Source organism: Aedes aegypti, chromosome 2 (genome assembly GCF_002204515.2).
Source record: "Aedes aegypti strain LVP_AGWG chromosome 2, AaegL5.0 Primary Assembly, whole genome shotgun sequence".
In the NCBI taxonomy this organism is placed as follows: domain Eukaryota; kingdom Metazoa; phylum Arthropoda; class Insecta; order Diptera; family Culicidae; genus Aedes; species Aedes aegypti.
Genome location: NC_035108.1, coordinates 115,426,428 through 115,709,875, shown reverse-complemented (window position 1 = coordinate 115,709,875; position 283,448 = coordinate 115,426,428). Strand labels below are relative to the sequence as shown.

The window sequence follows — 283,448 nt, the reverse complement described above, 5'->3', positions numbered from 1 at the left end:
ACTGTACACCCACATTAAGGCGAAGTAGGCCGTCATTGCAATTTGTACGTGTCGTTGCTAATTCATCTCTCGATTTCGAATAAAAGAAAAACAGGTGGTTTTGCACTGACACACCTGAAAAAGTATCAGCATACTTTATGCATGTTAGCGCGTACAGTGATACTTGTTGAAGTCAATATAAACTAACAAGGCTGAGTATTATCACTTGGAAATGCAAATCATCATTGTTGCCAAAACGAATGACGGGCTACTTAGCCTTAATTTGAAACACAGTTTTCGTTTACATTCGTAAAATTTCTGACGTCTTCAATTTCAGTGTGTAACGTGTTGTAACGGTTGCGTGGATGAACCGGTTGAATTGTATTAATTTTAGTCATAATAACGATATTTTCCATGCGCAAACGCTTGGTGCAAGTGTACAACAGTCCTATCTATCCAAATAACATGAAAACTAAGTTGGTCTATTGATTTGAACTGGGAAATTTGTTCGAAAATGACCCAGAGGGTCCAAAACATATTGGTTACCCTACATATTGACTAAATAAAAACAACATAAAGATGATTTATTTTGAAAATCGTTGATTTGTTATGATGATGGCCATATGTTGCCTTGCACAATTTATGTTTCACGGCATAAAAATTAACAAGGTTACAAATATCACCATTTGGGTGCCTCCAGGTATGCTTTTGATTTTGAGATGCCTCTGAATGTTCCTCCGTAAATTATTCTAGAAGTAATGTCCTCCAAAGAATTCTAAAATGTACACCCCAATTCTTGTTTACGGCGGACCCAACTTTCGATCGAATCCTATTCGTGCAAATCTACGGCCAACTTGATTTTGCCGGCGAAAACGGGAATGCAAAACGGTTTTCGATCGAAAGAGCATTCGAACGCAAACAACAATAGGGGTGGTAGAAACAAAAGTTTTAACTTCTATAGATTTGTTGATTTTTGAAGAATTCTGTTTTTTTTTCAGTTTTGATGAAAGTTCGATTCCCTAATGTGTTCATTTAAAGTTGACTAAAGTTGTTGATATCTACCTGAACGATAACTGCAGGGTGGCCACCGAACCGGGAAAAGCGGGAAAAAGACTGGAATTTGAATCCACCGGGAAAAAGACGGGGAAAACCGGGAATTCGAGATGGTCACCGGGAAAATCATTTGGAACGAACATTTTCAAGCTCTAAATCTAAAAACCACCAAAAATAAATGGTAGCAAGATGTTACGGTTAATTATATTAGGCATCTGTAGTTTTGGACTAATAACTTTCAAACATTAGTGATTTGATGACTTGTAGAAATAGTCTACTTTGCTGTTCTATACTTTTATTAAATGTTTCCCTTTTCTTATTGGTTAGCCATGTTTAGAAATGCCTATTTTATGATTTTTCTCGTACTATCGTGCCTTGAATTTTTGAACTAATTTATTTGACTCACAGTTTTCAATCAGAGTTTCAAAACTTCTTGCAGAAGTTTAAGCTCTCAAACATATTTGATTTTCTTTAGTTCCTGAATAATACATCAATAGATCCGAATATTTTAGAAAACAATCTTCTATATTCTATTGTTTGCTTTAACGAGCTCTTCATTTTTATGAGGAAAAAATAATCGAATTGTTAAGAATTAAAATAATTTCAATTAAAGCAGTAATACTCATAAAAAGGGGCATATTGTTGATAAATATAGGCTTAGTAGCTTCAAAAATAAACCTCTGTCGAATTGAAAAAAAATAAATTGGTTTCCTAGGCCGGTGGTTAAAAGCAAAGGGATGTAAGTGACTGACACCTATTTCAGAAAAAAATGACTAAAAAACAAGACGATTTTCTATGAATTATATTATTTTTCCGTTTTGGACGGAAAAATCACCTAAAAATGCCGTTTTAAAGCTAGAAAACATTATAACTTATGCGTTTGGGCCACTCAATTAAAAACCGGGAAAATTTTGAAAATTATACAACCGGGAAAATAGCGGGAATTTCAAAATGGATATTTGGTGGCCACCGTGTAACTGCAACGGCAAATATGAGATCAATAGATTTGTAGCCTACATATTTTATAATGAACGGATTAAAACCCTTGTATTGTATTAGTGGATGTGATATCTTCTAGGCGTAATTCATGACTTTTATCAATGTTTGTCTTTCGAAAGTACATCTATTTTGGCAAATGAGGGACTCAAATGCAAAAGGGTGCAAGGGACGTTTAAATTAAACAAACGATGATATTAGTTTGTATTTAATGACAAATCAAACTACCTCGAGCAAGTAAAACATTTTTTACATCACTTTGCATCCAACCCCCTCAAATGTTTCCTCATGTACCTTATGTCAATATTGGACAAATTTGGTTTCCTGCCAAAAAGAGTTTCCTTACTTGATTCCAAAGTCATTATAGCTAACTCGAAATGAAAACGATAAGATCCTACGTTCCAAAATGTTGTCCAAAGGATTTGCTTAAACTCACAACGCAAATAGCGCCGATATGGGAGACATCAATACAGTCGTCACATTACTTCTACCAGCCAGTATCGACACCATTTGCGGTAAGAGTTTGAGAAGCTTTTTATTTCTCTTGAATTTTAAAACCTTTTCCTTACCCACTCTTTTTTATCTCGCTTTCCAAAATCATACACTAAGATGAGATTTTGCATTCATTCTTACAAACTGGCAACTTATTTCACAATGTGCTTTTTTTCTGGTCACTGAGTCATACATATTATCTATCGCCGGTTTCGTTTAAAAGTGCCTAAATTTGTCTTAAATGTTAGTTAGAATTTTGTTACTTTGCCTCCGAAATGGAATTTTGTTGTTGTTTTGATTTTTTTTCCAAAATCCGAACGTAAATTTTACATTGACATTTTCTTTCCCAAAATTTGGTTAGATTGGCATTTAACGTAAATGTCTAGATCAAAATTTGGTAGAATTACTTCACTTGAATACGATTGATAACGCCAACCACGCTGGCGTAGTTGAAATAACCCATTCGTCCTGAAAAGGTTAATCGTTGATACTGTTGAATTTAACCTTAATTTAGATTGGAAGATGTTATTCCCGTGAATCATATTCTTGGTTTGTACGAATTCGTTTTGTCGACGTCAAAATTAGTAATATTAAGTCCTTCAAAATATGTACAGTCATTTTGCATGAGATCTTGTAACTAATTAAATCATTGCTCGCTCCATAGGTCCTATTCAACATTTGGGTTAATTCTACGACTGGCGTGAGGTGAGAATTGTCGGTCTCGTATAGCGAAGTGACAATTCTCGTCTCGAGTAAAGTGACTCTCCATTCGATTTACACAGCGAGTCACTTCACTCGAGTCGAGAATAAATTGTTACCACGCTGTACGAGACCGCCAATTCTCTTCTCACGCCACTCGTAGAATTAACCTAATTGACAGGCTCTCCTTGAGTGAAAAAGTGTGAGTGAAAGTGAAGAAGTTTCCAAAAGCACTGTTATTATCGAAAGAGAGCGAGAGAGGAGAGAATTTCTCGTTGGTACATAAGGTCTTTTTGAAAAGTTTCGCAAGATTTGATTTAAAAACAAAATAAAATCATATGTTCAATCATCGTTATTATTCCGATAAAATGATGATGATGATAAGAGCTGCCACCTATTTTGGTAAGACATCCACCGGTAGCATTGGTCCGGTTTTAACAAAACAATTTATTCAAGACTGTACGACTCATGTTCAATCATACTTCTGTCTCAAGGGCCAAAAACGAATGGCGGACCCGTAAGCAGAGACACTTACGCAAGGGAAAAACAGTCTCCTTTCAGAAGTAAGTTCACACAAACAGTCCACATCGTACATAAAAACGATTTATGCACAAAAGGTCGAAAGGACATTAAGTCGAAAAAAATCAATTATGAAGAAATTTTCCCTTAAAAATAGACTCTACTTTTTGTCTGATCTTTTTTATCCTCTTCGACCTTTTGTCATGGACTATTATAAGAGTTTCCACTCGGGGACGTGTGAAAAGTTCGCTAAAAAGAGCACTTTTCAGCGAGCCGTTTTTTTATTTTATCCAAGGCTGGGAAACAGTGCTATAACGAAACCAACTATTGTGAATGACATAGAAAAAAGACAGCTTCGCAATAAATAGTTGATAAAATCTTAAAGGGTTTCTTCTCGCAAAGATTTCTCAGATCTCACGCAAAACGAACTATTTGTCTATGCTTGGGTGGTTTGACAGATCGCATTCTTTCGTTTCGATTGATGTTACTGCTGAATTCGGAAAGTTTCAGATGTGGACCGATAGGAACGAATGTTTTGCCATTTGTGAGCTTGCTTTTTAGCGCTGGAATATGTAACTTCCAAGTAATAGATAGTGGTCATCAATCATAGTATTTTCAGCGCTTGGTTTAATGTGAATGGGACAGAAAATTGTCGAACTACGTTTATTTAGGCTTTATTTAGATTTGAGCAAGTAATTCCGTTCACTGGCAATTTCGAGTACCGGCAATGATGAATTTCACAATTTTGATCCCATCAGAGATTTCTGTAGTTTTCTTCATCTGTTGATATTGTGCGATATTTTCTGTAAGTCTCCATTGTATTACAATAGGCGAAAGTGCTGATATAGTGCTCACAAGTCATTAGGTAGGCCTATGCTGCCCACGTTCCATCCAGGAAGTCCCATAGAACATGTCAACATAGAACATAGGACTGGGCAGTATATCAGCTGTATTTGATGGTCTTTTAAAATTTACCATATACGAGTGATATATGACGTGATAGCATTGAATCAGCACTTTGGGAGGAGCTCACATGACATAAAGTCATTATGCGTAGTCACATTAAACACTGGTGACCATTTGGCACAACAGGGATTTCACCATGGTTCGTTACTAATATTCAAATAGGCTGTTCTTCATGTTACGCCAAATGGTTTTTACCACAGGACTTTATATAATTTTGGGTAGCCCCAGTAGGTTGTTAATTAATCAATAAGCAGAATACCCATAAAATTAAAATTTCGCGTTGATTAGATAAATAAATAGATTAATTTTGCATAGGTAACTCCTAATTGTCTCTGAAGTCTACAATTTAAAATGTCTGCATCCGATGAAATTCATCTACATTGCCGTATATCGAAATTGCTTACAATTTATATTTGTTTGTTGGCTTTCACCGATAATGTGCTACAATATTAAAGTATTTTTTATGGATTTAACGTATCAAACCAAATCCATCATATTTATCACGCAATTATTTGAATTTCACTCAATTTGTTATTAAATCGAACTCACTTTTTGCTATTCAAAAAGAAATAATGAATGCCTCCAGCGTCTGGAGAGCAACACGTGTTCTATAAAAATAGAAATTTAAACGTTCGGCGATGTGCTAGTGGACATCATTTCCAAAAATCAGTATAATCATCGATCCAAAAAAAAATAAGATTCTAAAATCTAAGGTGCTTGCACTACTCAATATCGAACCATATCGTTCTTAAAACAAAGAAAAACAACGGCAAACTCCCTTCTCGCGTAACCCCACCGTAGTAACGGCCACGCGAGATGCCGGAGCCTGCTTTTGATGATAGCGTATCATTTAAGACAAAGTAACAATCCTGACTGAAGCCGTTCGTCGTCCACGAGACGCGTCACATTGTTCTGGTGTAAAATCGGTGTGTAGAAATCCGGGAGCGCACACTTTTATGATTTCCAGTTGGATTGGCGGTTGTTGCTGGGACCACTCTGGGGCAACATCTCCAGATACTGGCGCTGCAGCTCCATTGCCCGTTGCATCTCGGCTATGGAGGCCGCCGTTGCCGCACCGGAATTACTACTGCCCCCACCTCCTCCGCCGCCGCTGCCCCCTTTGCCGGCCGCGGATAGTGAAGCTGAAAAAGAGATGGTGTAGTGTTTGAATGATTGAATTGAATTTGAATGTTGTATTGTGCAGTTTCTTTACAGCAATATGTACTACGCAATACTTTTAAATTACGCAACTGTTTTGAGTTGCGTAATGAATCATTACACTACCACTTTCAGAACTTAAGGTGAAGATGAATCGAAGCCAAAGTTCAAATTTTCAACAGCACGAATCTGAAGAACCAAACATCCGTTTGAGCTGAAAACTTAATCGATTGGTCACCACCAGCTAGAGGATAAAAAACATCATTGTTTTACAAATGTTCAAAACCAGTTTTTTGCGCAAAATCAAAGCAATGTTCATAAAAATCTATACCGTCGTTGGGGTGAGAATGGGTCAAAAAAGGATATGTACGAATTATTTATTGAATAACTATCGCAATTTAACTCCAATAAACTTCAAATTTGGTATGCGTGTACTTTGATGTTTCATTAACAACTGTACGAAAAATTAAAGAAATATATTCATTCACTACGGCACTACAAGTGAATGAAAAATGACCCAATCTCACCCCATAGAGGGGGTAAATAAAATAACTTGTTTTTGAGAATATGATTGCAAAACCATTCATAGCTGAAAAATATTGATGAAATATGATGCGAACAAGACGAAAAAGCATCTAAAATGTTTCACAAGTATGATAAACCTACTTAAAAGTACGATCATTCCACGATCAATACATTTCATACAATTGTTGCCGTCATAATCCTGGTATTTCAACGATCCAATTCATTTGTACTTCCGTGAGATGCTTCTACAATATGAAAACAATAATAAATAATTAAATGTGAATACAAAGTATTCCATTTGATTAAATTTTACGTTGTTACTGCGCACGAAAAACAGTTGCTGGTTTTAGAAATTGTCAAAATGCGTTGCATTGTTATTCAATGTACGGAATCCTCAAGTAGACTTGTTTGATGTTTCAGGATGTTGTATTTAGAAAGAATAAACACATCCTAATGATGAAAGAGTACACATGGCACCGTAAAACGACAAAAATGTAGACTTGTGGTTTCAGTCACAATCGTTCTTGTATGACCCAATCTCACCCCCATTTTTGATGTTTTAGACACCGTACCGAAAAATATTATTTTTTTGTGGAAAAATAAAACAGATTCCAGAAAATACGATTCAAATGTATTGAAAAGACTTTCGACCTTCTACTAATATAACCATAGAGGTTAAAGTACCGTTAAGTCACCAGTCACCGTGCGGTCTCCATTCACCGTGCACATATACAAATTCCCACAGAATATTCATACAATTTTCACAAATTATTCTTTTGTCAGCAAGATAAGATAAAACTGATAAAATGAAGTAGTTTTTGTCACAAAACATTTTGAAAAACCTAGTTCATGTAGTCGAAATCATATGAATTCTGTTTGATAATGAGATTTTTCAACACTCTTAGTAGAAACGCCAAAAATTCCAGTTTTTCATTTTAACGATAGGATATGAATTTTTTCAAAATTTCAACAAGTTTCCGCTATGCATACTATTAGTAAGATGTATTTCATCGTATGAGCAATGAGATTTAATGCAAATTAGAATTTTTATTGTGTTTCAGACGAAACCCAAATGCACGGTGAATGGAGCCTTTTCAATACCGTTAAGTCACCAGTCACCGTGCGGCCTTTGTTCACCGTGCACATATACAAATTCCTACAGAATATTCATACAATTTTCACAAACTATTCTTTTGTCAGCAAAATAAGATAAAACTGATGAAATGAAGTAGTTTTTGTCACAAAGCATTTTGAAAAACCTAGTTCATGTAGTCAAAATCATGTGAATTCTGTTTGATAATGATATTTTTCAACACTCTTAGTAGAAACGCCAAAAAATCACATTTTTTCATTTTAACGATAGAGTATGAAATTTTTTAAAATTTCAACAAGTTTTCACTGTGGAAACTATTAGTAAGATGTATTTCATCGTTTGAGCAATAAGATTTTATGCAAACTAGAATTTTTTATTTTGTTTCAGTCGAAACCCAAATGCACGGTGAATGGACCCTTTTCAATACTATTACCGTGCATTAGTGTAAAAGGCATGAAACTATTCGGTAATATTAGATTTATTATTATGTTGTCATTGAACTACTTCATATTTAGTTGAATATGGAACGGTTTGGACAATACAGTCAAACCTCCTATAACAGCTTTAATGAAAAAATAATAATTTAGACAATTTTAATTTTTTTGTGGTTTTTATTGTAAATGATGATTTGAATACTCTTAAAAATGAGTGTGCACACTACTAGCAACATAGTTGCACCATCAACAACGTTTCTTCGAGATACAAAATTAAATCATGACGAAAACTATACGCACGGTGAATGGTGCACTAGTGTGCACGGTAAATGGTAACATAGAACGGTACGAGGCGACCTTAACATTACATTTTCAAACATAATTTTGAGTATTTTTTTGTTATGCATCACTAGTTTTAGATTTTTCTTTGAATTATTATATAATTGCACGCTACGTAGTGGTATTCTAGTGCGCTTCAAATTATTTGGAAAAGTTATAAAATTTTTTGAAGCGCTATTTTTTTTAAATGCACGGTGATTGGTAGCTTGACGGTATATATGGTTCCTATTACCGTGCATTAGTGTAAAAGGCATGGAATTATTCGGTAATATTAAATTTATTGTTATGTCGCCAATAAACAACTTCATGTTTAGTTTATGAGTGAATATGGAATGGTTTGGACAATACAGTCAAACCTCCTATAACGATTTTAATGAAAAATAATTATTAACCCAATTTTCAAACTTTTTATGGTTTTTATTGTAAGTGAAGATTATTTAACTCTTAAAAATGAGTGCACACACTTCTAGCAACATAGTTGCTTCATCAACAACGTTTCATCAAGATACAAAATTAAATCATGACGAAAACTATACGCACGGTGAATGGTGCACTAGTGTGCACGGTAAATGGTGACATAGAACGGTACGAGGCGACCTTAACATGACATTTTCAAACATAATTTTTGCGTAATTTTTTGTTATGCATCACAAGTTTTATATTTTTCCCTGAATTATTATATAATTACACTCTACGTAGAGGTTTTCTGATACGCTTTAAATTATTCGGAAAAGTTATATAATTTTTTGAAGTGCATTTTTTTTCTTAAATGCACGGTGAATGGTAGCTTGACGGTACATGCGTTATACTTTGCACAGGAGAAATTTAATATTGTAAATGTTCTCTAGTTTCAACACAATATCAAACAAAAACTACAATTTCTAAAAATGTATATTGTGATTAATTATATGTAATAATATGTTCCCTAACATATGAATTATAAATTTTAGTAATATCAGCGTTATTAGCTGATATATTTCATAGGGGAATGTGGGGCAAGATGAGCACCCGGGGCAAGATGGGCACCCCTAGTATGTGTCGTTCCTACCGATTTTTTTTCAATACATTATTTGGGGTTCTGATGAATATCATTAAATTGATATGATGGCCATAAATTTCAGCTAAAAAATCAACAGCACAACGTAAATATTGTCCAAAATACATAGAAGTCCAAAAATTAACCTTTTCATATAAGATTTGTTCATTTAAAAGTGATATTTTTGTTGCGTAAGCAAATTAATTCATACGTTTTTGGCCGTATAGTTATAGAATAATCTTCTGTAGATAATCAGGAGCAAAACTTTTTATCAAATTTAAAAAATATTTCAATTGTTTTGATTATATTAATAAATTTACACCCTTGGGCAAGATGAGCACCATGTTCAAAATTAAGTAAAAGTGTGAAATTATAGAACCACATTTAGCTGTGAGCTTGACTTACGGTATCTTCTTTGCACAAAACAATTTTTCTAAAAAATATACAAACAAACAACAAATTTAATCGTTTTTTAAGTAAAATCTTAGCAATTTATGAAATGTTATTTATTTTTTGATTAAAGTTTTAAAAACTAAGCTAGTTGAACATAAATACCATCAGAAATTAAAGATAAAATCTTCGGATATTACAAGCATTGAATAATAATAGTTACCTTTAGTAAATTGCATCTTTTTATGGGGGTGCCCATCTTGCCCCGCAGTTTTTTTGACCGATGATAAAAAAGCTATTTTTTAAAGTGTTATTTGGAAAACTATTTATCACTTTTTAAAACTTTTAATGGTTGGAGGTCAAAGTAATAATGTAAAAGATAAGGATGGTTACCAATTTTACCAAAATAATAACGTTTAAGTAGGCTTAAATCGCGCCTATCCTTAGGGTGCTCATCTTGCCCCGCCTGACCCTATATCATATTTTTCCGTTTTGACCCGATCTCACCCCCTAGACCCATTGTCACCCCCATCGACGGTAATTGAATTGCACTTGCTATCTGTAATGCAGAGAAAGATTTTCTTTAGGATTTGTTTAAATATGAACAAAAAACTGGTATTTCATTTTTGATGATTGCTAATGATTGAATGACAAATATATAACTCGTACTGAAAAAATCTTTTTGCAATTTCTCATTGTAATAGGTTGTTTTTCATCACGCCAATCTGTCATGAAACGGCCTACTTTCCTGCACTGAAGTATGCAGTGCGGGAATAGTCATTACGCAACTGAAACCAGTGCTGTAATGATTCATTACGCAACGCTTTTTCATTACGCAACTGTTTTGAGTTGCGTAATGAATAATTACGCAACAATTTTTCAGAAATTGTAAAATGATGGTGAATGCATTCCGATATAATTCCGATACCCATGTTGCGTAAACTACTATTCTATTACGGTCTTACCAGCAGCTTGGGCCATTGCCAGCTGATACGAATAGATCAGTGGTGAGAACTGCATCATGTGCGCCTGCAGATTGTTCAAATTTCCCGTGGACAGTCCCTGCTGAAGACCTGCAAAGTAAAACCAAAACGGTTACACATCATCGAAATACGCATTCCTTCGGCGAACAAACCTCTAAACAGTTGCTGCTGGAAGGCCTGCATTGCGGCCGCTGCTGCCGTGGGGTTCAGATTACCCAGACTGCCCAGATTTCCCAGAGCACCCAGTTGACCGAGGCCACCAAGTCCGGCTAGGGCTGTCAACTGGGCTGCAGCAGCTTCCGCTGCGGCATTTGCAGTCGCACTGTGACGGCTGGAACGGGAACTGGACGCCGGCGGTGGAGTCTGCTGATTCGGTGGGGTAGGCGTCGGTCGCGGCGTTGGCGTCGGCGTTTTCGACTTCGATGGTTGTGACTGCAGGTGGGCATGTTGCTGCTGCAGTTGATGAACACGTTGCTGTTGTTCTTGGTGCTGCTGCAACTGTTGGAGCTGTTGTTGCTGGAGCTGCTGTTGGAGCTGTTGCTGCTGTAGCTGTTGGAGCTGCTGCTGACGAAGTTGTTGCTCCTGCTCTTTCTGGCGCTGCTGTAGGAGCACAATTATGATGTTAGGCGTAATTGGGGTTTTTTTTTTCTTTGGATGGATTGTATAACATTCCCCAGAAAACCATTGCCCCCAAAACCGTCTGTTCTACGATAATTTGAATACAATATGTTCTACGATCATTATTTGATGAAGTTTTGAATAGTTCATCACTTATCCTTGACAGTCTAGTTATAGTACCTAGAACATGGATTCAGCCTCAAAATAGTACACCCCAACCTCTTTTTACGACCGTTATCGGGGGGTGCTCGATTGCTATCAAAAGAGCCAATTTTATGAGGGTGTGATAATATCGGTATCGTTATCCTTAAAAATTTTTGGTATTTGCATATTATGAAAATACCAAAAATTTTTAAGGATAACGATACCGAATGTTCACCAAAATTGGAGAAAGTGTTGCGTGCCATACAGTCGGCCGAATCACAATTGTTCATGTGGCTGGCAACACTGTTTAAGCAGAATAAAGAAACCATACAATTTAAGCGGAACAGAAAAATAGAATGCTTAGCAACATAGCAATACTCTTCACCTGTGATCCAGTTTTTCATGAAGAGTTCAAAATTTGTCGTAGCTGGCAACACTGCTTAAGTGAAATTACACCATCAGGCAGTACAAGTGTGCATGCAACTTTTGTTTTGCGGATAGCTCCGGATCCTGACATGGCGCCTTCGGCAAAGTTGTTCAGTAGCTCAAGGACTATCATTATTCTAGCCAAAAGATTCGAGATTTTGCCACTAGGCGGCGCTAGTGAGCATAGAACTTTTGTTGTGCGAATAGCTCAAGATCATGACCACTTAGAAAGATGGCGTCTTCGGCAAAGTTGTTCAGTAGCTGGAACAATCTCGAATCTCATAGCTTTTATAATGATAGTCCTTGAGCAAATGAGCAACTTTGCCGAAAGCGCCATTTTTCTAAGTGGCCAGGATCCTGAGATATTCGCAAAACAAAAATTTCATGCTCACTAGCGCCACCTGGTGGCAAAATCTCAAATCACATAGCTTTTATAATGATAGTCCTTGAGCTAATGAACGACTTTGCCGAAGACGCTATTTCTCTAGGTGGTCATGATCCTGAGCTATCCGCAAAACAAAAGTTCTATGCTCACTAGCGCCGCCTGGTGGCAAAATCTCGAATCCCTTGGCTAGAATAATGATAGTCCTTGAGCTACTGAACAACTTTGCCGAAGACGCCATCTTTCTAAGTGGTCATGATCTTGAGCTATCCGCAAAACAAAAGTTCTATGCTCACTAGCGTCGCCTAGTGGCAAAATCTCGAATCTCATAGCTTTTATAATGATAGTCCTTGAGCAAATGAGCAACTTTGCCGAAAGCGCCATTTTTCTAAGTGGCCAGGATCCTGAGATACTCGCAAAACAAAAGTTTCATGCTCACTAGCGCCGCCTGGTGGCAAAATCTCGAATCACATAGGAGCAATTCTCGCTGAAACCAGGCCGCCATCGGCACCCATCGTTAGAATTCCAATTTTAAGTCACTGATCGCAAGTTTTCGATAAAACTTAAGGGTGGTCCTTTCTGTTTTCTCAAATTGGTGGGCCCCCTTTACGCCAGCTAGCTGAACAGTTTACGAAAAAGCCCATTTTTTGATAAATCTTGGGTATTTCTTCACGGGATATGTCTCATATTACGCTTGGAACACATAGCAAACTTAGTGGCATCGTATAGAGAAAGGATATAGCTTTCATTTAAACTTGAACAAATTTTGGCGGTAATTTTGAATTTTACCGCCATCTTGAATTTTATTAGAAAAATCGATTTTTCACCATTAGCGCATCGCTAGTTTTGAATTCTGAGATCACCATCAGAAAGTTGAGGAAAAATTGCGTAAGATAGGCTACAAAAACTAGGTGAGCAAAGATATTTACCCTATGATATGAACGATTTTCTAAATCATGTTCTACTATTTTGACGTATATGGCGAGTGCAATCAATACAAACATAATTTTTTGTACAACAAAGAAACAAGTTTTCAATCGTTGGTGTATTATTTGAGACAGATGAAGAATAGGAGTATTAATTTGAGTGAAAAAATCTGGCGGCCATCTTGGATTTGGACGCCATCTTGGTTTTAAGTAGTAGAATGAGTTTTCACCTTGTTAGCACTCAACATGTTGAATTTCAATGCTACCGTTACACTTATTCTTCTTCTTGTTCTTCTTTTTCCTCACGTTACGTCCCTACTGGAACAGAGCCAGCCCTGCAGCTTAACTAGTTTTAAAAACAAATTATCAAATAGGATTTTTTAATGCTTATCTGCTACCTGAATGATTCTTCTGCATATCTTCGAGTTGTAAAATAACATTATTTCTTTCATTTATTTGGTCTAAAATCATTGATACAAATGAACAATCAGTTGAACAGCTGAGATAAGATAAGACAGATAGAATCTGATTGTTTTTTTTTTTAACGGAGGCCTTATAATTCAACATAATGAGCACTGAGGGGCCCATTCACAAATTTCATAACGCTGAAGGGGGTGGGTGGGTGTCCATGATATGTTACAGCTCATAGAAAATTTGAAAAATTTCCACACAAAATGCGTTACGAGGGGGTGGGTGGGTATCAAAAATGGCCATTTTTGGCGTTATGAAATATATGAATGAACCCTGAGATGGTAAAAAACCATGCAACTGCTAAAAACCAAGATGGCCGCCAGTTTTTCTAACATCGAAATTATACACCTGCCTTTCGGCATTACGTCCACTAATGTCCCGACACGCAATCTTTAAACTTCATACAATGAACAACAATGCATAGGGTAAAAAAATGTTTGTTTAATACAATCAATATTTTTTGACAGTTTTCATTTATTGAATTTATTTATTCATTATTACTGAATTCAAAGATACGTCGAAGAATTATTCTGTTGTCAGAAATCGCATTAAAAAAGAAAATTACTGTTTAATAACCTGGATTTATAACTAATAAAGATGAGTATCAGGCTTGGTTCCAGTAAGGACGTAACGTCAGTAAAATGAAGTATAATAAGAAGAAGAGTATATGTAACCTTTTTTCATTGGTAGCCTCTAAATTCGACATGCTGAGTGCTATCAAGGTGAAAAATTAATTCTACTACCTAAAATCAATATGGCGTCAAAATCCAAGATGGCCGCCAGATTTTTTCACTAAACATAATATTCTTATTCTTTACTCGACTCGAATAAAACACCAAATGTTGAAAACTTGTTTTTTTTTTGTTGTACAAAAAATGATGTTTGTATTGATTGCACTCGCCAAATAGTCAAAATCGTATAACATGATTTAGAAAATCGTTCATTTGATAGGGTAAATACCATTGCTCCCCTAGTTTCTGTAGCCTATCTTACGCAATTTTTCCTCAGCTTTCTGATGGTGATCTCAGAATACAAAACTAGCGGTGCGCTAATGGTGAAAAATCGATTTTTCTAACAAAATTCAAAATGGCGGCCAAATTTAAAATGGCCGCTAACATTTTTTCAAGTTTAAATGAAAGTTATATCCTCTCTCTATACGATGCCACTAAGTTTGCTATGTGTTCGAAGCGAAATATGAGTCATATCTCGTGAAGAAACACCCAAGATTTATCTAAAAATGGGCTTTTTTCGCAAACTGTTCAGCTAGCTGGCATACGAGGGGTCCTCCAATTTGAGAAAACAGAAAGGACCACCCTTAAGTTTTATCGAAAACTAGCGATCAGTGACATAAAATTAGAATTCTAACGATGGGTGCCGATGGCGGCCTGGTTTCAGCGAGAATTGCTCATAGCTTTTATAAAGATAGTCCTTGAGCTACTGAACGACTTTGCCGAAGGCGCCATCTCTCTAAGTGGTCAGGGCCCTAAGCTATCCGCAAAACAAAAGTTATATGCTCACTAGCGCCGCCTGGTGGCAAAATCTCGAATCTCTTGGCTAGAATAATGATAGTCCTTGAGCTACTGAACAACTTTGCCGAAGACGCCACCTCTCTAAGTAGTCAGGATCCTGAGTTATCCGCAAAACAAAAATTCTATGCTCACTAACGCCGCGTGGTGGCAAAATCTCGAATCTCTTGGCTAGAATAATGATAGTCTTTGAGCTACTGAACAACTTTGCCGAAGACGCCATCTCTCTAAGTAGTCAGAATCCTGAGCTATCCGCAAAACAAAAGTTCTATGCTCACTAGCGCCGAATAGTGGACAAATCTCGAATCTCTTGGCTAGAATAATGATAGTCCTTGAGCTACTGAGCAACTTTGCCGAAGACGCCATCTCTCTAAGTAGTCAGGATCCTGAGATATCCGCAAAACAAATGTTTTATGCTCACTAGCGCCGCCTGGTGGCAGAATTTTGAATCTCACAGCTTTTATAATGAAGTCCTTGAGCTAATGAGCAACCTTGCCGAAGACGCCATCTTTCTAAGTGGTCAGGATCCTGAGATATCCGCAAAAGAAAATTTCGATGCTCACTAGCACCACCTAGTGGCAGAATTCCGCAATTCAATGACCACCATATGTTAGCCCTTACACTACTGAACAATTTTGCTGACCATCGTGGCCCTCTATTTTGAATACTTTTTAAGATATTGATCATTTATAAAACCGGTCATTCATAAAAACGGTTTATCTCAACTTTCATCATAATGAGCTAAAATTTTGGAAGAGCGCTCAACATTCACCGTTAATGCTTTTGAGGGTCTATAAATATCTGAGATCTAGGCTACCAAAATGGACCACTTCAGAGTTGATCATTCGAATAGAAAATCGAAAAAGTTGCGAATGTGTTGTCCAGCACTAGAGATTTCTGGACAATGATACATTCTGGGGAACGGATTTCTGAGGAATGTTATAGAATCATTTAAAAATACCTGTGCAGCAGCTTGTCGTTCCTGCTGTTGCTGACGTTCCTGCTGCTGTTGGCGCTCTTGGGCTTGCTGGCGTTCCTGTTGCTGCTGTTGTTCCAGCTGTTGTTGCAACTCGCGCTGTTCTCGCAAATTCGGCGTAGAAGACGGCGTCGGCCTTATGTCCACCGGCGATGGGCTACTTTGGCTAGCTAAACGTGCCTCTATTTCCTGTTCCTGCTGCAAAGCCTTCACGAAGGCCGTTTTCAGACGATTGGTGTGCTCAGCCTTGAGTGCCTTCTTAACGTTGCTAGTAACACACTGCTCGCAAATGACCTTCGGATCTTTTCCAGCTGAAAGGCAAACAACGAAACGTGAGCATAATGATACCCATTCACCACCAGTGCACTCAAGGACAAGCAATATTGAGTAACAAAGGAAAGAACTGAAACAACACAAAACCTGGACTGTTCTGAAAAGTTGGATTTCCTCTTTTACCCTGTTTTTCCCACTTCCAAACCGGGGTGAAGTCGATTTTGCACTGAGCACAGCGGTACGGTTGCTGCGGGAGATTTGGTTTCTTGTCCTTGGTGAGATAGTCGACGACGTGCTCCAGCCCCAGCAGATACACGAATTCCGTATTGCTGGGATTGGGGATGAAGTGCATCTCCGGTGGCGGAGGTTTGGGCGGTGGAATCTGGAAAGAATACGGTAGACGTGTGAAACATTAGGTTTGATGTAGATTTTAAGCCTTTTGATGGAATTTTCAAGCTTACACAGAATGTGAGAAGATGGATGATTAGTTAATTGAAAGGTGGAAGCGGCATTAAGATGAACACTTGAATATGGTTAAGAAGACATGGGTAGTGAAGGTGAGGATTGTATCCGTCAGTTTAACGGATAATATGATACTGAGGTGTTCATCGTAGTGCTGCTTCCACCTTTCGATCACATCGCGTCCGTTCGTCAATGCATTAAGGATGCATTGAGCTTCTGATAGAACTTCAGCGTTTCTTGAGAACGGTACAGTAATTCCATCTTTTGGCATTCCACCTCTTCCAGGCGATACTTTATGTCCTAGTCCCAGACAATCAACAATGGACCGAGTCGAAAGGAGACGTCGAGACGTCTTCTACGAAAAGTTCAGAATTACTTCAAGAGTTCTCCGATGAGTCTAAACTTTTCGGGGAGTCACAATACTTGGTGAACTTTCATACTTAAGATGGGTAATTTATTGAGAACGTTTTTAAGAACGAATCAAAACAAATCGCGTAGTTTTCCAAGCAAGCCTGGTTTTCATCTGAGAGTTTTTATGAATATTTTTGTATGAGATATTTTATAAAATTTAATCTTCTTACCTGTAATAATGTCTTCTCCAATTGCTTCCTAAGTGCCAGTTTGGCTGCAGCTTGGCGCTGCGCTTGAGTTTGCGGCTCATCCCTGGTATCACGATCGCGCTAGATACGAAAAAAGGATTATTAGACAGCAATTAATATAAGATTTGAGGCAGACAAATTGAAAAAGCACATCCATTATATAGTCATATGTTGAGTTTAGTTGACCAATATACATAGGTAGGTCAAGTGCTTTATCTGATTGTCTGCCCATTTTCTAAAAAAATAAAGGCATTCGGAACGCTTGCTTACTTTAAGTGAAACCGGTTCCACCGTCGTGCAACTGATTTGTGCGGGAATAGGAGGTGCTGGAGTGATAGACACCGAGTTGCTAATCTGGCCGGACTGTACCTTCAAATTAGTATCCATTAGACTGTTGGCACCGATACTGCCACTATTATGTAGCTGTAGCTGGGCGTTCAAGTTGTTAGTCAAGCGACGCGATGGATGACATTTTAGAATAGCGATACAATAGGAAAGAATCATGTTAGTGAAAAGCGGTAGTATTTAGGCAAGCCATGAATGATTTCAATGGAGAAACATTACAGTTTATATAACTCACATTACGCTGCTTGATGTTGCTGGAGGGAGCATTTGTAGGCGTGATCGTAACCGAAGGTGTAATGGTGAGATTAGAACCAGTTCGGGTTAGACCTATTGGAAGGCGCTGGCCAGGTGTGCTGGGCGTTAAAGTAGCTCCTCCAGGTAAAGATGGCCTAGCAGGTGGCTTAGTAACCGGAGTGATGTTTATAGGAGATCCACGACTGCGAGATAAAAAATATTTATAAATTGAAAGAAGTCAACTAGTTACAGTTATGATACTCACTTAACAGGAGGGACCGTAACGGATTTGGAAGATTTAGAATGAGCCGGTAAGGGTACAGCGTTGGTGGGAGTAACACTGAGCGAACCCTTCGTCAGAGCAGTAGGAATCGCGGCCAGTGGATTGTTAATATTCGTGTTAGTTGGTGTAACGACAATGTTCTCCTTCATCATCACTTGCTGGGACTGCTTCAGTTTCTTCAGTAGCACCAATTTGGTTTCTTCGCTGCGAAGTTCCTCGCGGAGTTTCCGCAAGCCGCGTTCGCGTTCCCAAATTTCCGCCGCCGTGAGTTCCTTAATCGGGAACACCGGAGGCATTTCGTCATCTTCCGACTCGGATAGGGCTCCAGCAGCAGCACCATTGTAGGAACGACCATTCACCTTCGCCGGTAATAGCACTATGTCCGGCACTTCGGCGTACGACTTTGGTTCGGTACGGGGTCGAAGGACACGCCTTCCAGGCACGGGAGACGTGCTTCCGGATGCGGATGGGGAAGGGGCGGCAGGTGGTGGCGGTGCCGGTGTTATGGTGAGACCGGAGTTCTGCGTGAGTGCCCTCAAATCCCGTGCCGTGGCCGGAGTAATTGTGAGCGAGTCTCGACCGGATCCGACGCTCAGATCCACAACGTTATCATCAACTTCCATTCGTTCCATTGCTTCCCGCGAATTATACTGGAATAGAGAACAAGAACATTTCGTTATATAGGTAGTTATTATGAGGATTTAAGACATAATGGATACATTAATTTATGGATCTGCCCAATGACCACGGTCCATACAAATTTCAATATTTTGTATAGATAAATGACCACTTCTTATTCGCTTCAAATTTCCGTATCTTATTTCCAGGAAAATAAACCAAATAATCCTATTCATGCATGGTTGGTAAATGCTGGGTATTGCATACCATTTGTACCTCGCATACCTGTGTTGTCCTTAGCCTCATGCTTAGCAACTCCTATCCTTGCGGTACTGGCCGAGGTACAAGCAACCTATGGAAAGATCGGGTAACCAATCCTGGTGAGAACTCTGATCGTATACTAACAGGGGAGGGGGGTTTGCTTCTGCAAACCTGGAGCGTCTGTACTCAATGTTAGGAGCGGCTCACAACAGCGTCTGTTACCGCAGACAGGGGCGGCTGATCATCGTCCGAGTGCCAAAGCAGGACTCTAAGCTTAACTATGCACTAAGGCCCTCTGAATATTTGGGGGAATGGTCCTCCGGGAATCTAGAGGTTGGTGTCAGGCCCCGCATTGCTGTTCTACGCATATTTGTTCCGAGGTCCATAAGGTTTACATAGAACATGGGACAAATAGCCGTAGAAGGGCAGTGCGAGGCAGCCGTAAAAAATCATGCAATGAATAATCAACGAGAGAATACGAACCGGGACAATCGGCGAAGGCTACAGCGACGTAAAGCACAAGCATACCGCCGATGTGCTGAAGGACCGTGGATTCGGCATCGTAGCGCTGCAGGAAGTGTGTTGAAAGGATCAATGGTGCGTTTATAGGTAATCATACTATCTACCAGAGCTGCTACAACACACACGAGTTGGGAACAGCTTTTATAGTGATGAGTGATATGAAGAGGCCCGTGATTGAAAAGTTCAGTGAACGAAAACGGCCTACGACTGATTGAATTCGCCGCCTTCAAAAATATGGCCATCCGGAGCACCTACTTCCAGCACAGCTATCCGTACTGATACACCTGAAGAACACCACAGCAGACAGAATTACAAATCGACCACGTTCTGATTGATGGACCAAACTTCTTCGACATTATCGCCGTCAGGAAATATGTATCGTGGCGCTAAAATTGACTCTGACCATTATCTGGTGAGGGTTAAACTGCGCCCAAAACTCTCCATCGTTAACAACGTACGGTACCGACGGCTGCCTCGGTATGACCTTTTGTTTTGTTTTTTACAAGGGAGAAATCTGCAAACAGATCCCCTGAGAAGGTAACTCAGGGAATGCGGGGATGACGCACCAACGACGACCCGCTAAAACCAGCCTATGCACTGTGCTTGAGCAATTCTTTTAGAATTGCTCAAGTGGTGAACAGTGCATCGACATGACCCTTGGACTCAGACCCTTATCTCCCGGAACCACCTTACGGAATTTCTTCGGTGAGGGTCCAGTGCATATAGCACAACAAGTGTAGCAGTAGCCTAGGCAAACTGCTTCTCCTAGCCGACTTAAACAATGTTACAAGGGACCAGCCTCGGCAGGGCTAATCTTCTGCAGCCAACTCTTGGTCGGCGCGCCTTAGGCGCTGCAATTCTAACATAATGTGAGTGACAGTCGTAGTTACTGTATTCCAGCACTCGGCATCCGCACACATTCTCTCTATTATATTGTCGGGGGACGTGTCCCCTCCGCATGTAGCGAGCATGCGACCTCTCACAACACAATGAAACGGGGGCAATCGAACACGACATGCTCTGCTGTTTCCTCCACACCAGCACAATTGGGGCACGCATAAGATTCTGAGTGCCCGAACCTATGCAGGTACTGTCTATAGCAACCATGTCCTGACAGAAACTGCGTCAGGTGGTAGTTTACTTCCCCATGGTTTCAGCTATACCAATCTTAAACATTTGGTATTACCCGATGGGTCCATCTACCCTTAGTGGAGTTATCCCATTTCTGCTGCCAGCTTCTGAGCATTTCCTCATTACACGTGTCGCGACTCCTCTGGTACCCCTTTGGTTGAAGCATTGAACATCTTCTTTGATGATGAACCCGATGGGCGTCATGCCGGCTATGATGCACACGGCCTCTTTAGATACCGTCCGGTATGCACTTGCTACTCTTAAGCACATTATCCTGTACGTGATTTCCAACCGCTTTAGGTTTCTGCTCGTTCCAAGCGCTTTTGACCAGATTGGTCCTCCATACCTGAGTATGGATAGCGCCACGCTTGCCAGTAGCTTTCGTTTGCTGGCAATTACAGCAGAGCTTGAAAGCGCCGCTATAGCCGTAGATGCCCTTTTACAGACATATTCAACGTGGCTAGCGAAGCTGAGCTTGTCATCGATAATTACCCCAAGATGCATAAAGGATCACTTGGACTCTATGGTGCAATCACCTACCGAGATAAGCGCCCGTTGCTCGGACTTGCGGTTGTTGACCACCACCACCTCGGTCTTGTGACGGGCCAGTCTTAGTTTCTTAGGCTTCATCCATTCCTCAACTATGGAAATAGAGTGCGCTGCTGTCAACTTTACTTCCTCCATCGATTCACCATAGACCACTAGGATGATATCGTCGGCAAAGCCAACAATCTTAACACCCGTCGGAAGGGGCAGCCTCAGTACGTCATCGTACATCGCATTCCATAACAGCAGGCCCAGGATTGAACCTTGAGGTACTCTCGCGGTAATTCAAACGCTTTTCTGCCCCTCCTCTGTGTCATACAGTAGAATCCTACCATCAAAATAGCTTTCTAGAAGCTTACACAACTGCACCGGTACCATGAGGCGTGTGCTATTGCTTCCCAGCTTGCGCTGTTGAACTCATTCTTCACATCCAAAGTGACAACCGCGCAGTAACGGATGCCGCTCCTTTTATGCTCGATTGCCACCTCAGCTGTCTGAACGACCGACTGAATGGCGTCCAGAGTAGATTTACCTTTTTCTGAATCCAAACTGGTTGGACAGACCGTCCGCACTCTCCGTATACGGTACTAGCCTGTTGAGAATCAACGCCCGTCGTATCTAGTAGACAGATAGGTCTATACGCCGACGGGTCACCTGGTGGTTTCCCCGCCTTTGGTAGTAGCACCAATTTCTGTCGCTTCCATACATCCGGGAAGCTTCCTTGATCAATACAGGGTTGCATCGTGGTTCTGAACATGTCCCGATTCGCGTTCACTGCCGCTTTTAAGGCAACATTCGGGATACCTTCGGGTCCCGGTGCCTTGTTTGACACGAATGATTTCACGACTTCTGCCAGCTCTTCGTTCGTCACTCTCGCCACTTCTTCCCCTTATCTGCCGCATACGGCGCTGGAGGCCATGGGCTTATGGGATGGTGCGGGAAGAGTACATCGATTATCGATCCCAGCAACTCGGGCGACTTCTCTTGAGGCGCTATGGCACCTTTGGTCTTAGCCATTACCACTCTGTAGGCGCCACCCATGGACTTTGAGAGCCAACTTTGCCTCTCTGAATGCTGCACCGCGTTCTTCTCTTTGTGCTTCTGTGCGTGCGCGTTGCATTCTTCGTCTAGCCCGAAGGCAGATTGCTCGAAGATTTGCAATTGATTCGCACCACCAGTACATCGGCGGCCTGTATTCTCTAGAAGGGGCTTTTCTCAGCATGGAGATATCACAACAAATAGCTCTTCACCGTTTAGGTCCAGAGTGTTCCGTTCGCGCCTCAGGGCTTCGCCGTCGAAGCGCGCTGTTTTCCATCCTCGGGCTTGGGTCGAGTTACATCGCGCTGCCTTCCGTCCGCCTGGTATTATACTATAGCGAATCGATTGGTAATCGCTATGCGTATAACCGTCATCAACGCGCCCGTTCATGGTACCTAAAAGGTTAGGACTACAAAACGTCACGTCGATAATCGATTCTGCACCATTTCTGCGGAAGGTACTCACTGTACCCACATTTGCCAGCTCTACATTTAATGGGTCAGGGATTCCAACAATAGCTGGCCTCTTTGGTTGGTGCAACGGCTTCCCCACTCCACTGTCCATGCATTAAAGTCGCCAGCTATCACAACTGGCTGCCGATTAGCTAGTTCGGCTATCATCCTGTCGACTATGTGGGAAAATTCCTCAATCGACCACCTTGGGGGCGCGTAACAACGGCAATAGAACACGCCGTTGATTTTTGCTATCGCAAAACCGTCATTTGAACTATTATAGCTACTTCTTGGATTGGGTATCGTCCTGTCGTCCCTATAGCTGCTAGCTGTTGAGACCTATCCACCACCCAGTTCCCGTTGTTGGCTGGTATACGGTATGGGACCGATAGTAACACCACGTCAGTCTTGGTTTCCGAGACTGACTGCCAAACAGCTGCTGGGCTGCATCACAGTGGTTTGAATTTAACTGTGTTACTTCCGTTTTGGTTGCTTTGATACTCCACTTCTGCCCGGACATTTAGGTTCGCCCGTTAAGTGTCCGTTGTCTGCTCTGTCGACACATATTAGGCATTTAGCGATTTGCTTACAATCGCTTGCCCTATGGCTGTTGTATGTTGAGCCGGCAAACCGACCAACCTACCTTGAGTATGCCCAAGTTCTTCGCTTTGTTAACCTCTGCGACCGGCAGCCTGATCACCGCCACCTTGGTGCCCTGCGAGCCCTTTCTAAGGTGGATGGCCTTACTGGCTACGTCGATGTCACACCGCTCTTTGAGGGCAGCAGAGGCCTCCGCTGCGTCGGTGACCTCATCAAGATTATTACACTGGAGAGTTGCTTCAGCAGTAAGGGATCTTACATCAATCGCGTCGCCAAGTACTTCTTGTACCAGTTGCTTATAGACTGCACCCTTGACGTCCTTTTCTAAGACAAGGATCATTTGAGCGATCCTAGTTCGCCTTATGCTCCGCACGTCTGCACCCAATGGCGATAACTTCTCCGTGCTTTGCATAGCCTTAAGAATTTCGGCATATGTTGCTTCCTCCGTTTTGATAACAAGGGCTTCGTCTAAATTATTATAAACCAGAGCGGCTGAAACAACCCGATGCCGCAATTGCATACGCGCAGCACCTTGAGGCAGCATTACCGAAAGAGGGTGAGCTGGACGAAGCCCCTCTTGAGGACTGTTGTAGCGCAACGTCGGGTACGTGGGACGGAGTCGACGGAACGATTGGTTCGACGAGGAATGTAGGCAGATTCTGGAGGAGAAGAATGCAGCGCGGGCGGTCATGGTGCAGCAAGGGACCCGGCAGAACGTGGAATGTTATAGACGGAAACGGCAACAGCAGACCCGCATCTTTCAAGGGAAGTGTCAAGAAACACGGAAGTTCTATCAGAAGCTCAACGCATCCTGCAATGGAAACGAACCGCGAGCTGAGTTGTGCAGGGATAAGGATAAGAGCATCTTGATGGACGAGCGTGAGGCCGGCTTCGTTGACGGCCGATCGATAACGGACCTTCTTTACTGTACGGCAAATCTTCCAAAAAGGTCGTGAATACTAGGTCCCAACGCATTACCTTTTTATCCATTCCAAGATGGCATACGATAGCATCGACCGCGTACAGCTATGGAAAATCATGGACGAGAACAGCTTTCCCGGGAAGCTCACGGGACTAATAAGAGCAACGATGGAAGCTGTGCAAATTTGTGTGAAGGTTCCAGGAGAACATTCCAGTTCGTTTGGATCCCGCCGGGGACTACGACGCTAGGAGGTGTTATGCGAAGCGCCAGGCTTAAAAGCCGGGGTACGATTTTTAGAAGATCCAGTCGATTTGTTTGCTTCGCGGATGATATGGACATTAGCGGCCGAACATTTGAAAAGTTGGCAGAAATGTACTCCCGCCTGAAACGCGAGGTAGCAAAAGTTACTGGTGGTGAATGCGATCAAGATAAAGTACATGCTAGCTTATGGGTACGAGCGCGACAGGGCTCGCCTAGGTAACAGTGTTACGATAGACGGGGATGCGTTCGAGGTGGTCGACGAGTTCGTCTACCTTGGATCCTTGCTGACGGCTAACAATAACGTTAGCCGCAAAATACACTGGCGCATCATTAGTGGAAGTCAGGCTTAGTATGGCCTCTACAAGAATTCACCCCGAATCAAATGTACCATGTACAAAACGCTCATAAGATCAGTAGTCCTCTACGAGCATGAAACGTAGACGATGCTCGAGGACGACCTGCAAGAACATTGGTTGCTTTGGCGGTGTGCAGGAAAACGATGTGTGGCGGTGAAGGATGAACCAAGAGCTCGCCTAAATCTACGGTGAACCCAGTATCCAGAAGGCAGCCAAAGCTGGAAGGATACGAGGATACGATGGGCAGGGCATGTTGCAAGAATGCCGGAAAGCAACCCTGCAAAGATGGTGTTCGCTTCGGATCCGGTTGGTACAAGAAGACGTGGAACGCAGCGAGCTAGGTCGGCGATTTGGGAAGCATGAGGCAGAACCGAGGATGGAGAGATGCAGTCACGAACCGAGTGTTGTGGCGTGAAATTGTTGATTCAGCGTTATATGTTTAGATGATAAGAGGCGGTCCATTAATTATGTAAGACATTTTTCAACGTTTCCACCCCCTCCTCCACTCCCCCCTTGGTAAGATTTTTTGTATGAAAGTAAAAAATAAAATGTATGGCACGTAAGAAACCTCAGACCCCTCACCCCTCCATAAACCCTTACGGAATTAATGGATAGCCCCTAACTAAATAAATGCATTAAATGAATTTTCTTGCATATATGAGTTACTTAAAGTTTGGGAATGGCTAAATCCTATCGTTGTATATTGGTTTCGTTGCTAAAGTTGTAAAAAAATTTGAATAGCGAACATTTATTTCCGGTTGAAAACATGTCAAGACCTGAACTTCCGGTTTGTACACTCTACTCACAGGAAGTTTAAATCATCGATCGTAACGAAAACCGCATTTCATCGAACTGTTATTTCTTAGCACTAATCGATTGAAAATAAAAGGTATTTCCCGGGGCTTTGAGGGTTAAAACCAATTGCAGCTTCTTAATGTGTTTTAGTTACCTATGGATTGTTTCACGACTGAATAATACTGTAATTTTATTGTATTATCAAATGTTTCATCACTTTGAATGCACTAAGAGTAAATTGAGTTTAAATCTGGGCTCAGTTTAGATATCATATTAAGAAATATTCCTTCAAATGAGCGGAAACAAATCGATTGCGTACAACCAAAAATTGCACTGCACACTACCCCTACTCATCCCTCTGTGCATATCAGCTTCATATGCCAACCTGCTTGCTCTTATTGCTCCGCGAAACCATATGAAAGGGTCGATCGGCCTCTAACGCCTTTTCTCCCGTCATCATTTTCCCATCCCATGGTTCGGTGTCATCGCGTTTCACCTTACCCTTGCCTGCTAGCTGCTGCGTGTACCCTGAACACGCATCTTTATACCTACACTCTGTACTTTGCATGAAACAATAATGGCAAAAGCATTCCGCAACCAAACCGCGCGATGAACTATGGGTCAGAACATCAAATTTCGTGACTAACACTCTCTTCCGTACTGAACCAAACCCCATCAAAAAGTAATACAAACTTAGATGCATCGTGCGCATCGTACCTTCGTGCTGTGCGTACACTAATTCTCTCTGCTCTTGGAAGTTAACAGTGCTTTTCAGTGCTAAAATTAAAAACGGTACTTTTCAGTGCTACTAAAACAATACTTTTTAGTACTATTTTTTCTACTAAATTGATCCCTTTACGATCCTTGTTTGGACCCGTGCCTTCGATTTTTCGTTGAACCCGTTGGCGAAAGCTAGCGGTGGTAATCCTTCTTGGACACCGTCTTGGGAAAAAACCTCTCGAAGGTCACGTCTTCTTCCGTTTATTCACTGAACATGGTTGCAACAACAAACAAAAGGAAGGGTGAATCTCTGAATTCACAAATTCCTTCCAAAAAAGTGAGATTTAAAACTGTCATTAAACGTGGCAAGAATGGAAGAAAGGACGTTTTTCCGAAATGCGAACTTTCTTCCAAGGGTGAAATGAATAATGTTGATAATAGTATCGAAATGAGCAATCAGTTCGATGTCCTAGACAAATTTTCCGAACACCAAATTGAAGCAGCCTCTAGCCCAGGCTCTTTGATTCAAGTGAGGAAGCAAAGAGTGCCGCCTATCGTGGTCAGTTGTTCCGAGTTTGGGGGATTTAGGCAGGAGATCTTGAACTCCATTAAAGGAATCAAGGTCTCCTTCCAAATCGCAAAGAAAGGAGACTGTCGGTTTTGCCGGAAACTCTTAAAGATCGCTAACTTCTTCTCAAACATCTTGAAGAGAAGAAGCACATCTTTTTTATTTATGACGACAAAACTGAACGTTCGTTCAAAGTTGTCTTGAAAGGTCTCTCAAGTGACTATAAGTCACCTGAAGAGATCAAAATGGAATAAATGATTTACTTGGATTTTCCCCAGTCCAAGTAATCATTATGAAAAAGAGAACCCAATCTGGCATTGTTCGGAAAGGGCTTTCTCAAGAATAATATTTAGTTCACTTTAACAAAAAAGATCTAAATAATATTAAAGCTTTAGAAAAAGCAAAACTTTTGTTCTATGTCCGTGTGACATGGGAACATTTTCAGAAACCTGGAGGAAATTACCAGAACCCCACTCAGTGCCGTCGGTGCCAAAAGTGGGGTCACGGTGCAACAAATTGTCGCATGGATGCTAAATGCATGATTTGCGGAGGTTCTTCTCACGCTAAGGACGTCTGTCCAGTGAAGGAAGACACCACCAAGTTTATATGCTCGAATTGCGGGGCCAATCATAAGTCAATTTTTTTAGATTGCCCTTCACGCAGGAGGCTCGTGCCAGGCAGATGAAAGATAATATTCGTTACGATAACGGTCGTTTCCGGAATTTCCCTGGTAGAGTAACGAACAATACTCATTTTTCAGTTAACGATCGCTTGATTAGGAATCATACCCATCAGTTTTTTAACTAATTTTAATCCGTCGGGTTCGCCGTTCGAATCTTTTAATTTCGAATGTATCTACCCACGGTAAATCCTTTGCCGATATCGTAGCAGGTAATTTCAACTCCTCCCCTATTCGTACTATAAGTACCCATTCTACTTGTTTCAAATCAAATGAAAAAAAAACCCTACCGCCACAGGTAACAGGATTACGTTTTTCTAATGGATCCAAATAATAATTTAAATATTTTAAATTGGAATGCTCGTTCTCTGAATGGTAAAGAGGACGAGCTGTTTAATTTTCTTACAGCTAATAACGTGCATATAGCAGTTATTACTGAAACGTATTTGAAACCTAGATCGAAACTCAAAAGAGATCTTAACTTTTTTGTTTATCGTAATGATTGGGGCATGTGGGGGAATTGCAATCATCATTCATAGGCGTATAAAACATCAACTATTTTCGTCATTTGAAACTAAAGTTTTTGAAACTCTAGGTGTTTCAGTTGAAACACAGCTTGGTAAATATACTTTCATAGCTGCCTATTTGCCTTTACAGTGCTTTGGACAGCAAGTTAATTTGCTCCAAACTGACTTGCGAAAATTGACTCGCAATAAGTCATTTTTTTTGTCATTGGTGACTTAAATGCCAAACATCGGTCATGGAATAATTCTCAAAGTAATTCCAACGGCAGAATTTTATTTGATGAGTGCTCTTCAGGATATTTCTCCCTTTCAATACCCTGATAGCCCTACATGTTTTTCTTCTTCTAGAAATCCATCTACGATTGACTTGGTCTTAACCGACTCTAGTCATCTTTGTAGCCAATTAGTTACTCATGCTGATTTTGATTCTGATCATGTCCCTGTTACATTTCAAATATCCCATGAAGCGATTCTCAATCCTATCAGCTCCACTTTCATTTATTTTCGAGCCGACTGGAATATATATGAAACGTATATTTACTCTAATCTCAATGTTAACATTTCTTTACAAACAAAACTTGATATTAACAATGCTCTTGAAACTTAAACAAATTCCATTGTTGAAGCCAGGAGCATTGCAATTCCAAAATGTGAAGTAAAATTTGAATCCGTGATTATAGACGATGATCTTAAACTCTTGATACGCCTTAAAAACGTGAGGAGAAGGCAATTTCAACGCACTCGCGATCATGCTATGAAAATAAGATTTCTCAATTGAATCCTGGCTCTATGCCCTTTTGGAAATTATCTAAAATTTTGAAAAAAAACCTCTGAAGCCAATACCGGCATTGAAAGAGAAAAACAAATTACTACTCACTAATTGCGAAAAAGCTCAAAAACTTGCTATTCAGTTGAAAGTGCGCACAATTTTAATTTAGGTCTTACTAGTCCAATTGAAAATCAAGTTACTCAGGACTTCGAAAAAATTCTCAATCAAGAGAATGTTTTCGAAAATTCCTGATTGAGACTGATTTGGAAGAAGTTAGAACTATTATTAAAAAATTCAAGAATATGAAAGCTCCTGGCTATGATGGAATTTTCTACATCCTCATCAAGAAACTTCCAGAAAGTAGCTTATCATTTTTAGTTAATATAATTACCAAATGTTTTCAATTAGCATATTTGCCTGACAAATGGAAAAATGCTATCTTCCAATCAGTTTGCATTCCTCCATCAGTATACTTTTTGAAAAGGTCATTTTGAACAGAATGATGGCCCACATCAACGAAAATTTAATGTTTGCCAATGAACAGTTCGGATTCCGCCATGGACATTCGACCACTCATCAACTTTTACGTGCAACAAATCTGAAGGCTATTCTACTGGTCTTGCTCTTCTAGACATAGAAAAACATTCAACAGTGTTTGGCATGAAGGTTTGATCGTAAAATTAAAAAACTTTAATTTTCCAACATACATTGTTAGAATAATTCAAAGCTATCTGTCAAATCGTACACTTCAGGTTAATTACTCCAGGTCTGAAAGACTTCCTGGAAGAGCTGGTGTTCCTCAAGGAAGCATTTTGGGACCAATATTATACAATATTTTCACATCTGACTTACAAGAGTTACCTCAGGGATGACAAAAATCTTTGTTTGCGGATGACATAGGCCTCTCCGCCAAAGGACGAAGTCTGCGTATCATCTGTAGTCGATTGCAAAAAAGTTTGGATATTTTCTATTAATGCTATCAACACTCAATATTCCCACAAAAACCAAAAGCACTTTATTTGAAACCTTCAAGTAGACATGTTGTCACGATAAGCATAGCAAGTATAATGTCTTACTAAAAAAACCGTTTATTCTCAAATAATGTGCTTATTTCAAAGGGAAATTGCCTATATGTAGGCGTATTAGGCATATTTCCTAAGTTATTTTAATGAATCATATACTCGAGTTGTAAGAATTTTGACATGATTTTCAGATTCATGAGACCCAAATTTAGTAAATAGGTATTTTTTTTTTAATTGAACCTGTTTTCTTATATGGTGATCAATTTCGCCCAGTGTGTCATTTTAATTGTTCGATATCAAAACTATTTTTATGATACGTTAAATATTATTTCATGAAAAATCGATTACATAAACTGATAAAGACCAATGGAGTACTGATTTTGTCGAAAATTATTTGACAATATTTGAACTCCGTAAAATAACACAACACAAAAAGTTGGAAAATATTGATCAATTTGCCCCCGGATTACCAATTAGTTACACAGAATATCCAATGTTGAAACATTGAAACAAATATCGTATTATATTATTAATTCTATTGTCACGATAAATGCGTTATATGTATCTAGGATAAGTTTATTGGAAGTGCTTTTTCTCATATAAGTAGGTGAAACACAGAACTCCTAGATATAAGAAATGAACGTAATGTTTGCAGATATTGATTGTTGGCGACACAGCTCCACGTTTGGCAACCCTGCCAACAATGAATCGCTTATGCGAAACGGAGAGAACGGAGCCTAGATACGTTTAAGCTGAAAACCTAACCGATTGGTCACTAGCTGCTGGTGACCAATCGATTAGGTTTTCAGCTCAAACGGATGTTTGGTTCTCCAGATCCGTGCTCTTGAAAATTTGAAGTTTGGCTTCCATTCATCTTCACCTTAAGGCAAACCAATAAAAAAAATGCTGAAATTTAATATTTTTTCAGCTTTATACGTTCAATTTCCAAAAATGCTTACACTATTATTAAACGCCATTTTTTACCGCAAATCAAATTTTCCTAAAATATGCTAAAAATTAAGTTAAGTGGCAATACGGATAAAAACGTATCATTCAGTAAATGAAATAAACCATTAATATAAAATATAACTAATGGATACAATACAGCGTATTGTAATTGAATGTCGAAGCAACATTATTCTTGTTTGAATGTACAATTCAAAAACAAAATAATATATTGTAACAAAACACTGTATTGTTTTTTATTGGTTTTATACCTTACAATTTTGGTCAAATTCCTATTTTTGCGTAAAACCACTGTATACCACATCCACACTTGTTCTCAATAATAAGAAATTTATCTCTGATTCATTATATTCAAAAAAAAATAACAGCAAGTTATCGTACACAATAGCTAACAATAAATGCAAATTAAAATTAAAATATCATCTGAACTTTTGTCGCGAAAGTTTTTGTTCTAGCCCATAGTGCGATGAGCCGAAAAATAATACCGTAGGTGAAGGAGGAAGAAAATCCCATTCATTACCTTATAGGAAGTCTATAGGAGATGCAGGTCCACTTTTTCAAACGCCCATTTCGGGAGTTTATCACTTCAGAAACCCAACGAATCGTATCACAATCGATGCTTTGCACTTTTATCTGCACAGTTTTGATATTCTTCGCCAGAATTGGCACCTTTTGTTGGTGATTTTTTCACGCAAAAACACTGACAACGGAGGCGCTTGTTTTCCTTTCTCGCGACGACGACGACGACGGCGGACAGACGACGTTTCGCTTCGACGTTTACGAATGACAAGATACGTAAACTCGATCGAAGGTACGCAAACGTCTGAAAATGAAAAATGCTCAATTAAATCAATAACTCTTTAAAGAGGCTCAAAGCAGACGTTTGTGACGTCATGGAAATGCACGGAAAAAACTACTGTGCATAGCGTGATAAATTTTCGCGATGGCGATAAATTCTCATGATGGCGACCTTGAAAATTATAGAAAATAACATTTATCAACTGCGTACTGTATTTCGGTGCCCTAATATTGTTTTTAAAATTGAACAAAGATATAGTTGAAGTTTAATATGCATCATGAGAATGATTGCTTTTAAATTGTGTAGGAACTTTTGTTATTTCTACCAAATTTAGTACACGCGTTTCTTACGCGTTATACAATTCAATTTTAATTTTCATATAAAAATCTTACCATGTTGGGAGGGGGGGTTGAAAACCCCCGAAAATTATCTAACGTAATTAATGGATCGCCCCTTACACGCTAAGATCAGTTTACCCAAATATGGGTAAAGTTTACCCATAATCGCCAAAAAGTGCACACACTCATTTTATGAGTAAAGTGAACTCTACTCATAAATAGGTAAACTCTTAAAACCCATAAATGGGTATTTGATTTTGAGCGACATTATGGAAAAAATACCCAAATATGAGTACTTCATTTTTCTTTTCTTTGCTGATTTTCAATAATGAAAATATTAAACAAACTAGCTACAATACGCGAATACATGATGCACTACTTTTATTAAAATCTAATATGTGTGGCCAATATGACAGTTAAAAATGAAGATATCGACTTTTGATATTCCCCAAGTAACCACAAGCATTATAACATTGCACGTATACTACTGCATATCAACAACATTGATGCAACATTGCTTTTATTCGACATATTTCAAGAGTTGTCAAGCAATAAAGCATTAACTCTACATTACAAATGTATCAATGCACTAATATCACTTTATAAATTGCACTGCTGCACTAATGTTATTTTATAAATTGCTTCATTGCTTTATCGTCGTTTTTGCATTAGTGCAACTGTAAAAGGGCCCTTTTCCACTTTTAAACTACTTTAATGGTAGGCTTACGGTAATGCAGCTGCATTATACATGCAATGATATAATGCTCCATGGTTACTTGGGTCGAGTGCTCATCAGTTGGGTTTTATCCCAATCAGGGAACACCTAGCCATTGACTCATCCCATCTAGCAGGGCCCAACGAGCGAATCCCCAGCGTATCCGCACAACAGCGTTGCACATGATGCTGATGGTTGCAAATGACTGTCCCAGTAGAGACCGACTTTGATCCAACCAGATGAACGGATGTCCCTCAGGTTGGAATTTTCGGGTTGAAGAGATTGGATGCCGATGCAGCAAATATCGCCATAAATACAAGCTGAAACAGATAATATTTAAAGTCTTAGTATATCTTTATTCAAAAAATATAAATAAATACCTTTAAATTATCCAAGTTTTAAAGCAAAACCGTTTAAAGATTGCAATCACCTCTTTGTTGTTACTGAATATCGTGCCGCTAGTTGTTGATGTTTTGTTTTTCATCCAAATATGGGTACCTTTATTACTCATATTTGGGTAAAACGACTTTACTTATAATATGGGTGAATTTTACCAATTTTTATTGGTAAATTTTACCCATATTATGGGTTTTATATGAAAAACTCATATATGGGTAAATGAACTACCTATTTATGGGTAAACTGATCTTAGCGTGTAGGTTCGACGTATACACTCAGAAACACGGGTAGTCACAGAATGACTAAATTTTAGTAATTTATGACTATTTTCTATCTGCCTCTCTTTCATTCTGCAGGGAATTTTATTCCTGTTTGTCAATTCGCCTGGGTTGAAACATCGCTAAGCTTCAACCCAGGCGAAATGACATTTAGTGTAGAAATTCACAGCAGAATGGAAGAGAGGCAGATAGAAAATAGTCATTAATGCATAAACTTTAGTAATTCAGAGTGTAGATTGAGAGAAAAATCGGTTTTCGCGCGTCGATGGTTCCGGAGACGTGATATCGTTTATTGAACTCAATCGCATGTTTATTTACACTTCAGAGAAATCATTTGGGTCGATTTCAAAGGTTTTCAGCAGCAAGTTCGTGGCCTGTGAGTGAAGTTAGCAAAGACAAAATTTGTCTCTGGCTGTAAAGTTGATGGGATAATCTTAATTTCTGCCAGATTTCGGATAGCGCAACACAATGCTAGCATTCATTCGGAATCGGCTCAAACTTCCTAGAAGCGTGGCACTGATTTCACTGAAGTCCATGTCGTCCACCGTCGCAGAATTTGGATCTGGTGCAGTCAGACTCAGAGTCTCTGGAATGACAAAAATGGCAAATTCGTCAATGAGTTTTTAATCATTTTCACTTAAATAAACATCCCGCATACAGATTTACCGTACTTCATAATATGACCATAGATGATACTGTTACTAGTTTACTCTATAGTGGTTTCTGCGCTAGTGTACATACACGTTACATGTCACCAACACTACTTAAAGAGTGCTGGTTGAAAATATAAACAAAGATCAGCTGTTCCCAGCAAAATCAAACGGCAGTATTTTCAACCAGCAAATTTGCGCACGTGTTCGTGACACCGCTCGGCGAGAGCTCAATGTTCACCGTATACTCTGTGTGGAGTGTGATGGTTAATGAGCAACATGCCATTAGTGTGTTTAGAGTCTTATCCCTCAACGTGGTAACGCACTGTAATAACACGCGTCAACCGATCGGGCAACATTTATGTCACAGTGTCGACTAGCACATGGTTGGCCATGCCTCTTCCTCTTTCTTCTGCTGACCGTCGGACTCATAGGTCGTGTTGCGAGCCGCTGGTGGGTTCTCACCCGCAGGCATACATCGAACCTCACACAATGGCGATCCTGCCAGGTTTGTTGCCAATTTTGGCATTAATCTTTTAATTTCAAGGTGTGAATAGACCATTTCCGTCAGATCTAACCCCTAGTTTTTTTATTTTTCTTCGAAAGACAATCATTTTTAATGAATATTAACGCTTTCAGATTTTGTTTATATACACTCCTGATTTTCTTATAAATTTTTGAAAACATGGATATTCACCACATTTTCAGATAAAAATCGTCGTGCGGCACAGTTGTTTCAACCCTATGGGCATTCAAAGTGGAGATTTTTCCACAACGTTCAATAACACCCCTGCATTGAATGTTTGTAGACATGATGAAATGTCAAAATTGATCCCACCAGCACCAGCAACAAAACTGACTCGCTCGCCCATGAAAAAATGAGTAGCAATTATTTTTGTTTGATATTGATTGCCTCAAACATTCGTCACCGAAATGAAGAACTACCCGATAAATGGCCGTCATCGTAGCTGCATTTCAGTACAAAATCCTACACGACCATAATTTACATCGCCTTCATCTCGTTGCCTGAAACTGCTTTGGTGCTCCGCTATAGTCCTCGAAATGGATTCCGAGAAGGGTCCTACTCGTTTCCGGTTTCGCGACCGGCGCAAAATACTGGCGAAGATTTTACTGTGCGGTAGCATATTGTTATTGATCGGTAATAGATACTCAGAGGGAATCCGGATCAAATGAAATACCAGTCGAGGATTTACAGCTGAGGTCAAACACCTTCAAAAAAGATATACTGACACGCAGTGAAATTTTCGTCGCCATTTTTCCACTGGCCACAATACCAGGAGAGAGCAGGACCCTTCTTGAGAACCATTCAACTGAACACCACAGCAGCTTCGACGGATATGGAGGATCTTGGTCGTGAAGGATTCTGATGATGGCAAATGTTTTGGGAAGTCTTAATAAAATCAAAAAACGGGGAAATATTTGCTGGTGGAATGAAAATTATTGCTCCGTTGAAGAAACTGTTAATATACAAATTCCGTCGGCCAGCACAAGCAAGATGGTTTTCGGGATGGATGTGGGGATTCCAGCCACTGTGGAAGTTGCATAATAGGAGGAGATAGATGTTGCTAGACATAACCTCGAAACTAGAAATAAAAATAATATCAACGATTCCTGCAGTGAACGTCAACTCCTTATAACAAAATGTAAACAATTCCTGCAAGGAATGTCAAAGAGCAGGATAGTTAGTTGACCATGATGAAAGAGCAACAGAGATAGCAATATTTTTCGTAACGTAATATTGCACGAATTCGAAGAACAACAAAGTGTAGACCGCGGAGGAACAGCTGATCAAAATTCACCACAGCGTGGAGATAAATTCATAGGGGAAAAAGGGGTGCATTAAAACATCGGAGAGATATAAATTATAGGGGACCGTGGGGTGAACTAGTGTGCCACCAGTTTTTCGTTGTTTTTCAATAGTTAGAGGCTTCAAAACATAAAAGTTTCTTGGGAGAGTTTGTCCAGTAAATTAAAAGAAAGCTTATGAGCAAATAAAATTTTTTCACGGAAATGGTCTATTGCCTGCAATAGTGAGCAAAAGGTAAGAAAATTAGAATCTTTTGCCTTTGAGTTAAAATTGCGAAAGTGAATTGCAAATTGTAGCCCAAACTGCAAACAAAGAAGAATAAGGAAATACACTAATTCTGGTTTAGTTCCCGAAGGTGAAACGGTGCACGACATGCAAAACTAAACGATTAGTTTGGTTTTGGCTGGATGGGTATACCAAAGGCGCTCTAGAAGAGCGCTGGAGTTCTTGCTTGGCTTTGGTTTGAATTGCCAAGGGCGCTCCAGAGGGTCACCGGAGTATTTTCGCTTAGTGATAGCGATTGGTTTTGGCTGATGGGGCCAAAGGCGCTTTAGAAGAGCCGCCGGATTGTTTGCTTGGTTTTGGCTCGTGTTGCCAAAGGCGCTCTAGAAGAGCACTAGAGTATTTTGATTCGTGAAAACGATTGGTTTTGGCTGGTGATGTCAAAGGCGCTCTAGAAGAGCACCGGAGTTCTTGCTTAGCTTTGGCCTGTATTGCCAAGGGCGCTCCAGAGGGCGCCGGAGTATTTTGCTTTGTGATAACAATTGGTTTTGGCTGGTGGTGCCAAAGGCGCTCTAGAAGAGCCGCCGGAGATGTTTGAAATACGAAAACAAATGGTTTTGGCTGGAAGAGCGCCGGATTGTTTGCTTGGTTTTGGCTTGGATAGTCAAAGGTGCACCCGAAGTGTACCGGAGTAATTCAATTTGTGACTACGATCGGATTTAGCTAGTGATGCCGGAATGTTTAACTAGTTTAGCTAAAGACCCAACAAACATTTTCGCTGAATAAGAGCTGAACAAATCGCTCTTAAGTGTATTTCAGTTTAAGAAACCATTGTTCAGCTATTAATGTTACTTGGGGACACCCTCGACGAGCTGTTTGTTTGGATTTGGCTTGTTTTGCCAAGGACAAAGCTCCAGAATTTCTTGTTTGTTTTCAGTTTGGTTCGTGATGTCAAAGCTCTGGAAGAGCGCATGAGATTTAATATTTGTATAATGTGGTTGAAAATATCGGTTCGTGGAAAATACTAATGAGTCTGAAATACAAAGAGACGAAATCTGATCATATTGAAAATAAATCAGCTAGCAACTATGCCAAATCTATTACGCAGCACTGTCAATGTTGAATCACACGCTTAAAGTGGGTCACAGGTTTCATGTGTTGAATTTACACAGATTTGAGTAACGAATGAAACATTGACTGGATGTGTGGAAAACCGATGTAATGAGTAGAGCATACTTTATGCAAAGTGTGGTAGTTTTGTATATCTTATAGTAGGCCGTGTCTTTGGTCGGGTTCATTATTATTGAAATTGTCAACTGAAAACTTCACATTGGCGACGAGTGAACCCGGAGTTTCCTGCGATGGCCATCAAACTCGGATTACATAGGAAGAAATCAATATATGAAGAAAAAAACTGCTTACTCAAGAAGTTCAACTGATGTAACTGATTGTAATTGCTATTCCTACGAAAATTCAATTATTTTGCGATACCTGATGCCTCAAATATGACATTAGTTTAGTTGGAAAAATAGCTATGTGTGTAAGTAAGTTCTATAATAAAAACTTCACCTTAGAAGGGAAGTTGACTCAGCGGCGGATTCGATCCGTCGGGTCAGGCTGTTGCAAAGTAAGTTCACCTCAAAAGGGAACTTAAGGAAGTAAAATGGCTCGCCTTAGAAGGGAGCAGCCGTAGCGGCAGTTACGAACTGTCGGGTCCGGCGGAAATGAATCAGAATGCTCGCCTTAGAAGGGAGCAACCGGGACGGATGCGATCCGTTAAGTCCGGTCAATATTGAAATGCTCGCCTTAGAAGGGAGCTGCCGCAGCGACAGTTTCAAACTGTCGGGGTCCGGCGGAAAACGAATAAAATGCTCGCCTTAGAAGGGAGCCACAGCCGTAGTAACGGACACGATCCGTTGAGTCCAGTAGAAACTGAAATGCTCGCCTTAGAAGGGAGCAACCAAACAAAAAGTTTGAACTTAATTACACAAAAATTCAGCAGGGTTGGTCTGCCAGTTTTAACTAAAAGATCAAAACTGCTACAAAAGGCCGTAGCTAAAACAACGGATTTGATCCGTTGCGTCCGATAAAAATATACAATAATTCGTGCTAGATGCGTTCACAAAAAGGTCGCAGCAACGCATATGATGCACAACTGCTTTACTAAAGGGTTCCTACAAGCTTTATAAATGTGCAGAATTCTATTAAAATTAAGATTACATTAATATGTTTGCCTATGGAGCTATTGATTTGATGTTGCGAAAAATCTGCATTTTCTGTTGAAGGAAAGGAGATGTGGTAGTTTTGTATATCTTATAGTAGGCCGTGTCTTTGGTCGGGTTCATTATTATTGAAATTGTCAACTGAGAAACTTCACACAAAGCATGAAAATGGCAACCGATACTCGTGTATTCAGAAAATATGCTCCTTCAGAAGAAGCTACATTTTCGTGGGCAGTACATTTTTATGTGAGCCGTTTTCTGCGTGTGTGAAAAAGTGTTTGAAAAATCTCCTGCTGGATTGGAATGACATTGACAGTAGATTTGAAATTCCAATTGGAACATTTCGTTTCTTTGCTTACAGTTTATTTAGTAAATACAGTGTCTGATTGGAACGAACTGTCAAATTTAAAGTTCTCTGCACTGTTTTGATTTTGAATAGAGTTTTGGCATTTACTGGGATTCATGTTTACAAATTTTATGAATGAGTAAAATAAAAATACTGATTTCTGCGCAGAGCCTCGGAAATCGAAAAAAGGGTTCGACGAGAAATCCTTTTAGTTTTTTTTCTGCAGTGATATGAACTGACGTAAAACAAACTTCTATGCGGTTTCAATCAAAACGTATTCGTAAATATAACAAGATCAGTGCTGGAAAGCGTCAATTTCAGTAGTAAGTGTCACACAAAGTTTACAGTTTTTGATTTTCTCGCGGTTATCAGACGGGCAACAATGGAAGAAATCTGGACCAACATTTGAGAAAACAGCTTGAACGTTTTTAAGACCAAACAAATTGCATTCATATTCTACAAATATTTGTATAAACTAAATTGCTAAATTTTCATTGCGGCATTTAGATTAAAACATTATATTTCAGATTAAACCCTTGTGTGTTGTTACATCCGAATCTTCCACTCATTAGACTGCGAACACTAGTATTACGCGGTGACATTATTCCAATTGGGTAAAGGCCCAAACGCAATGATAGCGGAACGGCAACGGAATGCGGAACCGGTTCGCCAGCATGAATCACAACATCTCGACTAAGCTGACAACGAATGAAATTCGACCAACACTGAGTCGACAAGCTGATTATAGTTCATGCTGGCGAACCGGTTCCGCATTCCGTTGCCGTTCCGCTATCATTGCGTTTGGGCCTTAACGATTGCTCATCGTTTTGCTGTTCCGTTTGTCAAAATTCCAATGAGAGTAGTGTTTCATCAAAGACAAATTAAAGACCCCCATGTCCCTTGCAGTTGCCCTAAATTTTATAGCTCATAAGGTTAACTAGAATGCCGTTCAAAGTGAACTGTGATATGTCAAACTTGGGTACCTTTTGCACCCAATCTACCCCGAATCTGAGCCCGAGTGGGACGGACCTGGTTTCATTATTAGTGTTTCAGTGTGAGATGAAGAATAGAATTACGCTTGGTAAAGAACCATTTTTTAACGGTTTTTCTAGAACCATATTCTCGTATTTGCCTATCCAGATGATAGATTTAGAATGCAAACTTTTATGGATAATATTTATGTGTGCATTGTTGTTTAAATAAACTATATTTATATTGTAGTTATGATGTAGTTGTACTCATCCGCTTTTCTATCCAAAATAATAAAAATAGTAAAGATAGCTTATTTTCAAGATATTGTTTTAAGAAGAGAATTGCCATGAACAATTTTGCAAAATTTTCAGAACATATTTTTGCACAAGAAATCGGAGCAATGTTTATGAAAAGATTTTGATAACGACACACTAACTATCTAAAATCAGGTAAAATTTGCCCTTGAAAATAACAGTTTGTAATTTTTCGATGATGGCTGATGATCGAATGATGGAATTTTGAGCCATGTTCCAAACATTGCTTTCGTTTATCTGAAATCTTTTATGGGAAAGTTTCTTATTTAGAAGAGAGGAGAGGGAGGATGTGTGGAGTGTGATGGTTAATGAGCAACATGCAATTAGTGTGTTTAGAGTCTTATCCCTCAACGTGTTAACGCACTGTAATAACACGCGTCAACCGATCGGGCAACACTTATGTCACAGTGTCGACTAGCACATGGTTGGCCATGCCTCTTCCTCTTTCTTCTGCTGACCATCGAACTCATAGGTCGTGTTGCGAGCCGCTGGCGGGTTCTCACCCGCAGGCATACATCGAACCTCACACATACTCCATGAATTATAGTAAAACTATACCTCTACCAAAAATAATTGAAGTAACAATATTGAATACGGTATAAAAACAGTAGAACCGGTCATGCACAGCACTACCGTAACTTATCGTTTCTCAACCGTACTTAATATGGTACCTCAGTCTGGCTGGTCATTCGGAAAAAACAGTAGTCATGTTTGTTTTTTCACCGTGCTGTTTTTCGGTTTGGTATTAGCTGTTTCTTAGTGAATGATTTCAAATAAAATGACATCGATATGGACAAATAAGAAAGGTACCACGCTCATACAATGTAAATTTGCTTATTGATTAAGAAATCAAAAAGGATTCAACTAGTTTTAACTTTTTGCAGCTAGTGTGTGACGAGTGCTGGTGAGCATCAGTTTTGGCTACCATAATTGGGTCCTAAAATTGTTAATGAAATCTTGTTTTCATTTAATAACACGAAAAAGCATGTTACTGTAACTACTTTAGCAATTTTTCCCGCTCAAATAATGGCTATAACATGTTTAAACTTTAATTAAAAAATTTGGTCCATAAATGAACCTTGACACTTTTGATCATGTTTGACGTTCGCTTAGTCGACAAAAACACCACAGGGGTTTTAGTTCGACCACTGGGGTTGTTCCTATCTGACATTTCGGAAGGGACACGGAAAACAAAATACACCCAAAATTTGAGTTTAAGCCAAAGGATGTGACAAAATCTAAAAAAATGTTTTTTGGGCTTGAACCAACGGAAAACATTAGAAAATTGAGTAAACATGTGTTTTTGGCCTAAACTTAAGCGTTTGGCACTAAAATTGGGACAGGGCTTTAGGACCCTATTGATTACCGGTGAAGGCAAACATCATCAGCGTCCCTTATTCATCAAAGGATTGAGAAGATGCATCGGAATTCAATTCACATAGGCAGCATGCACCACGTTTATCGAGTCAGTGTCGAATTATGGATGCCAGCAGTGAATTCAGGAACACTTCACCAGGGAACCATTTTCCCCGAAGTGATCTCTGTCTCATGATAAGAAGTGCTAAAATGAAATCCTGTATAGTGTCGTAATAAATAATGTAGAAACGAAAATAACGTTAAGTTTTTTATTGCCTTTTCGAGAAAATGAAAAACAACAAAAGAGTATTTTTATTTGTACCACACTGTCAATGGTTCAACATTATGGTTCTACAATAATTAAACCATTATTGCAATTGCCTTATGACAGACTGGTTAACCTTACGAGATATGTTTCCTTTGCAGTCAACGTTCAAAATTTACATGACGAAACACAGATTTCGAAACGGTTAACATTCTTAACAACCCGTTGTTGATATGGTCGAAGTGCGAAAAACAATAAACGTTATGATCAAAACATTACCCAGCATTGGTTCGCTTATGGTCATAAGGACTATTCTGCGTATGGTAAAAATAGAATGTAAACCGTATTTAATGAAGTTTTATTGTGGTTTGGATTTATGCGGGATACCATACAGTCTAACAAAGAAGAAATTAACTCCAAAACCGCAAATCATGCTAGCAAGACGATGCAGAAGACGACATGTTTTCTTCCCGTGATTCTACGAGTTTGTTTTCTAGAATTCAATTTGAACCCCACTAGGTTATAACAATCTCGCCTTTAAAAAGTATTAGAACACAGGTGAAGAATATGTGCATTGACATTTTATTTTAAGCCACCCATAAAATCAATTTTGAAGCAAAAAACCAGCATTTATCTGGTTTCCGCACATAAAGTATAATGGAGATTTTATTTCAGTGTAGATTCTATGGAATTGGGTTGTTTAGTGATGAAAAATTTGTAGTTTTTTGTAGCTTGATCGAAAGAGTACAGTTTTCCAAGTGTAACACGATTTTATTGCGCTTTAATATCTTAATTTTGATATAGTAAATGATTAAAATAGATTTAATTCCGTCGTCTCAATGACATTTTCATTTACATAATGACAGCTCGTCCCGGAGTAAAATTTGCCGAGGGGTGATTCAAACGCGATTTCCATACGAAATTCATACGTGTTTTAAAAATAGTTCCAGGGCACGGAAAATCATGAAACTTTGGATTCTGGCTCAGTTTTTAACGTAGAATCAGAATATGTAAAAAACAGGATACCCCTAAACAAGCCAATTAAAGGTAAACTACCTAGTGGGGTCCTTGGAAATTTAGCCAAATTTTTAGTGATTGGGCCAAGGGGTGTATCACCCGGCATTCAGATGCATTTAAATGCACACTAAGCAAATTTGCAATTCATCGCTTGCTCCAATATTTATTTGCTATCCTTGTCAAAACGTCAAATTCATTCTTCAAAACGCTCAGGGAAATCTGCTGCTCTTCAAAAATAAATCACTATCAGTTATTTCTCGTGTTGTAATTGGTCTTAATCTGGGAGGCAGAAACCGATACACAATTTCTCTACGTCAAAGTGAGCCAAGATTTAGCTGCCACGAACTGTCACTGTGAGCCCAGATCTTAAACAATGGACAAACATTATAAAAGCGTGTAATGATTCAAAGCATATTTTTGCATTTCATCAAATGTAACAAAAATCGAATGAAAATCAATCCATACAAACCCAAAAGTAACGCCACGTGAGCACCCTTCACTCTAATTGAATATAAATGTATTAAAATACGCATCTTTTTAAGCTAGGTATGCTGTTCCGCTCAAGAAAAGTAAAAATTTCAGCACAAGAAATGGTCAAGAAGTTTCCTACATTGAGCTTCATTTGCATTGACATTTTTCTTTTCGACTGCGTACTGCGATCAAAGAAAAATGCTTATCATGAGCATTTCTTGCAAGAAATTTTCCACGCATCGAGATAGGCGATTACTTTTCTGTTGAAGTGCATACTTCGCTTTACTGTTGTCAATAAAAATAAAAATTAAACGCATAGAAAACTGCGACCCTTTTTCAATGTTTGTCCAGAAAGATCGAAGGTACACAACAAATGAAAACTAGCGATTTTCACCAAGCCTGCTATGATTATCGTAGGCAAATCGGAGTTATCTTGCAGTTTGCAAAAACTTTGTATCCAATTTCGTGTGTAGTATTTGTGCCTTCCTTCCAGGTCTTAATAATCCTTCGTCCAGACGGATTGAGGGCGGAGCAATCCGCTGACTTGTAGCTAGTGCAAAGGTGATGTTATCTAATGCCAGTCGTAGTATGAAAATTCTTAAAAATCTTACTGCAGACCGGCACTTCAACGAAGTTATAGACCAGCTTCAACTAATTTCATTGCCGTCCGCAGTTAGGAAAACATCTATCGACTGAGGAATATGTGCTTCGGAGGGGACTCGCTCCAGCTGCTTGTACCGCTCCTCAGACTCATTGGAGTATCGAATAACGTCATTTTGGGCTATTAATTAGACAGTGTAGTGACAGGGTATCCAAAAGTGAATTTTAAAGTGAGATTTGTAGTCTTGAAGACAAAATCTGTTGTTTCAACGACTTGTACACAAATCAGCCCTTTGTCTACACTTGTATCTCTTCATCTAATCCAAATGTTCCGGAGATTTAACGTTACGATGCAGAAATGTTGTTCATTCCGCAAGGGAAACTAGAACCAAGGCATAGAGGAGAATATCAACTCTTGAAGCTTTTCGTTTCTTAACTGTCCTCAAAACCGCAAACCAACATTGAAGGAAATAAAATAAGATGTTTGAATAAATAATTTTAAGTTGGTTTAATTCTTTTTTTTCGTTATGGAATTGCGTTGAAACAACCCAAAATTGAGTGAAACAGCCTCTCCATAAACAGTGTCGAATTGCGTCCAAATCAAATCGAATACCACACGGAAAAAACAGTTTACCTAATTTTTGAGCTGACTTTACCCAAAAATAAGTATACCGATTATTCTCTCAACCCAAAATCTCTCGGTATTCTCTCTCTTCCCCACAAATGTTGTCATAAACAGAGAGAGCTGCACATACCTAATGAGGGTAGTTTGGCCCAATAAGCCAAATTTGGGTAAATGCATTATTCTCAAGCTTGGGTTGAATGAATTCAATTTTGCGTTTAAATGACCCAAATTAAAGTATTCTTTTCTTATGGCTTCAAAGGCAAAGTACCTAATGGAGGCCTTGGAAATTTAGCCAAATTTGGGTTATTGGGCTCAACTACGGTTTTGCGTTGAAACAACTCAGATTTGAGTAGATCCGCGTTGCCGTGCAGATTTGAAACTTATTTTAGCATTTTTACTTTTGAGTGCAGATTTACAAACAGCATTTTGGCCCTTTTGTAAACAAGTTGTGAAAAGCCTTTTCTACTTCTTTTTTCCTTTTGAGCCGTCGCGTCGCAATGTGATGGATTTTAATAAGGTGGCGCAGATCATTGATGCGAGTTACTAGTTCTCTCTTTCATTCTCCCGCTGTTCTTATGCAGCGCAAATAGTGACGTCACTATTTGCGCTGCATAAGAACAGCGGGAGAATGAAAGAGAAAACTAGTGGCACGCATCAATGATCTGCGCCACCTTAGTAAAATCCATCACATTGGTCGCGTCGCACCGCTGCGCTGTCACCGTTTGTAACTGTATGCATTATTACAAAAAATTTACCGTTATTTTGTGCTCATTAACAACAACACCGGCAAGGCGATTTTCTGTTCCGCAGTGAAAATTTCACTATATTCAATTGGTTGATATATAGTGTTTTATGAAATGAAGAGTGAAGAAATATGTCGAAAACCGAGGAAGAAAGTAGATTGAACAAGGACGTTTCAGCAAAGGTAAGTAAAATTTGCAGCTCAACTTTTCAGTATTGGTCTTTTCAAGGCCAGTGCGTCTCAAGATAGCCTACAGTGACTCCATTCCATAAGTGTACAGGGCACGGTTTTCACATCAAACGATTGAATATTGATTAATACGTTATTAAGAATGAAGATAATAGCCCAAGTAATCACCAGCATTATAACATTGCACGTATTCTACTACATATCAAAAACATTTATGCGACATTACAAGTGTATCAATGCACTAGTATTACTTTATGAATTGCATGGTGGCTTTATTAACAATCTTTCATTAGTTCGACTGTATAAGGGCCCTTTTCCACTATTAAACTACTTTAACAGTAGGCTTACGAAAATGCAACTGCTTTATACAGTATTGGACAAAAAATTTGCAACTTTTTCGATTTTCCATACAAAATGACCAACTTTGGTATGCTATATCTCAGTTGTTTATGGACCGATTTGAATGAAATTTGGCAGAACATCAGACATAACTTGAATTTTTACATATATTTTTAAGTGGTTTTTCCAATCACAAGTTTAAATCAGTAACGGTTTGACTAAAGTGAATTTTATGACGATTTTTTTATAATTGACATAACTAAACATATTGAGGGGACAGCTTCATGGTTTCTTCAGCAAAGTTATAGATTATAAAGAGATGAACAAGTTTGCTGAAGACAGTTTTTGTGTAGGGCTATCAGATTTTAAGATAAATAGTTTTTAATTTTTCGTCGAAAATTACACTTTAGTTAAACCGTGATTACTTATAAACTCGTGATTGGAAAAATCATTCAAAAATATATGTCAAAATTCAAGTTATATCTGATGTTCTGTGAAAATTACATTCGAATCGGTTCATAAATAACTGAGATCTAGAGATCTATCTTAGATTGTTCCCATTTACTTTCATCTTTGGGAAAGTATTGAATACAGTCAATTAAATCAAGCCAAGCGTGACAAGCCTTACAAAATTTTCAGAGGACTCATACAAAAAACGTGACAAAGGGGGGGAGGGGGTCGAAAAAGTCGAAATTTAGCGTGACATAATTTGTGTACCATCCCATATGAAACTTAAGTAAAATCATAAAAATCCCACTTTTCAATAGTTTTAGTAATCAAATCCAATAAATCTAACAGTAACGTTCATTTTTGTTGATGGATCTATCACAGACAAACAGACCTAACAGCTATTACAATAATTGTTATTTATTTATTAATTTCCTTAAAAATGATCCGTTTTATTATGATCTTTATATTTTGCTCGGAAAATTATTGTAGTGAAAAGCAAATTGTGAAAGTTTCATAAAGATTTGAACATGTTCCAATCCCCTGTTTTTTTTTTTTTTTTCAATATTCGTATGGAAAACGAGTTTGGAAACTTCACGCCCCATTTTCTTGATGTCTACTTTTTACAGATGGGACTGACTTGCAATTTATGGAAGTATAGGTATCTACAAAACCATTTTAAACTGTGTTTTTCACTGAAAAGACCGTTTAGCTCTTTCAAATACTTTATTAAATCGGTTAAGATTGAATGCATCTCTAATAAAAACCTCGATAAATAACAGATCAGAAAGCATTGACATTGTTACTTGGACTGGGATGCAGTAATGATCATTGTAGAATAGCACCACCAGCAAACTAAGGTTTTTGTTTTTTTGTTCAGTAAAACTGATATTGTCTAGGTTCATCAAAAACACAAAAGTGTGCATACTCCAGAACAAGCATTCTTAAATTAGAACATTTTGGTTAGAAACTCTTTTGTCAACAGTTTTATGAATAAGCGTAGGATAGTATGTATAAGACTCTTAATTAACATTTAGGTCTCCATGTGGAGAAGGGGTGCGTATCTGAAGACTGGACCCGGAAAAAATGAGACACACAAAAATGATCATCAAAAACTAATTTTAAATCGATAATTCTCAATTTTCAAGGATTAAATAATTATGTATTAGCTATGTTTTGGCATAATTTATTATTGAATTTTCTCCCCCAAGCAGAATGCTCGTACATTTCTCTCAACACTGCTCATGAGATCTTGGGCGAGGCTTTGCCCAATTTCTCCCAGATTTCTTCAAGGCTTCATCGGTTTTGAATGTTTTCCGCTTTTCTTTAACTTGTTCTTCATTATCGCCCAAAACTTTTCGATCGGACGAAGTTCTGGTGTATTTGGGGGGTTTTCCCACCTCGAGACCACATTAACGCACTTCACTTCGTACCAATCCATTACAGGCTTGGTGTAATGACATGAAGCGAGATCTGGCCAGAACAGCGTGGGACCACGGTGAGAGGGGGAAGAGCAGCGCTTCAGCAAACATTCCTCTCGATAAATCTGCCCGTTTATGGTGCTGGTTGTAACGAACGGCTTGCTGTACCATCCGTACTCCACAACAGGTATTTCTTGGCGAATTTGTCCATCTTTCACTTCCGGAACCTCCATGCGGGACGTACCGACAAAAAAAACTCGGTATCCGCATTGATGTATGTCTCGTCGTCCATGACGAGATAGCCTGGCTTGACCAACCATTCACGGTACAGCTCCCGCGCACGCAATTTGGCCACCGTGTTTTGCTTGTCAGTTCGGGTTGGCGCCTTCCTGACCTTAAAAGCACGTAGCCCAGCCTGCTTCATGATCTGCTGCACGAACCAGTTCGACGAATTGGCCTTTTTGGCCACGTCCCGGGTGGAAAGGTTCGGGTTATTCTTAAAGTACATGATTTATCATGAAACGGCTGCTTTCAGGCGGAGGATCTGTTAATTCGAATTAACAATTGTTAATTGTTAATTAAAATCTATGGTGATGAAAATTTGAAAATGAAATTCGAAGTGATTGTGACAGTTTTGTTATAATTATATGTATAATAATGATGTGAAATCTACTTATTTCATAATGGCCATAATACATTTTGCAATAATTTCTCTGAATATGAACACTATTGCCTAGTTCTTCACACATGCACGATAAAAGTGTTTATAATGACAGCGAGTGCAGAAGAATGAATCGAAGTGATTTTTTTTATTGCAACATTCTTGATCGTAGTACTAAGTAGTAGTTTGAATAGTAATGATTCTACAGCAATAAAAATAATGAAAAATTTAAATTGAATATCTTTTAGTTACTTATTAATGATAACAGATGGTAAATGGTAATAACAACGAATTTATATGAAAATGGTATGATGTAATTTTGATGAAAATTTGTAGCTGTGATAGTGAAAAGTAATATAATGAAAATTATATCTGATGTGTTTTACGAAGGTTGATGAGTGATAATCTGTGGTCCACGTGAAGTGTCGAAAATAAAAGTGTCGATAGTGAGTGATGAAATGAAATGGGGAATGAGGACCTTTTAATAAAACTATTTCGTTCTTCACTTTAACCACTCCAGTAGCAGTCCAGGCCTTATCATAGTTTGATAGTAGTCTGAACTACTAGACTGCAAAACTACGATAAGGGCTGATTGCTGCTAGGGTACACAGTGACCATTTGAGCAACATTGCTTAGGAACGTCTGTGTGATGAACGCAATAGAGGCTTATAAAAGCAAATGCTGGGAAGACTGGGAAGGAGCTTAGGGCAGATTAAAAGTGCCAGTACTACCCCTATCGCTACTGAAAAATAAAATATAATACGTGAAGTTAGTTTGCTGTCCATAATAATGAAGAATGTGTGTGCATAATCAGGACCATTGATGTATAAGGCGTCTATAATTTGCAACATGCATGCGATAGACAAACATGAGATTCTAAATTTATTGTCGAATAATTGACGCTCAATGTTATTTGGGATGTATCAATTTGATGTGAAAACAGTGCCCTGTACGAGTTTGAGTCACAGTATGTAATATAAGCGAATAAAGATTAAACTTCTATTCCAGATCCGAAACTCGCTGAATTGTTCCGATTGGGCTGAATTTTCGGAAACCATTAATTCCGTACTAATTGCCAACGACAGCCCAAATCTTGACTGCTCGGTGCTTTCGTGGTTCAGTGATGTGCAATCCCAAAGCTCCTCCGATACGTTACCTTCACCTCAGGTTTCTCCAGCCAGAGCAGATGAGGATGAGGGCGAAATCGCCCGTCTTCAAAATTTGAATGCCAGTAAATTTATGCACTATTGGGATTTCCTCGAAGGCAATGATTCGGATTGGGAAATCAAAACGGAATATGACCCACGAGAGTACACTGAGGAAAGGCTGGTCCTTACATCCGACTGTGTCCTCGGCGTTGAAGAGCAAAGATCCAGGAGTTCATGCGAACTCTACGACAATACCTTGTTTTCCGGTGAGGCAAACATTACCAAGCGAAGCGCCGTTATGATAAAATCACTGTCAAGAACAATGAACTACTTGCTAGAACAGGAATCGTTAGAAATGGATGTTCCAAAAAGTCCCACCAATAGTTTGTCTTCCGATACAGCTTTACACTCTCGAGCGAGTCCGAACTTGAAATTAGAGAACAGATTGACAATATTGTGCAAACTCTCAATATTACGGACTCAAACGAGCCTAGAAATGGTTCGGAATCCGCTAGTGCGATCATACCAATAATGATTGATTATTTGAAGAATGATAAGCAACCTGTGGTAGACATCAGGAATCCGGATCACGAATCGGAGAAAATCGTTAATCAGATGGATCTCTTCATAGATCAAAGCTGGGATTCGGATCAAAACTGTAGCTCCAGACCCCCATGTCCCATCCGAGGAAAATTCAGCGATATCAAATCAAGATGATGTTGAGAAACCCGTAAACGTAAAGTCAAGTGATACACCTGCACTAGAATCCAATCGTGATTCAAATAGATCCGTACATACATCAATTACACTCGAAGAAGACCTGAGAAAATCTACTGAAATAGAGGAACAAGAAGAATGTGATAAATCGCAAACCGTTTTAATGCCAAGGGAGGACCATGGAAAGCTAATCCGCAGGAATGCGTGGATGCAGCAAACTTACAACCACATCAATCTGCTCTAGAACCAGTTACAAATATAAGTATACTAACGACACAAGATATACGTCAGTTCGTAAAAGAAGCAACCGCGTTTATCCTAGGTCAAACGGTAGTTGCTGAAGATCAGACGCACGATGGATCGTTGGATCGCACCCTGATTCCGAACGATGACCGGGACCGGGTATCACAAGAATCGAAAATTGTAAGTATCCACATTATGCAGGGCTGTTACAAAAGTCGCGAATCTTACAGCATGTGTTTTTTAGAGACTTGGTCACTATTTTGAGGCAAGTCTATAAAGTCTAATTTTTAGTTGATGGACGCTAAATTCTCTTTTTTAACCACAATGGCCTCTAAAGTCACTTTTCCCCTTTCTCTTTGGATCGAATCCTGGAGTAAAATTCTAGTGACCGAAGAGAAAATTTTGAATTGTCTCGTCGAAATCTAACGCAATTGCCTGTAGCAATTTCAGCAATGATTACTCTGAAAGTTTTCCCAGATACTATCCCAGAATTTCCTCCATATATTTCCCTCATGTTCTTACGCCGATCACTCCAGTATTTCCAAAGACTCCTCAAAGGAGGTCTTCCATGAAAATCCTTAAAGGTTAATGACTGAAAAACAAAAACTTCATACAACGGATTTGTTTAGGAAAATCTCCAAGAATTTTCAAGTTGGTTTTCCAGTCATTTACAAATGATTTTTTTTTTCAAAAATTCGTTCACGGTTTTTTCCAGTAATTGCTCTAAAAATGCAGGAATAAAATAGACCCCTTTGTGTGGTCCTTAGCCTCTTGCACAGCAACTCCTATCCCTACCTCTTCGTGGTACTGCCCGGGGTACGAGTAACCTTAGGGAAGATCGGGTAACCAACCCCGATGGGAACTTGGGTCGTATGCTGACAGGAAAGAAGGATTTGTTTTTGCTCCTGCAAACTTGGAGCGTCTGTACTCCATGTTAGGAGCGGCTCACAACAGCGTCTGTTCCCCATGTCACGGGCGGCTGATCATCGTCCGAGTGCCAGAGAAGGACTCAAAGCTAAACTGCACACTATGGCCCTCCGAAAAATTAGGGCGGAATGGTACTTCGGAAATTTAGGGGGTTGATATCAGGCCCTGCAAGCCAACCGTTAAAATACACCAGCACAGGAACGTCAACGAGAGAATACGAACCAGAACAATCGGCAAAAACCACAGCGACGGAAATGGACTACTGATTGGAAACTCGGTACGTTGAACTGCAAATCTCTCAACTTCATCGGAAGTACACGCATACTCTCTGATGTACTGGTACCCTGGAGATAACCACAGCAAGCGATATCACAAATCGACCATGTTTTGATCGATGGATTGCACTTCTCCGATATAACCGACGTCAGAACGTATCATGACGCTAACATCGACTCTGATCACTATCTTCTAGTGATCTAGTGAAACTGCGTCCAAAACTATCCGTCATCAAAAATGTACGTACGGTATCGACGCCCGCCTCGGTATAATTTAGCGCGACTGGCCCAACCGAACGTCGCCGCCGCATCTCGAGGTAGCGTTGCTGGAAGAGGGCGTGCCGCGAGTCGAAATGTGTAGGGATAAGGATGGATGCATCTTGATGGACGGACGTCACCGATCCAGAACTACAAATAATCGTTTCCGAACGTATTCAAGGATATCCTCGGACATTGTAGGAAAACGAAAGTGAAGTTGTACCTCAAACAAGATGCACGTCCCGTGTACAAGCCGAAACGTCCAGTTCCGTTCACATCCATCACGAAGATTGATGCCGAATTGGATTGTCTGGAGCAAGCGGAAATCATCACACCGGTAGATTTTTCGCCATGGGCCGCTCCAATCGTTACTGTGAAGAAGCCCAATGGGAAGGTACGCATCTGTGCCGACTATTCCACCGGATTAAACGCAGCGTTGGAAGCGCACAATTACCCTTTACCAGTACCGGACGACATTTTCACCAAGCCGAACGGATGCAAGTTCTTTAGCATAATCGATTTATCTGATGCATATCTTCAAGTTGAAGTGGATGACGATTCAAAACAACTATTAACGATCGACACACATCGAGGACTTTATCGTTTCATCAGATTGGCGCCAAGTGTGAAGTCTGCCCCCGGAGCTTTTCAACAATTTGATGAACGGCATTGATAGCAGACCTCGAAGGAGTTGTATCTTTTCTGGACGACATCATTGTATTCAGCAAAACAAAAGTAGAGCATCATCAGCGTCTCAAAGCTCTTTTCAAGCGCCTGGATGAGTACGGGTTTCATCTTAGCGAAAAAAAATGAAGCGTTCTTCAAAGAGAAATCAAATATCTGGGCCATATGCGTTACTGAAGGAGGATGTCCAGTTCGTTTGGTCCTCAGCGTGTCAACATTCGTTCAAGAAGATGCTGCTCACTCATTACGGTTCGAAACAGGAAATCATCATCGCAGCAGACGCATCAAAATCAGGTATCGGCGCAGTTGCCCTGCATCGTTTTCCAGATGGTAACCTAAAAGCAATCGCTCATGCTTCTCGAACGCTGACGCAAGCTGAAGCCGGTTACAGCCAAATTGAAAAAGAAGGTCTAGCGTTGATTTTTGCAATAACCAAATTCCACCGCCGGAAGTTCACGCTGCAAACCGACCATCAACCCTTACTGATAATTTTTTAATCAGAATCAAAATTCAATTAAACTTTCTGGATGTGAAAAGTATGTGAAACTAAGATACTTTGCATATTTTGTTTTTTTTTTTTCAAAATCGATCTAGACTAACATTTGGAAAGGGTCAAAGTTTTTTTTTTGCTTATTTTTTATAAACCCGTATAACTCGAAAACGGTAAGACCTACAAAAAAGTGTTGTATGGGGGACTGTCGTGAAATTTCTTGAAGTTTTAGAAAAAAAATATTGAAAAAATAAGAAAACATTTCCCTACACTGAAAAAAAAAATGATTCAAAACTTTAAAGTCGATTAAAAAAAACGGCCATTTCAGATTTTGATCATCCAAAAGTCAAAACTGAAAAAGCAGCTTTCTCTTCTTAAATAGACTAATGTATGAAAATAAAAACACACAGCTCTTTTATTTGTCAAGTGAAAAGGCTGTGTGTTTTTATTTTCATCAATTTGTTGTTTTAAAAGGAGAAAACTGCTTTTTCAGTTCTGACTTTTGTGCCATTTTCCCTTGCACGTTAAGCAAAAAGTTTTGTAATTAAATTTACTAAAAGTCGTCCATACATTGCGAATTGAGTATATTTTAGGGAAAAAAGTTTTTCTAACATCTAATAAGTGATATTATTTGATTATCTTCCGTCGTCTATCACCAATAGCAAATGAGTTTGTGGCAAGTTATTAAGCTGGTTTCATCAACGGCCGCTCGACGATGGACCAAATCTTTAATGTACGGCAAATCATCCAGAAATGACGTGAATACCAAGTCCCAACGCATAACCTGTTCGTCGAATTTAAAGCTGCTTATGATAGCATCGAGCCCTATGTATAGCATAACTGATCAAAGGGTGCTCCCAGATCTTTTTCCTTCCTCACTAATAAACACCTTGCCCCCTTGGTGATTGTGGAGATGTAGAGATATTCTCGGTCTCTAGAAGCAAAAATCATTACACACTAACATTCTTTCCCCATACCTGCTGACTGTAAGGACTTGGCCGGAGTCGTTATACGAGAGCTGCTAACATGTGCACTTCAAGAGTAAGCGGAATTTCCCATCCTCTATTCATTTGGATCGAAGTGCAATTCTTACCAGTTCCGGTCAAGCACGGAGTAGCAACCATTGACATGTACAATAGCCTATGCTAGTAATCCTTTATAAGAGAGATTCGCGGAAGCTGGCATTTCTGTCAAAGTGTGAGCCAATCGAGCAACGAGAGCTGTTAAAGTGTGAGCCAAACGAACATGCGTTATGTTTGTTTTGAACTTTTCTTGAGGAGTAATGTAATCCGCTTGAAATTATTTCGGTAAAAGTAATTTTGCATAAAGCAAAAAAAAAAAGTAATATTTTTTTTTAATTTTTGTCAATGCGATTTTAGTTGTTGATTTTTTGGCTGTTTATTAGTTTGGATATGTAGCTCAAAGATCTATAACGAAACAAAATACACTTTTTAGCAATGAGGAAGTCATGTCCGTGTTACAATAAAACTCTCGACGCCGAGCAAAATCAGTACCGCTGGTCTGTTGCCAAATCATTCCATTTTACTTCCGCTTATCTCTCTATAAAGGATCACTAGTCTATGCCTATGAAAAAAAGTCAATCGCATTAAAAAAAATTGATTTTTTTTGTCGCAGAATGGTTTGCCTAGACGCGGATCGAGTTTTAGAATCCGATTTTGAACTTTTTGTAACAGCCCTGATGAACATATAACAACCATTTAACACGACTTTACTCACGATTCACAGTTCTCCTCCGTCATTTCTCCTACTGATCCGCTTGGGAACGAACATCTAAAGTGGAACGATTCCAGCACTTCCGATTCGGTTGCAACGCCCTGCGTTGTTACGGCTACTGTTCCTAAGGCAGTTGTTTCCATTGCCGGTGCGGCAGCAACCCCTATTAAACTGGATCCAATAACCAAGAATATGCGGTACAATCGAAGCCTTGACCGAAAGCAAGAGCCTATAGGTGTAACTTCCTCGGCGCGAAAGACGGTGCATTTCAAACTGACGCCACCTAGGGAACCCAACGAAAAAATCAGCGAAGGTATGTAGGATTTGGTAGTTTGATTGGAGCTCTAGGCGCAATTTTTTCAAATTTAAGTGAAGCTTTCATAATTCCCTCAGATCGAGTTTGGTATCTCGTAAGAAGAGGGAGTGCCAGTGATTCGTTCACAGTATTGCACTAAAGTTCTTTCAAGATTTTCGTATACCTTCAAAAATACAACCAGTTTCTTTTTATGAACACTATTATAAATTATTCCAGAGATACCTCCAAAGACTCTTATGGAAAGTTTTCAAAGAAGTTCTCAGTCCTCCATAAATTTATTCAGTGATTATTGCAGAGTTCTTCAAAGTTTCCTCTAAATATTTTGTTCGTTCAGAACTTTTTCTAGAGTTTAACCAATAATTTACTACTTCAGAGATTCTACCAAGGTTTCTTCTAGGAATTATTCCAGATGTTTCCAAAATTGTTTTGATGGTTTTCTCCGATTGTTTCAAACCAAAGCCGTTTTTATGTGATTAGTAAATTATAATACATTGAGTTACTGCTACTTTCTCCTATATTTCACTTCAGTTCGACCCAACATCACACCATGCTACCGAACACAGTGGTCCTCCAAGGCTGAATCCGTTGATTCAGATCCATACGATGTGTACCATATCAATGATGATGGTGACACAACATTCGAGAAACTCTTTCCCGTTGCACCATTAGACAAAAATCAAACTGCTGCAACAAAGGATTCAAATGACAGTAGAGAAGCGTTAATACAGACCCTGTTGATGGATCAAAAGAAAGATTTCGAAGTATCAAGTTTATCAATCAAAAAATCGACAAGCCGAAAGCAACGCTGTAATGATAGTAAACGTAAGCCTCAGAAAACAACCTGACAAAAAACTTGAACAGCCAAAATATGAGTTAATGGGTCGACCAACTATCAAAGAAATAATTGATGAAGTCATAGTTGAAGGCCTCGGAGAACCTTTGGTAGTTACCGATGGACAGTATGGATGCACATATCCAAACTCTTCTGGAGATGACCCGTAAAGATTTTGAATCACCAGCACAGCAGACCAGGAATCATCGTAGTAAAAAGCGACCGAAAATAAGCATCAAAATAAGCAATCAGAATATAAGTTAATCAACAAAGAGACGCTCACGGAAGCAATGAAAGAGATGCTGGTTACGTATAAGTTGAAAACCACTAGAATTGAACAACCGAACCCACTACTGACGAAAAGGCAGTACAAACATGCGTTGAAAGGGTAGATAAAGCCGTCGAGACACCACGCAAATTTCCTACCGGTAAAAGCCGGAAGACGACTCGTAAACCAAAAGCGAATGTGGCGACGATGAAGAATCAGCTGCCGGAGCCAGATCCCGGAGATAAGTGCGACAGAGATGAGGGTTGTCGATTCAAACAGACAACATTGTCACAGTTTGTGAAGGATCAGCGAGAAGAGCGGCCTGGTGGAGAATCAACAATACCGCAACCTGCTACATCGAACTATAAGGTAATGTGGAACATATTAACTACGGTACACTTTCTCTAATCGCTAACTGCTTCTAACTAACTTATAATTGTAACATATATGTATTTATAATGATAACTTATGTTTTAGGTATTTTTAGCGGAAGGAAAACATCTCAACTTTTACAAAATTGGGTAGATTTTCGCGCAAATAATATCGTTCGCATTTGCTGATAGATTATTCTTAACCCTTAAAATCCCGAGACGATCCTTGAATTTTTAAATGGCCACAAGTCGGAGACTAGTAAACCAATCGATTTGAAATTTTGAAGTTAATGTTGGTAAGTTGATCTTACAGTCCTTGGTGAGACATCCCACGCTATGTCAGAACCAAACGATTATACAAATTGAATGTACATCGGTCTTTATCTCGTTAGAGATCAGCATTTAGTCTATACTTTCATAATCGGAAAGTTTCAAATATTCTATCGGAGAATATTTTTCCATACATTTTATATGGGATGAAATGCATCGAAACGTTATTTTCATGGGTTTTAGTACCTATAAAAAGAGCATAAATAACTCTTTTTTAAAGGGTAGTTTAGGCTTCTATAACTGGCTTCGGCGCAAAATGGCGCAGACAACTCTTACAAATCATGAAAGTACCGTATCTCCCCTTTCGGAAGTTGATAAAAACTTTTGTCAATAAGCGTCTTTGCATGGGTTTTTACTATCAAACAAATAAGCCTTATTGGAACGAATTCGACTGATAATTCTTTTACTTTAAGAGATAGAGAGGTGCGATGTTCAGCAAACCACGCGTTTTAAGATGTTTAACAACTTTGTAGAAGACATGAAAAGTTGTCTGCGCCATTTTGCGCCTTTAAAACCTTTTAACCCTTTAAAAAAAGAGTTATTTATGAATAACTTTGTTACTTCAAAAGATAGGGTGATGATATGTTCAGCAAAAACACGGGTTTTCCATGACAAACAACTTTGTATAAAACACAAAAAATGTTAAAAATCTCGGAAAAAAGTTATGATAAAAAATATGATTTTTAGGGGCCATTCACATACAACGGCATATATCTCAAAAAGTATAAGAGATAGAAAAATCGTGTCTTCGACAAAGTTGTTTCAAATAGCCAATTCTACAACTTTGCCGAAGACACCATATGTCTATCTAAATGTTTAAAAAAAAAATAGTTTTTCTATCTCACTGCTAGGTGGATTGATCACAAAACTTTTTTCGTCAAAAAGTTGTGCTTCAATATACCAATAAACTTCTCCGAACAAACTACCGTAAAGTGCCCTAATTCAGCGCAGTGCCTGATTCCGCGCATTTCATACAAAATTATTTATATATGGAAATACACATTAATATTTCAGCAACTTTTATTGCTATTCGAGGCTACTTTGATTAAGAATAAGTTTGAATCACAAATAAAAGCAAATAAGGCATTTTTTCGCGGCAATAAAAATAATCAGTGAAGGCCCGTCGGAGTAGACGTTATTTTTCTAATTTTTCTTAGCGTCCGCGCTAAGACTGTAGGACAACAACAAACGCGATTTCTTTAATAAAAATGTTTTATTTTTTATGCAATATTCCATGGAACTACTTGCTACAGATATGTTTCATGGTGCTTCTATGAAAATCTTATCAAATATTAGCATAATTATTGAGTTTTATTCAAAAAGTATTCGCGGAATTAGGCCACGTTTTTTTCATAATGCCCTAATTTCGCGCACTGTTTCTTCGCATAACAACAGACAAGTAAAACATGCTATATCCGTCTTCACATCTGTCTATTTCTCTGAAAAGTAACTTTATGCATACATACGTTTCATGTACAAGCGAAATATCGGGAAAGCCCACTTAGGCAGCGTCCATAAATGACGTAGCATCTTTTGACCAATTTTTGACACCCCTTCCCCCTTCGTAGCTTATTTTCCCATACTTAATACATGGTTCTTAGCAAAATCGTAGACTCCCCCCTCCCCCCTAAAATGCTACGTCATTTATAGACGGTCCATTACAGGGAAAAATACCACGTAGTTTATGCAAAGCCCCAACAAAATAGTCTATACACACTTAGATTTTTTTCACGAGCTCGGCTGTGCGGATCTCGGTTGAAATTAGCCGAGATTCGGCATTCTGAATTAAGTGTGTACATCTGTGCGCACAAAATTTACTTAGCATAATGAACCACACATAACATTGGCAATGTATACTTGTTTATGATTCTTATTTTATTATACAATCCATATAGAATTATTGTAAAAACAACATATCGTTCACATGTTCAACAGGTCGTAATTTGTAGAAGACGCCACAAATTACGACACACTCTCGGGAAATGATTCACGGAAACTTTACGATCTCTACATAATGACCCTTAGGTTCTTCTGAGGTTTCTTTTTGCTTAAAAAAATAAGTTTCAGTTTCCCGTGGCATTAGTGGATACCATTAATTGATTTGCTTAAAACCCTTTGATTCCAAGCAATAATGCAAACTGGTCCTTGTATTGTATGAACAGTGCAGTTTGCTACAAATCAAAGCCATGCTGAAGGTGTCTAGGTTCGATTCCCGGTCGGTCCAGGATCTTTTCGTAGTGGAAATTTCCTTGACTTCCCTGGGCATTAGGTATCATCGTGCCAGCCACACGATATATACGAATGCAAAAATGGCAACTTTGACAAAGAAAGCTTCAGTTAATAACTGTGGAAGTGCTCATAAGAACACTAAGATGAAAAGCAGGCTCTGTCCCAGTGAGGACGTTAATGCCAAGAAGAAGAAGATGGGGGTTTTTTCTCGACCGAATTGTCTAAAACTATGCAATAAGAAGCATATTTAAGCCAATTATGAGCTCAGTAGAGTATTTCATTTCTAAACTTTCCAGTTCAGTGAATAAAATAATTAAATTGTTAGATTCTATGGGATAATTTCACAACATAAAATAGGGTGCTCATATCACCCATCGACAGAAGAATCGACGACGGAAATCGTACGGATCTAGTGTATTGATCTAAAAATTTCTATTATTACGACTTTTCTTAAGATGACCAAATTGCCCCACTTTCCCCTAGACGAAATTCACACGTACCAATGCCACGGTTTTGGTTATCTTTATTTCATGTGATAGACAAAAAGTTAATAAAAAAAACTGAACGTAGACTAAAAAGTGACGATTCATAAAAATTCTACGTTTTCTCATACAAAAAGTGTAACGGAAGGGGAGGGGGTTTCAAAAATTTCATTTTAAGTGTTACGTAACTAATGGATGCAGCCCCTTATCAAAATTAATGTTAATTTGATTGTTTCATGATGCGCGGAATTAGGGCATTTCTTCTGCGCGGGAATATGGAAAAGCGTTTTAAAAAATGCGCGGAATTAGGCAATTTCAACGAGTGAACTATTTCAAAAAAAATCACAATTGTAAATTATGAATACAGTCTAGTTTATATTTTTCCCATAATCTTGAATAGATTTGCTAGCGATCCACCTACAAAGCTTTTTTGTTGATGCAATACTAATTTTAAATTTACAATTTGAATCGTTTTATTCCTTAACTGCGCTGAATTACGGCACTTTACGGTATATCGCTAAAATCAATGGTTTGGGCGCTATTCAAAAAGCGCATGGAATCGAGGAAATAAAACACAGTGCAATGGAATATTTTGAAACTTTTCACTTATGAAAATATAACCCAAATACCTACTAAACTCTAGCGAGAAAAAATCCGATGTACATTTAATTATTATAATCCATTGGTTCAGACATAGCGTACATCCCCCTGACCCCTCCCCCTTTTCTATGAAATGGAAAAAAAGCGTGGACACGAGGAGTTCAAAATTTTCCTCAAACTGATATCTCAATATCCAAATAGCTAGAAGGTCGGCTGTCTTCGGCAAAGTTGTTCAGAAGATCAAGGCTATCTGGAAAATCTGATTAAGAAATCCATTCTGCTATGCTGCGCTTGGAAAAAAAAAATCAGTCATCTGCTTCTGAAGATCAAGAAGCTGGTGTCTTCGCAAAGCTGTTCAGCAGATCAAGGGATATCTGGCGATGAAACGTGTGATTAAGAATTTATCCAGCAAATCTTCAATCTTCTCTAACTCAAGATCCTTATCAACTAGAAAATGTTGTATTCGGCAAAGATATTCAGCAGATTAAGGGCTATCTGGTGAAACATCCTATTGAGATTGTTTGCTAGACGGCGGTGCTAGTAACTTGGAGATGGTCGGGTCTCGGGTTTTCAAACCCGACGGGTTTTGAACATTTTCAGATACAGATTACATTACAGATTTCCGCAACGTGTTAAAAAATAATATCCTTTCCTAAAAACTTGCAAGCAAAACGCTTATTCAACGAGCTTTTCTTTTAATTCTATGGACGAAAGTAATGAAAATGACGTTTTTTATTTGCACCATTTTCGATCGGCTTGGTGACTTTAAAAACTTTAAATATCATTATGGGAGTCAAAGTATAATGAATTTTTTTCCATCCTTTCATAATTTTCGACTTTTTTAAGGAGTTGGATGGTGTGTGACATGAAAGAAAATAAATATTTGTATCAGCCTTATTTGAAATTTCCCGTTTTTTGGCAATAAATGATTTTTATCCATAGCACCCGATTTTTGTTAGTCAAATTTGACAAAAGTTTTAAAATGATAAATGATACCACTACGTGTGACCAAAATTCTGAAATATGAATAATGTCGAGTTCATTTGTGAAAATCATATTCCACCAATGAAAACTTTAGCTGCCTATTTGTTTTGATTTTGAATTAAGTTCCAAAAAAATCTAACAGCTCAACAAATGTCTTACTTCAAAAATACTTCCAATGATATTTGTGACTTAAAACTATTCAATCTACGTTATATTTTAATAAAATTTAAGTATCTGATTCATGTTTCAAAAATACAAACATTTTTGTTTTTGACATTCATAAAGTGTTTTATATCAGGATTCAAACATGAGTATACTAAAAAGTACAAACCAATAGAGGTAACATAGTTGAGTCTCCTATTAATTTGCATTGATTCTTCGATTTTCATTACTAGTACTTTCACCCGCTTTCTATGCATTTTCGCCCCCGAACTCAGTTTTAAAAATTTTCGCTCCCCTTTAAACCCGAAATCGCCCCAGGGGGCGAATTTTCCCACTTGGGAATCACTGGTCTATGAGTACAGTTCATTCTCTCCCTTACTCGATATTGAAGGGACCATCGAGTTAGGGAGGATCGAGTTACAGAACACAAATCCAGTGCAACTGCGATCCAAGGGACCATCGAGTTAGCCATGAAAACAACTTTTACTATGGTTCTCTAACTCGATATCGAGATACAGAATATCGAGTAAGGGAGAGTTAACTGTAATATGAGTATTTGATTAGAATAAAAATCATTAAAAAATGTCTGACGCATTTTCTGAATAATTCTTGCGGTTATTTGGTTCCCGTTCGGACTCTTTTTAATCTCTATTTTCAAGCATATGGTCTCTAAAGTTCCTATTTTAAATGCACTCAGTCGTTCCAGCCCTGGACAACTTAGAAACCAACTTCAAGACCACAAATCACATTAGGGAGCAACGAACAACAATATGTTTTTTTTTTGTTTTAGCTTTGTACACATGTACCAAATCTTAATACCTTGATGACTACAGCGTATCGTCACGGCCATTGCCGGGTGTACTGTACAGCTCCATCTTCATCGGTCTTGGACGATACTTTTGTACGTTTTCTCCGAACGTTTAGAGTCGCTAGGTCCTCTTGCACAACCGTACCGCTAGCGTATTCGTGGTCTTCCATGAAGTCGCGGACCTCTATCGGGTTCCTTTATGGAGCTATTCTTCTTTCCGACATTTGCACTAAGTGATCAGCCCACTGAAGTCTGCCGTATTTCACACGCCTAATAATATTCGCATCATTATACACTTGATACAACTCGTAATTTATGCGTCTAGCACATCATTTCTAGTTTCCCACCGAGTGTTGTCCGTATACGTATCAGGTTATCAGGTATCAGAAGGCCGGCTTCAAAGGCACGTTCTCCACCAGTTGGGAGATTTGTGCCATCGCCATATTTGAGCCTATTTCATCATCTACCCGATGGGGGAGGAAGGGAAGGGAAAGATGGTAGGAAATAGGAGTGGGGTCCCTTGAAGAGGGAAGATCGCATAAGCGAAATGAGAGCATGGTAGCTCCATACCACAATGGGTTCGAACAGCGCCCTAAAAAGGGCACTGCAAAACGCATGAGCGTAAAGAGAGCCATAGCTCATTACCACAGCGGGTTAAGAATAACAGGATGTCCTGAAGATTCAGGCTTCTGTATTCAGTTTCACTTAATAAGTGTTTACCAAGTAATTGGAATCGCATTTGCGCAAAAAACTGGACAGTTACATATCAGGTGATACGAAGTTCCATAATCGGAGTCACAACTATCACACACAAATGAGTCAGCCACGCTGAATATTTGCCATGTGATAGTTGAGTCGGCAGTGGCCTGTCAACGCTCTGACCAAGAGACTGCAAGTTCTGCTTTGACAGATTTGTTAAATACTTCGCCACCCTTGGAGATGGCTCAGTAATGTACAATTTTGTTTGACGACATGACTCCAAACTATTCCAATATTGCTTGTGCTGAGTTGCCGCCCAAGAGTTTATCTGAAGCTTCACCAGCACTTCGAAATTGGAATAGCCGGCTCAGGGCCAATGAAGTCATGCGATGCTCCATCGCGAGCTAGCTCATCAGCCAATTCATTTCCAGCGATGGAAGAATGGCCAGGTACCCATACAAGGTTTACAGAGTTGACTGAATTCAGTTCCTCAATTTGAGTTCGACATGCGATAACAAGCTTCGACCTTGAGTTGGCCGAAGCGAGAGCTTTATAGCAGCCTGACTATCTGAACAGAAGTATATGACTTTACCCATTACGCGCTGTTGAAGTGCTGATTGCACTCCACACATAAGGACAAATATTTCCCGCCTGAAAAACGGTGCAGTTTCTACCAAGTGAGTAAAACTGATTCAGCCTTAGCTCACGAGAATATACTCCTGCACCAGCTCTACCTTCAAAAGGGAGCCATCAGTGTAACATTACTATATTGTTCTGATATACTTCTTTCCAAATAGCCAGACCGTCCACTCTTCCCGTGAAGGGAATTGTGTGGTAAATGTCCTGTAAGGAAGTTACAAGCAATTGTGAGATCACTTGGAGCAAGGACAATTTTGTCCCAATTCACCAAAGTGGAAACAACGAAGTGTGTGTAGATCTACGATTCACTGGATTTTTCTCCAGTAGATCCAGTACCCATAAACGGTAAGAGCAAGAAAGTGCTTCTTGTTTAAGATATTATGTGTAGTGGCGCAACGTCGAAAAGGGCCTCGAGCGCTGCTGTGGGAGTTGTAGAGAACGCACCAGACATCGCCATCAAGCACATCCTTTGGAGATGGCCCAATTTTGATTGGATTGTTCTCACTTCGCCCTTTTGCCACCACACAAGACATCCATAGCCAATAATTGGTCGAACAACTGTTGTGTAAATCCATTTGATATATTTGGGTTTGAGGCCCCCAAGTTTTACCAAAGGTTCGCCGGCATTGACCGAAGGCCATACAAGCTTTTTGACTCTGAAATCAATGTGAGCTGTCCATAAAAGTTTGGAATCTAGAATGACTCCGACATACTTTACTTGATCAGTCACATTAATCTCAGTGCCAAAAAGACGTAAAGGTCGAATTCCATCGCGGTTTCGTCTTTCCGTAAAAACAACAATAGATGTTTTATTCGGGTTAACCGAAAGGCCATATTGGCGACACCAACTCTCGACTACCTGAAGAGCACTTTGCATCAGGTCGAATAGGGTGCTTATGCACATACCAACTATCAGAGCTAGATAGTCGTCGGCAAATCCATAAGATGGAAAACCGCAATTATTGAGTTGCCTCAATAGCGTATCTGCTACGAGATTCCACAAAAGTGGTGACAAGACTCCCCCTTGGGGGCATCCGCAAACACTCAATTTTCGAATCGCTGCTTGACGCAATGTCGAGAAGAGATGTCGGTTTTTTGAGCATTTGATGAATCCAATTGGTGATCATTGTAGGTAGCCCATGGTTTCGTGCGGCTTCCAATATGGCATCGAAAGACACGTTATCAAAGGCACCCTCAATATCCAAGAAAACACCCAAGCACGATTGCTTCTGAGCGAATGCTTTCTCGATATCGTATACAACTTTGTGTAAAAGAGTCACAGTGGACTTTCCAGATTGGTAAGCATGTTGATTCACATGAAGAGGCATGTTTGCCAAATAAACATCACGGATGTGATGATCGATAATGCGTTCCAGACATTTCAGAAGAAAAGAGGTCAGACTGATTGGTCTAAAACTCTTCGCTTCCTCATACGACGCACGTCCTCCTTTTGGGATAAACTTTACAGTAATATCACGCCAGGATTTGGGAATGTACCCGGTAGCAAAACTGCTTACAAGTAGCTTTTTCAAAACATGTTTGATAGACTCAAATCCCTTTTGGAGCAGAACAGGATAAATCCATCTGCTCCTGGAGATTGAAAGGAGCAAAACTATTAAGTGCCCATTGAATCGATTCAATAGTTACGATACTGCGAGCCGAGGCCAGAGACTCGTAACTACATGAAAAGACATTTTGGTTCATCCGTAGATGCTATGTCCACACATCCGGGGAAGTGTGTATTGAATAAACATTCTAAAACTTCTTCATCAGAAGAAGTAAAGTCACCATTAGGTAAGTGAATTTCGTTCACTTGGAAATCCTTAGATTTTTGCAAGAATTTTGTTCAACCGACTGGCTTCACTCAAACTGGAAACATTTGTACAAAGGTTTTTCCAGCCGGATCGTTCAGCAGAACGAAGAGCCTTCTTGTAAGCCTTGCGAGCTGACTTGAACGACTCTGATCCAGCTGAACGGCGTCTGTTCCAACTCCTTCTACATTGTTTCCTGAGTCTAGTCAGATCGGAATTCCACCATGGGGTCCCTCTTGTAGTCTTTACAGACCGCAGAGGACATGCTTCTTCAAAAGCTTCCATAATGTAGGATGTTTTAGTATCAACGGCATCATCCAGATCACTTGGATTTTCAATGGACGGAGAATATCCATGAAATTTGGTCGCAACCAATTCAATGTAGAGTTCCCAGTTTGTTGACCGGGGATTCCTAAAACGCAAAGTCTGCGCAGTTACATTTGAATGTTCAAAGAAGATGTAGCGATGATCAGATAATGATTCCTCATCTGATACATGCCAATTCGTCAACTCGTGACTGATTCTATTCGAGCAGAGCGTTATGTCTAACACTTCTTCTCTATTAGAAACCATGAAGGTTGGGCGATTGCCTATGTTAAGTAATCCAAGGTCTGTACTACTTAAGTATTCCATCAGACTGGAGCCTCTCAAATTGATATCCGAGCTGCCCCAGATGATGTGATGAGCATTGGCATCACTGCCCACAATCAGCGGAAGGCCTTTTGTTACGCAGTGTACGACAACTCGTTTGAAGTCATCCGTTGGGGATGGTTCATCATGTGGTAAATATACCGAACAATAGACGTATTTCCTGTTGAGGTCACCAACAGAAACATCGATTGTGACAGCACATACATCTCTGGTAGTTAACTCAGAAATGAGTGTAGCAACGATTGCTTTATTAACGAGCACGCATGCGCGGGGCATGGAGCGCGAGTTTGCCATTTCAAGCTTGCTAAAAGTAGCAAAAACTGGGTCCACAAGGTTACCTAGATAGAAGTTCCCTCTACGAAAGTAGGGTTCTTGAACTAGCGCCACTTGGGCTGCACCATTTTGCATGAGTCTGCAAAGATTGATCGTTGCTGTTCTTTTATGCTGAAGATTGATCTGAGCTAACCTAACCGTAGCCACTACCCAAACTAGGCAGGATTAAGCTTTTTGCAATCTCAGCACGAAAAAGACCAGCAACGAAAAAACCAGATCGGTATCTATTTAAAGTCGCCAAAGGCGAAAGAGCACAGAATACACTGTGTAAAACGCATAATGCGAATCCATATAGGTGATAATTTAAATTAAATGTCAACATATTCATAATCCCACCCTTATTAAGCCTCAGGATAGAGACTGAAGAAGGGCAGCCGATTATCTCGGAGAAACACAAGGTCACCTGCACCATTGCTCTGGGTAGCACAGGAAGGACTCAATACTGTGGAGGGCGCCCTGGTACCCCACAGGCTCCGTTTGCGGTTAGGTTTTATTAGACCCCCCTAACCATTCATTCTTAGGCACGGTACGCATCACACCATAAATTAGGGGTCACCTGTGAGGTGGACTTTTACCACCGGAACAGGCAGTCCGTAGTGTTAATTCTTAGCCAGTTGAAACAACCGCTACCGACACTACGCGGGAAAAGGAGGTTAATATTGATGATTAACTCCTGACGTGCCCAAGCATCCACTAGCCAGGGGGCCCACTTTGGGAATCACTGGTCTATAGTAATATGAGTATTTGATTAGAATAAAAATCATTAAAAAATGTCTGACCGCATTTTCTGAATAATTCTTGCGGTTATTTGGTTCCCGTTCGGACTCTTTTTAATCTCTATTTTCAAGCATTTGGTCTCTAAAGTTCCTATTTTAAATGCACTCATTCGTTTCCAGTCCTGGACAACTTAGAAACCAACTTCAAAACCACAAATCACATTAGGGAGCAACGAACAACAATATGTTTTTTTTTTGTTTTAGCTTTGTACACATGTACCAATCTTAATACCTTGATGACTACAGCGTATCGTCACGCCATTGCCGGGTGTACTGTACAGCTCCATCTTCATCGGTCTTGGACGATACTTTTCCAGTACGTTTCTCCGAACGTTTAGGGTAGCTAGTTCCTCTTGCACAACGTGACGCTAGCGTATTCGTGGTCTTCCATGAAGTCGCGGACCTCTATCGGGTTCCTTTATGGAGCTAATCTTCTTTCCGACATTTGCACTAAGTGATCAGCCCACTGAAGTCTGCCGTATTTCACACGCCTAATAATATTCGCATCATTATACACTTGATACAACTCGTAATTTATGCGTCTAGCACATCATTTCTAGTTTCCCACCGAGTGTTGTCCGTATACGTATAGTAGTATATGCTCAAAAACACCGAAGACTTTCCGGTCTGCCTCTTTCAACGCCCACTCTTCGTGCTCGTAAAGAGCCACCGGAAGAATAAAAGTGTGCACAAGTAGGAAGCTTAAAATAAAAATTTGGCTCGATTGGATAACTATTTCTAGTAGTATTAGGGGAAAAATGAGGCTAATTTGGTCCTTGGAGTTTGAGATGTTTCACATAAGGGATCTAAACTTCACTTTGAGCGCTTTGAGCTTCACAGCCCATACTCGCATAACAGTTCCCGTATCCTATATAAATGGGATTGTTTTGCGAGTATGTATGGGCAGTTCAGTTCCCAAGAGAAAAATATCTGCTCAAGTGCCTATTTCACCTTTGTTCTAATACATTTATCTAATGTTGACTTTAAAATTTAGTATCATTTGTTTAATGTATGTATTGAAAAGTATTGCATCCCCTCATGCCTATTTTTGCTACTATAATTACCTAGGTTTAAGATAATGCATGCAGAACTTTTTGAACACGCCAATCAATCTGCTAGTTCTGATAACTATAGCATATAAAGACATTGCGTTAGTTTATTTCAGTAAATTAAACCATTTACATTACCTTGCTTTCCCACAAACAAAATTCATCTTTTTATTTTATTTCAGCAACGTGCGGATGTGATAAAGAAGAAAGAACCATACAGGGTACACGTATCTTACGCCACAACCCCAAGCATACACGCATCGCCTCTATCATTTTCTCCAACAACCGACTTCGAGAGTGTTTCTAGCTCCACCAGTGCCATGCAGCACAATAGCTTTTTCCAACGGATAGATAAACTCCATTTATCCCCACCAGATGGCTTCCATAGCTCAGAAACGGACGAAGTTGCGCCTTCGCAGCGAACTGGCACAACTGTCCGTATAGGTGGTAGTAGATACGTTTGTTTCATTCGTAAAGTTCCCACAAAGCCCGCTCACTCTAGGACATTTGATGTTGGCCATCTCAACGACTCGGAAATCTATCTGGAAGAATCTCTGTGCAATATACAGGCCAGTCTGGCGGAAAAGATCCATCACAAGACCTTACGGCCCCTTGAAAAACTCTACGACATACCTGACCAGATTAGCACGGACGACATCGAGAAAATTCTGATGGAGGATTTGGATCCCTGTGAAGATGAGGATGATGACGCGGAAATAGATTCCGGTATGGACGAAACTATAAAACCGGCAACGATCAACGCCATCCAATATAGGCACTGTAGCAGCGCGAAAGGATCGCAGGAACCTCTCAGATATTCTCCGGGCTATTCGCCGATCCGTTTTTCGGAAACACCGATCGCAGAATGCGTCGATCGAATGGTATTTCGATCACCAATAGATTCGCCGGCGCGGAACAAGAAAATTCCGCAACTTAGAGGTAATTTTGTGTTGGAAGACTTTTAAGTTGTGTTTGATGATTTTATTTGTTACAAACAAGAATAATGTATATTATTGTAAGTATTTGTTAAATTGTTTTATAATATACAAGCTATTCAAATGTAAATTTGAAGACTGATTACAACAAGGGATTGGTATTGATGCTCTATTCTTACTGACCCACACTCAGCGAACTGGAATATCGAAAATAATATTTCATAATAATTTAATTTCAAGTTTTGGTTTCATAAGTCAATTTTTTTCTATCCGATTTCTCGTGATGAATTTTCTTAACGAGTTTCTATGTATTTCAAAAGTCAATTTGCCTGAGTGCAGGCTCTTCGACTTAGGCGAGGAGGCAAAGAGTGCCGCTAATTGTGGTCAGTATTTGCGAATTTGCTGGATTCAGACAAGAGACATTGATTTCCCTCAAAAGTTGAGAACTACTTTTTAAACATCTTGAATTTGCAATACATTAACAACGAGAAAATTAAAAGCTTTTCAAGTCGTGAGACCTTTCACGACCAAGGGATTTGAATCACCTGAAATGATTAGAAGTGAAAGTGATTTTGGTTTAATTAAGATGGTCGCTCAAAGCACGATTTGTGGAAGCATGTGCAAATTCCGGGATAACCAGAAGTACCTTCACGTGCTCGTGCCAGCAAATGGTTGAGAACGTTTATCGTACCCGTAATTATGTAGGTAGAATCTATTCTTCAAAGAATTAATTATGTATATGACGACGCATATTGTGGCCAAATATGAGCCTAATAGCTTCTGTGTGGGGGTTACAGAAGAACCAAGCAGATTTCTACTGTTGTATGCGTTCCAAAAAACCTTTGGATTAAACTAGTCATAAAATAGTACACCAAAACATAGTAGAAGAGCAATTCTCGCTGAAACCTGACCGCCATCGGCACCCATCGTTAGAATTTCAATTTTATGTCACTGATCGCTAGTTTTCGATAAAACTTAAGGGTGGTCCTTTCGGTTTTCTCAAATTGATGGACCCCTCGTACGCCAGCTAGCTAAGGGCCCATTCACAAATTTCATTACGTTTTAGGGGGTGGATGGGTGTCCGAACGTTGTTTACGGCTCATACAAAAATTGTAGAGTATCAATACAAAAAGCGTCACGAGGGGGTGGGTGGGTGTCCAAAATGGCCTATTTAGGCGTTATAAAATATATGAACAAGCCCTAAACAGTTTGCGAAAAAGCCGATTATTTAATAAATCTTGGGTATTTCTACACGTGATATGTCTCATATTTCGCTTGGGAACACATAGCAAACTTAGTGGCATCGTATAGAGAAAGGATATAGCTTTCATTTAAAGTTAAAAAAAATTTGGCGGCCATTTTAAATTTGGCCGCCATCTTGAATTTTGTTAGAAAAAATCGTTTTTTCACCATTAGCGCACCGCTCGTTTTGAATTCTGAGATCACCATCAGAAAGCTGAGGAAAAATTGCGTAAGATAGGCTACAGAAACTAGATGAGCAATGGTATTTACCCTATGAAATGAACGATTTTCTAAAACATGTTCTACGATTTTGACGTATATGGCGAGTGCAATCAATGCAAACATCATTGTCTGTATAACAAAGATACAAGTTTTCAATCGTTGGTGTTTTATTAGAGTCGAGTGAAGAATAGGAGTATTATTTTGAGTGATAAAATCTGGCAGCCATCTTGGATTTTGACGCCATCTTGATTTTGACTAGTAGAATGAATTTTTTACCTTGATAGCACTCAGCATGTCGAATTTAGATTGTTCATTTCTATCAATGGTTTTAGACCAAATAAATGAAAGAATTAATGTTATTTTTCAACTCGCAGATATGCAGAACAATCATTCAGGTGGCAAATAAGCGTTAAAAAATTCTACTTGATAATTTGTTTTTGAAGCTGAGGGGCTGGCTCTGTTCCAGTAGGGACGTAACGTCAGGAAAAAGAAGAACAAGAAGAATAGTAAGTGTAACGGTAGCTTTAAAATTGAACATGTTGAGTGCTATCGAGGTGAAAACTCATTCTACTACAGTTAACTCTCCCTTACTCGATATTATGTATCTCGATATCGAATTAGAGAACCATAGTAAAAGTTGGTTTTCATGGCTAACTCGATGGTCCCTAGGATCGCCGTTGCACTGGTTTTGTGTTCTGTAACTCGATACCTCCCTAACTCGATGGTCCCTTCAATATCGAGTTAGGGAGAGATGACTGTACTTAAAACCAAGATGGCGTCAAAATCCAAGATGGCTGCCAGATTTTTTCACTCAAAATAATACTCCTATTCTTCATCTGACTCGAAAAATACACCAAATATTAAAAACTTGTATCTTTGTTGTATAAAAAATGATGTTTGCATTGATTGCACTCGCCATATACGTCAAAATCGTGGAACATGTTTTAGAAAATCGTTCATTTCATAGGATAAATACCATTGCTCACCTATTTTCTGTAGCCTATCTTACGCAATTTTTCCTCAGCTTTCTGATGGTGATCTCAGAATTCAAAACGAGCGGTGCACTAATGGTGAAAAAACGATTTTTCTAACAAAATTCAAGATGGTGGCCAAATTCAAAATGGCCGCCAATTTTTTTTAAACTTTAAATGAAAGCTATATCCTTTCTCTATACGATGCCACTAAGTTTGCTATGTGTTCCAAGCGAAACATGAGACATATCACGTAAAGAAATACCTAAGATTTATAAAAAAATGGGCTTTTTTGCAAACTGTTTAGCTAGCTGGCGTACGAGGGGTCCACCAATTTGAGAAAACAAAAAGGACCACCCTTAAGTTTTATCGAAAACTAGCGATCAGGGACATAAAATTGGAATTCTAACGATGGCGGCCTGGTTTTAGCGAGAATTGCTCAGAATTAAAAAAAAAAACTTTTATAAAATATTTGGTGAAAATATTTTGTAAACCCTATTTATAAAACGTTGCATTCATTGTTTAATACTTTTGGTATTCCCAAAAGTTTTCCTCCAGCCGCATTTCGCGTATTTCGTATTTCACCACCGCTCTAAATGCATCTTACCTCGTATCAAATGCCTTCTGGACCACGGTGCAATGTTGACTGGTTCTTGAGTTTCTTTCTAGAGTTGCGTGTCTGTTACCAGCTCGACCGCAAAAAAAATCACAATAGGTACCTATCCATCGTCGTTAACAAATCTTTAATATCGAAGGCACTTTCAACAATACAATACGAAGTCGAAGTTTCTCATGCACTGAATCCCACTTCTAGCCTCTGCAGATAATCCTTCCGACATTGCATATCGTCACACGGGCGATTGTACGGTAACCAGATAGGCTCTCCGACGAAATAACGCTTAGCGCGAATGTAGTTCTGGAAGTGTAAAATACTCAAAATCAAAACTAGAACTGAAAAGTGTTATCTGTATTTCCACCATTACCTTAACATCCAACGTGAACCGATGGTAGATCCCGGCAGGGATGACAATCATGTCTCCGGCCGTAACTTCAATTCGGATCCACCGGTCGTCTTTGCCACTGTAATATATTCCACATAATTAATCGTAAAAACGACCAAAGCTCGGAACTAACGAACTCACTTGCGAACATCGAAGTATCCCGAACCGTCCAGCACGAAACGAATCTCCTCATCGGTGTGCAGGTGCTCGGTGAAGAAACTCTTCAGCTTGTTTTCGTAATCCGGAAGGCACTTCTCGGAGCAAGTAATCTCGTCCTCATAGCTATAGCCGCGCTTCTTCCGGATGCCATCCAACACCCCATCCGAGTCGTACGTCGGTACGTTGATCTACGAAGATATTTCCTCAGGCTATCTCAGAACAATTTGATCGGACTGAATGCCCAATGGTAACATACCTTGAAATACTCGACCCCGGTGCTGTTAAAGAGTTCTTCCAGCGACAGAAACTCCGGCGGAGTGAGGTGATGCTCCAATCGCTGATCGGTGGACTCGTTGTCCATAAACCAGGCTCGAACCATTGTGTGGAGAAAAAGGTCACAGATTCGCAGCTTCCTTATCAATTAGCTACCTACCGTGTACCGAATGGACTGGAATTAGAACGTACTTGTCTAGCAGCAATGAATGGAGTGTTTCTTTAGAGACTTTATCAACAAATACATGTATACGTCTCGACATCTCCAATGGTATGGTATGGTCCTGTTGAACAGTGTGCATCGCAGTGGGCCTATTCTACGAGTGGGGTGAGCCAATTCGCTGTCGTAAAGCGAAGTACGAGAAGAATGAGATGGACGCCGTATCTATGCAAAATCTACTTATAGATCCCCTTTGTCGGTGACATAACTTCATAGTAAAATATACGAAAATTAATAATACACTTCATCGTCCCTATGTGAATACTTGTCACATAATGAGAATGTGAAATAATGTGCAACCGAATATAAGTTTTTGAATTCACCATACCATTACGTAAATTATACGTATGCCCGATCCATGTGCGTTGTAGAATAAATCGAAGTGCGGTGCGCTATGCGGTAAACCCTTTCGGGCCGGTATTACTTTTTCTAATCTTAAATCACAACACTGCCGTGAATCGCAAGTCAGTCCCATCTGTAAGAAGTAGGCATTGACAAAATGGAATGAGAAGTTCATAAACTCGTATTTCATACCATCAGTGCACCAGTTATGCGAAGTTATGTGTTCAAATGTTTATCATAAAACAACTATTGTGTCGATCAATACTATTTTATGTCACAATGTGACTCCCAGTAAAGGTAATCAGCGGCAAAATAAATAGATTTAAAAATAAAATAATTGCATTTGTTACTGCATCTAGGTGTTACGTTTAGCGGAAAACGTAAACAGATTTCGTGACGAACTTATCAAACAATGCATTATTTCGAATTCCGTTATTTATCCTGATGTTTTTTATGGTCTAACCATAGCTACTACTGCAAGAAAGAAGTGTGTGTGTTCCAATAACCGCTCAAGAGGTCTTGTGTTTTCAATATAAATAATTATTTCATCAAACAAAAACAATGTCATACAACTTCATTTGAAAGTTGTTAATATTGCTAGAATATATCCGTGCGAAAAATGTTAGTTTTTGACACGGCAAATCAATTTTTATACTACTGAGCGGAAACTGGTGCACTGATGGTACGAATATTTAAAAAAAATCCAGAAGATTGAAATATGTTTGAATCTTAACCCCTCTACCGGCAGCTTCAGTTGTTAATCACAAAGAAATATTCAAACAGCGATAGCTTTTTTTGTTTTTTTTTTTTATATTTTTGCATATTTTTTTCATAAGCTCTCAAAAAACTCTTTTTTTTCTAAGAATCTGTGTTGTTATTGATCATTGTGCTTCTGATTCCCGAGATATTCAGATAAAAATTTCACTTAAAATAAATTTTGTTTTGGAGTTGTATACTTAGATACGTCTTGGAATCATTAAAATTTTTGTTTTTTTTTTTTTAATATGTTTAAATAAGGTTTTGGGCGATGCTGAACTTTAAAGTGCTAATTTTAGAATACATACTCAGTATTGCAACGATTTTATACTTGTGATGGGTAGTGCATAAAGTTTAGGCGAATAGAAAAATTTAATCTAATATAGGTTGGACTGTTCGTCAAAACGCCTGTTTCTAACATAATGTGCTTTAAATAGTTTTTTTTTATTGTAGCTTACTTATGTATTGAAGAAGGAATGTAGAGAAAAATCCATTTGGTCCGTATTCAGAAAGTTGCAGGGGTCTATTCCACCTTGTCTTAGATTACCTTTCTTTGTCATGTAACGTAATATTAGTTCTCTTGACATCGGGCAGTTTTTACTGGAAATAACAAATATCAAGTTTCGTATCGAGTTATTTTTTTTTTTTTTTTGCAACTTCTCATCGTAATAGGCTATTTTTCCATTACGCCAATCTGACATGAAACGGTCTACTTTCTGTAGTAGTGACAAACGCTTGAGAACTCGCTCAGAGAAAGATATAGCATGAAGAGAGAAAAGGGAATTTAGAGGAAGTTCAGGTATGTAAGGAATAGTGTGACTACCATCGAAACAAGACGTGTAAACAGTCTCGTAAGAGTCATCACACAACTGATTTCAGTTCTGCAATGACTATTACGCAACGCTTTTTCTTTAAAATGAAACAGTTTGGAATCAAGATCAGAAGCGTTTGCCAACTATTTCTACAGTTGAGTGCCTTCGAAAACGTGAATATTGGCACAAGTCGGTCATTGTGACGGCCATTTATGGATTCCGAGATGTAGTTTCACCTTAAGTAGCTGTTTCGAGTTACATAATGAACCATTACACAACAATTTCTAGAAATTGCAAATTGATGGTAAACACATCTTAATATGATTTCTTATACCCCCAAGTGGCTTTTTACGAAATTGCAAAAACATTTGTACGCAACTCGTGGCAGAATTCGTTTTTTACAGCACTCGTCGCAATTATCCGATTCGGCGAGGTTCGTTAGATAAATGTACAACACGTGCTGTAAAAATCATCATTCTGCAACTTGTTGTGTAAACTACTAGTTTAAATTTGATAATGAACGTCATAACTATTTGTTGTTTCTAGTGATAACTAGATGTATTATTTTTAATACTTATAGCTTTGATCTGAACGCAGTATTAGACTACAGCATATATTGCGTTTCTCTTGAAAAAATGTGCAGCTAGTTTCCACTAGAAATAACAAGCAGGCATGACGTTACTAAATACGATAGGACGGGATATTCACCGTATTCGTTTTGAATGGTAAGAAATGCTTCAAATAAGAAGTGATGGAATCGTGGTTCATCCTTCGCCGCCACACGCCGTTCTCCTGCACGCCGCCGAAGATCGTCCTTAGCACTCGGCGTTCGAAAACCCCAAGAGCTTGCAAGTCCTCCTCGAGCATAGTCCACGCCTCATGCCCATAGAGGACTACCGGTCTTATGAGCGTTTTGTACATCGTGCATTTGGTGCGGGGGTGAATCTTTCTTGACCGCAGTTTCTTCTGGAGCCCATAGTAGGCACGACTTCCGCTGATGATGCGCCTTCGTATTTCCCGACTAACATTGTTGTCAGCCGTCAACAAGGATCCGAGGTAGACGAACTCGTCCACCACCTCGAAGGTATCCCCGTCTATCGTAACACTGCTTCCTAGGCGGGTCCTGTCGCGCTCAGTTCCGCCAACCAGCATGTACTTTGTTTTCGACGCATTCACCATTAGCCCGACTCTTGTTGCTTCGCGTTTCAGGCGGGTGAACAAATCTGCCACCGTTTCAAATTTTCTCCCAATAATATCCATGTCGTCCGCGAAGCAAACAAATTGTCCGGATCTCGTGAAAATCGTGCCTCGACTGTTAAGTCCGGCTCTCCGCATGACACCTTCAAGCGCAATATTGAACAACAGGCACGAAAGTCCATCGCCCTGTCGTAGTCCCCGCCGAGACTCGAACGAACTGGAGTGTTCGCCCGAGATCTTCACGCAGTTTTGCACACCGTCCATCGTTGCTCTGATCAATCTTGTGAGCTTCCCGGGAAAGCTGTTCTCGTCCATGATTTTCCATAGCTCTATGCGGTCGATACTATCGTATGCCGCCTTGAAATCGATGAACAAATGGTGCGTAGGGACCTGGTACTCACGGCATTTCTGGAGGATTTGCCGCACGGAAAAGATCTGGTCCGTTGTCGAGCGGCCGTCGATGAAACCTGCTTGATAAACTTCCCACGAACTCGTTTGCTATAGGTGATAGACGACGGAAGAGAATCTGGGATAGCACTTTATAGGCGGCGTTTAGGATGGTGATTGCACGATAATTTTCACACTCCAGTTTGTCGCCCTTTTTGTAGATAGGGCATATAACGCCTTGCTTCCACTCCTCCGGTAGCTGTTCCGTTTCCCAGATTCTGACTATCAGCCGATGCAGACAAGCGGCCAACCTGTCCGGGCCCATCTTGATGAGTTCGGCTCCGATACCATCCTTGCCAGCGGCTTTGTTGTTCTTGAGCTGTTGAATGGCATCCTTAACTTCCCCCATCGTGGGAGCTGGTTGATTTCCGCTATCCGCTGTGCTGACGTAGCCATCGCCTTCGCTGTCCTGACCTTCTGTGCCTGTGTTCTCTGCGCCATTCAGGTGTTCATCGTAGTGCTGCTTCCACCTTTCGATCACCTCGCGTCCGTCCGTCAAGATGCTCCCATCCTTATCCCGGCACATCTCAGCTCGCGGCACGAAGCCTTTGCGGGATGTGTTGAGCTTCTGATAGAACTTCCGCGTTTCTTGAGAACGGTACAGCAACTCCATCTCTTGGCATTCCACCTCTTCCAGGCGGCGCTTTTTGTCCCGGAATAGGCGGGTTTTGCTGTTTCCGCTTCAGTCTGTATCGTTCCACGTTTTGCCGCGTACCATGCTCATGGGAACACCTAATTTATCCTAAATTTTTAAATTTATCGAGATCGTTTGATTGTAAATCATAAGTGATTTGATTTTTATCAATAATTACATCAGTGAACCAACAAGTACAGTATTTGAGTACCCTAATGAACTTTTAGAACCATTCAACAAATTTACAGTATTGAATTCGTTGAATAGTGATGGTGATCTACTGACACCATGAGCGTTAAACGGTGAACGCTGAGCCAGTCTCATGATTATCGATGCTCTAATGCTGGACCCTGTTTTAAGAGATGTGAATTCTGGGCATTCATGTTTCCAATACTGTGATTGTGACAGTGTTTATCACACAGTTTAACACATTGAAGAAATCTGAAAAACAGTTATTTTTTAGTTGAAACTTTAAAATATATAGATATAGCCTTTCCTCAGTTATTTATTTGAATTATTTTATTTGAAAATAATATGCATATTTGTCATCTACATATTTGCTGAAGATACAATCAAGCTATTTCTTTTATTATGTTACGTTAATTATTGAAATCTGTCAAAATATATGTTGTAGTTCAAGGTATGTCTGAAGGACTGTAAGGACACAGATCTAACCCCCTATTTAAGGTTGAGCATTTTGTACGGAAAATTAAAAAAAAAATCTATTGTTCAATATTGTTCGTTCAATGCCTATACTATGCCTTGTTTTGCAATTTATAGGTGGAAAAGGTTCAGCGACTCAAAACGGCCAAACAAAAATAACGATTACCCTTGAGCGAAACCGACCATTTTCACACCACCTCACGGTGCTGTTTATAGATGTGCGCCGTTTATTATCCATCCGTCTTTTATCAACACAATTCTATACAAGCTTGTGTCTTTTATTCTCCAGTGTTCAAACAGTTTGTATGTACATTCAGTGCAATATAGGTTTGCCGTTTGTGACACCTAATTGGAGGCCTGTGAATTCCTTAAAAAAAAAGCACGAACGTCACGAACTGGAACTGATAGGTTTAAAGATTAGATAAGCAGGACTTTGGTCGGATTGTTTAATAGCGATTTTAGTTCAATCGGGAAAGCTAACCGAACAGGTAGGTAAATCATCTATACAGGATACTGGTATATCGATATCACCAACACCTCTTCCTATCTCAGTGGGCAGTGTTCTAGATCTTGTAGGGAGCTCGAAGCCTACTTGGTTCGACTACGCGGGATACCATACTATATCGATATCACATCTCTCCCTATCTCAGTAGACAGTTATTTAATTCTCGTAGGTAGCTCAAAGCCTGCTTGATTCAACTACACGGCCTACCTGGTCAAGATGTCCCACACCAACAAGTTCGGCGACTTGGTTGGTTCCATCGACGAGGGAACCAGCTCGGCACGATTCATCCTGTTCCGGGCGGAAACCAGTGACATTGTTTGCTTCCACCAAAAGGAACTGCGCCAGATGTACCCCCAGGAAGGCTGGGTCGAGCAGGATCCGAAGGAGATCCTGTCCGTGGTTGAGGAATGCATCGAGAAGACCATCGAGAAACTGCAGGAACTTGGTGGCAGCCCGACCGACATTGTGGCCGTCGGTGTGACCAATCAACGGGAAACGACCATTGTGTGGGACAAAACGACGGGAGAACCCCTGTACAATGCCATCGTGTGGTTGGATATGCGAACGGCTTCCACCGTCGATCAGCTGCTGGAAACGGTTCCCAATAAGACCCGGAACAAGAACTATCTGAAACCGTTGTGTGGATTGCCCCTGTCGCCATACTTTTCGGCGGTCAAGTTGCGCTGGCTGATCGACAATGTTCCAAAGGTGAGTTTTAATGCGATTTTAATCTAACTTGCGCTGTGGAAAAATGAAGATTGTATTATCTTATCGTCAATCGGATATAGCAATGGTTCCATACATAATTCTCACGACAGTCGACTCTCCATATCTCGATAATCTTTATCTCCATATAGAGATTTAGAATAATCAAAAACGGTACGAACCAGGTAGAAGTATCAATTTTATTAATGCATTCCATTACGAAGTAAAAGTGATTAGGCTAAATTTAATCAAACATTTTAAGGAATTCAGCTCCATAATGCCAGATGGCTCATGAGCGTATTAAATAAATGATTAAGCAAAAAATAATCTTTTTGTTTGAAATACTATTCTTTTGACATTGTATACCGTCGGTTCGATAACTTTGAAAATTTCTTAGCCCTGGAGATTTTTTTTCGAAACTTGTGTGCCAATTTAAGATGAAACATCTTGAAATTCAAAGATGGCCACCACAATGGTCTACTTGTGCCCCTACTCACGTTTTCAAAGGCACTAATCTGTAGAAATAGTTTGAAAACGTTTCTGATTTTCTTATTTTAAGCTTTCTGCTAGTGCACAAAGCCAAAATGAGCCATTTTACGAGACGTTTCGGAACAGCTGATCGCCACAACGGCGTCAATTGACAGGAGACCTGGGATTAAATCCAGCGTGATTTTCAATAACGCCTCATCTTACCAAACGAGGACATGGAGAAAATGACAAAAATGAGATCCAAAAATGTTCGTTACTGCAACATTACACCTAGTTATTGTATCAGCTACCTCTTTGTTACTCATATTGCACATAAAAAGGCATTTTTGTGATCAGAAATATTTTAATATTTTTTCTCCATTTAAGTTTTTGCCTGTATGAAAAGCTACGCTAGAAATGCGCACAGTCATCAACCATCATCATCGCGAAAACTGACGCCGATGATTGAAAAATCCCAGGTCTCCTGTCATTTGACCAGGCTTCGTAAAATGGCTTATAAAAAGATCACTGATGTTGGATGCTTCCTTCGCGAGATTTCTGCCCATGAAGTTTTAGTGCAATCTCAGAAGTTGATTCCAAACTATTTCACCTTGAAAACTTCAGAAATTTATTTCGAAACTGCGGAAACTATCCCGGGAGATCCTCAAGTAATTTCTCTAAGAATTGTACCATAAAGATGAGCTACTTTATTGTACAATTCTTAGAGAAATTACTTGAGAATCTTGGGGTAGAGATACTCCCGGGATAGTTTCCTCAGTTTCGAAATAAATTTGTGAAGAAAGATAAATCACCGCAAAAGCTTCTAGAGGAATTCGTCAATTAGTATCTAAAGGAAACGGGTAACAAATTCCTGCAGGAGTTCATGAAGCAGATCCTAGAAGGGCGCCTCGAGGATCTTCTGGAAGAGCTCTTGGAAGAATCTCACAATCGTAGAAGAAAAAATATCAATAGAAGTCTCAAGGGGGACTTTATATCAGTGTTCTGAAGAAATTACTGAAGAAATTCTTGAAACACTTCAAATAATAGCTGGATAAATTTTTGATGTAATTTCTAGAGCAATAGGAATTTGTCCTAAGAATCTTACCAGGTAAGTCGTTAATTGATATCACTTTTCTATAGACAACATTGATAAAAAAAATGTGAATCGGTAATTGTGTGGGGTGGAGATACCACACTAAAACAAAATTTTGTTGGATTTATGTAGGAATTGTCAGAAACTTCAATGCAATTTCTTAGAAAATCTCACAGCGTATTTGAAAATTGTCCACAGAGGAATGCCTGAAACATTATCAACGTGGGTTTTCGCCCAGAATAAGTTATCGATGAAAACTCAAAAAAAAAATCTCCAAGAATTTTTGGTGAAATTGTTTAAAAAACTATATAGAGATTCTTCAAAGACGGGCTGGATTATTTGATTGTGTAGGTTCTGGAAAACTTCCAGTAGGAATGTCTGCAAGAATCTAAAAGGAAAAAAATAGTAAAAGGTTTTATCAGTTTCAGTCAAATTTTAAATTCTAAATAATTTGTTGAAGAGATTTAAAAACGATCCTCGATTGTGTTCCTGAAAATAACTATGTGGAGGAAATTTCGAAGAAACTGTTGAGATAATTTATGGAGAAATCATTTGAAAGAGGTACCCGGAAACATAATTTGTGGAATTCTTAGAAGAATCTTAGAAGTAATAAATGAAGTGATCTCTAGTGCATTTGTTTAGACTAATAGTAATTTTGCTTGCAAGACACTGAGCATTTGCTACTCCATTATTACAAGAACAACTATATTTGCACAAGGAGCCAACAGATTCTACTTGGGATTAGACTCAGTGTGCAAGTATTGGGGTTTCAATTCTTTGTACTAAACAATTCCGGTGCCGGCTGTGTCCGCATGCAGGTCAATTTGGGATGGGGAGGAAAGGTTGTCGTGTTACTCGGCTTAAAAAAAAGCCATTGAGTCCTCTGGACTTCTACGAGAAAACACTGGAAGCGTTGAAAATGTTAAAGGGGTGAATTGAAAGATTCGTCCTGGTAAACGATACGCTTAATAGTAAGAGCCCTAGGCGTCATTCATAAACAAAGCTTCATTTTACTAATTACACAGATCCTTAAAAAAGTCAATAACAAAGCCTCAATTGAAAGAGTTAGTGAATTTACTAGTGGATATGCGTAACTGAAACTGATGAGGGCTACAAGTGGTAGTCGAAATACGTGTATCTGTCAAAAGATAATGCAATTAGGGCGGAATTATGAGGTATTGAGAGTTGACTGTAATCTAACAATGACCAAATAGTATATAGTGACTAACCCCCTGAATTACCCCTAGGTGAAAACGGCCATCAAGAACGGCAACTGTCTATTCGGGACGGTCGACACATGGCTGATTTGGAATCTCACCGGCGGCGTCAATGGAGGAGCACACGTTACCGATGTCACCAATGCATCCCGTACCATGCTGATGAACATCGAAACGCTACACTACGATAGGACGTTGGGCAAGTTCTTCGACATTCCATTTGAGATCCTGCCGGAGATACGGTCCAGCTCGGAGGTGTACGGCAAAATTTGTCTGAAGGCCCTAGAAGGAGTTCCGCTAAGTGGATGCCTGGGAGATCAGCAAGCGGCTTTGGTGGGACAGGAGTGCCTTGTTCGAGGTAAGGCCAAGGCCACCTACGGAACCGGGTGCTTTTTGCTGTACAACACTGGAAATGCGTTGATTGACTCGTCGCATGGTTTGATTACGACCGTTGCCTATCAAATGGGTCCGGAAGCTCATCCGACGTACGCTCTGGAGGGATCTGTCGCTATAGCGGGCGCGGCTCTTGGATGGTTACGCGACAACATCAACATTCTGACCAGTGCCAAAGAATCCGAAGAATTGGCGTTGTCGGTGGAAAACAATGGCGACGTTTACTTTGTACCTGCCTTCAGTGGCCTCTACGCTCCTTATTGGAACCAGGAAGCACGTGGCGTTATCTGCGGAATTACGGAGGATACCCAACGGGGTCACATCGTACGGGCGAGTCTGGAAGCAGTGTGTTTCCAAGTTAGGGACATTTTGGATGCCATGAACAAGGATTGTGGAATTCCGCTGGTCAAACTTAAGGTTGATGGTGGAATGACCGCCAACTCACTGTTGACCCAGTGGCAGGCGGACTTGATTGGGCTGGAAGTGCAACGGCCTGCCGTGGTGGAGACCACAGCTTTGGTAAGTGATATTAATTATTTGGTTTAATTACTGTTTATCGGAGAGCGTGGCTAAAAGTTTTCGCGAACTTCGGTGGTACAACTTATGCAACAGAATTACCTACCTACATATCTAAAATGAACTTTTGCAGTATTTTGGTTGATCGGAATTAAGTAGCATTTCTCGTGGAAAGGCCATAAACACAATGTCGCCATCACTTATTAAAAAACTCTTAGTTAACTGACCCATTCCTACATGATTTCCTGTCAGTGATACGTCACATGGCAAGGATAATGTGCGCATCTATAGGTTTATGAAGAACTAGAATCCGGTCTTCTTCAATGTCAATGGGTTTTGAGCGTTGCAACTTCGTTCTCATACTATTGTGCACCAATTCTGTCAACTCTGATTTCACAGGAAAACGGAGTAAAGAACTTTACGCATACTTCCCTTGTTAAGCTTGGACTACAAGCCTGATGTCCTACTGGAAGGATTTTTTGCCCAAACTGGTTCTTCGTTCTTCCGCAATATATTCTCACCAATACTGACTACATGGGAGCTTAGGTCGGTCCAGCGATCAAATTGTAGTGGTTCGCTGATTCTTCGGCGAAACCAATGGGTCAATAATGTTCAGTTGTATTGTATCGTTCTGGCTGACGGAGTTCAATCGTTCAATCGTTGGCAAGTTTGTCATTTGTTGCTTCTGTTTGGATAGGATTTGTTCTATTACCCTGTCAACAGAATTCCTCGTGTTCTATGGTGGCTTCCACGGTCCCGTCTCCCACCGTTGCGAGCATCCAACGTCCTATGGAATCATTCCGGAAACGACGCTTACTGCTTCCAACGACACACACTGGAGCAGATCGCTGTTTTCAACGGCCAAAACTTTCTTCTGCAAAGTTGTTCATTGAGGCATTTTTGACATTTCTTCCGAAGACACTTACACTCTATCACTGACGTGGGTGCCGCTATATCACCATCCACGTCAGTGATAGAGTGTAAGTGTCTTCGGAAGAAATGTCAAAAATGGCTCAATAAACAACTTTGTAGAAGAAAGTTTTTTGCTAGGACGCTCCTATCGAAAGATAAAACTGATCTAGATCAGTTTTCACTTATCTAGATCAAACCTGCATGAGTCAAAATGTAGTACAAATTTTTCCAAAATACTTTGTCGAAGACACCAAAACCTCTAGGATGCATATCTAGAGTACTAGAGGTTATGGCCGTCGAAAACAGCGATCTGCCCCAGTGTGAGACACAGCTGTTCAACTTTACGAGACATTTGGCCTAGGTCGGAACTCTATATCTACATACGATAATGAAGGCACATCTCAGGCTTCTCGGAAAACCCCGCTAACGTATTGACCGCCTTGACGACCTTGTCGCAGACATCTGGCTCTGATGAACTTTCATAATCTAATCGAGGCCATGGATCGTAATAAGGAGTACCTCCCGAAAATGCAGGTAGGTGCTGAGCAACTCGATGTCAACATTGAGAGCAAAATAATCAGTCCTAGCTGCAAAGCAGGACTACGAGAAAGCCAAGGCACAACTTGGCAAGGTAGAAGGCAAAAGAGACTCTAAGTGTCAGACTGAAATGTTCTTCTTCACAGGCAACGCTTATATATCTGATTATATTATTCGATACGCGATGCGAAAGAGGGGACCTTCCGAGGATCCGGAAAAAATGAAGTACTCAAAAGTGAGTTCATTCCACTCAATTCCGGGGGTTCGTGCGTTAACCTCATTTTGAGTTGATGGGGTAGAAGTTGTTTTCATTTGCAGCCATGCGAAAAAATACCTACTGGCTAGGTTCTTTTCACTCAACCGGCAGATCAAATAACTCAACTTCCAGTTCTATGCCACTTACTCAAATTTGAGGTAACGCACAAAGGTTCGGTTTTTGGGTTGTTTTACTCATCGCTCTCTGACAACAACAGAAGGAGCGAATGAAATAGGGAGAGAAAAATGGATTTTCAGTTTTCTCCGTGTATGGTTGCTAAGGGAAAAGTGACCCATTCTCCAAGGCGCAAGGCAGCAACCCGTGGAAACGAGTTGGAGATAAGAAACAACAGAGGAAACCAAAAACGGAGCCCAAGGAAAATGCTAAACAAAACCGAAAACAGCGAAACGTAGGAATTTAGGCGGGGCCCTCGTTATCAAAACGGAGGAAGCGATATACGCCGAGGTTCTGAAGCCGATGAGAAGCACGGAGAATTGATCACCATAAGGCGCTGATGTGCGGAGCATAAGGCGAACTAGTGAACAGGTGAAATGATCCAAGTCTTAAAGAAGAGCGCCAAGCAAAAGGGTGCAGTCTACAAGCAACTGACACAAGAAGTACTTGGCGTCGAGGTTGATGTAAGATCCCTGACTGCAAAAGCGACTCTCCGGTGTGAAAATGTGTATGAGGAAACCAATGCAGTGAAGGTCTCGGCTGCCCTCAAAGAGCAGTGTGACCTCGACGTAGCCAGTAAGGCCATCCACCTTAGAAAGAGCCCGCATGACACCCAGGTAGCGGCGATCAGGCTGTCGGTTGCAGAGGCCAAAAAAGCGAAGAACTTGGGCATACTCAAGGTAGGCTGGTCGGTTTTCCGGCTGAGCATACAACAGCCTCCTGAAGTTTGCTTCAAGTTTTTCGTGAAGGGCCATAAGTCGTCGAATTGCAATGGTCCTGACAGAAGTAAGATGAGCAGAAAATGCGGCACCGGAGGCCATAGGGCAAGCGATTGTAAGCAAATCACTAAGTGCCTAATATGTGTCGACAGGGCAGACAACGGACACTTAACGGGCGGATCCAAATGGGCACAAGCGGAGTATCAAAGCCATCTCTCCCTTACTCGATATTGAAGGGACCATCGAGTTAGGGAGGTATCGAGTTACAGAACACAAAACCAGTGCAACTGCAATCTAAGGGACCATCGAGTTAGCCATGAAAACCAATTTTTACTATGGTTCTCTAACTCGATATCGAGATATGGAATATCGAGTAAGGAAGAGTTAACCACCATTTAATTTAAACCATTGTGATGCAGCCCAGCAGCTGCTTTGGCAGTCAGCCTCGGAAACTAAGACAACGGGAACCGGGTGGCGGATAAGTCTCAACAGCTAGCAGCTATAGGGACGACATGACGATATTCAATCCAAGAAGCAGTCTTTATCTTAAATGACGGTTTTGCGATAGCAAAAATCAACGGCGTATTCTATTGCGGTTGTTACGCGCCCCCCAAGGTGGTCGATTGACGAATTTTCCAACATGGTCGACAGGATGATAGCCGAACTAGCTAATCGGCAGCCTGGTGATTTTAATGCATCACTTTCCATATAATAAAGTCGCCAGTGGGGTAGCCGCTGCACCAACCAAAGAGGCCCACTATTGTTAGAATCCCTGTCCGCATTAAATGTAGAGCTGGCAAATGTAGATACAGTGAGTACATTCCACAGAAATGTTGCAGAATCGATTAACGACGTGACGTTTTGTAGTCCCAACCTTTAGGTACCATGACGGTTATACTCATAGCGATCATCAATCGATTCGCTATATTATACCTAATACCAGGCGAACGGAGAGCAGTATGATGTAACTCGACCCAAGGCCGAGGTTGGAAAACAGCGCGCTTCGACGGCGAAGTATTCAATGAAGCCCTGAGGCGCGAACGCAACACTCTGGACCTAAACGGTGAAGAACTAGTTGCTGTGATATAACGAGGGTGTGATGCTTCCATGCCGAGAAAAGCCCCTCCTAGAGAGAACAGGCCGCCGGTGTACTTGGTGGTGCGAATCAATTGCTGCGATCGATAATCATTATCCCACAAGCCAGAGTTGCTGAATGACACCCTTACTGCCCCAATTATCTGTGGCTGAGTTCTTTGTGCCATTCAGGTGTTCATTGTAATGCTATGTCCACCCTTCGATCATCTCGCGGTCGTCCGTCAAGATGTTCCCCTCCTGCAAGGACATGTCAGCTTATGGTACGAAGCCTTTGCCGGATGCGTTGAGCTCCTGGTAGAACTTTCGCGTTCATTAAGAACGGCACGGCACAGCGTCTCCATCTCTTCTGCTTCTTCCAAATCACGATTTTCCTAGAATAGGTGGCTTTGTTGTGTTCGTTTTAGTCTATATCGTGCCCCGTTTTGCCTCGTACCGAGCTCCAGCCTGAGCTGGATTCTTCTCCAAAATTTCCTGACACTTCGTCGAACCTTTCGTTTTTTACGCTTCGTTCCACTTATCTGAAAATGCTTTCGGAAGCGTCATTAGTGGCTGCTTTGACTGTCCTATAACAGTCCTCAAAAAGGGCCCTATCGAGTCCGGCTTCATCCGACAACGGTGTCTCCAAGATGCTGCTGATGTACATTAGCTACATCTGGTTGTTTTAGTCGCATTAGATTGTACCGAGGCGAGCGTCGGTACCGTACATCGTCGATGACGGATAGTTTGGGGGCAGTATCAGGTAGTGGTCGGAGTCAATGTTAGCGCTACGATATCATAATGGCCATAAATTGTCGTCCGATCATGCGATTCAGGTGCACTGATACGACTGATTATGTTGGAGACATGTGTTATAAACATGCATATTCTTCGAGAGGACGAAATCTATCAGTCATAGGCCGTTGTCGTTTGTTAAGGTGAAGATGAAGCGAAGCCAAACTTCAAATTTTCAAGAGCACGGATCTGGAGAACCAAACTTCCGTTTGAGCTGAAAACCTAATCGATTGGTCACCACCAGCTAGTTTTCAGCTTAAACGGATGTTTGGTTCTCCAGATCCGTGCTCTTGAAAATTTGAAGTTTGGCTTCGATTCATCTTCACCTTAAATGATGGGCCTTGAACCTTGCATCAGTTGGGGTGCAACTGGTCGGGTCGATTGGAATTTTACCTACTGCCAAATTGATCGTCGAAAATTCATGATAAACAATCGACCTTCAATACCCAACTTGCTCAATCTTTCTTTGATCGACCAATATAAAAGACGTTCGCAGCTCACGTGTGTTGCCGAGATTCTGGTAGATGAATAACATATAAACGTTCATGTAGCGATAAAACTCCGAATTCCCTTGGACTTTAATCATATTTGAGAAAACACGTTAAAGTTAGCCTAATTGATTGGGTACCCCTACTAATCGACTGTCGTTTCTTCCAACAGGGCGCGGCAATGGCTGCGGGTCGTGCTGTCGGCTGCTGGGATGTGGAGAACGTCAGCGTAGAAAGCAACTGTACCTCTTTCCGGCCGAAGATCACCGACGATGAGCGCGACATGAGATACAGCAAGTGGAAGATGGCCGTCGAGCGATCGTTCGGTTGGGAGAGTAATGCGATGGTGTAGAGTTTCAAACTTAGGTATATGTACTGGAAACAGGGCTTTGGGATAAGAAATAGTTCGAGCAATTGTGCATGTTCATACTAGTAGCAACATAAATATGTAATTTATTACACTTTGACTTTTCTTGATAAGACTTATAAAAATAAACAGTTTAAAGATGGAGGACAATCAAGGAGGATGCTTATTTTATTGTTTTTAAAGTTCTCTATCTGTATGGTTACTTGTTGATTAATAAAAATGCTGGTATATAAGTGGATAATAGTTTACTGAAAACGTTGAAGATATTACAAACCTAATGAAACTGACATTGGCCACTATTGAGCTCAATGTCTTGAGTAGATTGAAACAAGTCTTGAAAAGAAAGTAATATTTAAAAACAAAACAACACGAAGAAAATGAAATTCGTTCAACGATATTTAATAGTTGAGTAGTGGTAAAAATATTAAATATAAAGATAATATTTCAATGCATTTGTGTCGTCCCTTTATTTCGAAAATGGAATCATCTTGATCCAGCACAGCGTATAGAAGTTTTATGAACAGTAATCGATTTAGCAATCAAATATGTTGTTTCAATAATTTGGATTAGATTTTATCGTTTGCTTTACAGTAGTGCGTTGATTTCCTAAAGATCTGATTTTATCCCATACTTACGGCTCGTCGGATCCGGCCACGTCTTCTGGGTTCACCAGTCCACCGACAGCTCCCTCTTCCCCATCGATGGCAATGGCCGCTACGATAGGACGAATTGCATCCACGTCCGGCTCGTTTGAAATGTCGAAATGTCGCTGCGGTAGGGGATTTCCAGCTACAATAAAAAATGAAAATAATTTCAAAATGCTATAGATTTTTACGAAAGCAGGGCTGATAGCGACTAAGTGTCTTGAAATGGGAACTTTAGAGACCTCTTTCGTGAAAAAGAGACCAAACAGGAGGAAAAAATGGTCTAGAAAAACCAAACAGGAAGAAAAAATGGTCCAGAAAATCAAACAGAAACTAGAAGATAAGCTGTTTTTTGCTCAGAGTATATCAGCAGACATTTCTCTAAGATATTTTTGGTGGGAGTTCCTCATGACATTACATAAAGTTTTATTGCTCGTATTTCTGTTTTTTTTTACGTTTTGTCCAGGAATTGATATAGGAACCCCTCCAAGAATTTCGTTTTAGATACTTTCAGGAACTATTATAGGGATAATAACAGAAGCTTCCTCAGAGATTCCATTAAGAATTCCTCTTAAGATTCCTTTAGATTTTTGGTCAAGAAAATCATAAGTTCTCCTGGAATTTATCCAATGGTTCTACCATTATTTTCGCTAGGACTTCCTTCAAGATTCTGATATGAAACATCCTCTAGAATTGAACCAGTATTTCCTACAGCGATTCTTTAGGATTTCTAACAAAATAGTCATTCAGTACTTCTTAAAGATTTCAGTTCTATTTCTATACGAATATCTTCAAGAATTACCCTAGGGATTGCTCCTAAGATTCCTTCTCTAGAACTTCTTTTCCCAGGGAATTCTTTAAATAATTTTTCCAGCGATGTCTCTTTCAGCGAAATGTCAAGGATTTTTTTTTCAGAAACTATTGGAGATTTAGCTCAAATCGGGAGGTACTTAGGAAAGAAATTCTAAAGAACCATCTGATGAAACTTGATAAAGTTTTAAAGTACTTCTTCTTCTTTCTGGCGTTACGTCCCAACTGGGAGAGAGCCTGCTTCTCAGCTTAGTATTCTTATGAGCACTTCCACAGTTATTAACTGAGAGCTTTCTGTGCCAAGTGACCATTTTTGCATGTGTATATCGTGTGGCAGGTACGAAGATACTCTACACTCAGGCAAATGGACTATCGAAATACAAGAACCCCTTATGGAAATTCGCCACAAGGAATCGGGTTGAATTCATAAATTTGCTTTATGAAACCAAAATTTAAAAACAAAAACAAACCAAGAACTTTGCCATCGATAGGTCCGTGCGTATACCACGCGCCTATCGACGCCTTGATGTGGAGTGATGCTGGAACGATACATAAAGCGCTCGCATTGCAATAATCGTTCCACCTTTCATAAAACAAAATGTATGAATTTCGATAGTCCAGTTCGCTGCGTGTGCGCTTTTACCGCTACGGCTATCTGGGCTCCTTTTAAAGTTTTAAGGTACCTAACCCTTAATTAACTCCCACAAGGTTCTCTGAAAGAAATGCTGGACTCTTGAGGACCTTTTGCCAGAAAAGATAACTGGAAAATTTGGCGTAGGCGTTCTCGTTAATCTTCCTTAAAAAAAAATCCCTGACGATATTTTTTTTCGAAAAACTTTAAAATCTTTGTGGATTTCCTTGGAAGAACTCTTGTATGAATTTTTGGAATATCTCATATAACAACTGGGTATATCGGTGAAGGAATTGACAAAAAATATCCTGAGGAAATTCTGATATTGTCTCTGAGAAATAACTGAAGATGTTTTGAGTGCTCACGGATTTTCTGGAGCAAATTCTGAAGAAATTGTCTGGAAAAATAGACCAAACAAGAACCAAAAATGAGCAAAAAAGGCCTTTGAAAAAGTAAAACCTAACAGGAACTAGAAGATGAGATGTTTATTCCTTAGAGATCCTAGAACATTCCTCAGAATCCTAGAACAAATTTTAGCTATGAAGATAGCTGGGCTTATTCTACGAGTGACGTGAGGTGAGAATAAAATTGTCGGTCTCGTATAGCGAGGTGACAATTCACCACTCGAGTGAAGTGACTCGCCGTGTAAATCAAATGGAGTTCTCAACTCACGCCACTCGTATAGTAAACGCAAGCAACTGATAAGCTGTCGGCTAAAAGCATTCCAGTTTGAGGGTCCAAAGCTCCAAATTTTATACGAACCCTTAAGGCAGCGTCCATTTATTATGTAACGCTAAAATTGGAAATTTTCGACCCCCCCCTCCGTAACGCTTTTTGTATGAAAAATTTAATTTTTTTGTATGAGCCGTAACGTTTGAGCCAACCCCCCCCTCCCCCTACGTAACGCAATTTGTGGATGCCGTCTAACGTTATTCTGTTGGGCTCAAAGAGTGACGTTCCATACACCAGAGACAAAGGGAACGTTACAAATATGTGTTTGTAATTTGTTTACATGTTCACTAATGTATTTTGTCCTTTATTTTTTGTTACAGACCTTATAGACAATCTCGGTTAAAATAGAGATTTCAGAAACCTTCCGTTAAAAATATAGAGATTCCAGAAACTTGCATAAAATAGAGCCCTGCTACCAACCCTGCCAATGAGTTACCATACCCGAGTCCAGTTCGAGTGCCGGATCCGCCGTGGCTTCGGCCAAATTTGTAACCGATTTGGACTTGACGCACTGGAAGTCAACGTGCCGACTCTTGGCTTCCTCCTTTTCCCAGGACATGTGAATGAACGGTCGCTGTAAGTAGTTGTAGATGACCTCAACGCGACCACTAGCGCGTTTCTTCACTTTCTCCTTGTACGTTGGGTATCCCTCGATGCCGAGGCGAATCTTTTTCAATCCTCGGTCCTTCAGCACTTGCTTGGCCACGTCTCGGTTTTCGATATACTTGAAAAAGCGGTACATCGGTGTGCTGGACACTGTCTGACAGTACTCTTCGCCCATCTGAGGAGGATATTCTTCGTCCCAATCGACGACATCGTCTGAGAAATGAAAAAAAAAAGTTAGTCGCGGGTAATTTCGAATTCACGTACCCTAAATCACTATATTAAAACTTTTTGTTTTATTAGAATTGTCAACTTAATTTCGGCAAAATTTGTACCTCGTTTATGTCTATCAGTGTACATAAAATTCGAATCAACATTATTCGTTTATACATGTCGAATACAATCGAGAATGGTGTCTCTTTTTTTATGTTCAATTGCTAATAAACATTTAAGTTTTGCGTTACATTTTTACGTGCTCAATGTTTTCCCTAAATCAGCTATATAAAAAACGCCTAAATCATGTTATGATCGTGCTTTAGACTTTCAGAAAACAAAATGCAGTTTGTAACTACAAGTGATGGGTATATGTTTTAAACAAATCAAGACGTATAAAAACTGATCAATGTTACTCCAAATTGCGGCACAAAGTTACTTACCATCGGACAGTACCACTACGTGACATTCCCGGTCCCCACGTTCTGCCGAAGTGACCATCAGCGGCAGAATCAACGATTCGAGGAACATTTCGAACTGTTCGCGAGCTCCCTCGTTGCTTAGCTCGTGCAGCAATCCGCGTAGATTCTGACAACGGATGGTATCGGCCGTGAACGGTATCAGAAGATAGTCGCAGGCTTCCCTCAGTTCCTGGACGGACACTGTCGGTGGACACCGAATCACACCGTTCCGGTAGTACTCCAGTATGGCACGGAAGACCGTGTGTGAGATGCCGTCCGCAACTTCGTACTCTCCACGGTCGTTCGGATGTGTGAACTCCATACCGGAGCTGAACATCCGGCCCAGCATGGTGTTCGGGTGTGCGGTGAACAGTGATGGATTGATCGAGAAGGTTGTGTTGTCCACGACCAGTGTGATGCGATCTTCGCCGTCCAGTGGCTTCTTCAGAACGGATGGCGCCTTGGACAGTGCTGTCGAACTCTGCTGCTGATGGTGTGCTTGCATCGAGCGGTGATTTCTGTGCGATAAGTTTAAAGTTAACATTTTTTTTATTTTATGCACTAGTGATAAGTCTGTGAAACTTCTTATCTTGTAAAAAAATGGTAACTGAAACATCTTAAATAAGAACTTTTTAGCTATATTCCGTACAAACTTATATGTTTCCTACCCATATGTTTCCTGCCTATAGTAATATACGCATTTTTTGTTGCAGCTTACGTAGGTAACAAAGTCCATATGATTAGTGACAATCTCCCTCTCCCTCATAAAAAAACTGGATACAATAAAGGACACTTCGATGCTTTTGTTTAGGGTAAGGAGCGGCAGGATGGGACCCACATATCTTCCCATATACAAATCAAATTGACCTTTTTTATTCCTGCACACACCTTTCAAACACTAATAGGCTATGATAATAAGCGAATGAAAAGTCATAAAGTTAGATACCCGCATTTTGACAAGCTGTTTCCAGAACGTATGCTTAAACTAAATTTTTCAAACCCTGAGACAAAATGGGTCAAACTTTTTTTTTCTGAGCAAATATGCAATACTCACATTATTTATTCTACCCAGCCTTCATGAACACATTGACTAGACAAGAACCAGATACCAACAAAAGATAATTTATTTTTAAATCCGTAGCCATTTCTTTTTTTCAATTTTTTCCAAAAATACTTTGGCGAATTGTGCTACAGAACAATCTTTCAGCGTAAAATAAATTTTTGTCAAAATCAGGTCGGACCCGATTATCCGGAGTATTGATTTGTTTTCACTCCGGATAACACAGCGTAACAAAAATGGCATGTTCGCGTGTTTCAAGGTTTCAATTATGTGTCTCTAGTAGATTTGGAGTCGCTGAATCTGATGCCGTTCTCAGAAATGTCCCTGCACGTCACAATTTTTAACTACAGATCACCTAAGTTGTATAAAACACTGCTTTATTGATGTTTACATTAAATGTAATGTATGATTTATCAAACTTTTTTTGTGATCTAATCCAGCAAGCATGCAAAATAGGACTTAAACTTTCATTTCAGATATAATTTGAGTGAAATTTCACGATAAAATTTAGATTTAATCGATTTATTCAACATGCTTGCAGTCTGCATACAAAACTCCTCGTTTCTGTCATGTAGAAAAATACAATACTTTTCAAAATCGCCAAAAAATAAGTTTTAGCATCGAAAGTATTATGAACTTCGCTGCAAGTATTGTTTTCAACATGAAGTTTGAATTCTGACTCAAATTAAGCACATAAATTGCCATACAAGTTGGCAAAACTGCATGTAAGTTGACTGATATAGTGAATTTTTGCATTTTCAAAAGCCAATATCTCAAAAACTAGACGTGCTGAGATATTTTTGAGAACGGCAATGGATTCAGCAACCATTAATTGAGTAAATAGCGGTGTTTTGATGCTTGAGGCAAACACGTGTTCCGCAGCGTAATCGAATCCTCCTGATAATCGAAGGCACTAAAGACAAATTCCATCCAGAATGAGCCGAAAAAAATAAAAATCGTGCTCGATAGTCTTCGATTTGGATTAAATTTTGCACATGTTTTTGGTATGATACAATAAGTGTTTTCCATAAAACAAATCGATCATTTTGACTCGAGAATAACTTTTGAAAACGGCCTATAAATTTTTGCATGCAACATTTTTTTCCTATATTCCAAACAGTTCACTACAACTTCTTCATAGAACATTTTTCTCTAAAATCCACAGTTTCGAAGTTAGATTTTTTCAAATAAGTTGCATGCATAAAATTATAGGCCATTTTCAAAAGTTATTCTCGAGTCAAAATGATCGATTTTTCTATGGAAAACACTTATTGTATCATACCAAAAACATGTGCTAAATTTACTGCAAATCGAAGATGGTCGAGATCTGTGACTGACCGATTTGACATTAAATTCGTCTAAAAGAAAAACTAAAATCTGCGATAAAAAAAAACTTAAAGATTATCTATCGTTGTTTTATTTATATGATGCAGTGGTGTAGCCAGAAATTATTTCTAGGAACAGTAGGGTTCTTGAGAAGAAAAAAAAGTGACCACCATACACAAAAATCCCCCTTTCTTACTTACGTCCAAAACTGCCAACATATCATATTGAATATTGCAATACTAAATTATCTCAAATTTATGCATAAAAATTGAAAAACAAGAATATCAAAAAATAATACTCCGGATAATCTATTTTTTTTTTTATTTTTTTTTTATTGATGTACAAGGGGGTCAGGGGCCAAGTCTCCAGCATAAATTTGAAAACTCACACCATCCATAATACACCGAAGGGGTTTTGGAGATTGGGAAGTAGGCAACGCAACATCTTTGACCAGAAGGTTCTTTAAGTTTTGCTTCTACTCTTGACTTCCAATACACGTATGAATGATGCAAGGTCAAAAGAACACGAATCAGTCATACATATAGCGGTAGTGAAGTGTTTTGCCTAAGGATATGGGAAAGGAGGGATTTTGGGTGGTGTTTTTCAAATAGCTCTGTGGAACAAGTTTGTTATTAGTTAAAAATTTAGTTAATCTGATTCACATTGCAATCAGTAATAAGAATATTTACAAAAACATGATACTTATCTTTTCTCGGCCAATACGCTGCCATGTCTTTCCTCTCCGATGGATTTTTCCTCGTTGTAATGGCGGGTTAGATATGAAAACAAGGATAAAGAGAGAAGGAATGTTAGTGATTGTTACATGCTTTGTTGCTGCATTAGCCTACAATGAAATCATACAAAATTCGCTATTTGGATTCAATCAATCAATTGATAACAATCCCCATGCAGCTTACGAGAAACTTCATGGCAATGATCACTGTACGCCAAGTGCGGCATTCAGGACATCTCAACAATACTGATGATGAACAACAAAAAATGAATTCAAAAGAGCGAAAACCTCAATGTTTCAATGTAGGACAATTCAGCTTTAATGCATGTGATAAGTTCTTGGTGATATTCTCACAACGGCCATTCAGAATGGTTCGACGGATGTAGATAAAAGATCATTATGATAAAATTAACGCGACGGCATGTTAGTAAGCTCAGAATGACTATTGTATTTGCAACTGTTAATTTAGATAGTTAAGCTAAGGGTTGGTTAATGTATATAACTTGTTAGATAAGCAGAAGTAAAGCACGAACGCGAAGTAATGACCTTCCATCCCATCTTCAAGTGCTCCCCACAAGCACAACACTTCATTCTGGCACTTTAGAACGTCCATGTTGTAACTTGTACACACAAGAGTTGGCAGAACGCGCCCATACCCCTTTCTGAACCAAAGAACAGGGAAAAATAATACTCCGGATAATCGAGTATAAACTTCTGGATAATCGAGTCCAGGGTATGTTGGGGAAGTTTACAATTCTGTATTATGAATGAATATATCTATGGTAAACATATTGATCATAATATTAAAACAATTTGTTCTAGAAATTTTTAGAATTCATCATCATCATTTTCAAAGTAGAAAAGAAACGCTTGACAATCATTGAAGGTACTGTAGTGGATCATACTATAAGTTAACTGTTTAAAAATTAGGAATTTATGTGTACTTTCAGATTGGTTCCCTTAGTGAGTAACCATCGAGATGACAGTGAGATCGCAGCAGGCTGTGCGCGCGGGTTGACGTGTTTTGTATTTGCTGCCACGTTTCATCTTGATTCTTCATATATTCGGCCGGTGAAAATTATTGATTAGGCGCAGCGGTTTGGTTTTATAATACGTGTTTATTGGTTAGTAGTTGGAATAGGAATGAAGAAGAAAAAGAAGACGTCACTTCCTCCATGGGTGCTTTGATCATGGACATGGACTTCCGGTTGCTTAGATCAACACCCCCGCTCAACCGAAGAGATTCAGCTTCTCCCGAAGATGTGCAAATGGTCCTGCTGGTAGGCCTTTGGTAAATATATCAGCAACTTGTTCTTTTGTAGATACATAAACTGGCCGAATAATCTTGTTCTGGATGCATTCTCGAATAAAGTGGAATCGAATATCCACATGCTTCATTCTTCGATGATCCCGAGGCTCCTCAGCAATTCGTATGCACGATTGATTGTCCTCAAATATTCTAGTCGGTTCGGAAATATCAACGCCAAATTCTTGTAGCACATTTCTGAGTAGTGTGTGATCCTTTTACCGTGACGCTTGCTCCTGCGGGGGCGGGTGAAGCGGTCAGACAGGATCAATCTTGTTACGCGCGCAGTGCAGTGGGGGGAAGAAAAGTGGCGTGATCCGCGAGATAATTTAGTAGTGTGTGATCCTTTGACCGTGACGCTTGCTCCTGCGGGGGTGGGTGAAGCAAACATGTTATGCGCGCAGTGCGGTGAAAAAGTGTATAGTATTTGGCGGTAAGCTCAGTGTGGCGACGGAAAAAAAGAGCATTACATCCAGGTAAAATCGTTCATTATTATTATTTACTCACCTATTACCATTTGAAACTAAATACGTGCCAGGGTCGAAAATTTAATTTTCGATTCGGGAAGTGTAAAAACATTTCATATATCCATTTGATATCTGGGTGTTTTTATGCGGGGCTTACTGTATATGAAAATGACCTCAGAATGTGTGTGTATTTACTGCCATTCTTGAAATGGGTCGTTGGAATTTCAGTAGAGCTATCACCTTTCATCTCCCGGGCTAAAATTGTCTGCAGATATAAAGATATCGAAGGGTATCAAATATACATGCATACAATTTTCTTCCATAAAAGCACTGCCGGTCAGTGGGAGATGGATTGTACACACACACACACACACACACTTTCAGATTGGTTCCCTTAGTCTAGGGTTAGGAAAACGGCTAATGTTGTAAAGAAACGCCGTGAAAGAACTTTGCAACTAGACTAATATAAATATTTTTTTTTTGTTTTTTAACCCTTTGAACAGAATTTTAATCAAGAGAATTAAAAAAGTAGATTTGAGTGGTGTACTTTTTAATTTTGCACTAAATTGCTTATCTCTTGACAGATACCCGTTTTTCAACCACTATTTTTTTGATTTTTTTTTATTGAAAACATTTTTTACTCATGATAATGGTAATTAGCCTTTTCATAGATATAATTTTCTATTTTATCGAATAAAGTTTGAGTCTGAGAAAAGATATCATTGATTTGCATTAAAATTTATTGGTTTTTATCAAATTTTACATTCATTTCGGGAAATCTAATACACCATCTTGATTGGAGCATGGTATCTCAATTTTTTCGACGATATCCGGTTCTGGGTGGTATCCCCCTACACCAAAGCTTTGGACTTTTATAGCCATTCTGCATTCCAAACCTTAGACAAAATGTTGCAACTACAGTCAACCCTCCATAATTCGATATTGAAGGGACTCATGGAAATATCGAGTCATGGAACAGCAATGCTATGCAAAGGCGTTTGAGGGAACCATCATAGTAACCATGAAATTTGATCTTTAATATGGTTCCATGAGTCGATATCGAGTAATGGAACATCGACTCATGGAGGTTTAACTGTAGCCTATTTTTAGTTTTCTTCTCCTGTTATAAGAACAACAATCTTTGCTGGCAACATTTTCAGACATCTAAAAATGGCTAAAATGAATTATTATTGTAAATGATAAAGGCCTAAAACACGGCCATACTTTCAAGTTGATACCAGTTTATGAGTTAGTATATAATAATTGTATACTATTTAGTGAAATTAAGAAGAACTTCTGTTTCAGATAAAAAGGGGAACGGGCCTGGTGTAGTATTTAGAAGTGAGTCGCCCACTCACGAATCATGCAAAAGAGTCGACTCTCGAAAATGAGTGAATAAATCGCGATTCTTTTAGAAAGACTCACGATTCATTTGCAACGACAATTTTAGAAGAGGCCCTTAACATTTACTAAAAGGATAATGTTTTTGAGTTGGACTTTTCATAGTCAAACAATTTGGACATGTATAAAAAGTTGAAGTAGCTGTATGGAAAGTATTCTCATACAATAATTGTTATATTTTCCGTTTCTTGTGTGAAACACATGACTATTTTTGATTTTATAAAATCAATCACCGAATCGATCAAAAGAGTCGATTCACTTCAGTGAGTGAGTCACCTACGATTCGTTTCCAGAATTTGACTATTTTGCCTGTCTCTGAACTCATACCTCTCACGCCGCGGACCTGGGATCGAATCATATCCTCGAGATAGTTACGTTATAATGACGACTTACTCCGGAGTGGAAGTAAAGCCGTTGGCCCTGGGATGAACTTACCCAGAGCTAAAAATATCGTTAATAGAGATAAAAAATACGGTAAAGCTTAAAACATCCCTAAATTTTTTATCAACATAAATTAAAATTAAATAAAAATAACTTACATTACTTACAACTTATGCCCTAATGTATTTGTAAATGAAGGTAAATTTAATCCATGCTAGAAAAATAAAAAGCTGAAAAATCCATTTATCAGTGTTTGACAATGACTGAAAGTGTTCTAGCAAAATTTAAAGCAACTAAATATAAAAATATGTAAAACACCCTTTTTTCTTTTTTTAATTTACCTATAGGTTTTTTTATAAAAATATAGTATGAAAAACTATCACATGTTTGCATTTAGTATCTATTATCAAAAACCTTTTTTTCTGCAACTTGTAAAGTATTCCCAGCACTTAAAAGGCAAAGACCAAACCTGGATACGCTAGACGACAATGAATCACTCTCGAGCGTCACTTACCTAGCACAACATAATTTGAACGTGAGGAACACCATTCACAATTCTCCTTTGCTCGATGGGACTGGGGTAGAAGCACACACAGCAGACCCGCACTTTTGAGCTTTAACTTAATCTAATGACTAGCACACAATAATCACAGCCCATGCTCAAATCTTAATTAGTGATAAAAATCTAACACTATCAGTCGGCACAGAGGTTTGGCCAAAAATGCAACTGCCCCCAGACACACGCCATCAGCAGTGAGCCATGCAGCTAGACAACAAATAAAAACTGTTAGGGTTCACGAGACAAAGAAACTGGGCCAAAGCGCGTCTCGCGCGTCTGGCAACTGGTGTAGTAAATAAATACGAATCGCACCGTGGAGCTGTACATATGTAGAGTATGTCACAGGACTCGCCTGCCCCCACCCAGGACTACATAGAAGTGTATATCTATCTATTCGTCTCGCGTGCGCAGAGGTTCGCAAGCTTGCAGGATACGCGAAACGTGCAGTTGGATGGAAGACGTCCATCGCAGGCAATACTTGCAAAAGATTTAGTCAAGGTTTTCTTTAAGGTGAAACAGGGTGGGATTATAACTTCATGAGCATTGATGACCGTACAGTTCGTAGTTGCTACTCCGTGATAGACCAGAATAATCGATATTGCACAGAGAATAACAGATGAAGCTTCAGAGTAGCATACTTTCTTCAATGTACATTTTCGAGGACTCAAAACTTAGTAATGTCAAAAACGACGGTCATCGGGAATTGGAAGTAATGTTAGTGTGACATCCACTATTACTAAAGACCGAAATCACCTGTGCATCTCCACGGTTTTCACAGGAAGGTATTTTGTTGGTGGGAAGGTTCAAAGGTTACATGGTCAGCATCAGCACCTTGGTAATAACGTTGTCAATATACAAATGTGTGTTATCAGAAGCATGAAACGAGCTCACCAGTTGGTAATCCATCTTCGACTGTTCACAATTTTTTATTGCCAAAGATTTCCAACTCACACAAAAATCCATAACTAATTACTGAGACGTCCGATGTGAAAATGGTCTTTGGCAAAGTTGTAGCTGATAAATGTATCCTACATTATCAATGCAGCTCTAGTCCCCAAGAGCACATGGGCAAAAGCTATGACTGATTGAATGATTTGCTTGCTTTTCCCATAGTAATTCCCATATAAACTTTGAAGGGCTTGTGCAGTCTCAGTTTTTATCCAAATGGGCTCAAATTTTGGGAGGACACTCAGTATTTGATCTAGCATCGAATGAGTGGTGTGGAGCAAAAACAATTTTTTGAACCACTCTAATGCATAATTCATCAAAAGTTCATACACTGCATGAAATCTGTATTGCATTTGAAATGTTTGACGGTAAAAAAGTTTATGTTTTGCTTATATGGCCTTTGAAATTTGACTTTATGTTTTTCTCTGCTTTAAATTGGCATATAAGCAAGGGGGTGGGAGAATCTAATTATTGAGCAAAATAACGAACCCAGAAAGGTTCTTTCAGCTCTTATGACAGAGAGAGAGAGAGTCCTTTTACACATCGGAATGACTGACAGACCTTCAATACTTGGAATCATTAAATTTCATGCAAGTGTTTATTTTGCCCCGATACCTTTTTGATAGCCTTGTTTTGGACCTAATTTTCAATCTCACTTTTCTGGCATATGATATGATTTTTATTACCATGAATGAATGTAGCACGTCGTACTAACATAAAACTTGAAAACTAGCCGTTAGTAATTTGAAAAAAAAGTTATTGTATGGTCTTAAAACAAACATTTGCTTGATGTGTCCATTATGCCCCGAATTCCCTTACTGCACGCAAGTTCAGTACATTTTTATTTAATATAATCAAAAGTTGATTATCCGACCTAACGCTAGTATTATTCTTTATTTATGGAAATATGGGATTTTTCATAAATTAATGCGTTTTAGAGTTAATCAAGATTTAGTGAGGGCAGAAATGTGACTTTCTTGTTTTTTTTGCAATACCTATATACAGTCGACTCTCCACATCTCGATATCTCTTCCTATGTCGATGATTGCTTTGGTCCCTTCATTCTGCATACGATTTCTCTCTATATATATCTTTGTATCCTCCTTATCTCGATATCTCGATGTATTCCTGTTGATTTTTTGTTCCCAATTCTCTTTCTATATGAACATTATCAAAGGTTACTAGACCAGATTTAAGCGATTCAGAACAATTTGGAAACTCGAAATGATGTTTGTTTATTATTTTCCTAGTAACGGAGTGTTTTTCAATCTAGTGATCATTGAATTGATGTTCTTTGTCTCGATCTCTCCCTGTCTCGATGGTCCTTTCGATATCGAATTGTAGACCGTTTTCAGTTACCTATTTAGATTGTTTTTTATTCCTCTTTGCACCCACTAGATCAGGCCTGCCCAACCTTTTTGGCTCTTTTTTGACATACATGATTGGTGCGTTCTCAAGAATAGACCAATATGAACAAAATTAGTCTCAAATGAAAGCTTTGAAGTATATCTGTCTAATCCATGCTAAATAATTTAAATTTATATCAAACTCTTCGCTAGCGATGGAAGCAAAGGTAAAAATCAGTCCGGCCCGCGAGCCGGATCATTTTTTGGACTTAATTGCATCGGTAGCAAAGTGGTCGATAAAAAATTTAAATTTGCATGGATTGGACAAATATACTACCAAGCTTTCATTTAAGACTAATTTTGTTCATATCGGTATATTCTTGCGAACACACCAACCATTTATGTCGAAAAAGAGCCAAAAAGGTTGGGCAGGCCTGCACTAGATGCTAGAACTAGAAAAATATTCAAAAGTGTTGTAATGCGTAATTTGCTTCTAACCTCCTCATTTTCATGCCAGTCGTTACCACAAGACTAAAGCTATCAGTACAAGCATTGCCAAATGTGCAAACATTTGGCTAGGCATAAACCAACACACAAACATCGGTTTCAACACTAACAATGTTTGCGATGTCAAACATTTGTTTGGCTCTCTAGCAATCCAAGCCATAGTGTACTGATAGCTACAAGTATTATTGTAGGTATTTTTCCATGTTTTTTTTTCTAGAAATTTGATAAGAAATTTACCCAGGTATTCGCCCAAATGTTCAGGTACTCCACCTGAAAGTAGTTCATTTAGTTATTATTTCCCAAGAAACTTCTCCACGATTTTATCCAATGATTTATCCATCGATTTCTGTTGGACATCCTCCAAGGTTCCAAGTCAAAACTTCCTTCCTATTCCTTCAATGAATAACTTCTACTAAAATGCCTTCAGGATTTGTTGGGGATTTCTTATAAAATTGTGTTTTAGGATTTGTAGTTCCTGAAAGTTTTTTTTTCAGGAATTCTTCCAGGTGTGGCTCCAGGGAAATTCCAAGTATTTTTCTCTCAAAAGTTTTCCCGTGAGGAACCGTAAGGACGCCATTCACCGCTCATGCTCCATTCACCGCTCATTGAATTATTTTGAAAAATCTAAACAAATTTTCGCAATAAAAGTCATCAGCATGTATTAGTATACCAGAATGGAATATATCAGAATGAAATTCATATGATTTAATATTATATACTATTTATAAAAAAAATAATTTTAGGCTGTTTAAGGCGGTAAACATGAGTTGAGCAGTGATTTTATTATGGCAGATCGAAAAATGCTTCTAAGCTGCCACGCTTTAATATGCTGTTGTACTATACAACAAAGATAACATCCAGCTAATGAAAGTAAATTAGTTCCAACTAGTTGTGTATATAGAGACTCATACGTGGGATGAGCGGTGAATGGCGCCCTACACATGTATCATTGGCATACATTTTATACGGTACCATTATACGTTGTTCACATTTCAACTTCTTTCCTACAAAAACAAATGTTTTACCTTGCGTCTAGCGCAAAAAGTTGCAAAAATATCGAAAAACCGTTTTTTGGCAGAATTTAATGTGTTGAAATGCTGTTAAATGAGCGGTGAATGGCGTCCTTACGGTATTTCTAAAAAAATCCTAAGGTAACATCTGAGGTATCTTGTGTAAGTTTTAAAGTGACCAAGGATCTCGGAAATAACTGCTAGACTCTTGAGCAAAATTTAGAAGATTTTTTATATAATTTGCTATCTATCGAATCTTGGGATAGTATTCCGCAGGATTTCTTAAAGAAATTTATCGAAAAAGATTGGCCAAAATATCTATAGAAATTTTTGTAGGAATGATCGGAGGAATTATTGGAAAATATGCTGTAAAATTAACTTGTGTGAGAACTTTAATAAACTTTTGAAGATTACATGGGAATTTTTAAGAAACATTTAAGAATGTTTGGAAAAAATACAAGAGTAATATTTGGATGAAATGCTGTAGAAATTCCAAATTTGTTCGACGAACCCCTCAAGAATTTTTTTTTTTATTTCTGAGAGGAAACGTGGATGAATTCTTGAACATGAACAGGCGGAAGAATTCTTGCAGGGTTTCAGGAAAAAACTGGAGAATTCGATTGAAAAAATATCTGAAGTAAATTCTGGGATAGATTTGGAAAATAAATCAAAGTAATACCTGAGGAAATTACTGGAGGGTTTCCTTGAGTAAATTCTGGAGAAATTCTTCTAAGCATCCTTTGCCAACCGCTGGAAAAATTTCTGGGAGAGTCGTTAGAGAAATCTTCAGGAGAATTTCTGGATAAATTCATGTAGCACATCGTTTCCCAATCTTGGGTTTCGCGACTCCTCAACGCCTCGTCACTTCGCTTTTTGTTTAACGACCAAGGCAAGGCGCTGACAGATCGGAAAGGCCGCGAAAGCCAAGTTTGGGAAACGATGAGCAAGCATAACAAAGCATATTGCATAGAAGCAGCCGGATTAATGATGGAGACTTTTAGTCCACAACATTAAGTTGCTGTTTTTTGCGGTGTTGAGTTACAGCTTAGTAAAAGCAGAAAAAGCGATAAGTGGCGAAATATAGTCAGCTAAGATTTGTAGCTGCATAACTTTTGCGTTACAGCTGTATTAACCCTCTCTTTCCCATGGTAGCACAGGTGATCCACCGATTTTCAACGAACGCTATCTAAACCGAATTGGTACGGGTAGCTCAATAATTATTGGAATAAATTTATGCGCTCATTTGTCTTATCAAATATCGAAATAAGTGACCTAAGGGTCAAACTATTGAAAAACAATCAACTAACTATTGAAAAACAATCAAACAATTTTATTGTGATTTTGAATAATATAGCTTATTTGGAACAACTTTTGTTCAAGCACTTTTTTTAGAAACGCCATTTTGATAGTTAAATTGTCGAACAAAGCTGTGGGAAAGAGAGGGTTAACGCTATTCGTTCTATTTTTGATAGGTTTCCTTTTTTGCACTGTTTGCTACGTCAATTCAACTCATATAAAGCAGACAGCAAATAATCTTGGCTTTTAGCACTAAAATTATTAGTTGGGTACCCACTTCCCTCGCCACTGATTCCAAACGACTGTACCGTCAAACGGGGTGACTTGCAACACTTTATAATTTACAACCAAATTTCACTATACAATTCAAATATCAAAAGAAAATTTGTGATTAATCGGTGGTAAAATACGTATGACTCACAATTCAAGAAGCGGCCACAGTTAAAGCAGTTATTAGAAATATTTTTACACATTAAATATAATTCTTTTAAATGTCTGGAAAACTGATACGTGATTTTCAAAATCGTGGTTTGTAAACATGAGGTAGATTTACTTTACAAAATAAATTTACAATGTAGAGTGTATTTCTATAACTAATTAGTGATAATACGACGTATTTTATTTTAAGAAATTGTAGCAACAACTTTAAAATAAAAATGTTTTTTTTTATAAAAATGTAGCTATGCAGAGTGACACACCCGTTTAAACTATTGTTTAGCTAATATATTGCACCTTGATGATTTAACGCCTCATTTTCCCATACAAAAATATCTCAATTAGGGCCCATTCACAAATTTCATAACGCTGAAGGGGGTGGGTGGGTGTCCTCACGATGTTACGGCTCATACAAAATTTGTAGAATGTTCATACAAAAAGCGTTACGAAGGGGTGGGTGGGTGTCAAAAATGGTCGTTTTCGGCGTTATGAAATAAATGAATGAACCCTTACCGTAAGGACGCCATTCACCGCTCATTTAACAGCATTTCAACACATTAAATTTTGTCAAAAATCGGTTTTTTGATATTTTTCGCAACTTTTTGCGCTAGACGCAAGATAAAACATTTGTTTTTGTAGGAAAGAAGTTGAAATGTGAACAACGTATAATGATACCGAATGACATGTATGCCAATGATACATGTGTAGGGCGCCATTCACCGCTCATTCTAAGTATGAGGCTCTATATACACAACTAGTTGGAATATATTTACTTTCATTAGCTGGTTGTTATCTTTGTACTATAGTACAACAACATATTAAAGCGTGGCAGCTAAAAAGCATTTTTCGATCTGCCATAATAAAATCATTGTTCAACTCATGTTTACCGACTTAAACAGCCTAAAATTATTTTTTTATAAATAGTATATAAAATAAATCATATGAATTTTATTCTGATAAAATCCATTCTGGTATACTAATACATGTTGATTACTTTTATTGCGAAAATTTGTTCAGATTTTTTAAAATAATTCAATGAGCGGTGAATGGAGCATGAGCGGTGAATGGCGTCCTTACGGTATTTCCATACAAATAGATAAACAAAATGCTCTTGTAATGGTTCAAATGCTTAAAATACTCGAGTAACATTACTAAATTAACATTCAATCTTCTGTCATGTTATCCTCTAGGCGGCCGGCCATTAAAAGTTCGAAAAATAAGATTTTAGATGACGTTAAATCATGGTTTGGGATGATAAAAGTTGAAAAGTGTTGCGTCACCCCGTTTGACGGTATGCCAAACGGCATTATGACATATTAAAAAACGCAAAATATATACAGAAAATGATTTTTCCCAGATAGCTTGGACGAACTTTCGCTTAACTAGATTTTATATTATATTACTCACCTTTTTTCAAAAATCTTAACGGGGCAACCTCTAAACGTCAGAGCTCTCCCCATACAAAAGTTCGATTGTAACATACTTAGGTACCATTTGGAGGTTGAGCCCCAAGTTTTCTGGAAAAGTGAAACTTTGGGAAACATACACATTTTAATCAAACTCAAACAAATGCATACAAAATTTGTATCGTTAATCCAATTAAATGCTTTTCTAATAAAAACGCATTTTGAATGGACGGTTCAAAAAAGTTACGTATTAGGCGAATAGTCCCTACTGCAACAATAAAAACACCAACCAATATATTCAGATTACATATTGCTTCAATTAAGGCTATAAATATAGATATAGTTTCGGCCAATTTTTTTTTCAGCCGTTGTGGGATGTAGAATTGATATCTAAGGAATTCACCAAGTTATTTAGAAATGCTTAAAAATTAACTGAATTTCGTATACTTTAATATCTAATTTAAAACAGCAATAACAAAACTGAAAAGTGCTTCTTTTCAGAACTGTTTCTTTTGTTAGGACATGTAGGCTATTATTTGGTTCATCCTTTTCAATAAAAAAAATAGAATGCAATACGCTTCCAATCGCAAAACGCAACATACTGTCAGCCATCTATACATTGGTAGCGCAACTAGTCAGATGATGAATGATTTGATTTTTCACGCATCCATCACATGCCGCTGTGGGGAAATGGTTATTTATGCAACAAGTTGCAAAATGATGATTTTTTCAGCACGAGTCGTACATTTATCCAACGAGGCTCGCCGAGTTGGATAAATACGACGAGTGCTGAAAAAATCGAGTTTTGCAACGAGTTGCATACAACATTTTTTGCAATAACAAAAAATGCCGGTAAAGTTGGATTTTTGGGGATATTTCAAGAAAATCCACATGGCCATCCATGCGCTGTAGCAACTCAGTGTTTCTCAATCAGGTAGGCTGTGGAATGACTGTCACAAATTTTCACACTAAGTGTCTTCCATTGCTGATTCTACTTTTATAGACAGACCAGGTAAGGACGCCCCGCATAGAATTTCCAACCATATTGTATATGCTGAATTGCCAAGATTACAAGAACCGCCCCATAACGCTCCCGTCCTTTTATATAGTGAACCCATAAATCCTTTACTTCTGCAAGACTCAGAATCCCCACTGTCAACCAGCTTCTGAATCTAGGATCCGAATCCGATTTAATTCGGTTCGTCAAATGGATGAAGAATCAACTTAAGTTCTGATTCTACATCCATTTGACGAACCGAATTGAATTGGATTCGGATCCTCGAATCTGAAACTGGTTTGAGAAAATCACAACATTTCAATAAATGACGTATGGAGGTGATCTGACGCCGATTCGGTAACTTCCAAAACAGAACTGAAAAGTGCTACTTTTCGATACTGTTATCAGTGCTGAAAAGTAACACTTTTCAGCACTGTTCGTATCGGTAGGAAAAGTAGGCTGTTATGTACGTCATTTCCTTGATAAAAAGTAAGCCGATACGCAATCGAATTGCAAAAAATGTTTTATTTTCCTGATATAAGACGGTTCACAGTGAAACAGTTAGGCGGAAAAGATAGGAATATCCATTCTCTATGTTCTACATACGTTTGTTTTTTTTTTTGTATTATTGCACTACTTTCATAAAAATTGAGATCCGGCTGGTAGGAGCACTAGTTTGAGGTTGGAAAACCAGGATATGTGAGGTTAGTTTCATTGGAACTTTCGCCTGAGCGATTTTTGCGCTTGAATAAAACACGCTTCGGGACATTCTCCGCTGCCCCTAAAAATACCATTGGGTAGATAAATGAATTCTCTACCATTGGATCTCATTCAATTTCATACATAAGTGAAGTAAGCGGTGAAAATAAATATTTTGTTCCGTATGTTTTGAAACCATGAATAAGTCGTCAACCATCATCATGACGACAGCAGCACACCCCACCGGACGAATTGTCGTATTGGGAGCGAATGGAACCACAAACAAACAGTAATTTACGGAACAAGTAGCAAAATGATGATTTTTGCAGCACGAGTCGTAAATTTATGCTACGAGGCTTTCCGAGTACGATAATTACGACGAGTGCTGTAAAAATCGAGTTCTGCAACGAGTTTCGTAGAAGATCACTTGAGGGTATCAGAAATTATATCGGAATGCATTCACCATTATTTTACAATTTCTGAAAAATTGTTGTGTTATGATTCATTACGCAACTCAAAACAGCTGCGTAATGAATCATTACAGTACTGGTTTCAGTTGCGTAATGACTATTCCTGCACTGCATACTTCAGTGCAAGAAAGTAGGCCGTTCCATGACGTATTGGCGTGATGAAAAACAGCCTATTACGATGAGAAATTGCAAAAAACTAGTTTTTCACGCATCGAAATAGGCCATTACTTTTCCTTCCAAGAACTCATGGCGTAATGTTGTTGTTTGAAAGAGGGACTTTAACCCGAAGGTCATTCGTCCCTCATGGCGTAATGAGTATGGAGAAATCACCAGGAGTTGTATTGACTTTAGTTTGTAATTTCTTGTACAATTGATGCACAATTAGTCATACTGTAAATCAGGTCAAGTTTGAAAACGTGTCGAATCATGTAAACTACCACAGATCCTTACGTAGTTGCATCACGAAAGTTGGAAGCTCCTGAATTATGTACAACAACAGTACTATGTGTCTTCATCTGGTACATAAAAACAAGTGCAAGATGCACGGCGCAGAAAATTCACAGCACCTTGGGTGAATACCACCAAGAATGAAGCATAGAAGGCACACTCACCTCGCACGGTTCTTCATGATCCGACGGCGCCGATCGTCAGTCTCCGTGTAGTCCTCGGTGTTGCTGCTGCTATGGGAACTGTCGTAGTTGTTGGTGCCAGGGCCACCGCCACCGCTGGCGCTGCCTACTGCGTTGTTCCCGGGGGACGCACCGGAAGAGGATGATGAAGTGGTCGTCGAGTTTTGTTTGCGCTGCTGTTGAAGTTCCATCACCAATCGTTTGATCCAACTGCTGATCTGAACAAAGTAGCCCGTCCAAAATAATGCCCCAAGCCTATCCACTGCCGTTGCCAGGAGCGAGGAGTGCGGAAGAGGATGCCCACCGGGGGGAGGAGATGAATGCGCTTTTCGTTTCTTCCTTTTCAGTGTTCCAATCTATCAGGAAGGTATACGTGAGAATCAGGACATCGAAGTCATAACAAATACTCAGCTTAACAACCTACCTCTGGCCAACCACTAGAATGCAACAGTTGATCAAAATCTTGAAGTCTATCTACACTACTTTTACTTTCAAATTTTTCCCAAAATACCAGAGAAAAATTGCAAAATTTTCAGCTACAAACTTTTTGTTTGCGTTTTTTTTTTCACTCTGCTCTGGCCTCGGACGTTTCGATTCTTTTGTGTCTCGCAAATTTCGATCATGACCCAACGACAAACGTCACTTTTGGGCGTTTTGTTCTAGATTTTTTGTTTGCACGTTAAACTGTTCTACACGCACGCACTCGGGTGGTGATGTTCAAGCAGAAGCATGACTCACGCAGCACGGCTTGATAAATAATACCCGGCCAACCATTCTATGAACCAGGCTTGGGAACTGTGACCACTATTTACCACAGTTCATCGATTCTGCCAGTCCACCAAAACACAAAGCAGCAGCAGCATCAATACTAACAGGCGTTGCGCTGCCAACGGTTCACACATTGCTTGAATGTTTTTGTCTCTCCACTATGACCGTTTTCGGGCAGCCATCTCGAGGTGAATGATTGAAAAAAATGTTAAATAATTCAATCGCTAATATTTCGCTTGTGTTTTCAACATACACCCGGACCCGGTTCTGTTTTTGAACGGGGGATGCGTACCGTGCAAAAAAAGTTTTCAGTTAAAAATTTAAAAAACCGTGCAAAAAAAGTAACACCATTTCTCGACGTTTCATGCAAAATTAAGGTTTTGATGGAAAAAAATGAATGGAAACTTTTTTTGCACGGCCGTGTAAAAATAATCCGTGCAAAAACAGAATCGGGTGTATTGAAATCTATTAGCGCTAATAGCAAGAGCACAATAATTCCGTTGCGATACATATAAACAAGTTCAATTTCATGCTGCCTTTATCGAACAAAAATCCAAAACCCCGCCCAAGTAACATTAGTTGCTGAACAATAGTTTATTAAATTGAAATAAGCTTAAGAGTGATTTTTTCAGCTCTTGTTCAGCAAAAATGTTTGTTAGGCGAAAACCGGAAAAATCGTGGCACCACTGTGCTCGAGTCATTTCGCATTCGGGTTTGAAAAAAACGTTGGGAAGAAGAAGATTACAGTTTTGAAGAGCCGTGACATTTTTTTGTTTTGAACGGTCATGGTTTGCTTTGGATTTTGATGGTCGTGTAGAAAAATGTGAATGTCGAGGTGGTAAATGTTTACTATAGTACATTTCCCATCCCTGCTATGAACTACTAGTCGTTCTTCGAATTTTGACATTGAGCTCTTGCCGAGCGGTGTCACGAACACACACTGAAAACATTCAACAAGCTCGATCAATGTGTTTCACGCGTGAATTTTCACTAATTGTAAAACACATCAATCGATGGTGTAAAACCAGTCGCCATCGACAATCCGAATTCACATGTAAAACACGTTAATTTACAAATTTTCGAAAAGTTGGCTGTAGACTTCATTAGCGATTTCTTGATTTTCTGATACCAGGCACCTCTTAGGGGCCGTTCAAATATTACGTAACGCAACAGGGGGAGGGAGGGGGTCTTACAATGTGTTACGGTCCATACAAAAAAATAAAATTGTCCATACAAAAGCTGTTACGTGGGGGTGGGAGGGGGTCTAAAATTGGCAAATTTTGCGTTACGTAATATTTGAATGAACCCTTACGGGCACACGGTTTCCCAAAATATAACTGTCGTGACCAGAGCAGCTTTATTTCTATTAAATCCGCTTCTTTCGACGGCCGCAGTGAGGAACACACTGGGCGCCGATTGCTGCTCTGCTGTGTCTCGACGCTCCGACGAAAAGAGGGCGGTGCCACCCGCTTGCTCATCGTCGGAGCGGTGTAGCTTTCTCCACTGTTGTTCCGCTGCTGCTACTGCTGCTCCTTTTCGTCCGTCCGCTTCAACTATCATCGATAAACTGATGTGACCGCATCAGGCGGTGTTCTTTTATACGTTTGCTTTCCCGTTCATCCTTGACAGCTGTCTGTTGATTGGTTCAGTCGATCAACCAATGAACAGTCGCATGATGTGGAAGACGGTGTCTTATAAAAGCTTATGCTTGCTTTTTTTCATTTTCATTATGGCTCAATCTCTTATACTACAATAACATGCTAATAAACATGTCACGCGTGAAAGGCAAACGTAAGTCCTTATCATGTTGGGCAAACTAGTTCTACTAGTGATAAATATCTCAATTATAAAACACGTTGAAATTATGTATAAAAGCCTTTGCTATCGAACCATAGTCAAACCTTAACAGAATTATAAGTTTTACACGTTATATCACCTTGCCATTTCACACGAAAGATCCACAATGAAAAGAATATGGATCGAACGTGTGGATTATTTTCAGTGCATGTGAAAATTTGCTGAGTGGAAGAAACTGCCGTTTGATTTAGCTGGGAACAGTTGATCCTTGTTTATATTTTCCACCAGCACTCTTTAAGTAGTGTTGGTAACATGTAACGTGTATGTACACATTTCACCTTTCAATTCGACACGACGGATCCACGTTGAAAAGAGTTAGGATCGAACGTGTGGATCCGTGTTATTTTCAGTGTCCATTATTGGCAACTTCTTAATTTCGTCATGAAAGTCTAATCATTAGTGAACATCACAATATTTTTCAAAGTGAGTATCATTCTTATATTATTGTTCATATTATGTCCGATCAAACTGTCCATAAATTCAACTCATTATTTGCCTCAATGTATTATGGATCCGGCAGAAATTAGGACAAACTTTTTTTTTTTTCAATTTATTGTTTCTCAATCTCCAAGCATCGTGACTAATATTTGAATAGTGCGCTGTGTTCATAAGCATCGTAAGAATGCGGCGCCACACTTAAAAACTGATTTTAAAAGCGGTGAGTTGAGGCAAGTCGCGAGTCACACAGGCGCGATCTGGTTTGGTGGCGGCGCGACAATATACTGCTTCGTGTTGAACGTGCCAAGTTTGATTTTTGACCAACTTTGCCGCGTCGCTACTCGATTCTCAATAGTGCGCACTGCGCATAATGCACAAGGTGGAGGGCGGCATAGATGCGCACTATAGCGAAGTGACTCGCGACGCGGCGAAGTTGGTCAACAATCGAACTTCGCACGTTGGTTCACCATTTTTAGTCGCGAAGCAGTATAGGCAAAGACAAATTAAAGACCTCCATGTCCTTTGCAGTTGCCCAAAATTTTATGGCTCATAAGGTAATCTAGAATGCCGTTCAAAGTGTACTGCGATCTGTCAAACTTGGGTACCTTTTGCACTACCGAGGGACCAAATGCAGTACTAGAAGTGGTACCCAATCTGAGCCCGAGTGTGACGGACCTGGTATAGGGCTTATTCACAAATTTCATAACGCTGAAGGGGGTGGTGGGTGTCCTCATAATGTTACGGCTCATACAAAATTTGTAGAATATTCATACAAAAAGCGTTACGAAGGGGTGGGTGGGTGTCAAAAATGGCCATTTTCAGCGTTATGAAATAAATGAATGAGCCCATATTGAGATTAACTTTAGACCGAAGTTCATAAGATAAATGAAATATCACCGAAAGTTCGCCGAAGTTCGGCGTCGGCATTCTACCGAAGTGCTACGCCGACAAAGGCAATCCTTATGCGTCGGCGAAGCACCAAATCAAAATGCCGACGCCGAATTTCGCCGAAGTTTTGACTGCCGAACTTCTAATTGTCAATATATTCTGCGTGTTACCGCCGCCGCTGGATGTGGACTTAAAATGAGCGCAGCAATATTGTAATTTTCACAAATTATTAGACTTTAATGACGAAATTGAGAAGCTGCCAATAGTGCACTGATGGTACATTTTCAAACACCATCCACCTTTCATCCTTGATTTCAGTCACTACCAGCTGGTTTTGACTCAAGAACACGATCAGCTGGAGCATGAGAACAATGACGATGACTGTAAACATCGGAGGACCAGTTGGTTTTGTTGTGTACACAAGACCAGCTGGTGAGTCGAGAACAAAGAAAAAATGGTAAACATTGAGCCGGCCGGAGAAAACTGTCATGAACCTTAAGATAATTGCATGGGCGGCGGTGATCGAAAAGGGGCAGCGAAATCGAAGGCGAAATCTGAGAAAGACGAAATTCAGATCACTGAAGTCTAGGTGGTAAAAAAATCGCAATATTGAGGTTCATTCACAAATTTCGTAACGCTAAAATGGCCATTTTCGAGACCTATCCACCCCCTCGTTACGACTTTTTTGTGAATATACAATAAATTTTGTATGAGCCGTAACATTACAAGGACACTCACCCACCCCCTTCAGCGTTATGAAATTTGTGAATGAACCCTAAAGCCTGATTTGCTGCTGAACAGGAATCGCTAAAGAAATTTCTCGCCGATTCCTTGCAGAAATTTTCTACAGCGACTCCCGTTTGAACTGACATCTCTTTTCAACTGCGTATTGCGGCGCTTATATTAAATCCACATCCAGTGGCGGCGGTAACGCGCAGAAGATATGCGCGCAATTCAAACGCAACGTCAAAATTCAAGTAGGCTTGGATTTTTTCGTCCTTCAAGGACACAAATGTTTCAAATTTGCTAAATCTGAAACATTTGGTGATTTTCATTATCTATGCGACGGTATATCGACATTTTCAGATAATCGCATTACGTGGATTTATCTTGCAGAGCACAATACTGCGATCAGAAAAAAGCGCATTTTTGATCGATTCCTTGCAGAAATTTCCCATGCATCAAGATAGGCCGAGAAATTACTTGTCAGCAGCGAATCGGGCTTAAGAGTGTGAAAAATAACATAAAAATTCTCAAATATTGGTTTTAGGTTTTAAAGTACGATTTCAATACTTTTCTTCGACTTAAGGGCGCACAACCCTCACAACTGTTATACACTTTCGACCAGTTTGGGCATTGATTCGTTTCGCTCTTCCACATCGGCACCTCTCTCCGCGCGCGCACCGATTCCGAAAAGCCCGAAAAGCCCTTTTGACGCTGTTGACGTTTTACTTTCACAAAACGTCTCCGCTTGCTGCTTCGGGTGCTGTATTTTTTTTCTGTGTGTGAAATTCGACTTATAAAAACTTCCAATCCATCAAGGAGCAGTGTAGTGAAGGAAAATTTTCTGTAAAGATTTGTCCCGGATGGTGCAGTGAATTCGGTTCAATTCCTCCGGAAAACAGTGCAATTCGGACGGGGAACGATCCCTTTCGCGATCAAGCGTACTACTTTGGGGCGAAAAGTGTTATTTTTTGGGGTAAATTTACACAAAATGGAAATTGCAAGCAATGGCAAAAATGATGATTGTAATTGTTTTGAAGGGAGAGCAACAGCGAAGAATCGATAGAGATGAAAATGATCATCATCATCGTCACGAAGCCAAAAAGAGTGAAGTTATTGTGAAGTAACGATTTGCAATTTAGTAAAAATAAGATAAATACGTCGTGGCGTTGCATAGTGGAAATAAGATTTTGCACGACAGAAAAAAGTGTTCTGCTAAAATGGTTTTTCTCGAAGCTGGAGTTGGCTAATCGAGTGACAGCAAAATCGGAAAATCCTAATGGAAGAAGATTGTAAAGGGTGGTGAATAATGTCAGAAGAAAAAATTGTGTTTTCAAGCTCACAAGTGCTACAAAATCCTGATCAAAGCATAGTTTCGGGAAGAAAATATTGATTAGATCGTGTCCAGTGACCGGAAGGCGATAAAATAAGTGGAAATCTACATTTCGGGAATCTGATGCGTTTTGGCTGGCAGGAAAATTAAGAAAACGTATCGGGGAGGAAAAAAATCAGTGCTAAAGTACATACCACAAGCAGTTAGTGTTGGTTTTGGGGCGGCAGATAGCGCCACCGGTTTGTTTTTGTCTTGACTGTATACAAAAGGTGGGAACGATAAGGGAGCATCTGGTGGGAAAAGCAGCAAACCGCTGCTGTGACGTTCAGGCGTCACCACGCTCCATGACGTTCAAGGATCAACATAAGTACGATGGTACAGGTAAGTGCATCAAAGTAGTTCTACTTTTCAAAGTCAAAGATTGGAAATCGAATAAAGATTATTTGTACCATTCAGTGAATGGAATAAACCATTAATGCACAATATAACGTATTGGATATAATGGACCTATGCACGGGTTCATTATTTGACGTTTTAGCGGTGCCGTGTTATTTATGGGACCATGGCAACGAGTGAATATGGCACCGCTAAAACGTCAAATTAGTGAACTCATGCATTGATCCATGGACCGATGCACGAGTTCACTATATGACTTTTGAGTGGTGCCGTGTTATTTACGTGACCATGGCAACGAGTGAATTCGGCACCGCTCAAACGTCAAATTAGTGTACTCGTGCATAGGTCCATACAGCGTTTTGCAATTAAATGTCAAAGCAACATTATTCTTGTTTGTAAACTGCCGTTAATCGCAAGTCAGTCCCTCTGTAAAAAGTAGGCATTGAGAAAATGGACTGTGAAGTTTTCAAACTCGTTTTCCATACGAATATTCAAAAAATTCCAGAGGGTTGGAATATGTTCCAATCTTAATGAAACTTTCACAACTTGCTTTTCATTGCGATATCTTTCCGAGAAAAATATTAAGATAATCAAAACAAGTTACATTTTTGTGTTCCACGGTGCGAAAGTCTGTAGTGGGACTGATATGCGGTTACTTTTCATTATGGGACAATTTGACTTGCTGTTTTTTTCCTAATTTTTCCGAACAAATTATATTATTTCATTAGTGTAGCTGAAAGAGCGTTGCAAGAGATGTTGAAAACTGAACTCAACTCAATTTTGACGAAAATGCAGATGGGACTGACTTGCAATTCACGGCAGTAAATACAATTCAAAAACAATTTCACATTATGTAACAGAAAACTGTATTGTTTTTGTACTTTATAATTTTAATATTACTTTTATTTCCGTGGAAAACAACTGCTGCTTTTTTTTTGTGCACCTTGACAGAAGTAAACTAAACAAGTTCAGAAAACATGAAATATTGAGTGAAAAATATTTTTAAAGTAGAAATATGTAGTTTTGTATAAATAAGTGCCTAGCTGTGATGAAACCACGTAAAAACTTTACTTCTATACACGCAGCGAACTAAACTACCGAAATACATTTTGCCGTATGAAAAATCTCGCAGAGAAAAACCAGGGTGTATACTACCTAAAAAAAAAACCTGGAATTCTCAGAGAATTTCGATCAGAATCAGGGAAATTATTTTAAGGCAGGAAGAATATGTTTACGATAAATGATTTTTGCAACCAATATTTGCAAGAAAATTCTATTCAATCGAAAAAAATTTAGGCTGTGCCACTTTCAAAATATTATTTGAGCTGTTCAGTGAGGATCCTTTCGAATCTGATATTTTATCGACTTACCATAAACGACTTACCACATTGACGTTTTTAAGGTGATTATAAAACGAAGCCAAACTTCGAATTTTCAAGTACGCAAGACTGGAGAATCTGACAACAGTTCACGTTGAAAATCAATCAAATTACTTGCTTGCTGGAGGTGATCAATGTGATTAATTTTGATTCCGGAGCGACGTTTTTTTCTCATGTCTTGTGCTCTTGAAAATTTGAGGTGTGGCTTTGTTTTATAATCACCTTAATATCCCTTTATTTATTCAGTAAAAGATTAACATGTCTAGGATAAATAGCAGAGAATTGGTCTTTATTTTTACGCAAGTCTCTAAAAAGTAAATATTTTTGATAGATACTTTTTAAAATTTGATATTGATAAAAGATAGTCTCTGAAATCTCTATTTTAACCTCTTAAGTCTCTTTTTTGCTTATCTTGCTTGCAGATAATTATGATGCTAAATTTATTCTCATATTGCTCAAAAACAGTTTCGGGAATTGCACCATTCAATTTAATACAGGGTGCTCTCCATAAATTCTGCTAGATATCTGCAATGCCAATTCTTTCAACAATTTTTCAAATGATGCCTTAAATTTCTCCATAATTTGCTTTAGGAAACCCTCGAGCACTTTAATGTTACTTCTCCAGATATTTTTCACTAACTTTTCAATCTACAGTCGTTACTCTGAGAGATCTTCCAATGATTTCCACAGATTTTTTTTCCAAAAAAAAACCGCAAAGGTTCATCTAGAAGTTTTTGGTAAAATTTGTTCAAGGATTTTTGTTTTTCAAGATACCCGACAAGAATTTCTTTGCCATTTCATCTACGGTTATTCCAAAGAATTGCTTCAGAAATTCATCGAGGAGTTATTCGCGTAGATCTATTAAGAACATTTCAAATAATTCCTTAAATTTTACTTGTTTCATTGTTGAGTTTCTCTAGATTTTTTTCTATGAATTTCTACAACATTTTCCAAGGATTGCTAGAATTCTTTCAAACATTTTCAAATAATCACTCAAAAAATCCCCATGAAATAATCAAAAGTTCATTTGAGGCTCCACTACAGCATTTTTTTTTTTTCAAGAAATCCTCCGATTATTCCTATACTGAGCCATCATTCCAGGTCTATGTTATATGGTAGGCATATAATTTTGCACTATTGGAATTGCATATAAGTTTTAGCAAGGAACAAAATCATCGACTATAAATTATATGCAATACATATAGAGTGCTCTTCGGACAGCCTTGTTTTCATTATATGCGATGAATATCATTTTCACCAAAGGAGAGATGACAAGGAAAATATTTACGTTTAATATAAAAACCAATGAACCAAATTAGTTTGTCGTATATGGAACCCTTGGAGCCTTCCTTAGCCGAGTAGTTAGAGTCCGCGGCTACAAAGCAAAGTCATGCTGAAGGTGTCTGGGTTCGAATCCCGATCGATCCAGGATCTTTTCGTAATGGAAATTTCCTTGACTTCCCTGGGCATAGAGTATCATCGTACCTGCCACACGATATTGTCTGTTTCATTCGCAACAAAACGCGCCGCCAACTTTCGAGCAGACTGAAAAAATCGTCGCCAGGAAACCAATCAAAGGAGGTGATTTGCCATTGTGTTGGTAAGACGGGTGAAACGTCAAATTCACAGCGGTTTCTTGACTGGCGACGGTTTCACCGGCGACGATTACAAATAGTCGCGTCCGATTGGGTGCAAAATTTACAATATACGAATGCGAAAAATGGCAACTTTGGCAAAGAAAGCTCTCAGTTAATAACTGTGGAAGTGCTCATAAGAACACTAAGCTGAGAAGCAGGCTCTGTCCCAGTGAGGACGTTAATGACAAGAAGAAGAAGAATAGTATCCATTTTAGCTTTCATATGATTAGGTTGGGCACCTTACATTGCATATAATAATAATATAATCAAACTATCATGACATCGAAACATTTTATAAGATTTATTAACTCATTTTTATAGCCTATAATTGTCTTATGAACAATAAAAGTAAACTTTTTTTCTTAGTAAGCTTTGTTAGTAGACAATATCAGATCATTGCGGGAGCTCGATCCAAAATTTTCAAAGAAACCATAATACTATTCTTTTTTTCACTACCGCAGCACCTGAGATGCAAACATCATACTACCTACATGGCTATGATCCATATAAGATCTACTATATAGAGAAAGCAGTGTTAGCTATATGTTATACTAATAACTCAGCCTCTACTGCATATGCGAGGCGCATAAAAATTCAAACCAGAAAGTAGCTTTGTAATGTTTATATGGTGCCAGTTACAACCAAACTGTTTCGCATGTGAAATACACAAGATGGAATGTAACGTGACGCATATTGTGGCAAAATATGAGCTCAATAACTTCTAAAAAACCCCACTACCAAAGTGAATCAAATGTGACAAAAATAGAATCCGGCTCCCTACGCCACGATTTTTTTCAGCTTTGTGGAAAATTTCATTCACATTTCCCTGGAAAAATACAAAGAAAAATCCTAGTAGAATGCTTGCAATTTTTTTGAAAAGTTTATTGAGAAATCTCTTAAAATTATTGGATGACTTTCCAAAATAATCTTAGGAGTAGTTTCTGAAATAATTCCTGAACTTCCTGGTATTCCTGAAATTCCTGGTACCCGTTGAGAAATTTCTGGTTAAAATTTTAAAGAAATTATGAAGGAAAGTTTTGTAGAAACTCCTGAGAAATCCTTGGAGACATGTGGAGTAGTTTCTGTTCATTCTGTAGAAAAAATGATGGAAGAATCACCGGACAAAATCCTGGAGGACAAAGGATTGTCCTGTTGGAATCCTTGAGATATTGTTAGTGGTTATTTTTGGAAAAGTCCAGGTTTTATTTTGAGATATCATTAATATTTTTTTGAGAAATATCTTAGGAAAATTCTTGGGGAGATTTTATGGAAAACAATCACAAAATGAACTTCAAAAGAAAAAAAAAATCTCTCAAATAAAGTTATTATCTATCTGTTCATCTAACCTGAAGAAATTATTTATCGTAATGTCACAAAAAATTTCCAAAACAAGATTCTTATTTATTTTAAATTTCGTAATAATTATGATTAACCTTCTCTCTTTTTCCTACGTAAAGACGCATACGACTATTTCTGTACGAAAAAAGCGTTTATATAAAAATTGTTTGGAACAATGGGCAAAATTATTCGAAACCAGTCCAGAACAAATTACATGTTTTTCAATAGAAACATTTATTTGATGTGTATAGAATCATATGTATGTTACTATTGCATTGTATGTATCTGATTCAGTTAAAAAATGTAAAGAAGTGTATAATTTGCTTTTAAATCAAAAACACTTTAAAATTTGGCATTATTTTCTTTTATATCTATAAAATTCGAGTATTTGTTGAAACTAGAATTATTTTGCGAAACCTGGAAATGTCAGGGAATTTCATTTCGGTAATCGAGTAGACGCCCTGAAAACACAATTTATCGTACCGTAAAGGCCCTCTGCGCATTCAAGGCTTTCGAATTTCAATCAGTTGTAATTAATTGAAAACAAAACACAATATTCTGAAATTTTGGAAGTCAATACTTATTGATCTTATATATAAGCTAGATATGCTGTTCCGCTCAAGAAAACTAAAAAATTCTGCGCAAGAAATGGTCAAGAAATTGTCTACAGTGATCTCCATTTGAATTGACATTTTTTTCCAACTGCGTACTGCGAACAAAGAAAAATGCTTTTCTTGAGCAAGAAATTTCTCACGCATCGAGATAGGCGATTACTTTTCTGTTGAAGTGAATACTTCCCATAAGGGAAAAAAAGCTTCGATAAGTAATGATTTTTATTGCATTTTTTAATCTTCTCAAGGGTGTCAGTGTTCCTAACTCTGCGCACTCATTTTTGCAATGCTCCTTAGTTTGCGCATTAATGTTCCTAACTCTGCACCAGTGTTGACCAGACTAATTTCCCCGAAATTCGAATTGTGAAGCCATGAACTGTTATTACTGTGCGTTGTAGTCCTGAGATGGAAGGGGAGGTGGTTGGGCTTGAGTGTTGCACATGGGATCCGACAGTTTCGATCTCGGTTTCGGTGAAATGATTTACTCACTCACTCACTCATTCCATTTCACCGAAACTTGAATTGTGGCTCTCTGAGATCAAAATTGATCGATTTTGTGTGCAGTACTCAAGCTTAACCATCTATCTTAGGAGGATAGAGCATGGTTGTAGTAGCTCGTGGCTTCGTAGTTCGGAAAATATTATTTTTGGGGAAATGAGTCTGAGCAACACTGCTCTGCGCACTCGATAAATTCTTTATATCAGATGAAGTTTTTTACTAAAAGCATTATAAGCATTTAAACTCCGAATTGTTTTTCAATTTCTTGCTTTTTACGGCTTTACGTCCTCAATGGAACGTGGCATGTCTTTAACATAGAAGTTTATTAGGTGAAGTGAATTTTATATATAATTCAATCTGTGATAGTTCCTGTTACTGAATGCCATTAAGTGTAACCCTCAAAATAATCGAAATCATCATATGATTTACAAAATATGTAATTAACTTAGTTTTCTAAAATCTAAACCAAAATATAAAAAGAATACAAACTACGTATTTTTTTGCGTTCACCTTTGGTGTGTGAAGCACTGTTTTAGACTGTTTATGAACTTTCACTGAACGATGTGCAAATTAGCGGGGTACAGATTAAAAAGTGTTCAGATTAAATGAGGTCAAACCAACGGGTTACCCGGTATGTATAAAACTACTAATGGAACTTTAACACTTCACTTTTTGCAAAAAATAAAATACTAAAATCACTAGTTAGGCGAGCAAATACCTTTAAACTCTAATATGTGTTGCTTATCTTGACAGATAGGCCTATTTCGTCTGCAACTTACCGACTTCTTCAGTGTCGAGTGCTCGACTTGTTAAGTTAAGTATTTTTTTTTTTTTGAATAGTTAAGTATTTCACCAGATTTTGATGAATTTTGGTGAACGTGCGCAGAGTTTGGGGCGGCCACGGTACATTCCAAACAGTAATTTTCTTATAATTCTTAAGGTTCCCGACCAACCAGTCTTCATAATTCTTTATAGATCTTCAACCAACGATGTCGATCGCTAACGGTTCAAAACGAATCTATATCGATCGCTATCGAAAATCACTGACTGGTTGACCGGGTTGATGTTACGCAAACAGTGACTTCCATGTTGGACAATAATGATTCTAAATCTTCATATTATAAGAAAAAATACGGTTTGAGCAATCCATATCAAACTGTATTGGCCGAAATCCAAGTGGTCTCCGTAATAACAGGACTCGATTTAGTCGAACAAAACTGTCTGTAACTCATGCTTTTCCTGACACTGCGGAGACCATCCGATTTCAGAGGGCTCCTATAAGGATTTCGGCACCTTAAATTTGTTATGCTCTTAAGGAATTCTCTAAGAGTTCTACATCACTTTTAACATCGCTTTTGGCTTCCCCCAATACCATCAGGTTAAATTACATACACCTAATGGCATCACCAGCAACCCAAGCTTCTGCTTTTTATACGATGATCAGCCTGGTAAAACCTAAGAGCATCGATGGAGCAGACGGGAAACGTGACCGCATTAATAGGTATGGTCCATGAGAACGTCAGCTCAAGTCGTAACGATTCAACCAAAAAGCATTTTGAATCATTTTTAAAATAGTAAGTAATATAGATAAACAAACATTTTTTATTCAGCCAACGCCAAAATTTTGACATCTTTCGATCCAGAAACTCGGTACGAGTAGGCAGTGTATCATCCAAATAATTCGCCATTCCGATTCTAGATTGAATCTCCTTTACCTCGCTGGAGGAGTGGTGTTGAAATTTCTTACAAAATTAAATTTCCTTTTTACAAAATAAAAATTAATACTATTTATTTTTAATTTTCATACAAAAAATCTTACCAAGGGGGGAGGGGGGTTGGAGAATCCCGAAAAATGTCTTACGTAATAAATGCACAGCCCCTTATCATAGTAAATGCAAAAATTCATATTTGCACACATTGATACATTTTGTTATTTTTGATGTTTTAAGCTAGGTATGCTGTTCCGCTCAAGAAAAGTAAAAATTTCTGCGCAAAAAATTATCAAGAAATTTTCTACAGTGAGCTCAATTTAAATTGACATTACTTTTCAACTGCGTACGGCGATCAAAGAAAATAGATAGAAATTTTTTTCAATGTAGTCAAGAAATGTCTCTACTTTTTTGGGCGAAACAACGCTTAAGAAATTTCCGTTCAATCCGTCCGTTCAATAGAAAACGGCCCAAGCCAAGCCAAGCGACATGTCCCTACCATAAATCGAGTCTGTTTGCGGCAGCCATAAGCGCTTTTAAAAATCTGGATTAAGCGAATGCGCTGAAATATTGACCTTTGTATGAATTTTTAGATTCAAATGCAATTATTCATTTGCTAGATACAATTTGCACTCTCTCTAACATTAGTAGGCCTGTGCTTTAAAATGTCGTCAAAAAATCATTGAAAGAAATAAAATATATTAAACTAGTTTATTTTCTCGCACGTTCTCTCTTAAGCATGCTTTTTTAAGAAAGTATTTGTTCACAATATGCATCGTATAGAGGTAAATGCTGGGCATGGCGCACCATTGGTACCTCGCGTATTGCGGGGTAATTTGAAAATTTGGATAGCCTCGCGGAAATAACGCGCAGCGAGCAATCCCCGCACAGAACAAAAGTCACATAGTGTGCATTGAACTCATAAAAATCATCTTTGTCACTGTATGTCACATACATACATACATACATAGGTTGATCATGGTACTAATGGAAGGTTTTCAATGGATATTTACAAAGATCATTAGGTAATGATGTTCATTTGGGACGCGATGATTGGAACCGCATAGATTCGTGCTGCGTATATGGATACTAGTAAAAGAAAACTCGGACTCAATAATTTTAATACGGCTTCAGAAGCTGTTTCTTCTGTGATAATGACGTTCATCATAAAGTTCATCATATGCACTTCAACAGAAAAGTAATCGACTATCTCGATGCGTGGGAAATTTCTTGCAAGATATGCTCAACAAATGCATTTTTCTTCGATCGCAGTACGCAGTTGAAAAGAAATGTCAGTTCAAATGTAGCTCACTCTAGAAAATTTCTTGACCATTTCTTGCCGCAGAAATTTTTACTTTTCTTAAGCTGAACAGCATACCTAGCTTAAGAGGCCGGTCTACGAAAGTATGACAGTACATGTATTTGGTATTGGCAAAAGCGTAACAACAAAAAATCAATTGAAATCTTCCCTTTCCAAAGCTCAAAGGAATCTTTCAAAACAAGTTGTTCGAGTATAAAAATGGTTAACCACAGCGAGATGCTTTAGTTTGATAGGCATAGCATATGTTATGCTTTTTGGACCTAATATTCCCTTTTACTGAATGTTGTAATAAAGCTACGAATACTAGACAACAAACGCTTCGCAGTCAATTACACCTAATGACAAGCATGGTTGACTTAGATTGAAAGTCAGAAAGATTTACTCTTCAAAGCAATCCGATTTCCCAGGAATCGAAATATTTCTTGCAACCCGTACTACCGGCAAGAATAAAAACGACTCCTTTGTGTGACATTCAGCGTGCTGTCCTGCAACTCCAATCCCAAACTCCTCAAAGTAATGGTCGAGGTACGATGGGCCTTCCTTAGCCGAGTGGTTAGAGTCCGCGGCTACAAAGCAAAGCCATGCTGAAGATGTCTGGGTTCGATTCCCGGTCGGTCCAGGATCTTTTCGTAATGGAAATTTCCTTGACTTCCCTGGGCATAAAGTATCATCGTACCTGCCACACGATATACGAATGCAAAAATGGCAACTTAGGCAAAGAAAGCTCTTAGTTAATAACTGTGGAAGTGCTCATTGAACACTACGCTGAGTAGCAGGCTCTGTCCCAGTGGGGACGTAATGCCAAGAAGAAGAAGAAGAACGATGCAACCAGGGATGGGAAATGTACTGTAGCAAACATTTACCGCCTCTACATTCACATCTTTCTACACGACCCTCAAAATACAAAGCAAACCATGACAGTTCAAAACAAAAAAATGTCACGGTTCTTCAAAACTGTAATCTTCTTCTTCCCAACGTTTATTCAAACCCGAATGCGAAAAGACTCGAGTACAGTGGTAACACGATTTTTCCAGTTTTCGGGGTTTTGCATTTTTGCTTGATAAAGGCGGCATAAAATTGAACTTGTTTATATGTATCGCAACGGAGTGATTGTGCTCTTGTTGTTAGCGCTAATAGATTTCAATTAGTTGAAAACACAAGCGAAATATTAGCGATTGAATTGTTTAACATTTTTCAAAACAGTCAAGCAGTGTGTGAACCGTTGGCAGCGCAACACCTGATGGTATTGATGCTGCTGCTGCTTTGTGTTTTGGTTGCCTGGCAGAATCGATGAACTTTGGCAAATTGTGGTCACAGCTCCCTAGCCTGGATGCAAGTTTAGTGAAGATCGGGTAACCAATACCGTTAGGAAATTTAATCGTATGATGACATGGAAGGGTGGATTGCATCTGCAAACCTCCAGCGTATGTACTACATGTTAAGGCCGGTTTGCTAATGACAAGAAAAGGAATCGCCTATCTCGATGCGTGGAAAATTTCTCCCAAGAAATGGTCAAGAAAATCACTTTTTTCTTATCGCAGTACGCAGTTGAGGAGAAATGTCACTTCAAAGGGGGCTCTCTGTAGGAAATTTCTTGACCCTTTCAGTCAAGGAATTTCTTTACTTTTCTTGAGCGAAACAGCATACTTAGCTTTAGGGTGAAGATGAATTGAAGCCAAACCTCAAATTTTCAAGAGCACAAATATGGAGAACCGAACGCCTGTTTTAGCTGAAAACTTAACCGATTGGTCACTGGCTGGTGGTGATCAATCGACTAGGTTTTTAGCTTAAACGGATGTTTGGTTCTCCAGGTTTGTGCTCTTGAAAATTTGAGGTTTGGCTTCGATTAATCTTCACCTTAAGAGCGGTTCACAACAGCATCTTTTCCCCATGTCAGAACGGCTGATCATCGTCTGAGTGCCAAGAATCAGTTCCGTTTCCCGTTGCCAGATTCAGGTTGTAGTCCCTACTCACTAGTGCATTCTTCCGGCAGCGTGTTGACGTTTATGCCTATGTTCGGATTGGTTTCCGAACTATGTTCGGATTGGTTTCCGAAATTTGACGACGATAGTTATAATAAAATAACTTATGAAAGTCAGATATCACTATTGATTACTCAAGCACATCAAATTTCAAACGAAATTCTTACCAGGGATAAATTGCGGATGCGTCACTTTGTTTCTAATGGAAAACATAATGTTTGAACTAGTTAATGCAAAAAATGAAGTTATTTTTATATGATAGGGTGCCGGTGTCATTAGTGGACTACATAAGCTATAAAAAATCATATCATAATAACCGGCGTCAACATATAGTATCAACCTCTACTATATGGGAAAAATATAAAAAGCGTGATCAAATTATTTTTTGAGCGTAAAATCGCTTGAGCCACTTTTGGTACACGTATTCCAGTAGTTGCGCTAGTGCTCCAGTAGTTCAGGAAATATATAAGGGTTTTTGAACAAAATAGTTGATTTCTACACAGGTTTAGCATTTTTCCCTCGTAGCAGCTACTAAAATCTTTCGAATGTAGTATCATCATCACTGGGACTTTTCTTTATTTTTAATATCTATTTATAAACATTATTCCTACACTACTAGAACACGCCGGCAACTACTGGTGCAAGGGAGAATTTTTTTGGCGTACACTTAATTATTTATATGACTTTTCGATCAAATAAAAACTGAAATTTTGCAAATCGACTAAACTAGACTATCCACCAAAAATCGTGCATGTCGTTTTTATCGAAAAATGTATGTTTTATTCCATAGTCCAATATACTGGTACATTACAACCATTGGTACCGGCACCCTAATAATAGTTCACAAAAAAGGAAAATCATAACAGCGACGAAAGACGTTAGTGTGGAAAAATTATTTGCACAGTAGTCTAATCTGGTGCAAAATGCTCAATAATAAACAAAACTTCTAATCAAAATTAACGGTTCATTTGAGCACACCTGCGCGAAATTAACACACTTTGGTCCACCTTTCGATGGTCGCAGATATTTTCGAACTTCGAAAATCGCTCTTCGAAGATGGAACGCAAAAGCGAAAAAGGGAACAGCGAGAGAGCACACAAGAGAGAATTTCATATGAGAGAGTATCAGAGGAGGAGGAGGACATCACACGCACACATGCACACATTTACAAGTAAAAGATGGAAAATTATAATGGCGGCGCTGTCTCGTCGTGTCGATTATTTTCGTCAAATTAAACGCATTTAGATCGGTTCGGGACGGAAATGGTGCGCGCCTACGGGTGGCAAAAGTGACCGCGATTCCTCGGACGATTAGTGCTCGCGTCGGGCGTCGTTTCCCGGCGAAATATCTGCAGAAAACAATGGCGGGTCGCAATTGTTGTTTACTCTTCTTTCTGTGAGGAACACTTTTTCACACTCTTGGATGGGAAGAGACTTCGCAGCAGCAGCAAAAGCAGATTCAATCATCATCGCAGCAGCGAAGAAAAAAAAAAGTTTTCATTTCATCACGAAATCGGAAGAAAGAATATTATAAGGAGTTCCCAGCATCTCAGCATCGACGATGAATATTATGAACATCGAAACCAGAGTACTATTTCCCTGCTGGACATTACACAATTGGAGGAAAAAGTGAGTGAATCGTATGTGTGTATCATAATGGTCATTGATTGCAGGCTGCGAAAGCGAAAAAGTAGCAACAAAAAAAAAACTGCATTTTGCAAAAATGGGGATCGCGGGAATCGATTGGCTAATGTCATCATTGTCGTCGTCGCCTACTCTGGATTAAGGTGCAAAATGGCATGCAATGAAAATGAGTGATGACAACGAGAAGGGGTGCGATCAAGATGGTTTCACTGGACAAAATAATAATCATCGGTGCAGGCATACATTGTGGGCAGTATTGTGGCATCCCGAGTGTTGGTCTTCCTATTGGCCACCGAGCGCCATGGACTGTCCAAAATATAGTTGCTTAGTTCTTCTCCTACACACCTTCGCCTACCGCGCTCACACTATTAGTGATGGAGCTACAACAGTAAACAGGGTGGTGGGGTCTGTATTGAGCATAAAGATTTTGTGTAAGGAAACATTCTACATATTATCATAGTTTGTTGGCGCCTTATGTTTCTAGCTGTCAAACTCTCGGCAGTGCCACGGCATACACAAAACAAGACAGTCGCTTTACTTGTGTAAATAACAGATTTGATTGTAAACATGTAACGTCATTCCTACCGTAGCATCTACGATCTGGTTCACTAAATTATTTTTTCAACAAATTTGTTCGATGTGGATAGGAACGAGGTCATTAAGTAGTTGTCATTAGGCCGGAACAAATCTTAAAATCTTCTTTTGTCACTTTCCATCAAAATGTGTCGAGGGGGGGGGGGGGGACAATAAATAATAAAATTAAAATTCAGTTAAATTCATAGTTTTTTTATACTCATATGCTGCAAAATCATGTTTATGGCATATACAACCGTCAAATCAAAATGTTTTGAACAATAACTATGCCTTGTTTTTTATTTTTCATAAATCGAAATATGAAAAATGTTATAGATTAAACATTTTTCATAATTCGATTTTTCATAACAACAATCTACATATTTTTGTTATTTTTTTCAAATTGTATTTAAACTGTTTACAATTTTAGGAACACTGCATAAATGTTGCACTTGGATGCAACTTTAAAATAAATTCAGATTATTTTAATTTGATTTAACATATAGGTATGTAACATTTTGTTTGTAAAAATATTTCACTAGATTACTTTTGGTAAATTTTGGACAAATTTTGCACTAAACTGAAAATACATTTCAAATGTGTAAACTCAGCGGTGTGTTAGTAATTGTAATTTGTATTTTACAAATCAAGGTAATAAGTTAATTATAAGAGCAGCAATTTGAAATTTAAAACAAAACAAGCAATCAGACGAAGTCCAAGATAAACTAAATGATACGAAAATTGGTGGAGGAATCTTGACTCCAAAATAAATAAACCATTTTAATAGGAAATAAACTGAAAATTACTGTGGTTTTTCATATGAATTAAAACGATCAAACGGATTTTGGGTTTTTTTCTGAATTTCGCGTCGAAGGCCAAATTTCACGGCTTTTGCGAAATCGTGAATGTCCATTGTCCCTTGTTGTACGTGTCCTGAAAAGCAGCTTTGATGGCACTTTTTCTATATACGGCTTTATACTTATAGAGCGATTTCCCCCATTAATATGGTTATATTCTTTAATGCAAAAATAGAATCATAACGTTTACACGAATGCAATGAAGGCAAGGACAAGGACATTTGAAACGTAGCTTGTGGATGATGATCATGCTTTTAATATTTATACATCAAAAGTACAAAAGTAAAATTTCAAATTTGTTCCGGCCTTATTTGGAATACATCACCTTATCAATATTGTATACACTGTGGGCAGTATCTTGGACTAGGGACAGTAATTTATCGATTGTATCACGGATTCACAAACCTTTGATGTTTTATACATATACTGAAGCGTAGATACAGTATTGGACAAAACATTTGCAACTTTTTCGATTTTCCATACAAAATGACCAACTTTGGTAAGCTAGATCTCAGTTATTTATGGATCGATTTGAATAAAATTTTTACAGAACATCAGATATAACTTAAATGTTAACATATATTTTTGAATAATTTTTCCAATCACGAGTTTATAAGTTATAACGGTTTAACTAAAGTGTAGTTTTCGACGAAAAATTCAAAACTATCTCAAAATCTGATAGCCCTACACAAAAACTGTCTGCAGCAAACTTGTTCATCTCGTTAACATCTACAATTTTGCTAAAGATATGATGAAGCTATTCCTTCAAAATGTTTAGTTATATCACTTATAAAAAATCATCAATAAATTCACTTTAGTCATACCGTTACTGCTTTTGACCTTGTGATTGGAAAAATCACTCAAAAATATATGTTAAAATTCAAGTTATGACTGATATTCTGCCAAAATTTCATTCAAATCGGTCCATAAATAACTGAGATTTAGCTTACCAAAGTTGGTCATTTTGTATGAAAAATAGAAAAAGTTGCAAATGTTTTGTCCAATTCTGTATAATGAAACAATATTTTTGCCATACATTTTTTTTTTTTGATACCAATCTGACTAAAGTATTGCATCGAGTGAGTTGAAATCAAAGCACATACTCTATTAACAAAACGCGCTCTTCTGGACCAACACGTCTGTGTGTAATTTTCACACATGCTGAAAATCGAGTTTGTGCTGATTTGTGATTCCAATAACAGCAAGTCACTTTTTAGTGACGTGGTCACTTTTTTCGATCAGTGAACTTTCTGAAGTAATCTGCTGCTATAGAAAGGATTTTCAACCTGTCTCATCAAAATCTCCAGAAGATATTCCAGAGACGGTTAGGAATAACAGCCAAACAAAAAATCAAAGAGTTGGTCAGAAACTCGTCCAGGACTTAAAAGCGGAGTACTAATTTTGCTAGAAATAATTTCAGAAATTACTTGAAACTGTTTGTACACACTTTTGGTCACCTGTTTCTATATACTTTCCTATAATAAATGCTAGAACATTGTTGGACAATAATAATTAATGAACAGTGACATCAGTGGCTATTCCCTAACGTCAAACCTAAATGTTCATGAATTTCAGCAAAAAGTATGTGATTCCAATTACTGTTTGATTTTTAATCTAAAAATGCGAAATTATTCATTTTCAGGGTTGTAGATCATATAAACCGTGAGGTAACGTATCACCACTGAGTGATATGATAGTTTTCAATAATTACTCATGCACAACATTCATCTAATTCGGGTTGTCTTTATTTTGTCAATAATAAATTGTGTTCTGGAGTGTTTTGGAAGAAAGAGTTTATTTTACCGAAATTTTGCCACAAACTGAGCCTGAGTTATTATTTTTTGATTCTAGAAGTTTGCTAGTTTTTTTTTATGTTCTGAAATTTAATCACGATTTTCGCCACAATGTAATGTGGTCAACAAAAAAAAACTAGATTTTCGTATAGATTTATTAAGAAATGTTTCAAGTTATTCGTTTTTTACCTCTACTTCATTATATTCGTTGCATCTTCGCCTGTAAGTTCCTCATGAACAGGAATTGCTAAAAAATCAATCACAGGTTTGTTTGCTGGAGTTCATGTATTTACTAAACTACGAATTTTTTGCCGACTAAAATAAAAAATATCAAAAAGTTACTTATACCAATCTAATATTCGTTTCGTAATAAAATGATAAGTGTAATATCCAATGCGTCATATTCTTAAACATTTAAGACAATCAAGTCTTATCCCAGACAGATAACTGTTAAGAAATATTTCAAATTACTGCAGTTCTGTAAATTGTACATTCTACTCGGGTATGAGTTTATAGCAAAGCTCACAGCTTTGAACCAACCCTTCTTTAGTAGAGAAGTTAGGCAAAGGACGCTTCGATGCTTACTGGTGCCCCGATGACTTGCATCAATTTTTACCACCTAATTAATTTCAATCTTGTAGCTGCCTTGCGATGCCTATCCATCTATCAATTTCATCATTTGCAAAAATCTTCTACAGACCCCCATGACAGATATAGCCATAACAAAATAATAAAAAGTAATCACGGCCGATACATTCTCTATTTATTTAGAATGTTGAAATAAAGCGCTTACGTCAACCTTGCGAACATGAGAAGGACTGGGGTACCGTTTTGATTCATATTACGGACAGCTTCAAATTCCGGTCACTCTACTTTGTATGGGAAACATTTCACGCGAAATGTTTCAATTTTTGCTGTTCAAAAGTTCTCAATTTCAAGGCTTGTTTTAATAAACTTTTTCCATAAATATCTTTGAAAATTTAAAATGCCCAACTACCTTAGATGTCTCTTTGGTGGTTTAACGATTTCGATTGATGATTTGACTGTTCCATTAATGATTATCATGAGCTGTCCGGAATTCGATTCAAAGTGCCCGGAATATGAGGCAAAAGTGAGGAAGCGTCCGGAATAAGAATCATGAAAAGGCCACACATTTTGATTTATTTAAAATTATTGAAGTTGCGGAAGCTTATTCTTCACCCACCGTTCGAAAGTAAAGGGCTTCCGACGCTCGATAGCGTTAAGGAATCATACAGAATGATATATTTTGTATGCTCTATGCTGGGTTATATTTCCCTGAGTCCTTAAGTGTCCGTAATATGAATCAAAACGGTACATTGACCACAAGAAGAAAAAATAAAATCTGTGGTAAAATTACTATTTAGCTGACTACGCCCATTCTTGAAACTAGCATGGAATTACAGAATAATTTATTTACTTTGTTCATGGTACATCCCACCACCTTACTGATACGTTTCTCGCATAACTTGTGATCGACCATAAAAGTCTTCATGGCCAATTAGTGGTTCGCCAGTTGGAGAAAGGCTGGTCTAGATGTTAGATCAAAATATATACCGATGAAAATTTCAATTTTCCTCAACAAAAGTCAGGGTAGGCGCATTCAGTAGATTTGGCCGACAAAAGCTCCCCAGATGAAGAGAACAAAGCTGCCGAAAATACGTAAGTTCCCCTATTTACTTCTCTTCCAAAAAAAATAATGATATTATTTTAACTTTTTTACAAAAAAGTAATTCACACAATAATTTTAGCATTGGACATGTTGGTTAAAAAATTAATTGCTATATTTAATTTTCATTAGGTGGATCTTTCATATTCCACTTGCCCATAGATCGTACATGCAAATGAAGTTCTGCTTTTAGGTGGTTAACTTGAGCGCTCGCATTTGAAATTTCAGCAGAAGAAAAATAAAGGATAATTTATAATTTTGTTAACATTACCCGATGTCGATACACGCACAGGGTGTCGACTACCTGAAAAAAAACCTGGAAAGTCAGGGAATATCAGGTAATTCAATTGTTGGTCTGGAAAGTCAGGGAATTTCACTAGAGGTCAAGGAAAAATTATCAATAATATAGTAGATAAGAATTTAACTTTCAAAAATCACATTGAGGGCATTCAAGCCAAATGTAACAAATATGTAAAATGTCTCTATCCCCTTATTAATAGAAAATCAAAACTTTGTCTTAAGAACAAGCTTTTGATATTCAAACAAATTTTCAGGCCAGCCATGTTGTATGCTGTACCAATATGGACTAGCTCTGCAGAGAATTCAAAATAAAATTTTGAAAATGATTCTGAGGCTTCCTCCCTGGTATAGTACCAATGAGTTACATAGAATATCCAATGTTGAAACATTGGAACAAATGTCAAATAAAATAATCAATAATTTCAGGCAAAAATCGTTACAATCTTCTATTGCCACGATAATGCGTTATATGTTTAGGTTAAGTTAGGTTAAGTATATTCAAAGCGTTTTTTTTTCTCTTATAAGCAGGTGAAATCAACTCACCTGTAAAAAATCTGAACTGCTACGGCAAATGAAATGTAATATGTTGTTAACAAAATGTTAATAAAATCTTAGATTTGTTTTACCAAATTAGGATGATAGTGTTGTCTAATAACACAGAACACCTAGATATAAGAAATAATGAATGTAATGTTTGGAATGATACTAATAAAGAAATTAAAAAAAAAAATCAATACTATAGTACAATATCAAACTAGTTGATTGTCTGCAATGTAATCGATTTGCCCAACACAGCAATACAATAATCATTATGTTAACATTGAATACGATTTCTGCAAGAAATAAGTAAACCAATCGTTTAAAATAACAGCTTATCATTGAGAAAACGTTCCTGTTCATACAAGAGTAAACTCTACTTTACTACCTATACTTAGCCTCAGCATTTATTTTTTTTCTGGGACAGAAACACATCGACAGTACTCTCCGAACTATTTCTTCGACGTTAGCGTAGTTAACTCCATCGAATCATGCCAATCTTCACAAGTTTGCTAAAAATGTAGAAGTAAAACTGGTAATACGATACACAGAGGAAAAACAAATGAGATTTCTTGTATTTAGGTGAAGATACATCAATAGAGTATGTCAAATTTTCAAAAGCTCCTGAAAATTTAAGGTGTAGGGTTTTTTAAAAATACCATTGACTGTAATTTCATATTTCCTAATTTATTGAAAATTGCTGAATAAGGGTCCAAGTGTTACTTCAGGGTTGTGCCAGGTGCTATATTCCCTTATCCTTAAGAAAACTTTTCAATCCTTTGTTAATGAGATTTTCAGTTCTAGGCTGATTTTTGATATCATAAAACTTATTATAAACGCATTATTAAGTCCCTGAATGCATTTGTTTAATACAAAACCTAGTCGAAATTCATATAGGAATCATAAAATATAAACCAAAATAAATTACCTGTAACGAATCATTGTGAAGTGTTCCTGAAATATTCTCAAGAACTCCAAATGCTATTCTTGTAGAAATTCAAGGTGGAATGGCTGAAAATATTAAGGGACCCAAACGCAAAGGGACGGTTCGGTCAGTTCCGAGTAAGATATACTTAAAAATTATCTTGTTTCTAAGCTTTCCAACGGTATTTTAGGAGCTTTTTCGTCCAACAAAAAATAACAATTCGCAGTAGATTGATATGATTTTGGCAAACATACAATTTGTATGGAATGAAAAATTACAAAACTGAAAAAGTTGAGTTGATTTTCTCAACACTAGATGTTTGTCACTTATACCCTTCTGCTTCTAACCTCCTCAAATCTTAACAATTTTTAGAGAAAGCTCTGGAGGTGAATCCTCGGATTAGAGGAATTCTTAAAGGAATCTTTGGATTTGGAGTTAATGAAATAATTCCTTGTGATAAGAAGAAAAAAAAACATTAGGAGAAAAGAAGCTTCTGGATGAAATCTTTGAAAAGTTCCTGCAGAAGTTATTGAAGGAAGATCTGGAATAAAAATCAAAATACGTATGAGAATTTCAAAAGAAATTTCGAGAGAAATATCTGTTGAATTCTTTGCACCAGTTCTCTGAGATAGCTCTTCAGCAATGTCTGATATTTTAACTTGAATAACGCTCAACAAAGTTTGTATGACAACATGAGTAAATTAATTTTTTTGCTGAGTTCATTCATACGGCCTATAACTTTGATTCATGCAAATAGTTGAATATGTATCTTCAAGAATCGTACTTATTTCGGTTTAAATAAACTAATTCAGTGGTCTGGAATTTTACCTAAAAACGACTGGAAGATTAAGAAAAGCCAGTGAATTTTATTTTCGAAATTGAGTCGACACCCTGGCATGACACTTAATACTGTAAAATCGCGTATATGTATCTCCTAGCCACACTTCATTAAACACTTTTCTGTTGTAGCGTTCTTATCTAAAATAATTACTGTTTCAGCTGTGACACATTTGAAAAGCTCCAGAACATTCTACGAATTTAAGAGAATTGGTTAATTCTCAAATATTGTGCAGAATGACTTTTGTTATGTTATATTTTTAATTTTATGGTCGTCTATACTGCCCCTCTTTGCACAACAGTCCCATGTTGGAAAACGACAAACTGAGAAAAAGACGATTGAAATGTGGAAACAATTTCGTTCCATTTTGAGTCTCTATTTGGCCTAAAATGTGTTAAATTTCTACACATCACTGTTTGTTGAGTACACGAACAAACCTAATAAACTTCTGAATTCAAGTTGAAAATTTGCCTTAAAATGCAGAAAAATCGTAGCGAGACTGTTATGCGATTATTAGGGACAACGGAAAGTCGTGATTTCGCGGAAGCCGCGAAATCCGCGAAATTTAGCTTTCACCGCGAAGTTTGGGGAATCCCGCGAAATGACGCAAAATTAGTCAAATTTGGAGAATTCATATGAAAATCACTGTAAATTCCAGTTTTTTGTTTATGAAAATGGTTTATTCATCTTGATTTCTAAGTTTCACTAAACATTTTATAACTGTTGAGCTTCAACTTGGATGTTTTTTTGGCTTGATAATTTCGTTTTAAATTTTGCATTACCACATTGATATTAAACTTATCATCTTAATTTGTAAAAAAAAACTATATTTGAAGAATATATCAGTGTTTGTTATACATATAAAGTCTGTCTTTACTGAAAATGTGTATTTATGGGTAAAATAATGCCAAAATTATGGAACCGCGACAAAGCCGCGAAATCTTGGATTTATTGCCCAGGTCAAACGCGAAATTACAAGAGTTTTGCCGCGAATTTCCATTGTCCCTAGCGGTTATATACAATATAATATACCAATATTTCAGCTCGTTCGACAGCTACTAAAACACTCATTGTTATTAATGTACTGGATGTTTCATTTGCTATTTATGTTCTTTGGCCGTAAAAATAGTTATTATAGTACAGTCAACTCTCCGTAACTCGATGTTAAGGCAACTATCGAGTTAGGGAAATATCGTGTTATAGAACACAAATTCAGTGTAACTTTGGTTAAACGGACCATCGAGGTATCCATCAAAACCCACATTTACTACACGTTCTATAACTCGATATCGAGATACGGAATAACGAGTTACGGATAGGTTACTGTATGTCCATGGATGAATCACCAGATAAACAAAAACATAGGATTGAATACTTTCTCAAAACACACGTCATGATGTGGAATGCGCTTACAGTCTTTTGGATAATGCGGAAATGGAATCCGATAGAAACGATTCGAGATGTTCCAGAATAACCTGATTCAGGACGAATCTAGCTAATCCAGCAAAGAATCATTATAAAATTTAAATGAAAAATGTAGAATGAACTTTATTTTATTATTTTTGTTCCTTATTTTTTTTATTCCCCTCGTACTACCCAAATGGTTAAGTACGGACATACAATAAGATTAATATGAAATGAAAATCTGTAGGTAATGCATCGTAATTGAAAATACATAATTATGTGTGATATCCACTAATTTAAAAATAATTTCGAAAGAACGTGAATACATGACATTTACAATGCCGTAAGCAAGTGTGTATTAAATACAGTCAAACCTCCATGAGTCGATATCTGAAGGAGCCATAGACTCATGGAAACATCGAGTCAAGGAACAGAAATGCTTTAGAATGCTGTTTGAGCGAGTCATCATAGTTACCGTGAAATTTTGTTTAAGTATGGCCATGAGTCAATATTAAGACATAGAACATCGACTCATGGAGGTTTCACTGTATAATTGATTTCCCTTTACTTCGTTACACATAAGTGAATAACTAGTAGTACCGAGAGACCGTATGTAATACTAGAAGTCCTACTTCTGAGCCCGGCCACTATTCGGACTTTGATGTGACTGTTATGCGAATATTTTCAAGATGGGACAACACAAGTGGGGTTTGGTTTTGTACAAGTTAGGAACAAAGGCTACTTTTTTAGCAGTTTTTATCGATCTTCTGACGATGTTGAGTTGATTTATTCAAAAAACGCAAATCGGTCAAAAGTCGACATGGGACTGTTATGCGATTATGGGCAGTATAGTACTTATTTTTAAACAGACCGTTGTAGTGATCTAAAACTTATATAGTAGTGTTTAATGAAACATTTCGGCGAATGATTTCAAAACGTTACTGACAGGCAGACTCAGGATTTTCATATAAATGATTGTTTTTAAAAATCCTAAGTTTTTTTTTAGTTCGTTTATTTGAGGCTCAATCGTATCCTTAGTTTTTCCTTTGTACTAATATTGAATATTTTTTTTATTTGCAAACCAAAATGTGCACATACCAAAATATATAATACTGCAAATATTATGTTGTGTAATTATTCTTTCGTGTTTAAATCCTCTTAACAAGATTTTCCTCTACTTTCTAAATAGGGTAAACCATAGTTAAACACAATTTAGTTGGGCTTACAAAAAATAAGGCTCATGTGTATCAGTAAAGGATCATAACATAAAGTTAATAATGTAGTGCAGAAAATCATTTTTGACTTTGCCACACTAGCAAATACCAAAATCAAACAATTTTCTGTATCATATCAATTAGGACGATATCAAGTTCTAAAACTGTACGTAGTTGAAAAAAAAGCAACATTTTCAAATTTATCGAAGAAAACAAAGCTACCCCCACATTGAAGTCATCACCCTAGAAGCAGTTTCTCTTGCGTCGCTCTTGGCGGCTGGTTGTATAGATTGAATGGTTGGTTAGCTGATTTGTCCGCTCGCCCGTCGCTGCGCTGCTGTTCCCTCCATTCACAGTACTCTCGGTCTCTCGTTCGATTCCGTCCCGTTGCACAATGCGGGGATGCCGTCGCCAAACACAAATGAGTAGTGTTGAAGAGCAGCGCACTTATCGTTATCAGTATTGCCAGTTTGTTGGTTAACATTGAGGACTCACATATACTTACTATTGTTAGTCTTTGCAATTAGGAGGTTTACTCCAACAATCACTAAGGTGAACAAGTAGCTTTAGGAATTGATTCATCCTCGATGATCGTTAGATTTTATGTTTCATAGCATTATGACCAGTTGGCAATGAAACGACCACTGTTTAACAATTTATTCTAGTGGAACATCAAATCCTTTTAATACAGTTGATCCATAGTTATGGGTCAAATAAGAGTCACTTTTAAGAATAGAAAGAGATTAAATATGATGACAATGTTGTATAACCCTTATCTTGGATACATAACTGTGGTATTGCTTTCGATGCTCTACAATTCTCTAAAAAAAGTATATTTTCAAAAGAATGATCTTTGCAGTTTTGATTGAGCAAAACGGTCTCTAAATTTTCCTCTTTGCTGTGTAAATTCTTGAGGCTTTTTGTGCTTCTTGAAGATCATAGAATAAGTTCTTCAGGAATTCCTTCAAAGATTCATCGAGCAAAAGCTTCAGGTGTTCTGCAGAGATTTATTCACGAATACATTCAGAGATTCCTCCATGGATTCCTCTATAAATTCGCATACAAATTTCTCCAGCAATTCTCCCATAAATTCGTTCAAAAATTCCTCATAATTTGCTCTAGGAAATCCTTCAAGAAATCTATCGCTGTAGTAATTTTCACGGAGATCACTGAGAAAATTATTCCACCGGAGATGTTCCAGGAATTCTTCTACTGATTTCACGAGTTGCTACCTCGAGTTGAAGAATTTCTTTTAAGAATTATGCAAGCATGTTCTACTACAAGAAGTCTTTGAGTTTTTTTTAACTTTTACATTTAATTTATTGTGGATTTTTTCAAGAACTCTTTCAAGGGTTCTTCCAGGATTTCATTCGTAAATTCCTCCATTGATTAATCCACAACAATTGTTAGTAATGTTGCCATGAGTTCCTCAATAACTTCGACCGGGGATTCCTCATGAAATTTCTACAAGAATTTCCTCCTAGGGCTTGTCCAGAATTCCTCTGATTATTCCTACATAATCAGTGTTTCTTTAAGGAGAACAACGGTCCTCCAATAATTCCTAAAAGATATCCTTGACAATTCCGCGAAGAAATTTTTGATGAGTCCCTAAAAGTTTTCCTGGCTAACTATTTTGACATATTTTTTTGGAAAATGTATGGAAGGATTCCAAAAGATATCCCTATAGATATTTGTTGATGAAATTCTTTTAGAAGTTCCTTAAAACAATAACTGATTCAACTCCTGAAATAATACAGTCAACTCTCCCTAATTCGAAATTGAAGGGACCATCGTGTTAGGGAGGTATCGAGTTACAGAACAAACTGTATCGCAAACAGTGCAAATGGACTATGGTTCTCTAACTCGATATCGTGATACGAAATATCGAGTAAGGGAGAGTTGACTGTATGAAGGAAATTTTCCTGGTTCCTGTGGTCTTATGTTGATTCCTGCTTAGTCTCTTACTGGTGTTTTTGTATGGATGAGGTCTCTAAAGTATCTATCAACGAATTTGATTCGATTCTTAGATAAAATAGAAATCTAATTAAATCAAAATTCCAAAAAAATCATCTGCCCAATTACCCCTCTCAAATTGTTCAATGAACCACAGTCGCACTTGCAATCAATTAGCAGCTGGCAACACTTGTGTCCATACCGATTCCAAGTGTAAACTTTTCTCTCTTATTACAATATCAGCACACCACAAGCAGCCAGGAGGAGTACCGCTGCTTGCTCTGTGCCAGTCAGTAAGGTTGCAGCATGGTGGTATTGGTGATGGTGGCGTGTGGCCCGTTACTAAATACACCATACACACCCTCCGCCGCGTACACTTTACATCCGATACCGTCCGCCCGCTACTTATCGTAGAGCTTAACTTGACTCAGAGCAGCAGCCAGCAGTTCGTTGAGGCGCGCGCTCCGTTCATTCCATTCCATTCCATTCATCATCACTCTTCTTGGCTGGCAGCAAGCACTGACTAGCTTAGCCGCCACTGTCTACCCGAGTAGGGAATGAGAAAAAACTGGAAACTAATTCTGATGCCGTGATATCATCGTATATGACAAGATACTGATCTGAGTTCGAAATTTTGTATGAAAGTAAACTAAATAATAACACATTTGTATAGCTCTATATCAAACCAAAAACTTTTTTCAGTTTTTCGATGTTTTTATCAAAAATATCATAACAAGTAATCAATTGTTTTTTTTGTTGTGATTATTGTGATAAAAAAACAAATTCAATTGTGTCATCTTGTTATGTAATTGTTATGATTGTATCTATTTTAGGAAGTATAAAGATTATACTGACATACCTCCATGAGTTGATTTTGAAAAAAAAAATCGAATCATGGAAATGTTGAGTTATGCAACAGGTCATCTTTGGAAAGCTGTTTGAGGGGACAATCATAGTAGCCAAGAAATTTTGTTTTAGTGTGGTTCAATGTGTCTTAGAACTCATGGAGATTTCTTTGTTCGGGTAGAGGAAGGTCGGGTAAAAGTTGGTAATAGTGATTTGAATGCATTTCAAGTAAAATACATTCACACCAAATATTATAGAAATCGATTGAGATATCATAACTAACTATTTGTTCATTTTGGACTGGAAAATTGTAATTTTTATTCGAGATTTCGTGATTAGATGTGCGAAAAATCTGAAAAAATAATGTTATATCGATATCGATTTCGAAGTAAGATTCAGATCTAGAAAATGATTATCAAAATCTGTGATCGATATGCTATGAAAAACAATGATTTTGAAACAATCCAGTGGCGATTCCCTAACCTCAAATCTACCTGTTCCACGAATAGAAATTCTTGAGTTTCAACAACAAATTTTTATCTATTGATAAGAGATCTGTTAGAAAGGACGATTCCAATGATTCACTGTTTGCTTTTTAATATAATTCTGCCGAATTAACAATTTTTAAATTGGTAGAACGGGTCAAAAGTGAGGCTACGAGTCGCCTCTGCAATTTGATAAGATTTTGACAATACATTCTGTTCGGGTACCTTCTTCCTCGTAAGCACGCACCGCCGTCCTCTTTGGCAGCCGTCGTGACACCGTTGGTTCGTCCCTCGCGGAAACGGCACAGCACAACAAAAAAGTTCGTGTTTGTGTATACCTAATATTTTGTGTTGGGTATCTGGCTGCTGCTTGCTCTCCGGACTTTTGCGCTGTCTCTATAATAATATGGTTCCGTCCGACAAATACCAAGACTACCAACAACGAGACGAGGCGGTGGAGAATCTTTTGCTCTAGAAACATGCACTTCAGCGTCTCGAGGCGCTTTTGCCTTTTGCGCTTGGTGGGTGGGTGGATGGGATTGCTGCAAAAGCTTAACAGTACCCTGGAAAGATGCACTTGATCTCTTGGCATATTTGGTGGAAGGGATGGAGTTCAATTAACTGCATCGAGGAGGGAGGAGGAGGGTTCCGAAACGAGATTAGACTAAGGCTGCTACTCGTCACGTGATTATCGACTCATGATAATTGCATTGCATCGCAGCTTTATGCACGAATCTTGCGAAAAGCCAAAATACCCTCTTGTCGATGGATTTGGTGGCGTTACAGTTAATGTCAGCCATTGATGGGCTTTGTGGTGTGGTCCTCCACCTAATTGATTATGTAGGGAACGATTCTAAAACAAGACGCGGGGCGCTAGATTAGCAAGGATCCAACGGGTTACATACATCTGTCCTTTCTTTTGATAAGAAGTTATGCGACTCAGTAAAAGTAAAGTTAAAAGAACTCTGGATTCACATACACTTCAGAGACTGGTCGAACTTGAAAAAACTTACGGTATGATTACCAAAGTCGAAACAAAAAAATAAGTCTAAACATTTTTAGAGCTCTGGCTGCCCTACAAGTTTTGGCAACTTTAGTCAGGTAGTAAGGTTCAACCTTATGGAACAAAAAAAACTTCTATAAAAATTTAACGCAATTTATTAATTTTTTTTAGAGAGACTTTACCCAGAAGGGGCATTCGTCTCTACAATTGAATGCTATCAACAAGCACTACGGCAAATTTTGGGATTGAGGAAATTCACGTTCCAAAGTTTCCTTTTCATATTCAAGCTGATTTCAAACTTAAATTGCTTACAGTCAATTCCTCATTTTGATTGTTACACACGAACACAGACAAATTTGACTTTAAAAATACGTGGTGGCAGATTAATAATTTCTCGCGTAACTTTTCAAATGGACCTCTCTCGCTCTCTTTCGATTTTTGGAAGTTTGGAAGCTTTTAGGAAGTTTTTCACTATAGATCGAAAAACAATGTCCTAGGCTAGCGATCTATATAGAAAACGAATCACAACAGATTTATGTTTGTGACTTAGTTACTGATTAAGAAGAAAATAATCAAATTGAGCCTGTCAATGTTATGTTATGTGAGAATTAATCAATTAATTACGGTTCTCTAGATTTGTGCTCTTGAAAATTTTAGGTTTGGCTTCGATTCATCTTCACCTTAATGTTCCAAATGCATTTCCACAGTTAGGTACCGTTCTGAATCCAATTCCGGACACTCGACTTTGTATTGGAAATATCTCACACGAAATGCCTCAATATTTGCCGTTCAATCCCACTTTCAAGGCTCTTCTAATAAGTATTTCATACAGATATCTATGGAAATTCAAATTGCTCCACTGCCTTTGGCGTCACTTCTCAATGATTTGTGAATATCAATCAATGATTTAATTTTTCCAATTTTGAGCTATTCGGATTTTGAATCAAAGTGTCTGGTATATGAGGCAAAAGCGAGAAGCGCACAGAATAAAAATCATGAAAAGTCTACACAATTCTTTTTAATTAAAATTTGTTCATGTTGTAGAATCCAAATTTCACCCGCCTTTCAAAAGCTAGGTATGTTCAGCGCTCGATAACGCTGAAGAATCATACAAAATTATTTATTTTATATGCTGTTTAATCTTTACGTTACCGGCCTCCGATTAGGCATTTTCAAATAACTGCCATTTCGTCAATTCCCATTCGATTTTTTTGAAACCACCGTCAGTTTAATTTAAAAAGGTTTCAGTTATTTGTCGTAAATGGAGAATGCTGAATTGGGAACCATGCAGGAGATATTCCGGATTGTACTGGGATCACGAGTGTGCCAAATTTGGGAAATGTGATTAAATTTTTATTTATTGCAGTTAAAACACTGAAGTTTTTATGTAAAATATAAGATAATGGTCTGTTGTCATCATTTCAACATAATTCGAATAAGTGAACCGTTCTGGAACATGGTAGCCGGTTCCGCCAGGGCCAGTTTGGGGACATTTCCGTTTTATGTCCAACCCATACTGTGGACATCTCAACCTTCATGAATTCGGGAGAACATGTCAATAAAAGAAGAAAAACCCTGGTACAAACAGAAGTGACCACTCCAGATATTCTTGCACAGGTTCCACGAGGGCCTCTTTGGGGACATTTGCGTTTTATGTCCAACAGATACCGTGCGACGTCTCAATCTTCTTGAATTCAAAAGAACATGTCGATAAAGGAAGAATAAACTAAATATTCATAGAATTTGCCACTCCAGAGCGCCTGACACAGGTTGCGCCAAGGCCTCTTTGAGGACATTTCCGTTTCTTGTCGGAAACATACCGTGCGACGTCCCAATCTTCATGAATTCGAGGGAACTTATCAATAAACGAAGATTTGGCCACTCATGAGCAATACAATTTGATTTGGGGCGAATAAACTGGCTTATTAAGTTTCAAGCTTCAAAAATAAAAAAGTAAAAAATGCTTGAAGAATTTGTAAGTAAAACCTTTGCGGATAATGAGCATGAGCTTAAGCATAGATGACCGTTTTGGACCGAAGCAGTCGAAGATGCACAGAGATTTAATGAATGGGGCATGGGATTAGCGAACCATTCTCAAAGAGCACGAATCGAGAGTTCAAAGACTGAATGTACCTCTGCATCTCCACAATTGTCTTGGAAAGTTAGTGGGTGTTTCCGGTCCCATCGCTCGCTCCAGCTGGAGCCAGCAATAAAATCGATGGACCAAACATTTATGATTGGATTACACTACTTTTTCTTCGCACTGCGCGAACCGGACACGTCTGATTTCTATTGCATCGCTCTCCCCCGTAGGGGCAAGTGACACAATCGATGGACCGAACACTAATCTGTAGGAAAACCCTTTGCGGGTAATAGATGAAATCTCGAATGGGTTCCAAATTAGATAATTGCTGGCTAGATTATTGTTTAATTTCTGATGAAATCCTTAACATATTCTAAGCAAATTCCTCCATTCATGAATAAGCGGTACAATTGACGGAACCTAAGTTTGGTCGAATTTACTCTTCTTTAAACGGGCAATAGGTTGTTCTTTTTTAAACTGTTAAAACAATTATTGGAAGTAAATATGCCAAAGGTCAGTAAGCCAAAGGGATTTCATAAATCATAAGACTGTTTTTATGTTGTATTCATGATGAGTTCTAAAGCGAATTCCTTTTAAGTTTTTATCAACAAATTTATTGAGAACCCTGAGTAATTAATAGAAAATTTTCTTCGAAGTTTACAATAGATTCTTGGTAACATTCTAGCCAACACCTTTTTAGGATTCTTGTTGGATTTCTGATGACGTTCGAAACAAAGTACTGGTGGATTTCTTTTTGCTGAGTTTTAACTAGTTGCATAGTGCATTCCTGGCGTATTCATGAAGATCTGCATAACAAATTTTCCAAAAAATCGTGTAAAACATCTGTTTAGAAAGATCTTGTCTAAGACTGCATTAGTGAAGAGAAGCCACATCAGTTTGTATGTATTTTAGATTTATTTGAATACTTTTTAGAATTTTCATTATGCTTTACCTGTATCACATCATGTTTTGTTCAAATAACGAAAAATTTCAAAAAAGGTTTTCGGTGAAACTTATTCCTTGTGCTCTGGAGTAGCCAGATCTGTTGGTAGCGAGGTCATTCTTCATTTATTGACATATTTTTTCCTTCAAATAACGGTAATGTCATAAAATAGGCCTTTCTGAAACCTGTACGTGATGCTCAGGAGTGGTAACACAGGGTCTATTCCTCATTAATTGACGTGTTCTGTCGAATTCATCAAGATTGAGACGTTTCACAATAGGTTTTGTTTCCTAAGCGGCTTTGGTGGAACCAAATTCACAAAGATTGAGAAAAAGCAGAAATAGTCCCAAAGAAGCCTTTATGGAACCTGTGCCAGAAGCTCTGGAGTGGCCAAATCTTTTATTACCGTGTTATTTTTCATTTATTGACAAGTTATTTAAAAGTCATTAAGATTGAGATGTCGCATAGTATGTTTTTGGACTTAAAAAGGAAATTGTTCCCCAAGAAGCCCTCGTGGAACCTGTGCTTAAAGATCTGGAGTGGCCACATCTGTTCGTACCGAGCTTTTTTTTCTTTTATTGACAAGTTCTCCCGAATTCAAGATGATTGAGACGTCGCACAGTATGTTTTGGTCATAGAACGGAAACGTACCAAAGAGGCCCTCGTGGAACCTGTGCCAGGAGATCTGGAGTGGCCACATCTGTTTTTACCGGAGTTTTTCTTCTTTATTGACAAGTTCTCCCGAATTCAAGAAGATTGAGACGTCGCACAGTATGTGAAGATTGAAACGTCGCACGGTATGTTTCCGACATAAAACGGAAATGTCCCCAAACTGGTCCTGGCGGAACCGGCTACGATGTTCCGGAACGGTGCACTAATTCAAATTATGTTGAAAAGATGACAATTGACCATTATCTCACGTTGTACATAAAAACTTCAATGTTGTAGCTGAAATAAATAAAAACATAATCACATTTCCCGAATTTGTCACCCTCGTGACCCCAGTACAACCCGGAATATCTCCGGCATGGTTCCGAATACAGAATTGTCCATTCATGACAAATATTTAAAACCTTTTTAAAGTAAACTGAGGGTAGTTTAAATAAAAACGATTGGAAATTGATGAAATGGCAGCTGTTTGAAAATGCCTGGTCGGAGTCGGAGGCCGGTAGTAACGTAAAGGTTAATGATATGATTAATTTTTGTCGTGCGATTATGTGTTTGATTAACAAACAGTAAAGGGTTACTGTCAGTATAAACGAACGGAACAAAAAAAAAAACGATTTTTGCAACATCGATTCAAAATCGCCCATCTCTACTCCATAACCCATTCTTTGAAGCAACCCACCCCCATCAAAAAGACATCTCTACGTATATGTGAAATTAGATATAAACTATAACCATATTTAGTGCCAATTCTAATTCTATTTCCGGTTTCTCTCTCTATCCTCATCCCGCCACAGGAATATAAGGATTTGCATAGATGTCACGCATCATCAGCACCCCGCTAGGAGTTTTGATTTTCGCGGAGAAACATAAATCGATTGATTGTCGTCGGAACTGGAGAAGGAACGGGGAATTAAAAACGTAAGTATTTGTGATAGATTTCTCTTTTGCGCTGACATGACGTAGGTAGGTATAGAGGTAGTGTACGACGGCAATCTTTCGCTGGAATTTATAGCGATGCTGCTGCCCGCCAGCAGAAATGTGAACTTATACAAACTATGTGCGTTGTGTTTTGACGTTTCGCGTTCATTGCTGCTCATCATGATCTCTTGGCGCTTAATTCTCCTTCTGTTTGCAATACTTTTAGGTAGGTGCAACCTCCCCCAAGGCGGGGTGGTAACGATCGATGATCGTAACTAGCTCCACGTTTCTCGGAAACCTTGGAACTCGGAAGTATCAATAAGGAGGGAGTGTAGTAATCGTTCGCGAAGTTCGCAGCGAAAATGGGAAAGGATGCTCCACAGCATCCAGTAGTGTTTTCAATGAGTATTGCTAGATATAGCACAGCCTTCACCGAAGTGAGAGTTATTGATCGGTGATGCTCATGAGCATGATATTGTCCTCGGTTCGTGTGCGTTATGCTAGTGTTTCGGGAGGAAGATAGCAACACTGGCGACTACTAGTTAGGTACCTACACTTTTGCGCTTTAATGCTGTATAGTGAATCAAAAATGAACGGTGCACGAAGAGAAAAGAGTAAGAGATCATTGTGTGGTCTGGATAATGAAGATGAGTACAGAAACTGGGTGTTCAAGACGACAGACGAAGATGATGACGACTTCTACTACGATATAGCGAGGAAAAGTGTGATAGAGATTGTGTTGACGAAGAAAACGAAGGTTCCATTATTTTTTAATCGTGATTGCTCTCGCTCTCTCGTTAGGTAAAAGTACTTGCTCGCGTAAGGAGCAATAATCGAAGCAAGGTGCGATAAAAAGAGACTGTGAAAGAGTAAGAAGAAGAATAGAAATCTGCATATGTGAGAATATCGGTATACCGCTACTGTGCACGTAGATACCTACAAAACACATCTCGCGGACGTGAAAAGAAAGGAGAGCAAGTAGTGTTATCCCAAAGAAGAATAAAAAATAATACCCAAATGGAAGGAAACAACAGCAATAATAATGCTGCCATGCCACAGTGCACGTGTATTGGTGTGGCATTGATGTGAGCGGTATGTGTGTTGGTGTGGTACTCCAAAACATGGCAAACATTGAAAGTGTGAGGCGTAATGTCGTCATGATTAATTGTGATTTGTTTATTTGCTCTCTGATGAAAGTCGAAGAAGCGTGTGATTCTGACCACTGGGTACTTTACAAGTGCATCGACGTAACGGCTAAAACTAGTGGAAACCATCAACGAACTATCGAGAGAGAGCATGATGAAAGGCAAGTGATGCACATTCTCGCGTTTTATTGATTAATCGGGTGATAAGCAGCAGTAGCAGCGCAAACGGCACCCTACTGACTTGTAATGGTGTGTGCAAATATGTGACCTCAAGCGCGGTTGTTCAGTGCAGCTCGAAGGTGCCTGTGACGACGTAGAGGTACAAGGTATTCCGGACTGCCTTGCCTTGGCGGAAGATAAGGAAGGATACTTGCTATCTACAACAGGTGTATATGCGAGTGTTACATGTGTACTAGTTATGGAACCACAACAATTGTGATGGCTAGTTTTGAATGAACAGAATTAGTGTAGGACTTCGAGCACAAAATATGTAAACACTAAATTGTGCATTTGGATTTGGGGCTTCATAATGCTTTACATATATGCGTAGTGTGGTCTGCGCCTCAAATAACACACAAAAAGATTTAATTAACGTACACGTTTATATTGAACCACTTCGATATTCGTACCTGGTAATTACAAGTCGACAAACAAGTGCCTGTCCTAATTGGAGCATTTTGTTCAAATTCTACGAATTCAAAGCTCAATTAAACATTGGCAGTATCAGGTTCCATGGTAGTTTATATATAGACAATGAAAACGAATCTTGAACTTTATTTATTAGTTGATTGGTTAAATATGTCTAGACCCTATTTTTATTTTGAACATGATTTTTATCCGTTGCTTTTTCATTACGGGAGAGTTTTTGGAAACATAGTCATACATATTTGTGAGATTCTTTACAGATTTCGTCTCAAACATTTGCCTATGTCAAATGATAGAAGGGTTTAGGGGGCTGGGAACCCAAACATATTTAAGCTTAATCTATTTACTCCGAAGAAGTGTGATTGAAGTTTCATTCAAGTATGACATGCGGCTCTTTCTTGCTGAAAAACTGTGACCCGATGTTGATCTAAGATTTCTCTAACCAGGTCTGCCCAACGTAGAGTCCGCGGCTTCATTTCGTGCGGCCCGCAAAAAGTTGAAAGACGTGAGACGTCTGACTCGTTGATTCTACTACAAACCTGAAGTTTAAGCATACCTAGTCCATTTTTTTCTCTTTTACTTTGTTTTTTTTTTCTTTTTTTTTTTAAACTTGAAGTTTATATTCAAATTTGAAAAAAAAAGAATGTTCAGTAGCTGGATTAATGTATTTTTTTAAACTGTTGGAACGTTAAAACTGTTACTCAAAAACATTAGCTTGAAGTTAAAGTTTTAAAGCTCATAATGCGAAAAATATTTTTTCAAAAACTCCTTAGCGTTAAGTTTGTCCCTGGGCTTGGGATTATATTTTCCAGGGAGCGATGAATTTTGATAATTGATCGCTGTTGTTAGTAGTTTTGATTAGATGTTGGGTAAATTTCAAAGCAATGGCAACCTTTTTATTACAAAATTTAGATTTTATCTTCTGACCTAAAGATTCTGGTTAAACTACTGTACTATGCAGTTGGGCTGCACTACGCTATCACTCATCAAAATTACTTTCACTTCGGGAAAATATAATTTCAAACTGGCGAGAAGATTACAGACTGAGGGTGGGTTAGGAGCACAATCAGACCCTTGAATGTGCAATGTGGGGTAGTAATTGGGAATGCCATTGACGGTTTGTAATCTTCTACGAGGTTTTCGAAAACCAACAGGGCGCGTGCACCGGGTTGCGGATAGGAGCAAAGGGAGATCAATAGCATCTACCTAAAATAATAGAGCAAAAAGCCGTTCCATGATTAGGTAATGTTAAGCGATCTTCTATGGTGTTCTAGTACTATAAAATTCTTCACTCACTGGGAATTCTGGCCTTGATAATATCAATAGTGATAAAAACATAAAATAATACCTAATACTTAATAAGTACAATGTAGCTTTAATGTAGTAATAAATGAAATAAAATCAATTTTCTATACTTGACAAGGTTTTGAAGACAATCAATGAGTGAAAGAACTACCTATTAGAAAAGCCACATCAGCTAAGTCTATACATATACAAATGTTGGTCATAGGGTCATGGCGAGCATTCGATATGTATGTCTATGACTGATTCTGATCTAATAGGGGCACTAGAAGACCACGCGGACAATTTCGAAACAAATTATTTTTATACATCGGTCTTACGTTCCGAAAGGCTCAGCTATGCTGCAAAGTAATTTTATAAGTTATTCATTACTGCTGTTTAATTGTTTATAATTCTAACAAAACTACATAATTAACTCATTACTAATCACTGTTCCTATATTCTCTTTTTCTCTCCTTCTTATCTGTTGCATGATTATGATCATCACTAATATAATGCATGAGCATGCACAATAAGAATAATTTCAGGATTGAAAGCAGTACATGGATACCTGGATAGAATAGCTTCGAAAAGGGCGCTCAAAATATAATATTTCTGATCAGGGAAGTATTATTATCAAGGGTATGTAAAATTTTTCCATTATTAACACTTAGATCACACAAACAAATGAACTAATAATATCAATTATTTTTAAAATATTTTTATGTAAATCAGCATCGTCAATCAGTGTAAAAACAGATAAAGTTTGTAAAGTTATCACCATCGATTAAATTGCGCTCTGTATAGTAATGTTCATTCAGTATCAAAATCTCCTAAAGCGTCGCATTGTGCCATCAGCAGCCCTTAGCATCACTCTCATATTGTTGTTATTTTGTTGTTTATAAAATTTCTAGAAAGCGATCAGCATATTCTTTCTTACTTGTACAATGGCCGATCTATTTGGAATTTTAATAAGTCAAATCAAACTTCAAAACTCAAATTAAATTGCTTTCAGCACATTTACATTTTGCAGCATTAATCGCATTACTGTGTCAAGTCTTCTCCATTCCCTATACCCTACCCCAACCCTTCTTATCCTTTCCGATGGTGTTCAAGTGGTCCGCATAGACTATTACGGCCATTACCTATCCCTTACCCCGGCTTTGGACTGACTTGCGCTCTCATTGCCCCACCAAACGCTGCAAAATGAAAATGAAAATGAAAAAACTCCTTAGCGTTAAGTTTGTACAATTCTTAGAAGGATACAAACAATTTTCTTGGCAGAATTACATAAAATATTAGTTAGATTTTTCACGAAATCTTCGGCATGATTATTTTAAAATCTTTGACATGATTTTTCTTTTTAAATTGGGCAGTGTTCTCGATAGAATGAACACTGAATCTGGAAAAATAATTCTCACAAAATCATGATCAGGATTCATGTAAAATACTTGACAACAAATTTCACATATTCCTATACATTGTTACAAAATAAATCTTGGGCAAAATTCTGACATAATGCTATGCACAGTTTTCACAGATCCTGTGCATCATTCCCATATAATTAACGCAAAATCTTCAACAGCATTATCACAAAATCCAGAACATAATTCTTTCAGAATCTTGGGCAGGACTTTCAGGGACAAGTTTCTTGGAAACAAACCATATAGATTGCAGTATTATCTGGTCATAAAGCTTTGACGTTAAGGTACCTTAAATCCATAAGACGCAACCGCTCCCAAAGCTCTGGCAAAATATCTTATGGTGATCATGAAAAACACGTTCTCTAAGACAAGCTCCATTCTCTGAGACCGAACAAACAAATATTTCCAACAATTAGATGCGATTTTCGAACAAAATCAACAAATGGAATATTCATCACCAGAGTATGCGATAGTCAAATGCTTTTTCTGACTCTCATGAGTGATTTCTTTACCATCGTTTATATGGGTAAAGGTGGTTTACGTCCTAAGCGAAGGTGAAGAAATCGGCCTTAAGAAAACAAAACTTTCAATTTTCATTGTTTTAGTACATTGACTAGGTTAGTAAAAAAAATCCTTCATGGCGAAGTCCTGTTAAAATGTATTACAACAACCAGAAATTACACTCGCATTGTTGAAAAATGTTTAATATGACAAAATTGTGTTTTTTATTTCATTTGTGTTTTGACAAAACAATCTATATATTGCCCCTATTCACATAATTGTCCCATGTATTCATGAAATCACATAGAATGCCCCATGTTATTATGCGAATAGAAGTAGTATTATACAGATTTAAGATTTTTGTAAAAAAAATCACTGAGGCATGTGTGTAAAGCGGACAAAATATCAAGATCATCTCACATAAAATTTAAAATTACCGGCATATTCCATTTTTTCTTGTATTATCAACCAATTAACCAATTGCATCAACCAATTAACCAATTGCTCCCTACGAGCATGGATGACCGCTTCGTAGTTGCACTCCGTGATTGACCAAAACAGTCGAAGTTGCGCAGAGATTTGATGAATGGGGCTTGGGATCAGCGAACCATTCTCAACGCGCACAAATAGAGAGTTCAAAGTTTAAAAGTCAATAACGGCGTCGGCCACGCCCAATGCGGGCATCGGGGAAGGAAAGGAATGTTAGTTAGACAACCATTGTTACTAAAGACCGAATATACCTCTGCATCTCCACAGCTGTCATGGAAAGAATATTGGGTCAGTGGGATAAAATGGGATCCATATATTCTTAAGATTAGTGTTGCCTTATTTCAAACTTTGCAGTATAATCTTTTGATAGGCCACCATAATATAGAGTCTAACCATCAATTTGTCAATTGTAATGACCTTAAATTCATCCAAGATTTTTTTTCATAGCATTATGTGTGTGTGTGTATATCCTAGTATTGCTAATTTGGCTTTGACTATGAATAGTATATTCTTATGTTAGGCCACTCTAATGTCGATCAATATATTTTAAATCGCCCTAATATGATGTATTGTAATATTGAGTTTTCTAAGTATTGGATTACGTCATTATTTAATCATTCTAATGATTGACCATTCTAATATGCGATCATCAGAATGACCCTTATGTATTTTTTTATTTTATTTAATGATCATCACACAGTCACATTGATGCTATAAGGCATCAACAGTGATTACTTCAAAGTCTGATCACTCTATTATCGGACCACCCTTATGTTAGTATAGGGTAGTTGTCGAATAACCTTGATGTTATACCAAATTAATATTGCATTATCAAGACGTTAAATCACCCTAATGTATAATTTTGGGGTCTACCATTATGTCATTTTGCATAATGCCGTTTGGCATACAATCTTTGGCATAATGTCGTTTGGCATAATTTGAAAAGGAATATACTGCAGTGGTGCAGCAATATCCGGGACTATGAGATGCGTAATAACATATCATTTTCCTTCTTTTGTGTTGAATAACATGACTAGGGGCAATGGAAATCCGCGGCAAAATTCTTAAAATATCGCGGGAGACCAAGGCGATGAAACCAACATTTCGCGGCTTTGTCGCGGTATCATTGGTTTGACCATGTTTTATATAAGAATGCATGTTTACAGTAAAAAATTCCTTTATAAGTCGACTCTCCATAACTCGATATTCAAGGGACTTGTAGAATAATCGACTTATAGAACATATCGACACAAAAAAATCTTAAATCTCTAAAACAAATTTCTGTTCTTAGATATCGATTTATGGAAGGAAATTTATTTCTTTCGTTAGGTGGACATGTGCAGATATCGAGTTATGGAAATTTCACGCTGTGTGGAGATTTGAAGGGACCGAAAAATCCATCAAGTTATAAAATATCGAGTTGTGGAAAGTCGACTGTATGTTTAAATTTCACAAAAAAAAATAAAATAATGCAAATTGAGAAGATATGTTCGATACGTCGAACTTCGAGACGTTCAACTTGAAACTAAACGATTAGAATATTTGTTATGGAACCTCGACTAAACAATGTAGTCGCCTCTCCACATCTCGATATCGAAGGGACCATCGAGATAGGGAGAGATCGAGATAAATAACAAATTTTTTATGAATACTACAGTCCATTCTCCACATCTCGATATTCTACATCTCGATATCTCTCCCTATGTCGATGATTTGTTCGGTCCCTTCATACTGCATACATTTTCACTCTCCATATCTCGATATCCTCTTTATCTCGATATCTCCCTATCTCGATGTGATTTTCGTTCCGAATTTTCTCTCCGTATGTCGATATGCCCATTATCAAAGGTTACTAGACTAGATTTTAGAGATTCAAAACAATTTGCGAAGACGAAATGACATCTGTTTGTTTTTAATTTTCTTGGTAACGGAGTGATTTTCAATCTAGTATTCGTTAAAAATGTGTTCTATGTCTCGATCTCTCCCTATCTCGATGGTCCCTTCGATATCGAGATGTGGAGAGGCGACTGTAGATTGAAAAACTCCGTTGCCAAGAAAGTAATACACAAACAGACGCCATTTTGCGCTTCTAAGTCAACCCCAAGTAAGCACTAGTTCTTGAAGCCAGCCACTTGTGCTGAGTAAACAAAATTTAGGCTTTGCCCTCATGAAACCCCACGCGGTAGCGACAAATGTCGCACGAGAAAAAAAAAATACTATTGATAATCGTTTATCATTGCGCCTAATAAAATGTGGCTTAATAATCTTGCGACTAAAGAAAACTAGATTAAACTATACCCACTTAACACCAAAATAATTAATGCAATACAAATGTCGAGTGTGTTTCATGCTTAAATCGATATTTTTGGGCAAGCTGTCAAATCAGCACATTCTTCAGCACCACATTTTTGGCTTCACTCCAGTTATTCGTGGATGCCATCCGTTTAAATCCTCCCGTGCCGTGCAAAAAAATTCCGTGCAAAAAAAAAACGTGCTAATTCTGGAATTTGTGTTAAAATAAACCGTGGTAATTCTAGAATCCGTGGAAAAAGTACCGTGTTAATTCTGAAATCCGTGTGAATAGGAAAAAAAAGCCGTGTTAATTCCGAAATCCGTGTAAATAAGTAAAAAAACCGTGTTATTTCCGAATTTTGTGCAAAAAAAGTACCGTGTTAATTCCGAAAGGCGTGTAAAAAAAGCCGTGTAAAAATAAAGCGTGCAAAAAAAAAAAAAACCGTGTAAAAAAAGACTTTAGTGTATACAGTAATTGTTATATAAATTCTAAAAATTCAATTTGTTTCGCGACATTTCGCGGTATTCTCTACATTTCGCGACGAAGGCCAAATTTCAAAAGGGCACATCGACATTGGTAAACATTGGCTTTGCAAGACGCTGTTAAGCCCAATTCAACTCGATCACGCTCACCAATACCACTTTCAGAAAGAGCTAACACCAATCTTTCTGATGGTGTTGTTAGTTTGCGTGGGCGGGCTAAGAAGGGCTCAACAGCAACGTTTCTAAAAAAAGGCTCAAGACCTCTTGGGCCCTTTTCAAATGTTTGTCCAGAATTATGCCAAGCGGCCATTAATAAAATGGCGATTATGTCAAACGACCGTAATGCCAAATGGCATCATGCCTAACAGCTATTATGCCAAACGGCATTATGCCACCCGTCATTTTGTACTATGGTCATCAACTTCTCACTAAAACTTTAAACGACGTTTTCATACATTTTGCGCACAGCAGGTGGTCTTATTCTCGTATTTCTACTAATATCATTTGAAATATTGACAATCTACCGATGCTTATAAGTTAATCAAAAACCTATATGTTTACCAATACTTACTTACTTATTTGGCTTTACATCAATTATCTTGATAAAGCCTCGCCAACAATATTTCGCCAATTCCCTCGGTTCATGGCCGCTTCTCTCCATCCTCGACTGTGACCCACGCTCTCCAGGTCCTGGTGTACCTGATCAATCCACCTAGCTCGCTGCGCCCCACGCCTTCTTGTTCCGACCGGATTCGTGGCGAACACCATCTTTACAGGGTTATTGTCCGGCATTCTTGCAACATGCCCTGCCCAGCGTATCCTTCCAGCTTTAGCTACCTTCACGATACTGGGTTCGCCGTAGAGTTGAGCGAGCTCGTGGTTCATCCTTCGCCGCCACACGCCGTTCTCCTGCACGCCGCCGAAGATCGTCCTTAGCACTCGGCGTTCGAAAACCCCAAGAGCTTGCAAGTCCTCCTCGAGCATAGTCCACGCCTCATGCCCATAGAGGACTACCGGTCTTATGAGCGTTTTGTACATCGTGCATTTGGTGCGGGGGTGAATCTTTCTTGACCGCAGTTTCTTCTGGAGCCCATAGTAGGCACGACTTCCGCTGATGATGCGCCTTCGTATTTCCCGACTAACATTGTTGTCAGCCGTCAACAAGGATCCGAGGTAGACGAACTCGTCCACCACCTCGAAGGTATCCTCGTCTATCGTAACACTGCTTCCTAGGCGGGTCCTGTCGCGCTCAGTTCCGCCAACCAGCATGTACTTTGTTTTCGACGCATTCACCATTAGCCCGACTCTTGTTGCTTTGCGTTTCAGGCGGGTGAACAAATCTGCCACCGTTTCAAACTTTCTCCCAATAATATCCATGTCGTCCGCGAAGCAAACAAATTGTCCGGATCTCGTGAAAATCGTGCCTCGACTGTTAAGTCCGGCTCTCCGCATGACACCTTCAAGCGCAATATTGAACAACAGGCACGAAAGTCCATCGCCCTGTCGTAGTCCTCGCCGAGACTCGAACGAACTGGAGTGTTCGCCCGAGATCTTCACGCAGTTTTGCACACCGTCCATCGTTGCTCTGATCAATCTTGTGAGCTTCCCGGGAAAGCTGTTCTCGTCCATGATTTTCCATAGCTCTATGCGGTCGATACTATCGTATGCCGCCTTGAAATCGATGAACAAATGGTGCGTAGGGACCTGGTACTCACGGCATTTCTGGAGGATTTGCCGCACGGAAAAGATCTGGTCCGTTGTCGAGCGGCCGTCGATGAAACCTGCTTGATAACTTCCCACGAACTCGTTTGCTATAGGTGATAGACGACGGAAGAGAATCTGGGATAGCACTTTATAGGCGGCGTTCAGGATGGTGATTGCACGATAATTTTCACACTCCAGTTTGTCGCCCTTTTTGTAGATAGGGCATATAACGCCTTGCTTCCACTCCTCCGGTAGCTGTTCCGTTTCCCAGATTCTGACTATCAGCCGATGCAGACAAGCGGCCAACCTGTCCGGGCCCATCTTGATGAGTTCGGCTCCGATACCATCCTTGCCAGCGGCTTTGTTGTTCTTGAGCTGTTGAATGGCATCCTTAACTTCCCCCATCGTGGGAGCTGGTTGATTTCCGCTATCCGCTGTGCTGACGTAGCCATCGCCTTCGCTGTCCTGACCTTCTGTGCCTGTGTTCTCTGCGCCATTCAGGTGTTCATCGTAGTGCTGCTTCCACCTTTCGATCACCTCGCGTCCGTCCGTCAAGATGCTCCCATCCTTATCCCGGCACATCTCAGTTCGCGGCCCGAAGCCTTTGCGGGATGTGTTGAGCTTCTGATAGAACTTCCGCGTTTCTTGAGAACGGTACAGCAACTCCATCTCTTGGCATTCCACCTCTTCCAGGCGGCGCTCTTTGTCCCGGAATAGGCGGGTTTGCTGTTTCCGCTTCAGTCTGTATCGTTCCACGTTTTGCCGCGTACCATGCTGCAGCATTGCAGCCCGCGCTGCATTCTTCTCCTCTAAAACCTCTTGGCACTCCTCGTCGAACCAATCGTTTCTTGAGCTCCGTTCCACATATCCGACAACGCTTTCGGCAGCGTCGTTAATGGCAGCTTTGACTGTCCTCCAGCAGTCCTCAAGAGGGGCCCTATCGAGCTCGCCCTCAGCCGGCAACGCTGCCTCAAGATGCTGCGCGTACGCATTGGCGACATCCGGTTGTTTCAGCCGCTCGAGATTGTACCGAGGCGGGAGTCGGTACCGTACATTGTTGATGACGGATAGTTTTGGGCGCAGTTTCACCATCACCAGGTAGTGGTCGGAGTCAATGTTGGCGCCACGATAGGTTCTGACGTCGGTTATGTCGGAGAAGTGCCGTCCATCGATCAAAACGTGGTCGATTTGCGATTCTGTCTGCTGAGGTGATCTCCAGGTGTACCGATACGGGAGGCTGTGCTGGAAATAGGTGCTACGAATGGCCATGTTCTTGGAGGCGGCAAAATCTATCAGTCGTAGGCCGTTCTCGTTCGTCAGCCGGTGGGCGCTGAACTTTCCAATCGTCGGTCTGAACTCCTCCTCCTGGCCAACCTGAGCATTCAAATCTCCTATGATGATCTTGACGTCGTGGCTTGGGCAGCGGTCGTACTCGCGTTCGAGCTGCGCGTAAAATGCGTCCTTGTCATCATCAGTGCTTCCGGAGTGTGGGCTATGCACGTTGATTATGCTGAAGTTAAAGAATCGGCCTTTGATTCTTAACTTGCACATTCGTTCGTTGATCGGCCACCACCCGATCACGCGCCTTTGCATATCACCCATCACTATAAAAGCTGTTCCCAGCTCGCGTGTGTTGCCGCAGCTCTGGTAGATGGTATGATTACCTCTAAACGTTCGCACCAATGCTCCTGTCCAGCACACCTCCTGCAGCGCTACGATGTCGAAACCGCGGGTCTTCAGTACATCGGAGAGTATGCGAGTACTTCCAATGAAGTTGAGAGATTTGCAGTTCCACGTACCGAGTTTCCAATCGCTAGTCCATTTTTGTCGCTGTGGTCTTTGCCGATTGTTCCGGTCCGTATTCTCTCGTTGACGTTCCTGTGCTGATGTGTTTTTACGGCTGGCTCGCAGGGCCTGACACCAACCCCCTAGATTTCCGGAGGACCATTCCCCCTAAATGTTCGGAGGGCCATAGTGCGCAGTTTAGCTTAGAGTCCTTCTCTGGCACTCGGACGATGATCAGCCGCCCCTGACATGGGGAACAGACGCTGTTGTGAGCCGCTCCTAACGTGGAGTACAGACGCTCCAGGTTTGCAAAAGCAAACCCCCCCTTCCCTGTCAGCATACGACCAAAGTTCCCACCGGGGGTTGGTTACCCGATCTTCCCCAAGGTTACTCGTACCCCGGCCAGTACCACGAGGAGGTAGGGATAGGAGTTGCTGGGCAAGAGGCTAAGGACCGCACAAAGGGGTCTATTTTATTCCTGCAGGTACGCGAGGTACCAATGGTACGCCATGCCCAGCCATTTACCGCGCCAATATATGTTTTGTATAGAAGAGCGTTTGCCAAGAGATCTATGAGCAGCTATTTCAGAATCTTTTTTTAATTCACAATTTTTATTTCTCCATTTCTTTTTCAGATTGTCCAATGTAACTAGACTTATCCACATGCAATTAACAATATTTAAACACAAGCATTAATCATACCGAAAACAAGCAAGAAATACTACATAAAGCTACCGAATAACAAGTCGCCCTTACTAGTGCGAGTTCCACAATTGAGGGACCGTTTTACAGGACGTGTCCCTAAAAAAACCGTATTTCGGAGACCTGTAGCAAAGGGTCGCCACCACCAAACGCAAACCCACACTTCTACCGTTCGATCGTTCCAATCGCTCCCTGCAACGGTGGCAAACGACAACAGCTGCTCGTCGTTGGCTAAGTATGTCGCAGAAGGGCCAAAAGCGATCGAATCGTGCAGAAAATGATGGACCACCGCCGATCAAAAAACGCAAGGGCCGCCCCGCGGTCTCGTCAATGGAGGAGGACAACTCGCTCACGTCGAATACAGGTGGTCCGACGACGCCGACCAAGAACTGGCAACCGCGGGCGGTCATCGACATCAAAATGTCCAGTATATACAACCGTACTGCACCGGAAGCACCGGCTGAATTGTTTAGGTGAGTAACGAAATTACATTTTTCATAATTTAGATTAATTTTACACAAACATCCACTTGCAGGAAGGATCTTATCAGTGCCATGAAGCTACCTGATTCGGAACCACTGGCCGCCGATGAGTACTGGGTCATCAACGATCAGTGGAAACAGGAGTGGGAACGTGGCGTGCAAGTGCCAGTAAATCCGGACTCATTACCAGAACCCTCCGTGTCCATCATTCAGGAGAACTTCTACAAGAAACGACAGGACTTCAAGCTGTAAGTTTGAAAATGTTGCTATCGTTCCCAGACACCTAATATTCAATTTTTCATCCACGCAGTCCCAAGAACAAGTACATACGGATAACGAAGGATGAGTCATTCTCGCACGATCAACACTATCTATCGAACACGCCGGCCATCTCGGAGCAGGTGTGCTACTACGACCTCGACCAGTGCGACGAAGCCTGGTTGAAGGTCTTCAACGGAGAACGGAATCTAGCCGGACTGGTGCCAGTGACTGACGAGCAATTCGAAAGGGTCGTTGAAGAACTTGAAGTAAGATCCGCGCAGTTGGCGATTCCTCAAGCTTATCAACTAACCTCGTTTTCGCATTCCCCCTCCCGCAGGTTCGATGTTGGGATAAAATCCAGGCAATCATGAAAAGCGAAGAAGGTCTTGGCATCGAGTACGACGAAAACGTCATCTGCGACGTGTGTCGTTCACCGGACTCGGAGGAAGCCAACGAGATGGTGTTCTGTGATAATTGCAATATTTGTGTGCACCAGGCTTGTTACGGAATTACTAACATCCCATCTGGTAAGTGTTTAACTTGTTTTTTGTTGTGTGAACTACTGTACAAAAGGGTGAAAAACTACATGAAAACCTCCATGATTCTTGGAAGTTGAGAGGCCTTCAGATCTACATGCGTGCCTGCTGAATTATTGACAGATTTGAAAATGCACGCGCCTCATAAGAATCATAGATTACGAATCATGCATTACGGATTTTTATAACTTGGGTCGCCTTTTCTATGACAATCGAACCAAGTCTCAATTGAAAAGCAGCTAGATGTCAGGATTTGACTAGATTACAGACTGGCGAACTCGCCATGGGCAAAAAAAAACTAAACACTATTTAAAGATAATAATAATAGTATAACAGGAATCCAAAGATGAGATATTGAGTAACTACTCAAGAATTCTTGGAAAATTAATGTAAACCTGTCAATACTATAAAAGGATTTTAGAATAGACATCTGAAACAAAACCTACAGAGTAGGGTGTCTCAAAATTCCACTTTGTCAGAAAACTTGTGGCTCAATCTCCAAATGGTAGCTACAAATGTTGCAATTAAACTTTGGTATGCACGAACTCTAAGAAATGAAGTTTGGAGGTCACCTATTTAAGATTTTTGAAAATAGTCCAATTTTCTTGAGTAATATGGAGAAGATATTTCTAGTTCAACAAAGTTCCGTCAAATTCTTAGTTTTCTACTTTCTTGCAGATCCCTCGGGGTAAAAGCAATCTGTAAAAAAAAACATTTACATCATGTTTTGCACTTTTCACACTGAATTTTTATATGTTTGAAAACTAAGATTTACTCAGTTCATTTCTTTTTTACATCGTCAAAAGTGGGTATCAGACTTAGGGCTAGTAGGTAGATTCTACTCAGCCTAATGTGTGAATGTGGGTAAAGTATAATTTTGGTATTATATTTCTTCAAAATTCAACTTATAATTGACTCTATGACATAATTAACAAAAACTAGGAACTAGGGTAACCAATATATTTTGGACCCCTATACATTTTGGACCCCTGGGACATTTTCCTGTAAATTTCCCAGATTAAATCGAAAGACCAAATTAATTTGCTTGCCATTTGGAAAGATAGGACTATTCCGCACTTGCATCATCCGTTTGTGCATAGAAAATGTGTTTATTTTATCTGAAATTAATTTAATTCAATCGGTTCATCCATGCAACCGTTACAACACGTTACACATAGAAATTGAAGCCGGCATAAATTTTCCAAATGTAAACAAAAACTTGTTTCATATTTCTGAAATAAAAGCGTAGAATTTCTTCGGTTTTCCATTGTCAATCGATTGATTAGACTATGGGCAAGCATATTATACAACCAGTGTCGTGGACTTTGTCGCCAAACGATAAAAATGCCGGGGTCCAAAATATATACTTTGAGGGTCCAAAATGTATTGGTGTGTCCAAAATAATGAAAAACAGTGCATCACAATTCAATTATTATCGACGTTTTTTGGATCCTACATGATCGTATGGGCATCTTTATTTCGTAGAGCAAGTTTTTCTCTACATTTTGGCAAGTTTTTGGTCTTGGTAACGCTGTGCAATTAATTAATTGGGACAAACAACTAAAATCACTTCCTTAGGGGGTCCAAAATACGACCGTTACCCTATACAAAATTTATTCATTCGTCCTATTGCTCATAAGCTCGTCTTAATGATATTAGTTGTGGAAAATATCGAAAAATCGATTTTTGACAGAATTTAACATGTTGATATGCTGTAAAATGATCGGTGAATGGCGTCCTAACGGTACCTTCATGCAGACAACACCAGATTTTTTTTTAAATCTCTATTTCTGTTTACAACGGTTACAAAGTCGTTTGTGCTTCACTGACCATCAATCAGTCCGATCGTATTTTGACATATGGAGTATTGACGTATTGAGTGTGATTTTGTTCAGTAAAACAGGAATTTTTGTGTAATTTTGTTCAATGGTTTACTGGAAGGGATTCCGTTTTGTGTCTTAAAATGTAGATTGTGTACTTTTTAGCTATTTGCTTGGAAATAGGAACATAATTTCGTTTGATAAACTTCATTCTACCTTTTCAAATCGAGCTCCAGAACCGAAAAAAATCCATAAAAAAAACGAAAATCGGACTTCCTCAACGGGGCAACGTCTAAACGTCATTTCTCATAGTTCCTCATACGAAAGCTAAGAGTTTCCGTTTACAAAAGTTCGATTGTAATGTCCTTAGCTACCATTTGGAGGTCGAATCCCCAAGTTTACTGAGAAAGTACAATTTTTGGGACACCCTACTACAGAGGTTTTTTTTTGAGTAATGTTTTCTGAACAATCATTACTATCTATCTATCTATCTATATAAATAAAAATGGAGTGGTGTTTGTATGTCACAAAATGGCTTGAGAACGGATGAACGGGTTGACATAAGTTTTTCACAGTTGCACTCGACAAGGGATGCGACGTGATAACGCGATGAAAAAGTTTGGGAAAGTCTTCGGAATGATCGGGAATACGGGAGAAAACGAATGTGTCATTTTGTATGACGTTGATTACATGACGTTATACAACAGCCTCACTGGGGAAAAAAATATTTCGATTTCCATACGAAACAGTTATGAAATTTTACCAGAAAAAAAAATTTCATACTATGGCACTATGAACGAATGAGCTCGTGGTATGGTATGAGTTCTGCAGTACACTAGTATAGATTTCATAAGAGTGAAATGACCCATCGTATGAAATTTATGGACATTTGTTATGAACATCCAAGCTCAATATATTCAAGCATGACCTTTATACGAAAATTTACCGCTTCTAGAATTGGAAAAAGCTTGTCACCGCTCACGGAAGCTTATTTGTCACTACTGATAAGTTGGACAGATTCTGAAGAAGATAATGAATTATAATTTGAAATATAATATTAAACCTAATAAACAAACTCACATTTTCGATGCCACGCTCAAATAATTTTCGTATTTCCATTTTGTCTCCAATGCACAAGACAAAGTTAAGCAAATTTAATCTTCTGCCCGAGCCGCCATATTTTGCTACCTCTAAACACAGCCATCGCATTTGTCAGAACTTCAAAAATCGCGAGCTTCATTTGTCCAAACGCCATTTTGCTGCGTTTTGATGCTCGGTTCATAAGAAAAACGTATGATATTTTTCTAACAAGACTTGCTTTGGTTTCCATAAGCATATCGTATGAAATTTCATAGGACCGTTTATGAATCTTATTCGTATGATCTTCATAAGCGAGTTATGGAAATCAGACGCGTCGTATGAAATGTTTTTCTGCTAACAAAAAACTGTTTCATACGAGAGGTGTTATGAATAACATAACTTCAGTTTTCTCAGTGTAGAATTATCGAGTTATGGAATCTATCGACACGAAAAATCACAAAATCGAAGGAACAAATTTCTGTATTTCTAATATATGTATGATCACTTCTGTAAGAAAGCAATATTATTTTGTTGATAGTATTTGAAAACTTTTTTAGAAATGCTCGAAAAATCACGTTATTTTTACTGACAAAATTTTGTTTATTTTTCATGTTTTTCAACTTTTATTACAACTTGCAAGCATTTATTCACCTCCAAGCATGAATTGGATCAAGTTTCCCAAAATGAGAAAGATTTTAAAAAGATATCGAGTTATGGAGAGAAATTTACCTCTCACGTGACATCGACTAGTGGAGATATCGAGTTCTAGAAATATCGACTTATGGAGAGCACGATGTATGGGAATTTGAAGGGACCGAAAAATCCATCGAGTTATAGAGTATATCGAGTTATAGAATATCGAGTTGTGGAGAGTCGACTGTATATAAAAATCCAGAATGTTTTTCAACTCATTTATCAATTCAATTTATCAAAAGGATGTTTGAGAAAAACTCGAATTTGTCGGACGTTCTGGAGGTATAAATCCAACGCATCTCTGAAATTCCTTCAAATCTATTTATAAATTGAGTTTTTTTGTCTTTGGCATCGCTGGAACGCGATTTTTGTAGCCTAAATTTTCCTAAATTTGTTTATAAACATCACACATGGTAATTTAGATTTTTTTGTAAAAAGCTGGATGCCAGAAATATTAACTTCCAAACCTTAAAGTATATATTGGGCACCTGCAAAATCTCGTGAAAATCTCAAATGTTGACCATTCTTAAAACTCACATGATATTTAAAAAGCTCGATGAATAACACAAATATTTTGTGTTTGACAATCATGTAATGTTGTCTCAAATGCTCCCATGTTAGCATTTTCGCCCCTCAAATTCTGTTGTACAAATTTTCGCCCCTTGAGCCTGAAAATCGCCCCCAGGCTTTGGGAATCACTGATCTAGAGAGTGTTTGCAAACTATTTTCGATCTTCAAACGATGATCTGATGAATTTTCTCGCCCTCTCCCCAACAGGTCAATGGATGTGTCGAACGTGTTCGATGGGCCAGAAACCGGACTGCGTACTATGCCCGAACAAGGGCGGAGCGATGAAGTCGACTCGATCCGGGCAGAAATGGGCGCACGTGTCCTGCGCGCTGTGGATACCGGAGGTCAGCATAGGGTCCGTGGACCGAATGGAGCCGATTACGAAAATTTCCAGCATACCGCCGAGCCGGTGGGCTCTCATCTGCGTTCTCTGTCGGGAGCGCGTCGGTGCCTGTATCCAGTGTTCGGTGAAGACCTGCAAGACGGCGTACCACGTAACGTGCGCTTTCCAACACGGCCTGGAGATGCGTGCGATCATCGAGGACGAAAATGCTGAAGACGGTGTGAAGTTACGATCGTACTGCCAGAAGCATGGTGTCCACAAAGGTAAACGCGATAATAAAAACTCTAATAATAACGCGGGTTCCGCCAGTGAGGAAGAGTCAGGCAACACCGGGGAAGTGAAACGTAAGAAGCGTAAGGACATGACATCGGAGGAACGTAATCAGGCTAGGGCTCAACGTATGCAAGAGATCGAGGCCGAGTTCGATAAGCATGTCAGTGTTAAAGATATTAGTTGTCATTTGTTAGATGTTGATCAGGAAGCTATTCACTACATTTATAACTACTGGATACTGAAGCGCAAGTCAGGCCATAATCGTCCACTCTTGCCGCCTAAATCGGACGATGTGGACATGGTTGCCCAGAATCAAGAACAGGCGGATGATCTAGAGAAGATGAAAATGTTTGTTCACCTGCGGCAAGATCTCGAACGGGTTCGTAATCTGTGTTATATGGTTAGCCGGCGAGAGAAGTTGTCTCGGTCATTCTTTCGCATGCGGGAACAAACGTTTCACAAACAGATCGCTGCCCTCAATCGGGGACCCAATGACAAGAAACCTTTAGACGAATCTACAATCGATGTTATCATGCAAGCCAACCATGGTCCTACGATATATGATAGACTATATTCAAGTGATTCCGTTAGTAATAGGGCAGTAATGAGTTTAGAAGATATGTTAGAACGAATAATTGGTGTACATAGTAGTAGCAGTTCAGGTAGCAGCAGTAAGATAAATAACCGTAAACAGCAGCAGCAAAATGAAAAATCAAAGGAGGGTATCGTGACCACTGGCGGCAAGAAACATACTGATGTTAATGGAATGAATAAAAGTACGTCTCAACGATCGACCACCAATAAGCAAGATAATCCTTACAAACGGACCTACATTAACGGTGCAGCGCGGCGAAGTGTTAGTGATATATCTAGTGAAAGTGACAACCATTCTCGGCGAAATTTGAGTACAAGTGCAAGTTCAGCAGAGGAAGAAGACGTCAAGAAGAGTTCACCACCAGCGTCGAAGAAGAAAGCCCGCCAAACCAAGGCAGCTGATAGGAAACGAAGAAAAGTTAGCTCATCGGCCGAGAAAACCCGAACCAACTCAATGGAAAGCTCCAGCGAAGATGAAGGTAACGAACGTCTCAAGGGACCAGCAAATGCTGTGCCCGAAGGACAATCATCTAAAAAGGCTAATCAATCTCGGAATCAGTCTCTTCGCCAAATGGAGCGAGAGCTGGTTGACGATCGAATGCATTTGTCCGATTCTAACGATAGTGATGAAATTGTTCCGATAGTACCTCGAACCGGTCGTCCAACGACCGGATCGAACACCTACGCGAATAATAAAATGTCCAACATCTACTCTGATTCGGACAGCACCGATAAGGATAAGACTGATAATACGGCAAGCGACTCGCAGCAGCATCCGTTCCGTACCAAAGCTGCCATGAAAGAATTCAATTTAGCAGAAGCTGATCGGCTCAAGCAAAAGTCAGTGTCACCAGCCAAGTCGACAAAATCATCGACTGCAGTTGTAGCACCGATTACAGCTATCCCACCCGCAGCTCCTCCGACAAAGGCAGAAACTAAAAAGTTATCTGCAGAACCGGTTGCTGTAACGGCGACATGTGGTAGCAGCACTAGCAGCGGTTACGCTTCTTCAAATAAACCCGCTAAAGAATCAGCCACTGCAACTGGTGGAAGGAAGAAGCAAGAGAAAGATGCCGCCACCAGCAAACAGCAAAGCAAAAAAGAATTCATGGCTGACTTCCTTGTGGTGCCTCAGCGCGAAGCTGCTAAGAAGGCATCTGAGAATTTGATGAAAACCAACCTTGTTCCACCAGTGCAATCAACCTCGCAAACCACCCCGGCCATCGGAAGTCAACCACCAGCTACTACGCCTAGCAGTAGTAGAAAAGATCTGAAAGAAAGTCGAGAACCTGCTCCGATCATTAGCAGTAGTAGCAGTAGTAGCTCCAGCAGCAGTAGTAGCAGCAGCAGTGGAAGTACAAGTTCCGTTGGAAGCAATAGTAGCAGCAGTAGTAGTAGCAGTAGTAGCAGCAGCAGTAGCAGTGGCATCAGTACCGGAAGCGGTACGAAAGATGCTGAAACCAAACCATCTGCAAAACCTGCCAAAGAAATTACGGCGGAAGTACCTCAGAAGGCAACTACTGCTGCAGCTAAAAGAAGTAACAGCAAAGCAACAAAACAGATCCAATCAACTGCTGTGGTGGAACCAACACCCAAAGCCGCTGTCGAAAAAGATCGACCACCAGTTGAGAAGGACAGCAAACGAGAAAAATTGCCTGCAAAAGAACGTGTGGTGTCTAAGGAAAAAGAACAGGAGGATCCCGAAAAAGAGAAAGCGAATACCGAAAAATTGCGAGATAGCGCCAAGGAAGCATCACTGTTGGAAATGTTGGCGTATGTTCCGCAACGACAGGCAGCGAAGAAAGCTGCAGAGCACATTAAAAGCGGAATGGGCAAACCTGCCGATGCAAATGCAGCTCAACCGACTGTTGCCCAGCCTCCAGCTACCACAGAGGAACGTCCAAGTAAAGCAACAGCGAAAGCACCTATCCCGACCGCAGCAAGCCGGAAGGAAGAAAATAAAGCTTCCACTCCTTCCAGCAGTTCTAGCTCGGAAACCAGTTCGTCTTCGTGTTCGAGTTCAAGCAGCTCGGATTCGGATAGCGACGAAGAAGAGGAAGAATCTGCCAGCAAGAAGACACCGACGGCCCCAGTGCCAACCAAGGCCGCTGCTAAGGGTGCGCCGGCGTCACTTGCAGGCAAAACAGCAGCTACAGCTGCCGCGAAGAAGACAGATCGGCAGATGCCCTTTCTTGACAAGAGTAAATCTTCCGAGTCTGGTTCCAGTTCTTCCTCGTCTGACAGTGACTCCGACTCCAGCAGCAGTCAAAGTGATGACTCGACGCGATTACAAACAAAAGAAAATCGAAGAAAATCAATATCAGCAAAACGAGAAGCTAGTCCTAAGAAACAAGTCGGTCGAAAGGAATCCGAGTCCGGAAAGAAAGGTGCACCCGCTACCGAGGTTCCTGCAGCAGCAGCAGCAGCTTCAGCAAGCAAATCGACTGCAGCCACACGTGCAGCTGATAAGGCTTCAGCAGCCGCTAAAAGAGAACAATCACCACCATCACTTCCGACCAGATCTTCAGCTGCAACAACAGCAAAGCAGCAGCAGCAGAGCAAGACTTCGTCCATACCAGTCGAATCTCAGTCGCCAAATAGCAGCAACACTGCGACCGCCGCAAAATCTACCCCACCAGCAAAAGATAAAGTGTCTAACGATCGCACCCGAGCTGCTGACCTGCTCAAATCGGGAGATCATCCTAAGGGTGCCGTTGGCAGCAAAATGATCCCCAACCGCAGGAACTCGTGTCTCATTACGCCAAACGAGATCAAACCGCCACCACCAGCAGTAGAGGCTCCCAGCAAACTGGCATCTATCCGGAACCGAAGAAAGTCCGTTTTCGTCGACTTTGAATGGGAGAAGAAGGAAAAGGAACGACTAGCGGCCGAGGCCGAGAAGATGATCAAGGAAGCTCAGCAGAAGAAAAAGGCGGAGAAGGCTGCAGAAGAAAAACGATTGGCGGCGGAGAAGGCAGCCGAGGAGAAGCGATTGGCAGAAGAGAAGCGATTAGCAGCGGAGAAGGAGGCAGAAGAGAAGCGTATAGCCGAAGAAAAGCGGTTGGCCGAAGAGAAACGTATAGCCGAAGAAAAGCGATTGGCCGAAGAAAAGCGGTTGGCCGAAGAGAAACGGCTAGCAGAAGAAAAGCGGCTAGCGGAAGAGAAGCGGCTGGCGGAGGAGAAGCGGCTTACGGAAGAGAAACGACTAGCTGAAGAAAAACGATTAGCCGAAGAGAAGCGTCTAGCTGAAGAAAAACGATTAGCGGAAGAAAAGCGGCTAGCGGAAGAGAAGCGACTTGCGGAAGAGAAGCGACTTGCGGAAGAGAAGCGACTAGCGGAAGAGAAACGACTGGCAGAAGAGAGGCGACTGGCAGAAGAAATGAGGTTAGCTGCCGAAAAGGCTGCCGAAGAAGTGCGACTGGCAGCCGAAAGGGAAGCGGAAGAGAAGCGATTGGCAGCTGAAAAAGAGGCAGAAGAGAAACGATTAGCTGCAGAAAAGATTGCGGAAGAGAAGCGTCTAGCAGCCGAGAAGAAAGCAGAAGAAAAACGATTGGCAGCTGCCGCAAAGAAAGCCGCAGAATTGCAGGAAGCGGAGCTTAGACGGATTGCTGCTGAAAAAGCAGCAATTCTTGAAAAGGTCATGGCGGAGGAGATTCTGGCTAGTCAGTCAACACTGCAGCAGAAATCTAGTCGGAAGGAAGCCGAAGCGGTGGGAACTGATAGGCGGAAGCGTGATAGAAGTTCTAGCCGAGGCAGACCTGGTTCGAATGTCGCTGCTCGTAAAGAAAAAGAAGATATAATACTCATTGATGATTCTTCGTCACGAAGCAGTAGCGGCAAGAAAGAGGAAGACATAATGGCGCGTTCATTGTTTAACATGGAAAGGGTGGAGGCTGATAGTAAAAAGGGCAAGCACTCGTATGATGAAGCTAAACCCTCTGCAGCAACACTTGATGTTGCATCTGTTAAAGATGACACAAGCGATCAATACTCACAAAGTCCTATTATTAGTGACGCAATTAAATTTAAAGCAAATGTAAATGAATTGTCTAGTAAAAACGATATTATCAAACCGATTGGAACAACCAAAAATGAGGAGACGAAAACGAAAGAAGAGGTTGAACACAGTGTTCGATCAGCGAAAGACAAGTCTAAGGTTCGGCAGGCCGACAGTAAAAAAGACATCGAGATTATTTCGCTGGTTGACGACTCACGATCCAATGATGGTCGAGATGTGGTCATCGTGGAAGATGGTTCAAACGACACTAGCAAGATCGAAAAAATCGAAGAAGGAACCAGGAGTCACAAGGTTAAGGGTGTACTGGTTGAACCGCCCTTGATGGATATTCCCCCGATTAACACGGTTGGGCCGTCTGTTGAGGAGAAGAAACAGTTTGAAATTGAATCTTTGGCAATGGCCGTTGTACCACAGGAAGCGACTGCTGTTCCCGTCACTAGTTCGTCGTTCCAGCAGGCTTCCAATATGGAAAACATTCCAACTACCGCCAACAGTATGAGCAACGTTATGAACAATTTCACTAGTAGTAGTAGTAATAATAACAATAGCAATAATTCGGCTTCCAACAAAGATGCTGGATTGAATACAACCGGAGGAGGTTTGTGTCCGTCGATATTCGACCTGCTGCTGCAACCGGAATCTGATACGTTCGGATTGAATCAACCTTTGAGCTTCCCCTTCATGGAGGATTGCAAGGAAGATACGCAACGTGAAACGTTGAATCTGGTTGAAAAATTGCGGCAAAAATACAAGAAAGGATCAAGCAGTGGCCAAGGCGGTAAACATGATGACGTGAAAGATCGGTCAGACATTATTTCATTGGATGATGATGCCAAACTGTTCGATACTGGCAATCAGCACGCCGGGCTCGATTTCAACACAACCGGTAAAGACATTCCTGCTATTGCGCAAACACTTGAAAAGAGTAAACCATTGTCAAACAATGACATGGAATACTTCAACAAGTTCAATACGAGTGAAGATGTGGAGAATTCGTTACATCACAATAAGAAGAACCTCATGGAGGATCATCTTGATCATCTCACAAGCAGACCATCCGATGAACGGTGGGTACCTCCGTCAATGTTACAAGACCACAATCAACAACGACACCATCAACAACAACAGCAGCAGCAACAACAACCTCCAACTACTATGAACGATAATCGAACGTTGTTACATCAGCAACAGCAGCAGCAATCACAACCACCTCCGAGTTGCATGGAAGCAGCGGCGGCCTTACTCAACAGTCAATCTTCCGCTGGCAATCAAAAGCAACCTTCACATCTAAGCGCTCAAGTATCCGGACTATTCGATGCCATGGTACAGCCACAGACCAACCATCATCAGCACCCCCATCTTGATGACATCAATCAATTGCAAGGGTTGGACTTTATGCAGCCTATCAAAGGTGTTGCGAATCAAAACGAAGCTACCTCACTGCTTTTCGAGAATCTTCAGCAACAAACCCAACAACAGCAGCAGCAACAGCAACAACCACAGCATCCTCAACGTCGATGGAATGACATGGTGCAAAACCAGAAGAAGCATGAATGTTCCGTTATGCAGGAGAAGGAAAACATGCTTCTCAAGCAACAGCAGCAGCAACAACAGCAGCACCATGATCTCAATGCTAACAATCATCGAAATAAGCTCAACGATCTCAACAACTTCATGGACATTCAAAACCAATTGTCACAAGCTCAACCTCAACAGCAACAACAGCAGCAACAACAACCGCAACAACAGGCAAATAACACCATCAATCCGTTGGAGCAGTTCAACTTCAATGAAACGACACAGTATCCAGGTGCGGTGGCACTATTTCCCCCGGCCAATGTACAAGTTCCTTTTCCGTCTCCCGGGACGGCCATGTTCCCACCAAACTATGCTTCCAACTTCCAATCCGGGAAACAACAGCAACAACCTCATCATCCAATGTTGCCAACGGCAGCTGCTGGCGGTCAACCACAGCAACAGCAGCAGCAACAACAACCACAAAATGCTCCTCAACAGCCGCAACAATCGCAATCCGTTCTTGTTGGTGGTGCTAAACCAGACGAAATGGTAGCGCAGAAGAACTTATGCGGCGCCACCTTCACCTCATCGTCGCACAACATTGCTCTAACGGAGGCTATTGTGTCGCCACCTACACCTCATCAACAGAAACAACCGTTGACTCCCCAGATGGCAGCAGCGTCTCCGCTTGCGAACATGGTTTCTCCTGCCAATCAGCAACAACCAACACCGGAGCATAATTTCATGATGAACCACTCGCCGGGAATGATGGGTCCTCACACTCCGCAGATGCAACAGCAGCGTACACCTCAGCAGGACAGCTCCGGTATACTGCAGTCGTTGGATCAGAATAGTGGTTCTAAGAAGTCCCCCACCAAATCGTCTCGATCTTCCTCGCGAATACAGCAAAATCAAGTCCATGAAGCTACAGCACTTGGCCATATGAAATCACCGGCCAATATCAGCCCTGGCAAAAGTCCCAAAACTCTCGATGCAAAGCAGCAACAACAGCAATCGCAACTATCGCAGCCACCTTCGGTGGTTGGTGGAAAAGGTATCGGTAAACCGGAAGGTGGTGCTAAGCGAGGTCCTCGAGGGCCACGAACCAACAGTCAAAGTCAAAGGGGCGGTGCAGCTGCCAAAAGTAAAAATGGACGTCAGTCCCGGGGTGGTCGACAGCAGATCACTTTCATTCCACAGTTGCCTCATAATGACTATGACTTCATGGGAGGTACCATACATAACAAACTAATCGGAACTGTGTACGATCCAGACTTTGATGACGATCTTGCATGTAATAGCATGGAGAAATTGCGGGATATGCGCGATCGGAGGCGGTCAATCGACTGTCGCATGCCAGATTCATTCAGGGCGTCACGCGAACCTTCCAAATCGCCCAAATTCCCAAGTCTCAATCTGTATTCGTCGCAAAACAGTGCCCTTGGTGGTAGCAAACAGAACCGATCTTCGTTTACTCCTACCTCGATGCAGTCGAGTTTGGGTTCGGGGATGGTGCCGGGAGCGGATATCAGTGTGACGCAGCCAAGTGTTTCGACGAGACTTCAGGACATGGTTCAAACCGTACTACCCGGACCGGTGGATATGCGAACGTACAACAGTGGATTCGATTCCTCTGCTGCTAACACGGACGCGTTCAACAATCACTTGCTAGGAGCGTTTGCCAGCGGTACAGCAGATCAAACGCTGGTAGATATTGACGAAGATATGGAAAACGAGCTCCAATCGGCGTTGAAGGCCAGTAACAACAAAGTGGACAAAACACCCGCCGCGGCAACTGTGACCCTATCGGCAGTATCGACCGAATCTTCCAGTACGACGACAACCCTGACCAACTCAGCGGCTGCTGCTTCGGCAGCGGTACTGACTGTGGGATCCACCTTGCTGGAACCAGTTGAACCGCCTCAGGAAGAAACTAACGATTCGGATAGCATCGTAACGAAAGTGTCACTGTCCGATTCCAGAAACATCATGAAATTGAAGATCAAGGGACCACTAGCGCAGCTGGATAACAGTTCATCGTCATCTACGGCTACGCTGCAGCAGTCTAACGTGTTGGATCCTAGCTTAACTGCGCCCAACATGTCTACGCCTATGATCGGAGCTGGTGTGGGATCATCGAATCTTAGGAGAATGCGTAAGAAAGAATTGCTGCGACAGTACTGGACCCAGGACATGAACCATGACGATCAAAGCGGTCTGCAAGTTGTAGATCAGATTCCAACCTTGTCTTTGACTACGTCAATCAGCAGGACTGTTGGCATACCGAAGGCAGTGGATTCGCTGTGTACAATCCCCACCAAGGACGATTACAAGGACTACGGCGGGGTTGACTTCAAGAAACGCAAGAAGCTTTCCTCCAATATGTCACGAGAACTGCGTGGCCTAGTACCAACTGAGCACGAGATCAACGAAAGGCGAAGAAGCGTTGGATCTACGGGAAGCAACGGATCGAACAGCAATCTGGCGGCGGACATTTCACCGGTCGTGAAGCGAAGATCCAGAACCAACCGAACCACCACAGTGACAGCTGTGAATCAGCCGCAGGCGGCTCCCAAACTTAAAATCAAAATCGGTTCTGACGTGGTGGAAGCTTCCGGATCGTACAGCGATCGCATTCGACCACCCAAGAAGAGGCTAGCCACTGCAATGGCACCGCCCAGCTTGGAGGATCTACGTCGGGATGCGATGATGTTTGCTGAGCAAATGATGTTCGAGGACGAGGAAGAGGGCAGAAAGTCCAAGAAGCACAAAAACAAAGACAAAGAACGAGATCGAGAGCACAAAAAGCGCAAAAAGGAAAAGAAGCACAAGAAGGAAAAGGGCGAAAAGGTGGAGAAGGTGGAAATCATCAACAAATCGGATGATGCTCCGCGAATTGTGATACGACTTGGGGTAAAGAAACCGTCCGCACCGGATGAAGTGATGAATGCCACTATACCGGACCCAAACCGAAGCGGGTTCAACTCTCCGGAGGTGGATCCGTTAGCGTTAGATCCAGTTGAGCTTGAGCACTCTAACGACAACAGCAATTGCAGTAGTGGCATCAGCAAACCTCTCATCACTCCGATTCGGCTCAAATTGGCGCGCAATTCCGCCGGTGGAGGATATGTGATGTCGTCGAAGAACAAGGATTCCGACAAGGCAACACATCCACCGACATGCGAGGAAACCAAGACCCTTAACATCGTCCTTCCGAAGCTGGATATCCCGCTGAATAAGGAGTTGATGGACCTGAGCGCTGTCGCTGGGGATAAACCAAATTCGGATGCGGCCACTCCTCCTCCCGAAGGACTCTCCTCGTTCGGAACGAGAACAGACACTGATTCCCCGTCGGCCGGGAACAACAGGCTGCTCGAACTGAACAAATCCATCGTCGATCTTGGTGCAATGTCTTCGTCATATTCCTCTTCCACATCGTCTACCGCCATGTCTTTCAATTGTCTTGCTGGCAATAGCAGTGGGACAACAGCAGCTACCGGTGCGTTCAGTTCTTTTGGGCCATCGTCGCAGCAGGAACAGCAATCGCAACAGTCACAGCAAGAACACACTGAACTCAACGCCAACGGTGGCGGCAAGGACTGCGAAGTCAGATGACGGTTCGTGTAAATAGTCGTGTAAATGTTTCATTGTTGTGTGTGGTCGTCATCAGTCATCAAGTCAAAAATTGTGCATATTGTTTTTTTTTTCTTTGTTTTGTCTCCTGTTGGTACTATATAATTGAGGATATTTTGTTTTCTATCGTGTATAAGTCGTGTACAGTGTCTTTGGAAGAGACGAGACGTCCAGCAAAGAATGGCTTAACAAAATGTGGAAAGGGAAATATTTTCCCGACCACTTTAAAGTGTATTTTCTATAGCTTTTCGAACGCAAACACATCTACTTCCTGTTTTCTGTGAGAGAGTGAGAGATGATGATGGTACATAAAGTTTATTCTGTTTTAAAAGTTTATTATTTTTTATAGGTTATAGGAGAAACCATTTGTTCAAATGCAAACACAACTTACCCGGTAAGGAATACAACAGCTAAGCTACAAAACAAACACACACTCAGCCCCCCTCAACCAATAGTCTTCAGAGGTGTTTCATGTTTTCGGGGATTCCTCTAGATTGTATGATGTTTTTTTCCGTTCTTAGTAGTGGCCGGGAAGAGCGATATTCATTCTTTTAGTTTTCTTTACTTATGTTTACTTTCCAGCCTTCTTTCTGAAAGCAGTCGTGGTGAAATAATCAAAAAGAAACTTGAATATCATTTCATAATGAAGCATACCGTCACTACGTTAATGCTATATTTTGCTTAATTTTTGAACAGTTAGTTTTCGAAAATGCTTAGTAATAAAAAAGGACTAAAATCTCCCAAATTAATAGCAAGACAGCAGCTTCAATCGTTGAGAACAAATGGCGAGAATAACGACCGATATTAATAGTTTCATGTATATACATAATTATTTTGTTAACTGAAAGAACCAGCTGTAAGATAGACGATTATAATGTTCTGCAAAATTAGGTTGTGTATTATCTGCTATCCAAAATAATTAATAATATCCTGAGATTCCTCCAACATTTATTCTTTAATTCTTCTAAGAATTTCCTCTCAAATTATTCCAGGAATTTCTCCCAAGTTTTTTTTTTTCTTTGAATGTATTTAACCCAGTCTTCCCATGAACCGAACCGATGTGCAACTTTGGTTTGTACATTACAACTTGTGTTGAACCACAAACGCGCTTCGTCTCTGTACCAGTGTATCAAACCGAACCCGGTACATGTGTACTTCGGTTCAAACTTTGGTTCAAACTTTGGTTCAAATAATGGCACAAAGCAGGCAGACAGAGAACGGTTGAAATCCACGCGGATAAATTTCTACGATCATATATGGAACTTCTTGGTTCAAATCGCAAGACCCTTGAGGCTTGAATAAATGTTTCATTTAAGCAGATCAATTGAGATCAATACTTTGAGTAAAATTCAGTGGTAACTTTATGAAAAAACCAAGGATTTTACTATGTCAAACAACAAGACACGATAAGTAGAAATTGATAAGCGTGGATATCAACAATTTTCTGTCTCTCCGTTTGTGTCATCGTTCTGAAGCTCGAATGCAACCGAAAGTTTGCACCAAAATATGAACCGCGGTTGCAATCGAGGTACAAATGGACCGGTTTTCGAACCGGCGTTTGCACCGATGTTCACTTTACACATGTTTGGGTTTAGGTTCAGTTTCGAGCGTTTCGGTTTGCACACGAAAACAGAGTACAAGGAGAGTACCGAAACCGCCTGAACCAGCGTGTTCGGTGTTCGTTTGGGAAGACTGATTTAACCCTCTAATACCCAACCCCGCCTTTAGACGGGGTACACTTTGGAATTTTGTGTATTTTTTCGTAGCTCGGAAAACAACATGATTTAATTTTTGGCTTAAACCTTGACTCATAACACGCATATAAGAAAAGTTTTTTATGATTTTCGAAACTTTTTTGTATTTTTGAAAATTGTTTGAAAAATTGTATTCTTATATAATCTACAAATGCCCGGGGTTAATTTAACGTGTAATATAAAAAATTGTACTTTTTATATTTTTCTACAATAAACCTATCACATAAAAAGAGCTTGTCGGTATTAAAATAATTTCAAAACTGTTTTTCCGTTAATTACACGGAAAATAAAAATATTTCCGGAAAAATGATAAAAATTAAATATTTTTAAAGTAATGTAAAAATATGAATTTTTATTATAGCCAAAAATTAGTAACTAGAAGAGGCTTCAAGAAAAAATGAAAAAGGTTAGGGATGTTCAAAAATAAAAATTATAAAAATCAAAAACCAAAATTCATAGATTTGCGAATAAAAATAAATCATTGCCCAAAACGGTGTTTAGAACGATTTTAGATAACTGAAAATGATATTTATATCGAAAATAAAAATTTGGGTATTATTGTGTTAAAAAATCTCCTAAGATTTCGCTAACATTCCATAAGAAATTTCATGGTAAGTTGCTCTGTTAACTGTTAGTGAAATGCACCAGGTATTTCTTTAGAAAATCTTCTAGAATTTCTCCATAAGTATCTGGAATACCTCATTGAATGCTTCCAGAAAACATTTTAGGGATATTGCAATAAAATCCAATTATTCGGAGGTTTTTACCTGTTCGTTGTTGTAAGGCACCATTTTTTCTATCAAACACAAGCGACAAACTCTCCTACTTTGCTGAACATTCAAATTCCCTATCCTACAGCTGATTTGATATGTATATTACGCTTTACATAATATTTCTGAGCAGTGTTGTCAAGTACTACAACAGTCTTTAATCCTTAACTTTGTTATTAAAATTCACTTAACTTTCCCTGACATTGCGACTTGCTTTCCTTTTGATGTTGGACTTTGCTCGGGTCCCTTCTCTCCGAAGTCCATCAGTAACGCCGAAGCCATAAATTTGGCTTCGGTGCCTGATAGGGCCACAAAGTTCTGTTTGCTATCGTTGCATTGCTTTTTATTGCATTTTAGGTAATCCTCGATAGAATCCAAATGTTATCGCAAGTTTTGAGTTACAGATTGCAAATTACTCTTTTGATTTCTGTCCTATCTGCGGCGTTACACTGAAAACATTCTACTAGTTTGATCAACGTGTTTTACACGTAGATTTTCACTAATTGTAAAACACATCAATCGAACGAGAAAAACCAGTCGCTATCGACAATACGAATGTATATGTAAAACACGGTAATTTACAAATACTCGAAAACTTCTCTAACGAAATTATTGGGGAATCCGGAAAGACTGCTACAAGAATTCATTTCGGTCGCACTGCTCATGAAAACTAACATGTCAAGTAACATGTTACGCGTGCAAAAAAAATCAGTCCTTGTCTTGATGGAACCAGTTCCAGTAGTGATCGCCATTGTAAAACACGTTCAAATCATGTGCAAAAGACTGCTATCGAACCAAAATCAATCCTTAGCAGAATTACAGATTTTAAACGTTATTTCACTTTGTTAAACGACACGACAGACGATTGACGTTGAAAAGAATGTGGATCCAATCGTGTGGATTTTTTTCAGTGTAGGATAGCTTGCTTATCCTTTCAGGATTGAAGCAGAAATTGCGATGTCTGGTCTTGTCATCAAGAATACATTCAGCACCTCTTCATTGCGGCTTTCGTTCCTCGGAAGTATTACTAAACCCTTTCGTTGCATGTACCCTGGGAAATCTTGGAAATACACTGAAAAAAATCCACACGTTCGATCCACCTTCTTTGCAACGTGGATCTGTCGTGTCGATTGACAATGTGAAATAACGTGTAAAACCTGTAATTCTGTTAAGGATTGACTTTGGTTCGATAGCAATCTTTTGCACATGATTTGAACGTGTTTTACAATGGCGATATCCATCACTAGTGGAATAAGTTTACCCATCAAAACAAGGCCTTTTTTTTCAATTGCATGCGTAACATGTTCCTTGACATGTTATTTTTGATGAGTAGTGCGACCGAAATGGGTGCCTGTAGCAGATATTTCCGTATTATCTAATAATTTCGTTAGAGAAGTTTTAGACAATTTGTAAATTATCGTGTTTTACATATACATTCGGATTGTCAATAACGAAAGTTTTGACACGTTCGATTGACGTGTTTTACAATTAGTAAAAATCTACGTGTGAAACACGTTATCAAACTTGTAGAATGTTTTCAATGTGTTCAGTGCATTTGCATTTCCAAGAATAGCTCCAGATTACCAAGCAGGGACGGCTTGGGGTCTGGGTCATTTGGCATAGAGCTATTTGGTGGTTTGAAGAACATATGGTCATAACGGTTATTTAGCGTAATATTTTTCATCAAGAATGGATCATTGAAGGTAGTTTTTCCAAGTGCTCACCGCATCAAAACAAAAGCGCCACTGTATATGGGATTTAACATTGTGACAGCATTGCTGTTCTGTCAAACACACAAGGCTACGGTGGCGCTATCTATGCTTTCCACAGCGGCCGTTTTGGTTATTTCAATGATCCATAGTCATCTCTTGAAAAAAGGTCTGTAAAACTGATGATGCCTAATGACCACTTTACCAAATGACCGTTGTACTAAATGTCCTTTATGCCAAACGGCTTGCTTCTTCCAAACGAATACCACAGCATCGTAGCTTAATATCACCTTGTGATCTTGATGATCCGCTGAACGACGCCTTCCTTCGGATGGCTTTAGCTTCTATGCCACGTGTGTGCTGACAGTACTTCAAGTGTCCCTTTCGAGGTATCTTTTGCAGTCTTGGCCTCACGAATGAGCGTTGGCGACCAGCAAAGCGACTTTCAGCCCTTGACTGGTCTTCTGCTTTAGACTCTCTACAAATCCTATGATGGCCTAATTCGACTATTCAGATCTTAAGACTACTACAATGTCTAACTCCATCAGATTTATGACATACAAGGTCAAAATACTTGGTCCAGTAGTGGAGTGGAGCTATTGATTAACAATTTATGAAAAATTATGTTTGACAATTGGTATAAACCCCTTCAAGTGGATTTTCCATGTCAAGCTCGCTAGAACATGATCAGCGAGGTGGAATTGCCTATCCATCCCGAAAGGGTCCCGAAACAACCAACGATCTATTTTTTTTTCCAGAAAACATGAAAACCTCTGACGCTTAAGCTGTACATAGTCCACCAAGATAGTTTTAATTGTACCATAACTGCAAGAAAAATATTTAAACCACAAAAATTATGGTAGTGATCAATGAAAGGTTAATAAATGAAATTTAGTTAAACAAATAACAATATACCTTAAAAAGTAAAAAAAAAACGAAAAAAAAGTCTAAAGTCAAAACTGGCACGCAAAACAAAAAAAAAACCGTATCCATAGGTAAAGGAAAACCGTTTCAAATTTTTACACACACACCAACCGAGCAGAACAATCTTGTTTAAAACTTGTTGAATATTTGAGACGTCATGTCAAAAACCATACACAAGGAAAGTGCATCAAACATTATAGGTAAAAAAGGAAAGTAGCGTAGAAAAAAAGGAACAGAAACTGAACAAAACTGGCGATAGTAGAAACAAATGTAAAAAACAAAAGATACAGAAACAAAAATGTGTATGAAATAACCAATCGATCTCGAATGAAGACGTTGCCGTTAAAAACTATTTGATACGCGTGTATGATGTGTGAGCGTGAGTGTGGGCATGCAATGGTGCCGCCGGTCGTGCGAAATGTTTTGTATGTATAGGCGTGGAATAAAACGACTCTTGAGATTGTACGTGACTTCCTCCTTGTGGTAAACAGAAAACAAAAAAACCACTCTCCCCTCACACTGTAAATAGTTTCCATCAAGAGGTAATACTAAAGGGGAAGATTGTAGCTGAACCGACTCGAGTGGTTCTGCCTCCGGTGTACCGACACCCCCCCCCTCCTTCTTCATCCCCAAAGGCAATTTGTGCTCCACTTCCTTGGCTGAATAAAGCTGGGAACCCCCTGTGTACATAAACCATTGAGAACTGTGTAAAGCTGCTGCTAGTTTTTAAGGAACTTGTTTTTATATACATGTAAAACAGTACGCAACAGGAATTCATTCATCTGTTGAATAGGATGTATGCTGTACAGATAGTAGTGAAAAGGAACGGGAAGGGAAGAGGGTACAATTACCCGACACAACAGTAGCTAAATCTGAATTATAAGAAGGAATTCTCTTGTAATGCAATGATATGGAGTATACATAACAATTGTGACAATGAAGCTAGCGAATGAAAGTAGGTACTTTTAGTTGCTATTAGTATTAATTTTTGTGTCGTACCGATTACTATTTTTCGTGTCCAATAAGCTATTTAATTTATTTATGAAAAATCCCCTCCTTTGCAGATAAGATTAGGTATGTAGAGACACTACTGAACACAGCTATTGTAATAAATTAGTGGTCTGAAAGGAATCACACAAAGTTCTCCCTCTCTTGAATTCAAGAGGAGAGAGAGAAACACACAAGTTGACTATTTTAAAAGGAAACGACAGCGACGACTAAATGAATCGTAACTATAAATGTATTATATCTTTAAATAACAGGAACAGAACACAGAACAGTTAGATGATAATCGAGTGCGATAGCGCACGAGAAAACAAAAGAACAGTAGTTGAATTAAGGAAGTAACATGATTTAAAGATAACGCAAACATTATCTTCGAGCACGCTGCCGGCAAGGGCAGAGAAGAAAAAAACACAAGTAATATAAAAAAGAACTAAAGAAAGGTAATTTGTGAATATGAGTAAAAATTCTCTCTTAGTTTCTTAGAACACGTAAATGTCAGATATCATGTAACAAAACATTATTATTAAAAACCTGGAGAATTCAACTTAGCGCGAGAGAAGAAATCCATTGAGAAAAAACGCAATATATTTTTATTTTATTTTATATTTGATTTCATTTAAATCTCTGTAAATTATGAAAAATTTACGACAAAAATCAATATAAATAAATTATTCTTAAAAATACATAAATGAAAAATAATAATTAAACCAAGCTTGTTTTCTTTCGCAAACCCAAAAATCGCCATCCTTCAAATCCGTCCGCAGCACACCCTGTAACCTAAAAGTATCTCTTATCAATTTATCGATAACGCGGTACCAATTGAACGAAGGCTTTCGCGCTCATTGACCAGAGGCCAATAGTAACACATTAGACACCTTGCGGCACAGATAAATATCAATTCCGCGTGCTCTATCCGTCGTGTTGCGGTTTCTCGAGTGTTATCGCCCAATGGCTCTCCGCTTCACCTTGCCGTCGTAACATTGATCCTGCATCTTGTTGTCCCACTCAAGTATGGACTCGGAAAAAGTGGTGCACTTGAGGCAGCGTCGACATAGAATTCGTTTCAGGAGAACGGTAGGTATGGGCGGGTAGATGATTTGGCAAATTTTCGATTGGCACTGTTTGGTGCATTTGCCTTGCGGGTTACTTCGCCCACGTTGAAAGCCGACTTACTCGGAGGTCCTATTAGTCGGCATTCTCTACACTTTGAAACGGTAACTAATATTTTGCTTTTCGATTAATAGTTGGACACCATGTTCGATCCCATAACCGTTTCTTCATAATTGACTCCGACCTTAACATTCTAGAACAGTGATTCCCAACCTTTTTGAAGCTGCGGCCCCCTTCGAACATACGACCCGCAGACCCCCAAAAATAGATGCTTTTGAAATCAATGTTCATGCAAACCCCCCAAAGATTTCTGAAAGATTTGTCAGCTATAAGAACTTGTCAATTGGTAGGCATACCAAAAAAATCACGTTTAAAGCAAAACAGAATGATAAATAATTAAGAAACGGATTTTTTGAGTATTAAAACGATTATTTTTTACCCTTAATGCATCTCGTGTTACATTTTTCAATGAACTACGCTAATACTCGTGTATTTTTTTAAATGCATTAGAAAGGTTTCAAGAGCTGTAGAGTAGTCATGTCGTCATCAAACGTCAACATCCCACCGCAAAATCGCTAGTGTTTGGAGGGGATTTTAACCTCCAAATTGCCAAATAACCTCCAAATCATCACCTCCAAGTTGGTTTTAATACACTCCGTTATATGGAATATGGTGGCGCGTCGACCGTCGCAAGTTTATCGTTAAACAGTCAATAGTGACGAACTGTTCATATTTTGTTAAACCAATTCATATAAGCAACATTCCTACCGTGGTCAAAACAAAAATACGTTGCCAATCTAGCCACGTGATTTAAAGAGCTGAAAATGTTAGCATAAATCCACATGAAACTTGCAAAATTTTCGGCTGCGCGGCCTTTAACAGTCAGAAACTTGTTGAGAAATAATTTGATTGAGATTTCAATATTACTGATTTATTTTGTAACCCTTTTTGGTTCAACATTGGATATTCTGTGTAGCTCATTGGTACTATACCAGCGAGGAAGCTTCAGAATCATTTTCAAAATTTTATTTTGAATCCACTGCAGAGCTTTCTGCCTGGTATTACAGCAGCTAGTCCATATTGGTATAGCATATGACATGGCTGGCCTGAAAATTTGGTTGAATATCAAAAGCTTGAGACAAAGGTTTGATTTTCTATTAATAAGGGGATAGAGACATTTTACATATTTATTACATTTAGCTTGAATGCCCTCAATGTGATTTTTGAAAGTAAAATTTTTTTCTAGCATGAGCCCTAGATACTTAACTTCATCTGACCAATTTATTGGAACCCCTCTCATCGTGACAACATGTCTACTTGAAGGTTTCAAATAAAGAGCTTTTGGTTCATGTGGGATTATTATTAGTTTTGGAGTTTTGGAAGCATTAAAAGAAATCTTCCATTTTTGCACGCATGAAGAAAAAATATACAAACTTTTTTGCAATCGACTACAGATGACACGTAGACTTCGTCCTTTAGCGGAGAGGCCTGTGTCATCCACAAACAAGGATTTTTGACTTCCCTGAGGTAACTCAGGTAAGTCAGATGTGAAAATATTATATAAAATTGGTCCCAAAATGCTGCCTTGGGGAACACCAGCTCTTACAGGAAGTTTTTCAGATCTGGAGTTCTGATAATTAACCTGAAGCGTACGATTTGACAGATAATTTTGAATTATTCTAACAATGTATGTTGGAAAATTAAAGTTTTTTAATTTTACGCTCAAACCTTCATACCAAACAATGTCGAATGCTTTTTCTATATCTTCTATTCTAGAAGAGCAAGACCAGTAGAATAGCCTTCAGATTTGATGGAACGGATCAAATTTGTTACACGTAATAGTTGATGAGTGGTGGAATGTCCATGGCAGAATCCGAACTGTTCATTGGCAAAAATTGAATTTTCGTTGATGTGGGCCATGATTCTGTTCAAAATGACCTTTTCAAAAAGATTACTGATTACTTATTTATTTATTTATTTATTTATTTATTTATTGATTTATTTATTTTCATACCTCAACTGATCGATGTCTTAATGAGGATTAAGATGGGGAAAAGCCCTTTTGCATGAACTGTAGTCCAATCAAAAGGGCGTAAAAACCCCATATCTTTTCAAAACAAAATACAATGGATTACATACAGATTAAAAATAATACATAAAAAATATAAAATACAAAACGACATTTCTACGCAATAAATACTTAAACAGAGCTATGAGAGAAGTAATCATTTGTCAAGTTCATACGCAGCTGTATTCGTCACTCGTTGTATTGAAGAAAGATGACCGAGAACAAAAAAGAAAAGAACACTCAAAAAGCATCATATAAAACTTTTAAAATTATTGGACTGGGACTCACCTAATTGCGACACAATTTTGCTCACTCAGATTCCGGATGTAGAGAGAAACGTTTTAGTCTGCTTTTGAATACTGAAGCTGAGATGGAATAATCGAATAGATGATAGACTTTGTTGAATTCCCGGCACAAAGCAGTGATGGGTTCGTTGATTCCGTAATCCGTTCTACGAAAATCCGGTCTGAGAGGATCTCTGGAACGCAGGGATACTGAAGGCGCATTGATGTTCAGTCGCTCAAGAATATTTGGAGCGTCTATAAGGCCGCACGGGACGTCATCATAATCACCCTATCCATTTGAAGAAGCAAATCTTAAGCACCACTCCATATATCGGTGCGAAAAAGTATCACTATGATTCTATAAATGTAGTGCACAACCCAATTAATTTTCAGCTTTATCGGTTCACTAAAAATCGAGATTTGCTTCCACAAATTTTTGATGATAATTGCTAGAGTGAGACAAAAGATAGGGAAAATAACACGGTCTCCCGTGTCCCCATAACCGCTAATAACAGTTTACCGGCGAATAATGCTCTCAAAGAATTCCGTCGATTGCGAAGCGATTCCATACCAAGCAAACGGCATCGTATTTCATATGCTGGCATGTTGGCAATCCAGGGGAGCAGTCTCAAAGCATATCTGGTGAATTTGGCCTGAATTGCTTCTATTCTCAATATCCATACATTTGTGTAAGGACTCCAAACAACGCATGCATATTCCAGTGTGGAGCGAACTAGCGAATAATATAGTGATCTTAAAGTGAAAGGATCAGAGAAATCTCCGGTTGATCGCATGATGAAACCTAAGTTTCTATTTGCTCTTGCAATTATATTAGAAAAGTGGTTACGAAAAGACAGATTTGTGTCAAGAAGGACTTCAAGGTCTTCGACGACGGTGACACGCGACAGCAGAGTACCACAGATTTGATAATCCCACGTTATTGGACATTTTTTCCGGTTGAATGATATCACTGTACATTTTTGGGCACTTATAACCAGATGATTTCTGATACACCAGTCTTCAAAGAGATCAACCAACCTCTGCAGCTCGATGCAATCCTCGTGATTCTTTACAACTAGATAGATCTTTAGATCATCCGCATACACTAAACGAAATCCAGCAGGTAACAAGCAGCATACATCATTGATGAATATCGAGAACAGTAACGGACCTAAATTACTGCCCTGGGGTACGCCAGAGTTGTTAGTGAAATAGTAAGATTGTACCGCACGTATTTTAACAGACAATCGCCGATTCCTCAAGTACGATTCAAGCCAACGAGTGAAGAACGAAGGTACTCCCAATCTTTCCATTTTAGCTATTAGAATCAAATGGTCGACCAGATCGAAAGCTGATTTCAGGTCCGTGTAGACTGCGTCGACTTGATTGCCTTCTTCGATGTTTCTCAGGCAAAACGACGTAAATTGTACCAGATTTGTTTCACTAGAGCGTCCCGGAAAAAATCCGTGTTGGTCAGGAGAAATGTACGACTTAGAAGCTGATAACAAAACATCGCTGACTAGGATGTCAAGCAGCTTGGATCCAGCGCATAATGAAGTTATTCCCCTGTAATTTTTTACGTCTCTCTTGTCTCCCTTTTTGTATACCGGAAACATTATTGATTCTTTCCATTTGGTGGGGAATCTGGATTCAGCAATTGATCTATTGCAGATAATGGTGAGAGCAGCGCACAACGATGAGGCACATTTTTTTAATACGATTGAAGGAATACCATCAGGACCCGCTGTAGAAGATGACTTGAGCACAAACAATCAGACGTCACACTCTTATCATTGTCCATCGACCACCTTTATAACGGTCAATTCAAATATATTGTAGGTGGCCAATCCACCACCCGCAGCGCTCGCATCGTTTTTGTTCGCGTTTGACGTTTACACGCTACCGCCATCTGTTGGCCCATCGGCCAAACACATCGATTTTAGCATTGGGCGTACATGTTCTCTCGACTATGATTTTGATAGCGATTTGTTCTAAGTGTTACGTCTGTTTGTCTGTGACTTGAGTTTATTCAGCGCGTTCAGGACTTCATCCAAAACTGGAAATATTCCATATTGAGAGCATTTAGAGGAACGTCAGCCAGAGCGTTATTGATTCGGTGTATATCAACAGACTCTTTACGGAAAACGTCTGAAAAGTGTTTTGCAAAAAGATTGCACATATCGTCACAAGAATCTGCTACTTCTTCGTTTAAAAATACAGATGTTGGTAAGCCAGCTTCCTTTCTCTTAGCATTCATGAACGACCAGAATTTTTTTGGGTTATGCTTCAGGTTAGATTCAATTCGATTGGTGTACCGAGCATGAAGAAATCTATTATACGATCTGTACCTGTTGCTGGCAATATTGAAATGTCTCTTTGACTCCGTTGTTTTCAGGTTAGTGTATTTTCTCAGTGCGTTGGATCTATGACGCTTTAAGTTACGTAAATGGTTGTTGGACCATGGAGGTTTTATTCGTGGTCGAGGTACAGGAACGTTATTAATAAAAAGCTGTTTCAGCGTATAGGTGAAGAAATCCACAGAACCGTCAACGTCAGAAGCATCAAGTAAAGGAGTCCAGTCGATATGCGAAATATCATAATCCAGTGTTGAAAAGTTTGCCTTCTGGAAGTCAAATTCATTGGAAGTCTCTATTTCATCGAATAGTACCGGACAGTTGCAAGTAAGCGAAGTTACTAACGCATGATGATACGGATCTTCTTCTAGCAAAGGATCATTCGCTCTTTGTACAGAACAAAGCGAAGCAATATCTGAATTGGCAAATATCAAGTCCAGGATTCGTCCGCGATGGTGTTCAATGTAGTTCAACTGTTTCATGTCCAACTGGGAGAATCCATCCAGAAGGGAGCAGCTACCAGGAGAGAAATGCGAATCTCTTGGGTCAGCATACAAATATCCCGAAGATGAATGAGTCCAAATTATACTACTTTGATTGAAATCACCAAGAAGAAGATGGCAATCACCAGGCTTTAAAGAGTTGGTAATGTTCAAAGCTGAATCCAAATGTTTCTCAATTACGGTAGAATCATTAGGGATTTCCGGCGACAAGTAAACAGCGCCAACAGCGATGACATTATCAGCAACAAAAATTTTCACCCAAAGATGTTCAACAGTACTATCGATTGCAATTGAAGGTAGAGCCGAGCTAAGACGATTGGTTACAGCAATAAGTACGCCCCCACCTCTTTTTTTAGAAGAGGTTGATGAGTTCCTATCTGTACGATATACGGTGAACCGATCACCGAACAGCTGCGGTGAAAAGATCTGGTCATTAAGCCACGTTTCAGTAATGACGATAACATCATAAGAAGATTCATATGCAGCAAAAAAGAAGTCATCAATCTTTGTACGCAGCACTCTGATATTTTGATAGTAGACGGTGATTCGATTTGCACTTGTCACGTTGGTGTTAAGTGGTTCAGTGAGCTGATGAAGATCGGTCGAAATAGCAGAACAGCTGGACGCCTGACAAGTCTGCAATGTGCTGTGGGTCAGGTTGGGTGTAGACTGTTCACCTGCTTCGGCAGGACATATACTTGATGCATGTTTACCTGAGGAAACGAAGTTTGCGCCTGATGATAGTAGGTCCAACTTGGACCGTCCAAGTCAGTGGGGACAACAGAGTTGATCTGCAACACAGGTCGTATGAGGGTGTGTGTAGCATCATTCCCTGCTTCGGCAGGACATACACATGTGTTATCTTTACCTGGACCAGCCAGTTCGTTCAGCTGGTAAGAAAATCCATCCAACGATGACTCATCAGTAGGGAATAGTTTCGGGTGGGCAGAACCAGTTAGATCATTCAGCAGATAATTGGATCCAGAGGGAGAATTGTCTACGGTGTTACCAATTGGGGAACAAGTTGTTGGAATGTCGAACGAAGCGGGAAATTTTGTCTGGAAGTCAATTTTACTTGAGCGCAGTGCAGTATCTGGAATAGCTTCGGCTGTACATATACTATTCACGCATTTACCTGTTGGCAGCTGAATAGCTACAAGAGTATAGCCATGAGGATCTCCCTCGCTGATGTATTGCATTGTTCGATACTCTTCCAGGCAAATTCCGGAAACGACCGTTATCGTAACGGACATTATCTTTTATCTGCCTGGCACGAGCCTCAACGACTCTCTTGCGTGAAGGGCAACTCCAAAAATTTGACTTATGATTAGCCCCGCAATTAGAGCATATAAACTTGGTGGTATCTTTCTTCACTGGACAGACGTCCTTAGCGTGAGAAAAACCTCCGCAAATCATACATTTAGCATCCATGCGATAATTTTTTGTATCATGATCCCACTTTTGGCACCGACGGCACTGAGTGGGGTTCTGGTAATTTCCTCCAGGTTTCTGGAAATGTTCCCACGTCACACGGACATCGAATATAAGTTTTGCTTTTTCTAAAGCTCTAATATTCTAATATTATATTATTCTAATATTTAGTAAATATATATATTCTAATATTTAGTAAAGAAAAAATAGTACTGAAAAGTACTGTTTTAGTAGCACTGAAAAGTACTGTTTTATTGCTTTAGGTAGTTTTTATGAAAAATTCCAAGAGCAGAGAGAATTCGTGTACGCACAGCACGAAGGAACGATGCGCACTGCGTTTACTGAAATTTAATCTGTATGTACGTACTGTTTGTAGATACTATAAACTACAATGACAATGACTTTGACCGCACTTTTCAATGATCTCATGGCAAGTATGAACTTCAAAAAACTTATCTTTGGCCATCTTGTGGCTGTTTATAACACATTTTGAAGCTTGATACATACAGCTTACAATAATTGAAAATTTAGATCATGTAAGATAATTTCACAACCAAAAATTGGATGCTCATATCGCCCCATCGGTAAAAAAATCAAATCATTTATTCATGTGTGAGTTTTTTTAAGAAAATGGAAATCATGCGATTTTAGTGTATTGATCTGAGAATTGTTGGGAGGTTACACAAACATTCGAACATTCAATACTTTTATCAATATTTCCAGGCGACAGGTGGCACTTTCTCCTTAAGGTGATTATAGAACGAAGCCACACCTCAAATTTTCAAGAGCACAAGACTTGAGAATCAAAAAGCGCTCCGCGTTGAAAATTTATCCCATTGGTCACCACCAGGAAGCAAGCTATTTGATTGATTTTCAACGCAGACTGTTGTCAGATTCTCCAGCCTTGTGCACTTGAAAATCTAAAGTTTGGCTTCGTTTTATAATCACCTTAAGGCACACTTTCTCATAAGCAGGAGAAGAGTTTGGTGAAAGTTTACATGGAATTTCAAAACAAAGAATTGAGCTGAACACAAAAGTTTGGGGTTTTACATCGTAAGCTTTAATGGCGTACGTGTGCACAGCTGAACTTCTTCCTAACCATTTAAAACTTGGTTGATATTTATCATAATTGACATAGGGGAGCCAAACATTCAAAAGTGACCATCATGGAAAAATAACATTTCCCTGATATTTTTAAAGTGCAGAATTAGCTCAGTTCATACAATAAACAATCACCAATAACGAAAAAAGACATAGCAGTCGGGCTCAGAATGGGTATTAATTCTAGTACATACTACATTCGATCCCTTGGTACTATATATTAGACACCCAGATAAGACAGATCGAAATACATTTATTACAGCATTCTAGATCTTGTTTCATTGCATTGAAAATCTGTTAAAGTTAAATACACAGTTTTAAGGTTTCGCTCCTACTCACCACATGAAAAACAAACATGTGACTAAAAATATGTACAGCCAACTCTCCCTTACTCGATATTGAAGGGATCATTGACTTAGGGAGGTCTCGAGATACAGAACACATATTTTTCAAATTTTAAACTCATTTTTTTACAAAATGCATTCAAAAAAGTAATTTTAACGTAAAAATTAATACAATTTCACCACATTTACCTATGTGATACTTTTTTACCGATCTGCAAAAATTGAAAATTTTATCACCCAGAAATGGACAATAAACCTTAATTTTACTATCAATTTAATCATAATATTCAAATTCATGAAATTTATTAACGGAACTTTTCTTGCAAATATCGAGTTAGAGAGGTAAACTCATTTGGGATACTGAAACAGATTACATTAGGGAACATCGACTTAGAGAGGTATCGACTTACAGAGGTATCAAAGCATGCTAGATTAAAGGGACCGCGCATTCCATCGAGTTAGGGGAAATATCGAGATACAGAATATCGAGTAAGGGAGAGTTAACTGTACCTTCAATTCATCCCCACCATGTTACCAAATTTAACCCTAGATCGGTCGCATGCGTGTACTGAGTACACGCACCTTGAAAAAAGCTCGCTTTTCATACACAGCTCAAGCGAGGTGGCGCTGGCGATGGTTGAATGCGCGACCGCTCTTGAGTTAATAAATCATTCAATAATGTTGAAACTGGAGAGTGGATAAATTGTCAAAAAATAAAAACCATTGTTGCGTATTGGAGCATTCTCCCCTACCCCTTATCCTTGTCAGAATATCGTAGTTGAATGACGTCAAGAGAACACGCTTTTTAAACGTGAAATGACGTTTCATTCACATCGTGGTCCGACCATTTGAGAGGGAAAATACTACCCCATACCCATGAATGCATTTTCCTCATTTTCCTACTCTCTTCAATAAAAATGTCACCTTTATCATGACAGCAACCAGCAGCGCTCCACACATCGAGAGAGAGATTTTAGCCACCGACAAACCACGGAGATACTCGGTTTGATAACAAACAGTTGGCCATGGAGCTTTACCACCCATCGCTATGCACACGGCTTGCTATGAGCTTTTACCCAACGTGGTGCGAGAGAGACGAACGAGAGAAGGAAAACTCGTATAGGATGCGAGAGAGCCAGAAGTGGCCGAGGGAAACTTAATGATTTTCATTCACTTTGGGAAAATTGGAGAATCGATATGCTTGTAACACACGGTCGGTTAGGGTGTTCTACGTTGAGGAATTTTTCACTGCGTTAATTTAGGCTCCGATGGGTGAAAAAATGTGAATTTGTGTCCGAATTTCAAGGGTCGGGTCCATTAATCTGTGTTTAAAGTGCGTGGAAGGAATACATGTCGGTAAACGGTAGATAAAAGTGTGTTTTTCTTCGACTCTGCGCTGAGTAGGCTAGAATCGGGTCGTGAAAAGGGCAAGGAAAATTTCAATCTAGTAGGTGATTTATTGATTGGGGTGATTTCCAGAGCACTAGATCGAACTAAGTGCTAATCAGCAAGGATTACTGAATTGGTTGTCGACGAAATTGGAAGCTCAGAGAAGTATCCATAACTTCCTCAAACAGAGCTTGGAAAATCATTCGATTTAAGGAGCTAGACACAAAGTGGGTTGAAAATGCAGCCCCCACCACGAAAAGTAAGCAGTGCTCTTTCAGTGTCCCCCTCTTTGCAGTGAGCAAGGAATTAAATTCTTACTACATAATATAAATGATGTTTGACGAATGATATGCAGAACAATTCAACTGATATTATACATCAAATTGGTTTACCTTTTTTTCCTCTTTTTAGGGCAATTACACAAAATTCCTGAAGAATCTCCATTCGGAGCAGTTGGCCAAGCTTGCTCTGAAAAATCAAAATGAGTGCGAGCTGCTGGAGGATATCCGCCAGTTTACCCTCAAACGATCGGCGATTGAAAAGTCGTATAGCGAAGCTCTCCTCAAAATATCTTCGGCATATCTCAACAAAAAGCAGGCTTGCATTCCGGAGATTAAAATGGATGGAGCCGAGGAAAAATGGTAAATATCCATTATCATCTACTGATTAATTTCAGAAATCTTGGATAAGTATGACGCATATGCAACAAAGTATATTCCTGATTTATTTTGGGATCTCATACAGTTAGATGCTGACGAAGATATTTGAGTTGCTCTGCCTACACAGCTAGTTAACGGGTAAAAGATGATAGATGAGTGCTTTTTAATTGATAAACGACGTAGTGTAGCACGTGTGCGGGAACGTCCATAAACTGCGCCTGATTATCACAGGTGGTTGCGGTGAAATATATTCCCTCTTTCGGGAGTCGTATACAAGTTGTGTGGGATGTGAAGAAGGACACTATGAAAATTTGCATGACGTGATTAATGACCGTTTCCCATTCTGCTCAGAAAACGAGTTTGGTAAATTATGTTGTTAGGAACCTAATGAGCACTATAAAAGAGAACAAAATATTCATATTGTAATACTCCGGATTACAAGTTTTTCATATTGATAATGAAGCGTTAATTTTATTTAATGAACATTTAAAAGACTAACTAAACATGGCTAGGAAACGTCTATCGAAACTATTGATCAAAAGTGATATGTTTCTTAGAAAATTTAGCAAAAACATCATATTTTTTCACAATTTATGTTTTAAACATCTAACAATATGAAATTTCGCTTCAAATTTGGAGGCCTTTATCGTAAGACATGAGACATTGATTTATCAATGAATTTTATCCTGGCCTTCATGGCACTTTTTCACGTGAAAATAGTGTATGAGCGCCTGGTCTATCGTATCTCAGATGTTTTGTTTTTTTTTTGTTTGTGTATTTACGACACTTTACACCAGGGGCTGCATTCGTGTCGGAGGGGTACCTCAGATGTTTTTGAGCAAAACAGTAGCATTAAACGGACGAATGTTGAATCCTTTTAGGAAGTGATTTTGGTATTTTTGTTAATAGGTAGATGGTGCAATTTCTTGCAAAACTTCCATTTAATTTTGGAGAAATTTAATGTCTTTTCAATCTTTAAATGTTTCGTTAACATTACATAGGGACTGTACATTAATTACGTAAGGGTTATGGGGGGAGAAAGGGTCTGAGATTTCTTACACGCCATACAATTTATTTCTAATTTTCATACAACAAATCTTATCATGGGGGGATAGGGTGTTGAAAACCCTCGAAAATTGTCTAATAATAATAATGAATGGACCGCCCCATACATTCAATGTTTTAATGGTCTTAGAAGTCGAAAAAAAAATGATCTATCTATTTATTTTTTCTTAGAGATTAGTGTAAGTATTTAAAATGCTGTGTAATCTTAAGGCCTTAAAGTGTGAACGGTGTGAACAACATTTAGCACTTTTTGGAAACTTACAGCATAAGGGCATCTTCAGCACAGTTACAAATCGTATAGTTCAGTGGTCCTCAGCTTATATGCTTATGCGGGCCACTTAGGTGTTTTCAAAACATAGCGCGGGCCACAAGGTATTTGAGATTCTTTTTTAAATTTTCAATTAGAATGTAAAAAGTATGAATCTTTTTCTATTAACACGGAGATGAGTTTCGTGGTCCTTCGGTTATCTGTTGTTGAAGAAGGTCTTGACCAGTGTTGTAAGCAATCACGGTAGTCGACACGTTTTCGCCGATATTCGACAGCGCTTCCCTTAAACATGCACAAAACGGGCGATCAAACGAATGTCGAAAAGAAAAATGTCAACTGAATGCCACTGACCGCAATAGCTTCGCTAGGAAACATTACGGTTTTGTTTGTTTTTGTCCTGCTTTCACTGTATGTGTGTCACATTCAACATAACAGGCAAGATCAAACTATTCATGTTGCTTATGATCCGATGTCTGAATTCTATGTAAAACTTATGATTTATGCAAATGTCTTCGTGTAAGACGACATTCAATTGTACTTTTTTGTGTTTGACGACGTTCATTCTACAGCTTGTGCTGTGACTGCTGACCACGGCAACGAAACGAACGTCGCGCAAAGTGTCGAATGTTTACCGCACTGGTCTTGACCGAAACAATACCGAAAATATTGTCCCATAAAAACAAAATTAGACTCCTAATTAATACGGGTTGGAGCTGAGCTCCCTGAAATCCTTCCTCAAATTTGGATGCTTATGAATCTTGAAGATTACACTGCATCAAAGGAATTATAATTTTATAAATAAACCGATGCGAAGATTTTTTGCGAAGCGAAGAAATTTATGGGCACTCGTAGCTAATTTTAAACCCTTGGCTCATTTAGGATTTTTCGATTTAATATATATTCAAGAGATACGGTCTCAGACAGATTTCCATTTATGCCCAGGCTTGATAATACTCCGCAGCGTCACCAGAGTTCGAAAGCTTGCTGTCTTTGCCTCTTTGTAAGGTAGCGAAAATATACTGAGCAGAGAGGCAATAAAAAAGAGCGAGGAAGACGCGACACAAAACACAACGGAGGAAAATTCCATCAAAAAAGAATGCAATCACAACTCCGCGAGGCTTTGTTTGGACGAGTCACTAAAGAGTTATTTTAAAGTGTCAGTAAGAGTGAGCATAGAAGCAAGAGAGAAAGAGTATCAGTAAAAATACTTGCATTTCGATAACTCTCATCGTTTGGGGATTCGTGTTGTGAATTTTGAGTTAAATTTTTACTTCAGAAAAACCTCGAAACCATCTCATTTTTGTATCGAATAGGAGCTTCAGTCACTTAACTGGTTATTCCTGAGCTGATAAATACGGTCGATATTCCATAAATTCCCACAGGAAAATGTTTCATATAATAATGATCAACTTTCGAAAACAAAGACAAAAGAATATAAGCCTCTTTATTTGTTTTATGTAACACGCGGGCCACTTCACATTAACATTCAAAATGTGTTCGCGGGCCGCACTAAACCTTAACGAGGGCCGCATGCGGCCCGCGGGCCGCAGTTTGGTGACCGCTGGTATAGTTAATTACATGATGTTTGTAACTCGCATTATATGACATCGTGTAACTTTGTTGGAGATGGCCTAAGAATCTATGTTTTTCAATCATAAAACCGTTTATTCCCGAAATTCATGCTCGTTTCAAAGGAGATTACCTGCGTGTCACGTTGATTGTCAAAGTTTCTTGTTAGAATTTCAACGGGACATTTCAGACTCGGGGCGAAAATTTAGTGAATAAAGCACATTTTTATAATTTTTCGGCTAACACAGAGTAACAAAAATGACATTTTTGCGTGTCTCAAGGATCGAATTATGTGTCTTTTGTAGATTTGGAGTTGCTGTATCTGATGTCGTTCTCAGAAATGTACCAGCACGTCACAATTTTCAGCTACAGGTCGCCAAAGTTGTATGAAACACTGATTTCATTGATGTTTGAAAGAAATTTAGAGTATGATTCATCAAACTTGTTTGTGCTCTAATCTATCAAGCATGCAATAAGGCGGCATCCATTTATTACGTAACGCTAAAATTAAAAAATTTCGACCACCTCCCCCCCCCTTCGTAACGCTTTTTGTATGAAAATTTTCAAAATTTTGTATGAGTCGTAACGCTTGGGCCTACTTCCCCCCTCCCCCTAGAGCGTTACGTAATTTGTGGACGGCGCCTAACATGACTGTAACTTTTATTTGAGATATATTTTGGTTAAAATTGCACCAAAGACAAATTAAAGACCTTCATGTCCCTTGCAGTAGCCCAAAACTTTATGGCTCATTAGGTAATCTTGAATGCCGTGAAAAGTGTACTACGATCTGTCAAACTTGGGTACCTTTTGCACTACCGAGGGACCGAATGCATTACTAGAAGTGGTACCCAATCTGAGCCCGAGTGGGACGGACCTGATTGCATGATTAAATTTAGATTCAATCGATTCTTCTTCTACATGCAGTCTACATACAAAATTCTCCGTTTTTCTTATATGGCAAAATACAATACTTTTCAAAACCATCAAAAACTAACTTTTGAGCATCGAAAGTATAATACATTTTGTTGATAATAATTGTTATACACATGAAGCTTGAATAATCGGGAAATGATATTTTGGATTTTTAGTGAATAGAGGTATTTTGGTGCTTAGGACAAAAACGTGTTCCGCAGTGTACCGTTTTGATTCATATTACGGACACTTAAGGCCTCAGTGAAGTATAACCCAGCTTGAACCATACAAAATAAATCATTCTGTATGATTTTTTAACGTTATCGAGCGTCGGAAGCCCTAAACTTTCGGATGGTGGGTAAAAAATACGCGCCCGCAACTTGAATAATTTTAAATAAATCAAAACGTGTGGCCTTTTCGTGATTCTTATTCCGGACGCTCCCTCACTTTTGCCTCATATTCCGGACGCTTTGATTCGAATTACGGACAGCTCATGATAATCATTAATGGAACAGTCAAATCATCAATTGAAATCGTTCAACCACTTAAGAGACGTCTAAGGTAGTTAGGCATTATAAATTTGCAATGATATTTATGGAAAAAACCTAATAAAACGAGCCTCGAAGATGAGAACTTTTGGACGGCGAAAATTGAAACATTTCGTGTGAAATGTTTCCCATACAAACGAGAGTGTCCGGAATTTGAAGCTGTTCGTAATATGAATCAAAACGGTAATTTGTTATAAACATTTTTTGTTATATGATAATGATTTTCGCCCAGAGTTCATTTTTTGATTGTTGAACGTATTTTTTTAGACTGACTGAGATAAACAAACTACTGATTTTGCTAAAATTGGTTTGACAGTATCTAGATATACAGAAATTATCCGATTTTTTCAGCCCCCGATTTTGTCTAACCCCCGATTTTAGCATCCTTTTTGCCCGATTTTGTCAGCCTAAAATTTATATTTATTTTAATCCGACTAAACACGTCTATACTGGTAACATTGAACTATTTAATTTTTACTAAGGTAAATTTAGCGTGCCCCAAAATTTAATTTAAAAAAAATCGCGTAGGAGTTCCTGGAAGTATTAAGTACTAAAGTTTTACTATAATAAATTTCTGTGGAAACTGCTTGAAGACTTTTCAGCGCATTATGTGATATGTTCATGTCGAAATATCTGGAACGATTTCTGGGAGAAGAGGAGCTTGAAAACACATAAGTGCAAATATCTCAAACAATTTCAGTGATATATACATTTTATTAAAATTTTCTTGAAAGAGGTGTGGGATGAACACTTGCTGATAAGTGAAGTAATTCGTGAAAGAATCCCAAAAGAAATATTCTTAAACCGAAATAGGGGAACCTATGTATTTTCGGCCGTTTTGTTCTTTTCGTCATGGAGGTTTGTATCTGCCAAATCATCTGAAATTCGACAGTGAGTCCAATAATAGTCCAAGTAATAGCACTAATAGCTCTTAGAAAACCACCCATAGCGGAAAGAACATGTTCTTTGCAAAGAACAGCTTTGCAAAGCTGCCAAAATTTGAGCGGTTTGCATGTTCTTTTAAAACTCATACAGAGTTTTAGTAATCCTAAATAGGATGCAGTGCAAGATTTTTGAAGAATTTTGGTACAATCTTAACAGTATTCTCGTGAGATTTTTTGTCATTTTTTTCTGATTTTCGAGAAAAAAATGATTTTTCGAGGAAAGTTTTACGATTTTATTGCGAATATTATACAGGAGATAGCCAAAATGATTGAGATTGGCAATTTTTCCCCAAATTCAAATGCTTCAAGGTTTTCACACCCCGCTAGTGACCAATCGATTAAGTTTTCAGTTTAAACGGATGCTTGGTTCTCCAGATCCGTGCTCTTGAAAATATGAACTTTGGCTTCGATTCATCTTCACCTTAATTTGATCGAACTGCAGAAATTTTCAGAGTTCCTTAGAGAATTCACCAACGAAATCTTCAAGTTATATAAAGTAATATTGGCCACCCATGCGGTTCCATAACAGGTTCCGGAATTTCCGGATAAGTGCCAAATTCAAATATTTGATAGAACCAAAGACGAAATAAAGACCTCCATGGCCCTTGCAGTTGTCTAAAATTTGATGGCACATAAGGTAATAGAGCAAAATCTAGAATTCCGTGAAAAGTGTACTATGATCTGTCAAACCTAGTTACCTTTTGCAGTACCAAAATTTGCGGAATCCCATACATAATTTATCAGAGATATTTTCACTTACCTAAAGCAACATAGGCCGCCTAGTGGTTTCGTAACAGGTTCCGATTCATGGCTCCCAATACCGGACACAATATGGAAATGGCTGTATTTCTCTAAATTTGTACATCATGAATGTTGTTACTTCAGCAATAGTATATCATAGCTAATTAAATGCATTTCTAACATTGATATTTGGGCCCGGTCGTTACGCCTCCCTAGGGGTCCGCAGACTACAGTTGGTAAACGCTGCTTAATTCTGTATACCTATGGACATCCATATTTTGAAATAAAACAGTTAATTTTTTGCACTTTTGCTGTAAATCGTAATAAAATATGTTTCGCCATGTAGCACAGTAGGTAAATTTCTAAGTACCATTCATCAACAGCTCGATTTTGTTTCAAAAATGATTGAAATAATTAGTTTTGACTAAAATTTAAGCTCCATATGATAGCACTATCAAAAGTAACTTTTTTTTCAAACTGAAATAAGAGAGATTTTAGGAGTTTTGTACATCAATCGAAAGCTTTTGATCGATTCTTCCCAGGACAAATTTGAAAGCTTTGTAAAATATGATTACAATTTAAGTTTCGACTGATACTAAAGGAACATGAATTGGGTCCTAAAATTTTTAATGAAATCTTGTTTTTATTTAATAACACGAAAAAGCATGTTACTGTAACTACTTTAGCAATTTTTCCTGCTCAAATAATGGCTACATCATGTTTAAACTTTAATTTAAAAATTTGGTCCATAAATGAACCTTGACACTTTTGATCATGTTTGACGTTCGCTTAGTTGACAAAAACACCACAAGGGTTTTAGTTCGACCACTGGGGTTGTTCCTATCTGACATTTCGTAAGAAACACGGAAAACAAAATACACCCAAAATTTGAGTTTAAGCCAAAGGATGTGACAAAATCTAAAAAAATGTTTTTTGGGCTTAAACCAACGGAAAACATTAGAAAATTGAGTAAACATGTGTTTTTGGCCTAAACTTAAGCGTTTGGCACTAAAATTGGGACAGGGTTTTAGGACCCTATTAGAAATAGTGCTACTTTAGGCACATGTGTTCCTCTAGTGGCACAAGTGATATTCCATAACAAAAATCATAGATTTTACAATTTTCTTACTGAACTAAGATGAAAAGCTTCCAGATGACGTAACAATAATAACGCTGCTTCTATTATTTGATTTTAAACAAATATTTGTTCTTATCTGATCGGCTATTGCTACGGTGGCCTTATTTTATAACTTGCGAATGTCACTCAAAAATGAATTTTAACATTTAAGATTGGTATATGTATATATTCGGAATGTTGTGATAGTGTATAATTGTGGTTTAGCCTTTAAGGTTGACTATTTTAAAATATTGTATGTGAAATCAGAAAAAAAAACATCAATTGTATTGTCAAATACCGTTACAGTACATACCTATAATTAGACAGAAATATGTTTCATGTGACGTGAATAACGCATTTTTTCCTTACAGGAACATGTGGAGCGTTTGGCAAACAGTATTGGAAGAGAACGAGAAGCTTGCACGTGCCCGTCTAGCTGCTGTCGAGGTATTCCAGCAACAAATAGCAGACGAGGCCAAACTGCTTCGGAATTCGAAGCTCAACACCAGCAAGAAATCTATCGAACATCTTGGAGTGGTTCAGAAGGAACTTCAACTATCCGTACAGGATGTCGATAAAACTAAAAAGTGTTACTTCGACGAGGAACACTGTGCCCACGATGTTCGTGACAAAGCGCGAGACATCGAGGAAAAGCTTAAAAAGAAAAAAGGTTCATTTTTCCAGTCGATCACCTCTCTCCAGAAGAACAGCGCTCGCGTAACCTCGCGGAAAGAGCAACTCGAGGAGAAATCAACCGGAGCCAGAAACGACTACATTCTTAGTCTGGCCTCGGCGAACGCACATCAAAACCATTACTTCACCATCGATCTACAAACTACGATGGCCACCATGGAGAACTACGTCTACGAACGGGTTGCCGACTACTTGGCATTGATCGGACGTACTGAACTACTGACCTGTTCGGCTACGCAGAACTCGTTCGGTAAAATTCGCGATCAAGCACAACAGTTGACGCGTGAGTACAATCTACAGTGCTGTTATCTGTATTACCCGGTGCTGAAGCAGCACATCCAATACGAGTTCGAACCTTGCGATAACGATCCGATCCGTAAGATCACAGCGGACCACGAATCTGCCGCAGAGACATTGAACAGGGAAGGCAAACGTTGGGCAGGACGCGTTGCCCGCGAAAGCAACGTGATCCGAGATAATGCTCGGAAACTGGCCATCTGCACGGCGCTCCGTGAAGCCGGTCACCGTACGGATCCAAACGACCAAAATGGACCAGATTTGGAAACGAAGATCGACGAATTCCGCGAAAACATTCGTAAGGCCGAAACGGCCAAGTGCAAGGCCGAAGCACGTTTGGAGTGTTTGAGAATCGGTGGTATCAACGTGGACGAATGGATACAGGAAGCCGAAACGCTTAGCGTACAGGAGATGCCACGTTCGGCTAGTTCGTTGTCGATGCGTACCGATGCATCAGGTCAAGGGGTACGTTGAAACACTGTTTAAGATCACTCTTGTCTTCGATACTATTTATTTTAATCTTTGTCTACACAGGAAAATCCTAGCTCTGATTCTTTCTACGATAGTGACAATGCAGAGCAAGATCAACCAATGTCAGAATCATCGCCAGCTCCAAAACAACCAGAGCCACCTGGTGAAGAGTTCGCTCCAGACAGTGATGAAGATGAAGGTTAGTATATCTAAAGATCCCTATGATCGTAAGGATAATCAATTATGGTTCTTCTTCTTCCTTTTCCCCAGACTTCGAGGTTGAACAGGAACGTCAGAAGATCGAACAGATATCTCACACGTGGGATGATCCGATTCAAGTAGATTGGGGTGCTGAGGAAGCTGCTGCTGCTGCAGAAGCCAGCTTACCACCACAGCAACCTGCCGGGCAGACCTTCAAGTGTACTGCACTGTATTCGTACACCGCACAAAACCCAGACGAGCTGACCATAGTCGAAAGTGAACAGCTGGAAGTGGTCGGTGAAGGCGATGGGGACGGTTGGCTGAGAGCTCGGAACTATCGCGGCGAGGAAGGTTTTGTGCCGCACAACTATTTGGACGTCGAGAGGGATACACCGGTGGATACTCATACGCCGGCCCAACTATCGACGCAGATTTCCTTCTCGTCTGTTGATTACACAGTCGACAACGAAGATCAGGATCAGATGCAGGATTCTGGTCAATCGCCAGATCAAATCTCAGTTATCTCAGCGCCGCGGAAGGCACATCAGATGTATTGTATTGCTCTGTACGATTACGACGCCACGGCAGAAGACGAACTCACCTTCGAAGAAGGACAGGTACGTTTACTCAGCCCTGAATATGTATTAGGAGAGTGAGATAATTCATTGTCAAAAAATGACACTCACCTTTTCATTGCCGAAAAATGAGATGGTGTACATGAGCACTAATGTGGGACAAACTTTAGGTACTCGATTCAGTCCATTTTTTTTAGTTTCATTTGGTGGAACTCCTCTTCGATCGGTCTTGGGCAATACTCTCTTAGTGGCCCCGACCATTTAGAATCGCCAGGTCGTCTTACACTGCATACAAGCAACGTATTTGTAGTCCTCCACAAAGTCGCCTCTACCTGTGTCCATGTAGAATATTATTGTCTCAATACTTTCTTCCGACATTCACACTAAGTGACCAGTCCACTTAAGCCTGCCATATTTCACACGCTCAATAATATTTACATTTCAAAATACTTGGTACAAATCATGATTCATGTGTCTGCGCCGCACACCATTTTATAGGTTCTCATCGAGTATTGCCCTCAGCATTTTACGCTCAAAAAACACCGAAGGCTTTCCAGTCTGTTTTATGCAGGGTTTTATGTCCTATTCGCAGCCGAAATTCGTCTTTTCACTTCGCGGGAAACGTCATTGCCACAAGTGTTCCAAAGTAAACAAACTCTTTAAAAACTTCATATACATGTCCATTAAACACTACCTCAGCAAAAATACAATGCCAGATGGCTAACCTCTATCTCTACCTGCAACCATGTGCTTCGTTTTCATATAATTAATGGTCAGGACTATTCTCGCTGTTTCCCTCTTCAGAACTACGAAGGCCTTCTCCACTGACCTGTGGTCGATTCCAAAAAGGTCGGTATCGTCCGCATTGCAGAGAATTTTTATGCCAAAACATCCATCAACCGAATAGTACATATACAAATTACATATACAAAACTACGATGAAACTTACTTTTCGGATGTTCCCGGTTTTCATAACCGGGTATGAGTGCGGACATTATTTGAGAATCTCTATTCGCAGACCACGTGAATATTCAATCATATATGGACGGTTCAGATTACTTGTTTGATTGTAAAACTATAGGTTGTCAAAGTGAGGATCTCTAAAGAGACTTTTTTCATATGTAGCAGGTTCTCTTTGGCCTTAGTGACCAACTCCGAATCTCTTGGAGGCTTTCTGAAACTAGACATGTGTGCCTTTCATTTAAGCCTAACAGAACTGAAGTCTGATTTTTGCAATTCCTTTGCTCAGGTGGGATTGGAACCCACGACTCTTGTATGCTAGACGAGCGCTTTACCAACTAAGCTACCGAGCCATTTGGTGACCCAATAACTCAGAAGGTTACAAGTTTCGAATTCTAATCCCAACACTTCACGCAGACTCTGCTTATAACCCATATCCAAATCGCGCACAGAGCGAGTGCAATTTATTTAGTGTTGAAAAACATCGATTTATGACGCCACGTGATGGTTGAAACCCTTCCAATTACTTGCAGATAATCAAACTCGTCACCAAGAGCCCCCACGGAGTGGACGACGGATGGTGGGAAGGTGACCTGAACGGCAAGATTGGAAACTTCCCCTCGCTAGTGGTGGAAGAATGCGACGAAAATGGAGAACCTTTGACCGAAGCCGAGGACGAATCACCTCCACCATCGGCTCCACCCACATTTGCAGCACCAGCGCCACCACCCATGGTTCTGCAAGAGGCCACGCCTCCCGAGGGCCAAAGTCCAAGTATGTCGGGTAAAGGAAATTAAAATGATTAAATTGTGTTACTAATAGATTGTATCTTATCTTCATTTTCAGGTTATGACAGTCGCAGTTCTGAGCCAGCGGTGGATCGTTTCGAGTTTGAACTGAACGATGATCAGCACGACAAATATGGATCGCAATTCTCTGCTCCTCCCCCTTCGCAGCCACCCCCAGGTACGTACAATTAGAGGGTTCTAACGATATTCTTAAAGTGACACAATTTGCTCATTTGCTGTATTTCAATATTTTCCATCATGCTGCGTAGTAGTGATTTGCGAGGAACCTGAGGTAATGTATTTGCAAAATGTTGATAATAGTAATGAATAAAACGCACATATTCATATACAACAATTCTATAAATCCGAGTTAATGGGTCTTAAAATTCACTGGATATAAAGCCCGAAGATGTTCAAGGAGTTCGGCATGGAATAGAATAGGATATTTCAGATTCAGATATTACTGACTGTAGGGATTTTTACGAGATTTCCGAGACTTACTCTCATCCAGAAATTCTTTCTAAGATTTTAGTTTTTTAAAGTTCTTTTAAAAAATTTTACACAAAAGCCTCTAAAAAATACTAGATTGAAAAAAAACCTTCAATTGTTACATCAATTTTGTTCAACTATATAAAAGGATATTTTTAACATCCATTCTAGAATGTTTTTTTAAGTCTTCAGAGTATCCAACTATTATATTCTCTTTGGGGATTCCACCTTAAATTGCTACTGGGCAGAGAAAAAATAAATGAAGCGAAAAACCATATTCAATTCTAGAATGAAATATATGTCTCCTCACTAATCACTTATGTATTTATATTATTTAAACTGGAATTTCATCATAAGCTAATCTAACAAGAACTCTAAGCGATTTTACCAGAAAGATTATTTGTTGTACGAAAATGTCACAAATAAGCATATCCTTTATTCTGGGGCTGAGTACCATGACATGTTGAACACTGATTTTTTTTCTGGCCGCCCTATTCCAGTTGTCTCTTGAAGTATTTTTTAAGAATTCCAGTTGTACAGTAGAAAAGTTTTTTATATATTTTTAGAATTTTCTCAAGAAAGTCACACTATTGAAACCTGCACGAAATCGACTTCTGTAAACTACCCTTGTCCTACTAAGGCATAACTGCTTGTATGGGAAAACTAGGCATTCATAAAATAACGCTTAAAGTTTGAAGTTGTTCCTTCTCATACAAATATTCAACATCAATCGTCCTGACACTAGTGGTCAGCTAAAAATAATCTTAAAAATTATGCATGTTTTACAATTGCTATTGAAATATAAAGTTCATACAGAGAATGTTATCCCTTCGTTTTCCAATATGGACGTCAAATAAATAAATTAATACTTTTAAATTAAATAAATAACATCATAATTTTCCACAAAATTTTCGAACAAAGGGTGTTAGTGTTTATATACGTAGTTATGTAGAGTAAGGTGGGCAAAAGTTCGACCTTAGTGACATAGAGTAAAGTGGGGCAAAAGTTTCGTTTTGAGATTTCTATTTCAATATAAAACAAATTTTAAAAATGTCATGGTGGTTCGAAAGCTATTTAAGTAAGGGACTTTCACTCAAAATATTATAAAAATCGATTAGGATTTAGACGACAAAATTGTAATTTTCGGTTGAACTTTCATTGCATGGATATTAATTTTTTATGTAAGGGCGTTTCTAGGACTATCATGAGGGTGCTTTGAGGTGTATTAGTTTTTGCATTGATACTTAGAAACCATTTTTGGTCCATAGTGGGGCAAATGTTCGAATCAACGGGACAAAAGTTCGAGCCATATATAATCTCGTGGAAAAATTTGAAAATTGCATAAAAGCCACACATTATTCTTAAATTCAGAGAAATATGTCTGATCGTGCAAAAAAAAAAGTCACCCAAGTGTTTTCCTTAGTTTTGTGAAATAGCATTCAAAACACCATAAAATTTAAAATATTTGTTCTGATTGAGATAGAAATCAGGAAAAGGAACGTTTTGCTCCATTCGAACTTTTTCGCCACCTTACTATATACTTGAAGGTGGAGATGAATCGAAGCCAAACTTCAAATTTTCAAGAGTTCAAATCTGGAGAACCGAACACCCGTTTGAGCTGAAAACTCAATGGATTGTAGACCACCAGCCAGTGACCAATCGATTAAAATTTCAGCTGAATTGGATGTTTGGTTCTCTAGATTTGTGCGCTTGGAAATTTGAAGTTTGGTTTCAATGCATCTTCACCTTAAGGTGAAACAGTTTTGAATCAACCTTCTAGGATTGCAAGAAAAAAGTTACTAATCTTTTGGAGAAAGCTTCAAACAACCGTTCACTTTTTATTTTGGCTTTGTGCACAAGCAGAAAGGTTAAAATAAGAAGATCAGAAACGTTTGCCAACTAATTCTCCAGTTTAGTGCCTTTAAAAACGTAAGTAGGGTCACAAATCGGCCATTGTGACAGCCATCTTTTGATTCCGAGATGTTTTACTTTAAAAGATGAAAAAAGGTGTTCCATAAAATCCATAAGGGATAGCTATGCTTTTATTGATTAGCGAGAATCCAACATCTGCTATATCGGTAGATGTTTACAGAATCTCATAACGTTCACCAAGATCTCGTAAAATATTTGAATTGCCGATATTACGACAAAATAGGTACTGAGATCTAGTAATGAAAATTACCGATTTCTTAGTTATTGGGGTCGGCGAAATAATAAAAGTGTGAAGGACATAGGCTCCAACTTGAGACGTAGTTAGAGGGGGGAGGGGCTAATCTCTTCAAAACTAAACAAATTGCAATGTGCTGCAAGCAAATATACTTATTTTCACATGAATATGTCATTAGAGTGATGCAAATTTTGAAATTTTGGCTCCCCTATGCTTAAACGATTTTATTTTTGGAAAATAGCATCCTCTCAAAGTTTGAAGTGATTCGGAAGAAATTTGACTGTGCACACGCCATTTGAAGTTTATATGGAGATTACTGTGGAAAACGCCAATCTTTAGTGTTCAGCCCTCTATTTCTCCGTCATAAAATTTTATTGAAAAGTGAACAAATTCTTCTAATGTGAAATCCTCCCAGCTACAACTTTGCCGAAGACCAGTTTTTGATTGAACGTCAGGATAAATTGTTATTCATCATTATAAAGTTGGTTTGCATGTAGCATGCTTCACCAACTGTTCGGTAGGCAACAGTGGTGCTTCTGGCGGGGAGAATAGATCAAAGTAATCCAGGCTACTATGTTCTACAGCAAAAAAGCAGTCAGTGTTGCTCTGAAAGTAATTGAATGATCATCTCAGCATGATTCTGACTTTGTTATCAATAATAACAAATTATCCTTAAGTCCAATCGAAATGTGGTCTTCGGCAAAGTGGTAGCTGTGAAGTTTTCACATGAGATGAGTGTGTTCACTTTTCTATAGATTATTATGACGAGCAGTTAGAGGACTGAACACAAAAGGTTTGCCTTTTTCATAGTAATTTCCATATAAACTTCAAATAGCAAGTGCACAGCCAAATTTCTTCCGAATCTCTTCAAATTTTGGGATGATCGTTTTCATCATAATTGACATCGTTTAAGCATAGGGGAGCAAAAACTTCAAAATTTGCATCAGTCTATTATGTGATATTTGAATGAACTGCATCGATTGTGTTTGTAATTTTGCGCAGTGGCGTCTCGTCCTAAGGTGCAATTGGTGCACTGCACAGTCAAAGGTATCAAACTAAAAAAAAATAAAATAAATATTATAATTCTCAATACTTGCAACATCCATAATGTGCAGTTGCTTGAAAATGTTCTTTGGTTTCTTCACCTCTAATTGGTGCATCGCCCTCAGTGAACAATGCGGGTCTCCACCGTTTGATTCTCCATTTGTGCACCCGAGAGAGAAATTGCCCATGGCGCGGTTTGCGAGAATTGAGAAAACACGCGCAACTGGCGTCACTTGTTGGGAGAGAAAGCGTCAACGCCATAGATGCGTTGCATGGAGCTTTCAGATGTCGCGCCGTACGAGGCGATTGACTCGACGGACTGACATCTAATAAATTGCGGTGGGCTTCGCGTAACACGCAATGAGCGTATATATTTTCATTGCGTAATAGGGGGGTTCCAGCGTTTAACAATCAGTCATCATTTCACTTAAAAGCCTTTATATAGGTATCAAAAATAGAATACAAGGATATGTCCCATTGTCCGGAAACATCGTCCAAAATCTAAAATATCTTGATACAATTGGCAAGCTGTAAAAACAGAAACTATCATTTAGAACAACATCGTTAGAGACAATGGAAATTCGCAATTTCGCGGAAGCCTAGAAATCCACGAATTTTGGACTTCATCGCAAAATGAGTCGAGGTTTTATCAAAAATGTTATAATCGTTTAGTTTGAAGTTGGACGTATTTCTGGTTGGCATCGTGTGGACGTCATTCAAAATGCTCAAAACTGACAACAAGGGATCAAAACGAAAAAAAAAAAAACAAAAATGTTCAATGAGCAAATAAATATAATAACTGCGATATACTTGAAGATTGCGTCCAGTACTAGAAATTACATTATTAGGTGAATCATTTTTTTTTTACTGAAATACATTTTAATTGCAAAATTCGCCTATTCATAATTAATTTTAACAGTTTGTGCAAATCAGTGCACATGTAATCAAATTCCTCACGGGACGCCTCTGATTTTGCGATTTTGGAATGTCTCGCCCCCCAACTACGTCACAAGTTGGCACCAATGGTAAAGGATATCTCTGCTGGTTCTGGGTCTAGTATCTCGGCTGGTTCTGGTTCTAGTATCTCCTCCAGCAATAGGTACTTTTTGAAGATCTCTTGGAAAAAGTATTGGAGGAATTTAACAAAATTCAGATAATGAAATAAAAAAAAATAATAATACAACTTCTAAGGAAATTTCTTTGAGGGATATTCATAAAATTCTTTTAACAATTTTTGGTGGAGAAATTTGAGTTCATGTCTACAATATACCAGCCGTGATGATACAATATTTTTACGAACTTCTGAATTCAGAATGCTCTAAAACATTACTGGTGATATACCTGAACAAAAAAAATAATGAAGATTGGTGGAATTCACAAAGAAATTTGTAACATACTTCTAAAAAACCTTTGAAGGTATTTTTTTACAGATCGTTTGAAAATTACTAGTAACATAATCACAGAAGGTACTTTAAACTTTGTTGAATAAATTTACGTTCTAAATCTCAGTTGAATTTCTGCTGAAGCTCCGGGAAAAGTTTCTCACGAAACTATTGGTGAAATTGTTTGCAAAGTTTTTGGTATTTTCCTGGAATTCCTGATGATGTTTTACAGTGATATTTTTGATCGAATCCATGTAAACTGCTCTGGTAGGATTTACTAACATTTTTTGAAAAGTTTCCGAAACACCCAGAAGAGTTCTATGCATTTTGAAGAAATGTTTTAAAAACTTTGCCAAAAATTCCTCATATAAAAATTTATAATAGAACAGATTTTATGGTGAATTCTTTTAGCAATTTCTTGCGGCGTTTACCGAAAACATTCCTACGGCAGACTCACATGAAAGATATCCCACGGTGTCTAGGGTAGCACCACCGAATAAAAGCTTGAACCTTCCCCTTCCAATTATTGATGCTAATACGGGAACGATCTACCGGGGGTCATTTTCCTATATAAATTTTGGTTAAAAATTACCCAAAAAGTATTAATTTATTTGAGATTTGGTCTAGAAATCTCTTTATTAAATATTTCCTGTTTAGTACCGTATGAGAGGGGAGGATCTAACTTCTCATTTGGTGGCTATATCGAGGATACTTTGTTTAAATAAAATGTTTTCTCACATAGACACTGTACCCAAAAAAATTATAATATTATTCTGCAAAACATTGCTGAGAGAAATCCTTCAAAAATTTAGATAGATACAAACAACTTCACTCACAGATATCCGGATAAGTTCATTTTAACATAAATATCGTTTTTGTTATTATTTTCCTAAACATTTCTCTATAGATTTCTTTTCCATTTTTCTATTTTAGGAAATCATGCAAGCCGCATCATTTTTTGCATCAATAATTCGTAATTATTCGTAAATCTTTAGGAAATTTGATTCAAATCTTCTTCTTCCTCTTCTTGGCATTACGTCCTCATTGGGACAGAGCCTATTCGCAGCTGGTGTTCTCATGAGCAAATCTCCACAGTTGGCTGATTTCTAGAGAAAACATATTTTTCACAATTTTAGAAATTGAATAAATTGTAAAAAACTTTGCCATACACAACAAAATAATTGAACTACAAATTCCTTTAAAAACAATCGCGAAAAAAACTGCATTTCCATTTACGGTAAACATTTTGCGATTCTCAATTCTCTCGTTTTCAACTGAGTACTTGAATAAAATTCTGAAGTTCAATTTTGCAGAACTCCTTTAGATTTTTTGACAAATCCAAAAGCCATTCAAGCGAATGTTTTGACGCAAATTCTTTCGGACTTTCGAGAGAAAAAATGATCCCTTGTAGAAACCCATGCAAACGGTAATACGGGAATTATATATGGTTTATATTTCTTCGAATTTTTTTAGATTTCCGGGGATTTTTATCAATTTGATGGATGGACAATTAAAAAATATATATATAATACACCTTGTAGTGTGATTTTTATGAAATTTGTGGAGGATTTTTCAATAGAACTGGTGAATATGGAAATAAATTCCTAGGACAACTTAAGTTACAGAATTCTGTTACAATACTTTAAGGAGGATTTGGTGGATATCCTAGAAAAAAAATGACTGAAAAGCGGCAATCCGAAAAAAGGAAATTTAAAATATTTATGAATTTAGAGTTTCGTGGAAGAAACATCATAATTTATGTTATTTTTTTTAATGAGGGTATCATTTTTCTACCCACAGGCAGAGGAGGAAGAATCTCGCAAAGATATAGCGGCCGCTACTCCAGCTACTGCTAACAGTGACGCAAACCAGCTGAACTTTGCCCAGATAATTGTAACCGCAGCTACGCCGATGCACGAGGATTCCGATAAGCAATTCCCGCCACCACCGGAAGAGCTGGAAGAGGAACAGACCGAGGATCAACCGACCGAGATAATCGAGAAACAGGAGCAGGAAACCCAAGAGGTCAGCGCCAAGGAAAAGTCCAAAGTCGAGTCTCCACCCAAAGAGGAACCTCCCAAAGTGCAACCCCAGCCAACGAAGCCTCCAACTCCACCGAAACCGGCCAAACCTCCATCGCCACCGAAGCCGGTCAAGCCTGCGTCACCTCCAAAAGAGCAACCGAAGGCAGCATCTCCGCCAAGTATGGAACCAATCCCAGTGGACGAACCGGAGCCAGCACCGCTGGAAGAACCGGAGGCACCATTCGAATCCAGCGGCTTCGAGGCCAACTTCGAAGCCAACTTTGAGGCCAGCTTTGCCGCCAACTTTGATGATGCGTTCGGGAACAGTCAACCGGAAATACCGAAACAGGTTGTTGGAGGCAGAGCGAGCATACCGGAGGAACTCGAACCGCATCAGTTGGCGCGCTTACAAAACCTTAAGGAATCCAACGCATAATGATGTTGCTCGACCGATGATGATCTGTGTTGACCGATCGAATGAGTCGATCCAGTTTTACTGTAGGTACAATGAACGAACGAAACTTCACATCATGAAGTGTAATGGAGCTCTGTTCGAGAGCGGTTGCATGATTTTTAAGAAATTATCGATTTCCCTACTACTCCTCCCGAGAACGTATCCAGGTGGTAAGAATCATCAGGCGATGAGTACGAATTAGAAGTTCTAATAAACGCTCCAACGTATTCTTTTCAACATGAGTCAAATTTTACCTACCGGACTGCGGTAATGATGCATCAGCACTATCCAAGCAACCACACGCAGCCTTATATAATGCTCATTAGTTAGAAAGCAGCAATGAGAATGCTTTAAATTCTTAGATTTCTTGACAACTTGATCTACAGCGCACTTGTTGATTTAGTTTTTCAATCGTTTTTATTTCTTACAGTCCAAGTTGTACATTTATTCAACGAGGCTCTTAACAAGACCTACAATTTCACAATAATTTGATATGCTGCGTTTTATTATTGGGTAATTGAGTTGTACAATTAAGTTCATATTACATCAATTAGATTGCACAAGAAAGTTGAACATGTAGTCACTGACAAACAGATGTTTCACTCTTCAGTTAGGTATGGCAAACTCAACTAACTACGAATTTGAATAGCATGAAACTTTGCGGAAGAGCCGCCAGAGTTGCTAATGACCAATGGCATTAACATTCACTAGTGTTCACATCACTGAATAATACGAAGTGTTCCATTATGTTTCCTAATTCCAATTACCCTTCTTACTTCAGCTATTCCAAGTAAATTAACAATCAGGTTAAAATTTCGATTTTTTACAGAAAACTTTTAGTTATTTCTCTAAACATTCTCGCAAAAATTACATCTAAGATTTTTATAACAAAATCATCAGTTTGGCTAGAAATTCCTCGATAAATTTACTCAAAAAAAAAAAAGGAATTACTACAAGACTCTTGATAATTTAGGCACAAGTTCCTTCAAAACACATTTTTTTATAAAATTTTTCGTCAAGTTTTCGCCTAGGAATTTTATAACCTTATGCAATTCTTTGCATAAGTTCGCAAACATTTACTCGCGAGTAACCAAACAAAGTGTGATCTATTATGGTTTTGAGAGACAAATCAATTGTACATTAGGGCGGTTCAAAATTTCCCATTTGTACTTACCATCATTACCATAAAAATAGATTTAAAGGTGGTCCAAAGACAATGTATGTTTATATGGAAATTACTATGGCGAAATTTTGAAAAATGTTCTAAACACGTTAGTACTGGAATGTAAGTACAAATTTAGCATCCCATAGTGAAAAGTCATTCTTCAAACCATAATAAAGAAATTTGCTGAAAAGAGCAATTCAACCCGACGAATAGGAGAAAAGATATTCATGAGTTTGTTTGCTATAATTTAGCTTCATATGAAATTTTAGCACTGCAAATATCTACAAAAATCTCAAACTAAATGGGCTCAAAAACAATTTGATTCTTCAGCAACATCCTTCATTAAGGTTTGAAGAATGAATTTTCACTATGGGGTGATAAACTTGTAGTTCCATTACAGTACTAACGCGTTTTCAACATTTTGAAAAATGTCTTCATAGTAATTCCATATACACCTACATTGTCTTTGGGACACCTTTAAATGACCACCGAAAAGGCTGAAAATTTCACAGAACTCTATTCTTATGGTAAGGATGGTATACAAGATATGGAAGATTGGATTTTCAAACATTTTTTTTTTTAATTTTGCCATATTTTACATCCATTAAATCGACAGTAAACTATCAGTTTGTAGTAAAAAAAACCATTGAAAATCAGAAATCTTGGTATGGAATATCTTTTTTTCTTAAAAGTGCAATTGATTCTGAGCAGCTCCGAAGATGCTAAGTGATTCGTTACCTGCGTTCAATCGGTAGCACGACAGATGCGAGTAAATCAGCACTCTAACGCTCGCAAGCTTTTTATTTTGATTTTGTTCGCAACTTTCCATCACTGATTTCGTAAGCTAGAAATATTGTATTGCGGAAATGTTTGTTTCGGAGAACTTATTAGTGAATCACCAAAAAAAATCTTCAAGATATGGAAAACCCTTTTCGTACAACACTAATAAGTACTTTGAAAAGTGAATCAGATTCAGTTTTCTGGATAAAATGCGAAGAAAACAACGATGACGTAAAATCTTTCGTTGCAAGTTATTTAGCTTTAATGGAAAATCAACGTCAATATGCCTCAATTCTCTTTCGAAAAACTTTGAAGTATTCATACAGCATGTTTTGAATGATTTACTCAACGGAAATTTTTAAGCGTTGCTTTAGGCAGGGTTTTTCAAAGAATTTTTCCAATTTTTGTTTCAAGTATTGGCGGACTTCAACGCCAAGAGTTACTCAGGAGATTCTTCTGGAAATTTGCAGGAATATTGGAGCTACAGATTTCAAAGTATATCAGTTAGAATCTCAACAAAGGTTTTCAGAAGATTTTTATTCTAACATGGAAATCTGTTATCTGAGCTATATGCGTACAAATAACGTTGATTTAAAGTGGGAAAGTGTATACAGTAATTCTAGCAGTAATATACAACGTTTATATGCACAAATTGCAGCTTGATCAGAATGGTTACTTGAAGAGTTTCTAAAACATTGCTTAGAAAATTTCTTTAATGAATGTTTGAGAAAGTTTTCTTAATCCGAGAGAAGGAAATATCTTTATCAGTGGGGTAGTTGCTGGCTTTAATTCTGAAAGAATCCAAAGAAAAATTAAGCGAACTCTCAAAGATGTCTTCAGAGGTATTTCTGGACTAGCATTTGCATAACTGCTCGGATGCATGTCATTATTAATCTTTTGAAAAAATCGTCCGGAAAGAGGTACGATGAGTTCGGAGTGATTCATGAATAGGGTCCTAAAGCCTTGTCCTAATTTTAGTACCAAACGCTTAAGTTTAGGTCAGAAACACATACTAAATTTTCAATTGATGTTCGTTGGTTTATTTCCGAAAAACATTTGTTTACGGTTTTTGAGAATCTGTCATCCCTTGGTTTAAACTCAAATATTTACTATATTTTGTTTTTCGTGTCCCTTCCGAAATATCAGATAGGAACAACCCCAGTGTTAAAACTAAAAGCCCTGTGGCATTTTTATCGATAAAGTAAATGTCAAACATGATCAAAATTTTGATGTCAAATGTAAAGGTTCATATTTGGAACCAAAATTAAAGTTTAAATATGTTATAACCGCTATTTGAACTGGAAAAAATGCTTAAGTAGTTGCAAGAACATGCTCTTTCGTATTATTAAATTAAAACAAGAATTCATTGAACATTTTAGGACCCAAATTGAATGAATGCTGAATGCAACTCTCTGAAATTATTCAACTATTTTCCCTGCGATAAATCATGTAAATACTCATAAAGTAATTCCTGGTGCTTTTAAAAAGCAAAACTTTAATTTAAATACGTAGATGTTGGCAGTGCCGGATTTGGGCTTCGGGGAGCCCGGGTCGATCTCATTAAGGGGGCCCTTTTATACAAATTTCAACACGTTTTGGGACTCCACAAACCAACGTATTGAGTTTGAGTTTTGAACGAGATGGTCGGTCCAACGATATGAAGGGCCCAAATGGTTAGTGGTGTAAAAGACATTTTCGATTGTGAGATATATACTTTGAAAAATTCAACTGTTTTCAAATTTTACGTACGATTTTTACGTCCGATGGGAAAAATATAACAATTCGTAGAAGAGTGGCTCGTTCTTTGGCGTCTATATAATTTTTATGGAGTGAAAAGTTCCAAAGCTTCTTTTGATTCAATTTTCTACAAGTTTCCAGTTTGACTCTGGTTGGAAAAAAATTACAGTACTGGCAAGAATAAAGTCAACAAGGATTAATTTTAATTAAAAAAGACGGTCAAGTTCGGAGACCTGTTTCTAGCAAACCGATTGGCCTTAAAATTTGAACTGCATGTTGCAAATAACTTCAAATTAGATCTGCGAAAAAATCATCAAATTCTATGCAAAAGTGTCTAAGTTCTTAAAATTCGCCCATTTTGACAAAAATGTTCAAATTTTTAAAATAAGATATTTTGAAAACAAACTATTTACGATAAGTATAATCTTCTACAAAGTTTTGCATTTCATCGAAGTGAACAAATTTGCAGAAACATGCCTTCTTCCAAATATTTACATTTTAAAAATACTTCAAGTTAAAATTATTGGCATTTTTTAAAAGTGTTGTAATTTGGACCAGTCTGTTTTATGTTGACGATGTTTATCATCATTGCCTTGCGCCTACCCTGTGATTCGTATGTATGTTGTTGTTTATGTTATGTTTGATAGTAATAAACCGACCGCCGCGACGAGCAAATGCACTTTGTTGTGTCCTAGTGTTCTTCCCGTACGCGTACCGAAATAGGGTCCTAAAGCCCTACCCCAATTTTAGTGCCAAACGCTTTAGTTTAGGCCAAAAACACATGTTTACTCAATTTTTTAATGTTTTTCGTTTGCTTGAGTCCAAAAACTTTTTTTCATATTTTTTTTTAGATTTTGTCACACCCCTTGGCTTAAACTCAAATTTTTGGGTGTATTTTGTTTTCCGTGTCTTTTCCGAAATGTCAGATAGGAACAACCCCAGTGAAAAAACTATAACCCCTGTGGTGTTTTTGTCGACTTAGCGAACGTCAAACATGATCTTAAGTGTCAAGGTTCATTTATGGACCCAATTTTTAAATTGAAGTTTAAATATGATATAGCCGTTATTTGAGCGGGAAAAATTGCTAAAGTAGTTGCAGTAACATGCTTTTTCGTGTTATTAAATAAAAACAAGATTTCATTAAACATTTTAGGATCCTATTCCCCCGGTGTTTTTGTCGGTACCACTGTGTACCTGGTGGGTCTCCGTGGTCAAAGCCTTCCCACAGGTTATGGGCCCAGTGTAGTGAAAGAACCGGAAAGTTTGGCTCGGAAAGTCGCGGTGTGTGTAAATCGCTCCGTGAACATTTATCCTGTGTGGTGCCGGTCGGTGGGAGCCAATCATTCAATTGCGTTGTTTTTGGCTTGTAGTCCAGCTGCTGTGTGCGAAGAACAGCTGCGACCGGGACTATTGGAAGTGTTTGGTGCCGTTGTTTCCCGTCTGGTTGGAAGCCCAGTACGAGGAAGAAAGTGCCGGTTAAGCTGTGTTGCACCATTTTGTCCCGCAGCCGAAGAAACGAACAAAAGTGAACATTGCCATTTTGTGCCGTGAATCGTTGCCGTAGCCGTGGTGGTGTTCGAGAAATCGAACAGTGACTCAGTGTACCGCCGACGTGTGTGTAGATACGGCGGGTACGTTCGATTGAAGTGTTGTTGGCTGTACATAAATACCTTCGTGAGTACAGTGTGCGCCAACAGAAAATCGAAGAAATTTGAAATGGCTGAGAAAGTTTTTATCGCCCGTTTGGATAATAGAAATTATCAAACGTGGAAGGTGAAGATCGAAATGTTGTTGATCAGTGTCGATCTGTGGCATACGGTTTCTGAAGAAAAACCGATGCCAGTGACTGCGGCGTGGTCAAAAGAGGATCAGAAGGCAAAGGCCTTGATCATCCTGAATGTGGAAGATTCTCAGTTAGCCTTGGTGAAGGACGCAAAATCTGCGATCGATGCGTGGGAGAAGTTGAAGAAGTTCCACGAAAAGGCTACGGTAACGTCGCGAGTGTCGCTTCTAAAGAAGCTGTGTAGTTTTAACTACGAAGAAGGTGCGGATATGGAGAAGCACCTATATGCGATCGAGGAATTGTTCGATCGGCTATCGTGTGCGGGGCAGAAGCTCGAGAGTTCGCTGCAAGTGGCGATGGTGTATCGCAGTCTGCCGGAGTCGTACAACGGGTTGGTGACGGCATTGGAGAGCCGGCCAGATGCGGACCAAACGTTGGAATTCGTGAAGCAGCGGCTGATGGACGAGTACCACCGACGGATGGAGAAGCGAGAGGTAACCGGTGAGCGCAGTGACCGTGCGCTGAAAGTGAACAACGGTAGCAAGAAGCGAGTGAAACGACAGCGAGTGTGCTACTACTGCCGGAAACCTGGCCACTTCCGGAGGGATTGCCCAGAGCTACGTGAAAGGGAAGAAAAAGGGCCGGAAGTGAAGAAAGCTGTGAAGAAAAATCCCGGAATTTGTTTTGGTGTTGGCGGACAGCGGAAGCGGAACGGCTGGTACGTGGACAGTGGCTGTTCGAGCCACATGACCAGCGACAGGAAGTTCTTCGATAAGATCGACGAAAATGTGAAGGTTGAAGTGAACTTGGCGGATGGCTCGGTGCTGAGATCCGCCGGTGTAGGAGAAGGCTTCCTGAAGTGCGTTACTGACAACGGAGAAGTGAATGAAGTTGTGGTGAAAGACGTGCTGTACGTTCCGGAGCTGGACTGTGGATTGCTTTCAGTCCGGAAGCTGGCACAAAAGGGACTGCAAGTGAACTTTGTGGAGTCCAGGTGCCAGATTGTGAGTCGTAGCGGAGAAATGCAAGCTGTGGCAGAACTTTGTGGAGAGCTGTACGCTTTGAAGACCGCAGAATGTGTGAAGAAGAGCGGCAACCGCCGGAAAACTGCAGCTGGGCATCTCGTTGAGGAGGAGTGCCACCAAGAAGAAGAATTTTATGACTGTTATGACGAGGGAAACCGATGCTAAGTGTTACATCGTGGATAGTCTGTGAACTTGGTGAACTTTGTGGTATACTTGACGAAGCAGGAGTGATTGATGCAAGAGGAGGAACTTTGTGTAGACTGTGTTGTCCAATGAGAACTTTTCAAAACTTTGTGTAACTGTGAAGACAAGTGATGAATACATCGAGGAGGAGTGTTGTAATTTGGACCAGTCTGTTTTATGTTGACGATGTTTATCATCATTGCCTTGCGCCTACCCTGTGATTCGTATGTATGTTGTTGTTTATGTTATGTTTGATAGTAATAAACCGACCGCCGCGACGAGCAAATGCACTTTGTTGTGTCCTAGTGTTCTTCCCGTACGCGTACCGAAATTCCCCCGGTGTTTTTGTCGGTACCACTGTGTACCTGGTGGGTCTCCGTGGTCAAAGCCTTCCCACAAAAAGTACTTTTTAATGCCTTCCAAACTCTTCAATGGAAATTGATTAATTTCCCTTAAATGTAATTCAAATTTCAGGTCAATCGGTTCGTTAGAAGCTGTCATACAGTTCCCTAAACTTGAACATTTTGTATGAAATTTGGCCTTTTTTTGTAGGAATTTCCCTTACATTTCAAGTGTCTGATAGAATTGCAAATATATTCAAATGTTAAAGTTCTGATTGGATCCCAATAAACTCTTGGAGTTTAGCAATGCATTACAGGTTAAGCCGTATTTTTTAAAGATCCTGCAAAACCGTTAAGCGCATTTTAATTCCAATATTTTTTAAAAACTAAGTAGAGAAGAATTTCGAAGATTTTGGTTTAACATTAATGTTTTCTTGTAATATATTGAAGGATTATCATTGAACAAACTATACTGGGCGATTCTGCTATTTGATGGAGAAAAAAATTGAATCAAATATTGGAAAGTTAACTTAAACGTTCAAATTATATGTTCAAATGACTAAATAAAAAACATTGAAAGGTACTTTTAAATGTTTTTTGTTCTGAATTATGATTCCTCGGGGGGCCCCCTTAATCGGGGAGCCCGGGGCATTTGCCCCCTTTGCCCCCCCCTTCCCCCCAAATCCGGGCCTGGATGTTGGCCTTGAGAAGACTCAATTTTCGGGAGAATTTTCTATTAGAACATCAAATTTAAATTTTGTGGGATTCCTGTCGAATTTCTTGGATATATCTTACGAAAAACTCTTTCAGACCAGGATGCTTGTAGAAGTTCTGGAGTCATGATTGGATCTATCGTGAAGGAATTTCTACTGGTAACTTCCTTAGGTTGATTTCGTTTTTCCGTCGATCGATCAAATTTTCATACTTTTTTCCAAACTGTTCTAAACTGTTACTGGCAAAGGGTTGTGCCTAGTCGAGAAATTAATTGAATCACATATTATGTTTCACCAAAAAGTTTGTAAAGTTGTCACAGTTCTTTAAATAGATAGCAGTGAAGTGATAATACGTGAGCTTTCTTACAATTTATACTAAAACACGTCTGTTTGTCTATGGTTATAATAGTTTATGAAGTAATTGATAGTAATGGTAGAATAATTAATTATTTGTACTAAATATGCTTAAAAATGGAGAAGTTTTCTATTTTGAGCTGCTGCTTCTGGATAGATTGGATAGCCTGCATGAGCTTACCATTTTGAGCAATTCTCGATTTGAAAAATATAATCACATAAATGTGCAAGAAACAATCAGAGAAAATAAGTGCAACAATCCTCACTCTCTGCTGGATGTTTAAAGTCTAGTTAGAGTCAAAGCGTTAGACATATTTTATCAATCAATGTACAAGTAGGACCAGTGAATGTGTAGTAAAAAAGAATGGTGTTACCAACCTTGATTTCCGTCATTTAAATGCGGTCCACTCCAATACATCCAAATGTATGTGCTTCCGCTTCACAATGGTACGTAATCGTTGCCACCAATGTGATCCCCTGTACTAAATGTTACTGAGTGTAACAATGTGTCCAAAGAAATAACGAGTAGAGAATCATGAAATGACTATCAGCAATCATTCCACGGAATCTTTCAGCTTAACTGGCTTTCGTTTGTTCTCAGTTACTATTGCTGGAAGTTCAACTTGAGCTACTCATTACAATCACTCCAAACACAATTCCGAACTAAACTGGACGAAACAACAGTAGGTCTGTGTAACGATCATGGAAAAAACTATCGCAAATCATATAACAAAATCATGAATGGTAGCGTGGTAGATAACAAATTATTCATAGACTATTCTAAACTGTTGAACAAAAAGAAAACAAAACACTATTGCCTATAACTATCTAGTCTATTGATATTTCGTTAGTTGAACATACTTATACAGAGCCACGTGTTCATCAAAACATTCCTAGCGAACGCCATCATTATAATGAGAGAGAAAACTCGTACAATGCGAAGTAAGACAACATATTCCGCAGGCAGATCGGTGCAAATCATGCAGCAAAGAAAAACGTTAACCCTTCGAAAAAAATGTAGATCGCCTGCAGTCATATAAACGAAACCTAGGCTTAATATGTAATCTTTCGAGAGAACAAAAAAAAAAACAAACAAAAGCTTCCCCTGCCATTCGGATATTTCAGTTTTGCTCGCGACTCTACCACTATCCGAAAATTTTAATGACGATAACTTTATGTTTTTTAATGTTGCTTGTGAAATACTTTTCGGAGTTAACTTGAACATCCAATACCAATCAATAGTTAAAAAAGTTACATTTGCTTACATGTTTACATTTTCGTATTCATACCTATAGCACATATCATTGTATTTTTTTCTTTACATCAAAATTAATTAAATTTAAAAATCTATCTTACAGTTTTTTAGTTGAACAATATTGGAAAATGCACTTAAAACGTTTTAAATAGAGGTGTTTGAAACGTTTTAGGTAAAATCAAGATATTGCTAAAAAATGTTTTTGGACATGTCATAGTTAGATTCTTATATTTACATAGACTCTTAAGTAATGTTGAGCAAGAATTCAGAGCTGCATAAATTACGTCGCATGAATTCAGAGCTGCATAAATTACGTCTTACCCAAGTTACCTACTTGACTATTTCTTACACATTGAAGAGTTTTAGAATCGGTCAAAAATAACAGGGCTATTCATAAAAGTATACACTAATTATTCATAAAACAATATTTGGTATATTAAGACATTTTGATGCGTTAGAAAACTTTCAAATGTATTTTCCAATATTACTCGATTAGACCTACAACCCGAGGTAGGTCACATTGAATTTGTTATTTGCTTCTTTGTAACAACACTATGTTTTCTAATCATTGATTGATTTTGGATGGTCAAAAAAGATCTTCAGCTCTGACAAAAACGGCAACGAAATAAGTGCATAATTACACCATTTGTTGACCAATCGTAGATGAACCCTGTAGGCGCGCTAAGAACTTCATCCACGAAACATATTAACGAATCAATTAGGGAATTTGAGTTAACGCTTCAATCAACCTATAAATCTAGAGCTCGTTGAAACTGTTACCGCTTTAAAGTTGTATTCCATCGTCACCGAATCGGATTGATTGCAAACCAATCGAAACAAAAAAAAATATAAGTAAACGCAAATCGCAAAATAATCATATTTACGTAATTATTGGGACAGCACGAAAATCAACCTTGTACTTGACGAAACAACAATAGAAAGCATTAATTCTATGTAGCAATAATTATTTAAACGTTGTAAGAATCCTCATCTAAAAGTCGAATAAAACAGACTCACGCAGCAGGTAATTGAAACAAGCCGATACTACCTGCTCAAAGCCAAAAAAAATATGTAAATGGCTTCATCGCATGCTGCAGACCAAGCCACTCAGCGAAACATGAAATAAATCAAACCCGTAATATACAGCTAGAAAAGTAACTTCGTTCGTACCTTTCGCAAACCCAAAATGATCGTTAAACTAAATTCTTCAATTGGACGGGTATCTATATAAAAAAATAGAAGGCTATCGGGATAAAGGTGATAATAAGTTGACTATTTATTCGATTATAATAGTGAATTGTCTGAGTTACAAATTCCCCTTCACCCGACCGATTACCGATCAGTTACGATTATGTGATTAGTGATTATACCTACTGTAATTAATTCCACCGCTAAAAGGTCCTGACGAAAAACTCAACCAATAAAACATACAAAATTCAGTCAATTGCAAAGATGTTTCCGTTTAACGTTATGAGAATGCCTTAACATATTTTATCGAGAGTGCCAATCTGGATTGAGAACTACTAAAAAAAAATACATTTGACTGTAAAACACTCTTTGGGTGGGCTATCGTGATATTTTTTTTACTCTCGAAACAATCCACACGTCGTCGTTGATTTCACGCATATGTATTTTTTTTTTCTCCGCATTTTTTACGTAGCACGCGCCTTAACCTTGATAACGTCTGCCAAACGTATCCCATGGCACTACCCTTATCAATAAAAAAAATCAACAACATCCTGTAACGTAGAGTTCTCTGCATCTTTCTTAAGTAGGTGTTCAATCAATCATCCTTTCCCATTCTCCAGCTTTCGCAAGGATGTGGCCAGAATAGCTCTCGACTGTTGGAGGTTGCGTCAATCTTGTGTAAGAGTTAGAGGTTAGACCCAAATTTCTGACTTCAGTAACGGACAGGAAGGAGGCAACCCTCATACAATGGTCTAGGACTGTACTACCTACGAATTTGTGCGAAATACTTAATACTAATGCTAACATTAAATGTGTATTTTGTTGAGGGTTATATTGGATTGCCTTGTCTCTCACGTAGCACATTTGTTATTTTACAAAGCTTCAGAGTGCAAATGAATACAGAATAACATAATTTTCATGACCACTAATATTTGAAATAATGTTTTACGTTTCACTCGCTGTCAAAGCAGTGCGATGAGCATATCTCACGAATTCGAATTCAAGAGAAGTCTTAAACACTTAATCATCTGATTCTTATTATTATTAGCTCAGAGGACTGACTCGGCTGTCATCCTGCATACATTTCGGCTCTTCCTCATATCGTTTTTGGTACTTCGCGTTTTGGTACCCACTTTCTGGTCGGTTTACCCTAACTTGCTCCAGATTTTCGAGTATACGGCTCATGTGCTGCTAGTGCTAGTTTCTGTCAAATAAATATATAGCATTGAATCGTCGTATTTGATGACGCTTTTTCTCTTTTCGACATTTTGTTAAATGTTATACAAAAAAAAATGTTTTTTTTTTAATTTGTCTTTGGTTTTACGCATCAGTAAGGTATCATTGTAGTCTCCTATCCAAAAAATCATATGTTTTGTCAGTCCCAAAATAATCAAAACAATGGCACTAGACGCCATGTTGAACCAATGTTGGGTAGCGCTTTAAAGCGAAGTATGCACTTCAACAGAAAAATAATCGCCTATCTCGATGCGTGGGAAATTTCTTGCAATAAATGCTCAAGAAAAGCAATTTTCTTTGATCGCAGTACGCAGTTGAAAAGAAATGTCATTTCAAATGGAGCTCAGGAGCTGTAGGAAATTTCTTGACCATTTCTTCAGCGCTTTTGTATGAATACTCTACATATTTTGTATAAGCTGTAACATTCCGAGGACACCCACCCACCCCCTTCAGCGTTATGAAATTTGTGAACAGGCTCTAATTAGTATTTTCAAATTTCTCCGTGTGGTTTTTTCTATAGAACTAGAATTGGGTTGTTGAGTGATGAAAAATTCACAGTTTTTTGTAGCTTGATCGAAAGAGCACATTTTTCTAAGTGTAACACGATTTTATTGCGCTTTAATATCTTAATTTTGATATAGTAAATGATTAAAAAAGATTTCATTCCGTCAACTCCATGACATTTCCATTTGCATAATGACAGCTCGTACCGAAGTAAAATTTGCCGAGGGGTGATTCAAACGCGATTTCCATACTAAATTCAAACGTGTTTTAAAAATAGTTCCAGGGCACGAAAAATTATGAAACTTTGGATTCTGACTCATTTTTTAACGTAGAATCAGAATATGTTAAAATCAGGATACCTCTAAACAAGCCAATTCTTTAGAAAACTGCAGTTTTTTTTATTCGGGAACGTGATTACTGCATAAAATCTTCTTTATCGACAATTTCTTGAGCTGTTCGTGCGCTGGGTACCCTAGATTCTGCAGTTCGAAATGGATTCTGTAGTTTTTATGTGTTTGATGACAACAAAACAAAAAACTTTCACGCTCGTTCAAATCTACTCAAAAGAGAGTAAGTTTGACTCACTTTTGAAGTTTCAAGTTAGCTGTCAAAAGTGAGTAACTTTATTTTATCAAAGTGAGTAACTTCTTACTCAATCATGAAAAAAACGACCTTACTCACTTTTGAGTAAACACAAACATATTTGACTCACTTTGTAAACGTCAAAGACTTGTGAAAATTTCGGCTTCTAAGTTTAGGAGTAAACATTGCTGTTAAACAAGTGCCTTGAAACGAATCATGCAAGTTGTTAATATACATGGGCAATTGTTAGTGGTATCATTTATCCTGTAGGCGAATCCCGGCGCGTATTTTCTTCGAAAAAAAGAAAATTCTCTTGCTGGTGCATAATGGAAGAAAATTTCTTCTCTTCGAAGAAATTAATCGCCGGAATTTACCTACTGATATCAAGTGTGTAAAATACGGCAGACTTCAGTGGGCTGGTCACTTAGTGCGAATGTCGGAAGAAAGAATTGCGAAAATAATATTCAGCAGGGAACCAGGTAGAGGCCGGCGGCTTCGGGGAAGACCACGAATACGCTGGCTGTACGCAGTGGAAGAGGACCTGGCGACCCTAAACGTTCGGGGCAACTGGAGAAGTTTCGCCCAAGACCGACGAAGATGGAGCTCTACAATACGCCCGGCAATGGCGTGATGCTACGCTGTAGCCATCAAGGTATCAAGGTAGGTATCAAGTGAAGCGAAGTCGGAGTGAAAATTACCAAGTCCTGCAGGTGAATTCCGGCGCACATTTTCTTCGAAGAGAAGAAATTTTCTTCTTTTCTTCGAAGAAAATACGCGCCGGAACTCGTTTACTGGTTTTGATCGAACAACCGCAAAAAAAAACAAAAAAAGAAATATATATATATATATATATATATATATATATATATATATATATATATATATATATATATATATATATATATATATATATATATATATATATATATATATATATAAACAGTAAGTTTTACCGTCGTACTTTTTATTGGACTAATTATCAATTCTTTACAGTCTAACCGGGAAGGCTACTCGTTCCGTCAAACTACATCCTCCAATGTCTTTCATCAATCCCCCAGAGATTTACAATACCCGGGTGTAGTATTATAGAGTAAATTAAGAAAAAAAAAGAGTAACAATTCTATCATAAGGAATCAAAATATTTAACTTCGCCGCTAAAAGAAAACTTTGAATATTTTAATTCTAGAGCATTTCGTTCAGTGTAATCGTAAGTTTTGCATTCGCTTCTAGCGCAAGTGATCGAAATGAACACGAGAATGTATGCGAACAGCGAGAATAGATGCGGAGACAGAGGGGTTAAGCTGAATGGATGCAGAAGAGAAATACGTCGACTGACGCTACGACGCTGGTACTGAATGGAATGGAATGAAGCGAAGTGAATGAGTAAAAGAGACAGGGGTATGCGTCGCAGTAAGACTGGTCGATGTTGTTGCGCATGCTCCTCAGTCTAATAACGATTTTCGACGCGGACGGTTTGAGTCCAGTTTGCGCAAGGTGAAAAAAAAAAATAAAATGAGAAAATATAACCGCTGGTGACGCCATGAATAAAAAAAAAAAATTAATGTTTTATTTTGAAAGAATACGACATGGCACAGTCGGTAGTGTTGTGAATAATTTTAGTAGACAATATCATTGTGTGAAAGGAGTAAGCACCAATATCTGATTGGTTATTTTGAGAGTTGCAATCGTGATAATTTTTCTAGGATGGATAATGTGTAGCAAAAAAAAGCAGAAGAGCAGATCGGATACATGGCGGTTGAAATTTCGAGGTAAGATGCTCAGTGAGAACAGTGGAGAAGTATTTGGCAATCAAAAGAAAAAATACAAGTTTTTCAAATCGATTTTTTTTTTTTTTGCCAAAATCTAAAATATATTTTTTTACAGAGTAAAGCGAAGTATGCACTTCAACAAAAAAGTAATCGCCTATCCCGATGCATTTTTCTTTGATCGCAGTCCCAGTTGAAAAGAAATGTCATTTCAAATGGAGCTCACTGTAGGAAATTTCTTGACCATTTTTTGAGCAGAAATTTTTACTTTTCTTGAGCGGAACAGCATATTCGGGGTAATCATGCCGCAGCTGAAACGGAAGTACGATAAAATATTGTTCTGATTGTTCTTATGTTTCTGCTTAAACGCAGTGTAACATAAAACGGAATTGAATCATCATGAATCGTGATATATTAGCATACATATTTTACGAAAATATTCCATAATCTCTTTTGCAGTCTTTGCGTTATGTGGAAAAGCAGAACTAAAATTGACGATTCATATATCAGCAAATTTTGAGAATCTGCTTTGAGAGAATCCTGAAAACAAAAAAATTAAGTAAATTAATAACAGCTTCAGCAAATGTGCTTCTTCTAGCATTGCAGACGAGCAAATGCAGAATAATGTTAAAATAAATTAAGTTATCAGAACATAATGGTGAGTGAATGGGCTATTGCTAACAATGATGTTGAGATGAGCGGTTTCTTACAGGCGGCTTTAAAAGGGAAGGTATTAAAAAAAGCAGAGCGAATGTGTCACTGGAGATAGCATTGCAGATGAGTGGATTCCTGCATAATTAAAAAAAAAAAAATAAATAACAAAGAAAAGTGATAAAGAGCAGAGCGAGTAGACTACTGCTTGTAAAGCAGATGAGCGAATTCCTGCATAATTCTTTTAGGAAATGAGGATAAGAAGAAAGAGAGCAGAGCGAGTGGGCTACTGCTAGCACTGCAGATGAGCGGATTCCTGCATGATGCTTAATAAGAGAGAAAGATAGTTGAAATAAATAATTGAATCAGCAGAGCGAGTGGGCTACTGCTAGTAATGCAGATGAGCGGATTCCTGCATAATTAAAAAAAAAAACTGATAAAGAGCAGAGCGAGTGGGCTACTGCTAGCACTGCAGATGAGCAGATTCCTGCATGATGCTTAATAATAGAGAAAGATAGTTGAAATAAATAATTGAATCAGCAGAGCGAGTGGGCTACTGCTAGTAATGCAGATGAGCGGATTCCTGCATAATTAAAAAAAAAAGAAAAGTGATAAAGAGCAGAGCGAGTGGGCTACTGCTAGCACTGCAGGTGAGCGGATTCCTGCATGATGCTTAATAAGAGAGAAAGTGAGTAGAAATAAATAATTGAATCAGCGGAGCGAGTGGGCTACTGCTAGTAATGCAGATGAGCGGATTCCTGCATAGTTCTTTCAGAAATAAGAAAACAGAAAGCAGAGCGAGTGGGCTACTGCTAGCACTGCAGATGAGCGGATTCCTGTATAGTTCTTTCAGAAAATGAAGATAAGAAAACAGAGAGCAGAGCGAGTGGGCTACTGCTAGCCCTGCAGATGAGCGGATTCCTGCATGATGCTTAATAAGACAGCGAGATAGTTGAAATAAATAATCGAATCAGCAGAGCGAGTGGGCTACTGTTAACAATTCAGATGAGATTATTTCTGCATATGCTATACGGAGAAAATATGAGATTTGAAGGACATAATTAAAATGCAGAGCGAGTGGGCTACTGCCACCAATAAGTAACTCTGGTAGTTTGAAAAGAGAACTGAGAATGAAAATAAATAAAAGAGGGAAGTTAAACCTCCATAAAAAAATGATAATATTAATAACCGTGTGAGACTTTATTCAACTTAACTTATTATCGTTCATTATATTGTGTCATCTGCAAGAAAATGAATTGTGCGTAACCGTAGGTCATGTTACATTTGTTTGTTTTGAAATTTGATTGGATTTCTGGATTTTACATTATGGATTTTCAAGGGGGCCGGTCAACAGTATCAAAGAGAAGTGATAGCAATCAGATAGTATGACTTGGTGAGATGTTCGTATAGAACATAATTCGTTTGTTGAGAATTTTAACTGGAAGTTTTCTGATTTTGTTGACGGATCAAAGAAAAGTGATGAAAAACAGCTTGTGTTAATGATTGAGAAACTTTTAAAATTGATTTGTTTCGTAAATTGATTGAAAGTTCTCTGATTTTATTACTTGAGGGATTTTTCAAAAAAAACCTGGTCAGCTCAATAAAAAAAGAAGTGATCAAAATCAGCTAGTATTATTAATTGAGACAAAGAACATGTAAAATTCTTTCGTTGAAAAATAGTTACTTGGAAGTTTTCTGGTGTTGTTGCTTAACGGAATTTCCCAGGAGTCTGGTAATCTCCATTCACGAGAAGCGATCAAAATCAACTAGTATTACTCAGAGATATGGGGCATTAAACATCTGTTTGTAAGGAAAATTGATTGAAAGTTTTCTGATTTTGTTACTTAAAGAATTTTTCAGGAGCCTAGTCAGCTCCATAAAAAAAAGTGATTCTTTGAGATATAGAACTTAATATTTTGTTTGCTGAGGATGTTGATTGGAGGTTTCCTGGTTATGTTACTAGATTGTGATGAAGTGATGAAAACCAGCTAGTATTTCCGATTCCGGAGAATATGAAAAATTTGAAAAAACCTGAAGGTCGTAGACACAAAAGTCAATTTGGACAAATTGAGATGTAAGATTGTGAAAAATAATAGAATCGTTCTGGTGGGCTTCGATCCCACGACTCCCAATACGCTAGACTGGGCGCGTTAACCAACTACGCCACAGAACGGGTAACGATTCTGCAGCGCAATCGGCCAACCTGAAACCAAAGTCCGTCACGACCCCATTTTCTCCTTCACAACCCTACACCTCCTTCGGCTCTCTGAGATGCCCAATTCGACTCTCCTAAGCGTGCCTACGAACAACAGTGAGAGATTTTATTTTTAGCGTCGCACTGTTGCCTTGTTTGTGCCACACTACTCATTAGCCAACGTTGGCTCAATGAGATGGTTAGTATGGGTCCGGCTTTCGACGTGGTCGTATCTCGTCATATCGACCCCTTTTGCGATAGAGAGATCGCCGCTCAATTTTACTCAACTAGGGTTGTCATGTCTATTACGGCTTAACCAGCCGACGGTGTTTTGAAAAAACCTGAAGGTCGTAGACACAAAAGTCAATTTGGACAAATTGAGATGTAAGATTGTGAAAAATAATAGAATCGTTCTGGTGGGCTTCGATCCCACGACTCCCAATACGCTAGACTGGGCGCGTTAACCAACTACGCCACAGAACGGGTAACGATTCTGCAGCGCAATCGGCCAACCTGAAACCAAAGTCCGTCACGACCCCATTTTCTCCTTCACAACCCTACACCTCCTTCGGCTCTCTGAGATGCCCAATTCGACTCTCCTAAGCGTGCCTACGAACAACAGTGAGAGATTTTATTTTTAGCGTCGCACTGTTGCCTTGTTTGTGCCACACTACTCATTAGCCAACGTTGGCTCAATGAGATGGTTAGTATGGGTCCGGCTTTCGACGTGGTCGTATCTCGTCATATCGACCCCTTTTGCGATAGAGAGATCGCCGCTCAATTTTACTCAACTAGGGTTGTCATGTCTATTACGGCTTAACCAGCCGACGGTGTTTTGAAAAAACCTGAAGGTCGTAGACACAAAAGTCAATTTGGACAAATTGAGATGTAAGATTGTGAAAAATAATAGAATCGTTCTGGTGGGCTTCGATCCCACGACTCCCAATACGCTAGACTGGGCGCGTTAACCAACTACGCCACAGAACGGGTAACGATTCTGCAGCGCAATCGGCCAACCTGAAACCAAAGTCCGTCACGACCCCATTTTCTCCTTCACAACCCTACACCTCCTTCGGCTCTCTGAGATGCCCAATTCGACTCTCCTAAGCGTGCCTACGAACAACAGTGAGAGATTTTATTTTTAGCGTCGCACTGTTGCCTTGTTTGTGCCACACTACTCATTAGCCAACGTTGGCTCAATGAGATGGTTAGTATGGGTCCGGCTTTCGACGTGGTCGTATCTCGTCATATCGACCCCTTTTGCGATAGAGAGATCGCCGCTCAATTTTACTCAACTAGGGTTGTCATGTCTATTACGGCTTAACCAGCCGACGGTGTTTTGAAAAAACCTGAAGGTCGTAGACACAAAAGTCAATTTGGACAAATTGAGATGTAAGATTGTGAAAAATAATAGAATCGTTCTGGTGGGCTTCGATCCCACGACTCCCAATACGCTAGACTGGGCGCGTTAACCAACTACGCCACAGAACGGGTAACGATTCTGCAGCGCAATCGGCCAACCTGAAACCAAAGTCCGTCACGACCCCATTTTCTCCTTCACAACCCTACACCTCCTTCGGCTCTCTGAGATGCCCAATTCGACTCTCCTAAGCGTGCCTACGAACAACAGTGAGAGATTTTATTTTTAGCGTCGCACTGTTGCCTTGTTTGTGCCACACTACTCATTAGCCAACGTTGGCTCAATGAGATGGTTAGTATGGGTCCGGCTTTCGACGTGGTCGTATCTCGTCATATCGACCCCTTTTGCGATAGAGAGATCGCCGCTCAATTTTACTCAACTAGGGTTGTCATGTCTATTACGGCTTAACCAGCCGACGGTGTTTTGAAAAAACCTGAAGGTCGTAGACACAAAAGTCAATTTGGACAAATTGAGATGTAAGATTGTGAAAAATAATAGAATCGTTCTGGTGGGCTTCGATCCCACGACTCCCAATACGCTAGACTGGGCGCGTTAACCAACTACGCCACAGAACGGGTAACGATTCTGCAGCGCAATCGGCCAACCTGAAACCAAAGTCCGTCACGACCCCATTTTCTCCTTCACAACCCTACACCTCCTTCGGCTCTCTGAGATGCCCAATTCGACTCTCCTAAGCGTGCCTACGAACAACAGTGAGAGATTTTATTTTTAGCGTCGCACTGTTGCCTTGTTTGTGCCACACTACTCATTAGCCAACGTTGGCTCAATGAGATGGTTAGTATGGGTCCGGCTTTCGACGTGGTCGTATCTCGTCATATCGACCCCTTTTGCGATAGAGAGATCGCCGCTCAATTTTACTCAACTAGGGTTGTCATGTCTATTACGGCTTAACCAGCCGACGGTGTTTTGAAAAAACCTGAAGGTCGTAGACACAAAAGTCAATTTGGACAAATTGAGATGTAAGATTGTGAAAAATAATAGAATCGTTCTGGTGGGCTTCGATCCCACGACTCCCAATACGCTAGACTGGGCGCGTTAACCAACTACGCCACAGAACGGGTAACGATTCTGCAGCGCAATCGGCCAACCTGAAACCAAAGTCCGTCACGACCCCATTTTCTCCTTCACAACCCTACACCTCCTTCGGCTCTCTGAGATGCCCAATTCGACTCTCCTAAGCGTGCCTACGAACAACAGTGAGAGATTTTATTTTTAGCGTCGCACTGTTGCCTTGTTTGTGCCACACTACTCATTAGCCAACGTTGGCTCAATGAGATGGTTAGTATGGGTCCGGCTTTCGACGTGGTCGTATCTCGTCATATCGACCCCTTTTGCGATAGAGAGATCGCCGCTCAATTTTACTCAACTAGGGTTGTCATGTCTATTACGGCTTAACCAGCCGACGGTGTTTTGAAAAAACCTGAAGGTCGTAGACACAAAAGTCAATTTGGACAAATTGAGATGTAAGATTGTGAAAAATAATAGAATCGTTCTGGTGGGCTTCGATCCCACGACTCCCAATACGCTAGACTGGGCGCGTTAACCAACTACGCCACAGAACGGGTAACGATTCTGCAGCGCAATCGGCCAACCTGAAACCAAAGTCCGTCACGACCCCATTTTCTCCTTCACAACCCTACACCTCCTTCGGCTCTCTGAGATGCCCAATTCGACTCTCCTAAGCGTGCCTACGAACAACAGTGAGAGATTTTATTTTTAGCGTCGCACTGTTGCCTTGTTTGTGCCACACTACTCATTAGCCAACGTTGGCTCAATGAGATGGTTAGTATGGGTCCGGCTTTCGACGCTTAGGAGAGTCGAATTGGGCATCTCAGAGAGCCGAAGGAGGTGTAGGGTTGTGAAGGAGAAAATGGGGTCGTGACGGACTTTGGTTTCAGGTTGGCCGATTGCGCTGCAGAATCGTTACCCGTTCTGTGGCGTAGTTGGTTAACGCGCCCAGTCTAGCGTATTGGGAGTCGTGGGATCGAAGCCCACCAGAACGATTCTATTATTTTTCACAATCTTACATCTCAATTTGTCCAAATTGACTTTTGTGTCTACGACCTTCAGGTTTTTTCAAAACACCGTCGGCTGGTTAAGCCGTAATAGACATGACAACCCTAGTTGAGTAAAATTGAGCGGCGATCTCTCTATCGCAAAAGGGGTCGATATGACGAGATACGACCACGTCGAAAGCCGGACCCATACTAACCATCTCATTGAGCCAACGTTGGCTAATGAGTAGTGTGGCACAAACAAGGCAACAGTGCGACGCTAAAAATAAAATCTCTCACTGTTGTTCGTAGGCACGCTTAGGAGAGTCGAATTGGGCATCTCAGAGAGCCGAAGGAGGTGTAGGGTTGTGAAGGAGAAAATGGGGTCGTGACGGACTTTGGTTTCAGGTTGGCCGATTGCGCTGCAGAATCGTTACCCGTTCTGTGGCGTAGTTGGTTAACGCGCCCAGTCTAGCGTATTGGGAGTCGTGGGATCGAAGCCCACCAGAACGATTCTATTATTTTTCACAATCTTACATCTCAATTTGTCCAAATTGACTTTTGTGTCTACGACCTTCAGGTTTTTTCAAAACACCGTCGGCTGGTTAAGCCGTAATAGACATGACAACCCTAGTTGAGTAAAATTGAGCGGCGATCTCTCTATCGCAAAAGGGGTCGATATGACGAGATACGACCACGTCGAAAGCCGGACCCATACTAACCATCTCATTGAGCCAACGTTGGCTAATGAGTAGTGTGGCACAAACAAGGCAACAGTGCGACGCTAAAAATAAAATCTCTCACTGTTGTTCGTAGGCACGCTTAGGAGAGTCGAATTGGGCATCTCAGAGAGCCGAAGGAGGTGTAGGGTTGTGAAGGAGAAAATGGGGTCGTGACGGACTTTGGTTTCAGGTTGGCCGATTGCGCTGCAGAATCGTTACCCGTTCTGTGGCGTAGTTGGTTAACGCGCCCAGTCTAGCGTATTGGGAGTCGTGGGATCGAAGCCCACCAGAACGATTCTATTATTTTTCACAATCTTACATCTCAATTTGTCCAAATTGACTTTTGTGTCTACGACCTTCAGGTTTTTTCAAAACACCGTCGGCTGGTTAAGCCGTAATAGACATGACAACCCTAGTTGAGTAAAATTGAGCGGCGATCTCTCTATCGCAAAAGGGGTCGATATGACGAGATACGACCACGTCGAAAGCCGGACCCATACTAACCATCTCATTGAGCCAACGTTGGCTAATGAGTAGTGTGGCACAAACAAGGCAACAGTGCGACGCTAAAAATAAAATCTCTCACTGTTGTTCGTAGGCACGCTTAGGAGAGTCGAATTGGGCATCTCAGAGAGCCGAAGGAGGTGTAGGGTTGTGAAGGAGAAAATGGGGTCGTGACGGACTTTGGTTTCAGGTTGGCCGATTGCGCTGCAGAATCGTTACCCGTTCTGTGGCGTAGTTGGTTAACGCGCCCAGTCTAGCGTATTGGGAGTCGTGGGATCGAAGCCCACCAGAACGATTCTATTATTTTTCACAATCTTACATCTCAATTTGTCCAAATTGACTTTTGTGTCTACGACCTTCAGGTTTTTTCAAAACACCGTCGGCTGGTTAAGCCGTAATAGACATGACAACCCTAGTTGAGTAAAATTGAGCGGCGATCTCTCTATCGCAAAAGGGGTCGATATGACGAGATACGACCACGTCGAAAGCCGGACCCATACTAACCATCTCATTGAGCCAACGTTGGCTAATGAGTAGTGTGGCACAAACAAGGCAACAGTGCGACGCTAAAAATAAAATCTCTCACTGTTGTTCGTAGGCACGCTTAGGAGAGTCGAATTGGGCATCTCAGAGAGCCGAAGGAGGTGTAGGGTTGTGAAGGAGAAAATGGGGTCGTGACGGACTTTGGTTTCAGGTTGGCCGATTGCGCTGCAGAATCGTTACCCGTTCTGTGGCGTAGTTGGTTAACGCGCCCAGTCTAGCGTATTGGGAGTCGTGGGATCGAAGCCCACCAGAACGATTCTATTATTTTTCACAATCTTACATCTCAATTTGTCCAAATTGACTTTTGTGTCTACGACCTTCAGGTTTTTTCAAAACACCGTCGGCTGGTTAAGCCGTAATAGACATGACAACCCTAGTTGAGTAAAATTGAGCGGCGATCTCTCTATCGCAAAAGGGGTCGATATGACGAGATACGACCACGTCGAAAGCCGGACCCATACTAACCATCTCATTGAGCCAACGTTGGCTAATGAGTAGTGTGGCACAAACAAGGCAACAGTGCGACGCTAAAAATAAAATCTCTCACTGTTGTTCGTAGGCACGCTTAGGAGAGTCGAATTGGGCATCTCAGAGAGCCGAAGGAGGTGTAGGGTTGTGAAGGAGAAAATGGGGTCGTGACGGACTTTGGTTTCAGGTTGGCCGATTGCGCTGCAGAATCGTTACCCGTTCTGTGGCGTAGTTGGTTAACGCGCCCAGTCTAGCGTATTGGGAGTCGTGGGATCGAAGCCCACCAGAACGATTCTATTATTTTTCACAATCTTACATCTCAATTTGTCCAAATTGACTTTTGTGTCTACGACCTTCAGGTTTTTTCAAAACACCGTCGGCTGGTTAAGCCGTAATAGACATGACAACCCTAGTTGAGTAAAATTGAGCGGCGATCTCTCTATCGCAAAAGGGGTCGATATGACGAGATACGACCACGTCGAAAGCCGGACCCATACTAACCATCTCATTGAGCCAACGTTGGCTAATGAGTAGTGTGGCACAAACAAGGCAACAGTGCGACGCTAAAAATAAAATCTCTCACTGTTGTTCGTAGGCACGCTTAGGAGAGTCGAATTGGGCATCTCAGAGAGCCGAAGGAGGTGTAGGGTTGTGAAGGAGAAAATGGGGTCGTGACGGACTTTGGTTTCAGGTTGGCCGATTGCGCTGCAGAATCGTTACCCGTTCTGTGGCGTAGTTGGTTAACGCGCCCAGTCTAGCGTATTGGGAGTCGTGGGATCGAAGCCCACCAGAACGATTCTATTATTTTTCACAATCTTACATCTCAATTTGTCCAAATTGACTTTTGTGTCTACGACCTTCAGGTTTTTTCAAAACACCGTCGGCTGGTTAAGCCGTAATAGACATGACAACCCTAGTTGAGTAAAATTGAGCGGCGATCTCTCTATCGCAAAAGGGGTCGATATGACGAGATACGACCACGTCGAAAGCCGGACCCATACTAACCATCTCATTGAGCCAACGTTGGCTAATGAGTAGTGTGGCACAAACAAGGCAACAGTGCGACGCTAAAAATAAAATCTCTCACTGTTGTTCGTAGGCACGCTTAGGAGAGTCGAATTGGGCATCTCAGAGAGCCGAAGGAGGTGTAGGGTTGTGAAGGAGAAAATGGGGTCGTGACGGACTTTGGTTTCAGGTTGGCCGATTGCGCTGCAGAATCGTTACCCGTTCTGTGGCGTAGTTGGTTAACGCGCCCAGTCTAGCGTATTGGGAGTCGTGGGATCGAAGCCCACCAGAACGATTCTATTATTTTTCACAATCTTACATCTCAATTTGTCCAAATTGACTTTTGTGTCTACGACCTTCAGGTTTTTTCAAAACACCGTCGGCTGGTTAAGCCGTAATAGACATGACAACCCTAGTTGAATGAAAAATTTGTTTGTTGAGACAATTGATAAGAAATTTTCTGGTTTTGTAACTTGGTGAAATTTTCAGGAACCTGGTAAGCTCCATCCAAGAGAAGTGATGAAAATCAGCTACTTTTACTTATTGAGGTATAAGTACAAGTAAAATTCATTCGTTTGTGGAGAAAGTTGATTGAAGATTTTCTTGTTGTGTTACTGGACATATTTTTCAGGAGCCCGGTCAGCTCCATCCAAGAGAAGTGATGAAAACCAGCTAGTTTTACCTATCTGAATATAGAACATGTAAAATTCGTTTGTTAGGAAAATTTATTAGAAATTTTCTGGTTTTGTCACTTGACGGAATTTTCCAAGAGCCTGGTCAGCTCCATCCAAGAGAAGTGATGAAAACCAGCTCGTATCACCTATTTAAATAGAGAACATGTAAAAATCGTTTGTTGAGAAACTTGATTAGAAATTTTCTGGTTTTGTTACTTGAAGGAATTTATCAGGAGCCTGGTCAGCTCCATCCAAGAGAAGTGATGAAAACCAGCTAGTATTGCCTATTTAAACATAGAACATGTAAATTTGATTATTGTGAAATTGATTAGGAAATTTCTGGTTTTGTTACTTGAAAGAATATGTCAGGAGTCTGGCAGCTCCATCCAAGAGAAGTGATGAAAACCAGCTCGTATTACCTATTTGAACATAGAACATGTAAATATCGTTTGTTGAGAAACTTGATTAGAAATTTTCTGGTTTTGTCACTTGAAGGAATTTTTCAGGAGCCTGGTCAGCTCCATCCAAGAAAAGTGATGAAAACCAGCTAGTATTACCTATTTAAATAGAGAACATGTAAAAATCGTTTGTTGAGAAACTCGATTAGAAATTTTCTGGTTTTGTCACTTGAAGGAACTTTTCAGGAGCCTGGTCAGCTCCATCCAAGAGAAGTGATGAAAACCAGCTAGTATTACCTATTTAAATAGAGAACATGTAAATATCGTTTGTTGAGAAACTTGATTAGAAATTTTCTGGTTTTGTCACTTGAAGGAATTTTTCAGGAGCCTGGTCAGCTCCATCCAAGAAAAGTGATGAAAACCAGCTAGTATTACCTATTTAAATAGAGAACACGTGAAAATCGTTTGTTGAGAAACTCGATTAGAAATTTTCTGGTTTTGTCACTTGAAGGAACTTTTCAGGAGCCTGGTCAGCTCCATCCAAAAGAAGTGATGAAAGCCAGCTAGTATTACCTATTTAAATAGAGAACATGTAAATATCGTTTGTTGAGAAACTTGATTAGAAATTTTCTGGTTTTGTCACTTGAAGGAATTTTTCAGGAGCCTGGTCAGCTCCATCCAAGAAAAGTGATGAAAACCAGCTAGCTATTTAAATAGAGAACATGTAAAAAATCGTTTGTTGAGAAACTCGATTAGAAATTTTCTGGTTTTGTCACTTGAAGGAACTTTTCAGGAGCCTGGTCAGCTCCATCCAAGAGAAGTGATGAAAACCAGCTAGTATTACCTATTTAAATAGAGAACATGTGAATATCGTTTGTTGAGAAACTTGATTAGAAATTTTCTGGTTTTGTCACTTGAAGGAATTTTTCAGGAGCCTGGTCAGCTCCATCCAAGAGAAGTGATGAAAACCAGCTAGTATTACCTATTTAAATAGAGAACACGTGAAAATCGTTTGTTGAGAAACTCGATTAGAAATTTTCTGGTTTTGTCACTTGAAGGAACTTTTCAGGAGCCTGGTCAGCTCCATCCAAAAGAAGTGATGAAAGCCAGCTAGTATTACCTATTTAAATAGAGAACATGTAAATATCGTTTGTTGAGAAACTTGATTAGAAATTTTCTGGTTTTGTCACTTGAAGGAATTTTTCAGGAGCCTGGTCAGCTCCATCCAAGAAAAGTGATGAAAACCAGCTAGCTATTTAAATAGAGAACATGTAAAAAATCGTTTGTTGAGAAACTCGATTAGAAATTTTCTGGTTTTGTCACTTGAAGGAACTTTTCAGGAGCCTGGTCAGCTCCATCCAAGAGAAGTGATGAAAACCAGCTAGTATTACCTATTTAAATAGAGAACATGTGAATATCGTTTGTTGAGAAACTTGATTAGAAATTTTCTGGTTTTGTCACTTGAAGGAATTTTTCAGGAGCCTGGTCAGCTCCATCCAAGAGAAGTGATGAAAACCAGCTAGTATTTCCTATTTAAACATCCAGCTTTTTAAAAGCACTAATGGCTGCCGCAAACAGGCTCGCTTTCTGGTAGGGACCGATCAATTTGACGTTTGGCTTGGGTCGTTTTATATTGAGCGGACCCAAGCCAAATGTCAAATCGACCGATCCCTACCAGAAAGTGAGCCTATCGGCGGCAGCCATTAGCGCTCGTAAAAAGCTGGATATAACATGTAAAATTCGTTAGTTGAGAAACTTGATTTGAAATTTTCTGGTTTGGTACTTGACGGAATTTTCAGCTACACCCAAGAAAAGTGGTTAAAATCACACAGTATCATTTATTGAGAAATAGAACGTGAAAAAAATCGTGTGTAGTAACATTTGGTTGGAAGTTTTCTGGTTTTGCTAATTGATGAGTTTTTCAGAAGCCTGGTCAGCGCCATCGAAAAGAAATAATGAAAATCAGCTAGTATTACTCATTGAGGCTTAGAACATGTAAAATTTGTTTTCGCGAAAATTGATCGTAAGTCAAGAGATGTGATGAATTTTATTGAGATTCATTGGGATAGAACATGTCAAATTCGTTTATTGTGAAAGTTGATTTAAATTTTTTCTGGTCTTGTAGATTATTCAGAAGCGCTGAACATCCAACAAAAGTGATGAAAATCTGTTAGTAATACTTATTAGGATATTGAACATGTAAACTTTGTTGCTGAGAATGCTGATTGCAAGTTCTCTGGTTTTGTTATTAGACGGATTCTTGAGGAGCCTGGTCAGCTCCATCTAAGCGAAGTGATGAAAACCAGCTAGTATTGCGATAAAGAAAATATAAAACTTGTTCGTGCTCCATCCATGATGAAAACATTATTATTATTATTATTATTATCTTTATTAACGAGATTTGCAGCCCGAGGCTGGCTCATCTCGGATGAAAACATTGGTAATGTTATTTGGAACATGAAAATTCATTCAATTAGCAGTTAAATGGAAATTTTCTGACTTTGTTTTATTTGTAAATTTGTTATTAAAGATCTTGAATTGATATACACATAATGTTGTTGTTTTGATTTGTGTTTTACAAGTTTCAAGTCTAGAATATGTCAAATTATTAACCATAGGAAAACTCAACCGTGGTAAGAAGAGATGTTGTGTTACCAGTACTAAATGAATTACGGAAATTAAGGGTAGCTAACCCTTTAATTTTGAATATGTCAAAAAAAAAGGTAATGGTTGTTGACCTTTTTCAGAAATCAAAGTTATATTGAATAGTAAGTTAAAAAAAATAATAATAATAATAAATATTTTAAAATTCGAGAAATGTTAAAAAAACGAGAATTTCAAGTGCTCAAAATTCAGAAAGTGAATCAACTCCGATAATAACGTACTAGTTTTCGTTTCAAAAAAAAAAAAAAAACAAATGATTGCCTGAGGTTTAATCTGAATTAAAAACATATTATTGCAACGTATAGAAATGTTAAAAAAAGCTGTCTCCGTAAAAGACACTAAAGAAGTACTTATTCAAATATTTCATTGAAAATATGAATGGTTAGGAACATTGAGATTCTAGTTTTTTTACTTTTTTTCTTGTGAGTGTATTATCAAAGGTTAATTTAAATAAAAATATATGAAACATTAAAAACAATTCTCTATTTAAAAACATAGATAGAAAATTGATTATGAAATTTTAATCTTTCCTTTGGCTATTGTGAACATGAGATTAATTACTAACTGGAAAGCTTGTCTAAGTAATTTTAAGGTCAATGTTTACTGCTGTTAGAACATTATACTGAATATTATTGTATTATACATTTAAAATAGAATAGTTATACTTATTCAGTCAATTTCAGTTAAGCCACACATAAAAAAAATGCTTAACATGGAAACAGGAATGACCTACATTGTAAGGTATAAAACCATTTAAAAAAAGCAAACATTGATCTGTTACATAATATTAAATTGTATCTACAAACAAGAATGAAGTTGCTTCGACATTAAATTACAATACGCTGTATTGTATCCAATACGTTTTTATTGTACTATAATAGTTTGTTTCATTCAATAAATGGTACGTTTTCATTCCGGTAGCGTTGAAATAAACAATTTACGCTTTAAATTTTACATTAAAAAAATCTTGTGAAACAATATTGTAAAATTGAATAGAAAGTTGTGTCAAGGATTTATTGATATCGTAAAATCAGGAATTATTTTCAATACACAAATCTTCTTCGATATAAAACAAATATGAAAGGTAATAACAAAATGGATTTTTTTTTAGAACTAGGATCGAGTTATTGATTAAATTTGATTGTAGGAAATTGTAAAAAAAGAAAAGAACACGGAAATTACAATTTAATGCGGAAACCGGAAATTTTTTGGCGATAGGTTGAACTGGTGATAATATTTGTCAATTAGTATGTTTTGGGTATTTGAACTTATATGACCTAAATAAAAGTGTGATATAAATACGACAGTTGCATATTATCATGATCATGTTTCTTATAGTATTTTATAAAATATTCGAACAATTAATTATTAATGTTATAAATTTTGCAGTTAAATAAATTACGAAACAAAATAATAAGATATTATCATCAAACTAAATAAGTCCACGCAAGAACAGTTTCAAACATCAATAATATCAAAAAGTATTCAAAATAATAAAATTCCAAGAAGAAACGATTGACAAGATAAAACGAAGAGTGCAAGACTTATAATAGATGCAAATTATTGGAAATAGTTAGATTCATATATGATTATGTATGGTTTGATGAAATAATTATGTAACAAAATGTTGGGATACTCCAAAGATGTTGGGATACTCGTATAGATTTTTTTTTTGTAAAACTAAAAAAAACTTGTAAAGATATTATTAAAAAAAATGTATTAACACTTTTTTGGCAATGCTATATGACGGCACTTTATGTATTAATTATATGAAGAGTAGAGAAGAGAGCGAATGTAGTATTATAGAGTAAATTAAGAAAAAAAAGAATAACAATTCTATCATAAGGAATCAAAATATTTAACTTCGCCGCTAAAAGAAAACTTTGAATATTTTAATTCTAGAGCATTTCGTTCAGTGTAATCGTAAGTTTTGCATTCGCTTCTAGCGCAAGTGATCGAAATGAACACGAGAATGTATGCGAACAGCGAGAATAGATGCGGAGACAGAGGGGTTAAGCTGAATGGATGCAGAAGAGAAATACGTCGACTGACGGTGAGGCCATAGTAACGCGTCTGCGTCCGCGAACGCGATGCGATCAAAGGATTTCCTGTTGTTGATATTCTGCTTTGCGGGCTCGCACACGCGGACGCGTCGCTCGACGCGTTTACTATGGCAGCGCCCTGACGCTACGACGCTGGTACTGAATGGAATGGAATGAAGCGAAGTGAATGAGTAAAAGAGACAGGGGTATGCGTCGCAGTAAGACTGGTCGATGTTGTTGCGCATGCTCCTCAGTCTAATAACGATTTTCGACGCGGACGGTTTGAGTCCAGTTTGCGCAAGGTGAAAAAAAAAAATGAGAAAATATAACCGCTGGTGACGCCATGAATAAAAAAAAAATTAATGTTTTATTTTGAAAGAATACGACACCGGGGATACATTCAAGAGCAGCAAAAGCTTCGACACAAATACCACAATTTTTACTTAAAATCATGTACTATCCCAACATTAATGTTTAAGATAATAAAATAAATGTTATGCTTTTTGTATATTTTTCTCTTGATTTTACAAAATTAATTTCCAAAAATATTATTTCTGAAGTGAGTGACATCTACTCACTTTCGCAAATTCCAGATTAAACGAAGTGAGTAAGTGTTACTCTAATATTGACATTTGACAACGTTACTCAAAAGTGAGTAACGATGGTGTTGTCCATTTGTTCTCTCCCCGGCCCGCGTTAGCAGACTTGCTTTTGCTGTGCGAATAGAACAGTCAAATCGTTCAGCATGTGCGATATATTTATTAACACTGTCGAGTTTCGTTTCTCGACTGATGCCCCCCGGCCGTCGTGGCTTGAGATTGCCGAGTTTGTGAAGCAGTTACAAACTGATGTGTCCGATGTGGAAACTGTCTACAAGTTAACTGAGAATCGTAGCATTTGCATCAAGTTTAAGTCTGAATCCGCAATGTTAGAGGCTTTGCGGGTAAATTCGGAACCGAAAAATTTCCTATATGCATCCGGGAAATCAGTGAAAGTTTGCATGGTAGTTGCAGGTCGCAATATTGAATACGTTCGAGTATTCGACCTGCCACCGGAGATCTCCGATGACGACGTGTCGCTAGCGTTTCAACCATACGGAAAGGTGAATAGGATAGACAGAGAAAAGTTTCCCAGCAATCTTGGCTTGAATCATGTGTACAATGGTGTGCGGGGTGTACACATAGAAGTGGAAAAGGAAATCCCGTCTTCGATTGGAATCATGAACCGGAAGGCAAAGGTCTATTACGATGGTCTGAGGGACAAGTGCTTTGCCTGTCAGTCTCGAGGACATCGGATGAATGCCTGTCCAACGAGGAAAACTACGTACGCTGCAATCACCAAAGCAAAAGAAGCGGTAGCTGTGGAAGAGGAATTGATCGTCACCGAGGAGGACATTGTGGAAGTTATTGAAGAGGAAATACTTGAAGAGCCTTTGGAAGTCGAGAAGGAAAAAACCGGAAAGAAACAGCAGACAAACAAGCAAAAACCGGAAATCGACGATGACTACATCCATCGGACGTATGGTATTCCTAATGCCACGCAACTGGTGAATAACTTTAACGCCGTAATGGAAGAGCAGAAGAAAAAGCTAGTGGCAAGCCAGCGTCGAGCCCAGTTTGCCTCTTCAGGATCCGTCGACCGCGCCCCTCCGAAGAAAAGTTCACGCAAGGGATGATAGATAGCTAAATAAGACATTGTGGAATAATTCTTGTGTTATTCTCTAGATAATCGGCTCCGCAAAGGTTTCAGAAACCGTATGAGCCTAACAAATAAACGATTGGTAAAAAAAAAAAAAAAAAAAAAAACGATGGTGTTACTCACTTGTGAGCAGTTCCACTTTGTTCCGAAGTGAGTCGAATTCTACTCACTTTTGAGTAGATCTGAACGAGCGTGTTTGTAAACAGCTCAGCTGTCAAGCCTTGTTTTTTGTCGCGCGCCAGAATATTCTCATACACTGAACAAAAGCTCCTACCACTAATTGAATGATTTGTAATTCACATGGCTACAAATCTGCATATTACTCGTTTTGAATGATTTTTAAACAATATGATGCACCCATTGACTGCCGAACAAAAATCATCCAATTTTATGATGACTTTCAGTATACATCTGTATGACAATGTGTTGATAGTTGAACTTTAACAACACAAATGAGTAACATGCGTCTTATGAGGGATATTCATTTCTTCCATGCCCCAAATCAAAAATCATTCAATTATAGTCTAAAACTTCATTCGGATAGCAAATGATCCTTGACTTGAAATCATCCTTGTCAACCTAAACAAAAACATGGCGGCAGCAGCGGAACATAGCATTTCTTCTCGGATTTCGCAGGTAATTGCTCATTTTGATAGAAGCATTCGGAAGTATATTTACTTGTAATTTGTTAATTATTTTCAAGGTGACCAAGAACCGATAATCCTGGTTCGATCCAGGGACATTGGAGTGGATAATGTGGACACTTCCAGGATGCTTCAAACAGCTATATTAAAGGCGGCTCATTAGTGCGTGAATTGTTAATTGATTTTTATGTTGCCTATTATCATCAAAATAAATGATGACTTGTGGAAACCACCAATGGCTGATTACTTATTTTCAATTAGATTTATTTTAAATCACGAAATAGAATGCAATGGGGTTTGTTTACATGTGTGTGTGATAATCATTCAATTTTAAACATATTTTACTTCAATATGAATCATTTTTGGACTGGATGATTTTCATACGATACGATTTGTAAACAAATGATTTTGACAGCGATGAAAATCATCTTGTTTGTGTCTGAAAATAGGTATGGGGCTTAGATGAGGCAAAAATCATTCAATTGATGGCGGGAGATTTCGTTCAGTGTATTTGGAGCTACGAAATTAATAAAACACGAATAATTTATTAATCAATAAATTAATAACGTGCAGTGCTTGTGAATCGGCAGAAACAATGTCGGATGGAGGTATGTTTTAAGAATGGTTTCTTTAGTGGCGCATACCATTGATTTCTTATGGGACCCTCTACTATGGGTACTGATGCACCACTATAGGTACAAAGGAGCAAAAAAATTAAGCAAAATAATTGTTTTAAATAGTTTTACGGTAAAAATTCATGAATATTATTCAATTACTCCAATCGCAAGATAGTCGCATCGTGCATCATAGAAAAATATCACATAATCCTTATTTCAATAGTATATGACAATGTTTTAATAAAAATTTATCCAATCAGTCTCAAAAAGTGATGGGTGAAGATGTGGATTTTACATCCATCCTGAAATAACTTTAATTAATAGAAATGTGTGGTGATTTCATGATTCTTATTGCGGACACCACAATTTTGCTTCATATTCCAGACACTTTGATTCGAATTTCGAACAACTTCTGAAAAGCACATTTCAAATCGTTAAATCATATATTAAACTCACTAAGCCGTTAGAAAGACGTCAAAACTAGTTAAACATTGTAAATTTTCATGGATTGGTATAGACAATGTTTTTTTTAATATCATCTTTCAAATTCGGAACTGCTATAAAATTATAAAAAAATCAAATGATGCAGCTAGGGATTCTACAAAGAGCCTGGAATCATGACTTTTAAAAGTTTTACTTTAGTTTGTTACTTAAAATACACCTAACGTCTAGAAGGGTCACATATCTGGAAAGTTTTGAAATCTATTAGGGGCAATGAGGGCAATATGAACATACGGGGCAATATGAGTCACCCCAGTTTTGACCTCAAAAACAGTGTTTTAATGTCTAGTGTCATTATGATCTGCTAAAGGATGCCTCAAGTAGCCACCACAATAAAAACCGTAAGAATATTCGTTTGAACACTCAAGATATTTACAAAAATGTACAAGTTTGTCCTTCGTCATGAAAAGGTTATAATTTTGGCAGTGTTTAATTAAGCCTATAAGACAATTATATTTATAATTCTAGTAAATTTTACCAATCCATTGAAACTTCTGATCATAATAAACAGTTCGTGAGCGAAATTAAATTTGTTCGTAAACAAAATTATTAATAAACAATATATTATTTTCAAGATGAAAGTGCGGGGCAATATGAGCCATCTAGATTTGGGGCTGTCCATTAATTACGTAAGGGATTACGGGGGGAGGTGGGGTTTGAGATTTCTTACGGGCCATACAATTTATTTTTGATTTTCATACAACAAATCTTATCATGGGGGGAGGGGGGTTGAAAAATCCAGAAAATTTTCTTACGTAATAAGTGGACCGCCCCTTTAAGCAAAACAAACGATGTTTTGAACATAAAAATGCATTAACTAAATATACCAGATTATTTTTTTTACTGCATAGTCATCTTTATGCACCATTACAAGTTTAACACTTTGCTAGAAAATACTTTGAACCAAGTATCGCAATTTAGTACTAGTATACCATGGTCTGTTCACTATGTATTATGTATCTTTTAAAAATAAGCCGCTCGAATTAATAATTTCAAGCAAAGCTAATACAATTCCCTTTCAAATAATGTACTCTTCTCTATACTGTTTTAAATAAAAATCATTCGATTGAATGAGGTGGCTCATACTGCCCCGTAGGGTGGCTCATAATGCCCCATATGGTTGGTGACCACGTAGAAAAACATGGTTTTCCAAAAAGTTCCTAAAATAAGTTCATGTTAACATTAATTATCGACGTAACAAGGAAGATAGCATTTCACAGTACAAGTCACTTGCATTTAAACCATATTTTTTATGTTTTTCTATGCATTCCATGACGTTTTCCTTAAGCGGCCCATATTGCCCCGATCACCCCTATGCATATTAAAAATAGGACTATCATTTTCGCAGGTCTGGGATTCAACGTCATGGGCGGAAAGGAGCAAAACTCGCCCATCTATATTTCCCGCATCATTCCCGGAGGCGTTGCCGACCGCCATGGTGGATTGAAACGGGGCGATCAGCTGCTCTCGGTCAACGGCGTATCCGTTGAGGGCGAAAACCACGAGAAGGCCGTGGAGCTGCTGAAACAGGCCATTGGCTCCGTCAAGCTGGTCGTTCGCTACACACCAAAGGTGCTGGAGGAGATGGAGTTGCGCTTCGATAAGCAACGGGCTGCCAGAAGGCGCCAACAGTACTAAAAGAAGGACGTTATCGCGCACTCTAGTTGCCATACATCAATAATTATCTCTTACTCGAATTAGAAAGCGGTATTCAGCAGAAACCAAGTTCATACCAAGATTGTCGCGATTCGTCGCTTTCATTCGGAATTTCTCATATTTTCATCAATAATGGATATCGTTTTATGTTTTCCATTGAAGCTAGATTTAATCTGACGCTCGTTTTTGTTTTTTTCCATTCATGTAGAAATGATGCATTATTTACATTTTACGTTTACTTTAATCGTGTTAAACTGTCGGTTCCCACTAATGATTATCCATAAAATAAAAAGTATATGTCGCATTGATGGGTAGCGAAGCGCTTTCTAAATAATCGAAAGAAAAATACTTACCGTTTCGAGGCGTTAGTGATCGTACTTTTCGATCAAATGCTTGATCCCATGTTCATCGTACTGACTCCGGCTCATACAGGACTTCAAAAAGCTTAGCGACTGCGAGTACTCCTTTCCTCCATGCCATGCGTAGGTGATGGGACTGCAATAAAGACAAGATAAATAGAAATGTGTTTTTTTTGTATTATTTTAATAATTACATACATTTCTTACATCAAATAGAGAAAAAGTGATTTTAAAGCCTCTGTTGTAAATGTGTTAATGAGAAGATGAATCGCAGCCAAACCTCAAATTTTCAAGAGCATAAATCTGAAGAATCAAACATCCGTTTAAGGCCGCACGGGACGTCATCATAATCACCCTATCCATTTCAAGAAGCAAATCCCAAGAACCACTCCATATATCGATGCGAAAATGTATCACTATGATTCAGTATATGTAGTGCACAACCCGATAAATTTTCAGCTTCATCTGTTCACTAAAACTCGAGATTTGCTTCCACAAAGTTTTGATGATTATTGTTAGAGTGAGACGAAAGATAGGGAAAATAACACGGTCTCCCGTGTCCCCTTAAGCTGAAAACTTAATCGATTGGTCACTAGCTGGTGGTGATATATATATATATATATATATATATATATATATATATATATATATATATATATATATATATATATATATATATATATATATATATATATATATATATATATATATATATATATATATATATATATATATATATATATATATATATATATATATATATATATATATATATATATATATATATATATATATATATATATATATATATATATATATATATATATATATATATATATATATATATATATATATATATATATATATATATATATATATATATATATATATATATATGTGGTAGCTAGAGCTGGTCTATTAAATTTGAATTGAAATATTACTTGGGTTTAGTTGAGCATAAATATTTCAATTTAACGTGCATGTTTGATATTAGCGTGCATGTTTAATATTAGCGTGCCTTTTTGATATAAGCGTGCATGGTGTATATGAGCACTATATTATTAGAGTGTAACAATTGACAGTTCGAAAGCTCGAATGAGCGCGAAAACAGCTTGCACGGAGAACTTAGGAAATACTAATTAGGGTATGAAATATCACACGGATTGCATTTTTGATTTTTATGCATTACGCGGCATATGAAATATACGCCATCAACATAAAATTTATCCTTTGCAATGCATTTTTGAAAATTATTATTCTGTATGGATTTTGTCTATTTTTTGATACACTTGGGACTCGGCGATTTTTTATTTGCAGTTTTATTAGCAGGCTATCGCATGGAAGTAACAATGCGTGGCTACTAATTCGCGAGTTTTTTCGTATATTCGTCGGTGTTATGGCATAGAACGATATTTCTACAGTCCCCAAGTGTACCACAAGTAAGTCGGAAAAACTAGAACTAACAAGGAGAACGAGTAACAAAAATTGGATATATTTCAGCCAACCGGATAATGAGGAAGGAAAAGACGAAACTTCCGAGGATCGACAACATTCGTGGCAGAGATGGCAGACGAAGAACAGTAGTTCTGAAAGCGCCATTGAGGATATTATGAAAGGGTAACTTCCACAACAACATTTCCTACCATCGTAACCATAATTTGCCAATTTGGTTCACTATTTCAGCGGACTCAGCCCCTACCCTACAGCTGTGCCTATAGCGTACTCTAGGCTGACAAATGGAACCTACCGGCGATTCCAGGGGAAGGTTTGCTAACGTACCTGAGACATGAGACTGTGAAGTCAGGTGTGATTTCATCAGCCGCCGGAATGATTCCATCGTGGGTTCCGATACCACCAATGTCATTCATACTGGTGTGTTCAGGTTTCCGGAATGTCGAAGTATTTCATTGTCGTTCGGTGATAGTGGAGCGCCTCATATATTGAAATAAATGTTTTTTATATCATGTCTTTCAATTCAACTAATTTGTTTTTCATCTTCCTGCCGTTGGGCTTGAAAGTAAACAAAAGAATAGTGACAGCTTAAAAATAATGCGCAGTTATGCATTGTAATTCATAAAAATGTTTTATACTTTGAAGGCATAATGAAAAGATATTCATTCCATGGAGTGAATAGACGGAATATGGTTTTAGTATAGGTTTTAAGCATTTCAGTATTTAAATATTTAAGCGTGTGGCTTGAATCCAGACTTCAGTTTAGTGAAAATTGTTGTGGATGATGGTTGTGGAAGAAAACGGCAGTGTAATTTTCAGCCGTAGTGGAAAATCGACTGATGGCCGAATCTGCCGAAAGCTGTACAGCTCAAAATTACGGATACTACAATATATATAAACAGTAAGTTTTACCGTCGTACTTTTTATTGGACTAATTATCAATAATTGAAGAATTATTCTTTACAGTCTAACCGGGAAGGCTACTCGTTCCGTCAAACTACATCCTCCAATGTCTTTCATCAATCCCCCAGAGATTTACAATACCCGGGGATACATTCAAGAGCAGCAAAAGCTTCGACACAAATACCACAATTTTTACTTAAAATCATGTACTATCCCAACATTAATGTTTAAGATAATAAAATAAATGTTATGCTTTTTGTATATTTTTCTCTTGATTTTACAAAATTAATTTCCAAAAATATTATTTCTGAAGTGAGTGACATCTACTCACTTTCGCAAATTCCAGATTAAACGTAGTGAGTAAGTGTTACTCTAATATTGACATTTGACAACGTTACTCAAAAGTGAGTAACGATGGTGTTACTCACTTGTGAGCAGTTCCACTTTGTTCCGAAGTGAGTCGAATTCTACTCACTTTTGAGTAGATCTGAACGAGCGTGTTTGTAAACAGCTCAGCTGTCAAGCCTTGTTTTTTGTCGCGCGCAGAATATTCTCATATTTGGAGCTACGAAATTAATAAAACACGAATAATTTATTAATCAATAAATTAATAACGTGCAGTGCTTGTGAATCGGCAGAAACAATGTCGGATGGCGACGTGTTTATTTTGGACAATGGAGCATTCTACGCCAAGTTGGGAATGTCGGACTGGGACGCCCCGAAGTAAGTGGATCCCTTATACATGGCAAACACTTTCTAACAGACTTCTTGAAACGGATGATCGCTGTTTTAGGACCGTCTTGAACTGCATCACCAAAGCCAAATCCGAACGGCGCCGTCCATTCATCGGGAACCAGATTGAGGAGTGCCGGGATGTCTCCGGGCTGTTCTATATTCTGTGCTTTCAGCGAGGCTACCTGGTCAATTGGGACATTCAGAAAACGGTGTGGGATTACATGTTTAGCTCGGATTGTTGCCCGGTGAACTTTTCGGAAACGCCCTTGCTGATAACGGAACCGCTGTTCAACTTTCAATCGATTCAGGAAGCGATGCTGGAGATTCTGTACGAGGAGTACGATTGTGATGCGGTATGCAAGACGAATTCGGTCGATTTGGTGGCTTTCAATTATGTTCACGAGGAGAACCACAAAACGAGGCCTTTGTGCTGCCTGGTGGTGGACATGGGATACAGCTTCACACATGTCGTTCCTTTCGTGAAGGGAGTTAAGCAGAAGGAAGCGATCCGGCGGATTGACGTTGGTGGAAAGTTGCTTACCAATCATCTCAAAGAGATCATCTCCTACCGGCAGTTGAATGTTATGGATGAATCCTATGTGATAAATCAAGTCAAGGAAGACAGTTGCTTCGTATCGCAAGATTTCAACGAAGACATGCGAATCGCTCGCAAGAAACCGCAGGATAATTCCATTATTCGAGAGTACGTCCTGCCGGATTACACACAAATACGGCGGGGCTATTTGAGACCGTACGATCCAAAGAACAGCGCCAATGACGAACTGCAAACCCTAAGACTAAACAACGAGCGATTTGTGATACCGGAAGTGCTCTTCCACCCATCGGACATCGGAATACAGCAGATGGGAGTGGCGGAAGCGATCGTCGAAGCCATCAACACCTGTCCGGACGAAACGCGGCCGCATCTGTTAAGCAACATTGTTGTGTGCGGTGGAAGCGCCCTGTTCAGCGGGATGCAGTCCAGGCTGCTCAAGGAAGTGCGTGCCCTCGCGCCGGACGAGTTCGAGGTGAACGTTACCGTGCCCAAAGAGTAAGTCGAAGGATTTTTTATTTAAATTCTTTTGTTAATATAATTTCAAAACATTACATTTATTTTTTTATATCAAAGTGTTCTGTGTTAAGCAACACTATCGACCTAATTAGGTAAAACTAAATTAAGCTATATTTTAGAGGGCTGGTAGCAAGTCTCTTTGTAGAGACTTGGCTATATTTCATGGCAAGCTTTTCAGGTGAAGATGAATCGAAGCCTATCTTCAAATTTACAAGAGCACAAATCTCGAGAACCGAACACCTGTTTGAGCTGAAAATTTTATCGATTTGTCACCACCAGCTAGTGACTAATCGATTAAGTTTTCAGCTTAAACGGATGTTTGATTCTTCAGATTTATGCTCTTGAAAATTTGAGGTTTGGCTGCGATTCATCTTCTCATTAACACATCTCGATTTACAACAGAGGCTTTAAAATCACTTTTTCTCTATTTGATGTAAGAAATGTATGTAATTATTAAAATAATACAAAAAAAAAACATTTCTATTTATCTTGTCTTTATTGCAGTCCCATCACCTACGCATGGCATGGAGGAAAGGAGTACTCGCAGTCGCTAAGCTTTTTGAAGTCCTGTATGAGCCGGAGTCAGTACGATGAACATGGGATCAAGCATTTGATCGAAAAGTACGATCACTAACGCCTCGAAACGGTAAGTATTTTTCTTTCGATTATTTAGAAAGCGCTTCGCTACCCATCAATGCGACATATACTTTTTATTTTATGGATAATCATTAGTGGGAACCGACAGTTTAACACGATTAAAGTAAACGTAAAATGTAAATAATGCATCATTTCTACATGAATGGAAAAAAACAAAAACGAGCGTCAGATTAAATCTAGCTTCAATGGAAAACATAAAACGATATCCATTATTGATGAAAATATGAGAAATTCCGAATGAAAGCGACGAATCGCGACAATCTTGGTATGAACTTGGTTTCTGCTGAATACCGCTTTCTAATTCGAGTAAGAGATAATTATTGATGTATGGCAACTAGAGTGCGCGATAACGTCCTTCTTTTAGTACTGTTGGCGCCTTCTGGCAGCCCGTTGCTTATCGAAGCGCAACTCCATCTCCTCCAGCACCTTTGGTGTGTAGCGAACGACCAGCTTGACGGAGCCAATGGCCTGTTTCAGCAGCTCCACGGCCTTCTCGTGGTTTTCGCCCTCAACGGATACGCCGTTGACCGAGAGCAGCTGATCGCCCCGTTTCAATCCACCATGGCGGTCGGCAACGCCTCCGGGAATGATGCGGGAAATATAGATGGGCGAGTTTTGCTCCTTTCCGCCCATGACGTTGAATCCCAGACCTGCGAAAATGATAGTCCTATTTTTAATATGCATAGGGGTGATCGGGGCAATATGGGCCGCTTAAGGAAAACGTCATGGAATGCATAGAAAAACATAAAAAAATATGGTTTAAATGCAAGTGACTTGTACTGTGAAATGCTATCTTCCTTGTTACGTCGATAATTAATGTTAACATGAACTTATTTTAGGAACTTTTTGGAAAACCATGTTTTTCTACGTGGTCACCAACCATATGGGGCATTATGAGCCACCCTACGGGGCAGTATGAGCCACCTCATTCAATCGAATGATTTTTATTTAAAACAGTATAGAGAAGAGTACATTATTTGAAAGGGAATTGTATTAGCTTTGCTTGAAATTATTAATTCGAGCGGCTTATTTTTAAAAGATACATAATACATAGTGAACAGACCATGGTATACTAGTACTAAATTGCGATACTTGGTTCAAAGTATTTTCTAGCAAAGTGTTAAACTTGTAATGGTGCATAAAGATGACTATGCAGTAAAAAAATAATCTGGTATATTTAGTTAATGCATTTTTATGTTCAAAACATCGTTTGTTTTGCTTAAAGGGGCGGTCCACTTATTACGTAAGACAATTTTCTGGATTTTTCAACCCCCCTCCCCCCATGATAAGATTTGTTGTATGAAAATCAAAAATAAATTGTATGGCCCGTAAGAAATCTCAAACCCCACCTCCCCCCGTAATCCCTTACGTAATTAATGGACAGCCCCAAATCTAGATGGCTCATATTGCCCCGCACTTTCATCTTGAAAATAATATATTGTTTATTAATAATTTTGTTTACGAACAAATTTAATTTCGCTCACGAACTGTTTATTATGATCAGAAGTTTCAATGGATTGGTAAAATTTACTAGAATTATAAATATAATTGTCTTATAGGCTTAATTAAACACTGCCAAAATTATAACCTTTTCATGACGAAGGACAAACTTGTACATTTTTGTAAATATCTTGAGTGTTCAAACGAATATTCTTACAGTTTTTATTGTGGTGGCTACTTGAGGCATCCTTTAGCAGATCATAATGACACTAGACATTAAAACACTGTTTTTGAGGTCAAAACTGGGGTGACTCATATTGCTCCGTATGTTCATATTGCCCTCATTGCCCCTAATAGATTTCAAAACTTTCCAGATATGTGACCCTTCTAGACGTTAGGTGTATTTTAAGTAACAAACTAAAGTAAAACTTTTAAAAGTCATGATTTCAGTCTCTTTGTAGAATCCCTAGCTGCATCATTTGATTTTTTTATAATTTTATAGCAGTTCCGAATTTGAAAGATGATATTAAAAAAAAACATTGTCTATACCAATCCATGAAAATTTACAATGTTTAACTAGTTTTGACGTCTTTCTAACGGCTTAGTGAGTTTAATATATGATTTAACGATTTGAAATGTGCTTTTCAGAAGTTGTTCGAAATTCGAATCAAAGTGTCTGGAATATGAAGCAAAATTGTGGTGTCCGCAATAAGAATCATGAAATCACCACACATTTCTATTAATTAAAGTTATTTCAGGATGGATGTAAAATCCACATCTTCACCCATCACTTTTTGAGACTGATTGGATAAATTTTTATTAAAACATTGTCATATACTATTGAAATAAGGATTATGTGATATTTTTCTATGATGCACGATGCGACTATCTTGCGATTGGAGTAATTGAATAATATTCATGAATTTTTACCGTAAAACTATTTAAAACAATTATTTTGCTTAATTTTTTTGCTCCTTTGTACCTATAGTGGTGCATCAGTACCCATAGTAGAGGGTCCCATAAGAAATCAATGGTATGCGCCACTAAAGAAACCATTCTTAAAACATACCTCCACTAAATGATCAGTGTTCCTATTATTGGTGCAAGGCTTTTTGCAGGGAAATTTAAAATTAGTCGTGCTTTTTATACATTTGAGTGATGCAAGTATTTGAGATTTATCGAATGATACATTAAAATCATATATTTTATGGTTTTATCACCGTGTTTTAGCAGTTTTCCCTTAGGTGCACCACTAATGGCACACTTGCCCTAATAGAGCAAAATCTAGAATGCTGTGAAAAGTGTACTGTGATCTGTCAAACTTGGGTGCAGTACTAGAAGTAGTACCGACTACTATGTCTCTATTCGTCTCTGGTTCCATATAATTTGAAGTGAAACATAATAGTCTCAAATAACACAGTATCGCTTAAACGTCAAAAATAGTGAACTCATGAGTGAACTTGTGCATCGGCCCATTCTTAAGGTTCCATCTTGCCCCGCCCTACCCTACCGTTTTGTTTTAAATTTCGAACATGACTCAAATTCCGAAAACTCGACTGCTGGTATTATAATGAAATTTTAAATTTCTTCATAGGAAGATCAATTCATTTACAATTTATATGCTCCAGTGTAACAAGTATAGAAAATAAAAGTTTTACCTTTAAAAATCTTTCGATTTCTTGTACACATGGTTTAAGCAAACAAAAACATCCCAGTAGGCATAACTAAGTTTGCTGGTAATTCAAAAATAAACATCCTCAAGAACTCCTACATAAATTTCTTAAGGAATTCCTTGGGAATTTTCTCAAAAAATATGTTTTTTGCTTAAACTTGGAGGTTTTTCTTTTTAAGTGACATGCCTTCAGTAGAACAAACACATTTTTGTTTTTGAAAACTTTCGAAAAAGAAGCTGCACCTTAATACATATTGATCTAAGGCAGTGATGCTCAGGCTCATATTTCAATCGCCTGTATTTCTGATCAAAGATAGTTATTCGAATAGACCAGTATGCAATTCATAATAACTTTAGGGGTAGTAAAGCCTTCTGAAGAAAAAATGTGAGAAGTTTGTCACATAAAGGAGATCTACACAACACATGCGGCCCGCGGGCCGCACTTTGGCCACCACAGATCTAAGGACTTTCTTGAGCAACTTCAGGAATATTTTTGCAGGATACTGGGGACAACCTTAAAAAAAAAATCTTGGTTGATTTTTTATGGTATTCAAAACGAAAATTTTGGAGAAGTTCCTTAAAAAATTCGCGAACGATACACTGTACGCATTTCTACAGAGGGGGCGGACCTGGTGTAGTGGTTAGAACACTCGCCTCTTACGCCGAGGACCTGGGATCGAATCCCATCCCCGACATAGTCACTTATGACGTAAAAAGATATAGTGACGACTTCCTTCGGAAGGGAAGTAAAGCCGTTGGTCACGAGATGAACTAGCCCAGGGCTAAAAATCTCGTTAATAAAGTCAAATCAATCAATCATTTCTGCAGAAATTTCGTGCAGCTGTTTCAATCTATTTCTTATGAAATACCTGGAAGGAATCATGCAAAATTGCCAGTTACATTTACTGCATAGATTGAGTACGTAGTCCACAAACAATTCCATTTCCATAAAATCGACCAAAAATTAAAATTTAAAAGCTATTTTTGAGCGATGAAAAAGGATACTGACTGTTGAACCAAGGGTTCTGTGAGAACTATGCTCAGGATTATGAAATCTTGCCCAGGGGTTTTAAACAATTTGTCCCGAAATTTTATGGGAATGACGTCCAACATATTATAAAAAACTCCCTACATAGGATTCCACTTGGCCCTGAAAGTCCTGCCCAGAATTCTATTTTGGATTTCGAGAGAATTTTGCTAAATTAAATGAGAAGCATGCACTGGATTCTGTGGAAATTGTGCATAGTATTTTGTCAGAATTTTGCCAAAAGGATTTTGGCTGAATTTCGCGAAAGATTTATTTTGTAATCTTATGCAAGAAACTGTGAAATTGCTTTCTATGTGAATCCTTCTCAGAATTCTATCAGAGTTTAGGATTATGTGAATGCCTTTCCCATTATTCTGTAACAATCATAAGCAGGGATTGAATCCTGAGAAAATTGAGAGAATCTCTCACGTATCGCTCTCTGTAACTATCATAACATGCTGCACATTATGAGATACTGTTTATCGTATACTGCTACAACTTTGATCAGATTGGGGGGATAGTAGTACATGATAAAACCCCTCTAAACATGCTCCAAGCCTGGGGGACACTATTGCTATTGGAAGTTCGTGGATTGTTTATCGTGCCATTAAAGAAAAACACCTATCCCCAACGGTAAACAAGCGAGAAAAGTGGATTTTATCATCGCTCTCTCATTGGGGCTCTCGCTCGCTGCTTCCATTTATCAGACTTGTTACACCTTGCGATACAATGACGATCGTGAACCGCAACAGATGGGATGTTTGTCTTTGCTTGCTTTGATCGTGCTTCATACTCAAATGAGAGCGAATTCTGCAACGCCTGATCATAAGACATATTCTGTGTTTATTCTATCTAAGATACTTCTGTAAATTCTGTAAGAATCCTGCCAAATACTCATGCGAATCGTGCCGAAGGTTTTCATGAAATTCATATCAATGATTCTGTGAGAATTTTGTGCATGATTTTCTGACAAGTCTTCCAAACATTTTAGATAATCCTTTCCAGAGTTTTGCTTGAATCCTTCCCAGAACTGTGTGAAATAAACGCACAGGGTTTTGTGAGATTTCTTACCATAATTCAATGAAATTTCTCTGACCAATGTAACTTACTTCTTTTGTAAAAGCTCGATGGAAATCCAATTGGTTTTATCAAGTAGGGTCCGTGTACCCTTAGTGAACAGTTCCCTATAGTCGCACTAGTTTTGCTATACATCGTTGCAAAATATTTTTTTAAATGAAGGTCGGGAGCTATTTATCTAATTACCAGCTGTACCAGCTGGATTTCTATCAAAAAATATCGAAATTAATAGTTTCGTGTGACATCCAAATTTTCTTACACCTATAGTAGATATATAGTACCTATAGTAGCACTACTAAGAGAAACTATTTTTTATTAAACACAAAATAAAGGAAGAATTAGGATTTTTTTTAAATCAGTCAAAAACTTTTAATCCACTCTTCAAATGAAAAATCTGTGTTGTTTTTTTCATAAGGGCTTATCCGTATTCATCGATTCTCTTCATAGTTGTTCTATTTACGTTTCTCTTTGCGACTGATTCTCTTTTCCTAACATATTTTTGTGCTGTAGGATGAGGAATCACTATACACTCGATTCTGTTTTTGCACGGATTTTTTTAAAATGGCCGTGCAAAAAAAGTTTCCATATATTTTTTCCACCGAAACCTTATCTTTGCACGAAACGTCGAAAAATGGTGTTACAATTTTGGCACGGTTAATGAAATTTTGAACTAAAAACTTTTTTGCACGGTACGCATCCCCCGTGCAAAAACAGAATCGGGTGTATATTGCTCCATTCCCAAGAAATGTTACAGATTTATCTAATTTAGCAAAGTTATTAGCGAAAGAGAGGATCGCTGAATGGGGCCTTCCTTAGTCGAGTGGTTAGAGTCCGTGGCTACAAAGCAAAGCCATGTTGAAGGTGTTTGGGTTCGATTACTGGTCAGTCCAGAATTCCCTCCCCTTGGTTATGCGACCTTGCCGCGATGGGAGGGCGTAATCCATTAGCCCATATGATGGAAACCAAAGGCGTAACCTGTAGTGGTGGTATCACATTTTGGCACTTTTTGCTTAAAGCCGCGTCATAATTCATATGGCATAGACGCAATAATATCTCGGATGTGATCCAACGGACAATCTGCGTCATTGATAGAATTGATGCCCATTTCAAATAATTAATCTATTCGAAGTGGACATTAATACTATTGGTGACGTTCAGTTTGCCTTTTGCTAACCAGAATGATCCGTAGCCACTCTTACTATTAGCTAGCTAGATACATCGTTATCATATACGACGTAGGGAATACTTAGGAACTCTTAGGAAAATGACTAGTAGATTCACTGAGTAGAAATAAGTGGCGACAATCTTATTTTAATATGGTTTTTACATTGCCATAACAAGAAATACCTCTTTTGTAACAGCGGTATAAATAATCTAATTCCAGCTTCATTTTCGCAAAATTTACAAGTAGAAAGTAGGCGTTGTGAAGCATTGCATTTGCCACCGAAAAGTGAAAAAGGAGACTGTAATAGAAGCCTAAGGTAACTTTACTCTTCAATATTCACTATAAAAATGACTATGGAAAGTAAGACGCTGAGATCGATCATTAGGGTACACTTGCTAGTTTCGAAAAATTGTTGAACAGACAAGGAAAGCGACTTTTTTCTTTAAGGATATATGAACGTAATGACCAATAAACACTTTTAACAACAAAAAATAAAATTAACTAGAACTACTACTAAACAGCCTAATTTTGTTAAAACTTGACGACAATTGACATTTAAGACTCTAATCTTACGTAAAAGACAGGAGTAATCAGAATAGCACTTGAATGACAAATTATTCAAAACCATTTCGACTAGACAGTATTAGTAATGACACTACTACACAACTATTTCAAACAAATTCTGATGGAGCTGCTGATTTTCACAATGCTTCCTTTTCTCAGAAGCAAGGGAATATGGGCACTTTTCAAAAACTACCACGTCACAATACTAATAAAAAAACAGTGTTCATGTGGGCGCCATTGCCTAGTCCGTCTGAGTATTGGTCCTGGTAGAGGGGAAACTTGGCAAAAGCCAGACCGAGGGTTCAGCCTTGACAAGTTAAGCTGTCAGGCAGCTCCAACTGAATACCATACAAAAAAAAAAAAAATTAATACATAGTGTAATTTCAACCAAATTATATCTAAAATGAAAGTTGAAATTCTTTTTTGCATGCTTGGTAAATTGGATCACAAAAACGTTTGATAAATCACTCTGAAAAAACGAGTGTTGTGAGTTTTTTTTAGTCATAACGGTACTGAAATTTTAAAGATGAAACGAATTAAATCTGGAATCTTCAAGAGCACAAATTTAAGGAATTAAACAACACTCTGCGTTGAAAGTTCGATTCATGGCAAGCAAGTTACCAAATGTTTGCATTTCCACCAAGAACGGATATTTAATTCTCCATTTGTGCCTTTGAAAGTTCAAACTATAGCTTTCATATTGCCCATTATTCACACACTTATCAAATGAATTGAACTTGACCATGTACTAATTCCAACTCTCCCCATTATTTCACGTAACTTTCAGACACATCATACGTCGCGACACCATTAGGCACATTATCGATTTTTTTTCCCCGATACGCACCCTCATCTGTTTTGGGCAGCTCCACGACCCTCGGATGGGCATGTCCCTCGCTGGCAGCGAACGCCGCGATGGTGGCTTTGGCAGTGGCAGATGCTCGCACATCGAGCGATCCCTGTATGTCGACGGTTTCGTAGACATGTTCGTACACTTCCCGAACGGCATTCAGGAAGTCGCTCTGCAAGACCTTCTGGAGGGCGGCCAGTTTGGTGGCAGGGACCTCCCCACTCATCTGCAGCTTCTCCAGAAGCTCAATCGAACGCTTAACATCTAAAAGTGTCCAACAGAGAGGGAAATCGTCATTAGAGAGCTGACCATTATTACAGATATGTAGGTGATATTTTTAGCCTCAGCTCGAGTAACATGACCTTACCTTTGGCCAGTGTTAATGGCTCGCAAACGTTGGCCATTTTATCGGATTGCTTTACGAATCAATCGATTTTCGTAAAAGAATGATTTGCAGCACTGCTAGTGCTGCTCGTTTACCCGATTTCAATCACGGTACTCCTGTGAATCAATTGAAAACTCTGATGAGTTTGAAGCCACACTTTCATGAACTAGTTTACGTCCTAAAATGGTAAAAATCAAATTGTTTTTGCGAGGAATGTTATTTCTCACCTAACACTTCGCTCGCCTTTATAATGATACGGGAGAATGCGGGGTGTAGTGGACATCTACAAGTTGGTTGGGACAGCTTATGCTATGAAGTGCTCTTTCATTTATGATTTACATTAGACGTTGCTTGAACTTATACATTGTTCTATTTTCTACACTTTGTTCATGGGGAGTTTTCTTAAAACTATAGAGCTCAAAATTTGGGTTTAGATTTGCTTTACGTAGAAGTGCATACTTTATTTCACAAGATTCAAAAGCGCCAAGCATAGAATAGCCGTTTACCTATGGTCTTTAATCGAGTCCACTATTTAATGTTATAATCTGCTTCTTTAAACTTCGATTATCGCCTAAGAATTGTTCAGAAGCTTGCATTGAAAATCTTGTCTACGGTATTTATAATATTCATAGATGAAACGAGATATACGAAATATACTGTTTGAGTCATGTTCTCGTAGTGTCCATAACACCCTGCAGTTCCCCAATACATATGTTACGAACCAATGCAAAGAGACAACCCACCCCACACTCATACAATAAAAACACATCTTCTTCGGTGTAATGTCAGATATGACATCGCATAATATTATGCGCATACCGTGAGTTTAGAACGAAGATGTGCGCTCTTCCACAGACAAACATACCAACATAGTCAGTTTTTACTTGTTGGACTGCGATATATTTCGTGGTAGGAAAAACTAAATTCATTAAATAAAATCACTCATGGTGACAATATGCCAATTTTCCGATTTTCATACAAAATTGTAATCTTTGAAGCAATAACGGTTTGACTGAAGTGATATTTAATTGCAAATTTTCATTATTTTTAAAAGTTAAAGGACATTTTCATGGCACCGTCAGCAAAGTTGTTGATTTAAACGAGGTGAACAAGTTACCTATATTGAAATCAATCGTTTACAAATTTCACTAAAAGAATTGCTCAAGTACAGTGCATGGGTTGGTTTTAGCGGGTCGTCCTTGGTGCGTCATTATCTTCTCAGGGGATCTGTTTGCAGATTTCCCCTTGTAAAAAAAAACAAAATACGGAATATCGAAAAAGTTGCAAATTTATTGCCCAATGCCTTGTACTTAAACCAGGCCTGCCCAACCTTTTTGGCTTCGTTTTGACATAAATGGTTGCTGCGTTCGCAATAGTAGTCCGATCTGAGAGATTTATACTTCAAATGTAAGCTTGGCATTATATCTGATACCGTGCACGTACCATATTTGATGCGGTTAAGAAAATTCTAAATTCAAACATTTGTCAAATCGTCAAAATTTGACCGATTTTGTTGAAATTTGAACCTATGCTAGCTCAACTATTATAGAATTAAGGAAAAATCAGGAAAATAATATCAAACGTTTTTTTCTTCATGTTTGATTGACTTTTTGTGGAGCACATTAGGTTCCTTAATTGACGCATCAATTCTTCAATGTGCCTTATTTGGCGCACTAAAAAATAATTGCTAAAGTTTAAAATATACAAGAGTTTCAGTATTCAATAGTTCAATTAATTGAAAAAAAAAGCGCTTTAGAGTGGACATAAAAGTTAGAACCTTTGGAATAATGTTTTGAATGACGTCTCCGGTAGAATTTTTACTATGCGTTTAGTTAAAGTGTAGAAAATAAAACCAACGATTGAGTTCAATCCATAGTCAAGCATTATTGTTTAGTTTAATGTATTTTCGTCGTGATATCAAACAAGGGAAAAGTTTGAAAAGTACGTTGCGCTGGAACGGGGAAGGTAGTTGCTAAAATAAGTACAAATTGGTAAAAAACTAAAACGAAAACAACCGGTTCCAAAAATGGCCGTTTGAGAATCTTCGTTACATATAACACGTGAACTACGCCTACATGTCCCATGTTCTATGTAATCCTTATGGACCGCGGGACAAATATGCGTAGAACCAACGGCAGTATGGGCCTCGAAATAGATCGAGAACCATATATGGGGTCATACATTAAGTACGTCATGTTATTAGGGGGAAGGAGGTGTTCTGCAAGATGTAACGAATCATACAAGTTTTTTTTAATCCATATAAAAAGTGTGACGTGGGCGGATGGGCGGGGTTGTTGTAGAAAATGGTATGTTTTTGTGACACGTATCTCATGGACACCCCCTATTGTATAAATTGTACGAAACAAACCGTTGAACCTACACCTCACCTCCTGACGCATTTAATGAAGCTTCCCTAAAACATTAGGGGACATCCATAAACCACGATAAATTGTACAATTTTCAACCCCTCTCAACCTTGGGCACATTTATTTTATGAAACGTGCGAATATTTTGTATGAATCGTTGCGTTTCCCTGAACCTCCTCCTCTTCCTAAAAACGTGACGTAATCTATGGATGACCCATTACATGTGATTACATAAAGCAATGGGTTGTTCTGCAGACGGATTTTTTACTGCAAGCTCCAAAAATATTTCCTTTCCTATTTTCGATTCAACAAAACATGCTGAACAAAATAGCAAATAATTAGGAACATTGTGTGCCTAACTTGACGCACAAGATTTTCATACAAAAATATGTCTTAAACCTTGAAAATAGAAAAAGGTCGACGCCAATTTATGAATAAAAGAATATTATCAACTGTTGTTGATGATTTCTGTAAAACAGCACAATATTTTCATGAAAATTGATTAACAATATTTAGCACATTCACTAAGGAATGAAAAAAATGACGCACTTGTCGGATGCATTTTCAAATAATTTTTATTTTTTGTCTATTATTAATCAAATATAAACTTTTTTTGGTTGAGATAAAAAAATAACATTTAAATGAAGATTAAGGAATAAATTTTCGAGTGCTAGTATGAACTAGAAGTAATTTATAATAAAATTAATTAGAAAATGCGTCAAGTTTGGACCCGCGTCAAGTAGGGTAATTCGCTAATTGTTGAACGCTACCCAAATGTTGAACGATCTGTACAAACCATGTTAAAACAGTAAATTGAACCATTTTCAAACAGTTTAATAAATTATACAGATTATTTTCAAAGTTAGCTGTACTATTGGACGCAATAAATTTAATTAGCACATCAATTTCTGAAACGGAATATTTATTGAAAATTTTTATCGGTAGGTGTAACGAAAATTTCAATTCTCTTAAAAAAATAACTTAAGCTGGGGCTGCTATGAAATAAGCTGTGTGGTAAAACATACTACGTATATTTGATTAAGCACCTATTCACGATATCAGTAAAAGTCTACTTTAGTGTTTTTCTAAACATTCGTACAATTTACTCGTATCTATTAATTACATAAAATCATTTTCAATTGCACTTTCGTTTCACGTACATTTTCCATTTGTTGAACACTAGCATAACATAAAAGACTTGGTTTCATCAACAGTATTGCCAGATTTTTTTATTTTCGTACCAAACACCTATATTGAAATGGAATATTGCATTACACAATATAGTATTGTTTTTTGTTTAAATATCTGTTGAATAATTATTATAAAAAATCCTATAATGGTGTATGTTGCAATGGTGAAAAACGCGATTCAGAAAAGTATAATTAATTGCATCCCATTCCCATAGCCATTCTGATTCTTTTTTCTCAAATTTCACTATCTTCACTATGGCATCAATGCCATCACCGTTTGTTTGTTTACACCATGATTGAAATTACGCATCGGCAGCCGATTTATCCGGAGTATAACCTCAATCTCGCGATTGATGCTGTAATGTCGAAAATAATGTACATTAGGAGAAGCCGCTAAAGTCTATGGAGTGTCGTAGGGGACGATTCACTTCCGTTTCAGCCCAGAGTGGTCAGAGAAAGTGCTTCGCGGACCTAACCCTGGCCTCACAACCGACGAGGAGCGCGAACTTGCAAGTTGAATGAATGCGGGAGTAAAACGGTCAACATTTAGCGACAATCGTTCAACATTAGGATAAGATGGGTTATGTATGTGTTCAACAATTGGGTATAGAACTATCTTTTTAAATATATATTTTTTCAATTAAAAATGGACATTACCGTGCTAAAAATGTTACACAAAAAATGTTAAACAATCGTCTACGGTGTTGAATGCTTTTTAAGCAACCTTTCTATCAAAATTTCCATGAAAATCAAATAACAAAAAAACGTCTGCCTTGACCGTTCAACATTTGGCGATTTACCCTATGGTACGTTCACGGTAGATCCATGTATAAAAATATGACTTTATATCAAACTCTCCGTTACAGGTAAAGTTAAGTCGGAAAATTGGTGCGGCCCGCGGGTCGGATTGATTTTTGCCTTTGCATACATCACGAGCGAAGAGTTCAATATAAATTTAATTTTTTGAACATTGGTCAATCAGATATAATGCCAAGCTTTCATTTAACGTACAAATCTCTCAGATCGGACTACTATTGCGAACGCGGCAACCATTTATGTCAAAAAAGAGCCAACAAGGTTGGGCAGGCCTGATTAAACCGTGGATTTACTGATCCTCAGATCCAAACCTTACCATCAATTCTATTTTGAGCTAATGGTAATGGATTGTAGGGTTCAAAGATGTGACGTCTAAATCATGGGTAACTGTGGTTTTCATAGGGTGCATTCGTGTTGGCAACCCTATGAGATTTTAGGGTACAGAGTGATACACTTTCACTTATTTCGCAGTGGAAAACAATTTTCACATGAAAATGATGCATAAACGATATGTTCGTAACATTCAGATGTAATATATAGTTGAATTGGATACAAAATATAATAGGATTTTTATCGGAATGTATATGGCAAACTGTAAAAATATATTGCTATTTTCGAGATTTTTTTACTAATTACGTAAAAAGCATAGTGAAAAAGTGTTCAAAACACCCTAGTGTCTTCGGCAAAATGGTAGACTATTGTGTTAGCAAAAGGCTAGTGGTACTTTCGAATCATTTTCAATTATATTTTTGGGTTTCAGGAACGTAATGCAGTGGAATGGTCCAAAAAACACAAAATCGATTTGATACACCTCTAAAACTTTACCAAATTGGCTCATTTATGGACAGATAACTTGTTTTGATAAATAAGTTCGGAATTTGATGTGACAAGGGTACCTTAGAAAAAGTGAACAGATCGACTGTATATGTACTGGTACAAATCGCCGTGAGCATTCGTGAAAGTAATTTTTGAGAAGTTTCTGAAACATCCATAGATAATTATCCGAAGATTACTAAGAATCTTTGAATGAAGCAATGAATTAAACAAATTACAATCGCATCGTGTAATACACAGCACGAGTGTAACGGTGCTAGCGATTCCTGAACGTGCGTTTACTCTTTATATAATTTATCAAAGCATTGCTGAATCCCTTGATGATTTTCAGTGCTATTCCTCTCTAGAAGTTCTTGGCCGATTCAGAATTGCCTTTGAAATCTCATTTTGCGATTAGCCGGGTCACTTCAGTGCAAAGAAATAAAAACTACAGAAATTCACAGAATTTTTTGCTGATCATCCATTTGTTATCTAGAAATAGTTGAAGGAATCAGAACAACCTCTCTATTTGTCAAGAATTTGTCTCAGATTCCCCGAGGAAAAGCGCCAGGAATTATCACAGAGATTTTATTAAGGATACTTTCAGGATCTCCTACAGGGATCTCTACACAAATTATTGTAATATTATGAAAATTTATTGGCTTTTATCGGTGAATGCAATACTGTACTCAGAGTGAAAGGGAGTAACGAAAGTAATGAAATGACAAGATGGATAGAATCGCAAGCGAGCGACGAGAGAATTGAATAGAAGTTGAAAATTTGTTTTTAACAGAGGGCCATATGTATGAACAACACAATCGAAACGACAAATCGTTGCCTAACGTCCTGGTCTTGAACGGCTAGATGTTGTAGTGTTGGTCACTACTAACACTAGACAGGCAAAAATTTGTCGCCTCGACCTCGATTCCTCTATCAATTTTTCTAGCAATTTTTCAAAGGATGCTTAAAGTATTTCTCCAGAATTTGCTTTAGCACTACTACTTTCAGTATTTTTCACTTGAGCACTTCAACATTACTACCTCCATTAATTTTCTCATGGGTTAATTGAACAATTTTTCAAAGACTAGCTTAGGACTTCCTATTTCACTTTCTCTAGTATTCTCTAGTTGTTGCTCTAAAAAATTTTCCTAAGATTTCCACATACTTTCTTCCAAAAAAACCGACTAGATCAACTCCAGAGTTTTTGATAAAATTCGTTTAAGGATTTTTATCCAAGGAGCCCGATAAGAATTGCTATGCTATTTCATACACGGTTACTGTAAAGAATTACTTCAAAAATTCCACAAGGTGTTATCCGAGTAAATTATTGAGTTTCTCTACAAATTTTCTTGGAAAACAGGATAACTGCAGTTCTTTCAAACATTAGTCAGCAAATCTGTTGGAATCTCCAAAAGGTGATTAAATGTACCACACCAGATAACACTACAGCAATTATGCCAAGAAATCCATCGATCATTCCTACACAATTTTTTAGGTACTTCGCCTGATGTTTTTCAAGAAGTTCCTTCACAAAATTATTATTTACATCAAGAGATTCAATTGATTTGTTTTTTTTTTTATCATCTCAGCAAAAATCTAGAAAATCTTCTACAAAAATCTTTGAAATCTTTGAAGTTATATCTGAATCTTTGGGCGAATACCTAAAATAATTTCTGATGAAATTGCTTGAGAAAATCATTGAAATTGCATACAGTAATACAAAATGTTTTATTTGTCGTAATGTCACGAAAATTTGGAAATAATTTCAATGGCTTGGTAACCGAACTCCATCAGTGAACAAGAACCGTGGTATCAAACAAGGATGTCCGATAAGCCCGATCCTGTTCATCCTAATGTTGCACCATGTCCTATCGACGCTAAAGGAGTTTCTGCCGGAGCTCAATATAGATGAAATCACTGAAGTAGCTCTTCCGTTTATTCTCGCATACGCAGATGACCTACTCTTTCTCTGCGAATCGGCAGAAGACATCGAAAAGATTATTGAGTTGCTTGAACCACTCCTCGCCTGAATTGGATTGGAAATCAATCACTCAAAATCTAAAGTCCTATTCAGGATACCACAAATTTCGGACAACTGCGGTCCGGATTACGACCAACAGTTTGGGAAATACACACTAAAGGTTACCTCAAAAATACGCCACCTAGGGGCATATATTACCATTGGCGTAGCTAGGATTTTTTCCTGGAGGGGGCCTAGGGGGGGCCTAGAAAATTCTTGATTTACCAAAGTAATAATCATGATTTTCGCAAATTTCGTAGTGTGCGAAAATTTGCATTGATTTTATCTGTTTGTGTTTTTGTCTCATATCAGCTATTATCTCTGAATATCAGTAAATAATAGTAAAGAATAGCTTGTAAATTACAATTTTCATTACGGAAAATTCGACACGAATGCCACACGTATGGTAAAGTGTCCTAAAAAAATATTAATATTAATAATAATAATAATTACGGAAAATATCAATTCTTTGTCTAATCCATTAAAAAAATCCTTCAAAAATTTTTCAAAAGAACTCACGAAGAATATACCTTTGAAGTTCTTGCACAAACTTTTCAAGTATTGGGGATCTCTTCATGAACTATTTCCGTACTTTTCCAGTGCAAGAACGCCTTTACCAGTTTTCACTCAGTTTTTGCTGGGACTCCCACGGAATAAGTAGTTATTATTAAACAGATTTTTCACGGAGTTTCTTTGGGCTTTATAATCTGGAATTTTTCGAAGAAACCGTATCAAATTGCTCAAAAGAAGACATCAGAATTTTAAATATTTCTCCATGAAGCTAAACTACGTACTTATCACACATAAATTTTAATTGTTTAAAAAATCATTAAGTTGTTCATTAATAATGTATTAAGGATTTTCTGGAAATACTTAGGATTTCTCCAAGAAATATTACAATAAATACTACCAAAATTGTGTTCAAAAATCTCTCTGAAATTCTTAAAGTCAGGGTGTCGACTACCTGGAAAAACCTGGAAAGTCAGGGAATGTCAGGGAATCCAATTTTTGACCTGAAAAGTCAGGGAATTTCACTACAAGTCATGGAATATTATCTACCAATACTATATTTCAACATCAAACGAGTTGGTTATCTGCAAATTATTGAATACCATAAATTTGTTGGACGAAATGGGTAATCAATCTTAGCTATTAACCATTGAAAAAGCGCTGTTATGTATGGTAAAGCAAACTATATTTTACTATCTATAAAAAAAATCCTCGGAATTTCGAATTTTGAAAATGTGATGAATAAGATTCCAAGCGCTACTTTAGGATTTTTATTAGGAGCTTTCCTAAACTGATGTTTTGAATCGCAGAATGAACACAAAAAAATCCCCAGATATTCTGGAGATTCTTCTGAAATTCTCCTTAAGTGTTCAATCTGCGATTCTTTGCAATTTGTTATGTCTAGATCATCCCCGCTATCATAAATTTAATTTTATTGACAATTTCATCGGCCTTTTCCGGTGAAATTAAAATTTTAACATTTATGTACCGAAAGTTTACCGAATTCTTGTGAATCTGAAATCCAGATATTCTCTAAATAGAATTTCTGCTATGATAGATTGAAATTTTGTGAGATTTCTTGAAGATACTCTTAGAAGAATCGATTATTGAATTCTTGGAGCAGTTCCTCACAGCATTGCTGGAGGCACGACAAGTTTTTATTAGAACAATAATAAATCACTGAATGATTTTCTAAAGCATGAATTCTTCGGGGAAAAAAACCAAGGCATAATTCATATGGAAAGTCCAAAATTTTTATTAAAATAAATAAATTGTAACAAATCTTCGTGAAGAATTATTTGAAGTACCTATTCGAAAAAAATGAATTCATTTTGAGTGAAAAAAAATTGAGTTTCTTGAAAAAATCTTCCTAAGTATTCTTGAAGAAATATTCGCATTAGTTTATGGAGGAATAATATAAGATTTTCTGTAATAGATTATGAAGTAGCATCTCCTTATATTGAACAAATACATGTAGAGAAAAACATTGAGAATTTCAAATCTTGAAGATTTTAACCGAGTATGATTAGTAAGTAGATGACTCAGGATTTTCTGGATATCTACTCAGGTTTCACTATTTTTTGTTTTATACGAATCTTTAAGCTTTGAAAAAAAAAAAACACTTAAGTGATCAGTTCAAACATACTAGCTTTAAAACACGCTCTAGAAAATTATCTAACAGTTGTATTCGAGTAAAGTGAAAGCCTTTGCTAAACTGAGCGAAAGCTTTTTCTTTATACGACCTATTACGGTCCAAATAAAGACCTAAATTTCCCTTGTAGTTGCTCAAAATTTGACGGCACTTGAAGTAATACATCAAAATCTAGAATGTCGTAGAAAGTGTACTGCGGTATGCCAAACTTGGTAAACAAAATGTAGCGCTGAGCGTCTTTAAACCAAATTCAGTACTCTGAAATGTTTCTGAAAAATTACTGGAAGGGCGGGGAAAGTCAGGCAATTTTATTTTCCAAATTGAGTCGACACTCTGTAGAGGATTGCTTGAAAAATTCACTGCAAAAATTATTGATTCTCTCTTGATTTCTCCTAATATTCCACAAGGTTTTTATAAACAATGAAATAAGATTTAACTGATTTTATCTAAAAATCAATTTGATATTAATCCCCGAATTCCTTACCCATATTTTTTCAATTCAATCATTTCAAAGTTTTTAGTGGAATGGGTTCAGCTATTCTTTCATAAACTCTTTCTTGCAAATATTCAAAAAAAAAATTCGAGTAATTTGTTCAAAGATTTCTCTTTTGTTATTATTAAAGTTCAAATTGAATTTGGAAAAATATTGAACTCTTATCGGGAAACTCAAGAATTAATCGTAGAATTTTTAGAACTTTCTGACGTCCTGACGATGTTACTCACAGAAAAAGCTTTGGCGTTTTTTGTAGGATTAACTACAAAAAATCTTGTTAATTTTTATCGTTTTTATAATAGAGAATGGTTTATGTTAAAACAGATGGAATTTTAATGACGGTGTTTGTATCTTACATTTTAGAAAATGTTTCGCATGAACTCTTAAGCTTTAATATGGCAGATTAATCTAAAAACTTTTAACTATTGTGGTAGAACTGTAAAAGTTGTTTATATCAAGAACTCTGCTAAAAATGTTTTATAACAAAATTCATTATTTAAAACATGGAGTAAGTTTTTGCATAACTTTGAAAATTCGTTGAGGAATTCCTGATGGATTTTCACAAATCAGGAGCCATACATATAAGAACTCTGAAAAATTTTAAAACTCCTGGAATTCATTTTTCTCCTTTAGATTCTTTAAAATGTTGCTTTTTGAAGTACGAATTTTTGTACGAAGGTGCCTAAGAATACGTCATGTGAAGGAAGGAGAAACAACAAAATGTTAAATCAGATCGAAACAACCAAAGATAATTGATTATCTATTTTTTTTTCTCTAGAGGTGAATTAATGGGCTGGATAAATAAACAATAAACTGCAGGATAATTAAAATTTTTTCATACTTGTCTGAGCGAAAAGCATTTGTCCGGGTTAACTCAGCACGCTCCGATGAATTCGAAATACCGTCTGGAGTACCACAAGGCAGTGTGTTAGGTCCTCTCATCTTCGTAATGTTCGTAAACGATCTCTGTTCTCGAATTTCCTCCGGAAAGTTACTTTTTGCTGATGTTCTAAAAATATTCAGAGTGATCGCGTCGGCTCTTGATTGTAACGTTATCCAGAACGACATCGATGAGCTTTTGCGGTGGAGCAATGAGAATGGCATGCGTATCAACATTAAAAAATGCAAATCGATCTCTTTTAGTCGATGCAGAAATCCTATTGTGCATAACTACCGTGTCAACTCCGTTCAGTTAGAACGAGTTGAATCTATAGTGGACCTCGGTGTGACTATAGATAACAAACTCCGCTTTAATGAGCATGTTGCCACAATGACTGCCAAGGCTTTTTCCGTACTCGGCTTCGTCCGACGTAATGCTGCACAACTAACAGATATATATGCACTAAAATCACTATATTGTGCCCTGGTGCGAAGCATCCTGGAGTACGCATCCCCTGTTTGGTCGCCATATTACGCATCGGAGGTTATTCGCATAGAACGTGTACAAAAACAGTTTATTCGTTTTGCGCTTAGAAATCTTCCTTGGAATGATCCTTTGCATCTTCCACATAACCAAGCACGCTGTCGCCTTATAAATTTAGAGCTACTCTCGGAAAGAAGGAAGAAGTTGCAACAGTTGACAATATTCGACATCTTATGCCAAAACATTGACTGTGCTGAATTATTGCAGCAGATTTCATTCAATGTACCTCAGCGGCCGTTAAGAAATCACGCATTTATTATAATTCCTGTCCATAGAACAAACTACGGGTTCAACAGTCCACTTATTTCATGCATTAGGGCTTTTAATACTGTAAGTGAGAACTTTGACTTCAATTTGACAAAGCAGTCCTTCAAAGCTAGGTTAAGATATTAGATTAGGTTAGTCTGTACGATTTTATCGAAGACCATATACAATAAATAAATAAATAAATAAATAGATGCCATCAATTCAAATGAACACGCCTCAAAGTGCGACTGATTTGGAGATTTGCCTACAGTTCTTATGGAAAATCTGCCGAAGAGAATATTTAAGGCTGCCGACATTAGTCACACGGATATTGATTGTTCAAAGCATTATAAATAAGTTTCCAAGAAGGTTTTAACAAGTCTATCGGTGTGAATTGATAGAGGATTGAGAAGCGCATACATGTAAACAGGCAAAAACGCAATTTGTCTGCTGATGTTCGAGAAAATTGCAAAAGAAGCGCGACATCGGTTTGGACTGCCAAGAATACGTAAATTTCCCTATATGAAGGAATTTGACAGAATCAACGATTATTTTGCAAAAAATTTTAGGGCAAAGTTTGAACTTTTTCAAGGTTTAGCCATTTTTAGCAAATCTAAATATTATTTGACTACTTTCTAAAAGATTTGAAGCAAAAGCATTAACGAATTTGATCACTGAAATTCTTGAGACTGTAAAAAACTTACTTGGTAAAACGTAGTTTAGAGATAAATTAAAAAGTTCATTCATATTCATTATTAAAAAATGAAGCGAAAACAGAGAAAGAACATATTGCTGGAATCAAAAATTTTGGCCGTTCTTTTACTTATTTTTGAAGCCTTAGGTAAGTTCGAAATTCTTTGAAGAGATATGTTTTGAATTAGGCCTTGTTTTTCGCCAATAATTGCAGCTATTTTACGTCTTAGAGGTTCCTTTAGTAATTTTGCCTATTTATTTTTTTGCCGAGACCTTTTTTATCAATGAATTTCTTTCAACAAATCGTATGGGGACAATCATCATCACCGGACACCTCGATCTGGGCACCCTCCAAGGACATAGGAAATCGTAATTCAGGTAAAAGGCTACACTATGCTAGAACATTTGAAATAGTATGGTTTGCCTTACTCAGAAAATACGAATTTAAGGAACCGATTTTCTAGGATACTGACGCTTTTTAGTATCACAGTATTTTGAAACGGAGATGTCGAGCGACAGCAGGACGATTAATTTTTCGATGGTCGCAAAATTCAACGAATTCAGAACCGCCACACTAATGCTGTGAACGACAATCTGGGGTTTCCCACTATTATTGAACAAAATAAAAGAACGTAACTACTGAAGAATGTTTATCAATAGATTCAGAATATTTTATTTCACTTTAGAATTATGTAAACATTTTTTTTCATATATATTTTCATTCAAAATTCTGGAGGGGGCCTGGAAGACTCTGGGGGGGGGGGGCTTGGCCCCCCTGGCCCCCCCTGTTACTACGCCAATGTATATTATAAGCAGCCTAACGCGTAAGGCAACGACATCAGAACGCATAAAAAAGGCTTATAAAGCGTTTTACGTCCTGGGTAGCTTTCTCAGGAGACATCCGCTAAAATGGAACACTACTAAACAACTATACCACTCGCTGATTACACCAGTCGTGTCCTACAGCATGTAAGTAGCGACATTGACTAAATGCAACAGGAATTCCCTCAGACGGATGGAGAACACCATACTCACCGCTCTGAAAGCACTCAGTGTCCCAACAGATCGTGAATAAAATGATGTCCAATCGGAACAATCTCAAAACGACGAAGTAGATTACAGCGGAGATTTCGAAGAAGAGCCCCAGCCACAAGCACTTGCCCCACAAGAACTGGGGGGGCGCACTATAAACAATAAAATTCGGATTAATAGACTAAACTTCATGGGACATCTGTTCAGGAGCTCTCCAAATGGGGTATTGACGAAAGCCCTGAATTACAAGATTCCGGGTAAAAAGAAGGTTGGACGGCCGTGCTACACCTGGAAAACATGTGCCAAACAGGACATAGAAAGAAGTGGATGCTCTTTACAGTATTGGAAGGACATCGCCAACGCCAGGACGCTACCAAGCGATTATATCAGGAAATGATCGAATCGAAGTACGACGAAGACGACAGCTTTCTAGACACTGACAGCGAAGATGACCTTCAAATGACGGAATTTGAAGGCTTCAACGACGAAGAAGAAGAGAATTTCCAAGGTTATGACCAGGCGTTGCAGAATTCGCTCTCATTTGAGAATGAAGCACGATCAAAGCAAGCAAAGAAAAACATCCCATCTGTTGCGGTCCACGATCGTCATTGTATCGCAAGGTGTAACAAGTCTGATAAATGGAAGCAGCGAGCGAGAGCCCCAACGAGAGAGCGATGATAAAAACCATTTTTCTCGCTTGTTTACCGTTGGGGATAGGTGTTTTTCTTTACTGGCACGATAAACAATCCACGAACTTCCAATAACAACAGTGTCCCCCAGGCTTGGAGCATGTTTAGAGGGGTTTTATCATGCACTACTATCCCCCCAATCTGATCAAACTTGTAGCAGTATACGATAAACAGTCTCTCATAATGTGCAGCATGTTATGATAGTTACAGAGAGCGATACGTGAGCGATTCTCTCAATTTTCTCAGGATTCAATCCCTGGTTATGACAATTAACTACTGAATAAATCGGTAGAACGTCTGAACCAGATCAAATACCAATACTTGCTCAAATCATTATATGGAATAAAGGTAACATAATTCATTTATCATTAACCATAATTTTTTCCACAGCGCACCATGTACACAACCAAAACTTCCACCTTCCCAGTATCCTTAGGCAAAACACTTCACTACCGCTACATGTATGATTAATTCAGGTTCTCTTTCATGACCCTGATTTATTCATTCGTGTAGTGGAAGTCTAGAGTAGAAGCAAAACTTAAAGAACCTACTGGTCAAAGATGTTGCGTTGCCTACTTCCCAAACTCCTATACCCCGGTGTATTATGGAAGGTGTAAGTTTTAAAACTTATGCTGGAGACTTGGCCCCTGACCCCCTTGTACATCAATAAAATAAAATAAAATAAAATGTCACGAAAAATTGGAAATAATTTTAGAAATATTCTCAGAAAAATGTCTGATCTGATTCTATGAGGAATCAAACTCTTTGCTACTGATTACTGTAACCATTTTTAAAATTATTGGAAAATATTTGATATAAAAAAATCCAATTTTGCAAAAACAATCTGGTATTAAACAATTCTCGAAAACTTATTCTAACAGACTCAAGTCAAAAAAGAATACAAACTTACTTTATCGATTCTACGTGTTTCGCAGATGAAATTCTACACGTTGCGCTCTGAACCAACTCGATTTTTCACTTTTAAAACATTTAATTTCCGGATTTACAAAACGACGAAAGTAAGATTCTCAACTTTCGCAACCTAACCACTACTTTCGCCGCCCCGCTGTATGGAGAGACAAAGTGACTTAACCACGAATCAAAACAAAACACTACTTGAGCCGATTTTACTCTGGTAGAAAAACGTCGAAAGTAACCGAATAAATCGGCTTATCATTTTGTAATATTTTTTTTGTGGGAAATAACAGGAACTCCCTAGTTTTTGAACGCGAGCTTAATGTATGCAAAATTTAAGCGATGTACACGGCGAAAAAAAATTAAAAAATTGATTAATTTTAAAATAGTTTTAAAAGACAGGTTGTGATTCTTCTGAATTAATTTTCTCAAAACCATATGAAAGTTACTTACGTCGATTTGAAAAAGTAATCGAGAATTATTGATGAAAAATTTCGTAACAATTATTCAATTAAGAACTCTCGAAACATCGGTAAACGGAATTTTTATGTTAAAATATTGTCACTTATAAAAAAAGAATTAATTTTGCATATCAGGTGTTCAAATAAGCCATGAAAATTAATGAATAATCCTCTTTTTGCACGACAACGCAGTTCACAATGACGAACAGAGAATTTACAAACGAAATAGAAAACATCATCATGATCAAATACAATTCAACTGAATAATATTTAAGCTTAGATATATTTAGCACCTTATTATTAGAATATTGGATATTGTAATAGCTCCAGATTCCTTTAAAAAATGTAAAGAGTAGAGTAAATAGCTATTAAATTATAAACACTTTAAAATTTGTCATTAGTTTGTTTAAGCCATATTAAATAAGAGTATTTCTTGCACCTGGAATTATTTGATAGAACCTGGAAAAAACCTGGAAATATCAGGGAATTTCATTTTGATAAACGAGTAGACACCCTGCGACAAATTCAAGAGAAACATTAGAAACCTTCTAATCAGCGCATTGTTCAAGCCCTGAATGCATTCCGTTGAGAATATTTAGATATTTTTTTCGGGGAGGAAAGCTAAGGGTAATTCATATCGTAATCCTAAAATATACCTAAAAAATTACCTGTAACGAATCATTGTGAAAAATTATCAAAGACATTCTAAGAAAAAAAAAAATGAAAACAATTTGGAAAAAATCTGTGACATCTTGAAAAATATTTTCATAAGCTTTCCTGAAATAATTCTAGGAATTCCAAATGCTATTTTTAGAAATATTTAAGACTGACAGAAATTCTCTAACAATTTTTAGAGAATCTTGGAGATTAGGAGCTTATGGAGGAAATCTTTCAAGAGTTCAATGAGAAGTATTGAAGGAATATCTAGAAAAATATCTTAAGAATTTCAAGAAGAATTTCTGAGCAATCAATGTGGAATTCCTTGAAGCAATCTCCAAGAAAGTTCTCTGGCAATGGCTAGAATTTTGCCTGGAAAAAGAAATAGCTAAATTTCAGGATAGCTTTCTTCCACTAAAAAAAGTATGGTATAAAGTCCAAAATTTTCATTCATGCCTAAAATTTTAAATTAGGTCTGAGGTAATTCACTAGCCGAGAACATCTTTGATCATACGGATCTTCAAGTTTGAAAAGTAAATAGATTCTCAATTGTTCAGTTTTATCACATCAACTTGAATAAACGTTCAGAATGTCATCTGGCAAGTACTCAATAAAGTAAAAGGTTTTGATCAGTTTATTCATACGACCTATAACATAAAAAAAAAATCGTCGAATATGTATCTTGTAAAAATCGTACTTATTTCGGTTCAAATTAACCAACTCAGTGGTCTGGAACTTTTCTGGAAAATGACCGGGAGGTCAGGGAAAGTCAGGGAATTTTATTTTCAAAATTGAGTCGACACCCTGTGGCAAAAATCTACATTCTTTGGAAGTGATCCATAATCATGGTAAACAATCATTTCATATTATGGATCACTAGTTAGAAGTGCTAATATTCGGTATTTAGAATCAACAATAAAGAAAAATGTTTTCCAAAGATGAATTCATACTAAATCAATGCGAACGAGCATGTTTTATGCTATAACATTTGAATTTTACCATCTGTATTCATTTATTTAGTTAACATCTACACAGATAACACTGAATCAGCAATTTCACGCCACAATACTCGGTTCGTGGCCGCATCTCTCCATCCTCGGTTCTGCCCCACGCTCGCCAAATCGATACGCACTTGATCCGCCCACCTAGCTCGCTGCGCTCCACGCCTCCTTGTACCAACCGGATCCGAAGCGAACACCATCTTTGCAGGGGTGCTGTTCTGCGTTCTTGCTACATGCCCTGCCCATAGTATTCTTCCAGCTTTGGCAACCTTCTGGATACTGGGTTCGCCGTAGAGTTGGGCGAGCTCGTGGTTTATCCTTCGCCGCCACACACCGTTCTCCTGCACACCGCCGAAGATCGTCCTAAGCACCCGACGTTCAAAGACTCCAAGTGCTTGCAGGTCCTCCTCGAGCATCGTCCACGTTTCATGCCCGTAGAGGACTACCGGCCTTATGAGCGTTTTGTACATGGTACATTTGGTGCGGGCGTGAATCTTTTTTGACCGCAACTTCTTCTGGAGGCCATAGTAGGCCCGACTTCCACTGATGATGCGCCTCCGTATTTCACGGCTAACGTTATTGTCAGCCGTCAGCAAGGATCCAAGGTAGACGAACTCGTCGACCACCTCGAACGTATCCCCGTCTATCGTAACACTGCTACCTAGGCGATCCCTGTCGCGCTCGGCCCCACCAGCTAGCATGTATTTTGTCTTAGCCGCATTCACCACCAGTCCAACTTTTGCTGCCTCGCGTTTCAGGCGGGTGTACAGGTCTGCCACCTTTTCAAATGTTCGGCCGACGATGTCCATATCATCCGCGAAGCAAACAAATTGACTGGATCTCGTAAAAATCGTACCCCGGCTGTTAAGCCCGGCTCTCCGCATAACACCTTCTAGCGCAATATTGAACAACAGGCACGAAAGTCCATCACCTTGTCGTAGTTCCCGGTGGGATCCAAACGAACTGGAGTGTTCGCCTGAAACCTTCACACAATTTTGCACACCTTCCATCGTCGCTCTTATCAGTCTCGTGAGCTTCCCGGGAAAGCTGTTCTCGTCCATGATTTTCCATAGCTCTACGCGGTCGATACTGTCGTATGCCGCCTTGAAATCGATAAAAAGGTGATGCGTTGGGACCTGGTATTCACGACATTTTTGGAGGATTTGCCGTACAGTAAAGATCTGGTCCGTTGTCGATCGGCCGTCAACGAAGCCGGCTTGATAACTTCCCACGAACTCGTTTACTACGGGTGACAGACGACGGAAGATGATCTGGGATAATACTTTATAGGCCGCATTTAGAATGGTGATCACTCGAAAGTTCTCACAATCTAACTTGTCGCCTTTCTTGTAGATGGGGCAGATTACCCCTTCCTTCCACTCCTCCGGTAGCTGTTCTGTTTCCCAGATTGTGCCTATCAGCCGGTGCAGACAAATGGCCAGCCTTTCCGGACCCATCTTTATGAGTTCAGCTCCGATACCATCCTTACCAGCAGCTTTATTGTTCTTGAGCTGGTGAATGGCATCCTTAACCTCCCTCAAAGTGGGGGCTGGTTGGTTTCCATCTTCCGCAGTACTGACGAAGGCATTTCCTCCGTTGTCCCGTCCTTCATTGCCTGTGCTCACAGCACCATTCAGGTGCTCGTCGAAGTGCTGCTTCCACCTTTCGATCACCTCACGCTCGTCCGTCAGAATGCTCCCATCCTTATCCCTGCACATCTCGGCTCGCGGCACGAAGCCGTTGCGGGATGCGTTGAGCTTCTGATAGAACCTACGCGTTTCCTGAGACCGGCACAGCTGTTCCATCTCCTCGCACTCCGTCTCCTCCAGGCGGCGTTTTTTCTCCCGAAAGAGGCGGGTCTGCTGTTGCCGTTTCCGTTTATAGCGTTCCACGTTCTGCCGGGTCCCTTACTGCAGCATGACCGCCCGCGCTGCATTCTTCTCCTTCAAAACCTCCTGGCACTCCTCGTCGAACCAATCGTTCCATCGACTCCGTCCCACGTTGCTGTCAGCTGCATCGTTGATGGCTGCTTTTACTGTTCTCCAGCAGTCTTCAAGAGGGGCTTCGCCCAGCTCACCCTCTTCCGGTAATGCAGCCTCGAGTTGCTGCGCGTATGCCGCTGCGACATCCGGTTGCTTGAGCTGCTCTAGGTCATACCGGGGCGGCCGTCGGTACCGTACGTTGTTAACGACGGAGAGTTTTGGGCGCAGTTTGACCATCACCAGATAGTGGTCAGAGTCGATGTTAGCGCCACGATAGGTCCTGACGTCGATAATGTCGGAGAAGTGCCGACCATCAAACAGAACGTGGTCGATTTGCGATTCTGTCTGCTGTGGTGATCTCCAGGTGTATCGGTACGGAAGGCTGTGCTGGAAGTAGGTGCTACGAATGGCCATATTCTTGGAGGCGGCAAAATCAATTAGTCGTAGGCCGTTTTCATTCGTCAGCCGGTGGGCGCTGAACTTTCCAATCGTCGGTCTGAATTCCTCCTCCTGACCAACCTGAGCGTTTAGATCTCCTATGATGATTTTGACGTCGTGGCTTGGGCAACTGTCGTACACGCGTTCAAGCTGCGCATAAAAAGCGTCTTTATCATCATCAGTGCTTCCGGAGTGAGGGCTGTGCACGTTTATTATGCTGAAGTTGAAGAACCGGCCTTTGATCCTCAACTTGCACATTCTCTCATTGATCGGCCACCACCCGATCACGCGCCTCTGCATATCACCCATCACTATAAAAGCTGTTCCCAGCTCATGTGTATTGCCGCAGCTCTGGTAGATGGTATGGTTACCTCTAAACGTTCGCACCATTGATCCCTTCCACCATACTTCCTGCAACGCTACGATGCCGAATCCACGGTCCTTCAGCACGTCGGCGAGTATGCGTGTGCTCCCGATGAAGTTGAGAGATTTACAGTTCCACGTACCGAGCTTCCAATCGCTAGTCCCTTTACGTCGCTGTGGTCTTCGCCGATTGTCCTGGTTCGTATTCTCTCGTTGATTATTCGTTGCTTGATTTTTTTACGGCTGGCTTGCAGGGCCTGACACCAACCCCCTAGATTTCCGGAGGACCAATCCCCCTAAATGTTCGGAGGGCCATAGTGCGCAGTTTAGCTTAGAGTCCTTCTTTGGCACTCGGACGATGATCAGCCGCCCCTGACATGGGGAACAGACGCTGTTGTGAGCCGCTCCTAACATGGAGTACAGACGCTCAAGGTTTGCAGAAGCAAAAGCAAAAGCAAACCCCCCCTTCCCTGTCAGCATACGACCAAAGTTCCCACCGGGGGTTGGTTACCCGATCTGGGTTTACCATCTGTATGCTTACCATCTGAATGCTGACGGCACTTCTTACAGAAAACGACCATATAATGATAGCTGTGTGGTACCAACTAAACATTTGTCAAAAACACCGTTATTTAGCGGTTGAATGTTGTGCTTAACATTACAAATGGTAGAAAACAAATAGTATAACATGGGAAAAATATGTTTTACACCAACGTTTATGTTTTGAGCGAGTTATCCGATGTTGAACGCCAAAGTGATCCGTCACTGTGGGTGATCCGTAACTGTGTGGGCATGGTAATTCCTCTGCTCATTGCTACACAAATTTAGAGTCCTGCAAGGAACTCAAGGTCAAATTTGTTTCGCCATTATCTTAGAAAGTTGTCTAGGAAATCCTCTAAAACATCCTAAAGAGTCCAGCAATTTTTTCAGTGATTCTGATTAAATGTCTGATGAAATTCGTAGGGGAAATCACGAAAAAAACACATACTTATAATAACGTCACGAGGAATTCTAAAAAAAGTCTTACATCTTAGAGCTTTCTTAGTCTGTAGTAACGACAGCAAAGGGTTGATAGCGACAAAAACCTAATTTTGAGAGAATCTACTTTTTTCAGCTATCCATACAAATTGTATGGAAGTCAAAAAAAAAAACATACCGATCTTCTAAGAAATCTCCCTAATAAAGCTAATGATCTTCTAAGAATTATGTTTTTTTTTCTGTTGAGCGGATAAATCACTTGAAATAGGACGTTTGAAAATAGTAGAATTTCCTCAACTCACCTCAAAACCCACCAAAATGTCACATACGGCCCTTTGCGTTGGCATCCCTCAAATATAGTAAATTTCTATTTCCAGCCTAGGATTCCACAGGGTTGAAGCTTCACTGTGCACTGTTTTTTTTTTTTTAATTTTTTCCTACCCATGGTTTTCAACAAGGACGCGCCACTGATACTGGTTCTTCATTACATTATTGAAGTTCATTACAGTCAACTCTCCTTTAAGAAATACAAACGTGTGACACGATGATCAATTTCACCCTACCGATCAATTTGATCTGAATTTACGGATCAACATTGGACAACAGTACTAACTATTATATAAGCTAGTATACATAGTGTACACTCCCGTGCAAAAGTTTGGGTTCACCCCCTCAAAAACATACAAAGACGGAATCGAAAGACAATACGTTATTCTTGCTTCGTAGGTATTTTGACATAACATGTTTTTGGTTTTCTCAGCATAAAATTGATCAAAATTTTAAATTAGTACTTCATTAGAATCGTAATATTTTATTCTATGAAGCGTACATGCCAAAGTTATTCGGAAAAAATCAGAGAACTATTCAATTATAATAAAATAATTATTCAAGTTATCGTTCAAAAGTTTGGGCTAATGGCCATTTTATTATTTAAGTTTTCAGAATTTTCCGCCAAATTTGTATAAGTTCTCTTTAAAGAAAATAAGATTACGATTCTAATGACGCTTCTTCTTCCTTTTGGCGTTAAGTCCCAACTGGGACAAAGCCTGCTTCTCAGATTAGTGTTATTATGAGCACTTCCACAGTTGTTAACTGAGAGCTTTCTTTGCCAATTGACCATTTTTGCATGTGTATATCGTGTGGCAGGTACGAAGATACTCTTATGCCCTGGGAATCGAGAAAATTTCCTTTACGAAAAGATCCTCGACCAGCGGGATTCGAACCCACGATCTTCAGCATGGTCATGCTGAATAGCTGCGCGTTTAACGAAGAAATTCTTCATAAATTTTTTGAAGAATTCCCATAATAATGAACTTTTTGAGAAATATGACTCACGTAGGATAGAAATCCCGTATCTAAGTATCTCTGAAGAAACCCCTGGACCCTTTAAAAGGTCGTGGAGGATAAATTTGTGAAACAATAGAAATTGGAATAATCATTAAACTACATCCTAGATGATATTGTGGAGGAACCCCTATTGATCTTCAGGCAAAATCTCTGGAAAAATGTGTGTTTGAGAAATTACTGTTGCGTTTCCAGGTGCTAAACAACAAATGAACAAGTAGAAGAATCCATGAGAAATTGACATGATTACTTACACGAGACATTTTTGAAGGAGTGTCTTGCAGAAGTATACCCTGGTTGAATTACTGAAGAATACCTACTTCAAACTCTATAAGAAATTCATGGAGAAACTTCATAAGCAAATCCTGTAATAATTTGCGACAACATTGAGGAATGTACCTACGTAAGATCTCCTGGATCAGTACTAAAAGTCTTGAAATAATGCGTGGGGAATATTGGAAGGTATCCTTGTGAAAACGAGTTGAATAAATACTGAAAAACTGCGTTGGAACTCCTGGAGGATTTCTCGTAATACTCCCTGAAGGTTTTTGGACGAATCAAATGGAGCAATTGGTACAAGAATTACCAAAAGAATTGCGGGAGAAAGTGTTGAAAGAATCTCTGAGAGAAACTTCGCAACAATAAATATGATATGCAGGATTTCCTGGAGGAAATTGAAGAAGAATTATTTAAAGCATTGCTTGAGAAATCGCTAGGAAATTGTTTAACGAATTACTGGGAAACTTACTAAGGGATTTCTAGATAATTCATTTAATGTATTTGTGGATAAATCTTTGAAATAAGCACGGAAAAAAAATCCAGGAGCTCCTCCTCAAGGAATTTGTGGAGGTATTTCTGCAGTACTTGTAACATGCATTTTTTAATTATTTAGGATTCACACCAGGATTGTTAACAAGGACAAGTGAATGCTGCTCAAGCGTTTTTTCAACATTGTCCATAACATTGGTTTGAGAGCTTCTCCAAAATTCATCGCAGCAATTCCCGCAGAAAAATTTAAGCTTTAAAGTCACTCATTGAGATTTTCTAGGATACGTGGGTTAATTCTAAGAGTGACGTGAGGTGACAATTGTCGGTGTTTTATAGCGAGGTGACAATTCTCGACTCGAGTGAAGTGACTCGCCGTGCAAATCAAATGGAGATGGATTTATTCTACGAGTGGGGTGAGGATTGTCGGTCTCGTATATCGAGGGGACAATACTCGACTCGAGTGAAGTGACTCGCCGTGTAAATCAAATGGAGGGTCACTTCACTCGAGTCGAGAATTGTCACCTCGCTGTACAACACCGACAATTGTCACCTCACGCCAGTCGTGGAATAAATTCAAATTCAAAGATCTGTCAATTCGGTAGCCTTTTAGCCATGTTCAATATAAAAATCAACATAACCATATAAACGCTGTCAAGAAACTTAGAAGAATGCTCCTTTTGGTTCAAACTCGTAAAAATGCTTCTGAGTTTGTTTTACATTGAAACATTGAAAAAAGTTAAGGTACCGCGGAGCAAGTGGGTTTACCCCATTTAAAATAATTGGTATATTTTACTGAATATGTGAATTAACGATTTAAACTCGTGAGTAAACCTTTGGGATGGTACACAAATTATGTCACGCTAAATTTCAACTTTTTCGACCCCCTCCCCCCCCCCCTCTTTGTCACACTTTTTGTATGAGTCCTCCGAAAATTTTGTAAGGCTTGTGACGCTTGGCTCGACCACCTCCCCCCCCCCCCTTGGAGCGTGACGTAATTTATGCATGACCCC

At 38.8% G+C, this 283,448-nt stretch overlaps 10 protein-coding genes and 1 long non-coding RNA gene across 31 annotated transcripts; 7 read left to right on the top strand and 4 right to left on the bottom strand.

Moving 5' to 3' along the window:
• Positions 1-2,570: 2,570 nt before the first annotated feature.
• On the bottom strand, positions 2,571-31,845 carry LOC110675957 (transcriptional repressor p66-beta). Of its 7 annotated transcripts, none has more exons than XM_021842063.1 (10): positions 31,598-31,845; positions 18,310-18,977; positions 18,046-18,247; positions 17,736-17,894; positions 17,448-17,546; positions 16,588-16,786; positions 16,117-16,442; positions 10,815-11,262; positions 10,645-10,752; positions 2,571-5,846 (listed from the first exon to the last, which is right to left on the bottom strand). In XM_021842063.1, exons 2-10 carry the CDS (start codon positions 18,957-18,959, stop codon positions 5,659-5,661), a joined length of 2,379 nt encoding a protein of 792 aa, XP_021697755.1. In that variant the 5' UTR covers positions 18,960-18,977; positions 31,598-31,845; the 3' UTR covers positions 2,571-5,658. The 7 variants fall into 7 exon arrangements, with proteins under 7 accessions (XP_021697755.1, XP_021697752.1, XP_021697757.1 ...); XM_021842060.1 differs by having other exon boundaries at positions 16,552-16,786; positions 31,598-31,843; XM_021842065.1 differs by having other exon boundaries at positions 16,552-16,786; positions 17,736-17,828; positions 31,598-31,843.
• A 13,334-nt stretch (positions 31,846-45,179) lies between these two features.
• LOC5565539 lies at positions 45,180-69,174 on the top strand. Of its 2 annotated transcripts, XM_021842059.1 has the most exons (6): positions 45,180-45,419; positions 49,302-50,420; positions 50,481-50,581; positions 54,782-55,082; positions 55,614-56,554; positions 68,292-69,174. In XM_021842059.1, exons 5-6 carry the CDS (start codon positions 56,393-56,395, stop codon positions 69,072-69,074), a joined length of 945 nt encoding a protein of 314 aa, XP_021697751.1. In that variant the 5' UTR covers positions 45,180-45,419; positions 49,302-50,420; positions 50,481-50,581; positions 54,782-55,082; positions 55,614-56,392; the 3' UTR covers positions 69,075-69,174. The 2 variants fall into 2 exon arrangements, with proteins under 2 accessions (XP_021697751.1, XP_021697750.1); XM_021842058.1 differs by having other exon boundaries at positions 49,302-50,581.
• A 3,021-nt stretch (positions 69,175-72,195) lies between these two features.
• On the bottom strand, positions 72,196-73,152 carry LOC5565540 (1,2-dihydroxy-3-keto-5-methylthiopentene dioxygenase). The gene is made up of 4 exons (XM_001649849.2): positions 72,896-73,152; positions 72,622-72,827; positions 72,463-72,559; positions 72,196-72,395 (listed from the first exon to the last, which is right to left on the bottom strand). The coding sequence occupies exons 1-4, from the start codon at positions 73,016-73,018 to the stop codon at positions 72,270-72,272; spliced, it is 552 nt and encodes a 183-aa protein (XP_001649899.1). The 5' UTR covers positions 73,019-73,152; the 3' UTR covers positions 72,196-72,269.
• A 4,991-nt stretch (positions 73,153-78,143) lies between these two features.
• LOC5565537 (glycerol kinase) lies at positions 78,144-88,353 on the top strand. Of its 6 annotated transcripts, none has more exons than XM_021842053.1 (4): positions 78,144-78,471; positions 78,637-79,196; positions 82,002-82,883; positions 88,005-88,353. In XM_021842053.1, the coding sequence occupies exons 2-4, from the start codon at positions 78,705-78,707 to the stop codon at positions 88,182-88,184; spliced, it is 1,554 nt and encodes a 517-aa protein (XP_021697745.1). In that variant the 5' UTR covers positions 78,144-78,471; positions 78,637-78,704; the 3' UTR covers positions 88,185-88,353. The 6 variants fall into 6 exon arrangements, with proteins under 6 accessions (XP_021697745.1, XP_001649900.1, XP_021697746.1 ...); XM_001649850.2 differs by having other exon boundaries at positions 78,634-79,196; XM_021842054.1 differs by having other exon boundaries at positions 78,144-78,475; positions 78,658-79,196.
• Positions 88,260-109,895, bottom strand: LOC5565536 (BTB/POZ domain-containing protein 10). Of its 2 annotated transcripts, XM_021842055.1 has the most exons (5): positions 109,694-109,895; positions 109,252-109,625; positions 92,276-92,811; positions 91,458-91,835; positions 88,260-88,988 (listed from the first exon to the last, which is right to left on the bottom strand). In XM_021842055.1, the coding sequence occupies exons 2-5, from the start codon at positions 109,458-109,460 to the stop codon at positions 88,831-88,833; spliced, it is 1,281 nt and encodes a 426-aa protein (XP_021697747.1). In that variant the 5' UTR covers positions 109,461-109,625; positions 109,694-109,895; the 3' UTR covers positions 88,260-88,830. The 2 variants fall into 2 exon arrangements, with proteins under 2 accessions (XP_021697747.1, XP_021697748.1); XM_021842056.1 differs by lacking the exons at positions 109,252-109,625; positions 109,694-109,895 and adding an exon at positions 99,482-100,440 and having other exon boundaries at positions 88,642-88,988.
• Positions 109,896-114,683: 4,788 nt separating this feature from the next.
• Positions 114,684-175,792, top strand: LOC5565534 (PHD finger protein rhinoceros). Of its 3 annotated transcripts, none has more exons than XM_021842048.1 (7): positions 114,684-115,657; positions 146,695-146,818; positions 159,202-159,741; positions 159,804-159,998; positions 160,061-160,277; positions 160,349-160,538; positions 164,918-175,792. In XM_021842048.1, the coding sequence occupies exons 3-7, from the start codon at positions 159,506-159,508 to the stop codon at positions 175,069-175,071; spliced, it is 10,992 nt and encodes a 3,663-aa protein (XP_021697740.1). In that variant the 5' UTR covers positions 114,684-115,657; positions 146,695-146,818; positions 159,202-159,505; the 3' UTR covers positions 175,072-175,792. The 3 variants fall into 3 exon arrangements, with proteins under 3 accessions (XP_021697740.1, XP_021697739.1, XP_021697741.1); XM_021842047.1 differs by lacking the exon at positions 114,684-115,657 and adding an exon at positions 127,307-127,775; XM_021842049.1 differs by lacking the exons at positions 114,684-115,657; positions 146,695-146,818 and adding an exon at positions 147,026-147,044.
• Positions 175,793-182,101: 6,309 nt separating this feature from the next.
• LOC5571563 (F-BAR and double SH3 domains protein 2) lies at positions 182,102-212,430 on the top strand. 2 transcript variants are annotated; one of them, XM_021842045.1, is made up of 9 exons: positions 182,102-182,325; positions 192,247-192,476; positions 200,030-201,113; positions 201,183-201,318; positions 201,390-201,937; positions 203,389-203,629; positions 203,702-203,821; positions 203,913-203,935; positions 210,526-212,430. In XM_021842045.1, the coding sequence occupies exons 1-9, from the start codon at positions 182,263-182,265 to the stop codon at positions 211,183-211,185; spliced, it is 3,105 nt and encodes a 1,034-aa protein (XP_021697737.1). In that variant the 5' UTR covers positions 182,102-182,262; the 3' UTR covers positions 211,186-212,430. The 2 variants fall into 2 exon arrangements, with proteins under 2 accessions (XP_021697737.1, XP_021697738.1); XM_021842046.1 differs by lacking the exon at positions 182,102-182,325 and adding an exon at positions 191,606-192,094.
• A 31,543-nt stretch (positions 212,431-243,973) lies between these two features.
• Positions 243,974-246,545, top strand: LOC110675955 (protein lin-7 homolog B-like). The gene is made up of 2 exons (XM_021842042.1): positions 243,974-244,065; positions 245,924-246,545. The coding sequence occupies exons 1-2, from the start codon at positions 244,053-244,055 to the stop codon at positions 246,211-246,213; spliced, it is 303 nt and encodes a 100-aa protein (XP_021697734.1). The 5' UTR covers positions 243,974-244,052; the 3' UTR covers positions 246,214-246,545.
• Positions 246,546-247,495: 950 nt separating this feature from the next.
• Positions 247,496-249,206, top strand: LOC110675956. 3 transcript variants are annotated; one of them, XR_002499950.1, is made up of 3 exons: positions 247,496-248,029; positions 248,091-248,943; positions 249,009-249,206. It is a non-coding gene; the product is annotated as an uncharacterized LOC110675956 (long non-coding RNA). The 3 variants fall into 3 exon arrangements; XR_002499949.1 differs by having other exon boundaries at positions 247,496-248,207; positions 248,274-248,943; XR_002499948.1 differs by having other exon boundaries at positions 247,497-248,943.
• Positions 249,207-249,421: 215 nt separating this feature from the next.
• On the top strand, positions 249,422-259,159 carry LOC5565559 (actin-related protein 6). 2 transcript variants are annotated; one of them, XM_021842041.1, is made up of 4 exons: positions 249,422-249,668; positions 249,739-250,731; positions 251,257-251,398; positions 259,142-259,159. In XM_021842041.1, exons 1-3 carry the CDS (start codon positions 249,589-249,591, stop codon positions 251,384-251,386), a joined length of 1,203 nt encoding a protein of 400 aa, XP_021697733.1. In that variant the 5' UTR covers positions 249,422-249,588; the 3' UTR covers positions 251,387-251,398; positions 259,142-259,159. The 2 variants fall into 2 exon arrangements, with proteins under 2 accessions (XP_021697733.1, XP_001649905.1); XM_001649855.2 differs by lacking the exon at positions 259,142-259,159 and having other exon boundaries at positions 249,423-249,668; positions 251,257-251,585.
• On the bottom strand, positions 251,438-259,915 carry LOC5565555 (protein lin-7 homolog C). 2 transcript variants are annotated; one of them, XM_001649856.2, is made up of 4 exons: positions 259,817-259,915; positions 259,572-259,705; positions 259,202-259,468; positions 251,438-252,059 (listed from the first exon to the last, which is right to left on the bottom strand). In XM_001649856.2, exons 2-4 carry the CDS (start codon positions 259,606-259,608, stop codon positions 251,770-251,772), a joined length of 594 nt encoding a protein of 197 aa, XP_001649906.1. In that variant the 5' UTR covers positions 259,609-259,705; positions 259,817-259,915; the 3' UTR covers positions 251,438-251,769. The 2 variants fall into 2 exon arrangements, with proteins under 2 accessions (XP_001649906.1, XP_001649907.1); XM_001649857.2 differs by having other exon boundaries at positions 259,572-259,840.
• Between the last annotated feature and the right edge of the window lie 23,533 nt (positions 259,916-283,448).

Bases quoted from the DNA above. Each gene is read 5' to 3' on its own strand.
- LOC5565555 (XM_001649856.2), bottom strand. From the start codon at position 259,608: ATGGCCAACGTTTGCGAGCCATTAACACTGGCCAAAG. The intron at 259,469-259,571 runs GTAAGGTCATGT...GGACACTTTTAG, and splicing joins GCCATTAACACTGGCCAAAG to ATGTTAAGCGTTCGATTGAG. The intron at 252,060-259,201 runs GTGCGTATCGGG...TCATTTTCGCAG, and splicing joins GCTGCCCAAAACAGATGAGG to GTCTGGGATTCAACGTCATG.
- LOC5565539 (XM_021842059.1), top strand. From the start codon at position 56,393: ATGAAGAATCAGCTGCCGGAGCCAGATCCCGGAGATAAGTGCGACAGA. The intron at 56,555-68,291 runs GTAATGTGGAAC...ATTTTATTTCAG, and splicing joins CTGCTACATCGAACTATAAG to CAACGTGCGGATGTGATAAA.
- LOC5565536 (XM_021842055.1), bottom strand. From the start codon at position 109,460: ATGGAACTTCAACAGCAGCGCAAACAAAACTCGACGACCACTTCATCA. The intron at 92,812-109,251 runs GTGAGTGTGCCT...CTTATCGCACAG, and splicing joins ATCATGAAGAACCGTGCGAG to AAATCACCGCTCGATGCAAG. The intron at 88,989-91,457 runs GTATGGTAACTC...TTTTTATTGTAG, and splicing joins GGCACTCGAACTGGACTCGG to CTGGAAATCCCCTACCGCAG.
- LOC5565559 (XM_021842041.1), top strand. From the start codon at position 249,589: ATGTCGGATGGCGACGTGTTTATTTTGGACAATGGAGCATTCTACGCC. The intron at 249,669-249,738 runs GTAAGTGGATCC...TCGCTGTTTTAG, and splicing joins TCGGACTGGGACGCCCCGAA to GACCGTCTTGAACTGCATCA. The intron at 250,732-251,256 runs GTAAGTCGAAGG...TCTTTATTGCAG, and splicing joins AACGTTACCGTGCCCAAAGA to TCCCATCACCTACGCATGGC.
- LOC5571563 (XM_021842045.1), top strand. From the start codon at position 182,263: ATGGACTCGGAAAAAGTGGTGCACTTGAGGCAGCGTCGACATAGAATT. The intron at 201,938-203,388 runs GTACGTTTACTC...AATTACTTGCAG, and splicing joins TCACCTTCGAAGAAGGACAG to ATAATCAAACTCGTCACCAA. The intron at 203,630-203,701 runs GTATGTCGGGTA...CTTCATTTTCAG, and splicing joins TCCCGAGGGCCAAAGTCCAA to GTTATGACAGTCGCAGTTCT.
- LOC5565534 (XM_021842048.1), top strand. From the start codon at position 159,506: ATGTCGCAGAAGGGCCAAAAGCGATCGAATCGTGCAGAAAATGATGGA. The intron at 159,999-160,060 runs GTAAGTTTGAAA...TCATCCACGCAG, and splicing joins AAACGACAGGACTTCAAGCT to TCCCAAGAACAAGTACATAC. The intron at 160,278-160,348 runs GTAAGATCCGCG...CCCCTCCCGCAG, and splicing joins GGGTCGTTGAAGAACTTGAA to GTTCGATGTTGGGATAAAAT.
- LOC5565540 (XM_001649849.2), bottom strand. From the start codon at position 73,018: ATGGTTCGAGCCTGGTTTATGGACAACGAGTCCACCGATCAGCGATTG. The intron at 72,828-72,895 runs GTATGTTACCAT...ATATCTTCGTAG, and splicing joins CCGGGGTCGAGTATTTCAAG to ATCAACGTACCGACGTACGA. The intron at 72,560-72,621 runs GTGAGTTCGTTA...AATATATTACAG, and splicing joins GGATACTTCGATGTTCGCAA to TGGCAAAGACGACCGGTGGA.
- LOC110675957 (XM_021842060.1), bottom strand. From the start codon at position 18,959: ATGGAACGAATGGAAGTTGATGATAACGTTGTGGATCTGAGCGTCGGA. The intron at 17,547-17,735 runs GTAAGCAAGCGT...TTTCGTATCTAG, and splicing joins TGGAACCGGTTTCACTTAAA to CGCGATCGTGATACCAGGGA. The intron at 5,847-10,644 runs GTAAGACCGTAA...TCTCTTTTTCAG, and splicing joins GGCAATGGCCCAAGCTGCTG to CTTCACTATCCGCGGCCGGC.
- LOC5565537 (XM_021842053.1), top strand. From the start codon at position 78,705: ATGTCCCACACCAACAAGTTCGGCGACTTGGTTGGTTCCATCGACGAG. The intron at 79,197-82,001 runs GTGAGTTTTAAT...AATTACCCCTAG, and splicing joins TGATCGACAATGTTCCAAAG to GTGAAAACGGCCATCAAGAA. The intron at 82,884-88,004 runs GTAAGTGATATT...TTCTTCCAACAG, and splicing joins TGGTGGAGACCACAGCTTTG to GGCGCGGCAATGGCTGCGGG.